The sequence below is a fragment of the Mustela putorius genome, unplaced genomic scaffold (genome assembly GCF_011764305.1).
Source record: "Mustela putorius furo isolate JIRA1106 unplaced genomic scaffold, ASM1176430v1.1 tig00004007_pilon_pilon_pilon, whole genome shotgun sequence".
Classification (NCBI taxonomy): Eukaryota; Metazoa; Chordata; class Mammalia; order Carnivora; family Mustelidae; genus Mustela; species Mustela putorius.
Genome location: NW_025422145.1, coordinates 8,386,201 through 8,668,173, shown reverse-complemented (window position 1 = coordinate 8,668,173; position 281,973 = coordinate 8,386,201). Strand labels below are relative to the sequence as shown.

At 51.6% G+C, this 281,973-nt stretch overlaps 7 protein-coding genes and 1 long non-coding RNA gene across 24 annotated transcripts; 4 read left to right on the top strand and 4 right to left on the bottom strand.

Moving 5' to 3' along the window:
• The first annotated feature begins 12,663 nt into the window (after positions 1–12,663).
• METTL22 (methyltransferase 22, Kin17 lysine) lies at positions 12,664–30,383 on the top strand. Of its 3 annotated transcripts, none has more exons than XM_004750417.2 (11): positions 12,664–12,761; positions 15,865–16,030; positions 17,461–17,817; positions 21,297–21,337; positions 21,427–21,571; positions 24,489–24,560; positions 25,957–26,010; positions 26,766–26,846; positions 27,043–27,145; positions 28,792–28,960; positions 30,271–30,383. In XM_004750417.2, the coding sequence occupies exons 2-11, from the start codon at positions 15,925–15,927 to the stop codon at positions 30,304–30,306; spliced, it is 1,164 nt and encodes a 387-aa protein (XP_004750474.1). In that variant the 5' UTR covers positions 12,664–12,761; positions 15,865–15,924; the 3' UTR covers positions 30,307–30,383. The 3 variants fall into 3 exon arrangements, with proteins under 3 accessions (XP_004750474.1, XP_004750473.1, XP_012910628.1); XM_004750416.3 differs by lacking the exon at positions 30,271–30,383 and adding an exon at positions 30,087–30,246; XM_013055174.2 differs by lacking the exons at positions 15,865–16,030; positions 30,271–30,383 and adding an exon at positions 30,087–30,248 and having other exon boundaries at positions 12,675–12,761.
• A 16,153-nt stretch (positions 30,384–46,536) lies between these two features.
• On the top strand, positions 46,537–127,677 carry ABAT (4-aminobutyrate aminotransferase). 3 transcript variants are annotated; one of them, XM_004750414.3, is made up of 16 exons: positions 46,538–46,654; positions 91,589–91,701; positions 100,794–100,891; positions 102,541–102,570; positions 103,919–104,036; positions 107,495–107,544; positions 113,477–113,557; positions 114,383–114,475; positions 114,966–115,028; positions 117,150–117,213; positions 117,705–117,853; positions 118,955–119,092; positions 119,870–120,037; positions 121,223–121,369; positions 123,218–123,329; positions 124,514–127,677. In XM_004750414.3, exons 2-16 carry the CDS (start codon positions 91,632–91,634, stop codon positions 124,633–124,635), a joined length of 1,503 nt encoding a protein of 500 aa, XP_004750471.1. In that variant the 5' UTR covers positions 46,538–46,654; positions 91,589–91,631; the 3' UTR covers positions 124,636–127,677. The 3 variants fall into 3 exon arrangements, with proteins under 3 accessions (XP_044927905.1, XP_004750471.1, XP_004750470.1); XM_004750413.3 differs by lacking the exon at positions 46,538–46,654 and adding an exon at positions 76,412–76,544; XM_045071970.1 differs by lacking the exon at positions 102,541–102,570 and having other exon boundaries at positions 46,537–46,654.
• LOC123389703 lies at positions 120,036–124,518 on the bottom strand. Its single transcript, XR_006604326.1, has 4 exons — positions 123,834–124,518; positions 121,693–121,853; positions 121,090–121,597; positions 120,036–120,648 (listed from the first exon to the last, which is right to left on the bottom strand). It is a non-coding gene; the product is annotated as an uncharacterized LOC123389703 (long non-coding RNA).
• Positions 127,678–135,082: 7,405 nt separating the features above from the next.
• Positions 135,083–140,940, bottom strand: TMEM186 (transmembrane protein 186). Of its 2 annotated transcripts, XM_004750411.3 has the most exons (3): positions 138,023–140,649; positions 137,548–137,640; positions 135,083–136,852 (listed from the first exon to the last, which is right to left on the bottom strand). In XM_004750411.3, exons 2-3 carry the CDS (start codon positions 137,578–137,580, stop codon positions 136,217–136,219), a joined length of 669 nt encoding a protein of 222 aa, XP_004750468.1. In that variant the 5' UTR covers positions 137,581–137,640; positions 138,023–140,649; the 3' UTR covers positions 135,083–136,216. The 2 variants fall into 2 exon arrangements, with proteins under 2 accessions (XP_004750468.1, XP_004750469.2); XM_004750412.3 differs by lacking the exons at positions 137,548–137,640; positions 138,023–140,649 and adding an exon at positions 140,656–140,940.
• Positions 140,879–162,204, top strand: PMM2 (phosphomannomutase 2). 4 transcript variants are annotated; one of them, XM_045071960.1, is made up of 8 exons: positions 140,879–141,004; positions 146,297–146,408; positions 148,345–148,421; positions 149,218–149,309; positions 151,164–151,263; positions 151,387–151,462; positions 152,608–152,723; positions 161,607–162,204. In XM_045071960.1, the coding sequence occupies exons 1-8, from the start codon at positions 140,924–140,926 to the stop codon at positions 161,769–161,771; spliced, it is 819 nt and encodes a 272-aa protein (XP_044927895.1). In that variant the 5' UTR covers positions 140,879–140,923; the 3' UTR covers positions 161,772–162,204. The 4 variants fall into 4 exon arrangements, with proteins under 4 accessions (XP_044927895.1, XP_004750466.1, XP_044927896.1 ...); XM_004750409.3 differs by having other exon boundaries at positions 160,727–161,750; XM_045071961.1 differs by having other exon boundaries at positions 160,621–161,750.
• Positions 162,205–164,144: 1,940 nt separating this feature from the next.
• On the bottom strand, positions 164,145–176,404 carry CARHSP1 (calcium regulated heat stable protein 1). 3 transcript variants are annotated; one of them, XM_004750407.3, is made up of 4 exons: positions 176,302–176,404; positions 168,536–168,700; positions 167,697–167,819; positions 164,145–166,008 (listed from the first exon to the last, which is right to left on the bottom strand). In XM_004750407.3, the coding sequence occupies exons 2-4, from the start codon at positions 168,691–168,693 to the stop codon at positions 165,846–165,848; spliced, it is 444 nt and encodes a 147-aa protein (XP_004750464.1). In that variant the 5' UTR covers positions 168,694–168,700; positions 176,302–176,404; the 3' UTR covers positions 164,145–165,845. The 3 variants fall into 3 exon arrangements, with proteins under 3 accessions (XP_004750464.1, XP_004750463.2, XP_004750465.1); XM_004750406.3 differs by lacking the exon at positions 176,302–176,404 and adding an exon at positions 170,170–170,275; XM_004750408.3 differs by lacking the exon at positions 176,302–176,404 and adding an exon at positions 170,098–170,163.
• A 49-nt stretch (positions 176,405–176,453) lies between these two features.
• Positions 176,454–191,509, top strand: LITAFD (LITAF domain containing). Of its 4 annotated transcripts, none has more exons than XM_013055168.2 (9): positions 176,454–176,775; positions 176,997–177,092; positions 177,220–179,309; positions 181,550–181,774; positions 184,548–184,654; positions 188,080–188,248; positions 189,859–189,993; positions 191,022–191,166; positions 191,370–191,509. In XM_013055168.2, exons 5-9 carry the CDS (start codon positions 184,625–184,627, stop codon positions 191,476–191,478), a joined length of 588 nt encoding a protein of 195 aa, XP_012910622.1. In that variant the 5' UTR covers positions 176,454–176,775; positions 176,997–177,092; positions 177,220–179,309; positions 181,550–181,774; positions 184,548–184,624; the 3' UTR covers positions 191,479–191,509. The 4 variants fall into 4 exon arrangements, with proteins under 4 accessions (XP_012910622.1, XP_004750461.1, XP_004750460.2 ...); XM_004750403.3 differs by having other exon boundaries at positions 176,456–176,775; positions 191,025–191,166; XM_004750404.3 differs by lacking the exon at positions 181,550–181,774.
• A 4,884-nt stretch (positions 191,510–196,393) lies between these two features.
• Positions 196,394–259,854, bottom strand: USP7 (ubiquitin specific peptidase 7). 4 transcript variants are annotated; one of them, XM_045072141.1, is made up of 31 exons: positions 259,701–259,854; positions 229,195–229,299; positions 223,438–223,636; positions 221,521–221,659; positions 220,809–220,897; positions 218,603–218,711; positions 217,551–217,681; positions 217,080–217,134; positions 215,996–216,076; positions 215,806–215,896; positions 213,216–213,298; positions 210,782–210,891; positions 209,108–209,264; positions 207,731–207,875; positions 207,365–207,495; positions 206,218–206,352; positions 205,850–205,951; positions 205,609–205,714; positions 204,857–204,949; positions 204,701–204,768; positions 204,245–204,345; positions 203,166–203,319; positions 202,063–202,130; positions 201,482–201,590; positions 201,315–201,392; positions 200,539–200,639; positions 199,434–199,533; positions 198,452–198,571; positions 198,226–198,297; positions 197,997–198,087; positions 196,394–197,722 (listed from the first exon to the last, which is right to left on the bottom strand). In XM_045072141.1, the coding sequence occupies exons 1-31, from the start codon at positions 259,780–259,782 to the stop codon at positions 197,616–197,618; spliced, it is 3,312 nt and encodes a 1,103-aa protein (XP_044928076.1). In that variant the 5' UTR covers positions 259,783–259,854; the 3' UTR covers positions 196,394–197,615. The 4 variants fall into 4 exon arrangements, with proteins under 4 accessions (XP_044928076.1, XP_004750456.2, XP_004750458.2 ...); XM_004750399.3 differs by lacking the exon at positions 259,701–259,854 and adding an exon at positions 234,097–234,194; XM_004750401.3 differs by lacking the exon at positions 259,701–259,854 and adding an exon at positions 228,277–228,452.
• Between the last annotated feature and the right edge of the window lie 22,119 nt (positions 259,855–281,973).

The window sequence follows — 281,973 nt, the reverse complement described above, 5'->3', positions numbered from 1 at the left end:
CGAGGGCTCAGTTCCTGCTGCATGATCCCCCCGTGGTTGAGCATCTGAACAACTTAGGAGCCGGCTTCCCTGGAGCAAGTGACCCCAGGCAGAGCAAGGGGGGGCCTGCAACGCCTCCCTGGTCTCGGAAGTCACACATCTGCCGCTTTCTATCAGAAGCAAGTCACTAATCTACACGCAAGGTGGACAGGGGGGAAACTAAGGCCCACTTCTTAAAGGGAGGAACATTGAAGAATTTAGGAACATAGTTGAAAGCCACCACAAAGTCACAATACTGATCTTCTCCTACCTACCATCTCTATATACCCAAGCAAATAATACAAAAGCCCCCATCTATGGGGTACCTACTCTACGTCAGGCACTGGGTTAGTTTACTAAGGCTGCTGTCACAACGTACCACAAACTGAGTGGCTTAAGCAACAGAAATGTATTCTCCCACGGTTCTGGAGGCTGGGAGTCTGAAATCAAGGTGTCGACAGGGCTGGTCCCTTCACAGGCTGTGAGGGACCACTTCATGCTGGCAACCTTTGGTGTTCCTTGGTTTCTGCTGCATCGTCCCGATCTCTGCTGTCCTTCATTTGGTGTCCTCTCTGAATGCATGCCAATCCCTTTGTCCAAATTTCCCCTTTTTCTAAGGACACAAGTTCTATTGGCCTCGGTTCCGTAGTACAACAAAGCAGCGGGTGTGTCTCCTGACAAATGTCTACAAAATACTCAGCTCTGTTCCCACGGGGAAACGCACAGGCAGCTCCCTCTGCCCCGTGGCTCTGTCAGGTCCAGGGGGCTGGTCTCCAAGGACTGCCCTGTCCTCCTTCCTCCAGAGTCGAGAGTCCTGCCTGGAGGATTGCTGCAAGTGACAGCTCCATGAGGTCACAATCCACAGGACAGTTACATTCTGTGTCTATGGCAAGTAATAAGGGACCCCAAAATGCCATTTGGGCAGAAGCATCAAGAAACAATGATGGTAGTTAATGGCTGCGCTGGACAGAGCTCTGGCCTGCTTATTGCGATGTACAGCAATCCCTGTGGGGTAACAGGTAATGCTCCCTATTCTCCAGGTGAGGTTCAGAGAGATTTCCCAGCACCATAGATAGGTGGTCTGCATGGTCAGTTCTCCAGCTGGATCCTACAGCAAGAACTCCACCCACCAGCAGGAGGTGGGATCTAATTCTCTTTGAACCTACACTGGCCTCAGGACTTGTAGACGGACAGAATGCCACAGAAATGCTGTTCTGACACCTCCTAGAACAGGATGGAAGGGGCCTTGCAACTGCCACGTGGGTCAGCAGGAACACTCACTCTGGGAGAAGCCAAACATATGCAAGTCACTGGGCTGCCCAGAGGACCCCCCCCCAACCCCCACCCTCATGCTGTGAGAAGCCTATGGCACATGGGGAGGCCATGGAGGATGTCCCACTCCATGGAGAGAGAGACAAAGACCAGGGGCACAGGTGTCCCAGAAGCAAGAGTGAAGAACCCGCCCAGAAGTGGGGTTCACCCCCCACTTTGTCCGGCTACCACCACATGGGTCAGAGACGAACAGTCCAGATGAATCCTTTCTAAATTCCTGCCCCACACCTTGAAGAGGTGAACAAAATGGCTGCACAAAACACTAGGTTTTACAACTGTGTTTTCTTCGGCAGTAGAGAGCTGAAACAGTCTTGCCTATCCCTTGTCCCATCTCTGTGCATCGACTCTGGCCTCCACGAGCTGACTTCTAATGGCTGCAGCTGAGACTCTCTGCAGGCGACTGAAAGCACCACATCCCTGTCGACACCAGCAGAAAGCTGGTAGTGCCGGGGAGTTACGTTTCTGCGGTGACCTTAATCAATCGGTGACTAGTGTGGGAGTGTGAAAGCCCAGCTTCCTTGCTGTGCTGGTTGAATGGTGACCCCCTCCCCACCCCCCCACCCCCCCGCAAAAAATATATCCACCCAGAAACTGTGAATGTGACCAGATTTGGAAAAAGGTCTTTGCTGGTGTAAATAAGTTAAGGCTCTCAAGATGAGATCATCCTGGATTGTCCATATGGGCCCTAAACCCAGTAGAAAGTGTCCTTATAAGAGGGGACACAGACATGGAGGAAAAAGCCACATGGAGACAACAGCTGAGATTGGAGAGAATGTGAACCTGACAGGCAGCCCCCAGGGCGGCCAGCCCATCCGAAGCTGAGAGAGGCCGGGAGCAGAGCCTTCCCAACGACTTCAGAGGCCCCCAGGACAGAGAGAGAATGAATTTCTGCTATTATAAGCCACTCTGTGGTCCTTTCCTGCAGCCCCCAGGAAACTCTTCCACTGGCCTGCAGAGGCTGGATTCCACCGGAGCCCTCCTCCCCAGGTTGAATCACATGCACGTGAATTATCATCTCTGGGTCGGCTTCCGACAGAGCCTGACCTAACCCAAGGAATAAGGGGCAGGACCAAGGATGGCCCTACAGTGGCCCAACTCCAGGGAGCTGGAAGCTCATTTGAGAAGACCTGCTTGCTTTTCTGCACCAACGTGCAGAGTCAGACTCGCCTGGGTCAGTCTGCTGGGAGCTGAGTGACTGCAGGTGAGTGACTTCACATCTCTGACCTGCAAAATAGGGCCAGTCCTCCCCGCTCAGGTGGCCTAGAGAGCTAGAAGTGGTGTATGTAAGCACATGGCAGGTGCCTGGGCTTGGGCACTGTGCTCTGCACTGTGGGGTGGAAGCAGGGTGGGCAGCTCCCAGGCAAGGCACCACACCCCCAGGCAGGGCTCGTGAAGCACACTCTGGAAGATGTAGATGTTTCACGAGCCCCTGGCTGCTCCCTGTTGACCAGATTTGGCGCGTGAAGTGTTCCCAAGATAAAAGGAGCTGACGGCGAGCCATATGATCAAAGCGTATTTGTGAGATCTGAAGGCTCACAAAACTATCTCCGGCTACAAGAGAGAAAAATGCAAATTGCGGAGCGGGAAAGAAGATAGACCACAAAGGCTGGAACAGAATGAAAGGAGCCGCCACGTTCTGACCTTCAAGTAACAGTCCCCGTTTCTGTTCTCAGGGGGTAGTACTGACCCATGGTGGCAGCATTGTAGAGGAGAAAGCATGGAGTATCCTGCCCTCAGTCACCCAGAAAGCAGCCGGAGCTAGAGAGGTTGCCCACAGTCTCCTGGGTTGGGGGTGAGGGGGCTCAATCCCAGGTCAGCTCAAGTCCAGAGCTTGGACTTCTAGCCCCTGCTTTCATGATGCTTCCCAAGGACCCTCCCCTCCTGACGGTGCTTTTCTCCACCTTCCAGCTTATTCCCACTCCACCAAAGTTCAGCATTTCAAATCACAGCGCATGCTTAGAAGTTCTTACTCAACAGAGTCAATGACACCCAGAGGAACAGGGTCATCTCAGAAACAAACAAGAAAGCCTCCTGATGAGAAGAGCATCGGTCATCCACCAGGCCGCCATTTTCCTCAATGTCAAGACCATGACTGCACACCGCGCTGGAGATTTCAAAGTGTCACTAAGAAATGGGTCATTACGGCCCAGGCTGAGAGCATCTCCGCAGTTAGTTTCGGCATATGGGTGTTGTGACGAAAAGACACTCTGCTGGCACAGGGAGAAATTGAAATTAAGCACTTCCTCCTAGATGCAGCTGGACAGAGTTTAGAATTTCACCTGCTCCACACATGAGTCTACTTCTCAGAGGGAAGTTAAGGTTGTTGGAACAAATTCACAGCATTTTTTTGCTCCATGTGGGGTCAATGCAGTTGAATCCAGCTGCCGGAGTGGACCTCAGGTTGCTGAGATGGAATCACCCCGATGTCCATCACCATAGTGTGAATAAATAAAGAGCAGTATGTCCGTTCCATGGAATATCGTACTGCAGTGAAAATGAGGGCCATGCCCCACACATGACACAGACTAGCCTTGGAACGTTAGGTAACACCATCCAAACACTAAAGAATAGACCTTAGTGTACTTGAAGTTCAAGAAGGCAAAACTACTATAAAACTGTAAGGACAAACTAATAACTAAGTACCTAAGTACCCTCAAAGGGAAGATGGTGACTATTTCTAACCGGAAGAGGATGGGAATAAATAGGCTTCCAGGGGTACTAGCAACGCATAGATCTTGACCTGGAAATTACATGGGTGTTGGCTTTATAGCTATTCTACATTACATGTCTGTTGTGTGGGTATGTTATATCAATGTTATATTTCATAATGGTTTAAGACAGTCATTAGGGAGGGCTCCTAAATGGCTCAGTGGGTTAAAGCCTCTGCCTTCAGCTCAGGCAAAACCCTGATCTCAGGGTCCTGGGATAGAGCCCTGCATCAGGCTCTCTGCTCAGCAGGGAGCCTGCTTCCTCCACTCTCTCTGCCTGCCTCTCTGCCTGCTTGTGATCTCTGTCTGTCAAATAAATAAATAAAATCTTTAAAAAAAAAAAAAGACAGTCATTAGGGAGTTGCATAAAGGTGAAAACAGCAATGAGGTACCCTTAGAGGCACCTGGCCAAAATCCAAAACCCTGACACCATCAAATGCTGGCAAGGATGTGGAGCAGAGAGGAACCCTTGCTCTTTGCTGGTGGGCATGCACAATAACACGGCCACCTTCGAAGACAGTTTGGCGGTTTGTCATAAAACTAAACAGATTCTCACCAGGTGACCCAACAGTTGTGCTCTTTGGTGTTCTCCTAAACGAACTGAAAACTTACAGTCACACAAAAACCTTTTCAAAGCAGCTTTGTTCATAATCACCCCCCCTTGGAAGCAACTTCGACGTTCCTCGGTAGACAAATGGATGGCTAGGCTCTGGTACATCCAACACAGTGGGATATGAATCATCACTAAACAGAGATGAGCTATCAAACCAAGACAAGACATGGAGGAAACTTAAATGCACATCACTATGTGAAAGAAGCCAATCTGAAGAGGTGACCAACCATAGGACGTTCTGGAAAAGGTGAAACTAAGGAGACGGTCAAGAAATCAGGGGTCATCAGGTGTTAGAGGGGAGAAAGGGATGGACGGGCAGAGCACTGGGGATTTCAGGGTCGTGAACACACTCTGTGTGGCTCTACAATAAGGGACACATGTCACCGCCACCCAGAGTGAACAGCAAGGTGGAGTATGGACTCAGGGTGATGAGGACATGTCAACGTGTGGTCCTCAGCTGTCACAAATGAGCCACTCATTGCCGGGGGGAGGCTGTGCAGGTATGTGGGCACAGAAGGGTGTCTGAAAAATTCTGCAATTCCCCTTCAGTTTTGCTATGAACCTAAAACTGCTCTAAAAAGACTAAGTTTTGGGGCGCCTGGGTGGCTCAGTGTGTTAAGGCCTCTGCCTTCGACTCAGGTCATGGTCTCAGGGTCCTGGGATCGAGCCCCACATCAGGCTCTCTGCTTAGCGGGGAACCTGCTTCCTCCTTTCTCTCTGCCTGCCTCTCTGACTACTTGTAATCTCTGTCTATCGAATAAATAAAATCTTTAAAAAATAAATAAATAAATAAATAAATAAAAAGACAAAGTTTATTAATTTTTTTTAAGATTTTTATTTATCTATTTGATAGACAGAGAGAGATCACAAGGAGGCAGAGAGGCAGGGGGAAGCAGGCTCCCCGCAGAGCAGAGAGCCCAATGTGGGGCTCGATCCCAGGACCCTGAGATCATGACCTGAGCCGAAGGCAGAGGCCTAAACCACTGAGCCACCCAGGCGCCTCCAAAGTTTATTAATTTTTTTAAATGTTTTAAAAAACAAAGGAGAAGAGGGAAGAGGATTGGGCCTGGGACCTGACTTAGCTCTCTGACCTCATCTACAAAATGGGAAAGGCGAGACTTCTGTCACAGGATCACAGTGATGACCAACAGTGACACACTATGCAGGACGCCTGCAGCCTGCCATTCCTCTGGGATTAATGACCAGGGTGTGGCTTTGTACTACAGAGTCACTTCCCTTACCCAGCTCGAGAAGATCAACCCATGCCCAGCTTGAAGGAAACAGGTGTATTTTAAATAAAATGAAATAGAAATCAGATGAGAGACCAAGGCTATTGAGAAACGGGTGGTCCTTCCCCAGGGAGATGGTATGTTAGCCCCCCTCCCTGCCCCCAGCATGCTCCTGCTGCTCTCAGGACTCATGGGTGATGGACCCCACCACTACCGGGACCCCGAGTGATTGCCCCGGGACCCCACAATTAGTGGGGATGGGATATCTTGGTTGGACAGGGCCATAACTGGAGGAGGCAGGAAGCACGGCTGGAAAGACCTGCTGCTGCCCCATACCCTCCACCAATATCCTGGGGCCTGGGTAACCTAGCAGGAAGAAGAAAAACTGAGCAGACTTGTGACAGCTGGAAATATCCATTACTCTCCAGATGCAGGAAAGAACAGGGCAACTTCATAAGCTCATCTCAAAAGAGAACATTTTGCTCCAGGTCTAAGCGGATTGCTTATTCCTCTTCTGTTGACCACACACAGGGAGTGGGTGGGGTGTCAGTGGCCAGCCTCTCTGAAATGGGGTGTTCCCAGTGACATCCTGGGCAACAGCACCTCCCGCCATGCTCCCAGGGTCTCCAGTCTCTTGCTCATTCTGCCAACGCAGGTGCACAGCCCCATAAGGACGACCAGGAAAGGTAAGGTCCTGCTCTCGTGCCACTTACATCCACAGGGCTGGGCCCTGCAGGAGGTTCTGTTGGGGAGAATGCTCCCTGTCTCTCTCCTGGTTTCTGGGGTCCCAGCAGTCTTGGTCATTCCCCGGCTTGTAGACACATCACTCCGATCTCTGCCTCTGCCTTCATGCGGCATTCTTCTCTCTACATGCCTTCCTCTTTCTGTAAGGACATTTCTAGGATGGTGGGTGATTTCATCGCAGAATCCTGAACTAATGACATCTATGAAGACTCTGTTTCCCAATAAGGCCACATAAGGTTCCAGGCAGGCATGGATTTTTGGAGGATACTATTCAGCCCACTACAGACCCCAAATTGTGCCAATTTTTTTAAGATTATCTATTTATTTATTTGGCAGAGAGATGCAGCAAGAGAGGCAAGACAAGCAGGGGGAGTGGGAGAGTGAGAAGCAGGCTTCCCACCGAGCAGGGAGCCTGACTCAGGGCTTGATCCCAGAACCCCGGGATCATGACCTGAGCCGAAGGCAGAGGCTTTAACCCAGGCGCCCTGGGGCAGGGGGCGGCGGGGGGGGGGGGGTGGAATCTTAAAACAATTCTCAAAAACCACAGTAGCAGGCACTATAGACTATAGATACAGCCCCATAGCCCCTCCTCTGGACCATTTTCGTGCCTGTGGGCCTGACTTCTGACAGGCGGCCCCAGGCCCTTTTCACTGTAGTCACTCTGTTCACGCTCAGCTGACCAGAAAAGCCAAGGAATTAGCAGCCCTAACCCATGACTGTAGGATTTGGTGTACAAATACCTTGGTGCCCTCACCCCTTGGGTGTGACAACTCAGAAGCACACATTCTACACTGGTTCCAAGAATTCCCCAACAAGATGAGACTCCAGGGAACTAAAGCCTTCACACTCAGCTGGAGAGAATATAAATTGGTGCAGCTACTTCGGAAAACAGGCTGGCTGGCCCTCAAAAAGTTAAATATAGCATTACCCTATGATCCAGCAACTCCACTCCATGGTATGCAGCCAAGAGACAGGAAAACTTATATCCTTATAAAAACCTTTCATACGCATTCATAGCACCCTTATTCATAATAGCCAAAAAAGTAGGAAAAAACTGCCTATCCACCAACGAATGCACAAATAAAATGGGATCTATCCACACGACGAAATACCACTTTGCCGTTAAAGAGGAATGAAGTAATGAAACCTGCTACAACAAGGATTAGCTTTGAAAATAAATGCTCAGTTACAGAAGCCAGACACAAAACACTGCAAACTGTAGGATTTCATGTATGCGAAATCCGTAGTCAGAAAGCAGAAGAGGTGTTGTTGCTAGGGGAGAGGGCAGCAATTGGAAGTGAATGCTTATAGGTCTGAACTTTATTTACAGAGTGACGAACAAGTTCTGGAAGAAAATGGTGGCGCCACTTATAGAGCCTCGCTTGTTCCGGCTGCGAGGCCACCACACCAAAGGCAGAGTGGCTTATAAACCACGAAGATTTCCTTCACAGAATCTGGAGGCCAGAAACCCACGTCTGTCCCCATCCTACCGTCCCCCAAGAAGAATCTGCTACTTCAGTTTGAAGACGTCTTTGCAGATTTCTTTCTGTGCATTTACATAAGCTGTGTACATCCTGGGGGGGGGGGGATGTAATATTCTGTGAGCATTTTCTCTTACATACATAAGATTTATACGGTTTGTATGGCCCTGTAACTTGTTTATTTTTTTTTTTAGTGAAATTAGTATGATCTTTAAAATGCAACAGAGGGGGGTGCCTGGGTGGCTCAGTGGGTTAAAGCCTCTGCCTTCAGCTCAGGTCATGACCCCAGAGTCCTGGGATCAAGCCTCGAGTTGGGCTCTCTGCTCAGCAGGGAACCTGCTTCCTTCTTTCTCTCTGCCTGCCTCTCTGCCTACTTGTGATCTCTCTCTTTCTCTGTCAAATAAGTAAATAAAATCTTAAAAAAAAAAATGCAACAGAGGTTGTCAGATCATCCCCCGGGATGGGGGAGAGTCGAACTTGGAATCTTCCTTGTATTCTCTTTTACTCATTCTCAAAACGATGCTTCAAGATAGGTATGATCGGGGCACCTGGGTGGCTCAGTGGGTTAAAGCCTCTGCCTTCGGCTCAGGTCATGATCTCGGGTCCTGGGATGGAGCCCCGCATCAGGCTCTCTGCTGAGTGGGGAGCCTGTTTCCTCTTCTCTCTCTGCCTGCCTCTCTGCCTACCTGTGATCTCTGTCTGTCAAATAAATAAAATCTTTAAAAAAAAAAAAAAAAGAGATAGGTATGATCATCAATACTCAAGGAATTAGAACATTAAGTTCCAGGAAAGTAACTCGCCCGACCACCTAACACGTGGAACGTTCCCCACAATTCAGTGACTGAGCGGAAAGGACTAGTCAGTGGCCCCGCTGTGGATTTGAACCCAGCGCTGGCAAACCGGAAGGTCAGCTTGGTGCCTCTCTGCCAGGAACCGGGAACCAGAGAGGCAGGTGACTGCTGTGCATTTGTAGCAGATGCTGTTAGAAGCTAGCAGGAGGCAGGGGGCTGAACGATAATCGCCCCCCTGCCAGCAATCCGAGCTCTCCCTCGGGAGGACAAAATCCCCTAGAGCCGACTGGGAAAACATATCAAACATTTGGTAAACACACGATCTTTGGAAAGGGGGCTGCTCGGAACACCCAAGCCAGTAATAATCACCTGACAGCGACATCCTGCAAGCTGCTTTCTTATCACACCTCTGGCAGTGTGTCCGCCTTCCTTTCCTGCATACATGATTTGTCATTAGCCCAGACGGCGGGGGTAATGTACACACCGGCGTGTGTGAGCTAGCTCCGTAACCCTTGGGTCACCAAGCCCAGGGAGAGCTGCTCATGGCAAGAGGCGTGCAGGAAAGGGCCTTTTGCAGAGGGTTCATCCAGCATACCCGCTCGGACATCTGGGAGATGAGTCTGCATGCCAGCTCCGCTGGGTGACTCCCGGTAAGGCACTCCACCTCTCTGAGCCTCAGGGGTGGTCCTGTGGGTGAAGGAAGACCTGAATGAGAAGAGGCCAGCAGAGTGACTTGCAAATAACTGAGCCATGGAATGGGGAGGGACCTCTCCCTGACACCTGCAGAGCCCCGCAAAGACGGGCAGGCTCCACACCCCTTCTTCTGTGAAGCTCCTGTTGTGTTGCAAACTACCCCAAAATTTAGTGCCATAAACAATAACACTTCTCTTATGTTCATGGATTCTGTGGGTCCAGAATTCAGGTAGGGCACAGTGGGGGCTAGCTTGTTTCTGTTCTGGGAGCCTCAGCCCGGAGGACTGGGGTGTGGGGCATCCCTTCCAAGATAGTTTCTATTGTGGGTTGAACTGTGTCTTCCCAAAAGACACATTCGAGTCCTAACCCTGTACCTGAACATAACCTTATTTGGATATAGGGTCTTTGCATATGTAATAAGGTGAAGATGAGGTCACGCTGGATTACGTGAACCCTAATCCAATAACTAGTACTCTTATCAAAAGGCCATTTAGACACATACATACACAGTGGCAGAAAAAAACTGGAGTGATGCATCTAAAGGCAATGACAGCCGAGAGCCACCAGAAGCTAGGAGAGAGGCAACGGAGTGGTATGGACTGAATGTTTGTGTCCTCCCCACCCCCAAATGCATATATTGAAGTCCCAAGAGAGGCTACACTGGAAAAATAGAGCCTCTAGGGGGTAAGTAAGGTTCAGTGGGGTCATAAAGGTGGAACCTGACCATGGAAGAAGATTCGTGTCCTTCTAAGAAGGGGCACCAGAGAGCTTGCTCCCTCTGTCCCCCGATGCACATGAAGCAGCAGACAGCTGATGACAGAGAGAAGGTGCTGTCTGCAACTCCTGGCCATGCTGGCACCTCGGTCTTGGACTCCCCAGTCCCCTAAACCATGAGGAGATTGAGATCAATGTTTGTTGTTTAAGCTACAAAGTCTATGGCATTGTGTGACAGCAGCCTGAACTGACTGATACAGAGGATCCTTCTCTGGAGCCTTTGGAGAGTACACTGCCGGTGAGACTTGGTTTCGCACTTCTGGCCTCCAGGACTGTGGGAGAATAAATTCTTGTTGATTTAAGCCAACCAGTTGTGGGGGACAACCTAGGACATTAGTAAGAGTTTCATGGCTCACATTTGCAGGGCTAGAAGGATGAAGAACAGATTCGCCAGGGCTGCTGACCAGTCTGCATGTGGGGTTCTCCCCTGCACCTGCAGCCCACTGGTGGTATTCACTATGTGAATGAACTACTGAAAGTAACAGTAATAGCTTATAAAGTCTATTAATCTTTGACAAAGCAGGAACTATCCAATGAGGAAAAGGCAATCTCTTTAACAAATGGTGTTGAGAAAACTGGCCAGCCACATGCAAAAGAATGAAACTGGACCACTTTCTTACACCATGCATGGACATAAATTCAAAATGGATTAAAGACCTACATGTGAGATCTGAAATCATAAAAATCCTAGAGGAAAACACAGGCAGTAACTTCCTTGACATCAGCCGTAGCCACTTCTTTATAGATATGTCTCCCGAGGAAAGGGAAACAAAAGTAAAAATAAACCACTGGAACTACATCAAAACAAATAGTTTCTGCACAGCAAAGGAAGCAATCAACAAAACTAAAAGGCAATCTATGGAATGGGAGAACATGTCTGCAAATGATTATCTGATAAGGGGCTAGCATCCAAAATATCTAAAGAACTTATACAATTCAACACTCCCCCCCAAAAATAATCTGAGTAAAAAATGGGCAGAAGACATGAACATTTTTCCAAAGGAGACACACAGATGGCCGACAGACACATGAAAAGATGCTCGACATCATCCGGCAATCAGGGAACTACAAATCAAAACCATGATGAGATACCACCTCACACCTGTCAGAATGGCTACAATCAACAACCCAAGAAGCAACAGGTATTGGCGAGGATGCCGAGAAAGGGGAACCCTCATGCCCTGTTGGTGGGAATCCAATCTGGTGCAGCCACTCTGGACAGCGGTACGGAGATTCCTCAAAAAAATTAAATAGAACTACCCTAAGATCCAGCACTGCCACTCCTGGGTATTTACCCACGGAACACAAGAGCATTCATTCAAAGGGATACATGCACCCTTTGTTACAGCAGCATTGATTGCTGCTATTTACAAGGGCCAAGATACTGAAGCAGCCCAAGTGTCCACCAACTGACGAATGGATGATAGAAAATGGAATATTATTCACCCATCAAAAAGAATGAAGTTGCCATTTGCAATGACATGGAATGAGCTAAAGAGTACGATGCTGCGTGAAATAAATCAGTCACAGAAAGAGAAATATCATAGGATCTCGCTCATACGTAGCATTTAAGAAATGAAACAAATGAGCAAAGGAAAGAGAGAGAGAGAGAGGGAAACCAAGAAACAGACTCTTAACTATAGAGAACAAATTGTTGGGGGGGTGAGCGGGGCTGGGGATTAAAGAGGACACATATAACGGTGAAAAAAATACAAACAAATTTACAAAAATAAAAAGCTTCTCAAAAAAATTTATATATATATATAAAACTTCTAAGTTGAGCTGCTGATGCTAACTGCTTTACAAGCATTGATCTCTGTCCCGTTTTGGACAGGGTTAAGTCCAGCGTGGGTTGCAGAGGCGAACCAGCAGCTTCCTCTCCCCCCATGCACTCAGACCCTAGTGCTGGAGGCGGGTAAGCAGGTCTCACGACCCGAGTCACAGGTGCTCGGACTGAGAAGAGCCCAGACACGGGTCTACATGAGCTGGAAAACGGGGACTCAAGGAAGGCTCCCGGAAGAGGTGACCACAAAGTAGGGCTGCCGCTGGGCCATAACTTACGGGAGGACCCTCGAGGCCCGACAAGGCGGGTCTGTGTCAGGCTCGTGAATGGCGAAAGGCACAAAGGACCGGGAACGAAGTCCCGCCGGTTCTAGCCACAGACGCGTACCGCGGACGCGGACGCCGCCGCCAGGGCAGCTCCGGCGCGCGGGGGGGGGGGGGTGGCGGGGAGGGAGGGGGAGGGCGTGGCCACGGCGCGGCGGCGGCCGGCGCGCCAGGAGGGGCGTGGCCGCGCCTGCGCAGGCCGCCTACTATGGCGGCTGCCTGAGCCGGGTCCCTGTAGCATATCGTGGACTTCCTTCTGCAGCCCGTGGCAGGTAAGCTCTCGGGAGAGGCGGCAGGTTGGGGAGATTGCAGGGAGCCTCCTAGCAGGGCGCCTAACCTTGAAACAGAGCCCCCACCAACCTGGAGGCCGAGTCCCCACTGGGCCTCAGTGTCCCCCTGCCGAGCAATGGTGGTGGGCGAAGGAGTCCTGTTGTCGGGTGGGTTTCTGTCCGGGGTCCAAGCAGCCCTCTCGGTTCCGGATTAAGAAGGGAGGGCGAGGCCGAGCTGTGACTGCCTTTTGAGAGGCGTTCAGGGAGGCGGCAAGACAAAAAGAGGAGTCCCGGGAGGGGAGGAGGTCCCTGGAGCCCCTGACTCCTGAGTCTGCGCGCCGCTACAGCCGCCCTGGACCGCGGTCCCTCCAGCTTCCCAGTCTTCACTTCCTGCGCTGCATTATCACGCGCTGGGACACGAACTGTCCTAGAACTTCACCCAAATATCCATGGATGAATGAGTGAGTTGAGTGCCACCTGGCAGAGGGAAAACCTGGGAGGCGGGGACGTATTTCAGTCCTCAGATCCCAGCAAACTGCTTTTGGGCGGACCCTAGGGGAGAAAGGCTGAGAGCGTCTGAGTCTGACCCCCACGGCTTTAGAGAGCCAAGCTGCTGCAGGATGAACCTGCAGCCCCAGGGAGGTCCGAGGGGGGGGTCCCATCATCCCATCAGCAGTCTGGGTGTTCTTTTCCTCCTCTAGACGGCACTGAAGCACATCCAGTTGTATGTAGCATTCCCAGACAGAGACTCTGAGTCAGCTATTCCTGAGTAGAAAACTGTTGCCTTTTTCCATCTTCAATAAACACTCTTCAGTAATAATTATTATTGCTACAATGATCAGTATTCACTGGGGTTTTTTGTTTTGTTTTGTTTTTATTTTATTTTATTTTTAGTATTCACTGTTGTTATTTGTTATCCACTTACTATGCCCCGAACCCTAAAACCGGTCATTGTTGCATTTAATCCTCACACAGGCAGGGAGGTGGGTACAAGACACCTCTCTTCCCAGATAGAGGAGAAACCCTCTAAAGGGATTCCAATTCCTGGTACTTGGTTGTGGGGTACATTTCCAGGAAGTCTGGGTAGTTTGAATTTTAAAACTGAAAATTCAACTAGAATGAAGAATTTGAGTTTTGTTTTTGTGTATACTTAAGAAAAAAGTTGATGTGCAATTATAGTATTGGGCTTATCTGTGGGATATAGTTTTTCCAACAAAATTGCCCTATAGCAAGAAACAGCTTCCTTTGGTTCATGTTTGATGTTCATAGTGTCATCAGAGAGGATTTTTTTCCTCCAAAAACTATATGTAAGAAGTTCTCAGTTTTCCCCCAGGACATCTTGCAGTCCTGGGAGAGCCACAACTAACTTGGAGACATTTAGTCCCCTTTTTGGATGCAGCCTAATTTTCCAGTCCTCGCTGGTTGAGGGCTTTTGCCTGAGTGAGGATGGAGCATTTCTCCTCTGTCACTTTCACCGGCGCGGTGAAATCCTACATCATTTTTCTAGGTTCACAGCCTCACTTCACAACCCACTGGCTTTATGCTGGGAAAGCCAGCCTGGAAACTAATTTAACAACGGGCCAGCTTTTCACAAAAATTTTTTGTGTAGATACAACTTTGGCTTCCCCGTGGCAAGTCTTTAAATGTAGGAACTCCAGTGATGTGTGCTCAGACTGTGAGGACAGCCTGGGTTATGATGATCCCATTTTCCAGCTGAAGAACTAGAGGCCCTAGAGGTTTCGTGGCAAGCCTAGGACATACAGCTAGTGCACACACCTACCCAGGTAGGAACAGCTCCTGTTGGGAGGTCAGGGTTTATGGACAGGTTTGGGCCGAATGTCTAAAACCAGCCCCAACACAAGGAATTAACAACTGCTGTGGGCCATGGACTCTGCTCAGTTCTTTACAACCCAGGAACCCTTCAGGGTGAGAATATAGCTGAAGGAACAGGCCCAGAGAGGTGAAGTGATTTCCCCCAAGTCACATAGCCACAAAGTGGGAGCCTGGGGTTTACACCTGCCCCGCCGAGCATCCCAGCCCATGACTCTGCAAGTTGCTGCATTGAGTGAAGTCCTGTCCTTTCCCAAGCACCTACTTTAATGCTTTCTGATGAGGCAGAACATTTGGTTGGAGAGAGAGCCTTCCTGTTTTGACCCTCTTGCCTCAGGTGTGGTTTTCCACACTTGGGTTATTGCTGTGTTGCCCGGTAATTTTCCGCATCTGCACAGCAGCAGTATGGTGATTGCCTTGGTTGCTTTTCCTTTGATACGACTCCCCTCCCCTTTTAATGTCAAAAGAATGTTTTCAAGCAGCAAATTTGGGCCGCAGGAGTCAACTTCTAGAATTAAAAAAAAAAACTAAAGGGGAAGTCCCTAAACGCAAAGTGTAAATTGTGGTTGAATACTGTTTTAGGAAAAACCAGCAATAAAGGATATTTGCATGAGAAATGGAGAAAATCGGCTATGGATAGTGATGAGGTTTTAAATGGTGCAAGGGAATATGGATAGTGATGAGGTTTTAAATGGTGCAAGGGAATCGTAAATGGTCTTAGATCTGCTAATGGGCTTATGGTTATGTGACAGCATGTCTTAAGAGACACGGTAGAGGAATTTGAGATAAAACGTGATATCTAGAATTTCCTTTCAGTTCAGGGGAGCAAAAACCCAGGTAGACAGATCACTCGACCCCATATGAAAAGGCGTTCATCACTGGATCTAAGCAGTGGGTATATGGCTGTATATTATGCTGTCCACTCAACTTTCTTGTCTGTTTGAATATTTTCACGATAAAAAAGTTGGAAAAAATTGAAAGGAAAACTTTCCTTTATCAGTATTAATCAGTATAAATGGAAATTCAGATCCTTTGCCATAAATAAAAGATTCCTGTGAAAATGAACACACTGCAAACAAAATAACACAATTGTAGCTGGATTCTTTCCCTTGCAAAGGCCCTGAGACTTTCTCCTTTAGGAAAAATAAAAGAGAATTGAAAAGGGGGAGCATATTCTCCTGGGGGGATGCAAAACTGTTTACCACCAGGCTGGGGAGTGTTTACACTTGATCCCCTTTGGGACCAGCTGTCCTGAGGACTTGATCTTGCCTTCCAGGTGCTGCTGTCCCATGATTCATGTAGAGCCCGGCCATGGTAGCTGGCCCCCACCCCAGCCATGGACGAGGTCACCTTCAAAAGTGACACTGTGCTCTCAGATGTCCACCTCTACACCCCGAACCACAGGCACCTCATGGTGCGGCTGAATGGCATGGGACAGCCTGGTAAGGTCCAGGACACGTGCAGAGGGGCCCAGCACCCCGTGGATTTCATTTTGTTTTCTGCTTTCTCATATTCCTCTTTTTGGGTAAAAGACTAGGTAGATTGCATTGTTCAACCGTTACCCTCACGCCACTTCCTAAGTACCCTTGTTGCATTGAGTGAAGTCCTGTGCTTTCCTGAGCACCTACTTTGTGCAAGATTGGGGGGTGGGTGGGCAGGGCTTGATGCTGGAAATGTAGAAGGGAATGAGCCCTGCCCTCAGGAAGCCCATGTTCCGTTCAGGAGACAGGGTTCAGGCTTCCATTGCCCCACCCCAGGTCAGCCCCCTTTGTCACTAGGCTGGGGGCCTCCAGCTCCTCCCACCGGGGCTCCCTGGCTTTGCTCTGCACACCCTCTGCCTACTCATCGCCGCAGCAACCAAGGGGATCTTTTGAAAATCCAGATCACATCAGCACCCTGATTTAGGCCCTCCAGTGGCTCGGCCTGGCTCTTAGAATAAAATCAGACTTTTCACCCCAGCCTGTGAAGCCCAGCCCAACACAGGCCTTGCCTGTGTGTTCACATTTAACCTTTCTCTGCTCCTTTCTATCCATACACTGCACACACTTCTTCCCTCCGTGCCTTTGTCCTTGCTGCTGTTTAACCTAGAAGGTTCTTCCCTCCCAGCCCTGACTCCAAACGTCACCCCACTCAGGTCCTCCCTGGCCACCCTCCCCAGCTTTGACCACCCTGTATTAGCTTGTTGTGGTGTGATTAATACTCCGCTTTCCCTTGTGACCCAGTTTGGACCCTAAATTCAGGAGCCAGAGTTCCAGAACAGATCAGTGGCTGGCCTGGGGTTAGGTATCCTGGGGAGATAGAGGACTGTAGTCCAGAACTGTCCTCTCGAGCCCTTGCACCCCTACCTCCAGCCCACCTCTCTGGAACACACACTCTTACTGAAACTCGTCTCAGTGACGTTCTAGTCACCGGATGGGGAAGGCTGCTCGGTGTCCTTGTCCTGTTCTCCAACCCTTAGGAGGTAGAACAGTGTAGTACAAAGTGGCACGAGTTTAGGAGTCAGGCGAACTGGGTTTGGGTTTTGCCTCAGCTATGTCAAAAGCTGTGCGGCCTTGTCGGCTCCCTTAACTTCCCGAAGCCTCAGTTTCCACGTTTGTAAAGAGTAGCTGGCACCCCTGTCTTCATAGCAGCAGGGAGGGCTAAGATAGTGGGGGCCGAGCACCTTCACTGTAGATGCTCATCAGATGGTAGCTGCTGTCCGTGGCCCCAGCTTCTTGGCTGAGCCAAATGGGCCTTTTCTGTGGCCATTACTAGGCCTCCACCAGGAGGTCTCCAGCAGACTTTGAAACTCTGTCCGGATGGGAATCAGATTTTCTGCAAGGAGGAGACAGCTCGGAGATAATTCTCCTTTTGTGTTTGTCTTGCCTTCCAGTTTTCCTGTCCCAGTTCAAGCTTCTGTGGAACCAAGACTCTCAGACAGACTCCGGGGCTGAGGGTGGCCGTCATGGCATGGGTCCTGCAGAGCAGACATCGGCTTCTGGGCCAGGCAGCACCAGGCCCCCTCTGGGGAGTGGCTGCAGTAGTGACGCCACCAGCCAGGAGGGGGTGGGAGCTCGGCTTGATGAGGACGGGGATTTGGACGTCGAGAGGAGACCGCGGGCAGCTTCGGACGCCGAGCCAGCAGAGCCTCCAAGAGACAAGGTACATCCCACGATTCTAACACAGGAGGAAGATGACCCCCTGGCAGACGAAGCACGAGAGAGCAGCCCCCAGGATGTCATCAGAATAGGTGAGTCCAGGTCGGCTCGCCGGCCACCGGTGCGGCACTGTAGTGTGGATCAGGGTGCAGGGCGTTTGCTCATGGGCTCTGTGTGCAGGCCCGGGCCAGGGTGTAGTGGAATCAGGCGAGTTACCAGAAGTGGCGACACTGAAACTGAGCTCAGGTAGTGCCACTGCCAGCAGGAGGAACTGTCTGGGACGCACAGGTCCCTCTCCTGCTCCCCATTGTTCTCAGGATACAGTCCAGGCAACTGGGCCTTGCCTGACACGGCTCTGCTCAGTGCTCCCCCTCCATGCGCTTTCTCACCTGTGGGCCTGTGCTGTGTTCCGCTTCCTTCCTGGAGGGCCTGCCCCCAGCCTCTTCTCCCTCCCTCCCTGCCTACCTTCCATTCTGTCTTCAGTCTTTTCTTCTCCTCTCCTTCCTTCCTTCCTTCCTTCCATGCCCATCACAGAGCCCGGTGTGGGGCTTGAACCCACGACCTTAGATCAGGACCTTAGCTGAGATCAAGAGTTGGATGCTTAACTGACTGAGCCAGTCAGGTACTTCCTGCTCCCAGCCTCATGTTTCCTAACACATTCCGAGTTGCACATATCCCAGCCTCGCTGTTGCCTCCCCTGGGGAGCCCTGCTGCCACCACCTCCCACATCAGTGTTTTGATGCAACTCAGCATGCTGGAGCTGTGGCTCAGGGTAGAGTTGCTGGAAGACTCAGCAGCAGCAGGGTGCCATGGGAGATTCTGGAGCCGGAGCGTGGCAGGGAGAGAGGGAGGTAGACCAGAATCGATCTGGAGGAGGCCTGCAGGCCAGTCGGAGGGACCGGGCGCTAGAAGATGCCTGGGAAGGGGGGTAGGGATGTGGCAGGAGTCGGGCGGGAACGAGTTCCGGGTTCCCGCGGGCGTGGAGAAGCAGCAGCAAGTGTCTTCCGCCGGGCAGAGGGGTGTGGTGACACCAGGATTTTAGATCCTGGAAGCGGCGCATTAGAAATGCCAGTATTGATGGGAAGCTGGGGCAGGAAGTGGGCCAGTGATGTTAAGCACCTGTCATGTTTAGACGTTTGACCTACCTCACTTTATAAAAAGAAGACTCTACAGCCCTCCTCTGGGGCTCAGGAGGTGTATACAGATAGCAAGCCACAAGCCTGACGCCCCACAGCTGGGGGGCAGCGAGGAAGGTTCTGAATCCATGTCCATCTCCACGGCCAGGACTCTTGCCTCCCCTGGCATTGCTCATCTCGGGGGAAAGCACTCTGTGTTGAGTCTGATCAATGCGTCTGAGGCCCCCATAAGCCTGGACACTGGCATGGGTCGGGGGCACAGGGTCACTTAGGGCACTCTGAAAAACACCAGCGCTCTCATCCATCCACACGTCCATGCAACAGGTAGTTAGTGAGTGCCTGCTCGGAACCACGCAGGCTGTGTTCTAGTCCGTTCCATTAAGGGTGATGTGGAATTCACACCAGAACCCTACTCCATGTTTTCCATGATTACCTCTGTTCCTCATAGCCTTTCCAGGGAGGAGCCTTCCGGTTTCACAGAGGTGGGAACAGAGATCAGAGAGGGTGAGGAACTTGCCCCAGGTCACACAGCCAGTTAGTGGCAGAGTGACAGTTTGCATCTAGGTCTGTCTGATTTCAGAGCCCATGTTCTTTTTGGGGTTTTTTTCTTGTTTGTTTATTTTTCATATTTTATTATTTACTTGACAGAGAGAGCACAAGCAGGTGGAATAGCAGGCAGAGGGAGAGGGAGAAGCAGACCCCACTGAGCAGGGAGCCTGCTGTAGGACTCGATTCCAGGACCCTGGGATCATGACCCTGAGCCGAAGGCAGATACTTAACCAACTGAGCCACCCAGGCGCCCCACCACAGCCTGTGTTTTTATGTCATGTTGGGAAGTTCTGTCCCGGGGGGCCTGGGGGTCCTCGGGGGCCTGTGGTGGCTCATTTTGCTCTCAGCCTTCACTTAATTGGCCTTCCTGCGAGAGGAGTGGCAGACTTGGTTATTCCGTACAGAGGGTTCAGCCTCTGGTGTCTGGGTGTTTAACGTCCTGGGAATGTATCCTGCAGGCTGCAAGGTCCCACAGCAGAAGTCCCGTGTATGGTCAGGTTTCCGGCCTGCCCGTCTCACAGACTCATGGTAAGGCCCTTCTTTTCAGCATGCCGTCAGTCCTACGCACCCTGGAGAGAGCTCGTGGCAAGGCGATTAAATGCTTGAGCTGCAGGGATAACCCCCGGGTGTTCCACCCCCAGCTGTATGCGTCCATCTGGGAAGGGACCAGGTCTTGGACTCTGGTGCCCTGCAGAGCTAGGCTTTGACCCACCTCAACCCTTCGTGAGCCAGGTGACCTTTGACAAGTGTCTTGCCCACCCAGAGACTGTGTTTGCACCTATAAACTGGGGCCCAGGATACTGCCCTTTGGTGATCATTTAATAAGTAATGCCCAGTATGTGCCTGTACGGGGCCTCGTACAGAGCATTTGTCAGTCTCCTGACCATCGTTTTCCTCTGACCTACAGACCAGGTCATTGTTTTCCAGCTATGGGCCCATCTGAGACACCAATTAAAAAGTACCCAGAGGGGAGGGACACCTAGCTGGCTCAGTCAGTTGAGTTCCTGACTCTTGATCTCAGCTCAGGTCTCGATCTCAGGGTCATGATGTCAGATCCCGCATTGGGGGACCAAACACCAGAGGCGTGCAGGCTGCCCCCCTCACCTCGTAGGGCAGAGCCTCGGGGAGGCTGCTTCCGATCCTACGGGTCTGAGCCCTGCCTCGGTCCCTCAGTCCCTTCTCCTCTTCCGTTGTAAGCATGTAGTCTGATGCAGGCAAGTCTGGCGTGCACGTGGAGCACCCCCGCACTGCGCATGTGTTGTGCGTGTTTTAATTTGACAGCCATCTTCTACCTGCTTCAGAACGCGCCAGCCAGTTCATTACCAGCCAAGATGTTTGCCACGTTCCTTTTTCCCTTTGGTCTCCTATTTCTGTTCTCTCCCCCGCCCTCCATGCCACCACCAGATTTTATCCTAATACATTTTGTGCTTGAGAATACACCTTCCCATAGTTCATCTGAAATAGGATATATACTCAAACTGACTTTGTTGACGTCTGTTGTGGTTCTAAGTGTAAGAAACATGCAGAATGCACCATGACTGTTGTCAGCATAGAGCCGGCCCAGACGACATAAATACGCTGTGACTAGCGCGCAGTTACCGAGCACAGTAAAGTGAAGTCGGGGCTGGGGGTGGGTGGTGACCAGGCTGGTCCAGGACCTGCAGTGACCCTCATCTCTAGGCTGAGGGGTGGAGACACCCAGTTATGTGAGTGACACTCACGCAGCCCCTCCCGACTGTCTCACGACCCGTGTCTCTGCCGCTCTGGAGAACGCTCAGCTCTAGGACCCATCCGGCCGTGTTTGCAGAATGCCACACACCTTGTCTGTCTGTGTTCTGTCCGTCCCCATTTTCACGGCCCTTTCTCTTGGTTTCCATCCTGTCCAGAGCACACCATGGCCACCCCCCTGGAGGATGTTGGCAAGCAGGTGGGTAGGTCCTGTCCACTTCCTGTGGCCCCAAAGGGTCTCCCTGGAGCCTCACATCAGTTGTCATTCCTTGTCCGTCTCTCCCCCAGGTGTGGCGGGGTGCCCTGCTCCTGGCCGACTACATCCTGTTCCAACGGGACCTCTTCCAGGGACGCACCGTGCTGGAGCTCGGGGCGGGCACGGGGCTGGCCAGCATCATCGCAGCCACCGTGGCACGTACCGTTTACTGTACAGGTAGGCCTGCCATCGTAGGCTAAGGGGTAGTAGTCTCCTCACAGGGCCTGCTTGACTGTCAGGAAGTGAGGCAGAACAGCCAGAGATGGAACTTTGGCTGCTATTGACTTTTCCACACTTTTCCACTGGTTTTCTGCACCCTCTGCTGATTTCTCAGCAACGCGGGGAGAGCCCAGCACCGCCCGCAGGTGCAGGAGCACTAACAGTGCAGGAGGCCCCGCTGCCCTGCCCACATCTCTCACAGCCCACGGAAGCACGGAAGGCTCAGAAAACCAGGGGGGCTCCACCTTTTTGTAAGGCTTGGAAACAGGCTTCATGGTGTTTTCCCCGGTATAGAAGTCTTGCCTACCACAGTACTTGCTTAGGAAGAACTTGCCTACTATAGTACTTGTCTCAGAAGTGGAAACTTCTTAGGACAGCAAGTCAAATTGACTCAGACTTTTACAATCCCCAGATTCGTTCAATAGTATGCAGTTTATCAAGTGTCCACTCTATGCAGATATGGTCCAAGATACAGGAGATCCAGGAGTGAATAAGACAGAGTCTCGGTCCTCCTAGAGCTTTAGAACCATTACTTGAACTGTTTGTGTATGGGTTTTTGTTTTTTTTTTTAATCCTCTTTCCCCTTTTTCTCTGAGTATACATACTCCCAAGTAGTAGCTGAAATTGGACTATGTATTCATAGTCCAAAATGCAGGAAAACATTTTTTCAAGAATATTTTCCAAAATCACTAGAAACTAGAAATATGACTTTTAATGTTCAGGTAATAGTTCATCTTTTTTTTTTTTTTTTTTTAAACCATTTTCCTGTGTCTGGACATTTTGGTTGTTCCCATGTGCTTTGGTGTTTTTGTTTTTCTATTTGCAATTTTCTCAGTTGGCCCTGCGGTGAACACCTTTGTTCACCATTGTCTGCTGATCCTGCGATTAGGTTCCTAGAAACAGGTCTGACCCTTTTTAAGCTTTTTTTTTTTTTAAGATTTTATGTATTTAACAGAGAGACAGCGAGAGAGGGAACACAAGCAGGGAGACTGGGAGAGGGAGAAGCAGGCCTCCCACTGAGCAGGGAGCCCGATGCAGGGCTCGATTCCAGGACCCTAGGACCATGACCCAAGTTGAAGGCAGATACCCAATGACTGAGCCACCCAGGCACTCCTTTTTTAAGCTTGTGATACATATTGCCAAGTGATTTCTTTCTCAGTTTTTATTTGAAGTAACGTTAGACTCACATAGAAGCTGCTGAAATGTGACAGAAAGTGCTATAGAATCCCCCACTCCCCCCGCCGCAGCAGTGATGGGATGTCATGTACCTGCAGTTCAGTGGTGACACCCAGACTTTTCCAAGGGCGCGATGCTCTCAACTACACCCACTCTAGCCCACACGCTTTTTCCAAAAGCGTGTACCAGTTCATAAGAGGGAAGGATCTCATCGGGGGGGGGGTGGTCACTGCACTATAAATCCTCAGTGTCTGCAGAAAGGGGACATCTGCTGCTCTGCTTTGCATCTTGTTGATCCCCAGTTCCTGTCCCCACAGCACCCATTTTGTTGCTTCTGAGACAGGAAAGGGAAATTAGGGATCCCCCTGATGCTGGCACACTTTCCAGATACTGCGTTGGCCGCTGGCTGGGCATGTGCAGGGCAGCCCCCGGTTCCACTCCGTGCCAGGGCGCCTGTGAATTGTCAGCGAGCCCTTCCCAGAGTCAAGGCATCATGCACCACCCAAGAGCTTTGCCTGTGCCTCATGCCCAACAACAGCATATACTCAAGTTGTCTTGTCCTTGAGAGGGGGTTTCCTGGCACAAAGAAGGGAGCTTGCATCTCCTCGGCACCTTCTAGTTGGCAAAGCCTTTCATGGGCTTCAGCGCCTGCCGGTGACTTCACAGTGACCCTGGGCAGGAGTCAGGGACCCTGTCACCATCCTTCATCCAGATGGGCAGACTAAGAGTAAGGTCAAGCACTGGCCCCAGGTCATAAACATGGCCACTGTCACGTGTGTGGGGGTGGGGGGTACACCCAGGGTTCAGACTGGTTTTCATGGAGCGGAGTCTGTGCCCTCCCTCGGGCCGGCAAAGGGATAATTGGGGGGCAGCCCCAGGGCTCTGGTCTCCCACTGCCACTCAGCCAAAGCTGCTCTCTCTTACCTGTTTTATATGTTAGAATCCCACAGAAGACCTATTTGAACAAAAGCTGCCATAAAGCCTTACAAGCTGCTAAACCGGTTGTGTGCTGTCAGGCACACACCATCAATGTTCTCTCTACCCAGTGGCCCCCGGAAAGGGATAGGTGTGTCCCAGGCTCTGCATGTTCCCTGGAATGGAGAGTCCTCAGTGGTGATGGGACGGGGTCAGGTCATCCACAGCCATAGTGAGCTGGGCAGATGTCACTCACACAGCTTTCTGTGCCTTTTAAGTGTACACTCTCCTAAGTAAAAATTAAGTTTTGGTAAAATACCCACAGCCCTGCACCCCCTGTCCCTTCAAGGATGCATAGTACTAAGGATTGGTTTTGCGCAAAGAAAGGGAAGCCCCACCACATCAGAGCACCGGGCAGCTCAGGAGAAATGGGTGGCCACAACAGCATGCCTGAGAGCACACCCCCAGCATGTAGGAATCTGCTCTGTGTCTCAGTGAATCTCATGAAAAAACCCATGCCTGTTTCTTTCATACACAGTCAAAACAGGCGCGCTCACCCCTTCCCTCTGGACTGCACAGTCCATCCCCACCAGCCCTCTCACCTCTTACCAAAGGGAGAAGTGGTTAAAAAGGGCCTTAAAGTGAACATAGTTCATGTTGGCAGTAAACACACAGGAGAAACTTGACTTTCCATTTTGCACCTCTCTGCCGTCAGGCTATCGACCCTGGAGATGAGAGTGCGGTGGTGGCCGGGGTTTCATGGCGTGCCCTTCTGTCGTTCCAGATGTCGGTGCAGATCTCTTGGCCATGTGCCAGCGAAACATTGCCCTCAACGGCCACCTGACTGCTGCTGGAGGTGAGGCCCAGCGGCTCTTCCCCGTGGGAGGGAGGCCTTTCTGTTCGGGGGTGGGACGAACCCCCTGTACCGTGACCCTGGGAGCTGGGTGTGCAGACCCAGGTGAGCCACAGTCCCTGGGCTTCACGGAGCTCCGCATCCGACGATTCTGTGCTTGCGTCATCCGCTCGTCCCTTGCCCACTGCCGCGTCCTGCTTTAGCTCTCCCCCTCCTGGACGTCACATCAGCCCCCTCCTGATCTCCCGGCTTCTTGTCTGACCCACCGAGGCTGTCCTCCATGCAGCATCTAGAATGACCTTTCAAAACGCAGGCCAGGCGCTTCACTGCACACTGGGGTGACGTCCAGGCTGCCGAACCTCCTAGTCCGACCCCTGCCTCCTTTTCCGGCCTGGCCCCGATGGCCTTGCTGTCCACCCCCATCCCGCCCTGTCCAGCGAGCCGAGCACTCAGTTCTCGTGCTCTTCCCTCTACCCGGACCACCCTCCCACCCTCGTCTGCCTGATGGGTGGATTTCTGTAGCACCCGCAGAAATGAGCTGACGTGAGAGATGCTGGCAGCTTCTCCTCCCCGGACTTCCTGTCCAGACCTTCTCCGAGCAGCCCAGACGTCACTTACCTGCTCAGATCAGGTCACTCCAGCCCTCGGGCTTCAGAGCCTTCCGAGGTCTCCCATTGCTGTCTGAGAGGACACTGAGCCTTTCTGCCTGCCCCAGATCCCAGAGCGGTCTGGCCCTGTCTTCTGTAGCCCCTGCCTCCCAGGACCCGCTCCGTGCCGGCTGTCCTGGCCTATCTGAGGGTCCCGCCCCCTCATGTCAGTTCCTCACCATACTCAGATCCCCAGACCTCCAGACGAGGTCACAGTTCCCTACCAGAGCCTCATTTCACCTCAGACCTTTGCATTTTGACATCTGTGCGACCAGTTGAGAGGTATCTGCCACCCCACTCGGCCACACGCTCCACGGGGCAGGCGCCTGTCTACGTGATCCCCCGTCACATCACTGAATGCCCCGTCAACACGAACTGGAAGGGAGGAGCAGACATGACTCACCTTCTCTTTGAAGCCTCCCCTGACACCCCAGGCTGCAGCCAGAGCTCCTGCCTCCTCCTGTCGCCCTGGCACATATCCAAGCTGTGCTCTGACCGCGTGGCCTGGTGGATGCACATTGGTCGGCCAGCCTCTCCTGCGCTGCTGGTCCCCGAGGACAGGGACGCACCTTCTAAATCATTGTATTCCCTGTGTCCAATGCCAGACCAGAGACCTAGCACTCAAAATTTGTGCAGGGAAGGAGGAAGGTGGCGAGGATGTTGGAGGGACGGAGGGGTTTGGGCAGAGAACGGGAAGGGTTAGCCTGTTCTCTGTTTTGAGTTGGACATTCTGCTTGGTTTTGCTTTTGCAGGCGGTGTAGTTAAGGTCAAAGAACTGGACTGGCTCAAAGACGACCTGTGCACTGGTACGCATCTCCCATATCCTGCCAGACTCACGGCCCTTTGTCCCACCTCTGGGATGTCAGCCCCATGGCCTGGGCTGGGCAGATGGTCCTGGCTGTCCCCACGGTCCCTTGGCTCACAGCCACTCCACTCTATCAGCCGATGGATGACGGTTGCAGGCAGCTCCCACCTGCTCTGTCACTCAGACTGGCGGTGTCCCCGTACAGTAGGCACAGTAATCCCCGAGTTTGAGGTGAGGACGGATGCTCCGGGTTCAGCGCCTGCCCAGGGCTGGGAGGCAGCCTCCCAACACAGTGCTTTGTCCATGGCGGGTAGTCAGCCTTGTGGCTTCAGAGCCAACTGGGTGGGAGAGTGTTCTACATTTATTATAGAGGCTGTTTTAGATCTGCATGCCTGGTTGCTCTTTGTATGAAAACTTCGGTCACCTGCCAAACATTGAGCACCTTAGGTGACCGACCTCCCCAGCAGTCCTTGAGGGCAGCGTCACTATGCCCATTCTGGTGCAGAGCTGAAACCTAGAGCGGTGAAACCCCTTTCTCGGGGTCACCCAGCAAGTTTGCGGGGGCAGCAGTACCTGCCTCTCAAGGCAGGCAGACCCCTGGCAGCCACATGGGCAGCTGTGGCCCTGAAGCTGGGGCACTAGGATTCAGACCTGCCTGGCGGGGCCCTCCATTCCAAGCTACCCCCAGCTGTTTCCTCTCCCGCAGCTTCTTTCAGCCTCAGAGCTGAACGTGCGCAACATGGCTTTTCTTCACAGACCCGGAGGTCCCCTTCAGCTGGTCGCAGGAGGACGTTTCCGACCTATACAGCCACACCACCATCCTGCTCGCGGCCGAGGGTAAGATGTCCCAGTCATGGTGACCACGCCCCTCGGGGAGCCCTCCCCGGGGCCCGGCCTCACCCATCTGCGGTTTTCAGCCTGTGAGCTGCTGCCACTGCACGTTCATGGCGACCAGGTGCAGTGTGCGGGGTCCCCTGAGGGACGGATCTCCCTGACGGTTGCATTTTCCCGTTGCCCGGTTCCTTCCCCGCAGTGTTTTACGATGATGACCTCACCGACGCTCTGTTTAGAACGCTGTCCCGCCTCGTTCACAAACTGGAAAATGCCTGCACAGCCATTCTGTCTGTGGAGAAGAGGTGAGCTCTGTGCCCCCCAAAACCAGACACCCCCTTCTGAGCGCACTTAATAGTGTCGTCCTGTCACTTGCTCACTGAGCACTTGCTGGGTACCAGCAAATGCCACCCCTTACCCATGTGGTCTCCTGTCGTCTGCCTGCCCCCACCTCATCGGAGGAGAGAGGAAGGCTGGGGAGGGTAGCAGGGAACCCGTCATGGCTGACGTGTGAGCCGACGACCCGTAAACACACCCGTTCTCCAGAGCTGGCCCAGCGGCCACCACTCTGTCGAGGGCCTCTCTTTGTGAATGTCCCCTCTGTGATACCTCAGGGCCCCAGGAATGCCTGTCTTCTCCCAGTCCAGACGGAGCCCCTCCAGGACGTTTGCACTTGCACATCCTGAGGCATTAGGGCTCCCACTGAAGGCATGTCTGTTTTGTGGTGACACAGTACTGGACACTTGACACTGTTTTCTCCAATTCCTATGCTGGGGCACAGCTCTTCTAAAAGCAATTGAAATAAAACCGGGGCCCCTGGCTGCCTCAGTCAGTAGAGCATATGATTCCTGATCTTGGGGTCGTAAGTTCGGCCCCACATTGGGTGTAGAGATTACTTAAAAATAAAATCTTAAAGGGAAAAAAAGCCATGAAGCCAACCCTACTTAACGACCCAGCAGTGCAGCATCTAGAAATCTGCCCTGGGGAAGTGATCATGGCTGTGTCGCCGCCGTCCCCCTGGGCGTATCCATCACAGCGCTGTTCACGCGGATACTATCAAGGAGCTTCTTCAGGGCACACAGGAGCAGTGACAGCACATGGACCTTGCCTGGATCCTTATTTTATAGACAAAGGGAAACCTCGAGAGCCCTGCCCTGACTAGATACGGAAATAGTAAAGAATTATCCTCACATTTGTTTCAGGTGAAACAAAGAAACAAGATCCTTTATCTTATCGTGATACACATGGCTGTTTACAGAGGAGACGCTGTGATGGTTGGCATTAGCTTTTTAACAATCCATCTGGGTGTGCGGGGAGGCAGAGACCACAGCAGCCATGAGGTTGAAGCTGGGATGGTTGATCATACTGTCAGAAATTTCTCGTAGTTAAAGATCTTGGAAAGAAAAGGGGAAAAAGCAAAGAATTTGAGTGTCAGGTTAAATCGTGTTGCAGGTTAAGGTGTAGAGGTGGCCGAGCGGCCCCACTGGGATGGCTCGGGAGGACATGCTCTGAAGTCACCCGTCTGACGGCTGCCCGCCCACCGCCTCCCAGCAGCCTTCTCTGCCCACTGCTCTTAGGCCCTGCCCTTCGTACACTCACTGCAGAAATGGTCTCGGGCACCCAGCGTGCCGTCTGTGCCAGAGGAAGCAGGGGAGGCCGGCCGGCCGGCAGTGGTCTGCATCTGCCTCCTGCCCTGCTTTGTAGCTCAGGGCAGGGCCAGTCTTTTCGCGTGGTGGTATCCTAGCACCTGACTTTGACTCTCTGAGCCTCAGTTGCCACGTCTTTAAGATGGAAGCAGTGACCCTGTCTACCTCTCGGGCTCTCCTGCAGATTCAGGAAGGAAGCGCACTCAGGGCTCAGTACACCATAGGCGCTCAGTGGAAATCGGCCGGTGGGAAGTGAGGTCAGGGAGCAGCATGTGAGGCATGCTGTGTCGGCTGCTTGTTTGCAGGCTGAACTTCACGCTCAGACACCTGGACGTCACGTGCGAGGCCTACGACCACTTCCGCTCCTGGCTGCAGCGGCTGGAGAGGCTCGCGGGTGGCCGACTGCGCTTCGCAGTGGAGCCGGTGGAGGCCTCCTTCCCGCAGCTCCTGGTCTACGAGCGCATCCAGCAACTGGTAGGTGCGGCCCCCACCGTGTGTGGGCCCTTGTTGGTGTGCGCGACACTGCTGACCCCGGGGTCCTCCAGACATGGGCCCTGCACCCTGGTGCTGTCAGGACAGAGGAGCGCTAGCAGGCGAAGGCTGCAGTGGGGGCTCCGCATCTGCTGGTGGGTGTGAGGGCCAACCGTCGCCTTGGACTTGAGGACATGTTCTTTCCCTGCGGGCAGTTCAGGCTCCAGAGGAAGCAGGGCTGAGCACAGGAGGTGGTTGATGGCACAGGAAGGCAGCGCGAGGGCACTTGGTGGGGTGCTCGATGCAGGAACCCCAGGAGGCCACATCTTCCCTGGAAATACGCCGGCCTCTCAGACTAGGCAGGCTTAGCTGATGACCCATGGCCCTTCCGGCTGGGCACCGTGGGTCCATCAAACTAGGCCTCAGAGTCATTGTCCTAGTCACAGTCCACAGGCCAGGTACCATGCCGAGCTCCTTCCTCGGAGGATACCGGGACAGGGCAAGTCATGCCACCAGACAGCGGTAGAGCTGGGGCTTAATCCTATAACCACGTCACTTCCTGTTACTCTTTTTAAACCCAGGTCAGGGGGAAATCAGAAACAAAATTACCCTTGAAAATCCCAAGAGCTACAAGTCCAAAGGTCTGAAATGAATGACTTGTTCTCTTTGCCTTGTGGCTGTGCCTTTTCTCTGGGTCTTTGGAGACCAGTCCTAGTTCTGAGGAGGAGGGGGGAGAGGGCTCTCTCGCAGGCTCCCCGTCCCGCTCCCCGAGCGAGCCCAGCTCTGGACTGTGTGATTGCGGCGCGTGAGAAGCAGCGCTCTGTTTGTGGCTGTACCACCTCCCCGCCCGTCTCCCTGTGACGGCACCCAGTCTGCTTCGGCCCGGGGAGGACTCAGTTTCCACTAAGAAATTGGACTTTCTCCACTGGCCCGTGTCAGGAGGAGCACCACACGGCCACAAAAATCAGCTCCTTAAGAAATTCAGCAGTCACAGGACATGGCACTTAAGATCTCCCCGAATGGAGAAATGGCAACTTGCTGCCATTCTTCTGGTCCATTTTGATTATGTGACATCCTCGTGTGTCTTGGATGAATGCCAGGACTTAGCCATCCCACGTCTCTTCCACAGCAGGGCAGAAAGAGCAGCCCAAAGCCGCCAACCATCAGAAGCAGCCCCTCGCTCCCGCGCCAGCGCGCGTGCTGCCCATGGTTCGTGTGCCGTGGGACTCTTGTCCTTTGCTGATTACTCCCTCTCTGACACTGTGACAGCTCCTTTGTGAACCTCGGGAATCTACTTTCTCTGTTTGCTGCAGGAGCTCTGGAAGATCTTTGTGGAACCAGTAACGTGACCTGTCGCATCCATGAGCGCGGCTTCTCAACTGTTCTCAGGATATGTTTCTAATAAAATCGAAAGCTCACCAAGTAACGTGTTTTGAGATTGTATCATTTTTAAAATGTGAGAGATGTACTTTATATGCCCAGGACTGTTTGCTGGAGTCGCTGCTGTGTCCCAACAGCAGCCAGAGAACATTCTTGCTCTGCCTGTTTTCCGTGCTGCCGGCTTGTCGCGTGTGCGCTGGGATGTCTCGAGAGGTGTGGCCAGGTGGGGCAGGTGTTCTCAGCTTGACTGCACCTGAGTCAGGCGCTTCAGGTTCCCTGGCGGGCAGGGGACTTGGGGCCACTGACATTTAGTGCTCCTCGGTGTTACCCGCTTACAGATGTGTATAATGTGGTCACCACAACCGCAATCATAACACTACCAAAATGAGGCACGGAAGCCTCATGGCTTTCCAAGGCTGTCCATGCCCCATCCCCATTCCTCTGGCGAGGGCCCATTCAGAGAAAGTGGCAGGAGATGGCAAATGGCCTTCATGTGCAGTTTTAATTCTTTATAACCAAAATCAGGTGAGCTTAGAACAGGCCCAAGCACACTCTTCCTGGTCCCGCCCATGGGGGGGTGGGGCTGACCCGGGTCCCAGAGCCCACGCTTTCTCCCTTCTTCCCCTCGGGCTCCCTTTTCTGTTTGCTTCACATGTCCATATTTCTGTCTGATCATTTATCTTTTTCTCTGTGCCCCCCATCTCAACCCCTCCCTGTTGCTTTATGCCCTGTTCCCACCATTTCTCCCTCTTCCTGCCCAGCCCAGCTCCCACCGTCCTGCTTCCTTGGCCCTCCTGCAGACCCCCCCCCCACCACAGTCCATATACCCTCCTTGCGTCTCTTCCTCTCGGCCCCATCTGGACACCAGATCAACTCACTTCATCCTCCCCACGCCTGGGACTTCAGCTTGGCTACACGCATTTAACAGTTGCAAAAACTGTGGCTCTAAAAGGGAAAAAAAAAAAAAAAAAATCTCCATGGGTCAGGGCTTTGTCTCTCTTAAACCTCAGTGCATTCCTGGCATAAGATCTGTCCCAAAGTAGGTAGTCGACACATAGTATTGAACTCTGGGGGGCATTTGGCAATGTTCGGAAAGTTTTGGGTTGCCGCAACCTGGGGAGAGAGGGTGCTGCAGGCCAGGGGTGCTGCTTAAACATCCTGTAACGGCCAGGACAGCCCCCAGTGGCAGGAGGGCCGGTGTTGAGAAATCTGGATCAGGAAGAACAGTAGCTTCATTAGGAGAGAAAAATGGGTATCAGCTGAACGTGCAGAGAAGGTGACCCGAGAGAAGTCTCACCCTCCCCTCTGGGAGTGGGAAGAAGATCCACACACACCATCTCTGAATCCTCCCAAGATCCTAGAGAGGAGAGATCGCCGTTTCACGTAGGAGAAACGTGAAGTTGAGGGCCGTTGCGGCGCCCACCGCCCTCACGTGGACCCCATGGGGCAGTTGGGCTCGGGGCCCATGCCCCCCCACCCCTTTCCCACGAGTTTCCCAGCCCACCAGCAGCAGCAGCCATGGCCCAGACCTGACTCAGAACCTGCTCTTGGACAAGACCCTGGTGATTTGTGCCCAGCGAGGGGTTCGAGAAGCGCAGCCTCTGAGCTCTGCCCATTTCCCGAGGTTCCTACACAAAACCAACCCCGATAGGCTTGCCATCCTTGAAAAGAGTTGCAGATCACAATGGGACATATTAATAACAAGTCCTCGAAACAGAGCCCCACGAGACACAGCCCCCAGCTGGCGATGTGTCAGCACTAACTGACATTTTCCTGGCACTCCTGGGGACAAGCCCATAAATGTAATTGGCACCAAGCAATAGAGTCGTCGTGCCTTTCACCTGGCGCGTTAGGGGGAGCGCTTTCATGTCTAAAGCACTTGGCCTGAAAGCTTCCTCTAAGTGGTGCCTAGAATTAATCTGGATCTACTATAATTCAAAGCATCATCCAATTTTCACTTCTCAGGAGTGAAAAGAGCAAATGAGAAAAGTCATACGGAACAGACCTGCCTTACATCCAGGTTCCCTGGTACACACAAAAGTCGCCTTGGGGACCAGAAAGGCCCTCCGAGGAATAGGCAGGCCATCCTCCACACCGCCGACCCCAAGTCCAGCAACACATCCCGTGGGCTGCCGGCAGTGGGAGACGTGATTCCTAGAGAAGCAACCTCAGAGACCAAGTTCTTCACAGAGGGAAGACCACGGCGCCTGCCCATTTGCAGTAAGACCCTTATGCGTGGGATGGCCCGGACTCTGGGAGCCATAAGTTGACAGGCAGACCTTGGCCTTACATGACTCTGATGTGGAACGTCCGTAGGAGACCCAGCTCGCCACCTCTGTGTCAAGGTGACCTACACACATCTTGGCCCTCAGCCACAGCAGCCACATGTGTCCCCCATGGGTACCAGGGCAAAAAAGCTGAGTGCATGGTCCTCCCAGTGGGATGACAGCTCTGTGCATGCTGTGTTTCCTGTCCTGCGTGCTCCTAGAAGGCTAAGGGAATGGACTTTTCATTTTGTTAGGTTGCAGTCTACTGCATCTTGTGGGAAACAGCCAGTTGGAACTCACCCCCACCCCTCGGCCAGTGCACCTGCCCAGCAAAGAGCAGCACCACAGACACTGGAAGGAGCTGGAGAGTCAACCCCGGACACCAGCTCAAACCAGCGAGACCTTCCAGATGGTGCTGTTTCTCACGTGGTAACTCCATGCAGCGTCCCCAAGCAGATGTCAGCATGTGGCTTACCCGACATGGGTTAGTGATTCAGCCCAGCAATACCGGGCAGCCAACTGGTGGCTTTTTAGTCCGTGAACTACTAAGTGAGGTTACAGCCTGTCTACCAAGAGACTGATGTCAACCTGATAGTTTTGTGCATTTCAGCTGTTGTTCTGTTGGAACCACCACGGGCTGTGCTACTGTAGAAGTTAGTGGGCTTGAGTAGTGAAAAGTGCCCTGGACCCTTGGGGACGGCCCCGATCTCTGTACCCACACAGGCCCGCATTCTTGTCAGCCCAGTCCGGCATTCAGTCTTGTGGTTTCCTGGATGGGGGTAATAGAAAGGCTGGAAACGTGGAGGTGAGTACAGGAAGAAGAGGGGCTCTGGGTGACACCCAGCTTTCTGGCTCGGGCAACTCTGTCTTCAGAAGTCTGTGAAGGCCCACCGCCACCCCCTCCACCACGGGAAGATTGATTGAGTGGAAGGACACTTCGAGCAGATGCATGAGACCCTTGAAAATATTTATTTTTCAGCATGTAAATAGAATGGAAAAATCTTCCTGCTGCGAAGAGCCACATCTGAGTGAATTTGAAGAATTGCTTCTCAGGCGGGACATCGGTCACAAATGTCAAGGATCTACTGCAGACAGCTGCCATGAGAGGTCTTTGATTAAAACCCAAACCACTTTGCAGAGCCCACTAGGCCCTCAAGGTCTGGCCTCTGCCTACCTTTCCAGCCCCATCCCGTCGGCCATACTGAATTCCTTCCTCCCAGCATGCACCATGTCCTCAGCACCCCCACCACTCTCTGAGACGCCTCTCACCCAGCCCCTCTTGTTATTTTCTTCATCCAGAAAGCCTTCCCCAGATGTCCACAACCCCTGAGCCTTCTGTGATATGACCCTTTAAAAACTTAGTGTGATGGTTGTGTTTCCCCGCGTGCCTCCGTCGCGGATGGGGAGCTCCATGGGGACAGGACCGGCGTCATTCAAACCCAAGCCTGACGCATCCCGTCATTCCACAAATATTTGTCTGCCACTCTCCGTGTGCTGGATGTTGACTGGGTGTCTGGGAAGAAGCAGAGAGCAAGACATCTCACACCAGTGCCTTTGTGGCAGCCAACAGGCAAAAAACATAAATAAATAGGGTGCGTCAGGTTGCATAAAGAACAATGACCCAGAAACCAAAAGTAAGGCCGAAAGGTGACTGCACAGTACAGCATTTGCTGGAAGGTGTTTATGTACCCGACTGCTCGGGGTGCAAGCGTTTTGCAGTTTTGTGAAACTGAAACCACGTAATGACTTACTTTTCCGTCTAGTAGGAAAATCGCCTCAAGGGGAACAGCAGTTTTGCCCTATGGGACCTTGAGCAAATTTGTATCTAACATGGCGATTTCATCTTGTCATTTCGTCTACGTGCTGTAAAACATCCTTCTTTCTCGTGTTCTCTTTTGAACCAGCTTTGTCGGCCGACTTTGTCCCTCATTTGTGAATTACAGAAGACCGTTGTGCGCTATCAATTTTTTTTAAAGATCTTTTTAAAATTTATTTATTTGACAGACAGAGATCACAAGTAGGCAGAGAGGCAGGCAGAGAGAGAGCAGGAAGCAGGCTCCCCGCTGAGCAGAGAGCCATATGTGGGGCTCCATCCCAGGACCCCGGGATCATGATCCGAGCCAAAGTCAGAGGCTCTAACCCACTGAGCCACCCAGGCACCCCGCATGCTATCAATTTTAAAAGAATTACATTTTGGTGGTTTAAGCCTTATAACCTCGACGGGGTCGATGAGGGCTATGAAGAAAAGAAAAGCAGAGGGATCCGGGGGCTAGATGAGCATCCGTGAGGGGCCGAGGAGGGGGCCGGAGAGGGGAGGCAGAAGGAACAGATGAGTGGAAGAATGAACTCAACAGCCCAAAGCTTTCAAGGCTCCTTACTGGGGGCCAGCAGCTGGTGAAGACAGGTGTGGAGCTTGTTCTTGGCTTCACGTAGCCCAAGCAGCCGGAGGTCCTTTCTTCCTCCCCTAGGTTGCAAGGTTAAGGGGTGGGCCTATCGGGAACTTCGCCTCAGGACTGGCTCAATGGAGGACCCTTGCCACGAGGTGGCGCCCTAGCTTCATGAATTGACGGCGGGACCTGCGTGTCCCCCACAGCGCCCCTTCCCAACTCCCACCAAGGAACCCAAAGCAATCATCAGTCCCCTTAGCTACTGGCAGCTGCTCCAAAGCGTGGGTCCCCAGTGACTCTCAGGGGACCCTAACTAACCTGCTATATTATACAGTGGAACGTTGGCTCTGAGAGCTGCCCAGTACGCTGAGGCTTTAAAAACATCTGTAGCCTGTCCAGGGCCACAGGACTAGGAATGAACGAGGTTGGGGTCTGCGCCCAGGCCCCTCCGACTCTGTAGCCAGTGGTCTTTCTATTGTCTCCTGCCCAGAGTAGGGATTGTTTGTCTGAAGGCAAGCAGGAGGGGTGTGGATTGGAGTCTGTGCTGCATCTTTGTCCTGGGATGGATTGAAGGGTTAGGTGTCCAAGGGCTAAGAACTTGATTCTGCCCCAGCCTTTATGAAGCCACGGATACCGGAGCCAGGCAGGAGCCCTTCTATGCGGTAGGTAGGGGTGTGTGGAATCAGGAAGGGCCACGCTCAGAGATGGGCTCCAGGAGCAGGTGGTAGTGTTTCCAGCTTCAGATCTCACTGAGCAGAGAGTCTGGAGCAGACAATGTGGATGCTGAGGCCACAGATAAAATGCACTGAGCCTTGTCCCCACGTCCCCTTCCACTGGGGGCTCCCGAGAGGCCGTGAAGTTCAGTGGTTAGAGCACAGCCCCTGGTGTCTGATCTGGGCTCAGACCGGCCCCAACACTCACTCCTGGGAGCCTCAGCATCCATATCTGTAAAATGGGCACAAGAGCGTGCTCACGCTCAAAGTCGTACTTGTGTGCACGTGAGGCACATGGCACAGAAGCTGGGGAAGGGAGAGGGGGGTGTGCAATGCAGGACACGGAGGCCATCACCGTCATCTTCACTATTATTAATTATTCGCCGTTGCATTGCTATTAATTGCCTGTCGCAGGAACGGTGGGGCGGGGAGGCATCTTGCTCAGCGGTTGACAGCAAAACAATCTCACTTGCCTAACCACTGTGCCTGTGTTACTTGACTGACAGCATGGGTTATTTTGAGGAAGAAAAAAAAAATCAGTCAAGCTCTTGAGTATGCCATCCCTGAAAGGTTTCCACGACAACGCACACCTGGATATTCTAGGCAGCGGGTGGCCCCTTGGGGAAGAGTCAGAACTAAACTCCAGAGGTGGGGACGGGGTCCTCCCACTCCCAATCTTCTGGCTGTTTGTGCAGGCCTGGGCAGGACTCTTTGCAGGGTCTCTCTCTTAAACCTCTCCACAACCCCCCAATGATTCTTACCCCCACTTCACAGATGAAGACGCAGAGACTCAGAGAAGCTGACATGGGTTAACACCCACTGGGTGATGTGGGCTTTCTGGGTTTCACTTGTCAGAAACCCTGGAGTGGGTTGACATTTGGGGCCCAATAGCCTTTGTTGTGGGGCTGTCTTGTGAACCGTGGTGCTCAGCAGCATCCCTGGCCTCCGCCCATTCAAAGCCAGGAGCGCCTCCCTCCTCCCCAGTGTGACACCCAGTCAGAGGAGGTGCTCAGGAAGTCAGGCTGAAACCCAGTTGTCAGAGCTCCTCATTGGGCTAACCCTGGCCTATGAGCAAGGAAAGCAAGAGTCAGGGAAGAAGAGGGGTCCCCAGGGGGTCCCACGGCCTGCGCACAGCAGGCTGGGTGGAGGTGGCCAGGCCTTTCCAGTGCAGCCTCTAAGCCCTGCAGAACCCGGTGGCCTCTGTTTTCTCCCGCAGGAGAGCAAAGCTGAGCTGTGAGCTCAGCTTTCCATGCTGTAACACAGATTTGAGGACAGGCCAAGGCAGCCTAGAGTATGGGCATTCCCGCTCAGGGCCAGCACAGCAGGTGTCAGGCCTCAGTGACACACAGGCAAGTGGCCCGGGAGGAGGACTGTCATCTCCCCAGGGTCACAGAGGCAAGTGCCATGTGTTTCAACGCAGGCAGCTTTGATGCTCTCGTCCTCATAAGGAGGGCGGGGGCCTTCTGTGGAGCCAGCATTGATTTCCCAAGCTATGTGCACAAGCTGTCGCCTTCAGTACTCCAGCAACCAGCAAGGAGAAGCTACGATCGGCCTTTAGAAAGCTGAGGTCAGGGAGAGTCGGTGGCAGGCCCAAAGTCACACAGTTGCGGAGCAACAGTAGGCCTGGGACTGGAGCCCTGGTGAACCCAACTCAGGAGCTGCTCCCTAGAGCTGATGCAAGGTTGGTACCTTCCGGCAAAGCTCCTCCGTCTGCTGCTTCTGGATTCAGCAGGAAAACGAGCATTTGCACATACTTCATGTCCGCCAGCTCCCAGGGAGCCCAGGATTCATTTTTAGGAAGACCTTTTTTCTTGGGAAAGGTCTTCGAAATACCAGTCAAGCAACTCTCTAGTCCCCACCAAGCCTGGATCTTTCTAGGGTGTTCAGTTTGGAAAGAAAGAAAGACAACAAGAGACTGTTTCCTCTCATGTGTGTCAGGTCAGTTAAACACATACTGAGCCCTGCTCTGTGCTGGGCGCTGTGCCTGGTACCTGGCGTGGGGTCCTGAGTCAGGCTAAGGGCCTGTGCCTGAGGAGCTCACAGCCCTGGGAGAGATCCTTTAACAGCCTGCCTGATGCACAGGATGTCGCCTGTCAGCAGTTTTGGTGAGTGCGGGAGAATAAATGGGCAGTAGACACACAAGCAAACGAGGACTGGCATCACCTAGTGACTTCGCGAGGGAACGACTGAATTAATGAACCTGTGAGCGCTATGGAAGAGGTGAGCACAGACTACAAGAGCCCAGGAGAATGGCATTTTAAAACCTTAGTGGAGGCCAAAGAGCACGGGGAAGAGGAGAAGAGGAGGAGGAAGAAATCCAGGAAACTCTGGATGAGGAACAAGAACTCCTTCATTCTTGGCTGATGGGAACACAAAATGGTAAAAGCACATTGGAGCGGTCTCGCGGCTTCTTCCAGGACTAAACCTACTCCTGGCATACGAGCCAGCAATGGCACTCCTCAGTATTTACCCAAAGGAGCTAAAAACTGCTGCCCATGCAGAAACCTGCAGGAGGCTATTTATAGCAGCTCTATTTTTTTTTTTTAAGATTTTATTTTTTTAGTAATCTCTGCACCCATTGTGGGACTCAAACTCACAGCCCCGAGATCGAGTCACACACTCTCCTGACTGAGCCGGCCGGGTGCCCTGTAGCAGGTCTATTCTAAATTGCCACAACTTGGAAGCAACCAACGTGTCCCTCTTTCGATGAAAGGATAAATAAACTGTGATCCATCCGCACAATGTGATATTATTCAGGGCTTTAAAAAAAAAAAATGAGCCACCAAGCTATGACAAGCCACGGAGGAGACTTAAATGCATATCACTGAATGGAAGAGCCAATCTTAAAAAGCTACATGCTGTATGATTCCAATTCTGTGACATTCATGGAAAAAGCAAAATGAGGGAGACAGAAAAAAGACAGTAGTTTCCGGTGGCAAAGGGGAGGGAGAGCAAGCAGGCAGCACAGAGGATTTTCAGGGCCATGAAACTAGTCTGTACAACGCTGTAAATGATGGACAATGGCATAATACATCCGTCCCTCCCTGTGACTGGACAGGAGTGAGCCCAGATGGAAACCAGGGACTTTGGGCTGGACACTGATGCGTCCGTGCGGGTTCATCGGTGTAACAAATGTCCTGTCTGGTGGGGGCAGGCTGTGTATGTGTGGGGACAGGGGGTACATGGGAGATCCCTCTACCTTTTCCTCAATTCTGCCATGAACCTAAAACAGCTCTAAAATCATTTTAAAGAAAAGAAGAAGAAAAGTAAGAGGAAGACCTTAGCCGTGGATAGTGGGCAGGAGGGTAGGGGAATAGCCAGTGCCAATGCCCTGCCCACCGTGCACCTGCCTTTAAACTGTCACTGTCTGAGACTCAGCCTGAGGGCCCTCGATGGCCACCTCAGCCTGCCCTACCCAAAAATGACAAGCCCGAAGCGCTGGGGAGTTGACACCCTGGGCCGGCAGTCTTCGACCAATGACTGGTACTCTGATGTCTGTATGTCCCTCCGTGGAGTAACTTCGAAGTGAGCTCCCAGCGCTCCCCAGCAGGATGCCAGCCCGCCTGCCCACTGTGATCACATTATTACAGTGTCCTACCCCAATCCGTGTCTCTTGGGTCCCTCTCCAGGTAAAGCCCTCAGGTCCTTGTCTCAGGGTCTGCTTCTGGAGGAGCCCACACGATGAGAGTGATGATTTTAAGAAAGGTCGTGGTGATCGCCAGTATCGGTGGAGGACTCCTGCAAGCCCACTTCTCCCGTTTCACACGCGTGGGAACCCAGTCACGTGGGAGCCCAGTCACGCAGGCGTTACTGCCATCACCCTCACCTTCCAGCATCCCTCCCTGTCTCGGTCGGATCTCCAGAGTTCGAGGATATAAGCGCTTTTCATCTTCTGTTGTCTGTAAGGAAGAGAGGGAAGGATGTGGGGGGCAGGGTCGGAGTAAAAACTTGGGATATGCTGGCTTTGGGGGGGGAGAGTTTGTTCTGTTTGGTGAAGTTTCAGCACAGAGTTGATGGACAGCTCCTTGGGCCCAAGAGCCTTCAGCTTTCTTCTCTCCCTCAGCATCCTGCTCAGTGCTGTCCTCTGCACACAGTGAAATGGATCAGTATTAACAAACCACTCTTGATGCCAACTACCGTCCTTAGAGATCCCAGAAATACCACAGATCTCAGACATGCCAACAAAGTCCTCAGAGATCTCAGACAAGACATGAATGCTTGGCTGTGTTCTCCAACAATGGAGATGAGTGGGGGAGCCACACCCCTCCGTCTGACCCCCCGAAATGCCCTCACATGTTCTGGCAAGAAGAACAGGGGTGAGTAGAGGACATCTCCAGCTACAGGAGGAAGGGACCTAGAATGTATTAAGCGCCTTCCATATTATTGAAACTACATACGTGTTATTAACATAGGGTTTCTCCACCTCAGCTCTAGCGACCTTTTGAGCAGGATCAGTGTTTGTTGTTAGGGGTCGCCTATGCATTTAGTGCATCTGGGAAGCCCTCCAGGGCATGAGAGAGGCACTGGGGGGCAACACTATTCCCCTGTTCTTTCAGTGTGTCCCAAGCTAGAAGGAGAACTGCACCACTGTGTTTTTTGGGGGCTGGCAGTTCAGGAGAACCCAGTCATTGGAATGACAGTAGAACAGAGCAGTAACACATCTGTGATGTGTCAGAGGCCACAGCTGGGCATGGTACACCTACCTGACAGGGCTTGTGCAGATCGGGAGAGCCAGAGGCAGCTCCTGGGTCTTCGAGGAACCCAGCACAAGAGACAAAAGCATGGGAAATCCCGCCCCTCTAGGCCAGATCCCTCTAGGCATTCTAGCCTCTGGGCAGATGTCACGTCCTTCCGGTGACCCCTGGTCATCATGGCTAATGTATTTGCTCTGACTCTAGGCACAGCATCCTGCTTTTCATTTCCCCCAAAGCACTTATTATCAGAAATTAGCTTCCTGGGGGCACCTGGGTGGCTCAGCAGGTTAAGCCTCTGCCTTCAGCTCAGGTCATGGTCCCAGGGAACTGGGATCGAGCCCCGCATCGGGCTCTCTGCTCAGCAGGGAGCCTGCTTCCTCCTCTCTCTGCCTGCCTCTCTGCCTACTTGTGATTTCTCTTTGTCAAATAAGTAAATAAAATCTTTTTAAAAAAAAAAAAAAAGGAAAGAAATTAGCTTCCTTAGTTCACATTTGCCTTTCTTACACTCTGTCTCCCAGCACCAGGATGAAAACTCCATGGAGGTGGGACCTCAAATCCCCAAAGCCTAGAATAGCTCAGCACCAGAGATGGAGTAGATGCTAACTGCTTATTTATTGCCTGGATGATGGAATGAACAGATGAATTACTAAACAAGTGAATGAGTGAGCTCTAGGCAACCTCACACAATCGGGCAGGTCACTTGGGGAAGCTGGTAATAACGAGAGTTGCCCATGCGCAGACATCCACCAGGGACCAGGGATGACCTCCTGTCATTCACCCCAAACAGCAACTACTGGGCTAGATATGGCTTTCTTGGCCTGATAAAATACACACAATACAGCATTTACCATTTTAATTTTTTAAGATCTATTCATTTATTAGAGAGAGAAAGTGTGAGCAGAGGGAGGGGCAGAGGGAGAGGAAAAGAGAGAGAGAGAGAGAGAGAGAGAAACAGACTCCCTCCTGAGCGCAGAGGCCAATATGGTGTTCGATCTCACAACCTGGAGATCATGACCCAAGCTGAAATCAAGAGTCAGACACTAAACTGACTGAGCCACCCAGGTGCCCCCACATTTACCATTTTATTTATTTATTTTTAAAGATTTTATTTATTTATTTGACAGACAGAGATCACAAGTAGGCAGAGAGGCAGGTAGAGACAGAGGAGGAAGCAGGCTCCCTGCTGAGAACCCAATTCAGGGCTTGATCCCAAGACCCTGGGATCATGACCTGAGCCGAAGCCAGAAGATTTAACCCACTGAGCCACCCAGGTGCCCCACATTTACCACTTTGAAGTGCACAGGTCAGTGGCATTAAGTCATTCACTGTGCTGTGCAACCATCACCCCTGTCTAGTTCCAGAACATTGTCATCAACCCAAATGGAAAGCCCATTTCTACTATTCCTCCCCTATTTCTTCCACCCCCAGCCCGCAGCAACCACTAGTCTACTTTCTGTATCTTTGGATTTACTATTCTGGATATTTCATTCTGGACCCACAGAGTATATGGTCTTTTGTTTTCAGGGTTCATCCACATTGTGCCATATGCCAGTGCTCCATGCCTGTGTATGACTAATACTCCACTGAATGTCCATTCATGTCCATCCATTCATCTGCTGATGGACATTTGGCTTATCTCCACTTAGGGGCCACTGTAAGTAGTGCTGCTAAGAACATTCATATTCAAGTTTTGGTTCGAACTGCTGCTTTCAATTTGTTGGATCTCTACCTAGTAGTGGAATAGCTGGGTCCTATGGTGACTCGTGTTTAACTTCTTGAGGAACCACCCGATCATTTTCCAACATGGCCAGTTTTTAATGTTCCCACCAGCAGGGTGTAAGGGTTCCAATTTCTCCACATCCTTTCCAACACTAACTCTTTTCCATTTTGTTATTATGGCCATCCCAGGGAGCATGAGGTAGTCTCAGGGGGGGTTTGATGGACATTTCCCTAATGACCAATGATGATGAGCATCTTTTTATATGCTTTTGGCATTCTGTATGTCTTCCTTGCAGAAAGGTCCATTCAAGTCCTTTGCCCATTTTTGAATCGGGTTGTTTGTCTTTCGGTTGTTGAGTTGTAAGAATTCTTTATATATTCTGGATCCTAGACTCTTCTGATATATCACCTGCAAATATTTTCTCCATTCTGTGGATTGTCATCTCACTCTCTTGATGATGTCCTTTGATGCACAAATGAGCTTTTGATTTTGATAAGTTCCACTGTATCTGCTTTGGTGTTGTATTTAAGAAGCCATTGCCAAATCCTGAGTCATGAGGATTTACTTCTCTGTTTCCTTCTAAGAGCTTTATGGTTTTAGGTCTTATATTTAGGTCTTTGATCCACTATGAGTTAATTTTTGTGTATAGTGTGAGGTAAGGGCCCAAATTCATTCTTTTACATGTGGATGTTGTGGTAGGCACTTTAATTGTTCAATTCACAAATAAGAACACAGAGACTGAGAGGTGGTAAATGTCCAATGTCCAATGTCCAACTTGTCCAATGTCACACGACCATTGGGAGGTAGAACTGGAATTCACTACCAAGTCCCCAGCTGGTCCCCTTTCACACCCCAATGCTCTCTGTGATATCCCTGTACTATTTTGTGAGCAGGGAGTGTGGAAAGCACAGACCTAAAAAATAAGGCACACACATTCTAGTCTGGCTCCAGGCAAGTTCATGTCCATCTCTGGGCCTCAGTTTCCTCTGTACAAAGGGTGGCTGATCTCGAAGGGCCTTTCCTCCTCAGACTGCTTGCACCGGAGAGCTTCACGCTCCCTTGTCCTCATCTCCCTACTCAGAGATGCTTTTCTGGAAGGGGCTCCATCCTGGGTCACAGCCAGCCCCTGGAAACGTTCTCAGGATCCCTTGCAAGACACCTGCGGCCCCAAGCAGCCCCATAGGAGAGCTGTGGGACTGTGAAAAATGCAAGGGGAGCTAATGTGAGAAAGGCCTTACCAGCTTGCTGACGGTTTTCTTCACAAGTGTCACAATGAAGCTACTTGAGAATCGGCTTGCAAAGCACCTGGCTGTTAATAATCCTCTCACACTGCTCCTTAATCAGAAACAACACAGTTCTTCCCAGTACCAGGGAAGATTCCCAGTAACAGGGAATGCCCAGTACCAGGGCTTCGCCCCCAGTGGGTACTGCAAATGTTTATTTGCCCTGATCGTCTTGGACCAAGACTTGACAAACTTTTTCTGAAAAGGGCCCAATGGTAAATATTTTTTGGTTTTGCAAGCTATATGGTCTCTGCCACAACTACTCAGCTTGGCCATTGTAGCACAAAGACAGCCACAGACGATGCATAGGTGAAGGGGTATCGCTGCGTGCCAATAAAACTTTACTTACGCACAGTGAAATTTGAATTTCAGTGTCATTTTCATGTGAAAGGAAATATTATTTATTTTTACTTTATCCTACCATTTAAAATATAAAACCCACTTCATATCATAGCTTGCAGGTCATATAAAACAGATGGTGGGCTGCATTGGGCTTAAACTTTTGCTTTCTTGTTTTCCATTTTATTTAGTTATTTAGTTATTTGACAGATATAGAGATAGAGAGCACAAGTAGGCAGAGCGGCAGGCAGAGGGAGAGGGAGAAGCAGGCTCTCCACTGAGCAGGAAGCCCGATAAGGGGCTCAATCCCAGGACCCCGGGACCCAAGCTGAAGGCAACCGCTTAACTGACTGAGCCACACATGATCCCCTTGTTTCCATTTTAAATGTTTTTTCTTGGTTATAGGAGCAATATATATTTGTTATAGAATAATTAGAAGTTAGTGATATGTAAATAAAGTAAAATGAGAATCATCTATAATTTTAACATACAGCTATAACTATTTATACTAAAGAGAATTTTTTTTTCTCTCTCTCTCAATCTGTATTGGTGCTGTCCAATGCAATAGCCACTAGCTACATAATGATGATTTGGCCTGAAACAAAAATTAAATAAAATCTAAATTTTAGACACTCAGATGACTAGTATATTTGTAAAGTCTTCAATACCCATGTATGGCCAATGGCTACCATCTTGGACAGGACCGATACAGAACATTTGTGCCACCACAAAGTTCTGTCAGACAGCACTGATCTATCCAGGTCTATTTACATCAATTTAACAAATACAGGATAACACCAAATAAAGTTTTTTGGTAGATACCTTTGTTCACTTAATATTTTGGGATGACATTTTCATACCACTTGATAGTCAATACTTATGTCTTATTGGTGGAATTCTGTTCATGCAACAGATGTCCCTTGAGAGTCTCTGTGATTGTACTGTTGTTTCCAGTTTTTTGCTACAATAAACAAAATGCCAGTAAACCATTTTATCCCTAAACCTTTGCACCATTCATTGTTCAGGAAAATGTTTTTAATAGGAATACCCAGTTTCTCTCCAGGAAGGCTCCAATCATTTGTATTCCCATCAGCAATTCATGAAATTGTCCACTTCCTTGAAACCCCCTACTATATAGTATAGTATATACTACTATTACATATATGGTATAAATATAGTATATATATACTACTAGTAGTATATATAGTATAACCTACTATTATAAATAATAGTAGTAATAATAATAAAAATTAGGCCATTCTGGTAGATGACGTTTTTCCATCTCTTATGCCTGCCTTTCTTTGACAAACTTAATTTCCTCCTATGTTCATTGACCATTTTATTTCTTTGGGCAGGTTTTGGACAGTAAAGAGGATTATCTACATGGCTTAGATTTTAAGGAAAAATTGATAGATTTATAACCCAGGCCTCATAAAGTTCTGCAAGCAAGGTGGCAGGATTAACATGCCAAAAAATATTGTCAAAGCTCTCTCAATTTCAGCAGAACCTTGGATCAATTATATTTTCTGTCTGTTCCTTTGGATGATTCTTATTTATTGTTTCTTTTTGGTCCCTATCCTCATAGACCACACCAGAGAGCAGGTAGTGTGTTGCTGTTGGTTTTGGTTTTTGTTTTTATTTTGTTTTGCTGTTTGGCTGTTTTTTTATTTGCTTATTTGTTTGTTCTTTACTTGTCTTAATTCCTAGAACAACAGTCCTTGCCTAACCAGAGGTAGGGTAGCCTGGATTCCTGGAAAGCAGAAAGGAGGGATCTCAGGTTCCTGCAAGATACCAGCAGACTAAAGAAACAATGACTGATCAGGATGAACAGGGAAAACCAAGCTATGCTCTTCTGTGGCCTTTTAGGGTCTGGAATTTTCATTCATTATGAGCTCTTGGTGATCACATGTTGTTCTGATGGGCAGTTTGTGTGTCTTTGACTCTACCACTGAATGAATGCATCCTCTTTCCAAATCCCTTTAGAAAGCTACTGGGCTATCAGTCGTTCACCCTTTAATATTAATTAGCTTTCCTATTGCATTTTAATTTATATAAAATCACCTTCATCACATCTACAATCTCATTTACACCCACGAAGGAGGTACTGTCACTATCGTCTTCCTTTGCTCTTAGGGAAACTGAGAATGGGGTAGGTTGGGTGATCTGCCCGAGATCATGCAGACGGAACCATGGACTCTTAGTCCAGTGCTCTTTGCATTGCCTCCAGGGTGCACAAGCTATTTCTCTCGTGGAGCTGGTTGGGCAGGAGGTATTAAGCGAATGGCAACTGGGAGGGCTGAGCGAGAGGGCCCTGAACGCCCGCCCCGGAGGGTGGCGGTGCAGAGAGGGGCAGGGCATCATACGACACTGAATCCGGATCTCGGGTTCCAGAGCCTGGGCGCGGGGTGCAGGTGAGGCAACTACACTCACTCGCAGCCCCCAGGACCCAGGATAGAGAGGACAGGAGGTAATTAAGGTCTAGGTGAAATCAACCTATAGAGCCGCCCCCTTTTAGAGACGCGCTTTCCACCCTCCATCAGATAGGCTCCCCTCCGGCCTGACGAGGGTCCTCAGCCTCCTCCTCCCCAGCCCTAACCCTCGCTCCCGGCCCTCGCGGTCCCTCCTCCAGGCCCCCGGCTCCTTCGCCCCCGGAGGCCGGACTCTGCCCCCGCCCTGCCTTCCCCCTCCCCCCCGGGGGCGGTGGCCCGTGGCGGGCACGTTCATTGGCTGCGGCGCGAACGAGGGCCGGGGCCGGCAGCGCTGATTGGCTGGCGCGGCTCGGCGGAGCCAGGAAACCCCGCGAGTCGCTGGGGGAAGTGGGGCAGAGACTGGACGCACCCGGAGCTCAGAGCGCAGGGACCTCAAGTCGGAGCCCCGCAGATCCGAGTCCGCAGACCCGAGCCCGGGCCTTGAGGTAAGCGCACCGCGCCGGGTAGCGTGGGGGCGGGCCCGTCCACGCGAGACGGGTCCTTCGGCCATGCATCCAGGGAGCAAAAACGGGGCGTCTTCCTCCAGAATCGGGGCCCTCATCCACTGGAGACGCGGGTCCCCTCCCCCAAAAAGAGAGGGTCTCTCACCATCCAGAGAGCAGAACAGCCTCTTTTCCCATCAGAAATGGGCTCTTTCAGTCCTAGCCCCAGGTTCTAGAGATAGGATTCCGCTCCCTAATTTACCCCTTGGAATGGAATGTACCCTCCCAAAGTGGGGTCCAACCTCCGCACGTATCTAGGCGCCCCCCCCCAATCTCTTCGGAGACGGACGCACCTTCCGCCTCCCTCAGAAACTAAGTTTGGATCTCTTCTCCCACCCATGCTTCGGAATGATAAGGGTCTTAGATAGATAGATCACAGATAACAGTATCCTCCCTCCAGGGAAAATGAAAGCCCCCAGATGTTCTGGGAAATAAGCCCTTCCTCAAGACAGGGAAATCTCAGGGCAGAGACTCTGCATGTCACCCTCAAACCCAATAGGGATCTCCCTGCCTACCCCACCTCAGCATCTGGACTCTGGGATTTGTCTTCAGATAAATGATGATTCCGTTCCCCTCCCCCACCCCACCCAAGACCCCCTTCCCACCCTTTACAGAGAAATGCTTGCGGCAAACACCACCCCGTTAAAGCACATTGGGGAGGGTACCGTCTTCCTCCAACAAATGTAAGGCCAGGGACTTTCATACTCAGCAATAGGACAAGGGTCTGGCCACCCATCAGGACGGAGTCACCCACCTCACTCCACCTCTCTCTAACCCTTTCAAGAGACAGCCTCTCACTAGCACTCTACACCCACTCCCCCTGCCTTTCCCAAATCCCATCCTTACCGACTAGACTCCCACACCTCACTGCTGCACCTAATTCCATCTCACCTTTCTTCTCCCGCCCTGGCCAGAGATGAGTCCAGAGGAGGTTTGATAAGAATGAAGCCCTTAAAGCCAAGATCCTGAGCCTAGGGAGGATCCTTCTACTGCCCTCTGAACTCTGACTGCAGAGATGGCCTCTGAGGCAGTAGGACCACCAGGGACCCCCCCCCACTCCCCTCACACAAAGGGCTGGTGTTCAGGATATTCTCCCCTGAGGCAGTCCAACCTCTCCCCTGGAGAAGGGAGTGTCACATGCAGAGAGGAAGACCCCAGCTTGCCCCTTTACCCACAGCTCCAGTGGGCACTGCTCAGTAGAATTCCCTGGGCACTTGGCCAGAGCAGGTAGATGCTACAGGAACCATCCACTGGCTGGAGAGAGTGTTGGCTTTGCTGGGCTAAGGGTCAGGGTGTTGGTGACTTCAGGGGGGGGCGGAACAGCTCTTCTCCGGCAGGCAAGCGTGGAGGACAGGAACGAGAAAGGCAAGGAGCTTTGCCTTGCTCTTTAGAGCTGCACCTGGGACATGAGGTATGGAGAAATGCGTGTCCTGGATGCTCAAAGAGGTCAGCCCCGGGGAGAGGTAAGACTGGAGTTCTAAGCTTCTGGATTAAAGGACTTCTAGAGGGCTTCTAGATTGAAGATCCTGCCCCTTCTTTTGAAGGTTGAGCGAACAGAGGCAGAAAGGGGAAGATACTTGCTCAAGGTCATCCGGCCAGTGGGTTGCAAAGCTAGTCACAGTCTCTCCCAGGATTGTAGGGTACTGGCATCCAGGACAGGAGCTCCGGTCCTCACATTTACAGCTGGGACTGCTGGGATTGACCTCTCCACTTGTCAGAGGTTGTATAGAGGCTCCGAGAATGTTGCGCAGCTTAGAGGGGGCAGAGCTGAAATGCAGCACTGCCCCCCGCCAGCAGACCACCTTGTAGAATCCACTCCTGGGGGTCTGCACTTAACTGCTTACCCCATGGGAGCTTTATGCTGAGCCCTCCACCGCACTGACACTTGCCAAAAGCCAAATCGACCGAGGATGGTGGATGAGATGGGTTGCAATGTGCTGGTGCCCAAGACTGCAGCCGGGGCCTCAGTTGTGTAGCTGGGTTTGCTCCAGGAACTTTGCACAGGCCCCTTCCCTCCTGTCCCTGCAGCTATCTCATACCCCTGTTCAGAGCACAGCTTTTGTTCCTGAGGCACTGAATGGGGCCAGAGCTGAAACTGGCCGCAGGGCTCCAGAACCACCCAGCTGGGCAACAGTGACCAGGTCCCTGCAGATGGGAGGGTCTTGAGGCAGGGGCTTCCCCCTGCCTCCAGCTAAAGGGCTGGCAGTTATGCTCCAGTTTAGAGGAGGGAGCCCTGTGCAAGCTGCCAAGGTCAAAGTTCAGAGCATGATGGGGGCTGGAGTGCATAGGGGTCAAGAGATCGGTCCCTGGACTCCTCTTATCTGGGTCTAGAGCCCAGATCTGCTACTTAGTGTGTGATCTTGAAGAGATTTTTAACCTTATCTACATAAAACGAGTTAATCCTCGTAAAGTGTGTAGCCTCTGCAACAAATGGGTGGGAGCAATGATTGTGATTTCAAGTGCAAAGTCATAAAACCTTTGTGCTTTTAGGACCGCAGACCGCGGTGGTCCGATGAGCCAAGAGTGTATGGCTGGGGAGCCTCAGGCAGGCCATTCCCTCTCTGGGGCTCACTTCCCTCATCTTTGAATGAGGTTTGTTGGGGGGCAGGCATCAGATAAGAGAGAGCCGCAGAGCAGGCCTTCTTATCCTTGGCAGTATGGACATTGGGAGCGGAATAATTCTCTGTCTTGGAGGCCATCCTGTGCACTGAGGGAGTTGAGTTCCATTCTGGCCCCTCGTTACTAGATGCCAGTACGAGCCTGTCTGGCTATGCCAACTAAACTGTCTCCAGGCATTGGCAGACGTCCTCTGGGGGACAGAATGACACCCGCCTCTCCCACTGAGAACTGCTGGCCTAACGCACGTGTTTTGCATATCCTTGATGCTTCTCCTTCTTGGGCCTCCTTGTTCTGCTTCCTGCATGATGGAGGGGGTGGTGTCTAGCCGCTGAGCCTCTCCGCATTAACAGCGATCTCAGTCCTTCACATACAACACAACTTTACTGTGCATTGACCCGGCCTCCCATTTCACAGATGAGCAAACTAAGGCTCAAAGGGGTGAAATGACCTGCCTAAGGGCATTACCCCCTTCCCTGCTAGAGGTCAAAGAAATGTTCATGCCAGCAGCAGTTTCAGAAATAACCTGGTTCTGGAGCCTTCTTCAGAAGGTCCTCTGGCCTTCTTTTCCAGAACTCGCACTGCCCTCCCACCGCTAGGACTCTCCTGGAGCAGTGCTCACTCGTGCATGTAGCTCGGCGAACACAGGAACGTTTACTGCAGAACTTTGCAGCACCAGCACGGGGAGGGGCTACAGCCCAGTGCGTTCACACGGGGAAATGAGCAGTCTTTTTAGAAAAATGAGGGAGATGTACATTCCTGACCTGGAAAGTTCCCCGAGACGTTTAGTGAAAACAATAAAGTTGCAGAATTAATATATACAGTATAAAAAAAAGATACATGTGAATGCGTAGGAGAATTAGTCAGGCAAGAAAGGGGCACAAAAGAGGCATGTAGGGACGCCTGGGTGGCTCAGTGGGTTAAAACCTATGCCTTTGGCTCAGGTCATGATCCCAGGGTCCTGGGATCGAGCCCCGCATTGGGCTCTCTGCTCCGCAGGAAGCCTGCTTCCCTCTCTCTCTGTCTCTCTGCCTGCCTCTCTGCCTACTTGTGATCTCTGTCTGTCAAATAAATAAATAAAATCTTAAAAAAAAAAAAAGAGAGAGATGTATATGTAAGAATATACACACGGGGGAAGACGAAGGGGAGGAACCCTCCAGCCGGCTTCCCGTGCATTACAGATGAGCAAAGCACAGCACCCAGAGGTTGACAGACTTGCTCTGAGTCACTCTGCCAAGAGGTATGGCCATGGGACCCCAGCCCACAGGAGGAGCCCCACCGCTGTTCCCAGGGTCAGCATACTGGGTGCAGGTGAGGTCTGCGGACCGCACATTCCTGCCTGGACCTGTCCATCTCTCTGGGGAAGTGCCATGCCAGCAGTCTCAGTGGCTGAAACTTGGGCCTCTGTACTTCCCGAGAGTTCGGAAGCCACGAGAGAGGAATCTGAGGCTTCCCTGTCCCAGGCTGAACTTCTGCCCTGGCTCTAGGGAACTCGTCAGCATTCCAGTGGGCTCTGGGGTCACAGCGCCCACAACTGAACGGGGCTCCTGCCAGCATGACCGTGTCACGGGACCACTACACTTCTCAGCATCTTATTTCCCCAACTTTGGAAAGGGGTTAATAGTGGAAAGCAGAAAGGAAAGAGGTGGGAAGCGGGCAGTAATAGGACCTGCTCATCACGGAGCCGGCTTGAGTATCTCCCTGAGGGAATTCACCGAACAATGTTCCAACACCTGGTGTTCTCTGCTGCTACGAACACGTACCTGCAAGTTTTGGATTTTATTTGTTTTTAAAGATTTTATTTATTTATTTGACAGAGATCACAAGTAGGTAGAGAGGCAGGCAGAGAGAGAGGAGGAAGCAGGCTCCCCACTGAGCAGAGAGCCTGATGAGGGTCTCAATCCCAGGACTCTGAGATCATGACCTGAGCCGAAGGCAGAGGCTTTAACCCATTGAGCCACCCAGGTGCCCCACATGTTTTGGTTTAAAGGCAGTTTGGGTTTCCTTTCTTTTGGCTGTATGTCCAGGCATGAACCAGTCAGGTCACATGATCAGTCACATGGTAACTCTTTGTTCAACCTGTTGAGGAACTGCCAAACGGCACCATTTTACGTTCCCACCAGCAGCGTGCGAAGGTTCCAATTTTTCCGCATCCTTACCAACGCTTGCTGTTTTCCAATTATTATTATTATTATTATTATTACTGTAACCGCCGTTCCAGCAGGTGTGAAGTGGTATCTCGTTGTGGTTTCGATTTGCAGTTCCCTAGTGACATGGAGCGTCTCCTCGTGTGCTTGTTGGCCATTGGTGTACTTTCTTGAGAGAAACATCTATTTAAGTCCCTTGCTCATTTTTGAGTTGTCTTTTGTGGTTGGGGTTTTATTGTTGTTGTTGTTGTTTTTAATATTCTATTTATTTATTTAGAGAGCTGGTGCATGTGGGGGCAGAGGGAGAAGGAGAGAATCCCAGCAGACTCCACTATGTGGGGCTTGGTCCCACAACCCTAAGACCATGACCTGAGTCAAAGTCGAGAGTCAGACACTCAACTGACTGAGCCACCCAGGTTCCCCTTGTGGTTGAGTTTTAAGAACTTTTTATATACATTACTGTGTGTTGTATTGCCATTTCCTCTTGCATGGAGGCATTTGCTCAGCTCCTGTGGGTCAGGCTGTCTTGTGACCTTGGGATACCAAGGTGACTATAATAGTTACTGCCCCCAAGGGGCTCCCAGTTTAGAGCAAAGTTTCTCAACCTCAACCCTACTAACTCTGGGGACTATCCTGCGCGTGTTAGGATGTTTAGCATCATCCCTGATGCCTATCCCACTAAAAGCCAGTAGCACACTCCCACCCCCCATATTTGGACAACCAAAAACGTCTCCAGACATCACCAAATGTCCCATGGGGGCAGACTTGTCTCTGGTAGAGAACCACTGGTTTAGAGGCTAAGATAGGTGTGTATATCTACAATTTCAGTCCTGTCTCTTGTGCATAAGAGGGTTCATGGTGGACCTTCAGGACATACTTGGATGTTGGGTGGGTGATTGGATGGGTGGATGGATAGATGGATGGATGCACGGACACAACCACTTTGTTGGTTAGATAAAGGGATGGTTGAGTGTGTAAATGGACAAATGAATAGATGAATACAATTTACAACGCCCAGACATGTGCCTGAAATTCTACTATGGGAAAACAAAACAGTGTTCTTCAAACTGCAATATTCTATCCTTTCTCTCCTCCTAGCATAGAGGTTCTCACGCTTGAGTATAAGAAGCCCTGGAGGGCTTGTTAACTCACAGATTGGTGGGCCTCACCACCAGATTCATTAGAGTCACTGGCCTGGCAGAACACTCCCAACCTGGTTTCCATGTTCTTTGAGAACCCTGTACCCGAATCCCCCACCTCGCCAACCTGTCCTTTCTCAGGGGTCTGTAGACTTAACTGCCAACTCCTCCCACTTAGGCGCTCGTGCTAATTACCTTGGACTATTGGCAGTGTGCTGGAAATCTGTTCCGTGGCCACACTGAGAATTTCTTCAAAGCTGGGACCCACTGTGTCCTAGCTCCTCACTTCTGGGAATGTGTTACAGTGCCCCGTAGCATCACAGCATCTGGATACTCATTAGAAATTCAGACAGTTGGGGGTGCCTGGGTGGCTCAATTGTTTAGGTGACCAACTCTTGGTTTCAGCTCAGGTCCTGACCTCAGGGATTAAGCCCTGAGGGGGGCTCTGTACTCGGTGGGGAGTCTGCTTGAAATTCTCTCTCTCTCCCTCTGCCCCTCCTCCTGCTCGCTCACTCTCTCTCTAAAATAAATAAGTAAATCTTAAAAAAACACACACACACAAAGAAAAGAAATGCAGACTACTGGACCCTACAGAGGCCTACAGAATGTAAATCTGCAATTTAATAGTGTCCCAGTTTGGCGGTAAAGGGTGGGAGCTGGCATTCGTGGTCACATTCAAGTTTGGAATTCTTGTCCTAGGATATCTTTGTCACCCCCACAACTCAGAGCGAGGCCTTGCTTAGCTTTGCCAGTGAGCTCCACTGGCAGCGCTTGATACAGTATAAATGAGGTCCGGCTGGAACATCACGGGCATTTCTGGTCGTTCCTGTCTTTGCCTCATGCACTTTATCTCTTAGAATGTCTGAACCGAAGGCTTGACCTGTGAGAAAACAGAGGTCCAGAGGAGCAGGGCCTTGCTCAAGGTCACAAGATGATCATGAAGCAGAACGGAGATTGCCATCCATTCCCTCGAGGGGAGCAGGACCCTGAGGGGTTGATGGGCCACCGTGGTGACACAGCATGGCTCGGGAGGGTGGCATTCAGAAGTGGCTGGGCTTGCTCTTCCAAAGCAGGGGAAAAAATGGGAGATGACTTAAAAGTAGGCCAAGAGCCTGGGTGACTCAGTCGGTTAAGCATTTGCTTTCAGCTCAGGTCATGATCTCAGGATTCCAGGATCCAGCCCCCACACTGGATTCTTTGCTCCATGGGGAGCTGGCTTCTCTCTCTCCCTCTGCCCCCTCCCTACTTGTACACTCACTTGCTCTTTCAAATAAAATCTTTAAAAGTAAAAGAAAAGCAAGCCAAGAAACAAATTGAGTGGTATGCTTTCATTTACTCAACAAGTTTTTATTGGGTACTCCACAGACACCAGACGCTGACATTGTGTATTTGGTATTGAGTGAAGACAGCAAGGTCTTGCCCTTAGTGGCTTCTGTCCTGGTGAGTGGTCCCATCACCCAAAGTCCATTCACTCATTACTGTGGCCTTTAGTTGCACAACTTCCGTGTGTCCTGCAGAGTACTAGGGGTGTGTTTGTGTGACGAGGGAGAGATAGAGACCCAGCTGCTACACCAGAGGTTCTTCTAGGCTGACTGTGGGGAGACAGACCAGAACATCTGCTGTTCAGCGAGATGCATCCTGGGGAGGCTGGGAGAACTTAGAGTCTGGAACTCAGAGAAACCCTGGGGATGCTAGGGAAGAAATTGCAGGCAGAAATGGCAAGACAGATAGTCTCAGAGAGACTGAGAAACAGAGAGAATTTGAGCAGAGCCTCAGAGACATCACTGAAAATTGTAAAAAAGACAAATCTTCAGGGGTATCAGGTGGCTCAGTCGGTTAAGCATCTTGTGTGCCTTGGGCTCGGGTCATGATCCCAGGGTCCTAGGATTGAGTCCCATGTCTGGCTCTCCACTCAGCGAGGAGCCTGCTTCTCCCTCTCCCTTTGCTGGCCACTGTCCCTGCTTCTGTGCATGTGCATGCGCTCTCTCTGTCAAAATCTTTAAAAAAAGGAAGAAGTCTTCAGATTAAAAAAGAGTAAAATCATGACTCCTATGCAGACACAAAAGCACTGGATTAGGATTGTGTTAAGCTCACTCAGTGAGGGGCCCAAGTAGATGTTAGAACCAGTTCAAAGGCGAAGTCAACTAAAGCACAATTATGTATGGAGGAAAGGTGTGTTGAGATGAATTGCAAATGGAAGCAGAAAATGACACGACAGAATTTGCTCGTCTATCACTTTGCTATTACTTACAAAGAATTGGAAAAAATAGCTCAAAGATAACGAACAAGGCTAGAACCAGATAACCAGAAAGTTTGTATTATATGTAGATAATGCATAATATTCCACTAAGACACAGTTCCTCCCCTCCCCCCATAAAACCAGTGTTTAGAGGATGGTGGAGGCTTTCAGTGAGCACAGGGTGAGTGAATGAGGAGAGGGGAAGCTGCAGGAGGGCCAGGTCGTGGACACCCAGGTGACTGATGGTAGTGTGTGGACTTGACGCAGAGACCAGTAGGGAACCGTGCAAGGGTTTTAAGCAAGGAGGTGACCTGATTTGATTAGCACCAAAGAAAGATCCTTCCGGAAGCTGGGTGGAGGGCAGACTCCAACTATAGGTGGGTCAGAGAAGCCTGACAAAAGACAAGATGACAGGGACATCACCTCGAGTAAGGCTTGGCACATGTCTTCTGTAAAGGGCCAGATAGTAAGGACTTGAGCCTTTGCAGGCCATACAGTTAACAATCACAACTACTTACCTGTACCACGAGCAGCCAGAGACAGTCTAATGAATGGGCAAGGCTGTGTTCTAATAAAACTTTATTTACATAGATGGGCCAGTGGACCGGATGTCTTCCCCCACCACCAGCCCTCCACCACGGTTTGTCCATTTCTGACCTAGAGTGGTAGTGGAGTAGCTAGAGCTGTCCATGGTTTTGACAGGCCTACAGATCCGTCCTCTGCCTAGATCTCTAGAACCCATTAGTAGCTCTACTGGAGGGAGCCTAGGGACACCTTCTCCCATTAGCCTCTGAGCACGAGTTCCCTGAGGGAATCAGGCAACCCTTGGGGCAGATCCCTGGCCTTTCAGCAAAAGCTTTTAGGACCTCAAAACTCCTCTGGAGACAGGATTGGCCGAACAGCCTCTTCCAAGCAGCCAAAAGAGCAAGCCACCTCGGGAGGGCTGTTCCTGTGTGGGAACAGAGCCTGCCTCCCCTCTCCTTGCCCAGAGCTGTAAATAGCTCTCTGCTGGCTTTGCAGGCTGAGCGCCCTTCTGGAGACGGGCTGGAAATGAGCACACCAAGGCAAGGAGCGCTTGTGCAAATTACCGCCTGCACGTGGGGTTTGCGAGCCTGGCATCCTGCCCCAGCCCTTAGTGCACAGTCCTCCCAGGGACCAAAAGCAGGGCTCACATGAGAGCGGCACGTACAAGGACGTAGATGTTCTGCTCTGGGGACAAGGTGTGGGAAGGATTCAGAGCTAGGATCTCAGAGTAACCACAAGCTAGAGGGAGAGGGGAAATGTTCTGAAGACCCTGGACTCTGCCTACCCTGATGCAAGGACTCATAAATAGTGGCTGTTTGTGTTTGCCTAGGATTCAGTGGATTTTAGGGCTATGGCTAGGGCTGTTCTAAGGGGTATATTTGGTCATGTCCCTGAAGGAAAGACTGGTCAAACTGCAGAGGTGGGAACGCAGGCCCAGAGAGGGTGGCAGACTTGCCCTGGCTCTCAGAGTAACAACACCATGTCTACGGAGCGACCCAGGCATACGGACTCCGAGGCCCCGGGCCTGACCCTGAGCCACACGGGTGCCACTGTGTCCATCGTCCCCATCCCCCAACCCTCCATCTGAGCTCCGTTTACTTCTCAGTCATCGGGAATAATAACGTCCTATCCCTTGACCAGCTGCTGTGGCAAATGAGAAAGCAGAATTAAAAAGTCAGAAATGCTGAGTAAGACCAGCAGTAGGCAGAGGAAAGTCTGAAGCTCACAAAGAGCTCGGATTATTAGTAGTCATTGATCTCTTTCAGCCGAGTGCCCCGCCTCAAGGGGCACACTCGAGGGCCTGCCGGGAGTATGGGTTGGGGTCTGTTTCTTCGTTGTTCCTGTGGGCTCAAGGGAAAGGTCACGTCTGTTGTGGGCTTCCTGAAGGCGCTGGAGATGGTGACTTCTGGACCTCAGTTTCCTCATCTGTAAAATGGCCACAATGAACAACGTATTGGCGGTTACCGGGTAGGAAGGTCAGGGTGAACGTGGCTGAATACTTTCTACCTGCCAGACACCAGGCTCTGTTTGGATGATCTCATTTGACGCTTTCAGTACCCAGATGGGAAGGTCCTCGTGTGGATGAAGGCAGAATCAGAGGGTTTTAAATTCCTTGGCAAAGGTCCGAGGTAGGAAGGCCCGGAAACTGGACTTGACCCGAGACCTGCCTGGCTCCAAAACCCATCTTCAAATGTGTGACCTCCGAGGGCCAGAGAGTCAGAATCTGGCTCCTTACCTTCCCATGCCTTTATCTGTCCACTCTATATGTACTTACTCTGTTTTTAAGTGATAATTTATTTTCTGAATAGGCCAAGTAGCACGCAGTAAAATACTCCAACAGTAGAACTTACAAAGAAAAGAAAAGTAAATTTCCCTCCTTTATGCACATCTCCTGGGTCTCTTCCTTTCCCTCGAGGCAGCTCCACTATTTTAAAAGGGATCACTGTTTTGCACTTTGGGTTTTTTCGTTTTCGTTTTGTTTTGTTAGGGGAGGAGGAGCAGAGGGGAGACAGAGAATCTTAACCAGACTCCCCTCTGAGCTCAATCCCAAGACCCTGAGATCACAACCTGAGCTGAAATCAAGAGTGAGCCACCCAGGTGCCCCTCACACTTTGTTTTTTTTTTTATCCTTAATACATTGCACGGGGCTCTTGTTACCCTTTTCCATGGCTGCAGAAAATTCCGTGCTGTCGGCTACTACTTACTTATCCCACCAGCCCCTGTCGACAGGCTTCCGCATCGTTCCCAGTATCTTGCCATCCCGGAGGAGGCAGCAACAGACAGCGATGTGCATAGTTATTTCACACACATGCAAATATTTCCGGAGCATAAATTCCTAGAAGTGGAATTGCTGCATCAAAAGCTATGTTGTGTAGGGGTTTTTTTTCCCCCAAATCCTTTCTGGAAACCTTTTTCTTATTAAATATAACATGCATATGGAAACATACACAAAACGGAAAAGAACAACTCAGTCTTTTCTCGCGGAGCTAGCAGTCCTATAAATGCAGCCGAGTCAGGGAGCAGACTGCCCTCCGGGAGCCGGAAACAGCAGGCTCCTTCTGCCCTTTGTAAGCATGATTCTAGCCGCAGGGAAGCCCTTCCATTCTTTCCCAGAGTCTGTCCTTGCCCTGGCCTAGCGCTCTTGTATATGTACTACCTGGGGAGGCATGCTTCATGACAGATTAGTTCTGTCGGTTTTTTTCCACTGCGTCTAGCTTCTCCCGCATGCCGGGACATCTGGGATTTATCCAGGCTATGCCCCAGAGTTTTGTCCATTCGTTTTCACTGTTGGCAGGTTGTCAGGGTGTGCACGGGCCCTCATTTCCCTTATCTTCCCCACGGCTGCATTTGCGTTGTTCGCGGTTTGAGACCTGTCTTCATCTGCCCCGGCGCCATAACAAAATACATAGTTCCGGAAGCTGAAGGTCCACGATTAGGGTGCCAGCCCCGTCCGGTTCCGGCAAGGGCTCTCATCCTGGCCATCTTCTCACTGTGTCCCCACATGGCAGAGACAGCACCCCGGTGTCTCTCCTCCCTACAATGACGCTAATCCCACCATGACAGCTCCACTAGCGCCACCTCATCCCAACCCACCTATCTCCCAAGCGCCCCATCTCCAAATACCATCACGCTGAGGGTTGGGGCTTCGCTCTATGAAGGAGGAAACACGATGGGATCCACAGCAAGGCTGGTTACACATAGTGCTGCCATGAGCACAAAGTGGCTGCCCGATTCGGCCTCCACCAGCCATTGCATGAGACTTCCAGTCTGCTGCATATCCCATCCAGCTCCGATACCTGGACTTGCTATTGTATTTTGTCATTTGAGCCATTCTGGTGGGTGTGTAGTGGTTTTTAAAACTTCCCTACTGGGGAACCTGGGTGGCTCAGTGGGTTAAAGCCTCTGCCTTCGGTTCAAGTCATGATCCCAGGGGCCTGGGATTGAGTCCCACATCGGGCTCTCTGCTCAGCGGGGAGCCTGCTTCCCCCTCTCTCTCTGACTGCCTCTCTGCCTACTCGGGATCTCTGTCTGTCAAATAAATAAATAAAATCTTTAAAAAAAAACAAAAAAATAAAAAAAATTCCCTACTTACTCACTGAATTTGATCGTCCCTTCTATGTGTTTCTTGGTCGTTTGGATTTGCTCTTTTATGAAGCGTCCATTCAGATCTTTTGTCCATGTTTCTTTTAAATTGTCTGGGGTTTTTTTCTAACTGCTTTGTAGGAGTCTTTGTCACGCTTGATAATGATCCCTTTGGCAGTTGTGTGTTTTCCAAATAGCTCCTGTCCTGTGGTGTGATTCCCATTTTCCTGGTGACTTCTGGTGATTGGAATTTTTAATTTTTTATGGCTCACCTTATTAATCTTTTCTTTTATGGTTAATGGTTTTTGTGTCCTATTTCAGTAACCTAAGGTCATCCACAGTGCCCCCTCCTAAAAGCCTTGGCGTGTTTTTTGTTTGTTTGTTTTTGTTTTTAAGCCTTTGCGTTTTACCTTTCAGATCTGTTACCACCTGGGGTTGATGTTTATGTCCTGCATTAGGGAGGATCATGACGAATTTTTCTTTCCCTAGAGATAATCTAATTGACCCAATATCACTGCCGCTTTGCCGTAGTCTCTTCTGTTCTCAGTTCTGTTGTATTGGTGTTTGTCTTTGACCTCCTTGTCATGTCGTCTTAACCACAGTAGCACTGGAATATGATGGAACGTGCCAGATGCCTTCTAAAGAGAATGCTACTGGGGCACCTGGGTGGCTCAGTGGGTTAAGCATCTGCCCTCGGCTCAGGTCATGATCTCAGGGTCATGGGATTGAGCCCCGCATCGGGCTCTCTGCTCAGCGGGGAGCCCGCTTCCTCCTCTCTCTCTGCCTGCCTCTCTGCCTACTTGTGATCTCTCTCTGTCTTTCAAATAAATAAATAAAATCTTTAAAAAAAAATAAAGAGACTGATACTAACATTTAAACAAAAATGTACTGAGGGCCTAATGTGCTCCCAGATAGTGTAATGTTGGGGATATGGTTTTAAGTACAAGCACAACATAAAGAGTTCTGCGGTCCTGTAAGCAGCCAGACATGAACCAAATAACTATAGAAACAGATGCCATGGCAATGGGGTGGTGCCATAAGAGGGAGAGGCCTGTGGGTCTAAGAGTGTGTGAAGAGGGGACGGGTCAGGGAAGGCTTCCTGGAGGACGTGTGTCATGAGTTGTATAGGAATTAAGGAATCGGAAGCAAGGGAAGAGCATTTGGGGGTAGTGGGAGCAGCATGTGCAACAGCTCTGAGGCAGAAGCCTACATGAGAAAGACACCGGATCCAAATGGGAGAATGCAGAGGGAGGGGAAGGTCTTGTATGAGGAAATTAGAACAGTGAGTGGGGCCAGACCTCCAGATCTCCACATGAAGAGGAGTCCCGGGAGTCCTTTCTGCATACCTAGGGTTGCTTCTTTGCAGGACAAAATGTGCAGCAACCTCTGGAGTGACAGCCCTGTTCATTTAGCTTCAGCCTACAGCATCTGGCACTGAGCACTTGGCTTGTGCCAGCCATGGAAGGGACGGCTCCTCCACGCAGGTCTGCCCAGCACAGCCTTCAGCCCCAGCCTGACAACCATCTCTTGCCTGTTGGGCCCTCCTGGGATGGGCCTGGAGCCAGACGCCGTGCCGTGCCGTGGGCTGGAGCTGTTCCTCTCACTCTTCATAATCATCCCTCCACCCTGGGGAGGCGCTGGTGTCCTCACTCCAGGGATGAGAAAACAGAAGCTCAGAGAGCCTAAGTCACTTGCCTGAGACCACACAGCTGCTAAGGGACAAATATAATAGTCTCCAGCTCTCGAATTTAATTTCTAAACTTGAGTCGTACTTTTTTTTTTTTTTCTTTTCAAAATAAGGAGTAGGTCAGGCTGATGAAGAATTTCACTGTAGCTTTACAGCACTGTTCTGAGTCAGGATTCTAAAACGCCGCCAGATGCATGCCCTGAGCTGCACAGAGGGGTATCTAGGCCCAAGACCTCGATCCTGCTCTTGTGAACACTGTCATTTTAATTTGGTAGCCAGCGTGGGGTTTGGGTTCTTTCTAACGGGGGGTAATTAAGGTTTTAATCAAGACGTATGTCCGCTGGGATTTTACAGAATTGGGAAGTGGGGAGAGATCCGTATATACACCAGCCCTCAAAATCTCATTAAAACTGCTCCATCCCTGTTTGGGGACGGGAGATCCAGACGCCGCGGACAAGGCTGACGTTATTTTCATGAATCCAGGCATCTGTTGTGTTCCTCGGGAGTTTTCAAGGCAGTGATTTGTTGGCAAGAGTACGAAGCAGCGGGGAGCTCCAGGGAGGTTTCAGAGCCTGGAGATATGGTGCCATCTGGGAATAAGGATTGGTTTATCCCTCGCTGGACGCTGGGATAGGTCAGGGGGTAAAAATCAAGCCGAATGCAGACTTCTGTGCGTCCCGACCTCCGCCGGCCCGTGCTCCATGTTGGCGCATGCTCTGTGTCCTGGGGGTCTAGGCTGTGCTTGGCGGTCCGCGTGCTGGCTGCGAGCACCCTCAGGAACCCCCTCATGACCCCATGATGTGATTTCAGACCCATTGATCAAACTTGCCCCTGTTCCCCAGAAACCAAGTGCAGGAGCTGGAGTTGGAACTGCTTTGCTGGAACTGTTCTGTGGGTCCCCTTGGAGGGGATAACCTGCCACTGTTCCTTAAGAGAAGGAGATTTCCTCCGGGGGCGACGGTGCCCTGCCCCTCCTCCCACGCTCCAGGACATTTGTCAAGGTCTGGAGACACCTTGGGATGTCACAGCTGCCCCTGGGTGGGGGTGGGGGTGGAGATAGAGGAGCTGGGGATGGGGGAGTCAGGGGTTGGGGCCGGCAACATTGGCACCCAGTGAGCAGAAACCAGGGCTGTTCACTAACCATCCTGGGGGGCACAAGGCAGCCCCAATGCACACAATGCAGAAAGATCAGGCCCGCAAAACCCATAGTGCTGAGGTAGAGAGACCCTGCTTAAAAGCACGCCTTTTCCATACCCTTTCTAGAGTTTTCAGAGGCCGTTTGCTTTGGGGAGTGCATCTCTCCATGATGCCTTGTCCATGGTGACTCGTTCTCGAGGGGTTTCTGGGGGTTCTCCCCAGATCTTTGTGTTGGGAGTCAGTAGAATGCTTTAGATAACATTAGTAAAAAGCTGAACCCGTGGTGTTGGGCTCAGCATAGATTTGATTTAATTTGATTTTTAAAGATTTTTATTTATTTATTTGACAGAGATCACAAGTAGGCAGACAGGCAGGCGGGGGGGGGGGGGAGCAGGCTCGCCACTGAGCAGAGAACCCGATGTAGGGCTCCATCGCAGGACCCTGAGATCATGACCTGAGCCGAAGGCAGAGGCTTTAAACCACTGAGCCACCCAAGCGCCCCTCGGTGTAGATTTTAAAACTCACCATTCCGGCTCCTGCATTCCAGGCCGCTTCTGATGGTGCAACCCCCCCGGGTTGATGGGGGAAGTGGGAGAAAATCCCCCACAGGGGTCTGAATCCCTGAGTACCGGCCGTACCATATTCTGGGCCTCCTTCTGGGAATGAGAAATGCTCATAAACTCGGGCCATGCCGGTCAGCACGCTGTCCCAAAGGTCACTCACTGTCTGCATGTTCATCTGGAGGGAAGGAGCAAGTGTGCAGGCCTCTCCTTGCCCTTCCTGTAAGGGTTCCACCGTCTTGCACAACTGATAAACACTTTCCCCGGTACAGTTAGGGAGAGATTCACGTGGTTCAGACCTTGAAGGAGCCAAGGTGTGTCATACGAGGTAGGAGATGGAAACAGAATTTTCCCGGGACTGGTAATCTTTAACCTGGAGAAGGTTATGAAATGAGGCATGTTCCCCTTTCAGGCACAGGGGTTACCAGGAAAGTCCTGTCAAGGCTCAGCTGGGGTCTGCAGGGGCCCTCTCCGCATCCTCCCCCCCACCCCCGCCGGTGTCAATGAGCGGAGCCAGCTGCAGGGCTCAGGGATGTCCCCACACGAAGTCGAAGTCGCTGCACCGCTGCTGTCAGGGCTTGCTTTGGGGGTGGTGCCTGGGTAGCACACGGCTCTGCTTTTCACAGGGAACAAAAGGGCACATGAAACCTTTGACTAGCCTCTCTTCCGAGGGCGTTACAGGAATATTATTATTTAACCCCCAAGGTAGGCCCTGGGGGGTTCCTCTTACAAAGGAGGAAACAGGCACAGAAGGTCTCAGTAACTTGCCCAAGATTATATGAGGTTGAAATTTTCCCATTTCCACCTTCGGTGATTAAGGGTTCAAGGGCAGTCTGGTCCAGAGAGGCAGCCTCCTGTTGCTTAGGGCAGGTCCCCCATCATTTGTGGAGGAAGGTCCTCTGGCCACCCCAGATGAGGGTGCCCGCTTCTCTTTGGGGGAAGTCATTGTTGGGGTCCTCCTTCTCATACCACTCTGTCGTCTTTCTCCAGCACTCAACTGTGCATCCCAAGAGGACACAGGTTTTATATGTCCTTTCCGTGTCCCTAGCATTGTCCCAGGAGCTGGCATAAAATGAGCACGTGGCCAGTGTTTGTTGAATGCATACGTGAGTACGTTATTTGGATATTTGGATGAACTCTATCAGAGAAGTTCTTGACTGGGTTCCATATACATTCAGGTCCCAAATTTGCTTGGAGGTATTTCTTTTGTTTTCATCTTGCCCGCCTTTTGCCACTAAGCTTATTGTTTTGAGATCCTTGTAGATTCACATGTAGTTTTAAGACATAATACAGGGAGATGCCCTGTGCTCTGCACTCAGTTTCCCCCAACGGTAACATCTTGCTAATCTGTAGCCACAACCAGAAACTCGGCATGGATACGAGCCACCCATCTCATTGAGATCTCTTCAGTTTTATGTGAATTCACCTTGTACATTTCTTTTTCTTTTTTTCAAGATCTTATTCCTTTGAGAGAGAGAGAGAGTACGCACAAGCAGGGGGAGGGGCAGAGGGAGACGCAGACTCCCTGCTTCGCAGGGAGTGCAGTACAGGGCTTGATTCCAGCACCCTGGGATCATGACCTGAGCTGAAGGCAGATGCTTATCCCACTGAGCCACCCAGGCGCCCCACCTTGTATGTTTCTAAACAACAATGATTTCTATCCTCATGCAGGTGCCAGCTTAAACCAAAAGTTAACACCATCTCAGGGTGGCTCCGGGGTTGGGCCTGGGGTCTTCAGAGGTGAAGGCTGTGGATGGTGAGGTTGGGTCACCCTGCGGGTGCCTGGTTACCCAAGATCCAGCCACCTGGGCGGCCGATTCCCTGAGCTCCTCTGGAGCTCAAAGAGAAAGGGTGAGGAGACGGCACTGCGCAGGCGTGGTGTGGCCGATCCCTAAAACCCACCCCAGGGGGGAGACAAAGGTGATGCGACTGCTGGGCTGTGAGAGCATTTAAAGTGATGTCTAGTAAATCCCTACAGGTAACTCATGTGCTCCCCACACACCACCTAAATCCTTGTCCACAGGTTCGAATCCCCAGCTCAGCAGTAAAACCTCGAGCTTGTCAGTTAACCTCTCTGAGCCTCTACTGTAAAATGGGCATAACCATCGTATCTAGTGGGGTGGTCCTGGTGGGGATTAAATGAGATAATACTTAGAGACACCCGGAAGAGTGCCTGATACAGAGTAACTGCTCGGTGGAAACTGACATTAACCTGGCCATCATTTCTTTACATTGAATCGATGTGCTTTATTCACTGGGCTTTGTCCCAGGCACCCATATGCACACACCAATGCGGTTTTAGACCCGAGGACCAGGGGTGACCACTGGCTGTTGGGAAGTGACATGATTCTGAGCCTCATTTTCTTCTTTTGGAGAATGGGCATGACGATAGACCCCACCTCACAGACTTTGTTGTGAGATTTTGGTTGTTAAGGCACACAGCAGACCCTCCTGAAATGGAGCCCTGTTCTTTGCCATCTGGAACCTCCCATGAGGCATCAGACAAATCACTTGTCTTCTCTGAGCCTTGTCTTTTTCACTCCGTTAAAAGGGAGGGTTGGGCAAGATCTGATTATCCAGCTTTTAGGGTTTTAAATTTGAGATTCACCACCACCACTTTGCCAAAAGAGGAGCTCGTGTTTTGGGTGGAATGGCCCCTTGGGATTGGCCATGGCAGGTACCGTCCGAAGGCTGAGCCACCCCTGGAGTAACTTAAAATCTGGCCATGTACCACATCTAGGCAGGAGCTCCCAGGGAGAGAAGGAAAATGCAGCAGGTCACCACAACCTAACACCCGCGTTCCCATTTGGGGACACAGCCCTGCACTTCCTTGTTTACCCACATACTGTGCTTCCCCGACCACCTCCCCATCCCCGATGTATTTCACAGGGACACAGGGCCCGGGAGGCCGGGTTCTGCCCACCCGGCTCAGCTAGGGATTCCAGGCCTTGAGCCCGAGTCACTGGTACTGGGGCCACCAGCATCCGTCCTTGTGACCAGAGCTCTTTGTTCCCAGGCTCCTCGAGCTTTGCCGAGGGACGTCCTTTGGAAACAAGAGTGGCATGTTGGTGCCATGTGGTTAGGGGAAAGTTGCTGAGTGTACAAGATATCTCCCCACTTGAGCTGGCATTGTGGGAAAGAGGGAGGGACTCCTCAGAGATTCTTGCTAAAAGACCGAATGAATGGGAAGCAGATGGTTGGTTCGCACTGGCTGCGATAAGAGGCTGGCGCCTTGCTGGAGTTCTCATTTCCCGCAGGAGCCCAAGGACAGTAAAGATTGCACTTCCCCCCCTCTCTGTAGAATCACCCCGTAGCACCGTGCTTCTGACTTCCCAGAGACGCGAGGTGGCCAGACAGACATAGGTTCAGATCCTAGCTGTCACTTATTTGCTGCAAGGGAGGGGGTGAGCTTTGCCTAAACTACTCTGAGCCTCAGTTTTCCTGTCTGTGAAATGGGAATGGGTCTTGCCCACGACAGAATGTGGTTAAGTCTCAAACGAATAGCACTTATAGTGAGCACAGGCACAAGCAGCGATTGGTGATAACCAAGTAGAGTGGTTTGCCTGGGACATCAGGTATCAGCCATTCCTTGGAACACAGCAGTGGCCCCAGGAGAGTGGGCAATCACACAAGCACAGAGTCTCAGAACCTGGTGCTGGAAAGGGCCTTTGAGCTGATCCAGTCTAACCAAGCCCCTTCCTGGATGCTTGAAGCCTCTCTCCTGCCTCCTAGAGGGGGTGTCCAGACTCTGGAGTGGAACCCATTCCCATGCAAGAAGCTGTCTTAGTTATTAACCTGAAATCTGCCCATTCTGGCTATTTCCCTTTTGTGTTGTACCTTATCCAGAACAGTAGCCATAGTATAGGTAGCACTGGACTCAAACCTGCGTCTCAGGGCCCAGCCCACACCCATAACCCCCAGAGCCCACTCCCTCTGTCATTCAGGGCCCTAGTGCTCATCCCACTCTGCCCTGGACTCAGCACAGCTCTGGACACACAGAGGGCCAGTGTGACCTTGCAGGGGGAGTCCCAGGGAAAAGGTCGCCCTCTGCCTGTGAGCTCTTCATAATTTGCCTATTGTCAATCTGTGTTCCTGGAGTCCAGGCCGCCCTTCTTGTCTCCAGATGCAGACCAGCTGATGGGACCATTGCAGGAGAGATGGGGGAGTGTTCCCAGCAGCCAGGTGCCCTGGGAGGCAGATGGAAGGGCACCCGAGTCGGACAGGCCTGTATGAGTGGACCCAAGACCGCCTACTTCCCCGGAGGCCAGCTGCCTACATTGAATGACCATTTGTTGATTTTAAGTTCCCTGGTACGGAGTCGTCCTGCTGCTCCCATCTGCAGACATGTCCACGTCCTGACATTCAACACATAATTTATATTTTGCGCTCACTCGGAAATAGAGGTGAGCCAGGGAGGTGGGGGGCTTGCATTCTAGTGCAAGAAGACAGCCGCATCCATGGAGAGACGGGAAAACAGTGACAGGCTTTAATGAAGATCACGTTTGGTGACATGCGGTCGTGGGATTCAAGGAAGGCTCTCTGAGGGAGGGGAGAGCTGAAGAAGGTGCTGGCCGTTCAGAGGTGGGGGACACACAGGTGTGGGGGGCAGTTTTAGGGGCACAGCAGGTGCGTGGGGGCAGTTTTGGGAGATTTGGAGCTTAGTCCTTCCAGCTCCCCCTGGAAAGTGGATGACACGAGGGCCACAGTGGAAGCAGGGAGACCATTTAGAAGGCTGCTTGTGGCAGAGGTAGCTCGGATTCAGGTGGAGACAGAAAGAGAGGATGTCCTGGAATTGTCTGGAGGGACATCAGGTCGCGGAAGCGTGGAGTCAGTGCCTGGGTTCAGACCGGGGCACGAGTGGTACATGTATGATCTTGGGGGCTCTCCTCCCCTCATGTGTACATGGGAAAGTGGGGGACACCACAGTTTGTAGATTGGAGGTGATGAGAATGGGGCCTCTCTCGGGTGACTGGTAGAAACATTCATGGAGGTAATGCACACGTTTTCCAGTGTTGAGACAAGGAAGTACCACAGACAAGAGGGCTTTAAATAGCAGAAGTCAACTCTCTCCTGGTGCTGGAGGCCAGAATTCCAAAGTCAAGGTGTCAGCAGGTCTGTGCTTCCTCCAAAGGCACTAGGCCCCCCAGCTTCCTGTGCCCGAGTGCTCCTGCTGCCAGAGGAAGGATGGCCCAGCTGAGCTCACAGCTCTCTTCCGGCAGTAGCTTTCCCCGCCTTGGCCCATGACCCCTAAAGCCTGGCCCCAATGGCGCTTGCTGAGAAAGGGGAGCTGGGGGGGGATCAGGCAGGCCAGAGACATGGACCAAGTGGGGCGTGTCCCTGGCTGTATCGTCTCTCCTTAGAACCAGCAGATCAACCCGGTCTGCCCCTTGTTATAAGGAAGCTGACTTTCAGTGGCCTGCCAGAGCTAATGGCAGCGACCAGGAGAGCCAGCATTTGATGCAGAGCTTGTGTATCTTCCTTCCTGTGGCAGGTGCCCCTCACCCCCCACCCCCCAAGGGCTCTCCCTCTACCAGATGGCTCCCACGCTGTGAGCCTCTAAATCTTAGTGGCTCAGACAACAATTGAGCATTATCTCCCCACTCCTGTGGGTTGGCCAATTTCAGTCGAGTGCTCCTGGCGTAGGGTCTTTTGCTGGGCCAGATGCAGGGGCTGGGATCATCCAAAGGCTCGACTGGGCCGGATGTCCAAGATGGCTTCTTCACCCTGGGCCTGGCACTGCAGTGCTCTGGACCTCTCTTTCCAGGTGGGTCTCTGCCTCCAGGACCTCTCGCGGTGATCTGGGCTTCTTGTGGCTCAGACGTCTTCCAGGTAGTCCCTCTTCCATAGAGACAGGCAGAGGCCGGGCCTAGACTGGAAACACGTCCCTTCTGCCCCATTGTTTTGCGTTTTATAGCTCTATCATGATATAACCCACATACAGTGCAATTCACCCCTTAAAAGCCAGGTCAAACTCAGTGGATTCAGTGGCATGAATTACACACACAGGGATGTGCAACCCTCACTGCTATCTGGTTCCAAAACCTTTTGCGCTCCCCAAATAGAAATTCCGCAACCAGTAAGCAATAGCTCCAACAACCAGTAACCTTAAATCTGCTTTCCACCCCTGTGAATTTGCCTGCTGCCGATGTGTCATGGAAGTAGATCAGACCCCATCCTTCTGTGCCTGGCTTCTGGGTGGGAGGCCATGGGGGGGTGCCCTGGGGGTTTGGGCACATGTGGCAGCGGTGGAGGTGGGAATAGCGGGCAGATTCTGGATCTGTTTCCAAGGCGAAGCCCTTGGGATTACTGATGAGTTAGACAGCATGCCAGAGAGGGGGCACGTGGAAGGGTTGGGTGGCCTGGAGCCTCATCTGGGCACCTGAACCAGGCACAAGTAATCACACAGCTCTGCTGTCATTTCAACGGGAACCTACTATCTGTATTAAGTGATACCGCTTCCCAGATAGAATAGTGATGTAAAATTACTTAAATTTATTTGTTAAAATGCAAGATCACTTCAAGGGAAAGGGTTTTTATAAATACTGGCCAATACAGCAAAACGCGGCAGACCGCAGGTGCCAAGTCTGGAGAAGCACGCCCCTCCAGCACCATCAACATGTTGGCAGAAAAACCAGACGCCCTCTGCTGTGGAAAGCGGCAGGGTGCGCATGCCCTCTTGAAAAGCCAGACTCCTCGTGGAATGGACCAGTGCAGACCGCCAGGTTGTTATTGGGAAGATGGGTCAGATCTGCGGCTTCAACGCCGCCAGTCCCCGGATAGAAGGTCGGTGTACTGTCTGCAAAGGGCCAGATGGTAAATGCCCTCGGCCCGGGGCCCTGCGATCACAGCTCCTCTGCTCTGCCAGCCTAGCCCTTCCAGGCAGCTGCAGCAGCCGCAAATGATCGCATGTTCCAGAAATGTTTATTTGTAAAGTCAGGCAGCTGGCCCACATTTGTAGACCCCTAGCCTACAGTCTGAATCCCAGGGTAGCAAAGCAGCAGAACGTCCTCTTCCAGGACCTTCTGTGATCCCCAGACCCCCAGACTCCGAGCTGAAGCTCAGGCTTCCACCTCCCACTACCTCCCCCACAGCCATCTTGGGGTGAGCCAAGAAGTCCCGTTTTGTATCCACCGAACTCCTGCTGACGCTGACCCACTTTCAAACCTTGTAAGCATTTCCACCTGGGGATTGGAATCCGGTTTGACCTGGTTCGATGCCAGAAAACAAATGTACTTTTTATAGCCCATTTGGAAGCTCATCTCCTCTTTTCACACCTTCAGAAACCACACCGAACATGGATCAATTTTCAAGTGCCTCTGGGCTCTGTGTTAATGCCATGTCAGATTATCCGGTAGTTGTTTTCCTGTAATTAAATGTCTAGATGCACTTGCCTGCCATTCACTGAGGCCACGCTTACCCTTCTTGCGCCTTCTTTCTGTAAATCATTTGAGAAAGCCAGAGAGGTGTCTTTCCTTCTCACATTGGAATAAACTAGCAATACACGTCATTACGATGACTCAGAAAATACAAAAAAGGAGACTGCCACCCCATAGATGATAGATAAAAGTGTTGTTCAACAGAAGATGTGTTTCTTTCTTTCAAGCTTTGCTTTCCCTTGTTCTGGTTTATGGTTTTGTTTTTGTGCCTCAACAAAATTCTAGCCAGACTGCATCTAAAACTTCCCCGTTCTTTCTTTCTTATTGCATTGCTTTGAAAATCATTTCCCTGCCTTTCTACGTAGTTTTCGGTAAATGATTAAGCTACTGTATCACAGCTAATTTGAGGGGTCCCCTACTGCTGGTTGTTTACATGTTTTTTCAGCTGTCCATTCTTGTAAACTACCCTGCCGTGACCCATCTCTGAGCTTGGGACTGCGTCCCTGTGTAAGATTACTTGCATTAGCTAAATTTCTGAAGGTGGAATTATTTGGGTTTAAAATAGCATCTCTTGATCCCTAGTGGTTACATTGTTTTCCAAAAAGGCTGTGCCCAGATACTCTCTAGTAGGGTCTGTTTGGAGAGCCAGGGGAGATGTTCTGACATTCAGACCTGAGATCAGAAAGGCATTAGCTTAACTCCTTGTTGGTCAGTTGATTTTTCCTTCTGGGTATCACTTCAAAGAGAGGAAACTGACTCCACACCTAACACACTCTCTCAATTTCACAAAGTGGTTAAAGAGAGGAGGAAGGCTTCACAGTTTCTGTGGCCAGTGATGCCATTTCTGCACACTAGCCATTTGCCTACGTTTCTCAGTAGAGCTTCTAGACCCTTTGGGTTAGGACTTTGCACACAGTAGGATATCGAGATATATATATATTTTTTTAAAGATGCACGTGTCATTCAGGCAAGTTTCCTTTCTTCCAAGCCCTCGGGTCTTTTATCTGTAAGATGGGAATAGTAAGAATCCATTCAGCAGACACTGAATGTGCCTGTCATGTGTGCCAGGCACTGGGCTAACTGCTGGGAACACCCTGCATCTCTGGGGTATAGGGAATGGCATAGAAGGTGCACATTCAGGAGATACACAAATGAATATACATGTGCAAACAGTGGTAAGTGGCAAGAAACAATACCACTCTAAGAAGTTACACTTCTAAGTGCAAGAAGTTACATTGGATGCTTTTATTTCCATGCAGTTAAGAAAAAAGCTTCCCTGAGGAGGTAACATAGGAGGTTTGAAATCTGAGGCATGCCTGGAAGTTGACCGAGCAAAAGTGAGGGAAGCCATCCAGGCAGCAAGAATAGCCCATGCAGGGGCACCTGGGTGGCTCAGTGGGTTAAAGCCTCTGCCTTCACCTCAGGTCATGATCCCGGGTCCTCGGATCAAGCCCCGCATCGGGTTCTCTGCTCAGCTCTGCCTACTGTGATCTGTCTGTCAAATTAATTTTTTTTTAAAGATTTTATTTATTTATTTGTTAGAGAGAGAGAGAGTGGGAGAACACAAGCAGGCAGAGAGGCAGGCAGAGGCAGAGAGAGAAGCAGGCTCCCCACTGAGCAAGGAGCCCGATGCGGGACTCGATCCCAGGACCCCGGGATCATGACCTGGGCTGAAGGCAGTGGCCCAACCAACTGAGCCATCCAGGCGTCCCTATCTGTCAAATTAATTAAAAAAAAAAAAAAAAGAATAGTCCATGCAAAGGCCCTGAGGCCACAGAGCTCTGTGCTTTCCAGGAATCAGAGGCAGGGATTGCTTGGGCAGCATCTCAGAGGCCTCGTGAAAGCCTGGGAAGCAACGCTGAAACAAGAAGTGACAGGCTGAAGGACAAGCAGGAAGGTGCCCGTACTTGCGGTAGCTGACCGTGGTGGTCTGAAGGAGGCAGTGGAAATGAGAGAGAAAAACAGATGAATCCGAGTCATATTTCAGACACAGATCAGAGCTCCCTTTCTTGCTGTTTTCTCTGGTTTCATCCTCCAGCTGATGACCAGGTAATCTTGTTTGTGTTCAAGGAGCCAGCACTGGAGTGTGGTTGGCTTCTATGCCAGTTTGCAAGAGGCAAGGGTGAATCCTGCCTTTCTGAAGCAGCAGCCACACTAAGGAACCAAAGAGCTGGCTACACTCAGCCCGGAATCAGGGATTTTGGCAGCTTCAGAGCACGGATTTCTCGGGCTCTGGCCGGGACCATCCCAGAGCCAGCTGCAGTGGCAACACCACCATCCCCATCCCCAGTGAGACACAGCCAGTTCTCATATGTCACAGGGCAGAATTGGCCCTACCGGGAGGGGCAAATGAACACTGGCCCGCCATCCCACATGCGATCCCACGAAGGAATGAAGCCACCGCTTTGTCCGACAGGGGGCTGGCTGCTCTGAGGGGGCAGAGGCTGGACTTGACTTGTCTCTCTGATTTCACATCGCATCGAGGCAAGAGGAGACACACCAGCAGGGGCATTCGTTGTCTGGTTTATTATCAATTCTTAACATCCGATGAGTGTACAAAGTTCAGGGCAAGTTGCAGACTTTTTAGCTAATGCTTAAGTGATGTTAAGTATTGATTAATCAGATTGTTTGAAATAAGTGCCGCAAGTCAAATCGTCCTCTCAGAAGTTTAATTTTTACAGACCCGTGTGATTGGCGTGTTGTGATGGGATATTTGGCATCCGTTGGTGGCTATGTGAGGGGCCAGGATGAACTTCGGTACAAACTCCAGCTCCTTGGGTAGGTAATTAGCGTTGTGATCTTGGACACGTTCCCTAAACTACCCGAGCTACATGTTTCTCCTCTGTCGTAAGAGCACCTGCTTCCCTGAGTCATGAGAACGAGTGGACTCATGTATAGGAAATAATTAGCCAAGTTGCAGTAGGACCAAAGATATCCAGACCTCACTGATTACTTTTCATATTGAGTATTGGCTGCAATGATGACCTGGGGATATATCAAGTTGAATAGAACGTATAACTGACGTTCATGTCATCTGTTCCCCTTTTTTGGTAATATGGCCTCTAGAAAATACTAAATTCCTTCTGTGACTCATATTCATGTTTCTTGTCGACAGCACCAATCTAAAGGCATGATTTAAGAATCAGGAATGGTTAAGAAATGGGAGAAGCATGGACTTTACAACCTGAAGTATTTAGGGGCCTGGAGTGCCTGGGTGGCTCAGTCAGTTAAGTGTTTGACTTTTACTCAGGTCATGATCTCAGGGTCCTGGGATCAAGCCCCACGTAGGGCTTCCTGCTCCCTGGGGAATCTGCTTATTCCTCTTCCTCTGCCTACCTACTCCCTGGCTCATGCACACGTGCTCTCTCTCTCAAATGAATAAAATTGTATTTTTAAAAAAAAGGAAGAAAGATTTAGGGGCTTATCTGGTTAGCACCAGAGCTCTCTCTGCTCCTAGGGAGCCCCTTAACCTCTGTGCACTTTGGCTTTCTCATCTGCAAAGTGGGAGCGAAAATTCCTACTACCAAAGAGCTTTGAAGCTTACGTGAAACCGTGTATGTGAAGGGCTGAGCTGTGTCCTCAGCACAGGACAGGTGCCCAGACAGAAACATGTGCTGGGCTTAGCATTCCGAGGTGGCTGAATGGGTCCTGAAGACGAATTTATAACTACCTCTCAGTGGTTCAGCAAGCTGACCTTGGCACGCTGTCTTCACCCCTGTTGCCACATTTGACCTTCAGAATGACCCCAGGAGGTGTAGTCAGCGCATCATAGAGCTGGAGAGACAGAGGCACAAGAGCCCGTTAGGGTCTGAGCAGGAACCAGAAACCAGGTGTTCGCCTGTGAACCTCGTGCTTTCCAAAAGAGGCAGGTTTCAGTCTCACGTCCCCTCTAGTCAGATGATGTCCCCAGGTGTTCCCTGGACCAGAGAGAAGGCCAACACCGAATACAGCCCAGCAGCCTGTAGGGCCACCTTGCCTGGTAAAGCAGAGAAGTGCTGTGTGCTACTGAGGCAGACAGGAAGGGCAGGAAAGGCAGCCCCGCGCCCCTTGGTCTCCAGCCTGGTGGAGAGCAATGCTGTCATTTGTGAGAGGCAGTTCATGAAGCCATGCTCCCTGGACACACTGGCACCCACTTATGTCTCAAGCCAACCTGGTGCCCAAATGTAGAAGCTTCCGGGGACACAGGAGACCTCGCCCCATACATGCCTTATTGCAACGTGCTTTAACTTCATGGGTTGAATACTTTCTCTCGTCTGTGCATAAAGTGCTACCTCATTCTTTTTATCAGCTGAATAGTATTCTATATTACAGGTGTGCTGGAATTTATTTAGCCAGTTGCCGGTGGTGGACCTTTGGGTTGCTTTCCATTTCTATCAGTGAGGCAAATTCTTTCAAGTAGAATGATGCTGAGAGAAAAAGCAGTTAGTGCATTTAAAAATGTACAGATTTTGATGAAAAGGCTCTCCAAGGTATGTGTGTAGATGTGTAGCCCCACCGGCCATGTATGAGGTGCTCGTTCCCCCCATACTGTCAATGTGGCCAGATAGTTTGCAATGGGAGGTCAGCATGGACAGAGCAGAGGGAGGGTGAGGTGGCCCCTGGGAGCCTGGGCAGTTGTCCAGTTAGGAAACTGGGTACCTGAACCAGGACAAGAGCGAGAGAGGAGAGGGTGGAGGCTAGAGCCGGAGTGTGGTGCTGAGGGAAGGTAACAGGATAGAGGAGCCAACCATGGGTCTTGAGTTTCCGACTTGGACAGATTGCATCTGTTTACTGAGATGCTGCACATAGGGAAGGGAACACGTGTGTGAGGAGAAAAACAATGATTTCAGTTGAGATCCTACTGAGCTCACTATGTAGGACATCCTGTTGGCGGTATCTACTGGCCCAGGCAGGAAGATGTGGGGATGGTGGATATCTGGTGGAAATGGCGAGTGTGCATGAGCTGTCCCTGAGATGCATGGGCGGATGGGTGGTGGGTGGGTGGGTGAGTGAGTGGGTGGGTGGGGCGGATGGATGGATGGACAGACGGACACACAGGTGGATGGGCGAATGGAGGAGAAGAGGAACGGGTGGGTGGGCAGACGAACGGAAGGATGAGTGGAGAGATGAATGGATGGATACATGGGCAGATGGATGACAGACAGAAATCCAGACTTCCTTCTGTGTAGATTGAACCCTATGAAATTGCTGTCTTTGTTGTTCAAAAATGACAAGATACTTCATTTTACGCAGGCTAAAGTATTTGCAGGGGGCGGGGGGGAGGCACATCACGATGTCTGCAATTGACTTGGAAATGCACCAGAAACAGAGAGGATTCGCGGGTGGCTAGCGGGGTGGACGGGTGGTAAAGCCTAGAACAGTGGGACGGTGAGGAGCCGGGGGTGGAGGCAGAATGCAGGTAATCGCAGTCAAATTCAGTGCCTCTGCACGTTGGAAACTAACACAGCAAATCCATGGAAAAATGTTGGCGATTTCACGTGGTTTCATTTAATATATATTCCTCATTTGGCCAAGAGAGCCTTCTGGGTTCCCATCTGTGGCACCAACAGATCTGCCTCACAGGGTCTCTTTGGCCTTCTCCTTCCCAGAGTTGGGGGCTGGGGGTCGGCGCGCCTCCCTCCCGGAGTTAACGTTGAATTGCCCTAATGAGCTGATTACTGCGCCAAGTTCGTTGGTATCTGGCTTGTAATAATTATAGATTTCCTCTGCGATTTGATCCCATTGGTTGCCACAGCAACGGCGTAATAGCTCCGCTGAAGTACTGTCACTGTGATTTAGAACCAACATGTCTCTTGCAGCCTCCCATCAGGGTGCCCCCACCCCCTTGCTGTCGTCATGGCAACTGATGAGCAGCATATGACCGAAAGCCCTGTGTCCCCCTCCTCCCTCCTTCTCCCCTCCCCATCTCTCAATCAGCCGTCCCCACTTCCTCTCCTGGGCCCCCGCTGGACAGGCATGGACCCCAGCTTGGGCTATGCTGCGGGGGGGACTAGAATAATCCAGGCCCCAAACCGCCCCCCCCCACACACACACCCAGAGAGGTCACGTGGATTGTCAGAGCCGGAGCCTCCCCTCTGGCCCCCGGGGTCTTAGAGATGACTTGGCGCCCCTCAGAGCCCCTTCTTGTCTGGGGCCATGCCATAGGCGGGGTCTGCTGGGCGGCCCTCACATTTAGAAATCCGAAGCCTTGGATCACTGCTTTGTACTCCAGGGGTCCCGAGCCTGTGAGAGAAAAATCGAGGAAGAGGGCCTTGGAAGGAGAAGGGGGGTGGGTTGCAGAGAGCCTATTTCAGAAGGTCCCGGGTCCGGTGGCACATCCTTCCGGACTCAGCTGAGCTGGGCTCAAAACATCTTTTTAAACAGCCCATGTTCTATTTTTCTCTGTGTGTTTATCTCCCCCCCCCCCCCCCCCGCCCCGCCGCCAGTCTCTGTCTGTCTTTGTTTCTCTGTGGATCTTTTCCTCTCTGCTTCTGCCGGAGCCTCTTTGTGAAGCCACTTCTCAGCCTCTCACTCTCTTCCGTCCCTCTTCCTTCACCCCCTCTCCGTGCCCCTGCCCCTAGCACTTGCTGGGAACCGGCTGAGAGCATCCTTGGCCCAAACCTGCTTTGCTTCTGAGGCCCTTTTCCTTCCTCCCGTACCTGAGCCCATGGTTCGGGGACCGCCTGGAAGTCCGGACCATCCTCCCGAGGGGGAGCTGGTACCCGGAGGCACCTCTTAGGATGAACCCAGCCTTTCTCGTCCCTGGGACTCTGCAGAATGGCATAGAGGAGGCGTTTTAAGCAGGCGGGAGCTGGCCTTGCTTCAGGACCCTGACGACCAGCCACTGTGAGTGCAGACGTGTATGTGTGTGTGCTTGTGCGTGCGCACGCGTGATATGTATTTGCATATATCTACTGGTGTATGGAGGTGTGTCTCAACATGTGTCAGTGGCTGTTATCTGGGGTGCTGGGTCTGCAAGTGCGTGTGCCCATGTGTGTACCCGTGCGCGTGTGTACAGATGTGCCTGCGTATGGCTTTTGGTCTGAAGGACACACAACTGTACCGGACAGATTTGTCAAGGACTCTCAGTGGAGCGAGCACAGTGGGATGAACCCTGTAAAGTGGGAACAGAGAGGAAGGGAGAAGAAAAAAAAATTTTTAAATCAAGTGGGAACGCAATAAGCAAAAATGCTATTAAAATGACAGATAAGGGATTCGCTTTGGCCCGTGGGCTTGCAGAAGCTTTTCTGCACACATCTCCCCAGGAAACGAAGTGAGGGTCACCTTGAAAAGGTATTTTTGCTCAAGCGCTAAAATGAATCCTTCCTTTCCAACAGCACACACGTACTTAGGGCCTGTCTCTCTGGAACTCGGGAATGGAAGGCTCTGGTCGGGGGCTGGGGGTCGCCATGAGGGGCACTTTGCTTCGTCTTCCAGGAGACCAGGGTTTGCAGTGAGAATTCGTGCCTGATGGCCAGGAGGGCCCATGGCAAGAGCAGGCAGGAGGGACCTTTGGATGGCGACTGCCCTCACATCTCACACGCCTGTGGTCCATTAGAAGTTCATTTTGAGTTTTGTTCTTTGTTTTTTTCACGGCAGCAGCCTGCGCCCCGAGAGGCAGTGAGAAGGAAGCAGGTTTAGAAAGCAACATTTGCAGGGCGAGATGGGGGAGATGTGGGAATCAGGGTGACTTGGTGTTTTGTTGTTAGTGTGTGAGATCCGGTGGCCAGCCACCCCTGGAAGGGACCCTGGGGAGACTTGGCGGCTGGCCGCTCTGGGTGAATGCCATGCCCCGGGCACCCTGGGGAAGGGGGCGGGGCCTCAGGAAGGCTGAAGGCACAGCGGGGACAGATCCCAGTCCCCTGACACGGTTCCCTTGCCTTCAGAGGACTGCTGCCCCTCAAATGTCCTCCAGGATAGCACTCTTGTCCCCTACACCATTCCCTCCGTCTGCAGTGGCCTCACCTCCTTGGTCTGACACCTCCCAAAGCCCTCATCGCCTTTAAACCTCTGTCCCTACCTCCAGGGAATCGTCACCTTCCACCCGAGTAGAGCTATACACCCTCCCCCATCTCCCCCCAATACCTTGTACCCCTGGCATTACCGTACCCTGTAGACCTTTTGCCATGTGCCCATGATCTACAGTCCGTTTTACAAGGACCTGAAGAAAAATATTAAGACGAAATATACTCAGAGCCACTGACCTGGAGTCTCACAGTGCCCGTGTCATAAAAACCAAATGGGTGAGACGAGATTCCAGGTTAAGAGAGACCAAGGCGCCAAGTGAGCCGACCACGCGCGTTCCTGCTGTGCTGCCGGAAACGCAAAGAACAGCTATGAAAGACATTTCACAGACAAGTGGTTGAACTTGAACATGGGCTTTCAGGCAATAGCACTGTGTCCGTGAGAAATTACCTGAGCGTGATGTCATTGTGTCTCACTCAGATCATTTGTGCTCGGGGTGTACGGAATGCTCGAGTCCTGTTGTTTGGTTTGTTTTGCTGACCGAGAGGAGTAGTAACTGCTTAGAGGATTGTTAGGAAGATTGAAGCTGCTGTATCTTACGTAAACAGCTAGCGCAGGGCTTGGCCCAGAGTAGGCGATCGGTTGTTGGTCGTTGCTGTTGCTGGTTTCGCTTGCTAGTGCTGTCCGGACACCCGGGTTGGGTGCGGATTCGTGGAAGGGGTCTTTCTCTTCTGCACCCAGGACCGGCCCCCTGGGCTTATGACCCGCGCTCACCATGGCCCTTCCCCATGCTTGGTTTAATGCTATACTGTCACCATCTTGAAATTCTTAATCATTTCTCTACCTGGAACTTCAAATATTCGTTTTTGCACCAGGTCCCGTAAATTGCCTCTCCAGTCCTGTCTGCACAGCCACCAGGAGCAGCTCTTGGACTAAACTCCTGTCACCGCAGCGCAGCTCAGACTGGCCCAGCCAGGCACGTCCATGGCTTCAGGCCCACCCATGCCCCGACACCATGTGTCAGCCTGCCACATCCAGCACGGTGGCCACTCCCCGAGTGTGACAGTCAGGCACCCAAGATGAGGCCCATCCAGACAGAAATGTGCGTGGGTTCAGAATTTATACTGGGTTTTGAAGACGTCACACACACAAAAAAAGGGGGGGTTGTAAAATACCTAATAATAATCATATCGATTACATGTTGAGATGTTTTTATTTTTAGGCATGTAGGGTTAAATAAGATTGTTAGATCTCACCAGTTTTGACCTTTTTTTTTTTTTAAAGATTCTATGTTTAAGTAATCTCTGTATCCAACATGGGACTCGAACCCACAACCCTGAGATTAAGAGTTGCATTCTCCACCAACTGAACCAGCCAGGTGCCCCTGATTTTACTTTTTTAGCGAGGCCACTAGAAAGTAGAAAATGACTCACGTGGGTTGCATTTGAGGCTTGCGATATATTTCTGTTGGACAGCACTGCCTTCTACTCTTTCATGACTGTAAACCAAACCAGCCACCAGATGACAGACCAGTGGTTCAATTTCCAGGTTTGTTTTTTTTTTTAAACCAGACTCCAGCCCTGATGCTCTAGCTTCGATCCATGTCTCCCCCAAAAATCCATCAGGCACATCTCTCTGGTGGGGTCATTGCTGCTGCCAGTCTTTTTCCCTCTTCCCTTCCGTCTTAAAATGACCCAAGACACTGATTTTTATACCCAACGAGTTTGTTGCATGGCCTGAATATATTTGCAGGGCAGCACAGCAGGCAGGAAGAACACTGAATTTGGAAGAACTAACTCAGGGATTAAAATCCCAGACTATTGACCCTTCTTTGTCGAGAGAACCTGGGCCCTTTGCTTAACTTCTCCGTGCAGGAGGCAGAGTGGTGCCAGCCACAGAGTCTTGCAGACCTGGGTTTGAAGCCTGGTCCCGTGGCTTCCGAGCTGTGTAACACAGGGCAGGCCCCTGACCTTAAACACACAGATTCACTGAGCCTCCGGCATCCACACCAGTAAAAAAAAAAAAAAAAAAGCAGCCTTTCTGCATTTTCTCTGTTTTGTGTTTCTTTCCCCACCTTGATGTAGCCCCTCAGAGTGGTCAGGAAAGGATATAGACAAGGAGTGTTTATAAATTCTCTCATGGCTCTTTGGTGCTGTGAGCTGGGTGTTCACACGCTTGAAAAGCTATCCCGAGAGCCAGCTCTGTGTGTGTGTGTGCGGGGGGGGTCTCGGTCCTGAGCAGGTGGATGGATCCCCAGTCATCTTGCCCCCTCCTCACCCCCCCTTGCCATAGTGACCAAGAACACAGGCTGTCTCCCTGGGACCCCGCGGTCAGAGCACTGAGCTCTGTGGAGTGCCGTGCATTTGTAGAGCCTTTCCTGGGTGACACGGGCCTGCTGAGCCGAATCATTCCCCTGGTATCAAGTGACACTGTTGGTCCTCATCACAGCGTGAAGGTATTTATTGTCTGTTCCTTCCACTGGAACAGAAGGCAGAGACTGCTGCCTGATCCTTGTTCCCACCCGAAGCCGGTCCTTCGGGTTTAGTATTGTGTTTCCAGGCTGTGGGCGCTCAGGAAATGCCTGACAGTGAACCCAAGAGTGAATGAATGAGTGAATTTCCCTGAGTAAAGGGAGAGACGGAGATGATCACATTATAGGTGAACTGGAAAAGAATGTGCGTAACATACACATGGTAGACACCAGCAGTTGTTCGAACAAGACGGTGGGTACAGCCAGGTTCACCCTGAGTATGTGAACATTTTCATTCAAAGATGAAGTTAGGGGCGCCTGGGTGGCTCAGTGGGTTAAAGCCTCTGCCTTCGGCTCAGGTCGTGATCCCAGGGTTCTGGGATCGAGCCGCGCATCTGGCTCTCCGCTCAGCAGAGAGCCTGCCTCTCTGCCTACTTGTGATCTCTGTCAAATAAATAAATAAGATTTTTTTTTTAAATGATGTTAGGTTGCTGGAGAAGTACGGATGAATGACATCTCACCCTGAAATGGTGAATCAGGAAGGCTTCCTGGTAGAGGTGACCAGAGTGGCACTATAAGAGAGCACCCAGGAATTAAGGGGATATAAACAGGAGGCAGGGGCAGGAAAGACATTGCAGCAGACATTAGCATGTGGGTGATGGATGACCTGGCGACAGGAAGTAGCAGAGTGTGAGGGAGTCACCGTCAACCGGACAGGGAGGGGTGACCGTGTACCCGGCCAAGCAACTAGGCTTAATTCTGGGGCCACTGGGATCCAGGGAATATTAAAATAGGAGACAGACTGGGTAGCTGCGTTACGTAGCTGTTCCGCTTCAACCCGATCCCCCAATCCTTCTCTTTTCTCCTGGAGGATGACTAGGGTTCCTATACATCTCAAGGAGTATCATTTTAGAGATTCACTTTTTTACTTAGCAAGTTTGTTTTCCCCTAAAGGTATCAGAAAGTCATAAAATGGGCACCTGGGTGTCTCAGTCAGTTGAGCATCCGACTCTTGATTTGATCTCAGGTCATGATCTCAAGGTCATGGGGTCAAGCCCCTTGTCGGACTCAATGCTCAGTGGGGAGTCTGCTTGGGATTCTCCCTCTCCCTCAGCCCCTCCACCAGCTCACGTGCTCTCTCTCTCTCCCTCTCTCTCTCAAATAAATAAATAAAGTCATAAAACAGAGGCAGTTCTCTTAAAGGAATGGGAGGTGGAGAGGCCTCCTGATGGAAGTCAGAGCACGGGGGATGCTGGGACACCTGGGTCCTTTCCCTGCGACGGATTGTGCCAGCCCAGGATACGTTCCCATCACAGTTTCATCCGCCCCGGATGTTTGGCTCCGTGCAGACAAAACAGAGAGAAAGCAGTTGTTTTTGTTTGCTTGTTTTTGGACAAAAGTGACACATTTCTGGCCTCGAAAGCCGATAAGCCTTCTTCCCAGGCTTAAATCCGAGCTCTCTCTTTGGTGCCACATTTTTGTCCTCCTGAGATCCCACTCCTTTTGCAAAATAAGCTAAACAAAGCGCTGTCAGCTGCGCCGCTCAGGGCTCCTGCCATCTGCCCTTGGTTGTCCCCAGAGGATGACTCCTAGCACTCCCTAAGGAAACAGATTATGTGTTTTTTTGTTTTTGTTTGTTTTTGTTTTTGTTTTTAGAAGAACAAGCTACCGGACGGGGAGGTAGGACTGGGCATGAGGACTTTTGAAGTCTCCCATTTGGAAGGCCTGCCTGTTTGGCCATGGTCGTGGGACCAGCGGCCGCTGTGGTCACATCCAGAGCAAGGGCTGAGGCTGCCTGTGTGTGATTAGAATAGTCTTTACAAAGGTGGTGAATCAGGGTGCTTTCTCATGACTACAACCTTGGACCCGCCCTCCATGAGCTCACCTGCACCAAAATGTTTAAAGAATTAGCCAGAAAAATGTGGAAACAAGAAACGGTGGATAAACTCTTTTTCACAGATTAATGTTTAAAGTACTCGGCAAGATTTATCCATTACCCGGAGCTGTCCTAAATACTAAGGAGCTCTAAAGACACCAGTTCTTTTTCTGAAAGGACCTTCCAGTCCAAGGGGCTCCTTGTCGAATGGAGGCCTCTGCGCCCCGGAAGGGACAGCAGGGACAAGTGTTGGGGCCAGGGGAAAGTCCAGGTGTGGCCTGAGGTTGGAATTGTCAGTTAGGGCCGTTGTAGGCCCCTTCCGATGAAACTATGGCCAAAAGATGAGCGTCTTTGGGAAGGCTACAGACAGTGACAGCTCTGGGTTTGAAGTTCTTTGTTCCTATAAAAATTGTCTGTATCAGCCTGAGTTGTCCGGTGAGATTTCTGGGTAAGGACTGAAGCCATCATCCTGGTAAAGGGGCCAGGTCTCGGGCTTCAAGCTGACACGGCCCTGGTTCTCACCCAGCTCCAGTGTCTTCAGCTGCATGACCTTGCACAAGTGACAAAACCTCTCTGAGCCTCTCCCCTTCCCGAAAAATGGGAAGAGTACCATTTGCCAGTGTACCAGAGTACCAGTGTTGCCAGGAATAGGCAACACTGTGTGTTGAGGGTTGACATGGTAGGGACTGGTTTATTGAGTTGTAGCAGATCCCTTCATGCACATAGAAATGAACAATCCTTTGAAATATTGAAAAGTGAGGATATCGCTCACTGTGGATAGGAACACGATCAGGGACATCTGGTAACTCTAATAAGCAACAGTGTTTCCAAGTCACCCGCCCTGCAGAACCTGAAGGGAAGAAATGGGGTCCTTTGTTATCTGCTGTGGTATTTGCAGTCCTTAAAATGATTTGTTTTCTCTGAAAGGGAAATGTATCTCCTCCAATCACCTACTTGCTGTTGGCCCTCCCACCGGAACGTAAGTTCCCTGAGAACAAGGTGGGACATGTCCTCATTCGACATGGCATCTTGGGGGATTAGCCCTGGTGCTCCCTACGCACCTGTGGAACCAAGCAGATTTTAAAGGCCGGACCTTTCCTTCTGCAGCTTTAACCCAGGGTAGCTTCTTCTGCACTGGCACAAGCATCCTTCCCAACCAGATTCTATTCCTTTTATCCTTCCCCCTGGCAGGATCAGAAATACAAAAGTAACTCAACCATCGCAGACGCTTCTTTCCACATACGTGCTACCCGCAGAACAAAGGCTGCCTTTCCCTTGTCTGTTGTCTCTCCCCTTTACCCTGTTCACAGGCTGGGGGCCACCTGCCTCCTGGCACCAAAGTGCTCATGCCTCATGGGTCGCTTTCATTCTTCCCATTTCACAGATGGGGAATGTGCGGCCCCGGTGGGTTGCGCTCCGGGTCCAGAGTCATCCAACTGGTATATGGCTCCTCTGGACCCCATTTCTGACTCACGTGACTTTCTTAGCTGCCTCTCTGCCTTTTGTAGGAGTCCACAGTTGCCTGTTTCCAAGAACAGTATCGCCCTCCCCTTGTACAAGTCACCGATGATTGCATGATGCCGCAAGAGACAGGGCACAGGACGTCAGGCGTGCAGGGAGGGAGAGCTGGGGCCTGGGCTGCGGAGACAGTCAGGGGAGGCTGCAGGAGCCGGTGCTGGAGGAGGGAAGCCAGGTCCGAGATGAAGCGTTCTGTCCCTGCGCCATCCATCACAGCCAGCCCAGTGAATGGGGCCCTGTTAGCCATCTGCACAGGCCCAGGGCTCTGGCTTTGTTGGTTGCCATGACGACCCTTGGCCCTGACAACAGGGGCGCACTTGGCTGTGTGTGTCATTGTGTCCCATCCAGTCTGCAGAAAAGCCAACAGACAGCCTGGGCTGCGGCCCGGGAAAGGAATGTCCCGCGCCTCTGCCAGTACTTTTGTCTCGGCCCTGGGAGCAGATAGGAGAATGAGAGACAGAGCATCTTTGGGGGCCCCAGAGAGCCTGGGGGGTCCATTTCTAGCCAGTGACTCCTGCAGAGATTTTGTGTTCCTCGGGGCCTGAGAGGCCGCATAGTGGAAAGGTGAGCCAGACACATCTTCAGGACATTTGTGGAGTGCATCCGATTTATTCCATAATTGTTTGCCGTCAGGCACTGCTCTGGGGCTGGGGACACAGCAGGGACCCAAGTCTCACGTCTCAGTTCACACTCTCTAGCCTATGAATTAGGTTCAGATGAGGAAAATGGAGCACAGAGAGGCTGCTTAGCATACCCAAGGTCACACAGCAAGTAGAGGAGTCTGGTGTCACATTCAGCACCCTGCACGCTACCTTTCCAAATGGCCCCATGGTCTTCTTTCTTCCTGTATTTTTGGGATGTTTAACTCTCGAAGTCAGAAACCCTCCATTTCCAGAGAGACAGGGATCCTGCAGACCTGGGTCAAGGGCAGGGTCTAGCTAGCATCCACCTCTGAAGACAGTAGTTTTCAGGAAGCCTCCCCTCGGGGGCTTCATGTCACACCCCTGAGACTGGTTTAGTTGTGCTGGTAGAGCCCTTCCTAGATCTTCTGCTCCTGAAGATTGTCACAGGCAGCCAAGGCTAAACACCACTGACTCTGAGCTGGGAGACCCTGGAGCAAACCCCCAACCTTAGGAGGCTGCGGTCCTGCAGATGGCTGCACTGACATATGCAGGTGCATGTTGTGTAGTAAGTGAGAAATGAACAGGAGCCAATACTTTGATGAGTTTTCTTCTTCCAACAGAGCTTTTTTTTTTTTTTTTTTTTTTTGGCCTTTTCCCCCATTGATGTAAACACTGCACTGGCCCCTCCCCCTCCCATCCTTCCCTAGGAATGCACAAGGCAGATAAGAGGGAGCAAAGAGAAGTAATTAGCATTTTAATTAAAGGAAAGGGGCCAGGGGAGTGGTGGGTGGGCCTGGAGGGCTGGAGGGTCTGGTTGGACCAGGGTTTGCGACTTGTTTTGACGGAGATGCACAGTAAGAAGCCATGTTTCTGGCAAGTACCCTGCTTGCCTCAAACAAAAATTACCCTTGCCTGCCATGCGCTTGGATAATTCCTGTTCTGCTTCATTTATGGGTTGATTTAAATTTCCCTTTCTGTTCTGGTCACATCAAGGAAGGATATCCCTGTGGGATGCTAGGCTACCTTTGACCCTGGACTGATAAGCCTCTAGATGGGCAGATTACACAGGGTGTGTGGGACAGAGCAGAGACACGGATGCTCACGCTGCCTGTAGGGCTGGAGAAGGGGGTCAGGAGAAATGCAGTGGGGTTCTCCGCATACTGGCCGGTTGGTTCTCGGGGTCGGAAGGGGCCATGGAAACTATGTGATCCAACACGTGGGGAAACTGAGGCCAGGAGAGGCAGATGTCTTTGGTTCTTAAGCCAAGCAAGGGCTGTGGTGGACAGTCACGTACACAATGATTCCAGACTTGGGCAGAGGAGAATGTTATTGTTAAATTGTTGTTTTAGCACAAATTTCAGACCCGCACACTAATTTTCACATGAGTCCTCCAATAGACCTTTCCAAAGGCAGGTGTTGCTGTCTCCGTTTCACAGCTCAGACATGTTCAGTTCACTCACGGCAAACACTGACCCGGGAACTGCACTGAGCTCTGGGTACCACGGAGAACAAGAAAAGCCTGATCCCCTCTGTCCTGGGTTTTGCAGTTTTCTAAGTGTGATTGGAGTGGTTCAGACAGGAAACGTGATGTGAGATGAATTATCCTTAAAAAGGTTGGGGACGCGGGCGCCTCGGTGGCTCAGTGGGTTAAGCCGCTGCCTTCGGCTCAGGTCATGATCTCAGGGTCCTGGGATCGAGTCCCGCATCGGGCTCTCTGCTCGGCGGGGAGCCTGCTTCCTCCTCTCTCTCTGCCGGCCTCTCTGCCTACTTGTGATCTCTGTCTGTCAAATAAATAAATAAAATCTTTAAAAAAAAAATGTTGGGGACGCAGTAGAAAATGATGGAAGGAAAGTAAGAGAGGAAGCTAAGCGCGCACCGAAGGTATCAGTGCCCCAGTCCCGGTGAGATGATATAGCTCGTGCCAGCACGGTTTAGGGACTTGCCCACAAGCGGGACCCCTGGGCACCCATCTCCCTGCTGTCACTGTCAGGAGAAAAAGGGAGCCTTCCTGGTGACTGCGTTGCATCTGAGAGGCTCCAGAGCATGTCCTCAGGGAGAGACTGCCTTCTGTTGGGCCCCTTTCCTCCGTGACCCCAGACACCTCCATGGACCTCAAACACAGAGCTCTAGAACCAAGTGCCGCATCATCCGCGGAGAACACAAAAGGGAGGGACAAGTCAGAGATAGAGGAAACTCAAATGTCTGAAGAGCCTGTGATCTGCCAGGCTGTTCACATCAGTGGTGCCTAATTTCCAGCATGACCAATGAGAGAGACCTCACTCTCCCCACCCCGTAAAAAGGACACTGAGGCTCAGAGCATTTTGGTAAGTTTCGCTCTTTTAGACAGTGACGTAAGACAGTGAGCTTTAGAGCTAGCCCAGGCTCAGCACAGATATCTGTAGTGTCCATTACAGCACCCATCGCAGACATCACTAATCTATCACAGCTCTGTTTAATCTCGATCTTGGCCACGGGTTCATCACCAGCACCCACACACAGTGCCTGGCATACGGCAGGTCGCAGCGGTATCTGCTAAGGGGATGACTGAAGCAAGCAGGGTACATGACAGGCTGTAGCTAGCAGGTACTCAGACGCAGGCCTGTGTGACCTCACACCCTTGTCTTGTCTCCTATCTGTCAAAGGGGAGGGCTAGCTCCATAATTCTCTTGTTTACTTTCATGTTTTTATTACGGTCAAATTCACATAAAACAGGATTACCCATTAACCACTGTAAGTGAACAACTCGGTGCCTTTGGCACATTCACAAAGAGGCAGACGTCGCCACCAGCTCCAGAACTTTCTCATCATCCCCAACAGAAACTCCATACCCACTAGACAGTCCCCCCGACTGGCCCTTCTCCCCAATTCTGGCAACCACTCGCCTACTTTCTATCTCTTTGTTTGTACCTGTTTTAGAAGTGCTGTACGAATGGAAGCCGGGCGTGGCCGCTCGTGTCTGGATTCTTGCCCTGAGCATCATGTTTTTGTGGCTCCTCCACTTTGTAGCATCTGTCAGCACGTCATTCCTTATTGTGCTGGAGAAGGACTCCGTGGTGTGGACAGACCCTGTGTGGTTTACCTGTTTGGCTATTGACATGTACTTGGGTGGCTCCCATCTTTGGTATTGTGAATGGTGCTGGTATGAATGTGTTGTACATGCATCTGTCTGAAAAGTTCCTATTTTGCATTCTCTGGGGTGTACACTTAGAAGTAGAATTGCCAGGGCGCCTGGGGGGCTCAATTGGTTGAGCATCTGACTCGTGGTCTCAGCTCAGGTCTTGATCTCACAGTTGTGAGTTCAAGCCCTGCATTGCGCTCTGTACTGGGCATGGAGCCTACTTCAACAACAACAAGAAAAGGAGCGGAATTGCTGGGCATTGTGGTATCCTGCATTTAACTTTTCAAAGAACCCGTAAGTCTTAAAGGCTAGGGATTTAGAAGCTGGTCCCTGGCTCCTTCCTCCCTTTCAACCCTCACCTTAGTAGGTGCCCTCTGACATGCCTCAGGAGCCCCCCCACCCTCAGCTCACAGTGACCCCAACATCTCAGGACATGCGGCTTGCTCCGTGCACCCCTCCCCTGGACCTGGCTGAGCAGGACCCTTTGGAATAAGATGGAAGAACTGGGCTCCCTCCCCTCACATTGAGGGCGTCTCTAGCCAACCCTGTGCCCCATCTTCCCTTCCACTTTCCCTTTCTTCTGTGATTTCATGTCCTGGTAACCCTCGCTATGCACCCAACTCTTGCCCATTCTGTAACCCATCACCCCTGAGCATCTGCTGAAGCCCGCACCCCCCACCCCCCCACCCTCTCCCCCCCCACCCCCCCCACCCCCGCTTTCCTCTGTGGCTTCTGAAAAGCTGCTCCCCTTTGAAGGTGCAGCTCAGGTGACACGTCACTGACACCGTAACCCCCGCCAAAATGAACCTCTCTCTGCCTTCCCACAGCACCTTACGTATTTGTACCAGCAAAAGTCACGATTTCATCCTGTCTCACGCAGAATTACCTGTTGACAGTGAAATGGAAAATTTTTATATACATATCTTGCCAGGTTATTTTGAGGATTTATTGACATGAAGAGGAAAGCAGCCCTAGTGCATTAAACTCTCCCATTCTCTCCCCTCGTTCGTCTGTCACTAAATTATGAGCTTCAGAAGGAGAGGAGCATTTTACCCATCTCCATACCCACATAAAGCAGTGCCTTGCCTGTAACAGGCACCTAATTAATTTTTGTTGATTGAATTAGTGGGCTAGATAAAGTAAGAGCATGACATCAACTCTTCTGATTGTTGGAGACATATTGTGCTAAGAATTCACGTCTGATAGAGATCAGGTTTTGTTATAAGGTCAATTTCAACTGCAGGCCTCCGAAATGTCACCGCCATATATTTCCCATTGTGACATTTTGTAATTGAAAGCGTGCAGGTGTGACTCTCTTTCGCGGAGCATTCAAATGTTAATGTGCGCATTCTCAGAGATTCTCTCGCATTTTCAAACACGTGCTTAATGGAAATTAAATTGTGTGGAGTCTTAAGTGCTCCCGTTTGACACAAATGGTTTTAAATGAGAGACGGCAGCCTGGTTCTGCATAGTCACCATGCTGCTAAATGAACAGGCTTGCTTTGCGTTGGATATGCTGCCGGAATAGATTTAAAAAAAAAAAAAAAAAAAAAAAAAACAACAAAAAAAAAAAACCCCATTGAGTTATCGAGGAAAGAGTACGGTTTCTCAGTTAATTTATGGTGACACGTTCCAGGCCTATGCTCTCCTCAATAACATTTCCTCTGGTAAAAAGCAACAAAGTTTCCTCTCTGAACTGGATCATTTGTATCCATCAAGCCCCGGCATCTAATAAGATGACGAGGAGGTTTTTTGTTATTTGCTGAGTTAATCGATATTGTCATGAGGAAAAGCAAGGACAGTCCCAGGCATTCCTATAACCAAGGTCGAATAAATCACCCATCTGAAACTCCATGTCCTTACCTCCAACACAGGAGACACCCTCCCAGCTGGATGGCTGGGCCCATTGAGGGGGATAAAGCGCCCTTCTGAACCTGTACCCCATTCCCTCACACTGCAGTCACTGCCTCCCAGAGCACCCACTCGGAGAGACTGTGTCCTTAGCCATGTGGCACCTGCAGTGCTGAGAAGGGGAGCCCCAGGCAGGCTCTCCCAGTGCACACTCCCAAGATGCGGAGCTCAGTCTGTCTCTAACCGCGCTATTAGCCGGACTCCGGAACCTGACACTCCTGGCCCTCCCCCATGGCACCGGCTCACCCCCAGGGATACGGGGACTCGGGGACTCTTGACCCCAACAGCATCAGCAGTGAGGGGGGCACTCGTGGCCAAGCTGGGCTGCAGGCTGGGGCCAGGAAACATCCATGTCCGGGACCTCCGTCCTCACTTGCAGCCACTTCTCTGTTACACACTGTTCTGCCTTGAAGCACCCTGTCTGCGTGCCGGCTCCTCTCCCACTGTAGGAGGTGGTGGCCCCCACACCTCCCGGGACTCTGGCCTATCCCCGTCCAGTCAACTATGGTCAGGGGGTGATACAGCATGGACAGGGCTGCTGGGTCTGCACCCCTGTGGACAGAGGGGGAAGTTTCTAAGAGTGGGAAGGCGTGGTGTCTGAATGGACACCCCAAAGCTCCCTCCTGCACCCGCTCCCCGGGGCGCACCTCAGTGGCCTCATCTCTGAAGAGTGGACAGTGATGTAGCCATTCATCTCCTGGGGTTTTGGGGTAAAACAGGCAGGTGTCTGCAGCACCTCTAGGTGCTCAGGTCATGGTCATGCCTGGAGGGCAAGCGCTGCACCTGATGGTCCCTGTGCCCTGCGTCTAGCGCTCATGGGGGAGGGAGGGGCTCATAGTAGGTGCACCATGAGAATTCATGGAATGAGTGTGTCCTTAAAGCAGTGCCAGCATCGCCCTCCTTTGCTTAGTCTCTGCTTATAATAATACAGCCCCATGTCCCATTAGCTCTGGGCGCACTGGGGTGGGAGCACTGCCAGCTCTTCGTCCTGAGCTTGGCACCAGACACCCGCCCGTGTCCTCACCCTCACCCAGGCTGCTAAGCCCGCCCACCACCTCTAGCTGGTTCTTCCTCCACGCATGCTTTGTTGCAGAGTGAAGAGAGGGGCATCTATGAAGTGTTAGGACTCAGCGACTCTGGGGTCACACTGATCTGTTTTCAGATCCACCATTAACCTCTCTGTGCCTCTGTGTCATCATCTGTAAAGAGGGGAGCACAAAGCATTGTTGTGGGCATTTATAGCAATAATGAGTATTCATAGTGCCCTATGCAAAGAGCTTAGCACAGCGTGCAGAAAGGACACGGGAAACAGGGTCCCCAAGTTGTGAGACGCGAATGGCTCCATCATCGATACAACACGATACAATTGAAAATACACACTCCAGATAACAAAGCGGGGACTTAGCAAGAAGACCCACAAACCAAAAGATGCAGTGGGAACACACTTCAGTGGTGGCCTGGGGAGGGACTGAGGGGAGGTGATAGAAGAAAACAGACAGGGTGGGGATGTATGTCGCTCCAGGCCCACAAAGCAATGGGCAGCTGGCAGGTCTAGCCAGGGAGGGCAGGATTGGGAGGGGTCAGAGGGAATCCGCATAAGGGTGGCACCGGAGCTGAGAACCCTCACTCCTGGGTTTCAGAGCAAAGTTCCACATCCAGGGAACCCCTTCCATCTCCAGCAAACTCAAGAAGGTTGGTCACATCCCTGGAAGCATGTGCTTCCCAAAACAGGCCGCCAGAAACTGCACGGGGTCCACTGCATCGGCTCTGAACCTTCCTCCATCTGAACCCTCCCATCTCCCTAATCGGGCTGGCTTTTCCCGGGTGGGTGACACACTGAGCTTGTCAGCTCACCTACAGAGGGATCTCAAGCCAGCTCTGTCCACTTGCTCTGATTTTTCATCTAGAAAATGTGCACAGTGATCTTGCCTGGGGTGTGGTCCAGGTCAAATGAAAACACTTTTATTGGGGCGCCTGGGTGGCTCAGTGGGCTAAAGCCTCTGCCTTTGGCTCAGGTCATGATCCCAGGGTCCTGGGATCGAGCCCCACATCGGGCTCTCTGCTCAGTAGGGAGCCTGCTCAGAGAAAGCCTCTCTCTCTCTCTGCCTGCCTCTCTGCCTACTTGTGATCTCTGTCAAATAAATTAAAAATAAAAAAGAAATAAAATTTTTTTAAAAAGAAAGAAAAAAAACACTTTTATTGAAGAACTCTCCACAACTAATATGGGTCTCGAGCCCACAACCCAGAGAGCAAGGGTCACATGCTCCTTCGACTGAGCCAGCCAGGCACCCCAGCCCTTGTCTTTAAAAGTGTACATTCAGTATGAAAGCAAAGGGTGTGATGCCAGAAGAAGCTTCTCCACGACGTGAGAAATGGCTGGCCTGATCGTGTGTTTCTGGTTTCTTGCAGGTGGAAGCGTGTGAAGGGGCCTCTGTTCCTGGAGGATAGGATCATGGCCTTCATGTTGCTCAGCCGGCGGCTGGCCTGTACCTTCCAGCACAACTACCACCTGCTCCCACCCAGTAAGCCATGGGGGGTCTGGGCAAGAACTGGTCCTGATGACTGGGGATTCTTGGGCTGGGAGAGCCCTTGGGGGTTAAGGGGCTGGCCAGCCAGTACTTCTGGGGCTGTCTTCCCCTCACACACGTGAAAACTGTCCCCATCACTGTCCCCGCCAGGTTTTCCATATCTGCCACGAGCTCCTATCCCTGCGTGAACAGCTGTATTGTCCTCTAGGGGCTGTTGGGGAAAACACGTAGCTGAGCTTGCTACCAAGGAACAAGAGGGCTACAAACATCCCTGTGATTAACCTAAAGGCCAAGTGGGCTTCAAGGGCATTGGATAGGAGGCAGCTGCCCCCACGGGGCTCTCCCTCACCTGCACCCACATGCACCCGGCTGGCCCACAGCACCGCCCGCCCTGCAGCCATGTCTCTACCGGGCTTCTGTTTCTCTCTGCCTCACTGAGTGCAGGCTGCTCAGCCGGGCCAGCCTCACCAGGATCCCAAGAGACCTCCCTCCCAGTAGCCCCACCAGGAAGGCACGCCTGAATTCCATTTACAAGTGAGAAAGCCGAGCCTTGGAGAAGCAGAGTCAGTCTAGCTGCAAACCCTGGGTTATCATCCCTCCTGCATGTGCCTCCCTAGGCCTCTGGGTAGGAGAGGGGCTCGCGGTAACCCCCTTAGAGAAACCCTACACTCTCACCCCAGCCTGTCCCAGTTCTCTTGGGGCCCCGTAGCTGTCATCGTGGTATCTCTCTCTTGTTCATCTCATCTGCCTTCTGAAGAAGACCAAGTGCTGGCCGTGGCCTCGGTTAGCATGTTGAATGTTGGTGTTTATACCCTGGGTGGGGTACAGAGCAGGCGTGTTCTCTCTTCCGCAAGAGTATTAGCAGGTTTTGTTAAAAAAAAAAAAAAAAACAAAAAACAAAAAACAACCAACCATTTAATTTGGGCTGATTTTACAAGTAAAATTTTACAATTAGTAAGATCGTCCAAAGAGGTCCCCTGTGCCCCAGTGTCCCCCCCCCACGGCTAAAATCTTGCATCGCCAGGATGCCCTTGTCAAAAACTAAGAGGCTGACCTTGTATATTACTATTACCCGAACTCCAGACTTCTCTTCGGATTTTACCAGCTTTTCCCTTGACACCTCTTTCTGGATCCAGGACCCAGCCTGACTTCCCCCGGCCCATTTAGACGTCACACAGTTTCCTCTGGTCTCTGACAGTTTCTGCCTCCCCTTGTTCTGGACCTCCATAACCTCGAGGAGTTAGGTCTTGAGGTTTGGTTTTGTTTTAGGCAATTATAAGAGAAGAATATTAACGCTGACCCATTATTATATTAAAAATGAACCAACACCTGACTGATGGTGCAGGTACGGCTGCTCCAAGCAGGAGGGGAGTCCTCCCTAGCTAGTACTGTGGAGCACCTGCTGGTGCTCAGGGTGGTGCCTGGCGCTGGGGACAAGAGAGCGTGGCCCCATGGGGCCCCAGCCTGGTGGCACACGTGGCTCTCCTTTCCCAGGTCGTTTTCAAGGACAGCAGAGCCTTCCCAAGTTCACAACCAGGAAGGAGCAGTGAGTCAGGGCTCCTACAACTGGGCCCCATTTCACAAGCGAGCCTGATTAGTGGGCAGGACTGTGAGGCTCCATCTCGCGTGGGGAAAGGACTGGTGTCCTCCTGCTTTGCCTATTCCTTGCTCAGAAGGAACGGTGCATGTGAAAGCGCTTTGCGCTTCCACTGGGTGGGGAGTGACCTAACTCCCATTTTACAAGCACGGATATGGAGGCGTGACGAAAAACCAGGAACGGATATGACTCAATTGGGGTGACCCGCTCTGCATGTTCTTGGCCAGAGCTGAAGCTTTTTTTGGCACACTTGTGCGCGATGGAGAGAACCACACCGTGAGATTTTTTTTTTTCTTTTCTTTTGGCGTATCGCTTTGACAGATCTAGTACGACAGAAGAGGGGTAGATGATTGATAGATGGGTAGATAGATAGACAGGAGTTTTTAAATACTAAACCACGGTGTTGGCAAAAATGCAGGAATATGCGTACTCCTACGCCGCTGATGGGCAAATAGCAATAAGGAAATCATTGTCAAATGGTAGCTCACCTTTAATCCATTTAGTCCCCTGCGAGAGGAAAGAGAGACTCAGAGAAAATTTTCACTTTCCCAGAGTCTCAGCGTGAGCAAGTGGTTGAACTGGGCTTTGAGCTGAGAGCTGGGCTGGCCCCCAAACTTGCAGCCTTAACCACTCTATTAGTTATTGCCTTGTGACAAATAGCCCCAAACTTAGCAGGTTCAAGTAATGTACATTTAGTATTTCACGGTTTGCATGGATTAGGAATCTGGGGGGGAGGTCGGCAGCCTTGCTGGATGCTCTGGCTCGAGGTCTTATACGAGGGTATAGCTGAGCAGTGAGCCAGGGCTGCGGTCTCTTGGGAAGGCTCACTGTGGGAGCTGGGGTGGGGGGAATCCGCTTCCAAGCTCACTCCCGTGGTTCTGGCTGGATTTGGGGCCACACGGACGTCTCCACAGAGCAGCTCACAACATAGCACCTGCTTCCCCGGAGTGAGGAAGAGTAGGAGGGTGCTTCAGCCCGTCACCACGCCCGCTGTGCTGAGGTGTCTCTCTGGTGTCTCCACCCATCGGACCACTGTGAAGCCACTTGACACGGTGGCTCACGGCTGAGACAGGGCTCCCAATGTCATTGCTTCATGCCCCTCCCCCCACACCATGGATAATCTTATCCTGGCAAATGGTGTGCGGAGACTGGGAGACGAGACAGCAAAGCCGTTACCTCTGGGTGGTGAAGTTGTTGAAATTTTCCTCCAGGAGTGTGTTATCAAAAAAAATAAGCAGATAAATAAATGGCGTGCTGCCTTCCTGAGAACATGACGAAGGCTAGAACTTTGCTACTCAGAGGCGACATAGTGCACAGCCACCCTCGTCCCGCACCATGCCTGTGACACATTCGGCAAAAGACCTGAACATCCCGGAGAGTCCCCTGTCCCCTTAGAGAACCAGAACGCCCAGGACAGTGACGGAGGAAGTTCATCATCAGCCCCTGCAGCGTCCAGTCCAGCAGATGCAAACACAGACGGCAGCTGTGCCTCTGGCGCGGAGCCAAATGACGGCCAGGGCTTTAGACACAGAGAGACCCTGGGGAGGGATCGGCCCCTGGGTCCCCCTCATCCACAGGAGTCCCCGTTCGAGCAGCCGCATCCCCGGCTCTCCGAGTCCGCAGCAGTGTTCCTGCTCCTGACGCCCTGCTCAGGTTAAAGAAGAGCCCAGGTCCCCTGAACAGGATGAGAATTCGAGAATGGGAGTCCTGTATCGTGAGGCTCCAGGCTGCAGTGCGTCCGAGGAATGACCGTGGGCTGACAGAGAGAACAGTGCCAGCAGTCTAAGCCGGCCGTCACCCCACATCCTCCTCCTCAGGGCTGACAGAAGCTTCCCGGGAGCCTGGCCAGGAATGGAGGTTTTCCACAGAGCACAGAAAACACCAGGAGCAGAGGAGAGATGCCCCCTCTTCACAATCCACTGCCCCCCGCCCCCAAGCATGGATGAAAAAAGTCAAGAACCACCTAAAGGCAACGGCAGGTTTTTCAAGATTATCGCTTGCAATCTTGGAGCAGGAGCACACGGAGCACACGGGCAGAGTCCGCTGCTGACTCCGGCAAGAGACACCAGACGGTCATTCTGAAAAGGATCCTTGAGGCTCCTCGGAGCACACTCCCGAGAGACGCGTCGTTGTGGTTGTGATGAAGTCAGCTCTGCACATGCGATTGGCGCTCGTTTTCAGGACGGTGTCCCTGTGACTGTGGCACGCTCCGACAGTGAGCTCTTCGAGGAAAGGATCAAAGAACTCCTTACAGATTTCCTCAGCGCCCGGAGATGAGCATGAGTCACAGAAGGTCCTCTGAGGGTGCCCCGGCCGCCGTGAAGAATGCCGAATGTTCAGACACTCGGGAACTTACCTGTGCAGCAGAGAACACTGTGTGAGCTTCTGTCTGGTGAGGCGGAGGTGCGTGGGGTCTGTGAGGGCTGTCCCTCCTGCCCCCCGATACTGAAACCTCTGGGAGGAACATTGCTCTTTACTCTGGTTCCAGTGGCCGCACCATTGGCAGCTACACCAATGCATTAAGACTCGAGGGCTTGGGGAGCAGCCACAGCTGGAAGAGCCATAGGAGATGGCGCGTCTTCAACTCAGGGCTGGCAAATGGCGCTGTGGTCACCTTCGCCGTCAAGAACAACGAACAACTCAAGGTCTTTGAACGCCGTGGCCCTTGGGCTGGCAGCTGTCTTGCCACAGCTGAGGAAGATGGCCCCAGACCAGCTCCTTGTTGGGTCTCGTGCCTGGATCATGAGATGCACAGAATCAGCTCCGGCTCGGAGGCCTCTGGAGGGCCCCAGCAAACCGTTCTCTGCAGGAAGGTGGTGCGTGAGACCTTGTGTGCAGTGGCTCCTGCCCGACTCAGCCCATACCCACAGCATTCATGCTGGCGACGGCGTGTGGATCTGTGCGAGTCACCATCACACAGTGACCGGGAATATCTTGGGGAAAATGATGGTGGCCGCGGACCCGGAGAAATTGGTCTGTGTCTGTGGGTTACAGTCCCACAACTGATCGCAAGGTTACGGAGGACACAAAGACATGATAATGTGTATGACCACCCATAAAATATGGTTTATACCGGATGATGCGATGCCAACATTCAGGCCACGAGGCTAAATCTGACGCAGATTACCCTTGTCGGTGGCACACTTACTTCCTGGTATGTGGTATTTGTAGATCATTCAAAACAATGATGCGCTCTGACCACACGGGCCCAAACTTTCAGACCCCGAGGTGTCGCTGGAAGAAGTGTGATGCTCTTTTCGCGGCTCAGAAAGGTTTCAAACAGGACACACAGGACGACCGGCTAAGTAAGGATAAGAGCAAAACTGATTCCTAAAGACTTTTGTCTCCCGTCTTGGAAGGTCCCTAAGTTGAACTAATTTCACATCGGCCCCACCCAGAGGCCACAGTCTTCCCTTCCCCGGAGAGCCAGCGAGGAAGTGGTATCAGCCGGGTGCACCCCATGTGCAAATCTGGGGACCTCTATGGGATGATAGGTTACACTTGAAGTTCTCACTGGACGTTGGTCAGATTTAAACAGATTTTCGGGAATGATACTTCTCTGGGACAGCATATAGTAATTTATACTATGAGTATTCTCCTGATATTTGTTAGGGATATAGATCTTAATTGGTTAAAAATAATAATAAGTAGGGTGGAGAGTTGGGGAGAGGGAAGATAAGGTTTTTTTTAAAGTAAAGCAGAGCAAACAACTCCAACTGAACTTGACCTTGACCCTTCGCCAGGCTCATATACAGAGCCCTTGCTGTTTAGGAAACTGGCATTCATTTATTACTCGCACTATAAAGATCAAGAGAACAGTAAAAACATTTGGTGGCTGTTTTTATAGTTTGGAGTTAAACATTGACTCTGGATTGGCGAGGCCCCGAGGGTAGCAGGCATCGGGCATCGTCCCCAGACCCAGAGGGCTGGGCTGGACCCCTCCCCGCTACCATGCAGGGTCTCAGATCTTGGGGCACATGCCTGCCTCCTAGCTCTGAGGCTTCATTCATGAATGAAAATGCTGGATGGGTCGATATTAATTCAAACTTTTGTGTGCTTCTTTGTGCCTCTGGGAATTTTTCTTTGAAGGAAGTGAGTTGTTTTGCTGCAAATGTTTCATTTCAGGGCCCGGCACTGGATGAGATGAAAGATAGTCTCTGGGAAAGGACAAATTTTCAGCTTAGCCGCTTACCAGCTCTGTGACCTTGGGTAACCGAGTTGACCTTTCTGAGCTTCTGTGTCTTCTGTAACACGGGAATAGTCATAACCTCTACTTCCCAGGGGGTTGTGAGGCTTAAGTGAGACGATCCATGGAAAATACTCAGGATGCTGCGATAGATTCCCAATGAAGGGACATCTCTGCTCGTGTGACTTGTTGTAAGAGATCCCAGGGAAGGAAATCTGATTGTTTCCTCCTGTGGTCTATATATCACCATTATATATCATCATTAAGAGAATATTTGGGGTGCTTGGCTGGCTCTGTCTGTAGAGTGTGTGACTCTTCATCTCAGGGTCATGAGTTCAAGCCCCATGTTAGGCGTGGAGCCTATTTGAAAAGAGGTACGTAAGAGAATATTTGTTATATTGGTATTTGGTTATTTTCCTCTACAAAAAGTCAAAAATGAGATCAAGTTGGAAAAACAAGAGTATTAGACCTGGGTTCAAATCCTGACTCTGCAACGGACTAGCTGTGTGGCCTTAGGAAAGTTGCTTAACCTCTCTGCTCCTCCTCTGTGACCTGAGAACCATCTCTCGAGGGTTGTGGATAAATCAAAACCGTAGATGGGAGTTCCCGTGGGTAGGGCCTCGGGCCTGCTTAGCATATGGTGGGCGCTGAGTCGTGCTAGCTGCCCCATCTTCCTGTGTTCGATTTTAGCTGTTGCCAGCCAACTTACCAGGCTGTGGTAGCCCAGAGGCCCTGGCCCTCTTCTGTCCACACCCAGAAAGACTTGGCACATGGTAGGAACAGACGCAGATCTTGATAGAGACTTGTCTGCCCACCACCTGGCCCTCAGCTTCCCCTTCTCTTGCCCCTGATCCCTGGGGGATGGGTTCTCGCCCCCTCTCCACGCCCCTCCCCAGGTCTGCTCACAGCCTTGGCGTCCTGATACCCATAGCTCCACACGTCCGCACTCACTCCTGTCATTCCCCTCAAGACCCTTTAAGCTTCACTCCCACCGGGGCTGCTTCCCGTGCCAACAATTCCACTTTCCAGATCCCAGGAGATCTGGCTTCTGTGGTACAGTGTCAAGACACTTTCGGGAAAAAGGAAGAGCGGGCCTGTGTGTCCTCCTTGGAGGACAGCTTGCAATTTTGAATTTTTCACTTCCCCTCTTTACTGGAAACAGAGCAGGATCCTCAGCGGTTAATAATTGTTTTTTTTTTATCCAAACATGTGCCCTTGTTTTATGCAGGTCTAGCTGGAATTGGTCTGGACCTGTAACCCTTAAGTTCTGGCCAAGGAGGAAATAAACAGTTTAATGTAAAAAAGAAGTCATCAATATGTTCCATGACCTTTAACTCTGTAGGGATTCCCTTTTCATTTTCAGATCAAACAGAAGACAATAAAAGCCGGCTGCTTCATGCCTTGAAATAAGAATAACACTGAATTTTAACTGGACTTCGTGTTCAAAGGGCTACATTTTGTTACATAATTAATTCAAAAACTTATTTGATATCCAGAGCAATTATGGAAAATTAAGAATGAGTTTAAGTGTTTTCTAATATGGGTTTGCAATGTGTGTGTGTGTGTGTGTGTGTGTGTGTGTGTGCACGCGTGTGCGCGCACAGGCGCATGTGTGTGAGACAGAGAGAGGGAGGGAAGAACAGAGCCTAGTGCATTCTTTGCTTCTCTGAGTTTGGGTTTTCTCTCCTATAAAATAAAAGCAATACCGTACCCCTCAAGCTTGCACAAGGAGAAGTGAAATCATGTATATGATTTACACAAAGTGTCCAGTAATTCCCTAGTATGATACAACTCACGTAAGAGGAACTAACATTTCCCAGACACCACTTTTGTGCCAGGCAGATCAAAGATGAGGAGGGACATTAAAGGGATTTCTGGGCCACACTCCCCTTGCGTTCACCACAACTCTCTTTCAGTCAGGGACCAAGATCTGGGGTTGAGGCTGCCTTTATCTCAGCACATGCTGAGCCTTGTGGGTCTAGCCTGGGAACTCCCCTCTATACATTGATTATTATGCAAAAATGTGAAATGGAGCTCAATCAAATGACTTGTGCCCCAAAGTTTGTTTATTTGATTTTTAAGCAAAAAACATGTGTAAGTGGGGACCACCTGAAAATTAAAAGAGTTGTTTTTTGGTTTTGTTTTGTTTTTTTAAGATTTTATTTATTTGATAGAGAGAGCGGGAGGAGGGGGCAGGGGGAGAAGCAGACTCCCTGCTGAGCAGGGAGTCTGACATGGGATGTGATCCCAGGACCCCAGGATCCTGACTCGAGCTGAAGGCAGATGCTTAACTGACTGAGCCACCCAGGCACCCCAGGGACCACCTGAATTTAGACGTCTGGTTGTTCCCTCCTCTGTGATTTCTGAGTGTTCCAAGCAGGGGCACAACCCCAGGGGGGGTGCTCCTGGCATCTGGTGGGTGGGACCAGGGGCTCCGCTAACCACCCTCCAGTGCCTCCAGGATGGCCCCACAACAGAATTATCTGGCCCAAAATGCCAGTAGTGCTAAGGGCTGAGTAACTCTGGTCTATATAGACATTTGGATATAAGTTTGGCTATAAATTAAATTTTGGCAAAATTTGGATAATTTTTATACTCTGACCTTTCACACAGTAATACCATGTCCATTTTTCCATGTCCATAAAAATTCAAAATCTCCAGGGGTGCCTGGGTGGCTCCGTTGGTTAAGTGCCCAACTCTTGATTTCAACTCAGGTCATAATCTCAGGGTCATAAGATAGAGCCCCACATCAGGCTCTGTGCTGGGCGTGGAGCCTGTGTAAGATTCTCTCCCTCTCTCTCTGCCCCTCCCCACTTGTGCCCTCTCTCTCAAAAAACAAAAAAAAGAAATTTCCATGAAATGGTGGACTGTGTCATACTGTGTTTAGCTGCTCTCCGTTGTTGGAAAGTTAGGTTGTTTTCTTGTAGAAAGATAGTATTATTACAAATATTTGTAACCTGTATTTTTGTATACTGTCCCATTATTTTCTTAGGATGAATCCTGAAATGAGATTGCTTAGTAGAAAGGAATAGAAAGGCATCATTAGCTGATACTCGCACCAGCAGAACAGGAGCACACCTGTTTGCCTACCACCTCACTAGCACTGGGCTTTCCCATCTGTTGGAGTCTGCAGTGTTTTTGTGGCGCCCAGGTCTGGCCAGACTCCGTATTCAGGGGTGGCCTGGCTAGGATGGGGTGGAGGTCCTGGCCCTGTGTCTGTTGGGGACTTTGGGCACCTGTTAGGGCAGAATTCTCATTATACCTATAGTTACCAGGGATTTTCATCATCTCTGTTTACTGCAGGCTCCAGACACATCAGTCAGGCTGCGGCCAAAGTTGACGTCGAATTTGATTATGATGGGCCCCTGATGAAGACTGAAGTCCCTGGGCCGCGCTCTCGGGTGAGTTGAGCACACTTGAGTGGTGTTCTTAAGAATGGAACGAAAGGCATCCATGAGGCAAGAACACAGTGACGCTTGGAGACCTGCGTCCTTAGCTGCTTTCAGAGAGTTCACCGCTAGAGATCCGGGTCATTAACTAGCCCATCCGGCCATAACAAGTGAAAGAGGCCTTCTCAGAGGAGATGTATCCGTTGTCTGTTGTCACAGTAATGCTGTGTCACGATCACAGGGTCCCAGTAGCATACAGATGGCTTATGCATCTGGGGTTAAGTGGGAGTTAGCTAGGCTGCTCTGCTGAGCCCATCTACATGCCTGGGGGATCACTGGCCACTGGTTGATCTAAGCTGAGCTTGCCTATGTCACTGCGGTGACTTGGCTCTGCTTCATGTGTCTCTCTTATCCTCCGGCAAGCTGGGTGGGCTTGTCCTCATGGCAATGGCAGAGGAGAGCGCGTAATGGGTCTCTTTAAGATCTAGGCCCCACGTTGGTTGACCATCACTCCTACCTCATCCTCTTGGCCAGAGGAAGTCAAATGGCTTGCTTTGAGTCCAGAGTAAAGGTCTGGGGCAGAACATCCAGCCAAGGTGGAAGAACATGGCAGTGCTAGATGGCACAGAGCAGGGACAGCAAAGGCCCTTGATCTTGACCTTGAAGGATAAAAAGGATGAGTTCACCAAAGGAGTATGTTCTTCCGTTGTAGACGAGGGCAGTGGAATGTGGAGAGGCATGCAGGATGACAGGACATGGCATACGAGACACGCTGGGTGCTCCGAATCCCTGGGGTAGATGTTACCGTGTGAGACGGAAGAGGCACAAGATGAGTCTGAGGAGGGAGGGTCACGCCTCCCCTCAAAGATGCTCCCCAACCTGCATATTACCCATTTCAGGGGGGTGGGGTGGATTCTCATTTCACAGTGGCGAAGTACCTGGGATGATTTTTTTATATCCTTGTAATTAATATTAGTTTCTATTGTTATGTGGAAATATATAATTTCATGACACTAGTTGCTGAAGTTGATTCTACGTTGGATTATTTTTAGAGATTTAATCCGTGTAGTAGTAAAGCAACTAGTTCCCAGTTCACAATTTATAATTCCCAGTTTCTGTGTAGACTTGGACAGGTGGTTTTTGGAGTGTTCCCATTATAATGACACATGGTTCTTTGATGTGCAAGTTTATGTTTTCAGTTGATTTTTATTTTCTCGAACAGGGTGTTAAAGCCTCTTTTTCCTAGTGGAAAGGGAACCAGGGCGCCTGTGGCTCAGTCCCTTAAGCGTTTGACTCTTGAGCTCAGCTCAGGACTTGATCTCAAGGTCACTGGCTGTGGACCCTACTTTAAGACAAAGGAACCTACGCTTTTATGAGCACTATTACATAAACACCTTTAGCTTAAACATTTTTGTTGAATATTTTATTTTACTTTATTGTTACCCTCCCAAGTTTCTGAATCTCTGTTGCACTGGTAATATAACTGGCAGGAACAGTTTCTGCCAACCATTGGTATGAAGCAATTTTTAAATAATTATAATATTGCTAACTAATTAACTATGAAGTTATTGGCACAAGGGTGGGGGGAAGCCCCAGGACTTGAAGCTTCTTTGGCAAGAGTGTGTCCCCTGCCGTAACGCTTTTGCTCTTCTTGCCTGCAGGAGTTAATGAAACAGCTGAATATAATTCAGGTAAGTGAGCTTGAGCAAGCATTCCCTGCACTCCTCCTCCATTACAACTTCACTGAGGGACGCAACCATTAGGCGGCGCCATCTCTTAAAAAACAAACAAACAAACAAATGTCTTAGTTCTAAACCTACCCCCCTCCCCCAAATTCCCCTTATGATTTCCTTTTTTGACTTTTTTGTTATTTATGTGGTATTTAGTTTCCACATTTTGGGGAACTCCCCAAATTTCTTTCTGTTACTGATTCCCAGTTTCATTCTTTTGGGGATGGGAAACATACTTTGCGTGATTTCAGTCCTTTTCAGTTTTACTGAGGCTTCTGTGTGGTCTGTCCTGGGAAATGTTCCACACGCATTTAAGGAGAATTTGTGCTCTACCACTGTGGGGTAGAGCGTTTCGTAAGCGTTTGTGGGATCTGTTGCTTTGGAGCATTGTTCAAGTCTTAACTTGTTAATCTTCTACCCGGTATTTCTATCCACTATTGAAAGCCACTATTAGAGTTGTAGCTCTTCTCTTATATTTTTCTTCAGTTATGCCCATTTTTGCTTTATATACTTTGGGGCTCTGTTATCAGGTGCTTACATGTTTGTAATTGTATCTTTTTACTGGACTTCACCTCTAGAAACATTTTTTGTTTTGCAGTTGATTTTGCCTGATTAATATAAAGCATTTCAGTGTTCTTAGGATTGTTAAGAATCATGTATCTTCTTCCATTCTTTTACCTACAACCTCTTTGTATCCTTGAACTGAAAATATGTCTCACAGAGACAGCATCTTTTTATCCAGTCTGATAGTTTCTGATTTTTTGTTTGGGTTGTTTAATGCACAGTTAATCTTGTTATTGATAGTCTTATATCTTCCATTTTACTCCTTGTTCTCTCTCTCTCTCTCTATATATATATATATCCTTGTCTCATATATATATATATATATATATATGTATACACACACACACACACACACACACACACACACACATATATATATTGCTTTAAGTGGGTATCTTTTAGTGGGCCACTTTCATTTCTTTCATAATTACTACACATTTTTTAGTTTTCGTTATGGTTCCTCTAAGGCTTACCACCGTCTTAACATCAGAATCTTCTTCAGATTTATTTCTGAACCTTTTGTTGTTGTAATATATAAAATACATACAGAAAAATTCATAAAGTACAAATTTACAGCTTAGTAAACTGCTATAGAGCAAGCCATACATGTAAGCACCTACAGATACCCTCTGTGTGACCATCGAATGGGCAGGACATGGTTTACTTCTCCAGTTCAAGTTCACCCCGAAAGATGGAGAATCTAGGAGATTGTAGTGACCCTGAATCAGTCTCTGCTTTCCCCAAGAATGCAGAGGCTGTGCACTTTTTCTGCAATTATGAGGAGAGCCGAGGCAATTACCTGGTCGATGTGGATGGCAACCGGATGCTGGACCTGTACTCCCAGATTTCCTCTGTCCCCATAGGTAAGAGCTGGGAAATCTGCCCTCATATGTGGGACCTCCTCTCTCTGTTAGTCATGGTGATCCAGACTTTAATACTCCTTCCGGTACACATGCCTGTGTGCCGCCAGACACTTCCCTTAAGGGCAGAAAAAAGCAGCAAGTAATTAGTAGGAGTTCTGTTATAGGAACTTTTTGTATCTTTTCTTCTCTCATCGACTCTTCCTTGAAACCCCACAGGGTGAGTAGGTATGAGCACCCCCATTTTGTAGATAGATAAGCAAAGCTCAGAGAGGTGACATGGCTTGCAGAAGAAGCATGGCCAAAACGTGGGCTTAGGTCTGTAGGACCCTAGCCTTTAATGTCAGCTGCCTTAGGTTAGGTTTCATAGAAGAGCCTGAGGCAGGGGTTCTGTGCAAGTTGCTTTTCACGGGCACACTCTCAGGAGACAGGGAGGAGAGGGAAAGGCTAAGAAGGATGAGGTTTCAGCCAGAGACTAGCCATAGCCTGATCCCACAGGGGGCTCTGGGGTATGGCTTGCACCCCAGAGTTAGTCCCTGACAGCATCAAAGAAGCTGGCCTTTTTGGACACCAGTGCCACTCAGTTGCCAGCAGGAAGGACTTGGCTCATCTCTTGGGCAAAGGACCAGGGCAGTTTTCTAGAGAAAGAGATGACTGAAGCTGTTACCGGCCCCCCCACAGGCAGCTGGGAGAGGGGTGGCCTGCCCAGTCAGGGTGAGCAGTGGGGTCACCAGTAGCGTGTGCCTCACCATGCTTACCTCCAGGACAGACAGAGCGGGGCTCACTGCTGGAGGAGGTCGCGGAGGACAGTGGGATGGGTAAGGCTGACTCAGACATGCAGGTCACTGCTGCACTCAGTGGTCTGTGGGCTCAGCATCTCGTCTAGTGAAGCCTGTCCCTTTGTGCACGATGCCAGTCCCTATTTATTTCCCATTAAGATGCAATTAGACAGTAAGGTGACTCATTCCTTTTGGGAAGCCCGTCATTCAGACACACTGGCCTCTGAAGGCATTTCGGGTTCTTTGATTTACACAACGCCGTCCACATTCTGGATGGGAGTGAAAGGGCCCGGTCTGGAGTTCTTAGGGTCAAATTCTCCCTCTACCGTGTAACCACCAGAGGCCGCAGGCCCTTCTCTTCCCAGCTAACTCCCCATTCTCCTGCCTCCAGCCCCGCTGGGCCTCGCTCAGTTCTCATCCCCAGCCAGCCAACCAGTATGTGGGGGCGTGGGGGATCAGGCCAGCAGAAGTTGGGAAAGCACAGGGAGTTCTGAAAGGTCTTCTCTGGGAGCCTTTTCTCCCCTATCTGTAGTCTTTGAGATGACTTTTTCTAACTGGTAACTGCTGAGAATTTGCCACAGGCCTGGCATATTACACACCTTCCGCACTATCCCATTAGACCTCCACCACGGTCCTGTAACTGCCGGTCTTACAACGTCACCTCCAGCTTACCCGCGGGGGCCGGGTTTCAAAACGTCACAGAGTTTGTCCCACATGTCCAGGGAGTCCAAGGATTTGAAGCAAAGGCCCTCTGCCTCCTAAGCTTACTGGTGTGACGGCAGCCTCACAGACGGCTGCCCGGTCCTGCCCTGGCCTGCAGGGCAGAGTCCCACAGCATTAAAAGCCCAGGCGTGGATTTCTCCGATCAGAGGGACCAGCTTTGCTCTCGTCTCTCGCTCTGAAGTCGATGAGACAAGCCACATCTGTGGTTTAATAAGATTTTCCTGAACTGGCTTATCTACTGAGGCGGCAAAGTCATAAACACCCAGGCAGCGTGATAAAGAACCAGAGCCGAAAGACCTCTGGCTAAAATGCAGTTGGAAAAACCCCACAGAGTACTTCTTCCTTGAGTAAGGACCACCCTGCAGCCTTGGGCCCAACATGCCTGCAAGTAGGTGGCCTGTGAGAGGGCGGGGAGGTTGCTCACAGCTCTGTCCCCTTGGGCCCCCATATCACCACCCCCCAACACACAGACACACACCAGCCCACCCTCCTCCAAGCAGGCGGGGAAACCACCAGGCTCTTCAGGTCCGTTCACTCTTTGATGCTGCAGAGGAGGACGTCTCCCCAGGGTGGCACCAGGGCCTCACCACCCTTCTGAACTTGCTAGCCTCCCGCAGAGCCGAGCGGGCCCCAGGTCCTGAGCCTTAGGCGGACCTCTCACTACAGTGGTGCAAGTCTCCTTTCCAAGTGAGTGCATTTAACGGCTCCTGGCTGGCTCAGCCTGTGGAGCATGGGACCCTCGATCTCAGGGTTGTAGGTCCAAGCCCCACATTGGGTGTAGAGATTACTTAAAAAAAAATAAAATCTTAAAAAAAATTTTTTTTTAAAGTGCATTTAAACTAAAAATGAATTGTCTTAACAAAAATAGACAAGGTATGCGTGGTAAAAATTCTGATAGTCGGAGACCAGTAATTTCCTTCCAGGGTCTGTTTCCTACACCGAGATCCACCGGCTGGCTTCTCTCTCCGGCAGCAGTGCTGGGCTCCCGCCTATGTCGCTGGATCTCCACGTCATTCATTCGTTCAGCTACTCTCTACTGAGGGCAGCACTTGGCCACTGCCTCGGAGGGGCTTCCTATCTGGTCTTCTGACCTCTGTGGCCCCCACAGACTTGGCCTTCCCATGGGAGCCATTGCCAGGATTGGGAACGATGAACAGAAACCAGAAGTACAGGCCTCGAACCCGGGACACTCTGGCTCCGGGTTCTGTGTGGCATCCTCCGTCCTCTGTGATAAAAGACCCCCATGCCTGAGCATCTGCTGTGTACGGGGGACTTTCTGTTCATTATGGACCCTGATGGGTGTCGGTTTGCTTTCAAGCCAGGAGACACCGGGGCGTCACAGTTAAATGCGTGTGCATTGCTCATTGTACGCGTGGGTAGGGTGAATTCATAGAAGACCAGTTGCTGAGTCCAAGGGTACCTAGTCCCTATCCTGCAACCTCAGGCTCAGCTTGGACAGTCGATGCAGTGAAACTCTGGGGCACAGCCTGCATGAAGGAGCAGGGGGCGTGGGTCAGGAGGTGCGGGCCGCACCATTCGCCTGCTCAGTCCCTGAGCAAACGTGTGTTGTGACTGGACCCCAGTGGCCCCGGGGAGGGAGGTGAGCGCCGCGTCTGCAGTTTGTCACACTGGCCTGGGGGACCACTCCCAGCCCTGGTCCTGACGTGGGCCTTCACCTCGCATTCATTGTCCCATCTGTGTGACTAGCCCAGGAGGGCTCAGACCCAAGCCTCGGGATCAGCTAGAGAATTTGGAAAGATCTCTGGCAGCAGCCCAAGTGATCCTGAGCCCCGAGATCTGGCTGGGCCCCAGGAATGGATCTTGTCTGCCAGGGACAACAAGGCCCTTTGTGAAGGGAGTGGCAGGTTGGAAAGGAAGTGGGGGTGGCTGTGAGGTGGGGGGACCCTGGGCACCCTGCAGCCCTCTAACCAGGACTCTAACTGTGCCCTCTCTCCCCAGGCTACAGCCACCCTGCTCTCCTGAAGCTGATCCAACAACCTCAAAACGCGGTGAGTCCCCGGTGATGAGGTGTTCGTGGTGATCCTGAGTGTCCCTGGGCAGCCTTCCTTTGGAAACAGCCCATTCATTCATTCATCCTTCATTCATTCATTCATTCCACAAATATTTATTGTACGCTAGGCACCTGGAATGCCTTGGCGAGCGAAACCACAGAGCCCCGCTCCCACATAAGCGTTGGATTGCATCCATATTCAGTGCTACAGAACGAGGCAAACAGTACCGTGTTGGCACGAAACAATGATGCTGGCCATAGTGGTCGACATTTCTCGAGTGTGAAATGTGTGCCAAACACTGCGTTCAGCACTTCACAGCTGCAGTGTTGACAAGTCTATGAGGCAGGGCCCACTGTCATCCCCATCCTACGGATGAGAACACTGAGGCCCAGAGAGGTTAAGTATTTGTCCAAGATTGCACAGCTGGAGGAGATGCTGGGGAAAAAATCCACAGGGTCTGGGCTTTTCGGGGATCGAGGGGGCTGTGGGTCAGGGAAGCCTTGCAGGGCAGTGACTGAAAGAGAAGCAGGTGCCGCCAGGGCCCCCCGCAGGGAGAAGGGGGTGGGAGGGAGAGCAGCTATGGGGACGAGGAGTGAAAGAGGATAGGTGGCCAGCGCCCAGCCGCAGGGACCTGGCAGCGTGCAGACTTAGGGACCGCGCAGGCCGGATGTCAGTCTCAGCACCGGTGCTGGCTGGAGAGGCACTTCTCTGCGGGGAAGCTGTCCTGGGCACCGTAGGACGTTCAGAGACGCTGCCGGCCTCCCCTGCTCCATGGCAGGAGTGTCCCTGTCTTCGGCTGTGAGAACCAAATGTGCCCACAGACACTGCCGCGTGGGCCCCGGCGGGTAGAGGTGCCCCAGATTATCTTCTTAATTGTTCCCGCCGTGGTCCAGTGAGAATGCCACCACGTTGCCTACTGCTGCTGTGGCCAGTTACCACCAGCTTCAAGGCTGACCACAACACCTGTGTATCGTGGCCTGGAATCTGGCGGGCTCAGCTAGGGCCTCGCAAAGCAGACATCAGGTCTTAGCTGGAGGCTGGGGGGCGGGATGTGCTTTTGCTCCTTCGGGTTGTGGCTTTCTGCAGTCCTTCTGTCCTCAACCCGGCCATAGCCGGGCCAGTTCTCTCTCTGCTTGCCTTCCATTTCCACTCTTAACAAAGGGCTCATGTGGTTGCATTTAGCCCGCCTGGAAAATCCAGAACGTTCTCCCTATCTAAGCAGATCCAGAACCTTAATTGCACCTGCAAAGTCCCTTTTGCCGCATGATGCCTTCCCGCTGCGGGATAGGAAATGGGTGTGGCATCGTCTTGGAGGCCAAGGTAGCACCTACGATACCCCTGCCATAGGCCCCCCTGTACCGTGCAGACATCTGTGCTTTCCTCGTGCCCCGGGGAGGAGGTTTCCCACCCCCGCTGAGAACGTGTGACTCGCATTTGCCCCCGCAGCATGCCCCCGGCCAGGCTCTGTCCCCTCCTGTCTTAGGACACAAGTGCGCTTCTCCACTCTGTACGGCCACGTAGGTGGGGTCTTGCAGTGGGTGTCATTATTGGGCCTGACTTGTTTCCCTCCAAGTCCGGCTGCGGGTTGGTCCTTGTGTGTAGCCACAGGTCGGCCGTGTCCAGGGCTTTATCGCCTTCCCCCGTGTGTGTCCGCTGCAATGAACGGGCCGTCCTACGGCTGCTGGGCCGCCGGATCGTTCCCCCTGAAGAAGCCGGGAACACTGGAGCATGTTTGACTTGCTGCCGGCCACTGCTGTCGTGGCCCTCCTGCCGGCCCGTCCCTCCCAACAGCAGCGTGTGAGTTCCGGTTGCTCCACATCCTCACCCACACCCAGTGTCCCTGCAGGGCTTTCATTCTGCTCAGTGACACGGGGAGTGTGACTTCCAAAGAGAGATCTAAGCCAGGCCGAGGAGGAGGGGCGGGCAGGTGCTTTGGGAAGCGACTCCCGGGGCTTGAGGTCTTGTCTCTTTTAACCCAGAGTTGAACGTCACGGGAAGGAAGTGCATGTCCCCCCTTAGAGATGGCTCTGCCCCGCAGGCAGGGGCTCCGGGACACGTCCACCCCTGCTTGTCGCCAAGCTCCGGGGCCCCTGGAGCAGAAATGGGCGGCCCCTGAAGGTGCCTGGCAAAGCCCATTTGGGAGGCTCCGTGGGGATGTTTACATTCAAAGCCTGGCTTTGTTTCGAAACGTTGTGCAGATCCCAGATGCCTCGGCAGTTGGTGCTGAAAAAAATGTGTCAACAAACATGTCACACACATTTGCGGTGTCAGCTGCCTCCGGAGGCAGAATCATCCCTGAAAACACGTGATTCCAGGGGATGCCCTGCCCCCACCCATCTCTGCGGGGAACCCGGGAGACTTGGCTTCTTCCTCCCTTCCTTCTGCCTACTTCTGGCCTCTCACCCCTCACCCTGTCAGGACCAACCCCGGCCTGGCCTCGCATGTCCCCAGCAGCCCCTCTCCACCAGCCCCCCCCCACCCCAGCAGGCCCACGCTCACCTCCTCCAGGCTGTGCCCTGCACTGAACTCTTTCCCATAACCCCTGCCTCTGGGGTTGCACCCCAGCTCCCCTACTTCGGATGCAAAGCCCTTGGTGGTCTGACTCCTGCTTCTTTAGCCTTATTTCTTGACTTTTGTTCAATCATCAGTTACTGATTAAATCCCTCCTGCGTGCTGGGCGCTGTTCTGGGTGCTGGTGAGGTCCCGGTCGGCGTCCGTCTGGACCTCAGTCTGTGCTGACATTGCCCTGCAGAAGTCTGGGTTCCGCCAAGTGAAAGGAGCCCCCAACACAGTCTTAGAATAAGTGGAACTGCCATTGGCTCAGTTGGGGTGGGGAAGCAGGGGGGACACCTGGGGCACCAGGGTCGGGGGGGCCACTGGCTGACATGCTGGGTCTTCACGTTCTTGGCTAGAGATGCACTCAGCTGGTGACTATGCTCCTTTGCCCGTCAAGGGCAGGTTCTTACCAGGTCATTGAAGTCCTACGAAGGGGCCAATCCACCCCTTTGTACCCTAACCGCATCATCCTCAAATTCCAGTATCATTACTTCATGTGGCGGCAGAAAACAAAGCCACGGCCCCTGGATCCACTTTCTGGGTTCCAGTTCCAACTTCCACGTCACCATGGCCATGGTCAGTGCACAGTCATTGCACTGAGCGATGGGAGCGGCACCTGGGAGTGGGGAGCTGCTCCGCACAGACACATCCCTCCGCCGTGACCCCCGGGCCTGTCTGCCTGACCGGTCCTCTCGACTGAGCTGCTGCCGCATCGCACGCTCAGCAGTCTCACTGGCCCCTTGCAGGCACCAAGGTGGATAAGGACTCTGAAGACCAGAGAGGTTTAGCCTGTGCCTCAGGTTGCACAGCCACTAAACCAAAGCCCATTCTGTTCACACTGCCCTTTACGACTGCTGAGTCTGATGGCAAGGTTCTAGAAACCTATCCTCATTTGATTCTGCTACCCAGTGTCCCAGATAATCTTCTGTTCTTAATGTCACGCTTTGTTGAACAAGAACACCACCCCCACATCCTCCCTGGTCCCAGATAGGAAGTCAAGCTGCCAGCCAGCGCGGCTGTCCCCTCCGTGAGCCGCTCCCCCCACTACCAGCCACGGAAGCTCGCCTCAACCCTGATCTCACCATGTGCTTGATTTCTTAGGAGCCCCATGAACAGCTCAGAGCTAAAAGAAAATGCCCTTCAAGGGGCATTACAGGCCAGCCCAGGTCTCCGGGTTGCGTCACACAAACTTGTATCCTGTATTGACATTTTTGGGTGAAGTCTGCCTTCAGTGTCTGGCAAAGGATGGAAGCCTGATCTGAGTCGTGCTTCTGCCCCTTCCTGTCTGTGTGATTTGCAGCAGGTTGCTTGACCCCTCTGGTCCTCAGTTTTCCCAGCACTACAGTGAGGAGGGCTAACATCCCCCGCTAGACTCACCCATGTGGTCACAAAGCAGAAAAAATAACAGGAAAAAAAAATAATAACGGAATCTGCCCCTATTTCTGGCAGTCCAGGCTGAATCCCGAGGCCACCAGGAGGCCTCCCTCTCCAGCGATGGTGCCATGTGGATTCGCGCTGAGATTATGGCACTGATGGTGTCTGAGAGAGGAACCTGAGAGTCCCCAGGCCCTGTCATTCCCCCGGCTTTTAACTAGGGGATGCGACAGCACACTAGCTTCAGATGTACAGACGAGGTGGAGACAGCTCTCACCTGCCTTTCACCGCGTTCTCCCAGTGCCAGCGCCTCCCTCCCCCCCCCCCCGCGGCACCACATCGAACGAAGAAATTAACATGGGCACATCATGTAGTGTGGACGTCGTTCAGAGTCCCCCGCGCCAATAATGTCCCTCTTTTGCTTCCAGGATCCCATCCAGGACGCCACATTGCACTTAGCCCAATCCCTTTTTAAAACCCAAATCCATGTCCTGGCAACCTTGCTGTTTCCCCATTGTGCAGGCGCTCCCTGGACCCTTCCCCACCCCCTGCCCAGGGCACTCTGGCCTTCCGGGGAGAGAGGGCTCTAGGCTTCCTCTATCCGAGCACACAGCCTCGTCCTGCGTGATTGAAACTTCTCCCGTGGTCGGCGTCTTTCCAGAATTGAATGCTCTCTTTTATCCTCACTTTAAAGCAAGTCTCTGCAGACCAGCCTGTGGGGAGATTTGGGACCCTTGTCCTGGCATGTGCCTCCAACCCCCGCTGCATGGCAGCTAGTGGGCACACCTGTGTTTTGAAGCCATCTGGCAGGGAGGGGCTGGTTCTCTTCAAGAAGGCAGCCCCCTGAGTGTGGAGCTATCCCTTGGGCCAGAAGCTGTTTTAAGAGAATTTAAAAGTCCAGACACAAGACACTTTGGTGCCCAGATACTTCCCCAGCCCATGTGCAGTCCGTCCCTCCGCAGCCCCTGGTCACCGCGTGCTGCTGTGTATCCCCCTGGTTTTGCCTTTTCCAGAATGTCCTGTGGAGGGGACCATGCGGTGCGTACCTCCCTGATTCTGGGATCTCTCGCTCAGCACCATCACTTTGAGACTCTTCCGTGTCCCTCCGTGTTAGGGCGCGTGTCGGTAGATGGTTCCTTCCAGGGCTGAGTGGATTCCCATGGCGTGCAGGTATCGCTCGACTTTCCCTACCCCAGCCGAGGGACGAGTGGGTCCTTTCCAGGTTTGGGCAAATAAACATAAGAGCCACCCAGCACATGCATGTACGCTCAGGTCTTCGTGCGAACAAGCACTTTCGTTTCACTTAGGGAAATACCTAGGAGGAGCTGCCGGTTGACGGCGTGCGTGTGTTTCCAGCATTGTAGGAAAGGGCCACGCTGCCTCCGAAGGTGGCTGCACCCGGGTACATTCCCACCAGCTGTGAATGAGGGTCCTAGTGGCTCTGCACCCTTGCCCAGTACTCGCTAGTTTCCGCTCTGGTTTTTAGCCATGATGATGTGTGGGTTTTAAAAATCATAATGATAGTTAATTTTATTTTATTTATTTTTTTTTAAGATTTTATTTATTTATTTGACAGACAGAGATCACAAGTAGGCAGAGAGACAGGCAGAGAGAGAGGAGGAAGCAGGCTCCCCGCTTAGCAGAGAACCCGATGTGGGGCTCGATCCCAGGACCCTGGGATCGATAGTTAATTTTAAAATTGTAAAATTGTGATTTAACAGGAAGTTAGCAAAAAATAGTATGCAGCGTACCTCCTCCTGGCTTCCCCCAATGGTAGCATCTTCTAGAACTACAGTGCAATATTACAACCAGGAAATATGACGGTATCTTTTTACACCTAGAGTGATCCTAGTGGATTTCTCCAGAAGTGGGCTGTTCCCAGCACCTAGCGAACACCGATCCAAACACACCCGCTGTGAGAAGCTCTCAGTTGGTCTCTGGTCAGCAGGGAGCAGGGTCAGGGCTGAGAAGTCACTGGCTGTCTCCTGCCTTTTTGCAGAGCACATTCATCAATAGACCTGCCCTTGGAATCCTTCCTCCAGAGAACTTCGTGGAGAAGCTGCGGGAGTCCTTGCTCTCGGTGAGTTCTCGGGTACTGCCCACCCCTGCTGGGACCTGCCTCTGGCTTCCAGCCCCGCTGGGGGGCGGTTCCATCTCTTTCAGGGGGTACCAGCAGCGGGAGGAGAGGATCGAGAGCCACCCCCTTTGAGGATGGGGTGTGTCTACTTCAGTCTTGCTCTTATGCTGGTTTTTTTCATGAGGAGCATTTTCAATTTTCCTTTTAAAGAAAAGAAGGGATCCCCGTGTACATGAAAAAGGAAGCAGGGGTAATTAGTATTTGTTCAGAGTTTTGCATATTATTCACCCCTCCCCGACATTTCAGTTTTAATAGTTACAACAATTAAAGTCATTCTTTTTTTTTTTTTTTAAAGATTTTGTTTATTTATTTGACACAGAGTAAGAGAGATTACAAGCAGGGAGAGAGAGAGGAGGAAGCAGGCTCCCCACTGAGCAGAAAGCCTGATGCAGGGCTCGATGCCAGGACCCTGAGATCATGACCTGAGCCGAAGGCAGAGGCTTAACCTACTGAGCCACCCAGGCGCCCCAATTAAAGTCATTCTGAACCTCAGCTTCCCACTTGTAAAATGTGGGCATCTAAGGGGATGGCGGGTGCACTGAGCAGGATGGTCTGGGCTTTTCTTTGTGGCTTTTTCCTCCCTGCCCTCCAGCTTCCAGGCTTTCCTGTTCCCTTTCTCCCAGTCCTGCTAAGCTTGGGACATTCCTGGATCCCTCCCAGCACCCCCAAGGCCCCAGTGCCCAGTGGGGGCCCCTGTAGAGCCTCAGCACCAGCTAGGGCCAGTGGGACTCTCTGGAGCCAAGACCACAACTGTTTCTCTCCCTGCAGGTGGCTCCCAAAGGGATGTCCCAGCTTATCACCATGTCCTGCGGCTCCTGCTCCAACGAAAATGCCTTTAAGACAATCTTCATGTGGTACCGGGTGAGGTTTGGGGCATGAGCATTTGCACGCGCATGTGCACACCCACGCGTGCACACACAGGCTCCCCAGTCTGCAGCCACACACTCACCCCTGTCCATGCCGGAGTCCTGACCGGCAGTGCCCACAGCTAAAATCCGGAGAGGGCCACTGCCTGGACAGGGCTTCCCAAGCATCCTGCGGGGGTGGGGGGGGGGACACCTGACTTACCCGATGTCACTGCGCCGGCTTTCCTTGGCATCACGTGCCCCATCTCAGCAGCTGTCCGGCGTTGCTGGCAGCACAGTGACGCTCCTGTGTGTTCTGCCCCTTCTGCTGCTGCAAGCTCAATGCACAGTCTCGCTTGATAGTGCAGAGGGGGGCCAGTCAGCATATGTATCAGCCGGGAGAAAGCCCTCGCTAAGGACCCCAACAGAACGTGGGTCTGCGTACAACGGGGAAGGCCCTCCCTCCCCGGAGAGTCTCTGAGATCTCGTCTGTTGTGTGTTGTCAGAACAAGGAGAGGGGTCAGACGGGTTTCTCCAAAGAGGAGCTGGAGACGTGCATGATTAACCAGGTGAGCACAGCGCACCCTTCTGCCCCGCCCTCCGGCTCGTGCGGCTCACAGACCCTGGCCCTCTCGGGGAGGAGGCATCCCACGCAGCTCGGCACCTGTAACACAATCCCACACCCAGACTAGGCAGCTTACACAACGGAGTATGTGCCCACAGTTCGGAGGCTGGAGTCCAAGGTCAAGGTCAGTCCCATTCCCTGGGCTAGGCCCTCTGCATGGCCTGTGGACGGTGCCTTCTCACCATGTCCTCACATGTCCAGGAGAGAGCAGGCACTCTGGGATCTCTTCCTCTAAGGGCACTGACGCCATCTCCAGGGCCCAACGCTATGATCTCATCCGACCCTTATCACCTCCCAAAGGTCCTTCCTCCAAACACCACCATATTTCAGGGAGGTGGGGTGAAGGTTTCCACATGGATATTTGGGAGGGACACAGACATCACATCCCTACCAAGGGGTTCCCAAGCATTCCCCCTCCCTGGTCCATTCCTCTGGTGTCAAGACTGAAGGGCGCCCTTCCTGACCGGCACGCATCAGTTTCCCAGGACAGAACTGGACTGTCTGAGGAGCCTTTAATATACTCACCAGAATCATCCAGAATGTCAGCACAGAGGCACATACGAGGGAGTTCACCCCATTGGAGGTTATGGTCTTGATAACCAGGAGAGACTGAGAACCAGCTATATAGATGGCAAAGGGGGAATGGAACCCTAGTGGTCTACAGAGGTGCCAAGGAGGCCAGTGTCGGAGGTGAGGGGGAGCCTAGGGGCACAGGGAGAACCAGGAGGATAGATCTAGATCACAAGCTCCCAGCCAGCTTCAGCCAGAGCAGGCCTGCCCTCTTCCATTCAGTGACTTAGACAGAAGGGTCTGCTGCTATTACAAAAAACAAAAAAACAGGAGCCACTGAAGTCAATGACCCCCTGCATACGTCCGCAAGATTCTGCAGAAACAGTCACAAAGGGTTTCTCTCGGCCTGGAGACACACAAGCTGTAATTTAGTGAGAACAGTGGAAGGTAAATTGCACAGACCCTGTGCTGTCAACCATGTAAGTAAATACACAGGAGATTACTGGAAGGAATCCCGCTAATATGTTTACAGTGGGTTGCCTCTGGGTGGTAAGATTGTTTTTAATTTCTTTTCATGCTTCCTTAAATTTTTCTCCCCTCATCCACCTCTTTCTCTGTGTTCACACCAACCTCCATAAACTTAAACACTTCCTTTTTCCTTCTGGCCGTCTTTATAATAAACAGTGGGTCATGCCTCCCCCCTTCTCACCTGACCCCCACGGACATCCTGTTCCGTCACACTTGTAGGTCCCGTTGCTCATGTTTAGTGGCGGCATCAGGGGACAATTACGGAAAGTGGCAGGAAGGGTATTCCAGAGTTTGGGGGACGGGGAAGGAGGGTTAGTGCTCTTCCCCAGGGCTGTCAGGGACCCCGAGGAGATCAGCCGGCCCGAGAAAATGTGATGTGAGCCTCCCAGCAACTCTGGGCCCCCAGTAGTCTGCCTAAAGCAGCTGGAAAAGCGTCTGGCTTGGTTGGAAATGAGACCACTGTGCCGTCCACGTGGGAGTTCCTGCGTCCCTCCGGAGCGCGGGCAGCATCCTCATAGGAAGAGGCTGCCACTCTGGCCCCAGCCCACAGACCCCTTCCAAAAGCCCAGAGACTTGCAGGGAGATGCCCTGCCCAGCCTTGTATCCCCGGAGATGTCTGGCCCACCAGAGCAGTGGAAGCCAGAGCAGTCTGGTCACAGTATGAGCTCAAAACTCATAAGCCCCAGCAGCCTACGGCAGGTGTTGGGCCCTGGGGCAACGTGTCTGCCCAGCCTTTAGGCCTTAGCCACCTGCAGTGGCCACAGGAGGAAAATGGGCCCAGATGATGCAGAACTTGTAAGAAGCCAGAAGTTTAGACAGTTACATGAAATCTCTTGATTGAAAACATTTTTACTTGAGCGTCTGTGGGCCGGGTGTAGACCTTGGGACTTCACTTGGTCTTCACTTGGTCCTGAGAGCGGACTCGGGTTCTTCTGACAGACATGTGTGTTCTTCTAGGCGTGCGGGTCAACAGTACAATCCCCCAGCCCTAAGACTGTGACTGACCACCACTGTTTTCTGGTCCTAGGCCCCCGGCTGCCCCGAGTACAGCATCCTCTCGTTCATGGGCGCGTTCCATGGGAGGACCATGGGTAAGGAGAGCCCGGGGTGAGCCCCTGGTGGCAGTTAGACTGTGATTAACAGCAGCAGCCGCAGTTTTCACGTATATCTCACCTTGGCCGTTTTCATGTAGCATCTCACTAACTCCACGCTGTTCTCTGCAGAGCGGGTACTGTTAGTCCCACTTTGCAGATGTGGAGATCAGGACCTGGCAAGGAAGGAACATGCCAGGGCCCGACAGTGGCACAGCCGGGATTCAAACCCTGACTCCGTGCCTGCGTGCCTTCAGAGTTTGTGCGGAATCTGCAGTGAATCAGGAAGGAAAGCGTGCCTGCGCGCGCGTGCGCGCACACACACACACACACACACGGGTTCTGCTTCAGCATCAGAGTATCACAGGAACTCCAGGCAGCAGGCCTCCCTGGGGGTTGGAAGACATGACCTGAATTGCCCATGATCTGCTTTTCGAAGACTGTTCCTCCTACTTCCCCAAGCCCAACCACCTTGTGTTTTGCTGGCCTAGGATGCTTAGCGACCACGCACTCCAAAGCTATTCACAAGATCGACATCCCTTCCTTCGACTGGCCCATTGCACCGTTCCCACGGCTGAAATACCCTTTGGAAGATTTTGTGAAAGAGAACCAGCAGGAAGAAGCCCGCTGTCTCGAAGAGGTAATACTGCCCCGTCTCCTTCCCCTCGGGGAGGGGCACGCAGAGTTTGCCTAGGACCTGCGTGGTGGTCCCTGGGAGGGACGTGGGGACTGAGAGGCCTTGTGTCCCACATGTTCTGAACCGGGAAAAGGAACGGGACACCTTGATTTTGTCTCCTGGCATCCATCACCCGGTTTCCAGTACTGATTTCTGGTACCATTTAAGTTTCTTTGGGGGTAAGCTTCGCTGACTCCGGAACAAGAGAGGCTTTATGAGGATACAGGGCAGCCCACGGAAAAAGTGGACGCCTAGGATCCTGTTGTCTACCACTTTTCAGCCCGCTCCCAAGTCCTAGGGCTGCTCTGGGGTTGCAGCGAGGGGTAGGGGAGGGACAGCCCTGATGCCGCGTCTCTGCCATAACCAGCAGCCCTCCCTTCGATCTGTCCTGCGTATTACGTTCCGTGTTAGACTCTGGAAGGAGTCTTTGCTGGGGAAAAGACACTGGAAAGTCTTCATGGTTGGAATCTGAGCTCAAATGAGGCTGGTTTGAGGCAGCTTTGCCCCTTAGACATGTCATCCTTTTCGATCAGTTAATGATTAACATGGACTGCATGTGAAGCAAGGTGCTAGGTACTAGGTACTTCGCGGTAAAGAAAAGTGACGGGAATGGAGTCTAGTACAGCCCCATGCAACAGAAATATTTAGCTACATATATAATGGGAGTTTTTCTAGAAATCACCATTTTTTAAACAAATACGTATCTGAGATTCTGCACAGAAAGGACTCTCCTACCAGTATCATGCTGACGATGCAGTGGCCGTAGCATTGTACTTGCGGTGGGGGCAGCAACTCCTTCCCATATGCCGGGCCTGTGCTGGGTGGTCTCATTCAGCCCCTCTGTGGCCCGAGTCCTTAGTTTCTCCCCTGCAGGTGCTAGCACCAGGCCCAAGTAGGGCGCATCCCCGCCCACATGAGCGGCTCTGAATGGCTGCCGCCATCTTCGCCGGAAGTACACGTGAACACGTGTCTGGCATCATTTCCGGGGGAAGGGGAGACCACCTGCCCATCCACGGACGCTGCCCTACTAGGCAGCCATTGTTGCTTGCCCCCCCGGGAATGCAGGTAGAAGATCTGATTGTGAAATACCGGAAAAAGAAGAAGACGGTGGCAGGGATCATCGTGGAGCCCATCCAGTCAGAGGGCGGGGACAACCACGCGTCTGACGACTTCTTCCGGAAGCTGAGAGACATCTCCAGGAAGGTCAGTGCATGGCGTGGGGGCCGGTCGGGGCCATGGGCCCTCTCCAGCTGGTTTCCAGAGCAAAGAGTTAGCTCTGGAGTCCTCGAGCATGTCCAGATGGTCAGAGGCTGCCTGATGGCCTCGCAGGTAGGGGCACTGGAGGCAGGGACTAGGTTAGGAGTTTGTCCCTAAAATCTCACTGCAGAACCAGCCTCCACCCTGCCACGTTAGTCAGCGACTTGCCCAATCCAGGGATGCCTGGGAAGGCCTCAGCCTCCTGTTCTCTCTGCAGACCCCACCTCATCTCTCAGCCCAGCGTGATCCACACTCCATAGACGCAAAGCGAGCAGACTCTAGACTAATATCCCGTGTTTACTTTAATACCTCGTGCACGTGCAACTGGCACATCCAGCCAGTAAGACAGGAGCTGCTCTAAACACGTACACGGTAACCGGCGGTCGGGCTGGTGAGTGGAACCGGCAAACAGGACAGCTGGAGCCTGGGAGGCAGGACTGGGCCTCTCTGCTGGGACCGCCAGCCCGCGGAGGAAGTCGCTGACTCACTTAGGGCCTGAAGCTGAATCCGGTGTTGCTGGGAGTAGGTTCAGGGTATACTCGATGTTACGGTCCTATTCTAGCTCAGCAGTCTGAGGACAGGTTCAGGTCCAGCTCCAATGCACCTGCTTGGCCCAGGAGCAGGGGCCTGGTTCACAGACCAGAAAGCGGTACGTCTCTGGCTGGTTGGATGTTGGTCGACATGGTGGGTGTTGATTTGCTCCTTCTCTCCCATCTCCGCCAGCACGGTTGTGCCTTCTTGGTGGATGAGGTCCAGACGGGAGGGGGCTGCACAGGCAAGTTCTGGGCCCACGAGCACTGGGGCTTGGCTGACCCTGCAGACGTGATGACCTTCAGCAAGAAGATGATGACTGGGGGCTTCTTCCACAAGGAGGAGTTCAGACCCAATGCTGTGAGTAGCCACCCACCCTGGCTCCCCACCACTTCTTTCTCCAAACCAGGAGCTGAGTGGACACCTACCAGGTCACATGGGGCCCCTGATACCCACTTCTTACCAGTGTAATTAACCAGTGGTTATGATCACCCAACTTTGTGCGGGGCAACTTCCTCAGAGCCCACTGTCAGTCTCCTGATCTCCATGTGCCCATAGGATAATGTTACTAGCCGCTGCTTTGAACTGAGCACGTGCTCTGTGCCTGGCCCCATTCTAAGTACTTCTCAGGTCCTTTTAATCCTTAAAACAATCTAACCAAGTAGGTGTTATTTTTCTCTCCTATTTTGCCAACGAAAAACCAGGCATGGAGAGGTTAATTAAACTGTCCAAGTTCATACAGCCTGTTAAGTGACGAAGCCAGGATTCAAATGAGGAGCCCATGCTCTAAACCAGTACACTGTACTGCCAAATATACATAGGGGTTCTCATACACACACACACACACACACACACACAGTCATCAGGGGCCCGGGATCTTTTCTTCTGCTATTCCTGCATGTGCTTTCCACCTTCAATATTGCCTGATGATCCAAAATCACTGCTGGAGCTCCAGCCATCATGTATCGGTTCTAGGCAGTAGGAAGAAAAAGAAGGAAAGGACAAAGTGGCCTCCTGCTTGTCTTAATAAAGCAGCCTTCCCAGAAATCCCACAACATTTCTGTTTCTAACACTTTGACTAAGATCTGGTCACATGTCCACTCCTGTCTCCAAGGGAGGCTAGGAAGTGTGTTTTAGTTAGCTGCACTAACACCTGAATAATTCATGGAGGAGTAAATCGGTGGTCACTGTAAATCAGACTGCCCCCAATCCACTCCTGACTCCCCACCGGTATTTTCCAGGACAAATCACTTAACCTTTCAGAACCTTGGCTCCTCGTCTAGAAAATGAGGATTATAAGTAGTTAAGGGCCAACTGTCGTGGTTGCCCCAGGACTGAGAGATTGTCTAGGGCATGGACCGACTTGGTCTCCCTAACAGTAGCAGCCGTTGCAGTGAGATGACGTGTCTTACCCTCCCGGGCCTTGGTAGATGCTCGTTGGTCCGGTTTCTCTCCTCCCAAGACGGACACGTGTCTGAAGGAAGTGGGGCCCCTCCAGGGTGTGCCCGTGTATGAACCCTTCCAACACCCTGGGCCTCGTTCCAGCCATACCGGATCTTCAACACCTGGCTGGGGGACCCGTCCAAGAACCTGCTGCTGGCCGAGGTCATCAACATCATCAAGCGGGAGGACCTGCTGAACAACGCAGCGCATGCTGGGAAGGCCCTGCTGACGGGGCTGCTGGACCTCCAGGTACCCCTCGCGTTCCCCCATCCGTGGCTCCCCGCCCTCCAGGGCACCATCTGAGCTCCCCGTTTCTGTAGGGTCCGCCCCTCCCCCACTCCCCGTCCCTGGCTCTCTTAAGTTCGGGCAGCCGTCCTCTGGGAAGCCTCGCAAACGCACCGCACTCACACTCCCCCGGACACGTCACCTCGTTCCTTGTTGCTGCTGTGCTCTCACACGTACCACTCCGCAGTAGCACTAACGGGACAAGCCACAGAAGTGATTTTAAACGTTCTAGTAAGCAGACGGACAGTAAAAAGGAAGGGGGCAAAGTTAGCAATAATGTGTCTTACTTAACCCATCACGTCCGCACGATGATTTCGGCCTGCCGTCAGTACGGAAAACAGTCACTGTGGGAGGTTGTATTCTCTTAAGACTTGGAAACCCGGCCCAGACCTTCCATGGACAGCGTGTCTCCACTTGCACTTGCCACATCTCGGGCCACACGTGGCTGCTGCGTGGGACGACACAGCTCTCGGTTATAATTGCCTTTTTCTGTCAAGATCCCTGCCCGACACCCTCCCCCCACTTAGCGTGCGCACACACACACATACACACACATACACGTGCACAGGACTCTCCCAGATGGGGCGGGGCCGGTGGGAGCACAGCCCACTCAGGAGCTGGAGGTCAGCGGACCCTCCCCGGTTGACGGTCACAAAGAGCCCATCCGCTGGGAGCTGGAGGGTCCAGTTGCCTGTGACCTGAGCAGAACCACCAGCGGGAGATGGCAGGGATTTGGGGAGGGAGGTTGGTCAGTTGTGGTAACAGCCTGCATTATTGAGCACCTGCTGCGTGCCTGGCCTGGAACAGGGGATCTCTGACACCCGCGGGGTGAAGTCCAGCAGTGGTGAGTGTAGCCACCATTACTAGCCCAGTTTTATAGGTGAGGGAACTGAGGCACGGAGGGGTTGTTGGCTTGTCCAAAGTGAGACAGCTCCCATATGACACCCCTGGGGCTGGAACCTGATGCTGGCGGACTTCAAAGTCCATGTTCTAGGGGCGCTCAGGAGGCCCAGACGCTCAAGGGGTAAAGTGTGGCTGTTAGAGCAGCTGAGACCTTCCAGCCAGTCAGCAGGTGCCTGAACAAGCAGAGGAAGTGCTGCAGGGACTTCTGAGCCTCAGTTTCCCCACCTGTGGAGACCCACTGGGCCCTCCTCTGCTGGTGGACCATGCATGTAAGTGCCTGGCACCCATATGGGCCCTTATTAGCACCAGAATGTGGCTTTATCTCCACTTTTCCACCAATGAGATGACACTCGCCCCTCGGCTCTGCCCCACTGCCCTAAGGTTATGGTTTTTTAACATGTATTTATTTACTTATTTATTTGACAGGGAGAAAGAGAGAGCGCGAGGGCACATATTCGGGGTAGTGGGGCAGAGGGTTAGGGAGAATTGATCCCACGACCCTGGGATCATGACCTGAGCTCAAACCAAGAGTTGGATGCTTAACTGACAGAGCCAGTGGAAGTTCTGATAAGGACGGCTGACGTCCTCTGAGCACCTGCCGAGTGCCAATCTTGTGTCACTAAATTCCCAGCATGGCCCGTGGGGAACAAGAGCATTTACATACTTCAGTTTAAGAGGAAGGTGAGGCACGGGCCACTTACAGGGTGCTTCAGGAGAGAGAGGCAGAGCGGGTTTTGGACTCGGGACTGGATGTGTAGAGCCAGAGCCCGTAACCCCGCAGCCGTCCTGCTGGAGCTGCACAGGCCTGAAGGCCAGACCCTGGGGTGCATGTGAGGAGCCTCAGTGACGGCCCGGCTGCTGCCCGGGTGATGGGCTTTGACGTGCCCCCCCCGCCCCTGCCCATTGCAGGCCCGGTACCCCCAGTTCATCAGCAGAGTGAGAGGACGAGGCACCTTTTGCTCCTTTGACACTCCCGATGAAACCATACGGAATAAACTCATTTTAATGGCCAGAAACAAAGGTAAGTGAGCAGGACTGGAAGCTGGGCTGCATCAGGGATCCAGGTCACCTGGGGAGGGTGCACTGCGGGGCACAGGGTGGCAGAGGGTTCGAGGGGCTGAAGACAGTCTGAGTGCTCTTTCGGGAAAGAAGGGACAGGGGCCAGTGGGATTTCCTTATTCATTCACTCGACAGACATTCACTGAGAAGGTGAGTTACACAACAAAGGAGACAACTGAGATGATGAAGGAGCTAGACCATCGGGGCCCTTCCTTCAAGGAGCTCACGGTCTAGCATGCAGGGACCACGTGAGACAGCTTTTCGTAAAGCATCGGTTGCAGTTCTGCATCCTGGGAAGGAGGAAAGGGGCTAAGGATGGAATGGTCTGGGGAAGTGTCGGACCAGGAAATCAGGGAGGCTTCCTCGAGGAAGAGGCATTTTACCTTAAGTCTAGCCAGGGAGCTGGGGCTGGCCAGGGGAAGGTGGGGAAGGGCATTCGGACACAGGGAGGGACATGTGCAATTACCTGAGGCAGGATGGAGCCCACGGAGGTGGAGAAGCCCCTGGAACGGGGTGTGAGGAGCGGCCACGGGGCACACATCACGTGGGCCTGCAGAGCCTGTTGTAGAGTCCCAGCTTCTTCCTGAGCTATGGGAAGCCATGGCAGAGGTGCAGTGGGGTCAGAGCGTGCGATCGGAGGCCCTAAGATGGGTCAAGCGTAGACACGGCCCCTTCACTGCTCCCTCTCAGAATTCCCAAGGGGCAGGGGTATCTCGTCTCCTCTTTAAGAAGAGAAAGCTGAGTTTCGGGGGCACTGCAGGACCTTGACCAGGACACCCAACTCGTCAGTGCTGAAGACACCCTTGAAAATCAGCAGGTCCAACCCTCCGTGGTGACAGCTCTGCCCCTCGCACCTGCTGCCGGCCTCCCTGGACTCCGTCATTTTCCTGTTTGCTTCTTTCCTTCCTGACCCTACCATGAGTTTCTGGAAGGCAGGCCTCGGCTGGCCTGGTTCGGGGGCAGCAGAGCAGACATTGGAGGTAGAAGGGAAGGTGGGAAGGAGAGAGAGAGAACGGCCGGCAGGCTGGGAGGAAGGACAGACAGAAGCTGGACGGAAGGAAGGTGCACTGCAGGTAGCCCCCTCCCGGCGGCCACGGCGCGGCTCTGTGCCCAGGCCACTGACTCTCCTCCTGCCTCTGCTTTCAGGCGTGGTGTTGGGAGGCTGCGGGGACAAATCCATCCGATTCCGCCCCACTCTGGTCTTCAGGGATCACCACGCGCACCTGTTCCTCAATATTTTCAGCGACATCTTAGCAGACTTCAAGTAAAGAAGCCATTTCCACTGTGCTCTGAGAAAGCCCCAATCTCAACTGTTGTCAAATTGATTAGTTTGCCTAATTCATGTTTTCACTTAAAGTATCAGAGGCGAATGCGTAAAGGGAAGGGTTCTTTGTGGGGCGGGGATGTTTGTGGTGGCTTCGGGGGGAGGGGACGGGCGGGAGGGGCTGGTTTTGATTTTCCTCCCTGCAGAGCCAATGACGCACATGGGTCTGAGCCCAGAAAGTCTGCATGAGCCCTGGACATCGTCTTCGGCAGGGCCATGAGGGTCCTGGCCATATATGTGCCCACCTTGACCCCAACAGTTTCTTTGGAAGCCAGGCAAAAGAATGACAGCTGCTCCCAGGACTGGTGGCGGGGACTTCTGGGTTCCGGGCCCTCTCGAGTGCCATATTGCGTGATCAAGGGTGCGGGCCCCCCTCGCCTGATGCAGACAGGCTTGCTTTCCCCCTCCTGCCCAGCCTGGGGCTCTGAGCAGGTCCCATGCACAGTTCAGCGAAGGACAGGACAGATGACACAAAGGCAGGACAGGAGGAACATTAGGCTGGAGCTTGCAGTGCAGGAAGGGGTCGCTCCACTCAGTGTATCTGGGCATCCTCTAAACTGTGAATTCCGTCCTTGACGGGGCTTGGCCTTGGAGAATCTCTGGGAGGCATCACCGGCACTTCTTACTCACCACCTTCCATTCCCCTGACTCTGTCCCCTCTGTTAAATGTGATCCCAGTCCTGGGATCCCAGTGTGTCCTCTGAGCATCCATGGGGACACACAGGAGCCAAAAGGTCAGAAGCACAAGCCAGTGGCCCTGGAACAGAAGCCCAGGGCTTTGGGCAGCAGAGCCACCTCCCCCTGTCTCCCTGGGCACCTGGGGTCTGACCCGTGGACTCCTCGCCCCAGGGGCTCTTTCTCTACTCCCCTTCGGAGCAGCCCTCACTAGACGGCAGAGCCGTGCGAAGCCCTCCAGCCCGGAGAACTGGTTGCTAAGCTAGATTTCTTCCTGAGGGTAGCACCGTGAAACTCCAGGCACCAGTGCACCATGCAGAAAAGATGGCCTGTTGGTTCCAGGTGGTTTCCTTGTACTGGCCACTCCAGATTAGAGACTTTCCTGACAGAGAGGAGGATGTAGCTTACCAGGCAGATGAGAGTTAAATGCTGAGTTGGATGGTAGCAGAGGCCAAGGGGCCTCTTCTGGAGGCGAGACAGTCTTGGAAACGATCAGACTTGCAATGCTCCTACAAAGAGCCTCTGGTTGTCCCGCAGCAGCGGACGGGTGTTGAGTGGGGCAGACTCAGAGGCCTTGAGGGAAGCGCTCCGCCTCCCGCTGCCTGCTCGGCTGTCTTGGGAACTGGACACAGCAAGATTTCAGTTCGGCTCTTTGATCTTCTAATAACTAATCATCCAAGACCTCAAATGGGTGGTGGTGGTTTCTTTTTCTTTTCTGCTTCCACTCTTCCCAGTGGTCCTCGACCTGTGTTTGTCGAGAAGAAAAGGCAGTGCCAGTGCGTATTAAACAGACGCGGTCAGATCCGTGGCTTCTGGTGCACGCCTCATCTTGGGGTCTGTGCTAACCACGGCTTTCCAGGAGGACTTGTGTTGGTGTAGGGCTGTTGGCTCTGCCGGTTGAGTGGAGGTGTCTGCCCCTCTCTGTGCAGGGTACCCCTCGTTCGTATGTCCATCTGTTTATTCTGTCATTCCTTCATGGGACTCTCGCTAAGTCCCTCCCCTGTCCCAGGCCCGGTGCTAAGCACTAGGAATACAACATGGTCCCTGCTGTCGAGGGACTCCCATCTCACTGGGGACAAAATTCTTCAACCGGAAATCCAAGCCAAGTGGCAAGTGCTGTGACAGATGTATGGGAACGTCGGGAAGTCAGAGGGAGTGGCAGGCAGGCTCAGGAGGTTTCGGGGGAAAAATAACATGGGGCACGAGTTGGTAGAATGAACCAGAGTTCTCCAAGGAAGGCAAGGAGGAGTGTTGCAGAAAAGGAGACAGCACGCTCAAAGACACACCAGTTCATGGTCTCATACTTTCCCAGATTCCACAGGCAATATCCCAAGAGTTAAGGCCTTATTTAACAAGCCAGATGCAAACCAAACCCTAATTCATTTATTGGCACAAGTAGACTTTCTCTGGAGAACCTCAGCATTGGGTGCCGGAGTCCAAAAGGTTTTCAAGCCAAGGCGCAACCGGAAACTCGACTCTTTCAGTAGAGAGACTGGCTATAGGCATTTTGTTCTCTCTCATGAGGCAATCGTGGAGAAATGAAATCGTTCTATCTGGAAAGGCACTTCCAGACTTATTCACTCCTTACCAAGGGAAGTTCCTTCGCGTGAAACTTTTTAAGCCATTTTTCAACACGATCTTGTTGGCTCAGGGCATCACACGAGTTCCTGAGGCATCCTCTTTTGGAGGTGGGGGTACAGCTGGAAGAAATTCAAGGAAAAGACTCTCGGCAGGGCTCGAGATTGTAAGGGGGGAGGTGGGTAAAAACGGGGAGCCCAGCCGACAGGTGGCTGACGAGGGCGGGGCCCGCAGAGTGCTTCTGTCGCCAGCGGTCTGGGAATGAATCCATCTCCCATCAGTGCCATAGACCTTAGTTAACTATCTCTAGCAAGTCTTGTTACTTTTACAGAAAACAAGGTCCTGTAATAGCAAGTCTTAGCACATCCTCACTTTTATTATAATAAATGGGTGTTTTTTTATAATTTTTACTGACACTCAGTAACCATGCAAAGTTGTGCACATTAATATACCTGTGTATCTATACCTATCTCTCTACATATACATATATATATATATATATATATACACACACACATACATAGATCAGCTCATGGTAGAGAACCCCAGGTGGGAGCACCACTGACTTAAACATTCAAAGTGATCTTGTTTACAGTATTCTGTTGACAGTGCCAATCAATGATAAAGAAATTGACATGTCACAATGTAACTGATGACCATATACACAATTCCGTGAATTAAATCTGTTTCCTGCGTTAATCAGTATTCTTAATTAAAAAATTTATAATGGAAACATGAGCACGAACGTGGCCTTTTTGGGGTTGGGGACGGTTTAGTTAAGTCATCGTCTGACAAGTACCTATTAAACACCTATTATATACCACTGAGGGAGGTCTTGGGGGATTACTCTGCCTGCATAAGTCTGCCTTGGGCTCAGGAAGCACCATGAGGCCACTAACGTCACCAGAGCTTGAGGACTTAGCATGTGGCGGGGGCACAGGGGTGGACAGGGCATCGTCCTCCCACTCAGCTCATCTCTTGGTGGGGTAGAGGTCACAGCAAGCCAGCCTAGGGATCAGAATACAGGCAGACCCCAGATGCTGTAGCGTGCAGGCCCCACATTGGGCTGGAAGTTAGGTCCCTGAATTCCATCTTCAAGGTTGAGAGGGACTGCTCCAGTGACTCAGAGGAGGGACGGAAGGCAGTCCAGACAGAGAGCAAAGCTAACCGGAGGCACAAAGACAGGGTAAGGACAGGCGTCCTGTGATGTGATCACAGAGAGACCGCAGGAGTCAGAGACTGGACCAAAGCAACAGGCGGGCTCGGCTGTAGAGGGCCTTCCCCGCCCTGCTCAGAGGCACCGCATTTCCATGCTGTGGTGTGGGGTGGGGAGGTCACCCACCATGCTGAGCGCTCCTGTGAAGGACAGGGAGGCCGAGAGACCAGTCAAGAATCTAGGACAGTCAAGATGACTTGGTGGCCCGACCTGGCACGGGGATCGTGGGCCCCTGCCTCACTACTTCTTCCAGCTTTGTCAGTGACCCTGTGTGGCTCTGACTTTTCTCACCTGTAAAACCAAGGTGTGGATCTGTGGTTTTCCAGGTTTCCTCTGCCTTGGATACCCAACATGTCTATAAAAGAATTTTCTTGGATGGCAAGATTTACCATTCAATGTGTTTTTAAAATAATCACATCTAGTAATGACAGTTAATCATTTGTTGAGCATCTACTATGTGCATTTTCCTGACAAACCTATGAGCTACGTATTCATATGCCTATTTTTAAGGTGAGGAAACAATCTCAAAGAGGTTGGGGGAACTGCTTGGAAGCCAGGATTTGAAACACAGGTGTATGAAAGATGGTCTCTTAGTGTATAAACAGACGTGTGTCTACACACATGCAGTCGGGTTAGGATCGGGTGCGGGCAGGGACTGTCTTCCACTCCAGGACCTTTCCCATGGCCAGCCTAGCTGCCAGCCTGCCCACCTGCCTTGTAAAGTCAACCTGAACTGGTCGGCATTCCTATGTTCTCTTAACGTAACTTCCTAAAGTGGGTGGTGGAAGGTACCAAAACCTCACGGTCAAACACTCTTTGTTAAAAACAGACACTGCTTTCTACTTCCTGTTCTCCTTTGGTGCTGGGGAGGCAAAACGCTGCAGCGGAAGGACCTAACTTTGCTGCTTTCTAGCTGGGTGACCTTGAGCAAGTCCCTTGACCTCTCTGAACCTCCTCGGCAAAAGGAGGGTGCTAACAGTGAAGCTCGCTAGCTTCTATCAAATGCTGCCCTGGACCAAGCACAATTTAAGTGTGTTCCAGGTAGCAAGTGAGTCCCCCCAGCCAGCCTAGGTGGGTGCCACAGTCACCGCTGCTTCCCACAGGAAGAACCCAAGGCACAGAGAGAACATCTCTAACCGGTCACAGTTACAACGTGGCAGGACACACAGCGTCTCACTTACGGTTCTATTTCTGAACGGTCTGTTTCTGTCAATGTTAAGTTCCCACCCGTAGATATTAAGTCTACTTCCTGAAGTGGATACAAGCCGAGCCGAGTCCTAGAATATATCTCAACGGTTCATCAGTGAAATGGATGTTTTGTCACCAGAGCTGGTACAAACATGGCCAGATGGTATGGGCCCTGCCTGATTAATTGGGCAGGATTTCATGGTTGAATGCCACAGGATCAAAACAAGGCCATAAAAGCTGGACTCTGCCTGGGGTTCAAAGGGACCTTATTGCTTTCCATGTGGGGACTCATAAGTCCTGAAGTCACAAAGCAGCAGTGGAAGGAAAGCTCCCACCCCTGGCCGTCTGGGCAGTCTACCCCAGACTGCCCCCCACCCCTGCAAGCAGCAGAGCCCACCACATCGGCGCTGGGGAGGGCACTAAACGTGGTCCTTGAATGGTAGAAGTCTTATCTTTGGTAAGCGGCGCAGGTGGGACACTCGCTCCTAGCTGCGCACACTGTGAATGTCCCTGACTAGCGCCGACCTCACTGTGCTCTAGGGGACCACGTCTGTGTGCGCAGGTGGCTACGAAGGAATACCCCTGCTGGCTTACAACCTCCTGTGAGCTCCCCAGGTGCATCCTGGAACTGGCCCCCATACATGGGGGGGTAGGGGACAGGGCGAGACCCAAGAAAGAGGCAAGCCACCCCGGATGGGCAGGTGGCAGGGGTTATAAGGGAACTTAACTTACAAGCCTTGTCCTGGGCAGCTGCAAGATAAGGGGCTCTCCAAAGCCACCTGCCAGAACCTTAAGAGTTTATATGGTCTTCACTGGGTTCACTGGCGTCCACTGCACAGATGGGCTCAACACCACATCCCTTGGGCAACTTCTGGAAACAGAGAAGTCAGGTGGAATCTACATTCCAAGGACAGGAGAGGGGCTGAAGAACCTTCGACTGCCTGGGGCCAGTTTGAGGGTCAACTGGCAGACATACCCCCTTGAGGACCTCCCCAGTAATCATACACTGGAAGGTTTAAATGGTAGACATGTATTTCTCACAGTTCTGGAGGCTGAAGTCCATGGTCAGGTTCTTAGGACCTCTTTCCCTGTGTCCTCACATGGCCTTCCTGGGGGCGCGCACACACACACACACACACAGCCTCTTTATTTGTAAGGGTCTTATCCCATCATGGGGACCCTAATCATCTCCCAAAGGCCCCACACCTCCAAACACCACTACACGGGGGTTATGGTTTCAGTCGCTGAATTTCAAGGCAGGGGCGGGGGGATACACCTTCAGCCCCTAGCAAGTAATGGATGGAAACAGGTGTGGTACAGACCACCCCATCCACTGCAGCTAAATTATACCCAGCCCAGGGCACAGAGGCGCCCAGAGTTCAGAAGGGTCTCAGCAGACAGGCAGGAAAACCACTCTAAAAGGAACAAATGTGACCATGTCACCAACGATCTCCATGATTTCCCGACATCAGCTTAGCTTCCGAGTCCAGAATGGGAATTCAAAGTGGAGAAACTTCCCTTCACCTACAGAGTTGGCTTGAAAGAGAGTTTTGGTTTTCTGTTTGTTTTAATTTTTTTTTTAAGATTTTATTTATTTATTTAACAGGCAGAGATCACGGGTAGGTAGAGAGGCAGGCAGAGAGAGAGGAGGAAGCAAGCTCCCTGCTGAGCAGAGAGCCCAATGCGAGGCTCTCTGGGATCATGACCCGAGCCGAAGGCAGAGGCTTAATCCACTGAGCCACCCAGGTGTCCCTGAAAGAGTTTTTTACAGCATCTTTCTTCATCTGTTAAGCCAGACAACATGCTCTGTCATAAAAACTTAAAAACGGTATTAGAAGGTTATAAAGTTGAACATGGACGTCTGCCCTCCGTCCTGTCCACCCGCACCACCCCCGACTGTAACCACTGTGAACAAATTAGAACCTACACAATTTATACAAACGCAAAAACAAGACCACACGAAACTGTACTGCTCTGTGGCTTGCTTTTTCCACTTATCATTAGCCTATGGTTACCTTTCCACATCAGCAGATATAGTTCAACCTCATTCTTTTTTTATTTTATTATTTTTTAAAGATTTTATTTATTTGACAGACAGAGATCACAAGTAGGCAGGGAGAGAGAGAGAGAGAGGAAGGGAAGCAGGCTCCCTGCTGAGCAGAGAGCCAGATGCGGGGCTCGATCCCAGGACCCTGGGACCATAACCTGAGTCGAAGGCAGAGGCTTTAACCCACTGAATCACCCAGGCGCCCCTCATTCTTTTTTTTTTAAAGATATATTTATTTAATTTAAAGAGAGAGCATGGTGGGGAGGGGCAGAGGGAGAGCGTAACTCAAACAGACTCCTCGCGGAGCACAGAGCCCGACCCGGGCCAAAGTCCCACGACCGGGAGACTTTGAAACCAGGAGTTGGGTGCTCGGTGGACTGAGCCTCGCAGGCGCCCCCCAACATCATTTCTTTGAAGGGCCATATAATGGTCCGCACTATGGTTCTACCGACATTTATTCACCACATTACCTACTAACAAACACTCAGTTTACTTCCAGTTTTGTCACTGCTGTTCATGCCTTTTACTATTAGGAACATTCGATGAACAGCCTCCTAAGTCTGCTTGGGTGTTTCTATCAGATGGTCACGTGGGCACTGTCGCCAAAGTGGGGGAAATCGCCTGTGTATCTAAGGACCACTTGTATCTCCTGAGAGCAGATGCTTTATTATCTGCATGGCCTTCAGGAAGGGTAAATCCCAGTGAGTCTCAAAAGTTGGGGTGCCTTGGAATTACCTAGGAAGCATAAAAATACAGATACCCCAAAGGCGCCTGGGTGGCTCAGTGGGTTCAGCCTCTGTCTTCAGCTCCGGTCATGATCTCAGGGTCCTGGGATTGAGCCCCATGTCAGACCCTCTGCTCAGCGGAGTCTGCTTCTCCCTCTGCCTCTCTCGGTGCTCTCTCTCTCTCTCAAATACCAGCATCTACCAGAATCTGCAGGGGTTGCGCACAGGTGAGTTTGGACATCTCCCAGATACTGCCCTCCTGGTGTGTGCCGCAGGAGCCCTTGGGTGGTCAAGTGCAGATCCGGTGGTTCTGGCTCGGGAAGAAGAGGATGAAACAATGCATGTGCTGTGTGCCCTCTGCTGGTGCTGTGTGAGCCGACAACCCATGCAAATGGAGGTTCTTTCCTGCCACAGCTGTTGAGAACCGGGCTCTCACCTCCAGTGTGCGATGCTTCAGGGCAGTGACTGTCAAGCAAGGCTACATGTGAGAATCACCTGAGAAACCCTGAATAGCAATGCCTGGTCACAGGTGTGGGCAATGGTATGGTTTTTTTTTTTTTTTTTTTAATATTTTATTTATTTATTTGACAGAGAGAAATCACAAGTAGATGGAGAGGCAGGCAGAGAGAGAGAGAGGGAAGCAGGCTCTCTGCCGAGCAGAGAGTCCAATGCGGGACCCGATCCCAGGACCCTGAGATCATGACCTGAGCCCAAGGCAGCGGCTTAAACCACTGAGCCACTCAGGCGCCCCTGGTTTGTTTTTTTTTTAAGATTTCACTTACCTGACAGAGAGCAAGTGCAAGCAGGGGGAGAAGCAGGCTCCCCGCTGAGCAAGGAGCGTGATGAAGGGACCCTGGGATCATGACCTGAGCGAGAGGCAGACTCTTAACTGACTGAGCTGCCCAGGAGCCCCTGGGCAACCATATTTTTACAAAGCTCTCCAGGTGATTCTGCACATGGAGCCGGAGCTGAGAACCCCAGGAACACGAAGTCTGCAGGGATGAATTACTCTAGCGTTTTCTGTCCTGATAGTCTATTCCTGAAATTCCCAGCCTGGCTGCATTTCAGAATCAGCGTCAAGCTTGTCAAAAAGATTCTGGGGACCCATCCCGAACATAACCAGAATCTCCGGGGGTGAGGTTCACTCAGGTAATAGCTTACAACTAGACCAAATCAGGGGTTGAGTTAATTCTTGTCTTTAATGAGGTCAAAGTCAAATCATTAATACCTCTTAAGACATTTTATAGGGGTGCCTGAGTGGCTCAGTGGGTTAAGTGGCTCCTTGCTCAGTGGGGGGTCTGCTTCTCCCTCTCCCGCTACCCCGGCTCTCAATGAATAGAGAAAAAAATCTTCAAAAATAAAAATAAAATAAAGGATCACTCTGGTGATCTCAGGGTCCTGGCATGGAGCCTACATCGGGGTACCGTGCTCAGCGGGGAGTCTGCTTGAGGAGTCGCTCTCCCTCTCCCCCTGCCCCTCCTCCCACCCATGGTCTATCTCTAAATAAATAAACATTAAAAACGAAAAGAAAAACAAAGGATCACTTTGGCTGCTGTGAGAACAGACTCTAGCAGGGGAAGGATCATGGCAGCAGCAGGATGCAACAGCCCCGAGGAGACATGAGGATGGTGAGGATCAGAACGGCAGGGCTGCACAGGGGGAGAAGTGGTCCACTTCTGGTCGGATTTCTGAGTCTGCCTAAAACAAGAGGTCAGTGGAACAACATGGCATTTCCCCTGAAGAAAAAGCCAGTGCTTTTTTGAGCCGAAATCAAGTCAGGTGAATTGGTTGGTGGCCCCTGGAAAACCCAGATGCAAACCCAGGCTCTGGGTCAGGGCTCGGGCTCCTGCATGCAAAGCCCTTATGTCTGGGAAGACCACAGCTTTGCCCACACGGTGGGTGCCCAGTGTCCCCAAACACCTGAGGGACCCAGCCACACTCCCCAGACCAGGGTCTCCAACCACAGGAATCAAATCCACACGCCTACGACCGTTATGTTTGCATCTTTAGCTACAACTGAACACAAATTACAAAGTGCAGTTTCTTCTTGTTTCTAAAAGATCCTACACTTTGGGGCGCCTGGGTGGCTCAGTCAGTCAAGCCTCTGACTTCAACTCAGATCAGGATCCCAGGGTCCTGTGATAGAGCCCCCAACAGGCTCCTTGCTGAGTGGGGAGCCTGCTTCTCCCCCTCCCTTTCTGCTCCTCCCCCAGGCTTGTGCCTTCTTCCTATCACATAAATAAAGTCTTTAAAAATATGTAAATATAGGGGCGCCTGGGTGGCTCAGCGGGTTAAGCCGCTGCCTTCGGCTCAGGTCATGAACTCCGAGTCCTCGGATCGAGCCCCGCATGGGGGGGGGGGTCTCTGCTCAGCAGGGAGCCTGCTTCCTCCTCTCTCTCTGCCTGCCTCTCTGCCTGCTTGTGATCTCTCTCAATAAATCTCTCTCAAATAAATAAAATCTTTAAAAAAATATATGTAAATATAAAAGCTCTCACACTTCCTTCCACCATTCTCGCTCTGACCCTCCAGGCTCTCCCTAGTGCTTAGGATCAAATCAGGGTCGGCCCCAGCACATGCACGCCGCCCTGGGGGTTCCTCACAAGGGTAAACATAGAGTTACCCACCCAGTAATCCCACTTCTCAACACACACCCAAAAGGCCCGAAAGCACGGCCTCAGACTTCTGTCCACCCATGACGACAGCAGCATTAGTCACAAGAGCCAAGCGCTGGAAACAATGCAAATGTCCATCAACGGATGGAGAAACAAAATATGGTCTACACACACGTTATTCAGCCACAAAAAGGAATGAAGCTCGTACGGGTTATAGTCCAGATGTGCCTCAGAAACAGGATGGCGAGCGAAAGCCAGACATCACACACCACGGGGTGTCTGATTCCATCTACACCAGATGTCCAGGATAAGACAATCCACACAGACAGAAAGCAAATGAGGGCCAGGGAGAGGGGGAATGGGGAGTCATGTTTAATGGGAATAGAGTTTCTCCCTGGGATGACAAAAAAGTTCTGGAATGGACAGAGGCGGTGGTTGTACAACGCTGTAGACATGGTTAGTATCACTAAACTGTTCACTAGAAAATGGTAAAAGGATAAATTTACATTCTGTATATTTTACAATAAAAAAGGCTAGAAGTCCGCACATCGAAACATGCAGTTACTGACTTCTGAGAGGCAGAATAAGAGAGATCACGCCTTCCCTCCTCTGTACTGTTACCGACTGTGTAACAGACATGTAGCACTGACTGCAGGGAAGGGCAGTGCATTTAATCAGCTTCGGTTTATAAAATAAGGTACCAGAATACAGTTCATCTCACTTTATCACATCGCAGGGCATTCCCACAGGAGGACCCGCAGACGTCTTGGTGGCAAACACAATCTCAGCAGGAGTGCTGTGCTCACCGGGCCGACACCTGTCCCGGTCACTGTGCGGTCACCATCCCGGCGGGGTCAAATGACCCCCCTCTATCTAGGCTTCTTCCTAGTCCTTTCTCGGGGTAAGCCCCTGAGGGGGCCAGGCACAGGGCTCAGGACATGCCTCCTGACTGCCTGGAAGCCTCACAGCACACCCGGACCTCTGCAGTGACCTGGACATTTACTCTTTAGTCTCATACCCGTCCCATGTGACAAGCAGGATTTTCCCTTTCACGGATGTGACAACCAAGGTTCAGCGAGACTTGATAACCTGCTGCAGGACCGGGAGTTGAGAACGGACAGCATTCTCACTCCGAATCCTGGGCTCCCCACCGCGCACCTCCCCACCTTCCGATTTCTCAGCACGGCACCACTTGAGTGAACCCGACGTAGCTTCATCCAAGAACTGGCAGTTAACAGAAACTTCTGGCCATCATCTGGCTGAATGTCGCATACAAATACAGTAAGAATTTGTACTAAGGACCTCTTTCCTAAACCCAGTCACTAGCTCCTGCCTCATCATTTCCTCATCCCAAAAGACAAGGGTTTGGAGACCCTGGCAAGGTCTCCAGCGGCCTGATTCCGCTCTGTGGCCTCACCCACACCCTCGGCCTTCCTGCTGGAGATCCGGGCGGCCCAGGGCCACCCGGAGGCCCGGCTCCCAGCTCACTTGAGGGTGTCCAGCATCCCAAACACCTGCATGAAACGCTCTCTGTCCAGGACGCGTCCGTAGCGCAGGCTGAGGTAGAAGGTCTGCTTCCCGCCGTATTGCTGGATGCGCACGAACAGCTCCTGGGGCCGGTCCTCGCTCTCCGTCAGGGGGATCACATCGGCCACAGGCCAGTCCGTGTCCTGCCGCCGGCCCCAGAAGGTCAGGTGGGCTACGCGCAGCACAGTGCCCGCCTCGTTCACATACAGGATGCCCACCAGCCTCCGGAAGAAGTGGCTCATCCAGAAAAGCATGGCCAGGGCGAAGCCGGCTACCCCACCCGCCAGGCACAAGTTGCCGAGAGTCACGAGGCCGTGCGAGTACCCATAGAAGCCAGGCGGCAGGGCCAGCAGCGTCAGCGCCGTCTGCGTCACCTTCAGCCGGGACAGGTACTTGAAGACTCGGATAGCATCGAACCGGTAGACCATCTGGAACTGCTCTGCGTCAGTGCCTGCAGGCTTCTCCTTCGGGGTGGGGGTCCCGCTCCCCATCCACCTCCCAGGATCCTGCCCGGTGCAGCACCACAGCCCACATGCAGGCCTTCTCCAGGCAGCTGCGCCTGCCAACCGTGGCACGGCTCGGAGGAGGGCGGCCTGGAAGGGAGACAGGACAGCGTTGCTCTCAAGAACACAACCACGCTAATCACAAAATAAACACGCGCAGAGGGGTGCCTGGGTGGCTCAGTGGGTTAAGCCTCTGCCTTCGGCTCAGGTCATGATCTCAGGGTCCTGGGATCGAGCCCCGTATCGGGCTCTCTGCTCAGTGGGGAGCCTGCTTCCCTCTCTCTCTGCCTGCCTCTCTGCCTACTTGTGATCTCTCTCTCTCTGTCAAATAAATAAATAAAATCTTTAAAACAAAACAAAACAAAAAAACACGCACAGAGCCCCTTACCCAGAGGCTCCCGCCAGTCCTGTGAGGTTGCGATTACTGCGGAGACACAGGGAAGGATGCCTTAAGTTCATGTGAGCTTCACACAGGCGGTGCAAGACCGTGCCATGACCTTGACCCTTGAACACTGCAGGGGTTCAGGACACCAACCCCCCATGCAGTCAAAAATCCACCTGTAACTCCTGACTCCCCAAAAACTCAACGACTGACAGCCTAGTGTTGACCAGGAGCCTTACTGATAAGTCGGTTAACCCATGTTTGTTGTTACACGTATTACATACTGCGTTTTTAGAATAAAGCCAGCTAGAGCAAAGAATGTGAGTAAGAAAACCACATGTGGGGGGGAAACACAAGAGAAAATACATTCACAGCATTGTATTATCGGTACCATTAAGTTTACCTTGTTTCCAAAATGAACTGTCAGTAGCCTCATCAACACTGTCTTGGAGGACACAAAACACAGTAGATAGTATCTATGTATCTACAAAAAAGGCTAAAAGGGAGATTCCTATTTATTTATAAGAACAACGATTCATGGACTGGAAACAAAGTGGCAGTCTAGAGTCATCGATACGACTGTTTCCCAGGAGCCTGCTCTGGACGCTAATGAATGAACCATTATAAAATTCTTATGGCGCACAGTACTACTGTCAGGTTCCGAAGACAGTATGGGAAACACTGTTCCTTTTTTTAAAAAACCACCTAGGACTGATGGTAGACTGATATGCATCTTTTCCAATTACGGGGCGGGGGGGGGGGGGTGGCGGAGAGGGAGGTAAGGGGCATACTGCAAGGTAATTAAATCTCTGATGGCATAAAGCAGCGTTACCAAACAGTAAGAACACACAGTTACTTTGATATTACATAGTACTCACCTGACAGCCTCTAAGGACAGGCTACCCACTTCCAAAGGCCTCTTGCACATGTTCTACAGGGTGAACGCCCAGGCAGAGGATGATGGCACAAAGCGTCCCCTACAGTTCTTGCTGTACAGTTACAGGATTTCCACATGAAGACACTCGCTCACACACACAACAGGGAAGTTTAACCGTACACCACAATGACTCTTCACTATTTATTACTCGGAAGCGGGTCGGCGGGAAGATCTTCATCCTTGTCACCTTCCCGCTGAGTAGGCTGAGGACGAGGCGGCCCCGGGGCTGGTCTGGCGGTCTCAGGGGTGCGGGGGTGGGGGGGGACAGGTGGAGGCGGCGGAAGGGCATGCAGGCGAGGCAGGCACACTTGGCCTAACTTTAGGGAAATACATCGTAATTTCTGTCTGACTTTTTCACTCTTTCATTTCTCTAAAGATATTTCTGTCTGGCACCAAGCCCTCTTCCATCACCTGCTTGAGTCTCAGTGCCCGAATCACAAAGGGTCCATGTCGTAAAAGAAGTCAAAGCCCGTCTTGAATAATCGAAAACCTTCTGCCAGGCTGTCTAACGTCAACTTGTTTTCTGGCCCTGCTTCTTCTACGTCTTCCTTATGTGGCACTGGTCCAGAAGCTCTCATCCCCACGGAGGCGCCTTTGGTCAACTCCTCTGGCGCACAGTCTAGGAGCTCTTGACGTGGGAACTTATCAATGACCTCTGGGTCGGCAGAAGCTCCTTCTCCTGCCATCTTGACATTTTTTAAGCCAAACCTCTTTCTAAAATTATCAAACTATCCTTTGCTGGCATTAAATTCTCCAGCTTTAGTTCCTTCGTCTTCCTTTTGCTTCAGGTTGTCGTGTAACGACTTTGCTTTTTCTCGGATCGTATTAGAACCTACAGGGATGCCTTTCTCATAGCAATCCTGCACCCACATAAAAGCTGCATTTTCAATACGAGATAAAAAAGTATTTAGCAAAAAGTGCAAGGTCTTTGCCCCTGCTGGTGCAGCTGCTGCAACGGCTTCGTGGATTTCCTTTTCTTTTTTAACAATGGTCCTCACGCTGGACTCATTTCATCTTGAAATGACAGGCAACCGCGGCTGCCGACTTTAATCTACAGTACGTATCGAGCAATTCAACCTTTTCTTGTCATGTCATGATTTTCCTCTGCTTCTTGGGAGCACTTCCAGAACCACTAGTGGCATTTCGTGTGGGTTCCCTGGTGTTATTCAAGGTTTACAACATGGCACCAAACACGACGAAAAATACGCGAGAACCAGGGGACCACTTTGTACTGCCATTTGAGATTTACTAGCCACGAAGTGCTAACACGGAGATGAGGGCAGCACACGCCACGCGAAGCACATACTAAACCTGAGCTCACCGAAACAGCAGCAGGGGGTGGCCGCGGAATGATTACAGTAGTACAGCATGCACTGCGGTTAATTTTACGCAGTTAGGAGTTAACACTGCATCTTCATGTTTCTGTTTCTCTCAACTATGTACATGTACAGTTCTCCAAGGTTCTGTGCGCATTCGGATAAACTTTCTAGAACAAACTTGTGTATACTATGGTAGTAAATAAAATAAACTAGTATCTCCCTGTATTTTAGGCATTAGTGACATACCGTTTTTATTTTTTCCGTATTTCCAGGCTACGCGGTTCATTTGCCAGGTTTTCTGAATTACAGCAAACCTCCTAAAATTTTTCCAATGTATTTATTTTCAACAATCAACACAAAAGTGGATGGACACAGTTCAAACCCGAATTGTTCAAGGGTCCCCTGTACTTTACCACTGAGGAAACTAAACACAGAGAAGGAAAGAAATGTGCCCAAAGACACACAGCCAGTGAGTGGGGCATCGTCTGACTCTCAAACTGGCCCTCTTTCCTTCGGGCAGTCCGAAGAGGTACAAGAAAGGTGGCAGAGCCTTCATTCATTCAACAAGTACCCAGGGACAGCCAACTCTGGGCTGGGCACCGAATGCATAAGGCCGTGGGAACACTTTCCCCAGCAGGAACCAATGTCCTAAAGAGTAACAAATCCCTGCCATAATTCTAACAACCTCCTGATTCTCTGTCAGGTTAAAGCATCATCTTCGGTCCTGAAGGGGAAGCGCTGTTTTCTGAGCCCAGTTTGGGCAGGGAGGGAGGCGCCAACCCGCAGCCCAAGGGTTTTATCAAGTGCGCGGCTGTACACCTCGAGGAGAGCCGGGAAAGATGGTCCTGGCTTGGGGGCCCGATCTGGGTTCCGACCTCGGCTTCTACACACACTAGCTGTGGTCCCTCGGGCAAGTTCCTCCATTTCCCTGGGCCTCGGTTCCTTCGCCTTTCACAAAGGGGATTCACGACAAGCCAAATGAGACAATGGCTTCAAAGACCTCGAACGCACTTGGTGCCCCCGAGGATCGGACGCGCGGGGACAGAGCCCAGTGAATTTCAGAGAGCGACCCTGTCGCCCACACCATCGGAGCTCAGGAAAGTGCGGCCCAGCAAGCCTTAACCTACGCCGGAGGTTCACCGCCACCGCGGATTCTCCGAATCAGAACTCCAGGAACCTGCCTGCTTGCCGAACCCTCACCACGGCCCCGAAAAGCAAACCACCTCCCGCGGTTCCCACCACACCACCTTCTTACCATGGCTTCGTTTCCTGCCGCCGGAAGTGAACCCCCTCTGTCCCCGGAACCTCTGACGGCGCGCGCTCGACCGTCATAGGACGCCGTGTCGGCGCATTGCATCCTGGGATTTGTGGTTCCGAAAGAATATCCGACGCAGGTCCCTGGCACCGTGGGAGGGAATGCTCCTCCCCCCAGCGTGCCCTGCGGTACGGGGGCTGGTGGGGGGGGGCGAACCCGGAAGTTCTGGGCGGAGTTCCTGGTTGCCAACGAGTCCCATCCCGAGTGGATGGAAACCGGCGACATGGCGGCGTCCGGCCCAGCGCTGTGCCTCTTCGACGTGGACGGGACGCTGACGGCCCCGCGACAGGTAGGCGGCGTCCGGCGGGGTGGCAGCGGCGGGCTTAGACCCTCAGGATGCTCGGAGACATGGGGCGGGGCCGAAAAGCGAAAAACTTATTGGAAAACGCGGTTCGGGATTTTCACCGCCTGCGCTGGATTTGAAGCCCAGCTCAGCTCTCTTGCCAGCCGTGAGCGCGCCTCGGTCCTGTCGCCTGCGAACTGCACCTTGTGCCCTAATCTGAAAAACACAGGTGTCCAGGTCAAGCAGACCTAAAAGAGTCTCCGCTGTACCCTCTTGAGAGCTGTCTGACCTTGAGCAAGTCACTTAATCTCAGTCTCAGCCTCCGCGGCTTTCAGTGGGGACCTTCCCAGTTCCATATGGTGTATGTGAGGGTCGAATGAAATCGAATAAATTCGTAAAAATATTTTGGGTAGGGTGGGCCGTGTTCAGCAGGAGACAGTAAATATTAGCCGCTGCCAACCACCCCCTTTTCTCCACCCCCTTCTCCAGCGGGAGTGAGCAAGGAGACCTAGATTTTTTTCAGACTGCCTGCTGCGAGCCCCCCCTTGAACTCTTGGAAGCTTGCTTCCCACTTGTAGATGTTGCCGCTGCAGGCTTGATCGTGAGGTTTCCGTTAAGATCAGGATTTGTGATGAAGCTGACGCAGACCTCCCCCCTTGCAGGGACTGGTCCTTGAACCACAGCCATTCAAACTTGAGCTGGGACCCAATTAACCTTCCTAACTTCACTTTCTATCCCTGCCTTCTTAATTTTGGCCGGAGGATGGCAGTGGTGTGCTCCAGATGGCCACATTACATGCGTGTGACATCATTTGGCCTTTCTGAGCCACAGATTGGGTGCATCTAGGGATGAAACTCAATGGCAAGTTCTTCAGAGGCCCTTTGTGACCCAGATTCGGTGACCAAAACACACTTCTGGACTGTTAGAAAAGCTCTTGGCTGTCTGGAGCCAAAGTCAGCAACTCATTGTTTGTAAAGGCCCAGATAGCAAAAATTTTTTTGTCTCTGCCAACCACATGGTCTGTAGTAACTACTCAGCTGTAGGACCTTAGGTAGACACAGCATGGCTGCGTTCTAATAAAGCTTTATTTACTTGTTACAAAAACAACCAGCTGCTCTGTTTGGCCCATGGGCTGTGATGGTCTAGGGTTCACATTCCATACCTTTTTGCATATCACTGGACCTTCTCAACCTTTTCCCCTCTTTCCTACCATGTAGGATAATTTCTTTTACCCTTTTTTGTTTTAAAGGTTTTATTTATTTATTTGACAGACAGAGATCACAAGCAGGCAGAGAGAGAGAGAGAAGCAGGCTCCCTGCTGAGCAGAGAGCCCGATGCGGGGCTCGATCCCAAGACTCTGAGATCACGACCTGAGCTGAAGGCAGAGGCTTAACCCACTGAGCCACCCAGGGACCCCTCTTTTACCCTTTTAAACATAAGGAAACTGAGACTCAGTGAAACCATGACCTCTGTTTCTCACAGCAAATCTGGTACAAGTGTCTGGGCTGCAGGGCATTGTCATTTGCTAAGTTTGCCATTTCCTGCCACCGCTCCAAGATGGAAGCTGTTCTGGCTGCTGGTTATGCCGTTCCGGAAGGTGCTTCTGCCTTCCAGAAGGAATCTGGATAGATGACCACGAAGTATGAAATAGCAAAGAAACTCACAGTGTATTCCTGTAATTCACTGAGTCACAGTGTATTCCTGTAATACACATTTGAAACATGATATTCTTTGCAGCAAACTGATAATTTTAACACTGAAAAAAAAAAAGTCTAACAAAAGAAAATTGTTTCTGGGTGTCAGGTGTTCCAGGTAAAAAATGAAAATATTTTAGCAAGAGATCTATTCATTATAGAATAATATAGTACCTTCCCTCCCTCAAAACATGCATTCCCAAACAGTGATAAGCATATTACAGTCCAGAAGCAGAAGAATGGGTTATCTTGCAGCTGCTGACACACGAGATGATATAAACAGATAAAATCTAATTAGAATGGAGTCCGGAGCTCCGCACATACCACTATTTTAGTAGAATTTTCTTGTGCTGAGTACTTTCCTAAGAAAGGTTATTCCATCTAAAAACAGTTGAGACTTAGAACAAAAGAAGGGGGCCCTAAACCTGACTAAATTGTTTTTCGGCTTTATGTCATAAAAAACTCAAACATACGGGGGCACCTGGCTGGCACTGTCGCTAGAGCATGTGACTCTAGATCTCAGAGCTATAAATTCTAGCTGCATGTTAGGTGCATGTTACTTTTAAACCTTAAAAAAATAAAATCGAAATTCAAATAAGAAATTAAAATGTACAGAATTACTGCGAAACTACTATACAGAATAGCCGTATCCCGGCCACTTAAAATCAGCGATGACTGACATTAACTTTTCTACACTTTTATTCTTTGATGTGCCGCTTCTGAAGCCACATTCATCATGGTAATTCACCCCTAAATATTTGAGCCTGGATCTCTTGAGGACATCTGTGGTGACCATAGTGCTATCATCACCTACGAAACGTGTCACCAGTTCCCTCCTATTATTTAATGCCCCAGCTCAGAAGTCAGCACATATTTTTCTGTAAAAAGACAGATAGTAAAGAGTTGAGGCTCTGCCAGCCATGTGGTGTCTGTCACAACTACTCGGCTGTGTGGTTGCGTCACAGACAGTACGCAAGTGAATGGATGTGGCTGCGTGGCAGTCGTACCTCGCGGAACCTGGCAGCGAGTTAATGCTGGCCCAGGCACCTATTCTGCTGACTCTTACTTGCTCTGTCAGTTTTCCTCTGTTGTCCCAAAAGAAGTCTTTTGTAGTTGGTTTTTTCAGAAGGTGAATTTTTATCCTGCTTTGACCTCAATTTCAAGCTTTTGGATCTTTCTCTGTTTTATTTTTACCCAGGAGGACTTATAAAGAACCCCTTGTGATTAGCAACACAATTATTTGGAAACATCACAACAACTTTGGTCTGTGATTATTTTGCTCCAACAACCTCTCCTACCGTGGGTAGTTTAGATGCTCTGTTATGCTCACAAGGAGCTGGATCTTACTTCCTGTCAAAAAAATATTTGCTGCCCCTCGGAAGTGAGAAGGGGCCTTCTAACACACACACACACACACACACGCACACACACACACACATACACTTCAGACACACCTGATGGCCACAGTACCACGGAGCTCATCATTGTGCACTAGGGTTAAGAGAAAAGAAATTGCAGCTTTGGGTTCTGCTTGAAGACAGAAGTATTGCATTTTTAATATTTTGCAATCTAGGGAATCTTCCCCACTGCCTGCCACCCTGACGTCAGGTGGAAGTAAGCCACTTGGAGGGCTCCAGGACCCATTTTCATAGTCATTGATTTGTAGAGGCTGCCACGGCACTTCTAAATTTTGTCTGCTAAGTCGAGATTCCACAGAAGGTGTAAAAAACTGTGTGTTCTATTATAAGCCCTTCTGTACAATTTTATTAATCCTGGGTGTATATTTCTCTAAAATGTTGTTGTTTTAAGAAAAAAGAAAAGAGGGTGCCTGGGTGGCTCAGTGGGTTAAGCCGCTGCCTTCGGCTCAGGTCATGATCTCAGCGTCCTGGGATCGAGTCCCGCATCGGGCTCTCTGCTCAGCGGAGAGCCTGCTTCCCTTCCTCTCTCTCTGCCTGCCTCTCTGCCCACTTGTGATATCTGTCTGTCAAATAAATAAATGAAATCTTTAAAAAAATAAAAAAATTAAAAAATTAAAAAAAAAAAGAAAAAAGAAAAGATTTGGGTGCCTGGGTGGTTCAGTGGGTTAAGCCTCTGCCTTTGGCTCAGGTTATGGTCTCGGGGTCCTGGGATCGAGCCCCGCATCAGGCTCTCTGCTCAACAGGGAGCCTGCTTCCCCCGCTCTTTCTGCCTGCTTGTGATCACTCTTTCTGTCAAATAAATAAAATCTTTTAAAAAAAGAAAGAAAAGAAAAGAAAAAGAGAAGATTGAACTCTAGATGTTTTTGTATTGAAGTTGGTTTTTTGTTTTTGTTTTTAATTTCTGCTAACTTCATTTCTAAAGATACCCAGTGTGAGGGCCTCCAGGCTGGCTCAGTCAGTGGAACATGCCACTCTTGATCCCGGGGTCATGAGTTCAAATCCCACATTGGGAGTAGAGTTTACTTAAAAAATAATAATAAGTTAGGGGTCCCTGGGCAGCTTAGTTGGTTAAGTGTCCTACTCTTGATTTCAGTCAGGCCATGATCTCAGGGTTGTGAGATCAAATCCCGCATCAGGCTCCACACTGGGCATGGAACCTGCTTAATATTCTCTCAAAAATAAAAATAAAAAATTAGAAAATAGATACCCATTGTGAATAGACCATTCAGATTACTAAAAGTAACAAAATAACTTAAAAAATGAATTGTGATTTGTCTTAATACAGGAATATTTTTTTCATGTTCATAACTTATATTTAATTAGTCCACAATTTGGACTTCAACTAGCAAAAAATTACACCATTGAGACCACTGTTGATACATAAGAGCTTTTAGGAGAAACTAAAAAAATCCGTGTGCTGTTGCTGTTGTACTTATTTATTTTTGGTTTTGTATTATTATAACAAATCAATTCTGAATGTCCTCTGTAATCTTGTCATGTTTTGTTCTAAAATAGCAACTTAAACCCGTAAGTGGAGTACACTGTACCATTCGAAAGGAATGTTCTAAATCTTTGTGTATCCACACGGAACAGTCATCCCAACTCACTGCTAAAAACACATGTCACTGCACAAGACTTAGAATGAGTCCACTTGTGTGTCAGAAAATAAGACCTCCTTATTTTTTGCACACGTAGGCAAGTATGTGAATGCAGAGCAGTAGAGCTAGAACAGCACACAGCAGCTGTTAATATATTGCTTGTGTGTGTGTTTTTTTTTTTTTTAAGATTTTATTTATTTATTTGACAGAGAGAGATCACAAGTAGGCAGAGAGGCAGGCAGAGAGAGAGAGGAGGAAGCAGGCTCCCCGCTGAGCAGAGAGCCCGATGCGGGACTCGATCTCAGGACCCTGAGATCATGACCTGAGCCAAAGGCAGCGGCTTAACCCACTGAGCCACCCAGGCGCCCCTGCTTGTGTGTTTTAAGCTAGGTAAGAATAAGTAAAATTTAACACATTTTTTCTGGTAAAAAGTTGATTTCCCCAAATCACAACTAAAACATTTGGACTCACTACAGACCCAGAGCCTGAACTGGCATATATGGAAGTCAGGGTTGTATCACTCTTTGAGTTTCAGTCTCCTGGTTATTCTACGGCTCATGACTTTTTATTTTCCTTTTTGAAATGTAGAAAATTACCAAAGAAATGGATGGCTTTCTACAAAACTTGAGGCAGAAGATCAAAATTGGTGTGGTAGGCGGGTCAGACTTTGAGAAAGTGCAGGAGCAGCTGGGAATGGATGGTAAGTTGCGTTTGTTTGGTAAGTTGCGTTTGGTAAATGGCGGTTTCCTATGAGGACATTGGGACCTGTGGCCATGAAGTGTTTTAGGCAGCCTCGAGCCCTCCTCCCTGTGTGGCAGGCTTCCTGCTGCCTTGTTTGGACAAACATTCTCTCTGCTTTCTCTTTCCTCTGTTCTTAATGTTATAAATAAATTTCTGGAATTGGTGGTGGACCACTCGGTTCCCAGATACATGGGTGGGGTCACCCAGAAATTTGAGTGTGTGTGTCACTGCCTGGAATGCTTTGCCTTGTCCCCGTCCACTCTCTGAGCTCAGTTCAGTCCCCATCTCCTGACTGTCCTTCTCACCCAGGTGTTCAGATGCCTGCCAGGTCTGGGGGCCTCCTCTCCGTTGCTCTAACACATGTTTCCCAGAGTTCCCTAATCATGGGACACCCAGGCTCTCAACCCTACGTGGTGAACCAGAACTTCCAGCGCAGGCCCCAGGAAGCCAGGGGTTCCTATTGGCCCCTTCACTGGAGATCCTGAGGTCTCTGGGGCCTGGGAATCATATTTTAGCAGCTCCCCCCCAACCCCTGCCCCAGGAGATTGTGATGCACAGCCTTGCCAGCAGGACACACACTGCATGTTGCAAACGATCTGGTTGTCCTTCTGTTTTTTCTGGAAGACTCTGACTCTGCATTACTCATCTTGTAGCCCCAGGGCCTCTAGGGTGCCTGACCTCTAAGAACTAGATTGTGGAGAGATGGTTGAGATGATCGTTCTTTGGGACACTGTTGACATGTTGGGCCAGATCATTCTCCATTGTCCGGGCTGCCCTGTGCACACTGTAGGATGTTGAGCAGCACCCCTGTGGCCTCCACCCACGGGATGCCAGGAGCACCTCCGTGCCCAGTGTGGCATCCAAAAATGTCTCTAGACATTGCCAAATACCCTCTGGGGGGCAGTGTCACCCCCAGTGGAGAACCAGGGTTTTGACTGTAGTATCCTACAATCCAAATCGGTGTAGGCTGTCTTTATTGGATTAGTGTATTGGATGAGCATAATCTATGCATTCTCTCTAAAGCTCTCTGTTCTGCTTACACTTCCATTTTTCTCATAGATGCTCTACTTAGAAACACTAGAAACAACATAATGGGGCACATTAAGCCCCGGAAATCCTGTTACCCAGCCCTGATGGCCCTTTCTGCCTCTGGCCATATTTTTAACCACAGGCTCAGAGAGGCATTATGTCAGGGTAGGGCACTGTCTGTAGATTTCAAAGAGTGTGAGTCCAAACAACAGACTCAGAACCTTCACAAGCTAGAAGAAAGTCGAAGACCCAGCTGTATCAGAATCACTGGGGAACCTGTGAAAATACAGGTGTGAGGGCCCCACCCAACGCAGGGCACCTGGGAGTCTGCATTTTAATAAGCAACTAAAGTTTGGGAAACCATTGAGTATTATATGAGTGGTCTCCATATCTGGCTGCTATAATATAAGAATCACCTAAAGACCTTTTAAAAATATATATCTTCACTTATCCATTTTTAAACTCGGACCTTTAGCCTGGTCCTGCATGTTCTGATTCAGAAAGCCTGAGAGCAGAGCCTGGGAACCTGCATTTTCATCACTGCCCTGGTGACGCGGGTCCGCGGGGAGGCTTGGGGGTCATTCTTGGCTCACATCTTCCTCTCCAGGTAGAGGGGGCTGAAGGCAGAGACATGAGAGGACCCGCCACCAGGTCTCTGAACACCAGCCTGGCCACCATCTTGTACATTTGTAATTAGAGGCTTTTTTTTAAGGCATTTTTCCCCACCTTCGGAACCTGTTAAGGCGAGATATCCTTTTACAGTCCTTACTGGAGTTGCCCTGTTTTATCCGCGAGACGTGTCAATCAAGAAAGAGAAACCAGCTTCAGTTCCTTGCACACTGACTTTTCTCTTGTTTTGCTTCCAGTGGTTGAAAAATACGATTATGTGTTTCCAGAAAATGGCCTGGTTGCATACAAAGATGGGAAACTCTTGTGTAAACAGGTAGGTTCTAGAGTATCCAGACCACTATATGCTATTATTATACTATACTATAATAATATTAATATTAATAATAAAATAAAATAAATAATAATATATACTATAATAATATATATTGTTAGTAATATTATTAAATATAGTAATATTATTAAAATGCTTTCCAAAAAGCTATTTGACCCTGGATGCTTCTGGGGAGGTGTGTCCGGGAGGTGAGGAGCCGGGGAAGGAGTGAGCCTCTATCTACCCTGTATTCTTTTCTACGTCTTGAGTGTCGAGCCCTGTGACTATCACGTATTCCAAATGGCTAACTAAATTTCAGCATTGTTTTTTTAAGGGTACTTTATCTGATATTTCTGTCGCGCTGGCAGAAAGGAGGGCAGGCTGCCTGGCTACAAGCATTTTTAAGAGGTACTGTGTAGCTGTTGCTAGTAACAAGATCCTTCCTCTCAGACATATGAGAAAGCCCGAGTGGAACAAAGATACTTTGTCAGCGTCCGTAGATATTTTAATTGAATAAAAGCAGCAGTAATAAACTCTTTGGGCCTTCCATGAAGCATTCGAAAGATAATTTGTACAAAAATCTTGAGTCATGAAGCAGGAAATGCTTTAACTAAAGCCCTTTGTGGTTTGCCTTGTGTTTTCACGCAGGGAGAGAAGGAAAAAGGTAGCGGGGCGTGTCACGCTGGCCACGTCAGCCTAGTCACCCTCGCCAGTAGTGGCTGAAGCCCCGGGTGTGTTGTAAAGTTATTTCAAAAATGCCCCCCCCCATTCAAGTAACCCCAGTGTTTTCTTTATCCAGAGTATTCAAGGTCACCTGGGCGAGGCCCTAATCCAAGATCTAATCAACTACTGTCTGAGCTACATCGCAAGAATTAAACTCCCGAAGAAAAGGTGGGTTTGGGGGGCACCTGGGTGGCTCAGTGGGTTAAGCCTCTGCCTTCGGCTCAGGTCATGAGCTCAGGGTCCTGGGATCCAGCCCCGCATCGGACTCTCTGTCAGCAGAGAGCCTGCTCCCCACCCCCCGCCCCCTGCCTGCCTCTCAGCCTACTAGTGATCTCTGTCAAATAAATAAATAAATCTTTAAAAAAAAAAAAAAAAAAAAGAAAGAAAAGGTAGATTTGCTTTCAGCAGAGGCTGTGCTGGCATGGGGAGGAGTCACACTGGCTGGGTTGGTGCTGACTTTAGTCCCGGGCCCTGTGCTTAGTTAGTAAGACATTATTGGAAACCTTCTAGTGGAAGAATGAATCCATAAACCACAGCATTTCCACATGATGGGAAGCGGAAACTAAGAGGCTTGCTAAGACTATGGGCCCGGGAGGAGGCCTGTAAGAGCAGTGTGGAAAGCAGCTTCAGCCCCAGATCCGGAAGCCACCTGGGACACACCCCGGAAACCCAGGCCAGAGCCCACACACAGCCCTGCTTGCTCGGCCCACGGTATGACATAAAATCTGCATTAATTGCTGTCATTTGGAAGTTTGACTTCATATAGTAAAATACCATCATCTCTGGCTTCGGTGTTCTCTGAAGATCTGCAATTTCAAGTTAGCATGAGTTCCCCACCGTGAATTCAGGCAGCAGGATGCTTTGTTGGCCTTGAAGCAGACCCTCAGCTCAACACTGGGCCTATGTCCCTGGTATTTACAGGTGGCTGATGGCTCAAGATCAGGGCTGTGTGCAGAAGACAGAAAGGACCCAGGGAAGAGGTTCTAGAACTTCACAGTCATCAGCATTTAGAACTAGAAGATACTTCCGAGCACATAGTCACAGAACCCTTAAATTGCATTGTAAGGATAAATAGCTCACAGTTATTTGAGCTTTTAAGAAACTGTTTTGAGATTCAAACTGGAAACACCGTGGGGGAAAATGTTGTATGTGTGTGTGTGTGTGTGTGTTTTTTTTTTAATCTTTATTCAGAGTAACTAAAAAAAGGTGTTAAGCTGTTCTCACGTTCTGCGATCAGAGCAACCATTTAGTAGCAGCTAGCCACAGCAGCTGTGTTTCGTTGGAATGACGGAGGCTCACCAAGCAGCCCTCAGAGCCTTTTCCCATAGCTTTGTGTGGTCAGACTGGTGGGTTCAAAAGGTCACTAGCAAAAATGTCAGGCGCATGAATTTTCAGATTCCTCAGGGAACTTGAGAGATGGTAATCATTTTCATAGCTCTTTTTATTATTATTATTTTAATTTGACACAGAGAGAGAGCTTAAGTAGGCAGACAGGCAAAGGGAGGAGAAGCAGACTCCCCAGTGAACAGGGAACCCAACATAGAGCTCCATCCCAGGACTCTGCGATCATGACTTAAGCCAAAGGCAGACGCCCAACCAACTGAGCTACCCAGGCACCCCTCATAGCTCTTTATTGACAATAAAATTCACTGTCCAACAGAAATAATGTGGGCCACATGGGCAATTTTAAGTTTTCTGTAGCTGCATTAAAAAGAAAAATTAATTTTAATCATATTTTATTTAATTCAGTGTAGCCAAAACATAATCGTTTTAACACATAGTCAACAGAGAGCATTTCGAATGAGGGTGACATTCCTTTTTCATGCTCTATCTTTGAAATCTAATCTCAGTTCAGATTAGCTGCCTGTGGCCCAAGGCTACCCTGTGGCTGAGCCCAGCCCAGTGAAGTGTTGATCCTACCAGCCCCGTCCTGGAAATTTGAGCCTGCTTACCCATCTGTAAAGTCGTCCACGTAAATAATGTAATAATGTCTCTCCCGGGCTCGTCCCCTCTCCTCTCCAGGGGTACTTTCATTGAGTTCCGAAACGGGATGTTGAACGTGTCCCCAATTGGGAGAAGCTGCAGTCAAGAAGAACGCATTGAGTTTCACGAACTCGATAAAGTGAGTCCTTCCGACACAGCCTGGGTCTCGGGAGTGAAGATGTGCAGCCTCGTGGCCTGTGGCTGAAGGGTGCCTTCTGCACTGACATGCGCTAGACAATCGGTATCTCCTTATTTTTCTCAGAAAGAAAACATCAGACAGAAGTTTGTAGCAGACCTGCAGAAAGAGTTTGCAGGCAAAGGCGTCACATTCTCCATAGGTACGGTGCACTCGGGCTGGCTTCCGGCTTCAGTAACCACCTACTAAATGGGGGTTGCGGGGGCCGGTGAGCTCTTGGAATGGGGCTGTGCCTAGTGTGAAGGTGGGCCAGAGGGGCGTAGGGGCGAGCACTCCTGTGTGGTCAGCCCTCATGGAGACTCTCCCTGGCCTCTGGGTTTGGTTCTAATGTCTCACCTGGCAGGATTCCTCCCCACCCCCACCGCCCTGCCCCGGTACCTCTCTTCCTGGCCCAGAGTAGAGCTCAGCAGAACAGATTTGAAATCTCATCATGCGTGAGCAGCAGGGATCCGTAGCAGCCAGTTGGGTTTGTGTTACAAATCAAGAAACAGGCCCTGGAGGAAAAGGGGTCTTGTCTAAGCCCACAGATGTTGTGTCTGCAGTGGTGGACCAGCATGCGAGCGAACATTTCCTGTGTCGGACAGAGTTCTTCCCGCAGCGCTGGTGTCTTGGCCGGCCTTGGTTTTTCGTAGAATACACTTGTGAGATGCTTGAAGCAAACGCACTTCCGTCAGCGCTGATGGGTCCTTACGTAGAACCCTCTTGTTTTACCACCTACCCTGAGCGTACAGTTGTAGGAAAACTTGAATTATAAAGAGATTACCTCTGCTAGAGCAGGTAGATGTTCAAGTGTTCTTGAACCACAAGGTGAACGTCTCCCCGACAAAGCTTTCCAAGAGTTTATTGCACCTGAAAGCTCCCCAACAATCACTTTGCACCTGCTTTTCCTCTCTCCTGCGAGATGTACCGCACACAGCCAGCTCTGGGCTTCGCCCCCAAGAGCCAGAGCATACTAAAGCTCGGGGTGGCCCAGCTGGTTGAAGCTGTTATTGGATTTTCCACTGCTTCCTTTAGACCCATGTCTTTGGTGCAGCACTTGAACACGAACGCATTCCTCATTCTGAGCTAGCAATCTGTCTTGCTTTTCAATTTTGGGTGAAATAATGTTGGATAAAAGCAACGTCCCATGAATTTCTAGAACCGGTCCCTAAAATAGCATAAATAGCAAACCAGGGTATTAAAAACCGACCTCAGCCCTCCAGTTGCTGATGAGTAGACCGCGCGTTCGGTTCAGCCACATGCTCCTCTTTCCCGCCTCTAGCTTCTGTGTCTTCCCCCTCTTGGCAGGAGGCCAGATCAGCATCGATGTCTTTCCTGATGGCTGGGACAAGCGGTACTGCCTGAGACACGTGGAAAATGACGGCTATAAGACCATCTATTTCTTCGGGGACAAAACCATGCCCGTAAGTACGGGAGCGTATTTTGGAATTGGACTGTTTGGTTCAGGCTGGAAAAGGGGAATGGACATGTGGGCCTTTTCCGCTCCGCCACGCAGCACGCACTGGCCCAGCTCACATGGAGCAGGGGCTGCTTTCCCCTGAGAGGAACGAATCAGCCTCCCTCCCTTTGCGCTCGGACACCAGACCCCTCAGTGGGGACGGTCATGGAGTCCTTTCGAGGCTCACTTTGCAGCCTTCCAGAACACCTGCCCCAGTGCCGCTGTCCAGTCCTTTGTCCACTTCCATGCCCTTGGCCATTTTTAGGTCATTTTTCCACTGTGGTTTTCCCCCAGGGACATTCTTTATGAGCTGGGCACAAGGCATCCTAAATGGTAGGAAGACGGGGAATCTCACGGGTCTCAAATTCAAGAGACCGCATCAGGGACTGTGTTAGCAGTGCGCATCGCACACACAGGGTTTGGGGAGCTGTCCCTGATGGACAGGTGCTGGACTGAGTCTAAATCGGGGCTGAGAGCAGAGCTGTGTCGAAGGCCAGCACCAGGAGGAGGACTGCGGAGGAGGGATTTCCCCAGAGCCACTGTGGCAGCAGGACGGGGCTCTTCTTGGGACAGGTGGGGCCCTGAGAGGAGGCTGGGCACCAGCCACTCACTGCCCAGGCCCCTTCCTTTAAATTCCTGTCGCCCCTGGGCCCCTCCGCCCACTTCCCTTCACGTGCCGCCTGGTGATGGGAATTATCTTGGCATCAGAGGTCCTGGTTCCGGCTTCATGGCCATCCTGCACCAAGCAGCTATGCCCTAGACATTCAGAGTTTGCTTAGTGTCTGGTCTGTGATCCACTGCAGAGTACTTGCCGTTTTGCTAAGGTTTTTCTGGGGTGGACCTACCTGCCTATCAGCAAGGTCCCCACATAAGGTCTTCTAGCATTAAAGAGACTTCTGATCAATATAGGCTCACGTCCATCCTTCTAAAGGATAAAACCAGGACTCGGGGTGCATGGGTGGCTCAGTCGTTAAATATCCGACTCTTGATTTCAGCTCAGGGTGTGATCTCGGGGTCCTAGGATCAAGCCTGGCGGCGGACTCCCCATTCAGTAGGCAGTCTACTTGTCTCCTCCCTCTGTACTTCCCTATACTTCTCTGTACTTCTTTCTTTCTCTTTCTCTCTCTCAAATTAATAAATCTTTAAAAAAAAAAAAAAAAACGGAAAGGTTAAGTGACTTGCCCAGGGTCACACAGCCCATGGCCGAAATGGTGGCACCAGAACAAACGACCTTGTCTCTAAGCACGCAGGCTTCCCAGTCCAGCAGGCCGTCCTTCGTCGCAGTGGGGAACATTCTCTTCTGGTTCCCGGACAGCATGGTGCTGCTTTTCTGGAGGCGTGTCCTTTAGCCTCGTTCTTAACAACAGAGAGAAGTGGTTTGCAACCGCGTCCATTTGGTGAAATTCTTTGGCTGCAGAAATGCTTTTGCATCAGACTTTGATGTCTTTGGAGAAAGCGAGCTCACGCAGTCACACGCGGGATCTTCCGGCTGGCCGGGCGCCTCCGCAGCCCTTCCGGCCCGCTGCTCGCTCGGCCAGGCCGGGAGGAGAGCTGCTGAGACAGGCGAAGCCAGGTTTTTGTCCGTGAGGACACTCTTGCTTTGTGCAAAGAGCCCCCAGAAGCCTCACTGGGGACTTTGCAGAACGGAATGTGGTTCTTGAGATTGGCAAAGAATGCCTGCTTTTGGGATTCTCCATCTGGGAACTCCAGTACATCGATTCTGTTTGTTTGGTTTTTGGTTTCACCTACTTTTTAAAGGCGGATACTTCTTACGGAAGGTTTTTTCCTGATTCGTAATTAACATTCACTGTAGAGCATGGGAGAAAGTTCAAGGGAGAAAGTGTAAGTCACATGTGGTCACAGCTGATGCGCCTCCCAGTCTTTTCTCTGGGCGTCCGCGACCCCCAAAGTGGACCGTGCGTGTTCACTCTTGGATTTTCTGCTTTGTTCTCGTACCTATCTTATTTACCCATGTTAGTGAATTTCTTTGAAAATGAGGTTTTCAGGGGCTGGATGACCCGTTTTCCCAGCAGAGGCCCTGGGACTGTGGTTGTTGACACCGTGGTGACCGATCTCTGCCCTCTCTGACGCTGCTGTCGGTCGGTGGTTTCCTGGAAATGGGAAGTAACGGTCCAACCATCTAAACCTTTAACAGGCATAGAGCCATCCAAACGCTAGCTTTAAACTTCTCATATTCTGTGATAGATTTTGAAAGCGGTTTCCTTCCTTCGCATCAAGGCAGATGTTTTTGCTGGTTTCCAGGGAAACAGCACTTGAGCTGAGAACTGTCAGTAAAAAGCCATTTCCCAGGGGTTCCTGGGTGGCTTATTCGGTTAAGTATCTGACTCTTGATCTCAACTTGGGTCTTGATCTCAGGGTCATGAGTTCGAGCCCCATGTTGGCCTGCATAGTGGACGTGGAGCCTACTTAATTTAAAAAAAAAAAAAAAGCTATTTCCTTGCCAAGCACCACAGGCTTAGAGGCCTGCCTGGCAGCCTCTCCAGCCCTAGCAGCCGCCTCCATCTGGAGGGATCTGATGTTACATGGAGCCCCTCCCCCATTCCCTGCTTGGAACACCCTCAGAGAGCAGAGTGAAGAAACTAGACCTTGGCCGTTGCTTTTCTAAATGCTTGGCAGTCCTGGACTGACTGTTGGTCCCTACCCCCTCCCCATCCTGCCCATCAGCCACAACAACCAGGGTCTGTTAAAACCCAGCTCTGAGTATAGCCTCAAGGCTTCAGGCCCAACCTGGAGTGCCTTGGTTTGGTGCAGGGAAAGGGTCGGCCAGGGCACAGAGAGGCACCCCACACTGCTTTGCATGGCTTCGGGGCGGGGAGGGAGGTGGCGGGCAGACTGCCCCACCTGACTCCGCCCACCCCCAGCCTTCCCATATTCCCAGGCTAGACAGTTTCTGCTGGCTTAACGCTTCCTGGCTTTCAGGCGGTTGGAACATGAAAACATTCTAACGGTCATGAACATCGACAGCTGATTGACTTTGACTCAGCACATCCTTTTGGGTGATTGAGTTCTCTGTCCGCTTCTGTGCTTGGGACGGGCACACGCAGAGTGGCAGGACTGGGGAGCACTGTTGCAGGAGGTGACTGACCACGCACAAGGCAGTTGGTGCACACGGCAGAATGCTCCGTGGCTGTACGAACCACAGATGCAGACCGATCTCTGGGATGTTCTATCAGGCGAGCCACGTAAGGTGCAGAACGGTACAAGTAACAGGCGCCGCTTTTGTCTAAAGAGGTGCTCTCTTCACGGTGCTCATAAGTGCATAAAGAGAATGTGAAGGGACATCCGAGAAGGCAGATGACAGACCTCCTGAGAGCTAGGGACAAGGATGGGAGAGACACTTGGCACTCTGTCTTCTCTTTAAATTTTGACCTCCACAAATGTGCTCTCTGTTGAAAAATAAAGCTTTAAAGTATCAAACTGAGCAAAGGAAGAAAACTAAAATTTTTGGTTTCTAAAGCACTTCAGTGTCAGACCCTGAGCTGGACCCTTGGACGTTCTGTCCTCAGGTCCTTGGGCAGCCTGGCGGGACGTGCGGGATGGGCGGCAGCGGGCTCCACGCAGGGCCAGGGGCGGTGCAGGTCAGTGACCGCACGGCATCCAGAAGCCTCTCGTCACTCTCCCACATCACCTCCAAAATGCTGTCAAATCATGCAACAATTGGTTTTCCACAAACGTTCAAAAGGAAAATCTTTCCTTAAAAGAAGCTTTAAGGAAGTCCCTATCGGCCTGGTGGGAAGAGGCAGCTTTGAAACCCAGAAGACCTACAATCTGGCCGCCGTTGCCTACAGGGTGACCACACACATCTGTGTCGTGAGCCGTGGTACTTGTCAGCCCCTATGGGGGCTGAACTGTGGGGACGCAGTTCTTCTGAAGCGGTGGGAGGAAAGGGAGGTCCTAGAGGGAGGGTGGCTAGCCCAAGGCCGGCTCAGGAAAGGCAGCAAGCAGGACTTGTTTCTTCCAGCAGGGAACCAGCCGGCTATGAAGTCTGCAGCTTTTAATGAAGTTAAGAAAATCTCATCCAGTATGAGATTCCTCTGAGAGATTGGGGGCCTGTAGGGTGGGTGGTGCGTGTTAGCCGGCGAACCTTGAGTTCCTGCTCAGGCTGCGGACAGAGTTGGCCATTGGCCCTGCCCTGGGTGACCTGGCCATGCCTGGCATCTCCTGCGCTCACAATCAGGATGCCTGAGAGCTGATGAGAGCACTGAATGTGTCCTCTGTGCAGACCTGTCCTACTATTCGTGCGTGTCAGTGTGAAATCTGAGACCCAAGTCTTGGGGGCTAGTGGCAGGCTTAGGTTAGCATGGAGAGAGGGGTGTTCCTTGCTCCCAGAGGGGCCTCAGGAAAATTGCTGCTCCCTGAGATCTGACTGGAGGAAGTTGGATCGGGTTAGAGGTTCCCCACCCAGTTGAGGGGGTGCTGCCAGTTCCCCTGTGGGAGGATGGGAAGCAGGACACTGGGCCGGGGGCAACACCATGAGTGCGGTGTTTGTTGGGGTCTCGGCTGACCCGCCTTCCTTCTGGACACCAGAATCTGTGGTCGTGTCACCCCTGAGATCAGGGCAGGGGGAAAGGGGCTGCTGGATAAACCCTGAAGAAGCAGCAGCCATTGCTATAGTTCTTCTCTTCATGGGGACCCTGACTCCAGACCCCTAGAGTGTGGCCAACCCGCAGGGAGTCCCCTGGTGCGGTCACTGATGGCTACGAATCGGCTTCTCCTGGAGGCACGTCCATGCCTGGTCCCGTCACCCAGTGCTCAGCCCTTGTTTTGGGGACGAGGGGGTACGCCAGACTCATGAGCAGACCCGGAGGGTCACCCCGGGAGCGTCAGCAGGACAGCAAGCCAGCTTGCTTTCCACTGGACGGTTAGTCCCCAGACTGTAAGCACTGGGTCCCGTCCTGGAAATACTCCTGGAAATACTCGGAGTCACCTGATTGTTTTCAAAACATCATGACCCTGGGGCCAGACTGGTTTTGGTTTTCTTTTGTTTGTTTGTTTGTTTTAAGTGTAACAGTTCACTTCTTTCTAGGAAAAATCAGTATAGTTATCTAAGGGCATACATTTTTATCAAATATTCTCCTCACCAGCTAACGATCACACGTTGAGAAAGCAGCTGCATACCAGCCGTGCAGCACGTACTCAGATCCGTTTGGCTTCTCACGCCGCGGCCTGCAGGCCAGGGGTACTGGCCTTAGAAGTGTTGGTACAGCTCCTGCGGTGACTGTCACCACAGCCCAGGGAGCACCCCCCGCCCCAGGGCTTTGAAACAGAGCCCTTGTCCCTTTGGCCTTTGTACCCAGATACCTAGAAATTGGATCGGTCCCGTTACACTGGCTGGAGATGAGCAGCCACATGTGGTGGATGTGGACTTGAGCCTCACATGGGTGTTCCTAGCAGAGACCCCCTCGGAATCCAGCGGCCCGGCCCTGCTTCCTGCTCTGCAGGGCCCACAGGCCAGGGACACGTGATTTGTGTGCCCTTCCTCAGCTCTCCATCAGGATCCTCAGGGTTCACTGGACACCCCCCCCCCACATCGGCTCAGCATCAGCGTGTGCAGAAACACGGCTGGGTAGCGGGGAGACTGGACCCCACTCAGCCCTGCCGTCTGCTTTTCTGTGGCACCCTCAGCCCTTCGCCTCAAATATTTAAATATTAATGGGCCGTTTGCACTGAGCTGGAAGCCTCTCCTCCATCTGGCATCTGTCCCCGGCCCACGATGTGTCCCTTCCGGCTTGGTTCCCTTTGTCATCTCTCAGAAAAGCGTCTTCCCCACCCGGACTCTAGTGACCTGTGCAAATCTGGTGTTTGGAATCTGCGGTTCCCTGAAACCTGATTCTAGAGGGGGGCGCTCACACCAGCTTGTCTTGTGCTTCTGCTTCTCCCGACCTCCCTCTGACTCTGTTGTGCCAGCTCTGGGAGCCCCAGAAGAGCCCAGGTGCCCTGGCAGGAGGGGAGGTTAAAGTCTGTGGTGCGTGGTGCTGGTGGTGCCAAGATCGAGCCGGGAGAGCCACCCCGTGTGGACCAGGTCTCCCGGGAGGGACAGGCGGGGCAGCTGCTTCGGAGTCGTTCCCCGGGGCCCAGCGTCTGCAACCCGCCCCCAGCCCTGGCTGGCTGCGCAGCCTCCTCCTCGCTGTGCTGCTGCTCCTCGTCCTCAGCCCCCACCTGCACGGCCTGCAGAAGGTGAAGCTGATTGTGTCCCCTGGTTGCAGCTTTGCCAGTGGCTTGACATAAAATCCCAAGTCCTTACCTCCCTGGCCTGGGGGGCCGCTGAGCTGACTTCTGGGACGTGGCTTGTCCCCTCCCTTCCTCTGCTCACTGGTGCCTCCCTTGTCCCTCTAGGTTCTCTTCCCCTCCGTTCTCTGCCCTACGGAGTTGCTCGCCTCCATCTCCTGTCTCTCCCTGTCTCCGCTCTGACGTTCGCTTTGCCCGGCGGGTAGTGCGTGCTCCCTGGGCTGGTTGGGCTCATGTGTCAATCCAGACTCCTCCCTCCCGAGTGAATGAGTGACAGGGACTGAATGTGTCCCCGATAGATGGTTGGTTTTTCTGGATAGTTCACAAGTCTGTTTCTACAACATTAAGTTCTCTGTGGCGGTTTTTTACCTCCCGAGCTATTCGTAGGAGAAATCGGACTTTAATTCTAAGCATTACATGAACTGGTTTCACATTTACTTGCTTAGGTAGCCGCCGGTGGGCGTGACGCCTAGAGCTGACCCAGAGCCACTTGACGGCACAGAAATCTGTGAGGCGAGGGCAGGACCCCAGCAGCTCCCCCCGTCAGCGCTGGGAAGGGAGTTTCCCTGATGTGGCTCCAAGTTCATGGCCCCCGACCTGACTCCTTCCCCGGTGCATTTTGGGCCCCGGCAGCAGCCCCTCCTAAACTTTGGGACAAGGTAACTCTCACAAAAGTCAGAGCAGTAAGAATTACTGTGTCCGTGAGTCCTTTAAAGGCATGTCAGTTGTTTCTTATAGAATCTTTAGGAGAAAAATCCATTTTTACTCTGCAGTTATTTTCATCGTATTATAAACTAATGTTTTGAGTTACACCGTCCAGGCTTATGAGGAGAATCTAGGAAATTGCATGAGAAGCAAAGCAGGGGCTTTCCTGGAGCTCAGGGTGTGGGAACGGCGGCAAGCCCGCTTCACTCACCCCAGACCGGGGGGGTGGGTTGGGGATGCCGTACACACTGGAGGACCCACCCCCGGGGACCCCCATGGCGGGCCAGGGCCCCCCGGATACAAGGTCTGGCAGAAGCAGTCTTGCGCTCCACTCTTGGAAGTGGCCCAGGGGAAGGGATGTGTGCATACACCTGGAGCCGCATGAGCCGAGGGGCAGGTGCCGACCTGCGGCCAGGGGGCAACGTACCCCCCTTCCAGCAGCTGGCTCACCCATCGGCCGCGGTCCAGGCAGGGTCTACACCCGGGCCGCCTGGCTCAGTTGCAAGCCAAACACAGGAACTCTTTAAATGTAAACAAATAGAATCAAATAAACTCTGTTCCTTTGTTGCCCTGGCCACTTGCCACCAAGTACTCGGTAGTCACCAGTGGCTGCTGTTGGCCCGTAGGCCCGCGTGTCCGTGTCACAGCCAGATGCCACAGTGGGCTGTCAGCCCTGCTGCGCTGCCTGTGACAACAGCCTGGGGCGCAGTTCAAACACAGTGGCAGGGACTGCTGTCACCTGCCACGCTTGCTTTATAGAAAAAGAAGCCTCAGATCTTCACAAGAGCATCGTGATTGCTTTCAGAGGCGTAATTACACGTTCCAAGCTAAATTGCAGTTCAAGGAAAAGTGAGAAAGCCCTTCTCGGTAATGCCTGGGCTCGGGTTGCTCTTCTCCCGGGGGCCCAGGTAACCGAAGCCCGCCTGCCTGCTGGTAAAAGGGCGAGTTCCTCAGTTTCCTGCCGCCCGCGCCCAGGAGAAGCGAGGCGCCCACATCTCCCCCGTGTCTTCACAGGGCGGGAATGACCACGAGATCTTCACCGACCCGAGGACCGTGGGCCACACGGTGACGACCCCCGAGGACACCCGCAGGATCTGTGAAGAGCTGTTTCCCTAACAGCCCCTTCCCTGAGGGAGGGCAGGGCGTCCTGCTGACAGGCTAGAAGGGTCACCGTGGCCACACTCGGGATCCCTCCCTCCCCCACATGCCTGCGAACCCCAGCCTGTGCCAGGCTCCCGACACCTCCTGGGGCCTTGACTACATGGCCTCCACCCCCAGGACCAGAAGCAGCCAGACTTGTCAAGAATGGCCGGAAGGAATGACTCCCAACCCAGTTTTATTCCCCACCCCCAAGTCGCAGACCCTCCACATGTGCAATCACGGTACACACGGTTTTGGGGGAAACTTCCCCATCATTCTAGAATGATACAGAATGAATGTGCCCAGACCCTCCCTCCTCATGGGTCTTGTGAACAATGTAACTGGCAATGTTTGGACCCCCAGTACGCACGGGGGCATCTGGTGATGAGAAAGAACAAGATGTTTACAGCCATCCCTCCCCAGGACAGAAGTCTGGAAACACCTCCTGAGGGGAAACTCTTGCCCACTGTCAACCCTGGAGGACTCCGAAAGCAAAGGCCCTGTGGCCACCAGGCAGGACTGAGTTCAGTAGCACATGGGATGCAGACCGCAGCACGGCCCACAGACAGGTGGCCACCATGTGACCACTGACCCCAACAAGGTTGCCCCTCAGCTGGCCTGCATTTCTGGGGGCGAGCTCTGAATTCACTACACCTAGGACAGACTGCTGGGGCTGCACCTCGGGATGGGAGCAAGTGGGCCGCAGTAGCCCTGCCCCCAGATGCTAGAGCCTCCCTCCCCTCCGCTTTCTCAGGGATCACGTGAGAGGCTGGATCGTTCACAGAGGAGGAGCTGCACGGCTGCCCTGCAGATCTTTATGTGGACCAGCCTGCCTGTCCCGGCCTCACCCAGACCTGGGCCTAAAGGGTGGGCGTGGTCCGACGGGTGGGCCTGTGACCCTCACTCGGAGCTTTTTTGAATTCAGCAAGGTCCTCGTGCTGCTGGAAGGCAGCCCATGGAAGCGCGCTTCCCAAGGAAACGGTTCACAGGTCACTTTTCAGAATCTGGACTTGTCAGGACCCGCAGACCCACAGTCCGCTCCAGTCCACAGCACGGCCTCTGCTCAGGCCTGGCCCATCTGAACAGGGGTCTGCACCCCTGCTGCCCCACCCCCACCCCACCAGCTGCTTTCATCTCCACAAGCCGCCCAGGCCCCACCAGGCTTGTCCTGGCTGGGGTCCAGTCGGGGGCCGTCTGCGTGCCCACGCGCAGGGCCGACGTTGCTCAGTGGTTCCCAGGACTCAGCCACACAGGCGGACCTTTCCTTGCTGGGTTTTGCAAGCGATACTGTAACGACCTTTGACAATGCAAAGCAGCAAATTAAAGTTGATTTTATTGTTTCCTGTTTCTCATTCGGAGGCCTTTTTCTTTTTTTTTTAAGATTTTATTTATTTGACAGAGAAAGATCACAAGTAGGCAGAGAGGCAGGCAGAGAGAGAGAGGAGGAAGCAGGCTCCCCGCTGAGCAGAGAGCCCGATGTGGGGCTCGATCCCAGGGCCCTGGGATCATGACCTGAGCCGAAGGCAGTGGCTTAACCCACTGAGCCACCCAGGTGCCCCAAGGCCTTTTTCCTTCTTTGACGGTTACATGAACAGTAAAGTGGGCGATCAGCTGAGCTGTCCTCTCAGATTCTGGAAGGAAAACCCAGCCCTTGCAGATCTGAAGGCCATTGCTTCTGACACTGGTGTTCCCGGGGTTTCCGCAGCACCAGAGTTTGGTGCTTCCGGGCTCGCCTTCCTGCCCACGGGGTAAGGATCTGCAAGTTTCCTTACGTTGTTAAGAGCAGCACAAGACAACGGAGTCTTACTGAAACTCACCCCAACCTTTATAACTGGAGACAGCCCTGCCTGGGCTGCCCTGAGCAGGTGCCCCAAGATGTCAGGCTGGGCCCGCCCCTCCCGGGGGTCCCACTCTGGCTGCCTGCGGACACTCTGGGGCAGACCCTTTCCCCGTCCCTGGGGCCTGCCTCTGCCACCAGCCATCTCCTCCGCCTGCCTCCCCTGCACTGGCTCTGCTGCTGACCGGCGCCATGACTCAGAGCAGCTTCATCTCGGCCTGTCTGCTCCTCTGTCGGGCAGGGTATGGCCCCTATAGCACACACTGGCTACCTCCAGCCAGGCTGTTTCTATCTCCACGAACCCCCGGGAAGCCTGTAAGGCAGGCAGTACCAGCCCTGCTGTGCAGGTGCGGGTAAGTCACCCCCTCAGCTTTCCAGAGCTGGCAGCTTAGACACAAGAATCTCCAACGCGGTAGCTAAGTGCTGAGCAGGAGGGCAGCCAAGGTTGGCCCTGGAGCGAGCGGCCCCAGGGAGGGCACAGCCGGGCACTCCTGAGGGAGAAGCCCCCAGGAAGGCCTCCTGTATTTCACTGAGGCGCCTGCGCTCCATCCTGGGGGGAGGCGGGGTAGCTCAGGATCTGCGCTACAGTTGGCAAGGTCTCCAGCCAGTGGGTGGGGAGCGCCCCATCGGGAAGACTTGGCAGATTTGTCAAGGTGGAGGTGGCCTTGAATCACTTCCTCTCCAAGGGCTGTTTCCTCTTCCCCCACCGCTCCTTGACCTTGGCCTCATCAGGCCACTTGGGCTCCGTCCCACGGCCACCCACCCTTCTCTCAGAGCTGGATCCCTGCTCCGCCTGCAGGTCCTCCCCCAGAAGACACTGGCCCCATGTGGCCCTCCAACAGAGCTGCTTGTTTGGAATAAACGCCTGCTTTGGCTTCTTCCTCAACAGGTCCCTTGGCCTGGTTGTAACTGTTCCAAACACACTTTGAAAAGCAGTATTGCAGTAAAAATATGCTGCACCATCAAAAAACGACCTCCCCTCCCCCTCAGGAGACCCTGGCTAGGCAAGGCCTTCCCAGGCTGCCCCGTAAGTCCCACCCAGAGCAGCCCCGCCTGCAGCCCCGTCCCCCTACACCCTGCGCCTCCCCACCACGTGCCTGGACACCCAGGCCCTCGGCCTTCCCACCTCCCACCACCAGCCTCCCCTCGGGCCGGCCTGCCCCTGCTCTCAATGCGCAGACTCAACACAGTAAAAGTTCAAGTGCTTCCACGGAGCCAAGTGGCATTTGGTTGTCACGAAGCCTGATTCCACTGATGCTGCCCGACACTGGAGGAGGATGATTACAGGGAAAGGGACGGTCCCATTCTCTTCCTTACCACCCCCAAAAACCCAGCCTGTGAAGCACAATGAATGAAACAGCGTGACTGTGTCCGCCCCACTCCAGGGACAGGCCCATTAGCTGCCGGCTCGCAGGAGAGGCAGCCAGCCTCCACCTCCACAAACAACGCAGAGCCTTGCACAAAACACAACTTTATTGAGAGAGAAGCTGCTGCTGGGAGGAAAGATGTGGATGGAATCCCGGATGCTGTTCCCAGCTCTGTCCCCAGCATCGGACGTCCTCCCTCAAGGAGCTCCGGAAGCAAGGCCCGCAGCCAGCAAAGGCCTCTGCGGACCCAGCAGGAGGCAGGGGGCGCAGGGGCCCTTCGAGGGGGCCCCACAGGCCAGGAAAAAAGCAGACCAACTGCTCGCTTCACTGCGCTGTTTCACTGTGCTGTCTGCCAGCACACACGCGCACACACACACACGCACAGTCAACACACTTATTTGTGTATTTTAAAAACTCACCAGTTGTCAGCAAAATATTTCTACCTTCCAACCCCTTTCAAAGGAAGCTCTTCCCAGACGGAAAGACAAACAAGACCACAGACAGACACCCGACAAGGGCCTTCCTGCTCCTGGCATCCCCCCGGCCCCGCACCCCCCCGGCCAGCCTCCCTTGTGCGCAACACCCCCGTCTGCCCCTCAGGCTTTCAAGAGTTCACTTCCCTGCACTGACACATGGTTTCCTGACTAAACATAAGCCCCATATTTCAAAACATTATTACCCAGCTATTTCTATTTTTAAATCACGAGAGCCAAGCCAAACCAAACCACCGCAAAGAAACTCCCAAGGATATGTTTACGGCAAATATCTACAAAGGTTCAAAATGTCGGCAGCAGAGTGCGCACAGGACTGGCTCTGACTGAGAGCCTTCGGTATTAAAAAAGGAAAGAAGAAAATCCCAAGCATGTCTTAACACCAGTTTGCAAGAAAATCCCACACCAAAGGTGCATTTCTCCTCTAACTTTTGACTTGACCAGGCCGGCCCAGAAGCGAGCTACTGACTCTCTTCTGGATGGATCTGGACAAAGGTCTGATTTTAAACAAAGACCCTCCCTGCTCCCATGCCCACCCACCACCTAAAGGACCAGGAATGTGAAATGCCTTCGAAATGATGATCATTCACCTTGAGGGCAGGAGGAGACCGGGCTCCTAGGAGAGGATGCAGCGGAGCTCGGCAGAGCCAAGGGGGAAGGCTCAGGGCTCCCGGAGAAGCACTTTCCCCCAGATGCTCAGTAGTGACACTTCCCACTTGCAAGGCGCCAGAGCCCTCCCCTGCTCGCACCGTTGAGCCAGATTCTCCCCCGCCCAGAACCAGCCACAAGGAGCAAGAGAAAGGCCTGGGCCCGGGGCCATGGGCATGAGGAAGGTGGCCACATGGGTAAGAGTGCATCCGAGGAAACGTGCAGGGCCCCGGTCAGCCCTGGTGCGGACTGGACCCGGGGACTGGGTCTCCAGTCCAGGGGCACAAAGGACTCTGTGGGCTGGGGGAGCCCGGCCACCCCCGGGCTGGGGCTGGGGAAGCCTGGCCACCCCCGGGCTGGGGTCGGACCCTCCACTCAGCCACCAGCGGGCACCCCTTTTTCCATGCTTTTAATGCTTTTCAGATGGTGAGAGACTGTTGCAATGGTCAGAGGCTGTGCTGGTGGCCGAGAGCACCCCCATGCCTGCCCCCCACGCCCCCTCCTCCAGGAGATACTTGAAAGGGACCGACGGGCTTCTCCCTTTGAAGCCCCACCTTAAGCGGCAGACCAGCATCTCCAGTTTGGTCCTGCCTCCTCCTCCCCCGAGAGTCTCCCGCAAGCCCAGGAGAAAGGGGTGCTTCCGGCCTCTCCTAGGAGCTGACGACGTGGCCGGACCAGGTCTCGTGCTTGGTGCCTGGAGCCAGATGGGTGATGACCACCTCCACAGCCTGCAGCTTCTCGTTCTTGGGGGGAATGGAGCACATCTTATAGGTGACCTCGTCGCCTTCCACGGGGACGTACTCCCCTTCCACACTGCAGGGGTGAGAAGACAGCACTCAGTGCCCCGCACTCAGAAAGGACCGCAGCCCCTGCTGGTCAGAGGGCCACCCCATCTCGGTGGCCCCCTTCGTCTCCCCTGACAAAGAGGTCGAGACCAGGCTCAGCCCGTCCAGGGCTCCACACTCTCAGTTAAATGGAGGCACCATGGGCCTGGGGACAGAAGGGCAGGGAACGCTGGTCCGAGCCGGAGAGGAAGACAAGTCACCATCGAGCGCTGGTGCTGCTGCAGCACACCCACCCTGGTCCCAGGAGCCCCCCCAAACCCAGCTGCGTGCACTTCTGCCCTCCGACTCCCCAGGCACTCAGCAAGCTTCAGGAAAGTCCCTTCTGTGCTTAAAGCTAGTTCCAGAAAGCGTCCTCTCCCTGTGACCGCCCCAGGAAGATTCTCTCATGTTTGAGGGGGCACAAGCCACCATCTTGCCCGTCCTGGTGAGTTGCCCATCTTGACACCCCCTTGAGGACCCCCCCAAGAGGAACACCCCCCTCAGTCTTGGAACTGGTTTGTCTTGACGGAAGAACCCCCTAGTAAATGGTGCCTCCCTCTTGGATCCGGCCACCCGGAAGCCCAGGACTACACACCTGCAGCCCACTTCCGGCCGTGGAAGCAGACATCCCGTGTCTCCCCCTTTCTGATCCGTTCCCCAGCCCCGTGTTCTCCTTACTAACTTATTTTTCATGGTGCCCTGCGACTATCCTTGTAAACCATTACAGATTCCTTCTGAACAGGGGCAAGATGAAAATACACGTACACACCAGTCTACGTGTGCAGACACATGTCAGACACGCAGACTCCGCATCTTTCTCGTGTGTGCACGGTAGAGGGTCCGTGAAGTCCCAACGTGCAAGGACATCGGGGAGAAGCATCAGGAAGGAATCCCTCGCCCATGCCAACCATCACTTGGGACAGTGCCCTGCCTGCCTGCAGAAACGGGGTTTTCCTCTATTGCCTGGTATGCTGTGTGGGGTAGGACGCAGCCTGCCACAGCCTGAACTGAAAGATCAGGGGAGGCAGAGGCCAAAGAATGGGGCAGGGGTAAGGGGTGTGTGAGGAGGGCCCCCCCATATCTGAAGGTGGGAGAAAAGCGCAGGCTGCTGGCTGCCTTCCAGCACTGAGATCTCGAATGTGTGGGCCGCGCCCTGGGCCTCCTGAGGGTTTCCACACAGGAAGGAAGGACGTCAGTGAGCAGTGGCAGGGGAGAGGGTCCAGTTCCAGTCTTCCTTCCTGGAGCACGGGGGTCATGCAGCCCCGAGCCTCACCAAGTGGTGTCCCCCGAGGTAAGCAGGAAGCCAGACCCTAGGTCCAACCAACTCCTGCAGCTCCCAGGGGTGCCCCCGTCCCCATCCACCAGATACACACGGGCACTCAGACCCCTCCCAGGGGTTCTCAACATACTTACGTGTGTACACATGCGCTCTCTATCTCTCGTGCGCGCGCACACACACACACACACACACACACACTGTCGCCTGCAGCCTCCCACACACACCACTGCCAAGTACAGCCTCACCACCCCACCCCCAGGCACAGTCACACACAGGTCACAGGCAGAGTCTCACACCCTCACACACAGCGCCCACCAAAGTCACACCCTCCCACTGCCTCCTTGGGGCCTAGGCAGCCCCTGCCCCGCCCCAAACCACGCAAACCAGCCCTGACTCACTCAGAAATGTGCAAGAAGATGTCGGGGCCGCCATCGGCCGGGGTGATGAAGCCATGGCCCTTGGATCGACAGAAACATTTGCAGACTCCTTTGTATACAGGACCTTGAGAAGCCCTCACCGTCCTGACAGAGATGAGGAAAGTGTGAGGAGGCCCCCACCAGCCCTCCAAAACAGCCTCCCACTCTCCCAGGACACACCCAGCTCATCCCAGAACCTCCCCCTCAAAAGCTGTGCCCCAGGCAGTAGCCAGGGGGATAATGTCCAGCTGTGCAGTTGTGCACTGCACAACTGTGGGAGCCATTCACAGACTCTATTAAGAGACACTCTCTGATGACCCTGGCAAATTTTCTCAGGCCTCAGTTTCTCCATCTGGAAAGGGGGTTAGACTAAAAGCTCTCTGAGCATCCCTCCAAGGACTAACTATTAATCACAGCAGCCTCTACTCCTTGGGCCTGAGATATGGATCTGCCAGGCACCATGCAGGTCCTTTGCAGCTCTGTAGCCAACCTGCTACTGTCCCCATTTTGCAGCTGAGGAAGTCGAGGTCTCGCAGAGGAAGAGGCTTGTTTGCGGTTAACACCCAATCATTTAAGACCCCACTGATTTCCCGTTTGTTATGACCCCCAGCTTGGGGCAGGCTCAAGGGGCCTGGGGCAGTGCCCCCCAGAGTTTACAGGGTACCTTCCTAGTCTTGCACCATCGGTCCTTACCCTAACCCATTTATCTCCGCATTTGACAGACAAGGACACTGAGGCACAGAGATGACCAGACACAATGATTCTGGCTCTGGGCAGGAGACCTATCTTAGGAAGCTTCACCAGGCTAGCCCAAGACTCACGCTGAGAAGGTCCTTGTCCGGCGGGTGGGCAGTGGGCTGGGGACCACGTTGCCCCGAAGAGGGGACGGTGACCGATCTCGGGCCCGCTGGGTGTCCAGCAGCCCCACCGAAGTCTGGTGGGTTGGGGGCTGTGGCGGCGGCGGAGGCTCAGATGACATGGCTAACCTGAGGAGGGACAGAGGGTTCTCAGGGGCTAATGCCTTGCAAGGAGGCCCTGCACCCCCAGCCCTGTGTCTGAGAATCTGCCAGTTGAGACCCATTGTTCTTGGCTGGGGTGCAAGGTTCACTCAGCACAGAGGTCACCTTCTCTGGAAACATGCCCGGGTCGCCCCAGCTGGGTCGGTGCCTCAGCTCCTGCTGCAGCCATAGGCCTCCCTCTGGCATCGTTCTGCCAGGCAATGCCGCTTGCCCCATGACAGCGATGGCATCAGTCCCCTCTACGTCCCCTCCATGCAGCTCAGATCTTGGCGCACACGGGGCACTGAGTCAATACTCATGAGGGGGAAGGAGGGAGGGTAGGCGGGCTTTAATGCCAGCCACCTAGATCCCTCTCCAGCTCCCCAACAGACGTACCCGCTAAGTGCCAGGCACCATGGGGAAGGCGGAGAGGCAGGGAAGAGAACCGCACACAGGGCTCCTCCAAGAGGAGCCTCTGGAGAGGCACAGACCCCAGCTTTGCATCCCCCGGAGGCTGTCACTAGCCTGCATTCGGGACAGCGAGCCCGAGGGACCCAACGTGGCAGGGCACTGCAGAGGCCCTTACATGTCCAGGCGCTGAGCTGGCACCCTGTCTGGGCCACTGGCCACGAGGACACGGATTCCCCTGGTCACCCTCAGCGTGCATCAGTGTTGGGCTCAGACCAGGCCACGGGCTCTGGGGTCAGCGGACTCCCTAGCTGCTGCCCAGATCTGGCACTTGTGCCAAGAGCAGGACGTGGCCACTGCCCTGAACACGTGACCACTAGGGTACCTGCTCTGACTTGGCCTTGGATCAAGCCCAACAGGAAAGAGCAAAGCTCAGGAGCTGGCGGGCTTTGGGCAGTCCCTTCCCCCTCTCTGGGACCAATCTCCCCATCTGTAACATGGGGCAGCTGAGTGGGCATCCCTGGGCACCTGTTTGGGGCTGGTGATGGCAGGGAAGATGAAGCAGAGCCAGGCCCCAAGGCCAGGGCAGCAGCGGCGGAGCCCTGAACTCACACCCGGCCCAGGCATGCAGGGCGAGCTGGGGCGGCAGCAGCCCCGAAGGTTTGTGGGGCTCACACAGGGTTTTCACATTGAAAACAGGGGCTATCCTAAACACAGCTCCCTCAAACGGGGGCTTCAAACTACTCTGGGAAAAACTCGATCTGATCACCCTGAACCCCCAACTGCCACCCTGCTTCCCTCACTGACGGTGACTCTGTGGCTCCGGGCCCTGGGCTTTCAGCCTACATCACCCAGGAGTGTACCCTCTGCCCACATCCCAAGCCACCTGAGACCCAGGCCTGGTTCCTCCCCCGAAAGGGCCAAACCTCTGCCCTGTCCCCTTCCCCGACATTCTACCCACAGCCCCACACACTCCCCTGTCTGGCTTAGTTCTGTCTTGCTAGGAAGAAAGAGGGCTGGCTGGCCTTCTGGAGGAAGCGACAAAGTACCTCCTGACCCTTCTCTCAGCTGCAGCCGTGGCCAGGGAGGACCGGGGAGCCCCCACCTCATAAAGGTCCCGGCTGCTGGGCTGGGGCTCAGGGCTCCAGCATGACCCAGCAGCACAGGTCATAGAGTCCCGGAATGTTCCAGTGCTTGGGGTTCTGGGAAGGGGGCTGGCCCAGAGAAAGGAGCATCCTGCCCAGGCTTCCTGGGACAGCAGGGGGAACAGCAGTGGGAGGCAGGGGACCCCCAGCCCCACCATCCACAGTCTCCTTGCCTTCCTCTGCAGTCAGGCACATCTGCCCTCACAGTTTTGCCATGAAGCTGAAATCATAGACCACACGCTAAGCACTCAGCATCGACCCAGCACAAGCGAGCAGTAACTGCCAGCAATCACTGCTGTAACTGTCATCATAAGGTCATTCCACACACAGGTGACTGGTGCCAGGCCCTCTGGTCATGGCACTAGAGACACGGGCCCTGAATTTGGAGGCAGAGAATAAACAGGTAGATAAGAATATAAATCATCACAGATTCCCAAAAGGGCTGGTAAGAAATACACAGAAAAAATAAGTGGGTGGAGATGCTTTTCTTATGAGGGTACATGTGGGGCCCTAACAATAAGAGTCAACCATCTGAAAAACCGGGAGGCTCTTCCAGTTAGGGGAAACAGCCTATGCAAAGGCCCTGAGGCTGGCAAGGGCCCAGGTGTGGCTGAAGGCCAGCAAGGAGGCAGTGTAGTAGGCACCAGGGATGGGGAGGTGAGAGCCAGGAGACGAGGGCCAGCTTGCAAATTAGAGGGCATCACCATCAACGTCCTGTGTCTTCTCCTTTCTTCACATCTGTCTGTCTGTCCGTTGCATACCCCTTACCATGCCCACCTCCCCCTGAATTAATGAAACAAGCCCAAATTAGGGGCCCCCTTTCTCTCCACCAGAACATCCCTGATTCCCCAGATACACCTCGGAGATGCCAATGGGAGCCCGTGGCCATGGGGGAGAGCAACCTGAGGGCAGCACAGGGTCCCTCCATGTCCCTAGGGCCCAGCACTGGGGCTGAGGGAGACCAGCGCTCCCTTCCTAGCCAGCATAAGAACCAGGAGCATCGGCCTGGCACCCACCGTGAACTTGATATGCTCTCTCGTCAGCACAGTCCAGCAAGGGGTGGTGACGGCCATGCTCACGTCCAGCAGTGTTAGAAACCGGGGCCGGAGGGCACCACTGGCTGGGGGGGCGGGGGGTGCAGGAAGACCCCGGGTCCTTCACCACTGCCCTGCCCGCCTCTCTCAGCCCCTCTGAGCTGGAGAGCAGCTGGGGCAGCTGGGGCAGGCCTGGCTAGAGGCCAGCCCACCCCCAGGGCCGGCAGAGAGAAAGAGGAGTGAATGGCCTCTGTGTGGGGAAGGCCGGGGTCAGAGTCCAGCTGTCAGGAAAACGGCTGGGGGAGGGGGTAGCCAGTCACCCAGGAGCCAACCCTGCAGCTGTTGCCTAGCCCCCCCCACCCCATTCCACACACAGATGGGGACAGGGTGTACAGAGGGCCAGATACACCTCCCACCCGGGTCCAGGGCTCCCGCAGAGGCGGGGCCCACCCTCTGGGACCAGCCCCCTCCACCACCAGCCCAATACCCCTTAACTCCCCACAGCTCCCCACGGCCGGCCAGGAGCAGTTTGCAAGAAGAGGCCTGAAGCCCAGACATGGGAGGGGCCTCTGACGGGCAGCACAGTGGCCTAAACGTCCCTGGCCAGGGCGCGTCACAGCTCCTGTGCTTATGTACGTGTCTGTGCACACGTGTATGTGTGTCCTCACATGCACGGGCTTGTCACTGCCTGTGTGTGCACACCAGGGGACCAGGTGGGGCTGCGTCTGTCCCCCAAGCACACTGGAGGCTTGCACGGGCCCCTGAGGACCCTGACAAAGGCTACATCCTTCCAGCGGTTGCCAGACCACACTCCCTATGTGCAGGAAAATTGGACACTAGGGCAGCAAATTCCTGCCCTCAGGAGCTTACGCTCGGGGACTGGAGACCCACAACCACAGGGACAAGAGCAGTGTCCTGGAGTTAGGCACCTCGCCCAGCTCTACTCGTTCATCCCCACTTTGCTGATGGGAAAACTGAGGCACAAAGTGTCAAGTAGCTTGCCTTGGACCCCCCAGCTAAGAACTAAACTGGGGAAATGTTCTGGAGAAAAAGCAAGCAGGGGAGGGGAGCACGGGTGGTCTGAGGGGGCGAAGGGGGGAGAGGGCACGCTCCCCTTCCCTCAGTCAGCACCCACCCCAGGTTCTAAACAGTGCCCAGAGCCAGGGGAGGGGGACCCAAGGTCCTAGAAGTGAGGGAGCCAGGAAGTCGCTCCCACCCTGGCTGCCCTCGGGGAGGGGTGTGTCAGCAGGGCCCTTCTCCCTGGAAAGGGTGGAGAAGGGGGCCTCAACCCAAAATAGCCTGGGAATTTTCCACAGGCCCTGTCTGTCCTCATATTAAGTTCTGAGAGTCCACCCAGGCACCAGGCTCTGACCTTTCCAACACCTCCCCTCAGCCCACTCACCTATCTGGGGACTCCAGACAACCCTGCAGACGCCTGTGAGCCCCCACCTCCCGCCTCCCCACCCTGAGAACCCAGCAACCATAGCAAGGATGAATCCGTCGGAAGCCAAAGAGCCAGGCGCTTTCTCCAGGGAGGGGAGCACTGACAGTGTTTCTCAGTCATTTACACTTTAGTGAGAGGGAGTTTGCAGTTTACTTCCCAAGACTCCATTCTTGGTAGCTTTCACACCTCTCCCGGACAGCAGGAAGACGGGGGCCTGGGGGGAGTCTAGGGGAGCAAGAACTGGGTTCAATCACGTTGGGTGCTTCTTTCTCCGTGTGGTTCCTGGCAAAGCCAGGCCACTCCAAGCGTAGACTGAAAACGGGGGGTGTCTTGAGCCTCACATGGGTTTCTGGCTGGGGGAAGCCAGGGCTGGCATCATGTGTGGACGCGTCCCAGCTGCAGGACCAGGCCGCTGCTGGCACGTGGGGGTGGCTCTGAACCAGCCCACACAGAGGAGGGGGGCAGGGCACTGGAGAACCAGCCATGGCTGGGGAAAGGGGACAAGAGTGAGGCTGTGCTTTGATTCATCTGATGGCCACTGCCCATGACCCACCAACCTCGCTGTTGGGCTCACCGCTGGGCGCTCATGTACTTGAACTGGATTCATGCCCACGGCAGGCAGCACAGCTGGGGAGATGCCTTAATCCCCATTTTACAGGTAGGGAAACTAAGGCACAGAGAGCTTCTCACACTTTAGGGGCACCACGAGTGTGTGGAGATGGTGATAAAATGCAGACTCTAATTCTGAAGGGCGGGAATAGGGTGGTCCTAAGGTGCCCCCAGTGCAGCAGGTGCTGCTGAGGCAGGGAACAGAGCAGCATCAGCGTGGGGCGGCTTCACAACCTGCCCTTCACAGCCGGTGGGTTGGCAGGTGTCAACTCCCGGTGAGAGGGTGGCAGGGAAATGGGGGGGCGGACAGGGGTGAGGTTCTGGATGACTCACAAAGTTACTCTAGGGCACCCCAGGTTCCTCCTTTGTAAACTGAGGCTGAGACTCGGTGACTCCCTCCCCACCTCCATGCCAGCTGGGCCCCCGCCTGGCAGAACTGAGGGCTGACTGTGGAGGGGGAGGTCCGCTACGTGGAGGCGGGACAGAGGGGTCCCAGGAAGCGAGAGGCCCCGGGAGGGGACCCGAGGCAGGCCTCTGCCACCTCCCACTCTATTGTTCGGGAGAGAGCTGCCGCGGGCAGGGAGGGAGTGGATGGAGGGGAGGCAGGGGCGGGGCGGAGGAGGCAGGGGCGGGGCGGGGGAGGCTAGGGGAGGAGCGCCGAGTGGAGCCGGGGTCGCCCGGCCACCGCCGGCCAGCCGCCGCCCGGAGCCAGCAGGGCCCACCGCAGAAACACAAACGAGGCGGGAGGGTGCTGCCCGCGGACAGACGCGGACAGACCCCTGGCCGGAAAGTGCCCTGCCGCCCTCCCCCCACCTCCCGGGGGCCCCGGAGTGCTGAGAAGAGGCCGGGAACCCTTGGACCCGCGGCTGGGGAACCCGACGCGGCCCCTCCAGCGTGGCCGCCTGACCCCCGCCGCGGAGCACCCCGACGGCCTCGCGGAGACCAGCCCCGCCCGGCGGAGAAGGTCCCCCAGCGCCGCGCCTCCCACTTCCAAGGGCCCTGCGCGCCCCTCAGCTCGTAGCCAGAAGCCGACTCTGCACCCCGTCACCCCCGGGTCACGCATTCCCGTATTGCATCCTTGCCTCCAGCTCTCCCCGCACCCCAGGACTTCGCGGGGTGGGGCGGGGGGGCTGACCGGAGTTTCAGGCCCGACTGTGCTCTCCGCTGCCCCTGTGACCCCTGGCAAGTGACCTCCCCACTCGACGCCTGTTTCCTCATTTGTCAAACGGGACACTAATGCAGCATCCCAGGCCCCCGGACGCGGTGCAGACGGTGCCCGCTACAATGGCCTCAGCCAACAATACCTGAGCCGCTAATGGGGGAACTGTCAGGCATGGGGCCATCTAGAATAATCCCTCCTATTGCTGTCCCTGCTGATGAGACAGAAACCAAAAGCCCTGCTCGGCCACTCCGCGGGACAAAGAAAGACGTTCCCCTCCTCCCAGGGGAACCCACCCTTAATGGCGACCGAGTGCCCCAGGGCCCCGCTGGGTCTGGCTCAGTTCCGCGACGCTACAGGGCCCTGTTCTTGCGCTGCAGGGGCTCCGGTGCCACTTGGGGGTGTTGGGGGCGGGAGGATGGGCAGCCAAGCAGTGAGAACCCGCGGCCACCAAGCCTCCCCGCCCCCAGCCGGAGCGCAGAAGTAGGTGGAGAGGGCCGGGCGGAAGACGGGAGGCCGCCCTGAGTCTTACAGGGGTCACTTCTGGGGAGGGGGGGGCGCGGGGAGGGGGTCATTCCTGGCAGAGGGACCTGCAGGAGCAAAGGCCCGGGGGAAGGAAGGAGGTGGTGGAAGCTGGAGAGGGTCGCCATGGAAGGTGACAGACAGAAAGCCCTGTGGACAAGTTTGGGACTTAGACAATAGGGACATCAGCGGACGACTTTAAGGCAGGGGGTTGATTTGAACCGATTGTTTTTTACAAGTTCCTTCTGGTTTCAGAGAGACGAGAGGATTGGCGGGGCCAGACTGGAGGCGGAGACAGACAAATATTTAAAAAAAAAAAAAAAAAAAAAGGCAAGAAAATCTATGACAGTAGCTAAACGCTTCTCCCGGGACTGGGTTAGCCTCCTCCTTTTATTCTCTCACACCCCGTTATCAGAGAAGTTATACCACTCGTCTACAGATGGAGAAACTGAGGCAGGAGGCCTCCTCTTTTGCCGCGAGACACCTCCGCCAAGGGGAACGCCTGGAACCGGCTGATTTCCCCGTCCCCCCCCCCACCCACCCCACCCCACCCCATACACACATCCACTCCAACCCCAGAGAAGATGCGGGGGCCGGGGACTTTCTTTTAAAAAATCAAAAAACAGCGCTGCATTTCCGGCCTGCAGACGGGCTGCCGGCGGGGCGCGCGCGGCGGGAGCCTGTGGGCGCGGGTGAAGTTTTTCTGCTCCGCCCTGAGGCCCCCCATCCGGGCGCAAACACTCGGACAGCGCCCCGCGGCTCCTCCTCCCCCAGATGCGGCCAATCGTGCGGCGCCAGGACGACTCCCTCCGCCCCAACATCCCCCGCAACCCGGGTCCCACCGCCCGCACCGGCCGCCCCGCCTGGGGTCCGCGCACCTCCCCGCGCGGCGCCCCCCACCCCGCTCCGCCCCGCGAGGCCCCCACTCGCGGTCCAGCCCACGGGCAAACCGACGGGAGGCTGTCCCTGCACGCCGCAAGCGCTGCCGGACGTCCGCCCCAAATCCCTCCGGCTGCGGCCACACCCGCCCCCTTCCCGGGGATGAGTAACCTGCTCTCCCCAGACAGGCCGCGGCGGCCCGGGCATCTCCTCCGGGCCTAGAGACCCAGCCCGGACCCCCACGCCGGCGGAGCCCCCATGCAAGAGGGGACTGGATGCGGGCGGCCGCCACAAGGCTACAAGGCGGCCGAGGTCCGGTCCGCGCTCCCGCCGCCCCGGAGAGGACACTCCGCCACACCCCTCTGGGGGACCCGGAGAAGCTCCCCTACCTGCGACCCGCTCCGCTTCGCCAGCTGCTCGGCTGTGACTGCGAGAGCAGAGGGGCCGGAGAGGGGGCGTGGTCCGAGGGGCGGGGCTCCCCGAGTCCCCGCCCCTACGAGCCCCCAGCCAATGGGGCGGCGGGCCGGAGCGCCGGACGGCCGGGAAGCGCGGCGCACGCGGCTGCGCCGGCGGGAGTTTTGGGTCTGCGCGCGGGACCCGGGGAGGGCGCGGGACGCCGGGCTGGCGGGGGAGCGCGGCCCCCTGGCCTCGCGGGGCAGCCGGGGGGATGCCCCGCCCGCGCAGCACGGCAGGTCGGAGAAGTCCCCTGAAGAGTGGAGGGCCTGTGCGGGTCTCGTCCTTAACCACCCGCTGCGCGTCCGGCCCGAAGCTGACCTTCGCTCCCGAATCCGGAAGGCTCCGGGCGCCTCCACCTTGACGGAGAGAAAGAGCTCGGGGAACGGCGAGAAGGAACGAAGAGAGAGGTGGGAGACAAGCCAAGAACTGAAGGCAATTAAAGAGGGGGAGGGGAAGAAAGCAAAAAAAAAAAAAAAAAAAAAAAAAAGAAAGAAAAACGAAAAGAGGGAAAGTTGTTGGTTTGTTCTTTTTTTTTTTTTTTTTTTTTTTTTTTTTTTTTTCTTAATTTGCACCCTCTTGTAGAGTCCTGGAGTCTGTGCAGGTGAATGACAAGACTCTCGTGTTGCAGGAGAGGACCCTGAGGCCCAGAGAAGCGATACCTCCCTGCCCTGGTCGCAGCAAGAGGAGCCCCTAGAAGCAAGCCCAGTGCTGGACCGAGGCTCAGGTTGGTGGAAGGGGGGAGGAATTTGGAGCTATCCTGGGACTCTGGGCCCTGCAGGAGCCCCCAGCTCTGCCTGCGTCTCAGTCTCTCCCTGTCTCCCTGTCCTTTCCTCCTCTGATTGCCTACAAAGAGACCACCGAGGACACAGCAAGAAGACAGCTGTCCACAAGCCAGGAGGACTGTCTTCCACCGGCAAGCAAATTGCTGGCACCCTGATCTTGGACTTCCCAGGCTCCGGACCTGTGAGATGTCCGTGTTTGTTGCTTGGGCCACCCGGTCTGCAGTGTTTTGTTAACAGCAGTGGGAACAGCCTTCCTGTTCCTGCTCAACTAACCACAGTCGCTGAGAATTTCACGCCCAAGTTTGGTGCATTTCTGGGCTACAGTCATTCACGGGGTGTGCCGCCCATGCCAGGCTCTGTTTGGGGTGCTGAGCTTCCAGAAGTTAAAAAGTGCCCACCCAGTACCCGCCCAGGAGGAGTCACCTCCTGTTGAGACAGCAGGCCGGTGGATAAGGAGAGTGCCAGCTGGTGCCCTGGATAAGACTCCTTGGTTCCGTGAGGGCCCTGCCCTGGGCGCTGTCAGACAAGACACGTCCCAGGAAGAGTCCTCTCTCCCAAATTGTCATGGCTTGAGCCTCCCGTGACCTGAGACATCAGCCCACCATTGTGGCTCCATCCCATGGCACTAGCCTAAAGGCCCAACTTGAGCCAGCCACAGATGAGATCTGGCCTAACTTTTCTGCCCAGTAAGGACCAATTATCTATTCAGCCACCTGAGAAATATTTACTGCACCTGGGCTCTATTCCAAGCCTGGGACTAAACAAAACTCCTGTGGGTTCTGTCCCCGCCCCAGACCTTACAGAGGGGAGGCAGATGTTAAATCAGTAATGCCAGTGGTATAAGATCCTGCTGTGCCCACAGCAGGGAGAGTTACCCAGGACGGGAAAGCCAGGAAAGGCTTCTCTGGAAAGTGCTAGTTGACCTGAGATCTTCTGAAAGATCAGTAATTAAGCAGATAAAGGAAAGGGCTCTCCTGAGAGAGGTTAGAGTAAATGGAAAAGTCCTGAGGTAGGAGAGTGCTGGGGCTAGGACTGGAGGAGAGGGAGTGTGAGGTACTGAGGTACAGTGGCCAGAGCCAGAGTGGGCCTTAAAGGTGCTGACAGCCAAGGAAGGGAAGTTCTAAGAGCAGGGATGAAGTGGAGAGTCCCCTACCTACCTGCCCCTTACCCTCCGACCCCTGGTCCCTTTCCACCATGACTGGGGCCTCTTCCATCTCACCAGGAAGAGCAGCCTCTTCCCATGACTTGTGCCCCCCCAACCAGTATCAGTGCCCATCCTTGTTTTCTGAGTAGCAGCCAGAGTGAGCTTTCAAAAGCATAAATCCAACCATTGCTAAAGAAAAAAATGCTTACGACACTCGTTAAGACAATAAGACTTTATTCAGGACTGTCTTGAAGGTGCAGGGGCCACTGCTATGGGGCTGTGCTCTGTGGGAGGGAGAGGGAGCTCAGCTCCAAATATGGCAAGGAAAAGTGGAGATTTACGGCCAAAGAGCACGGTCAGCGAGTGGGAAATTGCTAGAAGGAAGTATCAGAGGGAAGGGGGGATTCTGGCTGAGCTGACCTAGCAGGATTCTTGTGGAAGACAGGCCAAGGCAATCAAGCATCCCCTGGGAGGTGGCAGGGAATGAAGAATTTGGACAGATCCCGAGGGTAGGGAATTCTGGCTAAACCAGCTTGACAGGATTCTTGCCAAAACTGGACTCTACAAGGACAGGGTCAGAAGCTCAAGTTCAGGCCTAGTAGAGCCGAGGGCTCAGGGCGACTGAAGTAAAGTCTGGCCAGGGAGACTTTACTTTTTTTTTTGTCACCATGTCCCTCCCCTTCTCAAAATCCCCCATGACTCCCTATTCCTCTTTAAATGAAAGCCAGACTCACCTGCTGCAGCATTTCAGACGGACTTGACATAAGAAAATTCCAGTAAGGAGCCCAGGCAAGCTGGAGGGGTAGATCCGTGAGGTGGAAGAAGACAGGGGGCTGTCCCTGGGGTTGATACTGCAGGTCTGGTGTCCTCAAGGGCTGGGTGTCTCTTCAGCAGGTCCCTTCTCTGGGCACCTCCATTTCTCATCTGTAAAATGGGGACCACTGCACCTCTCGATGAAAGTCGTGTTGCAGAAGGGAGAGAACCCATGGATGCTTAGGACACAGCTGGATACACTGTAAGCAGTATTTGTTTTTTATTTGCTTTTTTTAAACACTTCTTGCTTGAATCGAAGTGTCACCCTAGTAATGACAGTAGCCACCCGGTTCTGCTCCCTACAATGTGTCAGCCACACCACGCGCCGTAATGTGTGTCACTTGAACTCCTTAAAGCCTTACCACAACCCAGAGGAATTGTCATCCCATTCTGCGAATGGGGAAATGAGGCTCAGGTCAGCAGTGCTTCTTACCCAAGGCCAAACAGCACTAACTGGGACAGGCTGAGATCCGAATGTCGCCATGTGACACCCCAAGGTTCTCATTCCGCAGGCTGTTTAAGACGAAATTCCCTCCCCCCCACCCAGGATATGTCACCCCGCCCGATGTCTCAAGAGGGGTCTCCCTGGGCTGGAGCAGGGATGGGAGCTTGGGCTCTGGGAACACTTGCTTCTCCCTGCCTAGTGCTCCTTGTCTCTTTTGGGCCACTACTTTCTGGACAATCACTTCCCTGTTCCTGGTCTGCCTCCAGCCCCTGCCCCTCTGTGCAGCAGCCCCAAGCCATCTTATCAGGTCTCAGCATTCCCTGCCCAACCTCATGTCTCTCTGCTCACACCACTGCAACCCCACTGGGACCTCAGGGCCTTTGCACATACTCTTCCCCAATATCTTCCAAGGCTGCCTCTTTCTGGGCATTACACCTGAAAAGAGGGGACTCTCTGCCACACCTGGAATCAAATGTGGTGCCCCCTAAAGTGTGAGCTCCCCAGGACAGGTGCCTTATCTGCCTCCCCTAGTTTTGTTTGCCTGACACATAGTAGGTACCCAATAAGTACCCACTGAAGAAATAGGGTCCACAGCAGGGTCACTGGATGCAGTGAAGTCTGTCAGGATGAGGGGCCTGACAGATGATTCGATTTTCCTTTCCATAAAATGGCAGCAGGAGAGTGTACAGTTGAGAAAGAGCTGGGGGGGGGGCAGTGGAGGGGTCCTGCCCTCAGCCTTGTTGCACCTGGGCTGACCCCCTCCAGGCAGCCCTCGAGGCTGGACACTGCTCAGGACGAGGTCCAAGTCAGCTGACCATGCCTGCTGGCTGAAGGAGGAAAAACAGGAGCCCACCTATGTTAACACAGCCCACCCCAGATGCAGGAACACACACACACACACACACACACACACACAAATACCTCCACGTGCAAACCTCTGCACACAAACTCCAGGCAGAGGAGCCCCACTCCCCCAGGACCCATGTCTCAAGCAATAGCATCTCCCACATTCATATATGCAGATGGAGGCGCGCGTAACCACGCCCCCACTGTACAGCTCCTGGGGCCATTCCCCAGACCCCAAGAGCCTTCTCTGTCTAGAAGATCCCCCTCTCCTCCTCCAGGCAGGCCTGGGGGCTCTGTCCCAGAGTTCTTAGGGCAGGGGATGGACGACAGCCACCCAGGAAAGCAGTAAGCCTGTCACCCTCACATCGAGGTACCTGCTGTTCAATGAGAGGGCCCCCACGAGGACCCAGCGCAGGAGAAACCCTGCTTTCCTTCCCTGGGCCCAGTAGGCAGGGGGCTTAGTGCAAGGCGACGACAGCAGTGCACACCTCCTCACGTTCCTCCAGCCCCCAGCGTGCCCCAAGCTGGGTGGAAGAGAAAGCAGACTGGGTGGTTGGCAGAGCTGGAAATTCAGCTCCGAGAGGTTAGGGGATGGCCCAGTTTGACCCAGCAAGTTCCCGCCCAGGGCTCCCGGCACCCCCGCAGACAGAGCAGACGGAAGGGAGGGCTCCAGGGAAAGCCCCACCCCACACCTGCCCAAGAATGATAGTTACAGCTCATTCCTCTGGATTCCTTTCTCCTCCTGTCACCTCCTTCTGGGAGCAGAGGATGAGCAGGAAGCAGGGCGGGGGAGTTGCACTGCCTTTTTTTTATTTAAGCAGGCCCCCAGCTGCAGAACCTTATTGCTCAAGAAGGTAGCATAGCCCAGAGAGGGTGAGTGAGGTGCCCAGCGTCACACAGCAGGAGAGGACCAAGGGGCCTCCCAGGACCCTGAGCTGCCAGCACTCTAGGCTCCTTGCCATTCCTGGGATGGCCTGCCTCCTGCCCTGGCTTCTGTGGCTCTGCTTGTTATCGTCTTGCTTATTAACGTGACTAATTGCTAATGCGTTGCAAGCTTTCTACGTGCCAGGCACAGAGCTAGATTCTTCATGTAGATATCTTTGATCCATTATTCATGCGGCAAAGCTTGACTGAGCATCTGCTGTGTCCAGGGCACTGTGGTAGGTACTGACGAGACAGATGTGAACGAAATCAAGAAGGTCCCTGCTCTCACAGAGCTGACGTTGTAGGAGCACAGATACTGATCAAGTAACCAAATCCGTGAACCTGTTTGTTGCACCAGAAGAGCGTTTGGAGCAGGAACAGCAAGTGCAAGTGCCCAGGGGCAGAATGGAATAGAACAGAACAGAAGCATGCAGAAGGGATCAGACAACAAGGTAAAACTGTCTCATGAAATCTTCCTAACCCTCTTGGCAGCAAGGATTATTATCAGACCCATTGTGCGGAGAGGTGAAGATGCCTTTCCCGGGGTCACACACAGCCGTGAGTGACAGAGCCCACACTTTACATGCTTTCTCTGTGCTAGGCTTTATTTTGGGGGTGCAGAGGTAAAAAAGGAACCAGCAAAAACCAGTCCTCCAGGAGCCCTGAGTCTGGTAGAGAGTTGATGCTTACAGAGAGGCCCCAGGGAGCCCAGCCAGGCATCCTGGCTCCCTTGTGACAAGGCCCTGTGTCTGGGTGCCAGGGGCTGGGGTCTAAACCAGCTCCACCACAGCCTGGCTGTGTGGCCTTCCGCTGGCCTCATGCCCTCTCTCCTTCCAGCCTGGCCTAAGGGATTCAGGATAAGACAGGAGTCCTCAGCCCCAGGGCAGCCTTGGACGGCACTGGACAAGCCCTGAAGGGAGGGTGACAGGAGTGGGGGGAAGGGACAGCACGGGGACATGCGTCCCCACAGAGCCCAGAGTGACGAGGCCAGGCTGACTTGTGCAGCCTGATGCTGCCCCCTGGTGGCAGTCACCACGCCGCGGGGAGGATGCAGAGAGCCCAGCCCGTCGGCTCCCTCATTCACTCGCTCTCAGAGGGCCCCCGGTGCAGAGGCACAGCCTGGATCTCAGCCCTGTGTGAGGGGTTCCGCCGTCCGCATAATCCCTCAGGAAGGAGACTGTCCCCAGCCCTGTCCCCCATCTTGCATGGCCTCAACCCTATACAAAGACCCTGTTTCCTGGGGTAGGATAGCCAACGGATTTTAAGCCAAATGAGGTGGGCTGGATGAGAGCAGCAGCGGCTCGTTTGTTCCTTCCTTCACTCAGTCATGCGTACAGTCAAACTGCATTAATGGAGCACCTTCTGCATGCTGGGTGCTGGGGGATGCAGCAACACACCAGTACGTACAGGGGTGTGCACAGGCTCCAGAGGACATGCCCCCCACCCTGCCACGGACCAGAAGAGGTGACGATGACCTGTCATCATGGGAGCGAAGGGGACTGGGCCCGTGGGCAAGAATGCCGGACCGGAGGTTGCAAGACTCGGGGATGTGGGTGTCACAGTTACTAGTAAGAGAGCGAGAGAGGGTGATCAGAGGGACAGCTGAGGAGATGGGGCGGGAGTCAGGTCCCCACCAGAGAGGTGGTGCTCGTGATGACCTTTGTGGGAGTTACGGAAGTGCTTCCTCAGGATGCTTTTTTCCGGTCAGCTGAGAAAGGGTTGTAGTAGCACAAATCTCTTGTGCTCATGATGTCTGGGGCACCTGTTAGGCCATACACCCCCGCCTGTGTACACGGACTCCCCCCGCCCCTTTGAAGATGGCACCTTTGCGCTTACCACACGTCACAGCTGGCACCCTGCGAGCAGCTGATACTTCGGAAGAAGCTGATCTCGTTGAAGAGGAAGATGTGCAGCCTTGAGAGTGCAGTACGGTCTCTCCCTCCCTGTTCCCTGCTGGAGCAACCCAACCTCTGGAATAACCAAGGCCAGCAGATGGCGCTGTGGGAGCCGCCCTCTGGAATAGCTGGGCATCTGATGGTGCTGTGGGAGCCAACCTCTAGAATAACCGTGGCCAGCAGGTGGCGCTGTGGGACCTAGCCGCTGAAATAACCGTGGCCAGCGGGTGGCGCTGTAGAACCCAGCCTCTGGAATAACTGTGGCCAGCAGGTGGCGCTGTGGCCTCCCGGGAACAGTTGCATTGCTGCCTGCACGTGTGATACACATGCAAAGCAGAGGCTCACTGAGCACTTAACTACTCTCTGTTCCTCCATACGGTAGATTGTAGCAATGGTCCCCATTCTCCCTCCCAATGCCAGTTGTCGTGTAGCTGCATTCCCGTCACAAAAGGGAGACCTGCACCATTCTTTCTAGGAATGAAAGCTCCCCACAGCCACTAGGTTTGAATGCCCATAGTTCATGCAAACAGCAGAAACCCAGTGGTCAACTTCTGCCCCAGTTCCAGAGTCCTGCACACGGAGATCGGGCTGACCGAACCTGGGTCAAGCTTCCACCAAATTCCATCAGCCTTGGCCATAGAGGAGCAGATCACTGCTGCCCCTTTGTGGGGTGGACAGAGATCTCGGAGAGTGATCCTGTGATCAAGTGTAATTTTGCCCATAAATACTAAGCGCTGTGCTGCCTCATTTAAGTCCATCTGCTCTGTATAGTCTTGCCATCAAATCAGCATACAAGTTGTATTTGTTTTTGTTTTCCTCTTTTAGAGAGTTTTTTCCCTTTAATTACTTTTTACCCTCTCCCAATTTTACTGTAAAAAAAAAAAAAGTGCAAGCATGCAGAAAAGTGGAAATGATGGTGAACACCCCTGGACCCACCACCTTGATTCTGCAGCTGTCACCGTTTTGCAGGGTTCACGTTTTCACCGAAGTATCCAAGAATCCATCAATCCCTCTTACCTTCCCGTGACTTTTAAAAGTGAGCTGCAGATGGCCATACACTTGGCCCCTCAACATGTCAGCTCCCACAGGTCATTAACTAGAATTCAGTGTCTGTCTGTAGCTTTTGAAAACGTTTGTCAGGAAGGATACAGATCTCAGCGTACCACTCTGCGAGCTTTGACGAGTGCGTGCCCCTGTGTAGTGCCAACCCCTGCCAAGACATGGGACGTCTCTACCAGCCCAGAGTTCCCTCAAGCCCTTTCTGTTACTGAGTCCACACCCTGGTTGGCAAGCACTGTTCTGATTGCTTCGGTGACGCGTGTCTTACCAGGACGTCCGTTGAAATGGCGCCAGACAGTACATACGCCTGCGGAAGGCTGCTTTCACAGACGTGTTTGCAGTTCGTTTATGTGGTGGCGTGAAGGATGCCTCCCCCTGGTGAGTAGTCGTCCAACCTGTGAATATGCCACAGTTTATCCCCTCTCTTGTTTGTGAGCACCAGAGTGGTTTCCAGGGGGCTTTTAGAGAGGGGGAGGTGGAAGAGACAACGGGAGAAGGAGAGAGAGAATCTTAAGGCCCGACACGGGGCTTGATCTCATGACCGTAGGATCATGACTTGAGCTGAGTTGGACACTGAACTGACCGAGCCACCCAGGTGCCCAGTTTGAGGCTTTTTTAAATAAAACCGCTAGGACTCTCTTCTTAGGGACAAGCAATCTCCCTTCTCCCGAGGAAATGCCTAGGCATGATATATCCGGGTCATAGGATAGGTTTAGGGTTAGGTTTGCAAGAAACGTGCAGACTATGTGTACTCCCCCTGGTGACAAATGATAAGAATTTGGGGTGCCTTTTTACCTTTTTACTAATCCAGGGGTGTAAGCTCCAGGAGTTTGGATAAATGAGTAGTTATGTAGTCACGACAGTCATCTTTCCATCATTTTATCGAGTTCTCTTGTGCCCTTTGCAGCCAACCTTCCATTCTCCAGCCCAGAAGCAACCTCTCTTTTGAGTTCCCTCCCTGGAGCATAGCTTGGTCTGTGTTAGATCCCCAGACAAATAGAATCACCAGTTAATGTACTATTTGAGGTCAGGTTTTATTGTTGTTGTTGTTTTGGTTTCTTTTTGTTTTGTTTTGTTTTGCTAAAAATCTTTTTTTTTTTTTTTAAAGATTTTATTTACTCTTTTGAGAAAGAGAGAACATGAGAGGGGAGAAGGTCAGAGGGAGAAGCAGACTCCCCACAGAGCTGGGAGCTTCTATCAATCCCAGGACTTGATCCTAGAACTCCGGGATCACGACCTGAGCTGAAAGCAGTGGCCTAACCCACTGAGCCACCCAGGCGCCCCGCTCAAAATCATTTTTGACACATATGCATCTTGCCAAGTAGATTGTAATTCCTTTTTTTTTCTTTTAAATATTTTATTTATATATTTGACAGACAGAGATCACAGGTATGCAGAGAGGGAGAGAGAGTCGGGGGTGGGGGAAGCAGGCTCCCTGCTGAGCAGAGAGCCCAATGCGGGGCTCGATCCCAGGACCCTGAGATCATGATCCAAGCCAAAGGCCGAGGCTTTAACCCACTGAGCCACCCAGGCGCCCCTGTAATTCCTTCTTCTGTTGAGCAGCATTCCCTGGTATCGTAGCCACTCATCTGCTCCCACATATCTGGGCTTCTGAATTCTGGCGATGAGGAAGACAGACAGCTACTGTGAATCTTCTCGTGTGGGTCTTTCTCTGGACATGTGTGTTTCTCTCTCCCGGGCAGAAATCTTGGGAGCGGAATTGCTGGTCACAGGTGGGCCTGTGTTTACCTTTGTAAGAAATTGCAGCCTTCCAAAGTGAGGCGTCATTTCACACTCGCGCCAGCAGCATATGAAGTTACCCATTGTCGACAATTAGGATTGTCCGTTTTTAAAAACTTAACCGGGGGTCCCTACAGTTTTCACATTTTCCGGGTGGCTAGTGATGCCAGATGCCTTCTCCTGTGTCTGCTATGCCACGCCTGTATTCTCTTTTATGAAGTGTCTGCTTCGGTCTTTTAAAAATTTTTCTTTTTTACATTTTATTTATTTATTTGAGAGGGAGAGAGCAGGAGCAGGGAGAGGGTCAGAGGGAGAAGCAGATTCCCCGCCAACCAGGAAGCCCAGCACTGGGCTCAGTCCCAGGACTCTGGGGTCACAGCCTGAGCTGAAGGCAGATGCTTAACCGGTTGACTGAGCCACCCGGGCGCCCGTTTGGGTCTTCTGTCCACTTTTACACTGAATTTTTTAAATTGCTCAGTTGGAGCTCTTTTATATACTGGATACCTGTACTGCTACTACTTCCTGCCTGCGGCTATGCTTTTTTCCTTCCCCCACGGTGTCTTTTGAAGAGCAGGTGCTTTGATGAAGTCGTCTTTCAAGTTTTTCTTTTTATGGCTTGTGCTTTGTGTCCCGTGGAAGAAATCGTGATATACAGCCACGCCTGTTTGTTTTCGTTGCCATGCGTTGTTCGCTGTTGCTTTTTTCTTTTGTCCGTGCTTCCTTGTAAATTAGTAAAAGGAAAGATGGGGTTCCAAAGTCAAACCTGCAAAGCAAGGCGTGGAGAGAACCTGCTTCCCCACCCCCCGGCTCCCTTTAGTTTTTAAAACTCCCTTTAGTTTTTAAAACTCATTCTTTTGTTTTGTCTTGGGCATTTTGTCTGTGCTTACTTAACCAGTAGATATTTATGGAGTTCCTGTGTAACAGGTGGTGAGGATCATCCTGGAAATCTGTATATCCCTCCCCGTTTCTTTACGTGCACACGCACAGTATATGTCATTATTCCTACGTAGTTAGAGTTGTGTATAATGTCTTGGGTTTTTAGCGATGTGTCCTGGAGAGACTACCCCCCAGTCATTTATGAAGTGTATTCTCTTTTCTCTCTCCTCCCCTCCTTCCTGTATTTTGGGTAGTTTCAGAGTAGCTGTGCATGGACATTTGGGTTATTTGGAGTCTTTTCTGCTGTCCCCACTAGCCCTGTGCCAATGTCACTTGATACTTTCGCTGGTCTTCGGGATGGACTTCTAGGAAGAGTGTTCCCGGGTCCTATGGGAAGACCTGTCTCCCCCCGAGACCACCGAGACGTTTGGTCCCCGTCATTTTGTGATGGAGTTTAGTGCCCGAGCACACAGCCCTCCCTTTGTTGGCACAAATCCTGGCCTTGTTCTCGCTGGCCGTGACCCCTCCTCGTTAAAGCCCCGAACCAGCTCTGGACACACAGGCTGCCTCCTGCCGTCGGGAGTGTGTCTTCTGGGCTCCTCCGGCCAATGATCATTTTGCAGCAAGAACACCAGCCTGGCTTCATTCTCCGTGCCCGGCGCGTTTCCTCTCATCTCCTCACCGTCCTGTACGGCAGCATCCGTTATCCCCATTTTACAGCTGAGGCAGCCAGGGGATGGGGGTTGGGGAAGAGTTCGCATCTGGCCCAAACTCACACAGCCCCGCAGGCGAGGGAGGTGGTGGGGCTTGTGTGGAGACACCACATCTGTGTGTGCACGTGTGCCCACACGTGTGCTGTGTGCACGCGTGTATGTAGTTGTGTCCATAGGCCTCCATACGTTTCTCGGTCACAGGGCGCGAACGTCCATGCTGCTGGCTCTTGGCACCCAGCAGGATGAGGATGACCTCCTCAAAGCAGAATCACTAGTGCTCGTTGGGCCTGGGGAGAAGGGCTGCCTCGAAAGGCTGCTCCCACCCCCCCACCCCCCCCCCCCCCCCCCCCCCCCCCCCCCCCCCCCCCCCACCCTCCCCCGGGAGCCGCCCCGCCCTCCCGCAGAGAGGAGCCAGAGCCCAGCCCTCGGCCACTGTGAGGGCGCACATCACAATGGCTGTTCCGCCCGAGCCAGGCCTGGCAGGAGGTGCCAGGGGGGCCCACACTCTTGGTCCGAGGACAACCAGGCATCATGGGGACTGGAGACAAGCGCTCGGCCGCTCAGAACCTGGAACCCGATGCTGCCCAGATACCGTTGCTGGAACCCAGGACGCCTGGACCACCAAGATGGAACACTCCCCAAGGTGAGAGTCTCCCCCACCCTGGCTCCGGGTGGCAGGCTGGCTTTGGGGCCCACAGGAAGCAGGAGAGGAAGCTCTGGGTCCCCTCGCTCAGCTGGGGGCTGAATCCTGGCCGCTTGCTGTCCCTCACCAACCTGGGGACCGTGTGACCCAACGTGGGACAAAGTAGGGTCTCCATCATCCCATGTCCTCTCTTAAAAGTGTTAAAAAGTCATCAAGGAAGAAGAAAAATAGCTCCCACATATCAGGTACGAGCTGCCCCTGCTGTCCCCCGCCCACCCCCTTTGCCAGACAGCCCGGATTGGCAGGGGTGGCCGGTTCAGGGGTCCTGCCCTGCTGATGAGATCTTGGCCAAGTCACTCAATCTCTTTGGATCCATTTTCTATCTGGAAAATGTGGCCAGGATTGGTTGGTGTAGGGCTGGCGGCTGCTCCCTCCCGGGGAGGCCAGGTGACTGGCTACTTCCTCCCTGGCCTTTGCTTTCCTCATCTATAAAATGGGTACAAAACCCAGCAGGTGGGGCTGCTGGGGTACCTGTCCCCAGGAGTCTAGTCTGTGTGGCAGAAGTGAGGAGGGGCTTCCTGTGCTCCGGCTGCGGCCACTGTGGGGGGATCCCGGCTGCCCCCTTCAAGCCACGAGGCCCCTCACCTGGGAGAAGTAGGTCTCCGTGTGACGGATCCATGTGCTTCCCCGTAGACACACGTGGACCCCCCCCAACCCGTCGACCACACGGTCATGATGATGGGGTTCCCGTCTTCCCCCTCCCCGACCACACTCTGGGTTTCGGGATCCCAGAATTCCGTGTCCAGACAGCCTGGCCCCTGCCTCGGGGACCAGCCACCAGCTGGGAGCTGGGGGCCAGGTTCGCAGCCACATGGGGTGCAAGGCCCCTTGTGGGGCGGGAGAGAACGAGGCTGGGGGCAGTGTGGGCAGGCATAGGGTCCTAGACGCAGGAGGTGAAACACTGCCCCCCCTTGGAGCTGTTCTGACCAGAGGCATGAGCCCTGGAGATGGGTGTGCTCAACTTTCATACCTGCGGGGGGACCTCAGGCAAGTTACTTAACCTCTCTGAGCCGGGTCTCCCCACCTGCAAAACTGCAGTGATACCACCCGGCCCCTCAAGGGCGTGCCGGCAAGTCAATGGAGTGTGAGGTACCTGAAAAGGGTCAGCTGAGTTGGGCACAGAACAATTGCTCAAGTTTTTTTTTTTTTTTTTAAGGATTCTATTTTATTAATTTATCTGACAGAGCAGCAGGGAGAGGAAACAGGCTCTCTGCTGAGCAGGGAGCCCGACTTGGGGCTCGGTGGACCCTGCGATCATGACCCGCAGGCAGACTATGGGCCCGGTGCTCTCTGTATCCTCAGCTTCTTGGCTGTGCCTCCAGGAAGCTCTTACATCCTAGGACCTGAGGACACATTTGGAGCCAGGAATGTCTGGGTTCAAACCCCGGCTGCTCCATCTGTGCCATACGGCCACGGGTCATTCCTCCAGGCCTCAGCTTGCCCTCCTGTAAAGTGGGTGACCTCCTCGGGCTGGCCACGTGGTCCGCTTGGCACCCGGCCTGCAGCAAGCCCTGGGAGCTGAGGGTGTGTTTCCTCCCTCTCTCCCAAAGAGCCGCCGCCCCGGCCGCCGCCGCCTCGGCCACCGCCGCCTCGGCCGCCCCTTCCTTCCCCTCCTCCCCCTCCGCCTCCAGGAACTCACGTTCTGCCCCCGATGTACATGCAAGGCCCCCAGGGGATTCAGCCAGGTGAGTGCCTTTACCCCGTCACCCCTCACGCTCCTGGGCTCAGACTCAGACCACCCTGACCACTTGCCGAGACTCTGCCCCACCAGCACCTCCTCTCCGATGGGCAATCGGGGGGTGGAGGGGGCTGGTCCACGGTGGGCACTCGGGAAGGGCTCTGGGAGTGAAATCTGGGTGAGAGGGCCCCCCCCCCCGTTCACGAGTGTGAGCTTCAGAGGTCTCCAAGGGTAGAGCGCTGCAGGGCTGGGCTGTGCGTTCCCTGTGGACGGGATGGAGAAGACCCCTCAGGGCCAGAGACCACTAGGGACGTGCATACTAGCCACACGGTTCTTCTCTAGCTCCCTGCCCCGCCAGGGAGGCTGCAGCCCGCCTGCCAAGGCTCTGGAGCTCCAGGTCCCTGCTCCCACTCCCCTCCGGCCCCAGAGGCCACAAGCGGTCCAGCCCAGACCCTGAGTCCGTGGCCAGAACACTAAAGCTCACCGGGACTATTCCCTTAACGAACTCAGCCACCACCAGAGCCCTTTCTCCACACACCCAAGACTGTAGAAATGGCCGTGGCGTTTAAATAGCCAGACACATTTTTTTGCCGCACTGTGCAAATGCAAGAGGACACGAGAATGCCAACAGGTTCTCGGTTTTGTCTTTCCGCCGCACTTCACCAAGGGGTTGGAGCTTTCTACCTAGGACAGGGATTCCAGAGCCACTCTAGCTGTCACGGACACCCCAGAAAGGGGACAGTGCAGCGTGCTGTCGGGGGGGGGGGGGGGGTTGCTGACTTGTAGGGGCTGGGTTTAAACCCAGAAATGCTCCCAGATTCCCTGGGTGCCCCGACGGAGGCAGGCCCCTGGGTCCGGAAGGCTGGTGACAGTGGGTGGTGGGACATGGGCCTGTGAGACAAAGCTAGAGCCCATACAGGGGGCCTGGGGCGCTCAGGGGAGCACAGAAAACCCGCAGGAGGGCCCAGCCAGCAGTGGACACTAGGGAGGGCGAGGCGGCAGCCAGGATCTGAGCTGCCTTCACCTCATCCCCAGCAGTGTTCACCAGCTTGCCTAGGATGGGGACTGCCACCCCCATACGGTCCATATGTCAGTACTGCGGGAACTACATCATCACGGTGACCAGCCCGGTCCCAGGGGTCCTCACCTGGATGCTGTGTACCGGCCTCTTCATCTTTGGGTGAGTGCCCCCCGCCTCCGCAGGGCATCGGTTGTGTAGGGTTTGGGGGGGTGGCCACGGGGCATGGATGGGCAGGGTCCCCAGCAACCCTGGGGGTGATGGGGCAGGAGCAAGGCCAGAGGGGACCCCCGGGGAGAACCGCAGGGCTGCCCCCTCCCTCAGGGGGCACCCACGCCCACACCCCGCTGCTGCTGATGCTGCAGATGCTTCCTGGGCTGCTGCTTCCTCCCCTTCTGTGTGGACAGCTTGATGGACGTGAAGCACACGTGCCCCGTGTGCCGACAGGAGCTCTTCCGCTACCATCGCCTATGAACCCGCACAAAATAAATGTCCACTGAGTGCCCTTCGTGTGTGTGTGTGTCCTGCTGGGATCCCTCCTGCTCTGGGGGGCTCGCACAGAGAGCTCAGCTGGTGCTCAGGTAGCCACAGGGAGTGAGGTCACCCCCCCCAGGCTCCCCAGTACCGATCTGACCCCTTAGAAACTGCCGTGCACGTGACTCCTCCTTTTCCAGCCCCCTCCTGTCAGCTCAAGCTTCGGCATCTTTGAGAACATCTCTGCACCTCGGCTTGGGGTGTGCATGTATGCCTAGGACAGGTGCGGGATTCCCTCTGGTGACACGGCGGCGTCTGCAGGGGCTAGGGTGGGGCTGGGGGACAGCCTAGAGGCAAATCAGGGGCACGACAAACGGAGGGCTTTTGCTTTTAAAGATTTTATTTTTAGTTGATCTCTGTAGCTGATGTGGAGCTCGGGCTCACAACCCTAGAGCCCGGTCGCCGGACTGAGCCAGCCAGGGGCCCCCACGAGGGGAATTTATTTTGCAAAATAAGATGAATGTTACCCACCTTTTCAAGGAAAATAGATTTCCTATAGAAGGAGAAGGGAAGTGAGTGAATTAGAGGGCAGGAGAGAAAATGAACTGAGTGTCCCTCTTAGGAGTTAAATTAAAAAAAAACAAAAACAAAAAAGCTATTTGCTGTGATGCTTCCTCCCCCAGCCTTTAGCTGCGGAGACCCAGGCAGGGGGGCCTCCACTCCAGGAACCAGGAGCTGCAGAGCCCCGGAGCGTGTGACACACAGTGGGCACACAGTCCCTAGGGACCCGTCTCTCATCAGGACAGGGTGGGGGCACTGGGAGAACCCAAGGAGACAACACGGGGGCCACCCACCTGGGCTCCACATCTGAAGGCAACGGCGGGAAGCAGCCAGCAGCACGCGGGAGCCGTCTTCACCGGACTGGGCCTGTTTTGGGTCTTGCGGGAGCTCCACATCCATGTGGAGTCGCCTGGGCCCTGTGGGGAGTCAGAGGCGTGCCTGGCGCTGCGGTGGCGGCCAAGGCCAGATGCACCTGCAGACCTCACCCCAAGGGCAGTGTTCGGGTCCATGCTCAACGAGCAGCTTGCCGGTTTGGACTGGGACTCTCGGGGGGGGTCTGTGGCCGGGAGCGGTCCGTCCTGGGACAGGTTCACCGTGCGTGCTTCACGGCTCACGATGTCTCCTCGGGCACCGGGGTTCGGGGGCCTGCATTAGTGGCCTGGCTCCGCCGTCACCGAACCCTTCTTCTGAGGCTGTGGGCCCGAGGTCCTGCGCGGCTCTGGCCAGCACCCAGCCAGGAGCCCATCAATTGCTCCCTGGGCCTTTCTGACTCCGACTATGCGGTGTAAGAAAATGTCATTCGTAGACTTAATCAGGAGATTCACAACGGAAATCCAGACGTCGACTTCTTTTAAATCCCAGCGTAGGTCCAGCTGCACAGACCCCTCCCCAGCAACAGTGCGGCGAAGTAAACCGCTGTCCGTGGGGCTCAGCCCCGGCACTCCCCACCGTCCCATGATCCCAGGGCCTGCTCCCCGCCTTGACGAGGGCTCCCGCCCCAAGGGGCCTCAGTGGTCGCGTCCCGAAATCTCACTACAGGATCAAGCTGGGGGATGGCGACCTCCTCCTCCCAGGGCACAACTTTTCCTGAGGGCCACTGGGGCAGTGTGGCCACAAGGGCCAGGGGCTGAGAGACCCACCTGGCCTTGGGATGCTGCAAGCCCTCCTCACCGCTACATGGGAATGGCCCTGCTCCTTCCCCTCCAGACGGTGGGCTGGGAGCACCCAGGAAGTGGGAGGCTGAGGGGGTCAGCCCTGCACTTGGCAGGCGAGAGCCCAGCCAGGCAGCACAACCCGGTCACTGGGCTGCACGGCGGCAGCATGGCGTGCTTCACAGTGACGACTGCCGGAGGACAGCTGACCGTTCTCTTACCCTCTCTCTCCCCGGAGCGTGGCCAGCACCCGAAGATGGGACAGGGCCCCACCCCCACATGCAGGGGCAGGCTGGAGGGTGTGTGCTGGCGGGGGGCAGGCAGGCTAAGGAGCTAGGGAGCCTCCGCCAGCAGGGGGCCCACCACTTCCAGGAGCGCTCGTGGAAGCTGGGCCACCGCCGGTAGCTGTGGACGCCCAGGCCGAGCCAGTCTGTGTGGGCAGAGGTGAGGAGGTGAGGGCCCAGGCTGGGGTTGAAAGCAAGCACCCCGGGCAGCAGCCAGACACGGCCCTGGACCCATCTTTGCCGCCCGCCCACTGCGAGGCGGACTCTGCGAAAAGGAGCCTGAAGGGTCGCTTCACCGGTGAGGAAGGGAACAGGTAAGTGCCACGGGGGCTCCGCGTGTACTTTTCCCTCCCAACATCGTAACACATTTTCCTCTTAGAGACTGATTTCTGAGAGAGAACGCGCAAGCGATCGCACACGCACAGGGAGCAGGAGGCAGAGGGAGAAGCAGAGACACTGCGGAGCAGGAAGTCCAACGCAGGACTCGATCCCAGGACCCTGCGGTCATGACCTGAACCAAAGGCATAAGAAGCTGAACCGACTGAGCCACCCAGGCGCCCCGTTTTATCACACCTTTGCGCCTTTACCAGCTCCGGGCAGACGGTGGTGTGCACACGCATGCCCACTCCTGGATCCCTGCATCGGTGGGTAGAAATGCAGGGACCCGCCCTACAGTTCTGCTCTGACCCCTCGAGAAGCCCCCGTGGGCCTGGCTTCAAAGCCTGCCGCCAAGGGAAAGGTGGGAAAGAGCAAGTCGGCACAGGCTCCGGTCCCCGCGGGCAAGGCAGAGGAGCTGGGGAGGCCCCGTCTTACTGTGCTCCCATCCAGTGAGAGCCCGAGAAGGCTCTGCACTCACGAAAAGGTCAGGCAAACCCACTAGGTTTTAGGTTTTTTTGTTTGTTTTTTAAGATTTTATTTACTTGACAGAGATCACAAGTAGGCAGAGAGGCAGGCAGAGAGGGTGGGGGGAAGCAGACTCCCGGCTGAGCAGAGAGCCTGATGCGGGGCTCGATCCCAGGACACTGGATGATGACCTGAGCTGAAGGCAGAGGCTCCAACCCACTGAGCCACCCAGGTGCCCCTGTTTCAGGTTTTAAATAGAGGCTCCAAGTGAACCAACTGCTGGAACAACCCATAACATGGGGAAAATTGGGCTAGCACAGCCTTTTCCAGCGGCGCCTGGGTGGCTCAGCTTAGCATCTGCTTTGGGCTCAGGTCATGATCCCAAGCTCTTGAAATGGAGCCCATTGGGGATCCCTGCTTCTCCTTCTCCCCCTGCTTATGTTCTGTCAAATAAATAAAATCTTAAAAAATAAAGTGAATGGCTTTTCCAACACAGTAGAGCTCATTAACGACTTGCAGCAATTGAAGTTAAATTAAAAACCCACCTTCAGCCCCTTGGGCGGCACGTCCGGGGCTCGGCAGGCACAGTGGCTGTGGCTGAGGCCCCGGGCCCTGCAGACACAGCAAGATGCAGGGAGACTGCGGGCCCCCGACTGGACTCCACGGGGGCACAAGGCTCTCACACGACGTCAGACACGGCCCCGTGGTGTCCGTCAGGGGCAAGGCCTGGTGCCAAGGGCGATCTCGGACAGCCGCTCCCGCACAGGCCGACCACTGACCGACCGCTCCGGCCACCACACGGCACCCCGGCTCCCGGCCCCTCCACGGCAGGGTCGGGGGGCTCTGAGCACCCTCGCCCAGTTTTATCGAGTTCTGCTGGAACCCAGGCTTCATAGGACGGGGTGGCCGCTCCCAGACTCGGGCAGCAGCGCTGAGCCGAGCCGAGACACTGGGGAGCTCCGCTCGGGCCCCCAGCGCCAGCGTCTGTGCCGCAGGGCGCCTTCCGCACAGGTGTCCGTCCCCGACACCACGCACGCACCTCCGCCGCGCCTCAAAGCCAACAGGGATGCGCGGCAGGAAAGCCTTGGTCGAGGCCCGCCTGGGAAGACACAGTCCTGAGAGTCCGCTGTCCCGTGTCCCGAGACCGGGCCTTGGCGCTCCGAGCAAGGCCAGCAACGCAGTCGAAAGACGCCCCCGCAGCCCCCGTGGGACGGCGCTTCCTCCCTGCAGGGAACCCTCAGGGAAGGCAAAGGCAAGACCGGCACCTCCTCGCGGTAAAGCGAGGCCGCTTCTCTCTGCCCACGGTGCCCACGTGCAGGTCACACTCACGTGCCATCACGTTCCCAAGGGACGCATCTGTCTGGGGAGTCAGACGGCCAACAGGCAGGAACGTCCTCAGGGTTTAGAATGAGCTGAAGGCAGCTCCACCCCATGCCCCGAAGAACGTTTTATCAACTCGGACGCTCAAGCCCCCAGCCGGGAGGGAACGGACAAGTAAACGCAGAACACGTCCACACTGCCAGCTCTTCATAAGAACAGTCACTTAACAGCTTTGGGGACCACACTTGCCAGCTCCCCGACCAGAACCGAGCCACGGCCAAAGCGAAAACAGAAGATCGACCACGTAATGATGCTCAAAGTCATATACAGACAAAGGCCTCGCTGGCCTGGCCACACCCCTCCTATGGCAGGAGGGTTCGGGGCGCGCACGGGACGCCCCTGCAACGTGCCACCTGCGCGCCTCGGGAGACAGCTCCTGGGGAGCAAAGGCACACACGAGGCTGTGGAAACCTGGAAACCAAAGTCATTTTGAATCCAAGACCAGCGCAGAGCCCAGGAACCTGCGCGGACGGGTCTGGGCATCACTTCCCACCGTTCTGGTACTATTTCTAGCCGCCTCCTGTGTGCCCGGGTTCCTCCCGGAAAACCTCCTCTTACTTGAACTTAAACGGTCCACTTTCGCCTCAAATGGAAGGCAAAGTCCAAAACCCCCAGGAGACCAGGACCATCCGTCAGCAACACGACCAGCAGGGGGAACAGAGACCTCCCTCAACCTCCACGCCACTCAGCGGATTGTAGGTTTTATAGAAAATTTTATTCAACATACAACATTTTCCAGCAAAAAGGCAATATACAGGAAGAGTTGGTGTACATTGCTGCTACAGAAACAAACAAAACTCCTGGAAAAGGATGAAAAATGAGTGTGATCTGCTGATTCTATTTTACTGCACTCAAAACTAGACACGCAGCCGGCATTAGCTCCAAAATAAAAGGAAACAAGCCTGGGACTGAAATAAAACTACACACAATGAGTATCAACATCAGTGAAAGTCACTTAAATGCACCCAACAAAGTCACCTCCTCCCAGTGGCAAATTGTACATGTTCATTCATTAAATATACAATTTCATTTCTCTCTTTTTTTTTTCTTTTAACTTTTTTACAAAGTCGACAGCTTACTGACCACTAGTGAGCATGCCCCCTCTTTGCTAGAAGACCCTCCTTGTCTCGTTCCGTCTGTTCCGCTTCGAGGAACTTCTACGGACACCCGCTGCACTGCTTGCAGGGACGGTGAGCTCGCTAGGCCTGCCGAGGGGCCGCAGAGCACACCTCCGTCTGACCGGTGTTTCCAAGTGAACAGAAAGACCCGGGACCACCCGCCAGGCCCGCATCTGTATCCGGCGCCTCCACGGTGTGCGCGGCTGCGGAATGGTGGTGGCTGGCGGCTGAGACACGTTTACTGAGACCCAGGCAGCGGGAGGAGGACCGAGGAAGGGGGACAGCACACGCAGTGAAGGAAAGAGCACTATTTATTAGGTTGTGAGTTTCTCTGTTTTGCCTTTACAGATGCACAGAAGGTCATGGCAAGTAGAACGGAGGGAAACACGGCAGATGAGCCTCCACGCGAGCCCAGCGGCAGGGACCGTGACCCCAGGAAGGCAGCCGGGCGGCCTCCGCCCGCTGGGAACACACCAGAGGCCTCTCGCCAGAGCCTCGCGGCCCTCACCCCTTCCCCCCACCCCCATTATGCTGGCGGTCGCCTTGCACTGTGGTTACCGTAAAATAACTCTCATTGGCATCCAAGCTTTATAAAAACACCTTCATTTTGCTCAAAAAGGGCAGTCAATAGATACAGAGAAGCCAAACTGAACAGCCTCAACAAAATAAAATTAACATCAGCAGCAAACCCTCTTGCTGAAGACTTCGGACAGAGTGCACGTGGACCAAAGTTCTAGGCTGTTAAAAAGGGGCACACACCCACGCACGGCCCCTCGCCTTGCACACACTGGGTAAGGAAGTCAGTTATGGATTTTAATGGCCTTTTCCAGGTAAGTGTAGCGACTCCTCTTTGGGGCTTTGTTGAAGTGGTCGAGCCCTAGCCAAGGCCGAGGGTGAGACATGTTACCTGGTGGAGAGAGAGACACGGCTGAGACGGACGGAGAGCAGGCCCAGGAGCGGCAGGGCCAGCGGCCCTCAGGGCGGCTCCCGGGGAAGCTGGGACTCGCAGCCAAGCACCACCCACCCTCACGGAGCGGGCCAGTGGCTTCCCAGTGCGCCCTGCCAGGGAGCCACGACAACGGGACCGTGGCCACGCACCGCTCCTCCCTGCTTCACATGCACAGACGCTACCGGGACCCGCGGTGGGCCGCCCGCTGCTCGGCCCGTGGAAGGGCGCTTACCAGGCTGAGGCTCAAAGTCTTTCAAGTTCACTTCATACTCATCCTCGTTGATGTACTGGTGTCGGCCCATCATCACAATGGCAAATTTAAACTGAAAGACAGAAGGGCCCTCCTCCGTGAACTCCGGTCACAAGCAAACGCTCACCTCTGGCCCAAGTCCCAGCTGCTTCCTGAGCCAAGATTTCTGAGTGCGGCCCGTACATCGCTCCCAAGTGCCCAAGGCGCGTACCTTCTCGAACTCCTTTTCCTGGATGTCCAGCAGACTCTGAATCCGCTTCATGACTTCTCTGAAGTGCTCGCCCTGCGGACGGTGAAGGACACGTGTGCACACTCACCTGCGTGCGGCCCGCATGGACGCCAGCAGAGCTCCGCATCAGCCCAGCGGGCAGGGGCGGCAGCACGAAGCCCGCAGCACCGGGGGCGGTGGGTCCTCGACCTCGCAGCCCGGCCCTCACCTGGTGTATCCTCAGCAGAAACGGAACCCCGAACGTCCCGAACACTTCCTTGTGGAAGTGCGCCACGGTGACAAGCATCTCGTTCTCCGTGTCTATGTCCACCTGGTCCAGAGGGATTTCCTGCGGACCCAGAGCAGACACGCAGCTGAGCAACGCGGTCCACACACACCAAGGCCGCGTTCGCTTCCGACTCGCTGCTCCAACAACACAGCTGAGGCTTATCTTGGCCCAGCACCACGTCCGGGTCTTGTGAGGATGAGACCTCAGAGGTGGAAGGCATCTGCATTTTTTTTTTTTTAAAGATTTTATTTATTTATCTGACAAGTAGGCAGAGAGGCAGCCGGAGGGGGCCGGGGGGGAAGCAGGTTCCCCACTGAGCAGAGAGCCCGATGCGGGGCTCGATCCCAGGACCCTGGGATCATGACCTGAGCCGAAGGCAGAGGCTTAACCCACTGAGCCACCCAGGCAACCGGCATCTGCATTTTTTTAAGGAAACTCTGGGTCTGGGGAGACCAAATGACGTCACTGGAAATCCCAGCCACTCCTCCGTCAACACGGAGCCTCAGCTTCTGGCCAGATGTGCCTGTGGCCCGTATTCACTCCTGAGCACAAGCCGTCTGCGACCCTACATATATGGGGACCACTGGCAGTCAGAGACACGGTTCCAGGAGCAGGGGAGGGCAGGCGGGGAGCTGTAGGGGAAGGGGACCGACATGGGCTGTGACACACGGCCGGGAGGGCCGCTCAGCTGCACACGCCTGAAGCACTTCCAGAGGAGAATTCTACATTTTCTACATTATGTAACTTCCGTCACAATGAAACATTAACTTCTCAAAATGTGTAAGAGCAAAGCAGCTGCAAGCAACAGCCTCTACTGGTACCACGCATGGCACTGGGACCGCACCCGCAAGTCAGTGCCGTTGGCGGAGGGAGGCGGGTGGCCGTCGCTCTGGCCAGGGCCCCCACAGGGAGGGCCGGTTACCTCGATTCGAAACGTTCTACTCGTCGCCGGGGATAAACACTCTAACAGCTCGTCTTCTTGGTGCACACCGATAATCTTGTAGCTTACAATCTCTAGCAGCCTGCACAGAACAAGGGGGGTGTGGACTACATCAATTTGTGTGAGAAAAAGGACTGATGAGTAGCTTCCTAAGAAGAAATTCTTTATCAAATAGCTATCGACAGCTGCTTATTTTCCTCCTCTTCAGAGAGCTGAAAGGTGCAAAGTGGGCATCGTCGGGGAGCACACGCACAACCCCGGACAACCCCAGTCGGCGGCCCCCGCGTCCGAGGCAACGCGGCCCCCTGCGGGCGGAGGGATGGAGCTGAAACCGAGCGTCCAGGAACCGCGTGCCCTGTGCCCACGATGGTTCCCAACTGGCAGGACTTGGGAGTGTTTTGCTCCTGCACTCATTAGAGGATAAAGATCTCATTCTTTTCTTAATATCACGGAGCAAACGTTCCAGGAACCGAACAGCCCCAAGGCCTGTTTTGTCCTGGGAGCAGACGTCAGGGCACCAGGACGAGCGGGCCCGACTCTGACATGAACCCTGCCCGCCGAGTCCGGGCGTCTGTCTCCAGGCGGAGAATCAGCTTCACGGGTCAGAAGCGCCTGGTTTTCTCAAACACAACTGAGAGCAGCTCTGCCCAGTTTCTGCTGATACTCACTTTAATCCTCTCTCCACTGTGTTGACTTTTTTTTTTTAAGGTTTTATTTATTTCTCTGACAGGGAGATAGAAAGCACAAGAAGGCAAGGCGGCAGGCAGAGGAAGAGGGAGAAGCAGGGAGCCCGACACGGGGCTCGCTCCCAGGACCCGAGCTGAAGGCAGACGCTTTACTGACTGGGCCACCCCAACACCCCAGGCGTTGACTTTTCTACCCGAATCTCATCTTTACTACATCTTAGTAACGATTAGGAGACAGGGAAGGAAGGAAAAAAATATGGCTCAACTATGAAATATTTATACACTGCCACAGAAGCCAGGCCGAGAGCCGGTTTGCCCCTGTGCGCGCGTCCAGTAACACGCCCGCGGGGCCCGGGGCCAGCACCTCCCCGGGGACGCCTCCGACTTCAGGAAATACTTGCCTAAGTTTCCCTGACGCCTTCTCCCCGAGCTCAACAGCCTTTTTACATTCTTCCAGCAGGTCCCGGACACACCCGTGCTTATCGGGATATAGTGTTATTTCCTAGGAAAGGGCAAGATGAAAGAAAACATAAGGGGGTCTCTGCTCACACACACCCACGTTGCTGGGAAGAGGGGAAACACTGCACGAGATGTTCACTTGTCCCCAAGACCCCCACGACATCAGGACACCCCCACCCTGAACGCCCCAATGCGTGCACTCTGTCCCCCGGCCCCACCCCAGGGGAGTTTAAGAAATGCCCCGTTGATGCCAAAAGGTGGCCATTCACAGAACAGCTTCTCAGGAAACTCCCCACACAGAAGGCCATCTCCTAGTCTGCTCTCTGAGCAAAGGGACATCGAGAGAGAGTGTCGGCCTCGACAATGACCAGAGTTGGACTGGAGGATGTCAGCCTATCAGATCCACCCAGGTGAGCATGTTTATGGCACATGGCGTGCACGGTCATTCGAAAGTGGCCGAGCTACAAAGGTGAAGTGCTTGGTTCCGAGCAGGGACAGACCTCCTAGAGCCACCACCTCATGGGGGTAGGGCGCTGCCCAGGGGGCTGGGCAGAGGCAGAAACGGTTTGAGAAGCAGTGGTGGTGGCAGGAGGGGGCGGAGGGCCACTAGCACCCTTCTTTCGTTGTTTTAGTTTTCAAGGGCTAGACAGACAAACACTGAACACACACCAATGAAAATAAAAATAAATAAAAATTCTTATCATTAAAAAGCACGTACCTCTTCCCTAAACTGGCTATTTAACCAAATACACTTAAAACTTCGTCTGTTTTCAAAGTCTGTGATTTTCATCTTAAGCTGTTGAGAAAAGAGAGACCGTCAGATATGTCTCCACAAAACCCAAGCCTGTCCTGACCATCCACGGTTACGTGAATTCAGACTCATACCTGCTGATAGTAAAGCTTCTTGGGTTGTCTAGGCTTGAAGAACTGTAGGAGATCTCTTAAAGTCCCTTCATAATTATGTCTAAGAGGGTTACCCGGGCCGTCCCTATAACTGCACAAGAAAAAAGCATAAAAACAAATGACTTGTTTACCTAAAATATCCGTGAGCATAAAACAAACCACTGCCCTTACGCCCAGAGCCAAAATGTAGGCCCAGCACAAGGCTTCCCTACACACTCCTGTTTCCAGAGCCCTGAGGGCCCCTGTGGCCCCACCTGTGCTCTCGGCATGGGGATACGGTGCGCGCGAGCCTAGGTGGGGTGGACCTGGCTGGATGCGCGGGAGACGCGGGGGGTCACGTATCTAAAAAGTCCGTCGGGCTCTGGGTGAGGCCGCCCATGCCTCGGACGTCAGGAAGCAGGGCGGTCAGGATGTGTGAGGTGACCACTCTCTATCGGAAACTAAGTAGGGGCATGTCAGGTGCCACGGCCACCCCACTCGTGGGATTAGTTCCACGATGTCCGGATCAACTCTGGAGAGCAGGCAGTACAGACCCTGATGTGAGGCGATAGGGCCCGCCTTACCCTTGAGACTTGAAAAACTGGAGCAACATGGGGTCGGTGTTGAGCCTCTGGGCCACTGTCTTTGCAACCTGGGAGGAAGAAAGGGACCCGAAGTCAGAAAAGGCGGCTTGTGTTGGGGAGTGAACTGAATGAGCTTATAAGCTTTACCACTAACTATTTACCTAATGTTCTCAATAAAAAACTGTGATATAAACAGCTTGAATTTTCATGGCCTAAAAATCCACTACCTGCTGAGAATAAACCACTCCCCGGTATATACCCAGCAGTGCATCGGTGAAATTAGCTGTTAAAAAAGTATTTTTTAGGGGCACCTGGGCGGCTCAGTGGTTAAAGCCTCTGCCTTCAGCTCAGGGCATGATCCCAGGGTCCTGGGATCGAGCCCCATGTTGGGCTCTCTGCTCCGCGGGGAGCCTGCTTCCTCCTCTCTCTGCCTGCCTATTTGTGATTTCTCTCTCTCTGTCAAATAAATAAAATCTTAAAAAAAAAAAAAAAAAGGTATTTTTTAAAGGAAAAAAAATCCCTTTAGCCTGAAACCACAACCCTGAGATTAAGACCTGAGCTGAAATCAAGAAACAGACACCTAACCACCTGAGCCACCCGGGCGCCCCAACGGTCTCTCACTTTTAATGGTGAGGTCCACAGGTTTACTTGCCGATGGCAAGCTGTCACAGAGACAAAGCTGCTCTAGAAACTGCCATCTCAAAAAACCGTATTGTGCCAGGGTGGATGAGATGGGAGCCGGGGGGCAGAGTGAGCACAATCCCCTCAAGAACCAATAAGACGGGCGCCTGGGTGGCTCAGTTGGTTAAGCAGCTGCCTTCAGCTCAGGTCATGATCCCAGCGTCCTGGGATCGAGTCCCACATCGGGCTCCTTGCCCTCCGCAGGGAGCCTGCTTCTCCCTCTGACTCTGCCTATGCTCGCTCTCGCTCACTCTCTCTCTGACAAATAAATAAATAAAATCTTTAAAAAAAAAAAGAACCAATAAGACCACGGGGCCATCGCCCTTCCTCCGGAACCGAGCCCGTCAGCTCCCTCAGCAACCCTCCCTTTTAAAAAAGGACTCAGTCTCTCTGATGTGGAATCTGAAGCCTTTATCAAATACCTGAAAATAATTCATTCGGTTTGATAATGTAACCACGAATCCAGGATCATTAGGGATTGTTTTATCACAGAAAATGACATCAACACGGTGGTAGAGGTCTCGGAAATATTCTTTTGCAGTGGGTAATTCACTGTTATCATTTTCAGGATCATCCCTGGGGGGAGAAAGAAACAGAATGCAGACTGAATCAAAATCCAGGCCAGGCATAATGGTTTTTTTAGAAAGAAATAAAAAGGCACCACCTCTCCAACCACAGTGACACAGAAAGGTATGGACAGAAGTTCCGACTAACCCCATGGCTGCTAGGAGTCTGGAGTGTATCCCAGCTGCTCTGTCAGCCAGGACAGTAAGGAAGGGCCACCACACTCAGAGGGTGTGCTCGGAGCCTCCCACGCGCTGTGCAAACCCACCTGCTGCTCCTGATCTCGACGCGAACACAGAACACAGAACCGTGTCCTCCTGTTTTATACACAGGGAGGGACTCGGCAGGACGTGCCTCACGGCAGAGGCTGCTCTGGCCCGGAGATGGCAGGCAACCACTTTCCTGCTAAGGCAGCAGGGCCGTAGTCCTGAAGCCTAAAATATTTACTTCCTGGCCCTCCAAACCTACGTCGGCCAAGCGCTGTGCTCGTGCAATCCCCATGACCCGTATTCGACACTGCCATGGCCAGATGGCTTCTCCAGGAGCCGCAGCGAGGCTGCCTGCAGACAAAGCATCTAAGACCACAGACCTGCTGGTGTGACAGGCACAGGGACTTCAACGAGTCCCCTTTGCAGGTGTGTACCGGGGACCCTCACGCTGAGGGGCAAGAAAACCACCCTGCCGCTGGCCGGGCTGCTGCCCCGCTCGGAGCTGCCATGCTTGTCACTGATTCTTAGGAAACTGTTTGTTCTATGAGGAAAAGGTTCCCTGCCCACGATCCTCAAACCGAGAGAGAGGCCGACTTCTGTCCACATTCTCAGCTACTTCAAATAAAATCTGACTAACTCAGGGTCTTGACACAGTTTTGTTTCCTACTTCTGGGGCTTATGGGAAAACTATGAGAACAAAGTGATTAAGTCCTTCAAAAAGTACTTACTTCTGGAAGACTATAATGTCACCGTCCATTAGTTCATCAAGGGCTTTATCAAGAGACACGTCGTAGTCCTGAATTCTCTCTGTTAAATTCGGTTTAACTTCCTACAGTTTAAGAGAAGAAAGGTTCCCGATGAGCGTCTGTCCGTGTTCCACACGGCCCGATGCCACAGGTGCTCTCCTAGAGAATTCCATTCTCTCTGCCCTACATTTCTAGTAAGTGAAAATGCTAACGGGAACGTTACTATCCGCAGGACATAATGATCCCTGAGCCCGAGTGAGGAAAAAAAAATATCTAGACTTCTACAACTGTGACCCTCAACTCAACACCAGCCAGGGCCCCCACCAACTTAGCTGCCGACTTCACAAAACGATGAAGCCAAGGCAGCAAAACACACGAGAAGAGCCCTCCCCAAACCATAACCGATATAGTGTTTACGGAACAACAAGCCGTCCAAACCTCATAGAGGATAAGGCTAGTATCTTGGATAAATCCCGCTCTGTCGCACATAACCGGGAGCAAGTCACCTGCGTTTGAGGAAAACAAGAATCCAAAGCTGTAATGAACCAAGACTTGAGCAAAACCAACCACGAGGGTAAGGGCAGGAGGACTTACGTATTTTACAGGATATTGGTGTGTAGATGTGCCCACAGTAGTTCAAGCTCCGTGTTTTGGGGTCATACATTTTCAAAAATAGCATGACATCATCTACAAGATTAATAAACAGGTTTTGTTAGGATCTTACCACGTGGGACAATGTTCCAAAAACATGAACAGGAGACAACCAAAAGGACAGCCTTTGGCACCCAAAAGCCATCGTGTCCGCCGAGGTTCATCAAAGGCTAAATGACCCTAAGAGTCCAGTGTCATTCCACACATCGGGCCCCCGGGAAACACTAATCCGAGGCAGTGAGGATGGGACTGAGGGCCATACCCTCATCAGGCATCCTGTTTTCAAGGCCAGGTACTGACCAGCTAGTTGAGTGCTGCCGAGAGAAAACACGAATATTGTGTGTCCTTGCAGCAGGAACGAGTGACCGTTTCAGAGCGAGCATCAGCAGACTCTGACCCACGTGTTATGTCAAACAGAGCCGTGCCAGAAGACAGCCAACCTGTTCACCAGTGCCTTCTCTGTGGCCACTGACGGAGGGCCGAGGCCACAACAGGACACGAGGACTGAGCACGGCCACAGGCTGCTTGCCACCAGCAGCCAGTCAGGCCCACTCAGCTTCACCAAGAAGCCTGAGCACGGGAAGGGGTCCGGGGCATATCTGGAACTGGACTTCATGGCAAAGGAAGGACACAGAACCCCACATGTGTCTAGATGCTGGTCAGGGACCCAGTGCTGCTGCCCCAGGGACACTTACGATCTTTGTCAAACTTGGGTAACGTGGCCCCGCTGGCAGCCAGCTCCGGATCAACGGTCTCCAGGAATATCGTCCATGGATTTTCATTATCGCTCAGCTCAATCATCTATTTGCAAAAGAGATGCTGCTGTTAGTCTACTTCAGGGGCCAATGAGAGTGAAGACCATGGCCACCCACAAGTCAGGGGCCAGAGGCAGATAAGCCACGGCGGCCCCCGGCACCTCCTGCACGCGGCCCTCACCGTCTTGTTGCCGTCTGCCTCGTTATCCAACATGGCAGGCCGTTTGGTTCCATTGCTCCTCGCTTGCATGGGCCATAATCGAATTTGATCTTGTGGAAATCCCTGAAAAAAATTAAAGCTAAATTAAAACAAAATCAGCTTGTACTTTAATTCCTTATGCATGCCAGGATTCCAGGATTCGAAGAAATGAAATGACAGAGCTCTCCCTGCGGACATGGACAACAGAGACCACCCACCACCCAACCGCCCCCATCAGGGTCCCCAGTATGCCAGGGCTTGAATGCCTGGTCCCTGCTGGTCCAGTGAGTGAGGAAAGGAGGCAGAACCTGGAGGTCAAAACAACCACCCCCAGAACGGCCGGAACTCACCATGGTCTGAGAGAGGTTCTGGACAAATTCAGTCAGGGAGGAGTTCTTCAATACTTTGAACACAGTGTATTTCACTTTTTCTTCATCATACATATCATTTCCTTGGTGGCCACAAAACTGGTCCTCTGCAACTATCTGAAAATACACAGAAAACACGCAACAGAGTTTCCAACCGTGAGACCACCCCAAGCAAAACAAATGTTTCAACAGTAACATGAGCTAATCTCATTGTTTCTAGCACCCTTCTTCAAGAGACCCAAGGACACCAGAATCAAGATGATGGAGGACATGGGGCGCCTGGGTGGCTCAGTGGGTTAAAGCCTCTGCCTTCAGCTCAGGTCATGATCCCAGAGTCCTGGGATCCAGCCCCACATCAGGCTCTCTCCTCAGTGGGGAGCCTGCTTCCTCCTCTCCCTCTGCCTGCCTCTCTGCCTCCCTGTGATCTCTGTCAAATCAATAAATAAAATCTGTAATAAAAAAAAGAAAAGAAAGAAAGAAAAGATGACGAAGGACGAAATCAGGAGCTGAGTCAGAAAGTACGAACAGGGGCGCCTGGGTGGCTCAGTGGGTTAAGCCGCTGCCTTCAGCTCGGGTCATGATCTCAGGGTCCTGGGATCGAGTCCCACATCGGGCTCTCTGCTCAGCAGGGAGCCTGCTTCCTCTTCTCTCTCTGCCTGTCTCTCTGCCTACTTGTGATCTCTATCAAATAAATAAATAAAATCTTAAAAAAAAAAAAAAAAAGTACGAACACCTGCGCCCCCACACACTCACACCCCGTCCCTGCAGGGCGAGCTGGAAGCCCACTGCCTGGAGGCCTCGGGTTACTGCCCAGGCCCGGCAAGAAGGCTCAGCGCGTTTCTCTTCCCAGGCAACCAACCTGCGGAAAGCAGCGACCGAACCGTGAACCCAAACCTTCTCGAAGTTCACCCCCTTGTTCAGGTCTCCTTCCTTCCCTGTCACCGGTTACATTTTTCCGCAGCCTGGAGCACCACCTCCCACCGTTGGCCGGCCCTGCCGTGCCCTGCCCGGGGGCCCTCACCCAACACCCTGCTTCCCCCCACCACACCCCCCCCCCCACCCCCACGTGCCCCCCCCACCCCCACGACGCCCTTGCATGGACAGCGCGTAGCCCAGGCCGGGGGCCGACCTGCACTTGCATGTAGAGGTGGGCTTCCTGCCGCTCCTTCCGCTTCTGGGCCTCGATCCTCTTCTCCTCCTGGAGTCGCTCTACCAGCTGCTGAGGGATGTCGTGGTCGGTGACCGCTTGTAAAACCTCACCTGCACGACAAAGTACAGTCGCTCACCTCCTCAGAAGGCCCTCAGAAGGCCCCAATGCCATGTCCTCATCAACACAGTCATCTTCAAATCCAAGTCCTCGGGACCGAGAGTCCACATGAAAACCCGCACGCCCCATCCAGCTGGCCAGGAGGCCGCATGAGCCCGGCGGAGGACAGCACCCTGGGAGCGGGGACTCGGTCCCGCAGAGCCGAGCCAAGCGAGGGGCGCTACTCACTGAGCTTGGACTCCCGGATGTACACCAGCATGTAGGCGTTGGTGCAGTGCCGCACGGACAGGTCGTCGTCGTGGCCCCCGTAGTTGTGCTCGATGGCCTCCTCCTTCGTACACCTGGACACCACGTCATCATCGAACTTGCACCACTGGCAGGGAGAGCAGGGAGATGTGCAGGGATAAAGCACACAGGGGAAGAGGCAGGGTTTCCCTAAAACAAGGGACCCGAGGATGGGCCGAACCAGGGGCCTCCACCGAGCTGCCTGGCACCCCGGCTGACCCCGGTCCGCACTCGGGGGGACCGGGAAGGTGCATCTGTTGGCTGTTCTGTCTTACACGCCAACAGCCCACTTCAACTGGGAATCAATCGACCATACAACTCTTTACAGATCTGAGATAATCAGGGCACACCTCCCTCTGCTAGTAAAGCTGAACTTTATGGTGTAGTTATGAAATTAAAAGGGGACATTGGAGGGCGCCTGGGTGGCTCAGTGGTTAAGCCGCTGCCTTCGGCTCAGGTCATGATCTCAGGGTCCTGGGATCGAGTCCCGCATCGGGCTCTCTGCTCAGCAGGGAGCCTGCTTCCTCCTCTCTCTCTCTCTGCCTGCCTCTCTGCCTACTTGTGATTTCTCTCTGTCAAATAAATAAATAAATAAATCTTTAAAAAAAAAAAAAAAATGCTAAAAAAAAAAAAAAAAAGGGGACATTGGATCCTATCATGACATATTATCTCAGCAAGTGAGGGCCTGACTTAAATAAAAGTCAGCAGAGTCTTCCCATCTCATTGCGGACCGAGTCACTTTCAACAGTCCTCAATCTCACAGTGAAAGGCTCACTGTGGTCTGGTGCCGTGTGGGTCTCCCAGCAACTCTCAGGTCAAGCGAGGCGGGCTTGGCCTCTGCTCGGTTCCTCACTGGCCCTAGGGTCCTGGACACGGACCCCGAGGACACCCTGGGCCCCTGGGGAAGACTACGAGAGCAGATCCAGGCAAACCAGGGGAAGACGATGCGTCACAAAGTGGGGACCACCAGGCACCCAGAGGGACTGCAATCGACAGGGGCCCCTGCCCAGGCCCGGGCTGGGGGGAGGACTCTGCTGGCATCCTTAAGTGCCAAATGCATGCCTCACTGGACATACGAAGGGATAAAGGGCCAAGCTCGACACTAATAACGAGAGGCACACAACGTATAATCACTGATTTACTATTCACCTCTGAAGTAGCAGCGATTAATGCACGAAGGCACACAGACACCCCAGAGCCCACAGTGGAATCCTTCGCTGTCCAGGCCACCCGATAGGCAGGGACAAAGGCACAGCTCAAGGTCAGGGTGAACGCCCTACACACCATCACATCCAACTCCACCCCGTGCCCAGCACTTACTTTGCCGTCCCCTTTGGGGTTCAGATAAACCACATAATGTCCACCATGATTATCTCCACTGTGAACCAGGACTGCATGAAGGATATAATTTGCAGGGTCCTTAGGATCTGTTTTTTGCAAAAATTCATCGAGTGGTAACTGTTCTGGGAATTCAAACCTATCAAAAAACATTTTTAAAGAAATCCAGGTTTCATTCACACGTGAAATAGTTTACCTTTAGGCTTTTATTTATTGCTAGACGGTCTAATTTACTGGCTGATCTTTTATCTGGAAAGGGAAGCATCAGTGGGACTCGGGAGGTCCCATGAACTACTTCTGAGGCATCTCCCATTCATCAGAACACGTTAATTACTCAGACATCAGAACAAACTTGAAACTAGGTAGCAGGAAAATGCCTCTAAACGCACTGAGATGCCGGACAGAATTTTAAATTGGAGATATTACACAATGGCCAGTCTTGTGATAAACATACACCATGACTTCTCTAGGATGCGAATAATTCCAGTGTTAGTAATGAGTAATTCTGACTGCCCAGCTCGCAGACCACAGAGCATACACGGTGAGTTTGAGAAACATGGGACATCAGATCCCAACAGTAAGACATGGAAGAAAGGATCCCTGTGCCCCGTGATTTCTAGTTCACATACTGAACTGGACCTGTCTTTAAATGACGGGTCCGTAAACATTCTAACAACATGGTCAAAGTTAATCAGGAGAAGTGCCCTGAGAGGCGGGTTGGCAAGGACTCGGAGGAGACGCAGCACACGGAGCCTGAAGGGACGGCCACCCCAGCCCAGTGTCGCCCAATCCTGGCTGCTCTGCCAAATGTTCAGAATTCCTAAAGGACGCCAAAAATCTGGGCTTTTATGCGAAATCTCATGCTTTCTTTTTTTCATGCTGGCAACTAATGCCAATAAAAACAACCAAAAACAAGGTGAGGGCCCAAAGAAACACACCAGCAGGCTGGCTGTAGTCTGCAGGCTGCCAGTCTGTGAGGTCTGGTGGAGACGGCTTCTTAGAGACTCCACAGCGATGGGCAAAAATGAAAGAGCAAAGAGCAGGCTGGTGGCAAATAACCTGACTGGGTCAGTTCTCTCTCCAGTTTGATGAGTGACTAACCAACCTCTACCCTGTGCCCAAACAAACCAGGACAAAACTTCCGTATTGTAAACCAGATAAAGTATTTACTATCATTCTTTTTAACTGGCATTGTAAGAATGGGGAAAACACCTGCAATAAGGCACACACATACACCTTCATCATCTTCCTGAAAATTCCAGCACATTCTAGAATACTAACTGGGCAGTTACAAAATGTTGGGAGAATCCTATTTAAACGAATACAACATCAAATTCCACTCCTGAGGTAACAGTGACATTCTGGTGAATGCAGAACAGGCGGAGCAGAAAGTCCCCTTCCCTCAGGGACCTCATCTGCCATAGTGCGGAGGGAGATGGGGATCCCTGAGAGCATGTAATGAAGCAGCAGCCCCTGAAATCCCTTAAGAGAAATATTCCCTTTAAAACCATTGTTCTTGGGACACTGAGGCAGGAGAGAGACCTAAACACATCAGAGATGGACTGAAAATATAAAAAGACCAAACAAAACACTGAGACTGACCCCCGAAGTCAGGCAATGATTCCATCTTAACTTTCACACCCCACTATAGATTACCTATCATTGATCTTGATATTTTGGTCCGTCTGAGGGTCATACATAAATCTCATCAGCTGTAGATGCAACACTGGTGGCAAAGTTAGGAATTTCACACCTTTCTCTGCTTCCTGAACATCGAAAAAGAAATGCAAGTTTAGTTCAGCCCTACGTAGTCCTTGAAGCAAGGACAGTAACAGCGGTCAGCGAGATTCGGTGGGAGAGGAAGGGCTTCAGGTGTCCAGCTACGGTGCGTTTAAAATGCCGTTTAAGAAACAGGCTCACAGGTGGCTCAGTTGGTTAGGTGTCGACTCTTGATTTCACTCCGGTCATGATCCCAGAGTTGTGATATCGAGCCCCATGTTGGGCTCTGCGCTCAGGGGAGTCTGCTTGAGACCCTCTCCCTCTCCCCCAGCTCGCGCGTTCTCCACACCCCTCTCTCCCTCAGATAAATAAAATCTTACACACACACACACACACACACACACACACAGAAGAACCAAGCTCAAACAGAGAACTGGTGGTTGTCTGAGGGCAGGGGATAGGAATGGGAAGAGGCACTAGAGGTGAGGGGTCAAGAGATCCAAACTTCTGGTTACAGCACAGGTCCCAGATACAGGCGCGCCAGGGTCAGAGCACGTGAACAGCACATCCCGGCGTGGCCCTCCCGGAGCAACCGATGCTGCACGTCAATGATGCTTCAACCAAAAACTAAAGTCCACTGTTGAGCTTAGATCTTTCTCGGGTTTGCTGAAGTAGCTTGCGTGTGAGCGATTTACTCTGGATTATATTCTGATGCCCAACAACGGGGTAGCAGCTAAGTAAATTAGGGCTTCATCACTAGCTGCCGTGTTACACGGTCATTAAATCCCGCGGGAAGCGGGGAACACACAGAAAATCGTGCGCTAGAAAAGCAGAAGCTGGGGCTGCGGCGACGCGAGAGCAGGCGCGCTCACGGACCCTGGCTGGAGCGAGGGCGGCCGCGCACGGTCCCGGGCACGAGGACACTGGTCAGCGGCTTCCCGCCCCTCAACTCTGGGCACGGTCACTTCGGAGCACATGACACAGCATACATGCTCGGCACTTACAGTCCAACCCACTTCTGGAGACGGTCCTCACTCGGCAGCAGAGAGACCCTCACACCAGCAAGGCAGCCCCCGTGCAGCGGGACGTGCCCCGCTTCTCAAAAAGGCCTCCTCTGGGGGGCCCGACTCCACAGCTCCCACACCCCGGGCCCCTCCTCAGCCGACACGCGTTTCCTCATGAAAATAAGCCTCTGCCCAACCCTACTACTGCCAGAGCCCCAGGCTCTCATCCTGGCCCAGCTTCCCAGTCACACCTCCCTTCCAGGCCCACACCTCCCGTCCAGCCAGAGCAGGGCCTGTGACAAGCCACAGGCAAGGCGCCCTGATGTCTCCTGAATGTGCTCAAGAGGACAAAGTACCTCTGCAAAGAAAAACGAAAACCGGAGGAACCTGCCACACAAAGGCACGGCATGGTTTCCATGCAGCTTAGAAGAACAACAGAAGAACCATTTCTCTGCCACAGTCCACCGAGGTCATGATTCTCAAGTACTGCTTACCCGGACCTCAAACTACCCGGTGTGGCAGGACAACTCTTGTGAGTTGCTGAAGTGTTTCCTGAACACATCTTAGCCACGTGTTTGCCAAGTGACTTTCTGAGCCGCACACAACGCAGCACCCTGACCCGTGACGCCCCGCAAAGCGGGGACACCGTTCCAAGCGGGCCAGCTCGGGACACGCGGGACGGTGTGGGGAATCGTGAATTGCGGAGTCCATGCGTCGGCTGCATCCGTGAGGACGCTGCTGACCCTCTCACACCGCCTGACGGCAGCCGGGACAGGCCACAGCCCGTGTCTCTCCACCAGAGCACGGGCGGACCAGTCCCTTGTGCACAAAGTTCGCTGCTCTGCCAGCAGCTGACAGTGCCTGTGGGGCTTTGTGGGAACCAAGCAGGGACACCACATATTCACAGAACAAGCAAAAGAAAATGCACTCCTCGTTCTACAGGTCCCGTTCCTTGAGAAAACGCACTCTATCACACACACACATGCCCAAGTGCGAACCACCATGAACCAGACATGCAAGAGAGTCAGAACTAGAAGAGGAAGAAAAGCTCCCGGTGGAAACCAGTGAGGAGAGGCGCAGAGTCACAGACGCCTCCCGACGGCAGCACGGGGTCTCCCGCGTGCTGGGGGACAGCTCTACCCGAGAAGCTGCATGTCAGCCTCCCGCCCGCAGCTCAGCCCCACCAGCGGCACGATCGGAGGCCCCAGAATACAGTGTCTACACGAAGGAGTAAACCCTGAGCTCTAACCCCGAGTTCTAACCACAAACAGTGGATGAAAAGGTATAAATGCCTGTTTCATCCACAACTGAAGCAAAGGACGGGAAAACACAGTGACGGGGAAGGTGGCCCACGGTTCCCATGTTACCTGCAAGCCGTGCTCCCCGGCGTCGTATTTATTGTCACCGTCTAGTTGTTCCACAGCCACGTAATCCACAAATGATTCAAATACTTGAAAGAGGGAAAGAGAAGGAAAGTCAGCCAACAAGTTCACTGGAGCCTTGATGGTAACACAGCCGTCCCTCCGGCAGGCAGGGGAGGAGAGCCCACGGAGTGACAGCCGCGGGCAGCAGCTCCCCACCCCTGCCCGAGACCCGCCACGCCTGCCGCGACCACCCCCACCACGGCTCTGCAGAAGTCTGGAACCTCTAAAAACAGACATGGTTCTGACCCAAACACTTATCATAAAGCTCCCGACCGTAGGGACGGGAAGGACAGGCTGGGACATGAGTAAGATGAATCAGGGCAAGGACCTAGCATCTAACACAGGGACTGAGCCGAGAACCTCCCGTTGCTATGAGGGCAGAACTCAAATGCCCGGCCTCGCACACAGAGGACCCTGTGCAGGGACAGGTGTGTTCACCGGGACGGAGTGCTCCTCTCACAGGGTGTCCAGGGGAAATCACAAGACTCCCTCTGAACAGCTTACAATTCTGTCAATTAAACCACAACAAAGCTAGGGGGCATGGGGAAGATGGAGAATTCGCCAAGGACAACCAGTGGACAGAAGACAGCATTTAAAAGCAAATCCACACGGACAGAACATCCAACTGCTGACAGAGGTGCAGAGCATGGGGAGTACGTGACAGGTTCACTAGAGACCCGCATGCGGAGGGGCAAGGCTGACATCCCATGGGCAGAAAACCATTCTCGGTGGATTACAGATAAACAGAAAAGATAAAACAGTAACAGATAAGAGAACAGTTGGGTGTCAGGGCAGGTGTTCTTAACACAAAAAGCAGAGAACAACAGGCTGATTTCACTCAAAATTCTGAAATGCCGTTTAGCAACAGAGGAGAGCCCCATGCAGGGGAGCAATTCAACGCCGCCGCCAGGCAAGCACACGCAGAAGCCCTTCTGTGCTGCTCCAGCCAGACTGACACGCACGGGCCTCGCTCTCCTGTGCTGCACGAACTCACACCCTGGACAACAGGCAGTCCAGGACTGGGATCTGGAAAGAGCCTGTCCCCGTCCCAGTTCATGTGCAGAAGAAAAACCCACACAGGGCCCAGCAACCCCGACAGAGGGCAGATACCATCTGGGGCTGGGGGAAAAAACCGCCCAAAAGATGGGGGCTGGGGGGCAGGCCCCAGAGCTCACGCCGGCCTGAGAATGGTCTCTGCTCCCCCCAGCCACAGTGACGAGCCCCTCACTCGGAAGACTCAGAACGGTGCTGTCTCAGCCGTGGGCCCAAGCAGCCCTGACTGAACACTACTGGGTTCCTGCCTGACGGAACGCAGAGTGAGCCTCCGAAGAACCACACTACGTGCAAGTCACTTCAACACGCGCAGGAGCAAAAGGTTAAGGACTCCCTCCCCAACACCCAGCGACACAAACCACCACGGCAGGCATCCGTAAGATGCCCAGACATGCAAACAAGCTGGGAAACAGAGCCCGGGATGACAAGTAAATCCACACAGACCCATAAATCTCAGGTGATAGAATTGCTCAACGACGACATTAAGTCACTACTGAATACGTCCCTGATGTTCAAGAAGATATCCAAATGGCCAGTAAACATTTGGAAAGGCGACAATGTCGTTGACCTTCAGGGACATGTGTACTAAAACTGAAAGGGCACCCTACTCCCATCAGAATGTTTGGTCTGAGAGCCGACAGTCCACTGTGGCTGGGGAGCAGTGGCTGCTCCCACACAGCACTGGAGGGACTAGAACTGAGAAACTGAGAAACTGGCTTCCGCTACGGAGCCAACAACTCCGCTCACCATGAACACAAACACGTGCATCAGGACCGGGCACAGAACAGCCAAGGAGCCGTAGCACAAGAGCCCCACGCTGAAGACCCCACATCAAGGAGAGGATGGTTTCGACATGCCTATGATGCACCCTCCACGTGGACCGCCATCAAGCGGTGAAAACGAACCCACTATCGCTCCCTGCGGATAATGCAGGGAAGTGCGGAGCAGAGGCTGTAACCCACACAATCCCCTCTGGAAATATTTCAAGTATGCAAATGTAACCTAGGAAGAGAAGTTAAAAGCCCCAACAGTGGTTTCTTTTGAGAAGGGGAGGTCGGGGTGGGGACGCACCTGCATCTAGGCAGCCACGCCATGCACCCTGAGCCAGGTGGGGGACCGAACCCGCGTGTGCTCAGTGAGCTGCACACTCGTCACTCGGGCTACCTTCTCTGAGCAGCATTTCAACGAAAAACCACTCGGGTAAATGAAGCATTAAAGCAAAAAAGAGGGGCACTTGGGTGGCTCAGTGGGTTAAAGCCTCTGCCTTCAGCTCAGGTCATGATCCCAGGGTCCTGGGATCGAGCCCCACATCGGGCTCTCTGCTCTGCAGGGAGCCTGCTTTCTCCTCTCTCTCTCTGCCTGCCTCTCTGTCTACTTGTGATCTCTATCTGTCAAGTAAATAAATAAAATCTTGGAAAAAAAAAAAAGCAAAAAAGAGAAATGAGCAAAAGGTCATGCCAAAATGTACACAGGACTTAACTGTTTTTCTTTCCTTTTATACTTAGCTGGATATCATAATAATCTTCTCTTCTATCAGATCGGTAGTCTACTTCTTTACACTGGATGTAGGACTAAAAATAAGGAAAACAAGATGGCTTAAGTATTAATTGTCAAAATACTCACATTCTTAAATCACTTAAGATCATTATTGAAAGCTGGTAACCACATACCACCATTTTGCCTCTGAATAATTTAGGTATGGTGCCTTCCACACACGTGCCTTTCATCTTATTCTCCACATTATCAAGCAACTGGAAGAGAAAGTTGTGACTTTAAGAAAATGTTATGCTCAATTTACAGTAATTTGAAACTTGACTAGGAAATTTCAACGGTCAAAGGAGTTCTAGACTATAAATATTATGACCTTTAGCATGCAATTATGAAAACATACAAAGTCTTCTTCTCTGGTTGGATATTTACAAAAATATCTACATGCAACAGTTGAGATTAACCTCAGTACAGCCTTTGGAATGAATTAGTAATCTGTAGTGCCTTTAGAAGCATTTTTTATATTCATTTTACCTCTGTGGAAAAGCATGTAAATTGAGCACTAAACTTAACTCGTATTGGTCCACACCAAGAGATTAATGAGGTTGAGCCTGTCAACAGGATTGACTGGTTTGTCCATGGATATTTAATGAACTGGATTCAATCCAGCTAGTGCTGCAAAAAAGAAAACACACCTTGCCCAGCCAATCACCTTGAATAACCATTTCATGTTGTGTGTGTGTGTGTGTGTGTGTGTGTGTGTGTGTGTCTCCATGTGCATCTCTGACCACAACTGGAAGGACAGGAATCTGCTATTGACTAAAGATGGTTTTGGGGAGAATCACCCGCACAGAGGGCTGCCCCAGTTAGAACCTCTGTGCGGAGGGGCAGTCTGGACACCCTGGAGAGACGACAGAAGTCCCGGTTCTAACAGCGAAGCAGGGGGTCGGGACAGCTCCTTAGGCCAGTCTGCGGTTTCTCGGATTAGAAACTGGGGCAGACGTACCAGTTTAACAAAATCAAACCATACTACCTCCTGCTCTGTTAGTCCAAGTTTCCCCTCACACTGCCCTCTCCAACAGCAATTCTGCTCATTTTTTCTGGCTCGTAAATGAGACAGATGCTGCCTCTCCTTCCTGGCCTGGTTCTGCCCCGCTCGAGGACGGGCGCGTGTGGCATGGAGCAGGTCTGAGCTGGGCCACTGCGTCTGACAGTGCTCGGCCGCGGTCAGTGTTAAGGAGTGTACGATTTCGGCGCAGAACTTACCACTCGACACAGCTCTTGAACGTCGTGCTGCATGAAGCTATCTAAGGTTTCCCACCTTGGAAAGAGAGAAGGAACATTTATATTTAATCCTTCACATTTCAAATAAGTGCATATTAAGCAACTCAGACTTTAAAAAGTAAACTGCATAATCAGCCATTATTCTGAAATTCATTTCTTGAGGTTACTTTGGGGGGCCCTGGTTTAAAGACAACCCGGATTCTAGCAGGACACCACTGCTTTGTCCTCCTCTGAACATCTTGCTGTGTGTGAGGGGACATCATCATGTGGTAAATTAGGCCTCAAGCAAAATTCTAAAACAGAGCCTTTATGTCCAAAAAGGACAAATCAAGTACGGCGATAAAAATACTCAGGCGTACTTAAATGCCTACACCCGGCTCTCCATCCTCCTACGACGCACTCATGACTCTTCCTTGGAGAAGGAAAAAGGAAAGGCAGATTTCTGATACATACCCGAAGGACTTTGTTAGCTTTTTTGTTCCTACAGGCTTATCGCTGTGCTGTAATTCGTAGAACACTCTTTGTAACGCTAAGGGGACGCTTTTGGAGGAATCATCACCCTCTGTTGGCATCATGTACACAGCCTAAAATGATTGATTAAGAAATAAAAATGGAATTTTATGTGAAAGCATCATCTCTAATATCACCACGGCTTAAGGTAGTGGATAGGGCTTCTAACTATCCCCCCAAACAGGTCAGAACGTTTTTTAAAAACAATAATCATGAAAGTCTTTAGAGGCAGTATAAAAAACACAAGAAAGTTAAAAAATGAATTTAAAAAATTACCCACGGCTCACCATCCAAAGAGAACCACTTTTATTTCCTACCTCTTAAAGCCACACTTTTTAGCTTAATGTTACTTGTGAACAGAAGCGGTGGTAAGACCTAAGTGCCATTGCAATGACCCACATCCGCCTGTCCCCATGACACCGTCCTATCGGGGCAGCGACCGACAGTGCCGCTGGAGCAGGAACATCCAGCAGACCAGCCAGCGGCTCCCCCCACAACCAGGAGCCCATGTTGCCTGCAACACTCTGTGCTGTTCACACAGCATTCCAAAGGGACAGCCGACTAGCTATCCTCCATTAGAGCCAAGGCATGTCTGTGGTTTTTATTAGTATTCTCACGAGCCTAAGTTTTACCTGTAAGTGAAAATCAGACTTCACGGCCAGTGGCTTTGTCCATTCAGTTTTGATATAAAACTTTCAGATGTTGCCGCTAACGGCTTTCGTATTAAAAACCAACAAACTGTATCACCGGGCTACAGAGCCCCATGAAGTTAGGTCTGTTAGCTAGCCAACTTTTATCAACCAAGTTAGCTTCGCAAGTGTCCACACGCTGAGGAATAAAGATACGCATTCGCATAAAAGAGGGCCCTCTCTGGAGACAGCACTGTGGTACTGGGTGGGACACGGCAAAGTCGGGTGACAGGACTTTGCTGGTCCCTTAGGACTTGAGCAACAGGGTGGGTGGAAGGTTGAGGGGGAGAAATACCATCCATTTACCTTTCGTAGTTGATTTGTGAAAAATAAAGTCTGCAGCAGGCTGTTCATGTAACAAGTCGCTCCCTGATTCTTTAAACCGACATAGCCCGTGTGCTTCTTTGAATCCCACCTACAAGATCAGTTGGAGGTTGAGGGAAAAACTGCACAGGACACCTCCTCGCTTCTGCAGTGTGTGTGGAGCGATTCGGCGAGACGCCGACGAGCCCCCGCGCTGCCGTGCACCGTCACCTCCTGCCCACCATCCTGACACGAGAACAACAGCCAACGCACCCCTCCGAGGGAGAAACTCACCGCCAGGCCCCCAGGCACCGAGGGCACCGGGACCAGGAGTTCTTAGCATGGTCACGGGCTCTGTTCTCCCAAGTGCACGAACCCAGCACTGGAGAAGCAGCTTAAGGCCGCTGACGGCAGCCCTGTCTCCTTTGTCCAACACACCACTCACACACAACCGTGAATCCTATGCGACTGGCCCGTGTGGGTCCACGGCATACATACTAGGTCACATATGGAGTCAGCAAGAAATGCACAGTCTGAACCCCTCTCTTTGCAGTTATACAGAGAAGCAAAGACAAGCATGTACACTGGGGCAAATTCTAGTTCGGGCTTCTCAACTCCCAGTTCTCTTTCTCCCTAGTCTACAGTGGTGGTTGCCGAGGAGAAAAGGTATATTTTCTCAGAGTTAGCAGCCCATGCTGCACACTGCCCCCATGGTCACAGGAAGCTAGAGAGAATGCCTGTTGACACCAACCCCTTCCCCAGCACCCTCTGTATATAATGCAAAGCCATGAACAAACATGACCGCCACCAAGCTTGACCCACCCTAGAGGAGATGTTTATAGCTGGCCGAGGCCGGGGTCCGTAGTACTCTGTGATTCCAGGGGTTAGCCTATGACCTTGCTGCTACACTCAGGTGTCCCAAAGGGCCCTGGCTCAAGTGTGTATGTGTGAGTGGGTGTGAGTGTCCATGTGTGTGAATGCATCCATGGAGAATTTTTAAAAATTGGCAAGAAAATGCAAGAACCCTAAATTATAGATGGTTATTTTAAAAACTACAATCAAAAATTAAGCAATAATGGCTGATTTGATAAGACTAAAGCAAGAAATCTGCTGTGATTGGTAAGGCTGGAAAACCCCAATTCACTTTTTTAGTCCAGAAAAGTATCATCATAAACATTGGGGAAGATTTTCAAAATGGGGGGGTGGCGTAAAAACCCACAGAAATTTAATCTTCTTGTTTGTGCTTCCAGTCCTGATGTCTGGATCTAACCTGAGCTCTGAAACGGCTCAGGAAAAGCTGGATTCTTCCTGCACATGCCCCAGGCCACTGTAGCCGGGACCCGGACTAAGTGACGGCTCCTCCTCGGCTGCCCCACAGTTCCCAGCCCCCAGCCATCTGGGTCAACCCACACCCGCGCTCTTGCCAGAGCAGGGTCACATGGAGATAAAATAAGGGGAGCAAGAAAACGGATGCCTGCCGCTCAGCGTCTTCCCAGACTGCACTCGCCGCCTCACCCTGGGACCTGGACAAGGCAGCAGGGCCCCACAGCCGCAGTCCAGCTTCCCGCTCAACCTCCACACCTGCAGGATGCACCGCCCAACCCCAGCCTTCCCTGCTGCTCTCCTGGCTCCTGCTGCTCTCCCTGCCCCAGCCTCCTGCCCTCCTTGCCAAGTAGCCCCACACCCCTCCATGCCTCCGGTAAGGCCAAACACTGCCTCATGCACAGACCTCCCACCACTGAGCAATCATCCCATCTCCTGCCGGTCCTCCGCGCTGGGGTCCACCTTCCTCACCATCTTCATTCAACCCACCCATTCCGCCCCTGCTTCCTGACTCAGACTCGCCGCTCCCAGACCTTCCCATTCCTGTCCTCTTCAGAGTAAAATCTGGGCATTTCCTCTGCAGGATTTATGAACTGCCCCACCAGCCTGGATATTTGAGGACAGAAATGCACAGCTGTCTTGCCAACCACCATCACCTTCCTAGTGCACAGCAGTGTCCAGCCTACAGAAACCGCTCCAGAAAACAGGCCAAGCAAAGGAGTGAACGTGAGGCTGGCGTGCAGAGCCGCACACCCCCCCGACTGTGTGGGCAAACGCAGAGGGTGCGTATCTGTTAAGTATGTGCATCTCTGCTCACATGCTAGTGCTTCTCTCATCACAGCACAAAAGGTGTTTCTTAAGAGCACCCAATTAAAGAAAAACTTACGCAACTCCATGGGGAGCATCCGCCTGTACAAAGACTTCAAAAGTAACTTTGTCATCATCTATAAATCCCTTCTCAGGATCAGTCACTTCCTATAAAAAATAAGAATATCCAACTTGCATAAGAACACACGAATGCTCGCTTTGTTCTAAACAATTACCCCAGTGCCCTCGACGTGTTAGAGGAAAACACTACTTTTTCCAACCCCCACATGGTGCTTCTGATTTTGCAGTGTTTTGATCTGCTTTAACTAATGTCCTCTGAACAAGATCAGCAAGGGCTAGATTCCTCCAGGAAGCATCCGGGAGGCACTGGGGGCTGATCCAGGGCATGGCCTGAGGCACCAGCACTCGGTCCCCAGAGCAAGGGTTCGGAGAGGTTTCGGGGATCCAGTGCTGGAGGGCCGAGCAGGACACTCCTGACGACGCGCTCCTGGGTTCCACCTCTCCCAAGAGCAGCCGAAACACCTGGGCCTGAGAACTGAGGAGGTTCCCTGAAATCATGCCCGACTTGGGTACGGCCCCCCACTCCCCAAAACTGCCCTGTCGGCTGCTTAAAAACCTCAGCCAGCAAACTGGAGGACACACAGTTCCGGACACCTGCCCCACTTAGGAAGCACACATTTTGATGCTAGAAGACGCAAGGCTCTGAGGAGTGAAGGAACTCGGGAAGGAATAAGGCTCAGATTACTCCGTGTAAACAGTCGGTTACTTACGCTCCAGGCCATGAAGTTGGAAAACCCCCAATCGTTCTCCTTGTGGAAGAACAGGTGGCTAATGCGGCGGCTGAACGACTTCTCGTCGTCTCTGTAATTGATGATCTTCAGCACGGCTTGCGCGTGGCAGGACCACGACCTGTTCAAGGAAAACCTAAGCCTCAGTTGACCGATTCAACTGACATCTGCTCACTTCAATAACACAGTACACAGAACTTCCCACATTAGTTTTCCTTTTTCCTCTTTTATTTTTTGGGAGGGGTGGGAGGAGCTGGGAGAGCGATGTATTTACTTCTAATGGTGAACAAAGCTAAAAGAGTTTGGGGGTGCTCCTAGGCCACCTGTAGTGATCCGACCCGTGGTTGTAATTTCTTTACGAAGTTTTAGGTCAGGTTTTTTTGTTTGTTTGTTTGTTTGTTTTTAAATTGCTACCAGTAAAACAGAAAAGTTTCTGAATTTTCGATACTGGTCTTCAGATTCTATGAGAGGCTGGTTTTCTAGTCACATGGTAGTTTTTAGTATCTACTCCGGGTATTAGTGACACAACAGAACGAGAGAAGATGAGAGTCGTGCCCTCCAGGAGCTCCCCCCTGGCCACAGCAGCTCACGGGCAGAGCTGCTCTGGCCGCTCCTGGGGGACTCCAAGCAGAGCCACCGAATCCCGGCACAGCCTAAGAGCCCGTGCTGCCATCAAGGTGGCCAGAGATCACAAAAGGGCCTCTGGATCAATGTCTAAAAACCGAAAGGCTACAGCCCTTGAAAGGTCCACTAAGGGCTTGGAGCTAGAGACCTGAGCGCAGCGTCAGTACCGGCACTATGCTGGCTGGGCCGGCCACGCTGGACACAGCCCGCTCGCTATTTCCCCAATGACTGTCAGCATGAAGTTGTTTGTTAGACTAATGTGCAGCCCAAATACTCACCAGAAACAGATCATAATGGGAACACGGGAAGAAAAAATTTAACCTACACACAGGTCCTGGCTGCAGCACACACCTGGCTTCACACTTCTTACCCATCCCAGCCAAGAGCCCAAGGAAACGACTGCATTCCCTGGGGCCTGGACAGAACAGGGAGGGCCAGTGCCCTTTGGGTAACAGCCTTCAATGAGAGCTCCAAAGGGCCACCGCCTGGGGGTGACCACACAATCATGGTCCAAGGAAGCAGCCTTCTCATGGGCTCCTCAATAGGGAACGAGAAGGACATGGTGACCTAGTGATCCGGGGACCCCTTCAAACAATGTCAACTAAGCTTCTGAGAAATGCTGAGCGGTGACAGTTTTTAATTCCTTCTCCTTTTGAGAAGGAATCAGGGGGAGAAAATGTGAAGCCTTAATCTTTAGTTTCATCTGAATACTGGGACCATGAAGACTTTTCTCAATTTGAAGACATTTCATTACACACTTCTTTTTAAAAATGACAGGAACAAAACAATATTCCTAAAATAAGCTTAAGAGGCCCATGTTGTAATACCCTCCAAGAGTATTTTAATTCGATCTTTCTGAATCAACACACAGGAACTGGTTAACACAACGATGGGGAGGCCACGGGACCGGAGGATTTTCCTGGACTACAGTTTTCCCTTCGGGCAGTGACTGATAACCTACCAAAGCCCAGAATTCAGTAGTGAGCCCGTGCACAGGGGCCCGATTCCAGGTTCCGTGGGCTGGAAGATCCTAACACATGAACCTCACTTTCTCATTTGCAAGAAAAACAGACACCTTTTCTAATTTGGACAGAATACCTACCAGTGAGTTTTAAGGAGGGGAATGTATTTCATCGAATGTAAAATCAAAGGGCTATGTAGAGGCAGCAAGGAAACTCAATACCGTTAAGTTCAAAGAGGCCGATCAGATCGGGCCTCCAACCGCATAGCGTAACTATTTGTGGGTTTGTAATCGCATCATTTAAACTGTCTTACGTGGAATCAGATTCAGCATTGCACTGGAGAAAGAATCCTACGCTTTTTTGGTGTGGTCTGTCTGGATAAAAGCGTGGCATCACCATAATCTTCCATGGCAGATTTCGCACAAAACACGGAGGGCTAAGGACCGACTCACTCAGTCTGCTGAAGCGCTCGACAGTGAACTGAAAGGTCGCCTCGGAGCGCCAACTCGTGTCTGCAAGAAAAGGCCGTGTCAATCACAGGGCTCGGGCATTGTCAAACAGCACCGACGGCCGGCGGCCGTGGGACCCCGCGTGGGACAACCAACACCTGCGGGAACCCGCAAGCTAACCGCTAACCCTGACTGCGGGAAGCGAGAGCGTCCTTCCCAAGCACTGATAACCCACAACAGTGCGGTGACACAAGCTCATGTGTGAGTGAAATCCAAACCCTGAGGGCTAACGACACGCACCTGCCTGCCCTCCTCAATTCCAGAGTTCGGCCTGTAAGAAAGGTCTACTCTACTCTGGCAATTCCCAAGTCACCCTCGGTGGGTGGACAGGCCCCTGCTCGTGGGACACCTGCTAGAGGCAGGGGCGCCGGGAGGAAGAGGGAAGAGCTGACTTGGGCCCGGTCTGCAGAGGAGGTGGGGGGGCGCGAGGTGCTTGTGGGTGCACAGGGTCCACGGGGCACCCGGAGAGAGGGCCACAGCCATGCCCGCCATAGCCCAGCACTGTTTGAGAGACAAGACTGCTAAGAAGTGAGCCCCAAAATAAATGTTAACTTCACCAGTTCTCCATTTCTGTGAAAATACCAGCCTGGACTCCTGAAGGGGGATTAACTTAAAGAGAAAGAAACTGGTATTCTTCTCCACATGAATCGTAAAAATCGTTTTACATTTACTCAACAAGACCTGAAGGCCAATTTAGGGAATTAAGGTTTCCTCCAATAGAAAGTGGAGTATGGATAGAGTGCCTCTCTCAATTACCAGTCCCACTTTAGGGGCGCCTGGGTGGCTCAGTGGGTTAAGCATCTGCCTTCTGCTCAGGTCATGATCCCAGGGTCCAGGGCTGAGACCCCCAGCGGCCTTCCTGCTCAGCGGGGAGCCTGCTTCTCTCTCAAATAAGTAAATAAGATCTTGGGGAGGGGGGAAAAAGTCACACTTTAGAACTGCACCTTTGACTGAGATGGTGACTCTTCATTTACAGGTGACACTGGCTGCTGATGAGCCCTGACAAGCCCAGCAGCGTCTGCGTGGGCGCTTCTCAGCTCCCGTGAAGGGCAGCCCTCCCCAGGCTGCCATGCATCTTACTGGCTGGCACTTTTACAGAACGCCAGGAAGCGGCTACCCAAGGTCAAGGTGCCATACTAATCTCAACGTGCTTTCTCTCCACTTCGGTACCTCGTGGCCGCAGACAGGCTGCAGTTCACCAGGCGGGACGAGAACCATCAGAGGTGTGCCCCTCTAAGGAACACGGAAGGCTTTGCCTGGTTTGGCACCAGGGGCTGTTCTGGCATTCCTGACCCCCAAGCCCCTGAAGCACCATGGGAGACTCTTGGGCTTGGGGAAGAGCATGGTAGGGACACGCTGCCTCCATCCTTCAGTCTTCAAACTTCGCTAAGACAACCAAAGCCCGGGATACTACGGACTCCTCGGGCTCCGAAGCGCGCATGTGTGCGACTACCTGAATTGCTCTGAAGAAAACATGTCCATCAATCCTCATGAGAGGGCGGCATTCTTTACCAAAGAAATGAGAACCAAAAGTAAGCGTGACAGCTGGCCCTGACCCCTCGTGTCGACACTCTTCCTCCCCCAATGTCTCGGCTCCGTGTAACCCGGCTCCACATACAGCACAGAACCTTCGGAAGGAAGGGCTGCTCCAGAGGGCGTGTCCCATCTCAGAGCTGCAGTATGTACCCAAGCTTCCTCAAGAGGCAGCAAGGACTTAAACCCCTTGGAGGGGCAGAAGTCCCCGAAAAGGCCAAGAGATGGGTTCAAGGTCATATGTCAGAACGGCTTAGGAACAAAGTGGGCCACTATTTCAGACTCACACGAGCTACATCTCAATCCTGCAAGGGGGCCCAAGACAGATGCCACTCCCACTTTGCAAACGAGGGAACTGAGGCTCGCGGAGGCTGTGATGTATCTCATCTGAGGTGACTCACAAAACGAGCACAGTGGGTTTCAGTACTCAAGATCTGTGGCCCCTAAATGGTGATCTTGCCTCTGGTTTACAAAATGCCGTACTCTCGAGTTTAGTAACTCCCAAATGCAGAGCCCAATCAAACTGGCCTGCTTTATGGGAACCAAAGAAATGCCATCAACCAAATGAGAAATCACCTCGGGGCACACACTCAGGAGCCTGTGAAGAGCTCAATGTCCCAAAGCTCTGCCTCGCTTCTAACTCAACTACTGGCTTTCCGATACGATTCCATTCTTTGTCGGATTCGGTTTTTATACAGACACAAAATGAAACGTATCCTAAATACTTTTTTGTTCTCCCCCACACTTTATAATCGAATTCCAGAATTCATCCTAAATATTAAACAGGACCCAACAAAACGCAGAGGGCACCGAGCTGCTGAGAGCAAACCCTCCCTTCAGAGGCAGAGACGTCCCGCAGCCCCTGCCTCACACGCTCCGTCACACGCGTGGACTGACATTCCACCTCCCATTCCACGCACATCCTCAGGACACACTTACTTCGGGAAATATGCTAACTAGGACATTTAACATGAGCTTTCATGTGAATAAAATGTCGCCTTATGGCTCCCAACTCTTTGTAACTAATTACACACATGAAAAATAACATTATATACCAAAAGGTCAAGGCAAGAGGGTCTACAAAAGAGCAGAGCAGGCTAGAAACCCATCTTTGGCAGAAAGGCCTGGCCTGATCACACTTCCATAAGCAATTACAGGACACATAAATGTCTCTGCCCAAGAAAACAGGTAAAAGTTACTCCGGGATTCTATTTTTGCGACTTCCCTGTGTCTATACTTACTTCAAAATTAAAAAAAAAAAAAAAAAAAGGAAAGCAGTTCACGTGGGATTCTGAGGAATGCCCCACATCCTGCAGAATCAGTGCTTCATCTGAACAGAGACTCTACAACCTGCCCGAACACCGCACTTGGTGCGTTCCGCGCAGCACTTTGTATTGTCCAGGACAGGACGATGCACGTCTGCTCCCTGCTGTCACCACACATCCTCAGCCTCAACACTCAGTCACCCACCACCTCCACCCTGCCCTCACACAGCAGCGCCCCACGCCCGTTCATGCTCCCTCCTGATCTTCGCAGGGCAAAGGCCAATGAACAAGCCCGGGGTCCAGTTGCTTGAAAAAAAAGGTAGAGGGAGATACGGTCTTTTGTTTTCTCTTAAGCCAGAAGCTTAGCCTGAAGGGTCCCCAGACAGCCCTCTCACAGTCATTTTATCAGACCTCTGTTTTTCATTCTTTTCAAGTCCTACTTAATCCCCAGACATTACTTTTGTTTCATGGGTACCAACTTCTACTGGGGCTGTATAGACTCTAAAACTTCTCCTCTTCAACTATGGAAAAACAGAGTAAGAAACTAAAACATAGGCAGGTGCAACCAGAAAATGATTCTGACTCTTGCCCGTAATCCCACGTTACCAGGACTTTTAGATGCGCTCTCTATCTCCACCTAACACCTGTCTGTGCTGTCGGCCATTTAGCTTTTGCAGACAAACTCCCCTCCCAAAGAAGGCCCTTCTGCCCAGTAGATAAGCCTAATCCAGCATTTCCTGGATCGTGTGCCCTACTTTCCCATGTCAGGAGATTCAAGAAAAGGGTTTCTGAAGTTCAGAGTCTTGGGGAATCATTAACCAAACAAGTCTTTTGGAGAAAGACATTAAGGTGCAGACAGCCCAGAGAAGCCCGCGATAGGGACTTCTGGTTGGCCCAGCATCCCTCAAACTTCCCAGACCACTCAAGACGTCTCACCACATGCTAACATACCACAGAAAAGAGTTTCAAAATACTTATCACGACTGGGAAAATGCTGCCTTCAACTAAGGCTTCTACTCCTAGAACCAGAAAAATCTCCCTCCCAGCCCCTTACCATCAAAGAGATAAAAATCTTTTCACTCTCTTATACTGGGCCTTTCAAAAGACACCTAAAATCCCAAACCAGGAACATGGTGCTACCGAAGACCACTCTGCTTTGTCCTTTAATATTTAATACCCTTTCCCCGTTTGGTAACTCACTACAGGAATATTTCCACTATTAGGTTCTATGGTTTGGCACATTATTTACTACTACTAATGTAGTAAAGTTTGCCTGAAAAGGAAAGGGGTTTTCATGTACATTACGGATCTCCTAACAGTGGTCCTCAAATGAGGCACTCTGAACCCCCCAAGACATCCGGCAGTGTCTATTTCTGGTTGTCAGGACTGCAAGGAGAGGGCGTAAGGGTGGGATGACATTGGCATCCGATCACGATGACAGCCCTACAACAAAGAATGATGCACCCAAAAAGGCAACAGTGTCAAGGTCGAGAAACTCTGCCCTTTATCTACATCTGCACCTCCTCCCAGGCCCCCCCAAAAAAACGCACACGAGGAAATACTCCTTTGGAATTGCTCTGTGGCACTAGACAGGGGGCTCTCTGCCTGGGGTGGGCCAGTTACTGCTCCTCAAGGGACTGGAACCGTCTCCGCCTCACACCTGCACACTGGGCCTGGCCACACCTTCCCAACCGCACTCTCTGAATCACTTTCGGCACCTCTGGTGTCCGCACTAAAACCAAGAGCCCGGCGACCAGAGACCACACCCACACCATCGCCCTTGATCTAGTGGAAAGCGCACTCCACAGGTAACAAAGCAGCGGGGTGTAGACCACGCCTCTTTACCTTCCTCAGATATTGCCTCAGCCAGCTGCCAGGGGGTAAACGGCACTGTGAGAGAACGCTCAACTACGGCTGCAGTTTCTCACGGAGGCTGAACTTTTGGCAGGAGGTCTGAACAGCAGTCCTTCTGGTGGTGCAGCCCGTGACTGACGGTTCCTTTCAACTGCCCCGTTACTCCCCTGGGAAGGACACAACCCTCATGAGGATGGATGGACATGCTTTTGACAGAACATGGTTTCATATCACACTGCAAGATTCCAGGGGCGCATAAAGCGATTACTGGCTGCTACCGTTTCATGACTTTGACCTTGCAATTAAGTGTACAGGTCACATCTGGTAAATTATAAAGAAGAAACATCCTTGAAAGAAAGTGATCTCCTGGGCACAAAATGTCCATGCATATACCTATGCATACATTTTTTGCATAGAAGATACAGACCAAAAGTCAGTGTGGGAGAATGAAGCCCAAAGCTCGATTCAGACTTCACACCTAACGGGAGCGGGGAGGGATTATCAGCTACAGACAACTGATACACGCTACAAAAAGAATGCAATGGGAAGCCAAGTTCCAATGTCTAGAAGTATCTTGCTGCAAACAAAAAGGAAAGGAGAGTAAGATACACTTGTTCTGAACACTAACAGTGGCTGGGAAATCGCAAACCTGAGTAAACCCCCGTCAATTACAAACTTCTGTACTTAAACCTTCTCATCTAGGCTGGGGAGAACCACTTTGCCCTGAAATTTGCAGCTAATCCTGAAATTCAAAACCAAAACAGTCTCCTAAATTTGCCTCAGATACAAACCTCCTGAAAACTAGCTACACCTAAGGAACTCAGAAGTACTCAGGGAAGAAACCTACAGCACGTCTAGTTGTGTTTCTGAGAGTTTTCTGCCCAGTGCAAGTAAACCACGTGTACTCACCGTCCTCCATATCTTCCTCTGTGTTGTTGTGCCCATCACTCATGGCTACATTCCCGTTGATAACAGGGTTTTGAGTAATTCTTGGTGGGTCATCTGTATCTCCAGCTTTAAAGAAAACAGAGAAATTCCATGGTTTTTACCTTCAGGTCTTGGATTAAATAAATAAAAGCATATTTGTACTTTTGATGATTTCCAGTCACTAATACATCCAAATGGGCCATAATGAACACACTCTAACTCAAAAGGTGTTTACTAGTATGTTCACTAAATACGAACTTTGCTTTCAAAATGCTAAACGGGACGCAAATAATCACTACACCACATTTGCTCTATCTGCAGTAATATTTTGAAATGGCCTTCCTACTCATTAAAACTCAACCCCACGAGGTGCCACGGTGGCTCAGTCGGTTAAGCGTCTGCCTTCGGCTCAGGTCATGAATCCAGAGTCCCCGGATTCAAGCCCCAAACCCCACAGCGGGCTCCCTGCTCAATGGGTAGCCGCCTTCTCCTTCTCCCTCTGCTCCTCAGCCCGTGCTTGCTCGCTCTCAAATGAATCTTTAAAAAAACGAAAATAAAACTCAACCCAAGAGGAAATATTGTTAACTAAATATATACATAGCAATGTGTATTAGAACTTTCAATCACAAGTCAGTGCTTTAAAATATCACATTGTGAGACTCATAGTGTCACTAGACAATTACTGTGATAACTAAAGTATAAATCCATGCAAAAAACAAACTGGAGGTTGAGGGGATAGGGCAGAGGGAATTGAAACGGGGGTCCCTAGGAGGACTGACATTTATAAAGAGTTGGAAAGGATTGAGAAGCACATAAAAAGATGAGCTAAGACTTCTTTTTTGTTTAAAAAAAAAAAAGATGTTTATTTATTTGAGAGAGAGTGTACACGAGTGGGGTGGGAAGGGGAGAAGAGGAGAAACAAACTCCCTGGGCTCAGTCCCAAGACCCTGGGATCATGACCTGAGCCAAAGGCAGATGCTTAACCAACTGGAGCCACCCAGGCACCCCTGTGTTATAGATTTCTAAACGCTTGCTGAAATGCAGCTTGACAAACATTTACATATAGTCAAAGGCATGGATTCAAAACTGTGAAGCAATGAATGGCAAATACAAGGTAAACTGCCTGGGTGGCTCAGTGGATGGGAAGCCTCGACCTTCAGCTTGGGTCATGATCCCAGGGTCCTGGGATCGAGTCCTACAGCGGGCTCTCTGCTCAGCGGGGGGCCTGCTTCCCTTCCTCTCTGCCTGCCTCTCTGCCTAATCGTGATCTCTGTCAAATAAATAAATAAAACCTTAAAAAAAAAAAAAAACTATCATCTCGCACTGACGCAAGTCCTTGACTTATGAGAAAAAAAAGTTACCTCAGGACTTGGGATTTAAATAGCCTTCACTAGCCAAAAGGGTCCATACTTCATATGTAAACCCTCCCCTGCTTCCAGATGTAAGAACAGCTCATTGCAACTAATGTGGCCCCTTTCTGTTGCCTGTACACATGCTGACTGAACAACAGTCTTAGCTATGAACAGGAGATGTGGTTTTAAAAACAGCTACCTAAGTGTGTTCTAGGCCTGTGACATTTGAGAGCCTTTCCCCCCCATTCAGATCGGCAGGCAATCTGATTCAGCACCACGGACAGCACCCTCCATGGTCCCCTCTAGACAAACCCCCAATTATCAGATTACATCTTAAGTAATGCCTGAATATAAAACATGTTTTTTCCCTTAAGCATCTCAAAATACACCTTAGAAATCCCTGGAGGCCAATAAACAGGTATTGAAAATTTATATCACTCCCAATTCTGATACTCGTCTTATTAACTATCAATACATGTATTTAACAACTGTGTTAAAGTTATTTTAAAAAAAAACAAACAAACATATATACATTTTTGAACTGGTCCCTCAACCATCTCTCTCTCTCTCACACACATGCACACACACAAAGTGGAGTGGGGAGAAGAAATTCTTTTTGCTGATGTTTAATTAGCTCAAACTCTAAAACATGTGCTTAAAAAGCAACATTTTTAAAAAGGCATTTTGAAATGTACTTCATCCACATATATCCTCCTAAATAAACACCAAACCATCATTAGGAGTATTTTATGGGAAAAAACCCCTATGAGGGACTAAGAAATAAATTATGGCGCATTCCACCAATAGAGTATTATGCAGCAGTGTTTTATAAAGCAGTGTTTCAATGTACCTATATGGAAAGTTCTCTAAGCTATAAATTTAAAAAAATAAAAGATACCAAGCAATAAATATCATCACATGTAACCTCTGTTATAAAAGAGACAGAGTATGCTGGAGTAAGAACAAATAAATTCTCATTTCCCTTTACATGATAAGCAAACACAGGAAAGACACATCAACTATTCAGAGGCTCTCCAGAAGCAGCAGTAGCTTGAGTCAGCACTATACACACTCTCACACCACACGAATGCACCATAAATCTTAAAATAATTTGCTTGATGTAGGCTTGGTATTTTAACTTAGTTCCTCAGTTCAAATCTGTCCCACTACAATTGCCTTAAAATATATGGTTTTTCATGCATGATTCAAAAATAAACTCTGTATACAAAACAGCATCACACCTAAAACTAGGATGCTTTGTAGACATAAGCAGTCTGAACTACAGCGGGTCACAGAATTCCCCAACTGATTCATAATCCTAAAGATTCTAAGATCCAAGTGAATTCAGTTTATAGCTGAAACAAGACTATCTTTAAGGGTCTTGGAGTACTTTTTCACCGGAAGTTATAGTAATAATAAAAGTCAAGATCAAGGTGGGGCGCCTGAGTGGCTCAGTCAGTTAAGTGCCCAACTCTTGATTTTGGTTCAGGTCCTGATCTCAGGGTCATAGGATCAAGCCTGGGTTCCACACTCAGCAGGGAGTCTGCTTCTCTCTCTCCCTCTGGCCCTCCACGGGCTCATGCTCTCTCTCTCTTTTTTTATTTTTTAAAAAGATTTTGAGTCTCTACAATAAATCTTTAAAAAAATAAGATCAATTCAAAAGATCTACGGATCAGTATCCATAGCACTTTACGGTGTAGGGTAGGGGGGGAAATGGGCCATAGTTTTTCAGAAGTAGGATTAACTAAATGCAATGACTGACAAAAATCTAGTATTTTATAAATGAGGCATCCTATTCTAGTGTTAAAACAGGATTTCTCTGCAGTTGGTCCCTAAAGGCAAAATAAACGGAGTTCTACGTATGAACTGGGTTCTCCTAAGCAATATCCAAAACTTTTTACACATTTGTGCTGTGTTGATCAATTTGCTCTTTTCCATCCTCAAGCATGGAGATGCTGGTCAGGCCAGTGGCTATGAAATGACAAGAAAGTCCCTCTTAGGTCCCTCTCACGTACATGAGCAATCTGGCCAGAGACAGGCCCCATGAAGCTTCCAACCAACTGCCATGGGGCCTTGGAAGAAAAAGCTGGCAACTCAAGTCTAGCTCCTAAGGGACTGAATGAATATCCAGTTAAAAAAAGCTCCTCATAAATGAGTTAGTTCAGCAAGAGGATTAAAAATTTAATTAAGAAACAGTAAATCCCTGGACCTGAATTCAATGATCAAAGTACCTAAAGCCCACAAAACTTCTGTATTTGACTTCCAGAAATATCTTCAATGGTTAAGACTGCCTTCATTATCATCAGAGAAGTGCAAGACTGGTGTGTGTATATGAATTTATCACTATATATAAAGTGATCCTGTTCCTGAATTTTATGTCCCATCTGATTGGACCTTCCCTAGATGTGTAAACTCTCATTTGGCCATTTGTGAACCAGAGCGCTCATTTTCTGACACACAATGGTCTCCAATAAGATTGGGGACATGCCTGGCAAGCACCAAGGACAACAGGGCATGCCTCAAAAAAAAGTCTGAAATATGCCATATATTGGGGGAAGGGAGGGGAGTTATTCCAAAATGTATTTATGACACTCAAATACAATCAAAGATCATTTCTGTTACGTGAGACTAGTAAAGCTCTTGATGCCAAACCCTGTGACAGTACCAGAGGTCCAGTTTTATATATATACAAAAGGACACAAAATGCCTTTTCTCAAGACTAGAAACACACAGAAGAGGCTAACGTGGCTGGTTACAGAGCCTACAGATTTTCCTCCTCTTTCTCCTGAGGCGGCCACTCTTATATTCAGCTTCCCTTCCCACGGACTTCCATCTGTGATGTCATAACACAGGACTACTCAACAAAGAACACTGGCCCATTGCTATGGAAATGATGTGGCACTAACAGTGCTGAATCCCACTCCTGGATGAAATAACAAAGCAGATTTTTCAATTTGCTGGCTTTGACATCTTCTGCCACTTCACAAAGATTACTCACACCTCTCCCCAACGAGGCTGGGGTTGAGGGGACAAACCACCGCCCAGGCTTCTAACTATGACGGCTGTGTAGTGACGCCCGGTGCTGCCTAAGCCACAGAGACCCCAGCACACACCCAGATCCAGTCTCTGCTCAGGCCCCCGATTCCTCCTCAAACCTTCCAACTAGGGATCCAACACAGTGAGCAAAACCACAGCTCAGTCTAAGGCCAGAGCACACGGAGTGCCAACGCAGCATACTCGGCCTAAACTCCCAACTCCACCAGTTCACCTGGAATTCCAAGTCAAAAGCCCTCTGGCCGCTGCTCGGTCCTCCTCCCCTTGACTCCTGTCCTGGCACCCATTTTAAGGAATGTTACATCAAGTAGAAGTTCACACGGTAAATGAGAACACCAGTATCTTCCTACATACGGATTTCTTAATTAAGAACCCCAAATATATTTCAGTAGGATAGTTCAGAAATGTCAGTACTGGTTGTGGAAATCCATTAGTGCCTATGGACCCCCCACCTGAACCCCTCCCTGCCCCAAGTCACCTTCTCGTCCAAGCTTGTGGTTGCCCGCCATGTCTGCATGGCTCTGCAGTGCTATCTGCTGGGGCTGGGGCGGGGGGGTTCTCTCGTCCACATCAGAGTGACTGCATAGAATCTCCAGGAGCTCTACCTCAGCATTCTTTTTTTTTTAAAGCCCCCCCAACACACACACTCAGAATTCTTGGGTTTGGGACAAGGAACATATTTAAGCAACCTCATCAATTTAGATAATCATTTCCAAAAGGCAAAGTGGTCCAGAAAGAAAGGGGAAAAAAAGAAGTCAGGAGTTGGGTTGCCAGTTCCTTAGCTGCTGATCTAAGTTGCTAACAGAGGAGGAAACTAGTGGAGGAGATCACAGGCACACAGCACACGAACTACATCTCTCCTGTGAATCTGAAAATCATCTCAAATTAAAAGTTCAGTTGAAAAAAGAGAAAACAGAACACCCTTAAGCCGAAGAAGCAAGGAATGTAACTGATGTTAATCTTCCATATGGAAAGTTTCAACATGAAGCAGGCACCAGAGCACGCCCACTATTCTCAATACAATTCAAGGCACAAAAGGGCAGCCTAAGAGCGAGCTTGGGTCTGTGCTGAAGCAGGACCTGAAGAGCAAACAGGATGTAAAGTTTGCTTCAAGTGTTTCATGAGTCTGTAACTCCATTTACTGAGCCCCTACTGAGTGCTGGGCCCAGTGCAGACATTCAGGTGATGACCACAAGCTCCCTTTACCAATGGATTCAGCGGCTTAAGGCTATACAGCTGGATGTGAGGGGCACTGCCCCCAGTGGGGACCATTCTCCCTTCTTGCTCTAAAAGCCCAGCTCTGTCTGCCCACATGGTCTGTCCGCCAGAAGGAGTGTTCACTCCTCAGATAAAGTACAAGTTAGATGGAGGCCCCAAGTGAACCCAAAGGTACCAGTCAGGAAGAAATAAAGAAGGAAAAAGTCCTGAGTAAAGAGGCACAGTGCCGTTTTCTGTTGTTGATGATGATACAGATTTATTTATGTAAGAGAGAGCTCGCACACGAGCGGGCACGGGAGAGGACCCAAGAGAGTGCGAACATCAAGCAGACTCCCTGGGGAGTGCAGAGCCCAGTGCAGGCTTCACCTCACCTTGGTCATGACCTGAGCCAAAACCAAGAGCTGGACACCAAACTGACTGAGCCACGCAGGTGCCACAGCACGATGCTGCTTTGAAGGCTGAATTTCTTTATATGCTTTATTAAGTGCCTATTCCCAACAAAACCTATACCCCTGAAAATTTCTATTAGATCACCCTGACTTCATTATTAAACATACTGTTAAGATAAGTGTAGCTTCACAATTATTACAGAAGTAATAGAGCTCCACTTCCCTTCACCCAGATCCCCCGGCACTACTTTGCAAAAATCATAGTACAATGCATAACCAGGACACCAATGGTGACACAACACACTAATCCTATTCCTGTTCACTTGCATTAAGACACACGTGGGTGGGTGTGTCCACCCAGGAAAGACTCTGAACAGTTCCAACACAAGGACTCTTGGGCTGCCCTTTCATAGCCATCCCCAGACCCCTTGTGCACACGCCCCTCCCCTAACTCCTGGAAACAACACACCTTCTCCATTCCCATAATTTTTCATTTCAAGAATGTTATATAAACGAACAAGGTATATAACCATTTGGAATGCCTTCTGTCACTGAGCATAATAACTCCCCTGAGACTCAGGTCAACAACTGTTTTCTTTGTATTTCAGAGGAGGATTCCACGGCAGGGACAGGACACACCATCTGACCTGCAAACATCGGAGTTGTTTTCAATTTGAGGCTATTACAAAGTAAAGGGGCTATCAACATTTTTGTACAAGTCCTGGTTCTATATTTATTTCTACTATGCATTTGAAAGAAAGAAACCTCACAGGAGCAAGGCGAGCAGTACAGAGATGAATAAAGGGTGATGATTCCTCCGTTCCCAATCCTAACACGAAGGAACCCGCTGTCTCATGCACACCCTTCCAGGCGTCCTCACTGTTCCTATATACGCATATGCAACAATGTACATGCGTCTTCTCCTGAACAAAAAATGGTATTCACACTACACGAATAAACTAGAGCTACCCCAAGTCGGTATACAATAATATGCATAGAAACTTATTTCTGAAAAGCACCATAACAGGCCGTGATTTACTCAACCATTCCCCAACCAGGACCGCCTACAGTTACCTATTTTTGTTTCCTGCCACTTGAGTGATGTGACCATCGGTATTGTGATTTTTGTCCTCCTGCATTTTGTCACCAGGTCATCCTTCCCAAACGCACTGGACCCCTCCCCTCAAGCAGTTAGCCAAACTCTTCCCCATGCTCTGCCCCCTTAGAGCAGAGCACCTAAGACCACAAGTCTGCCAAATGACACTGAGCGATCCATCAGATGACCCAAGTCCTATACACCGTCCGGCTCTGTTCAGGAGAGCTCTTCCAATGCTCAGACACAGCTCCTTCCCTCTTCCTTTGCAGAATTTAAATCCAAGTCATGTGCTGATGTTCTGGTCCACAGAATAAATGCTAACATGCAGGCCCTAGCTAGGGCTCACTGAGAGGAGCAAAGTGACAGCTGAGAAGCCAACAGTAAGAGGCAGAGTGCAGCCGTTGGGCCTAGCTATAAAGGGAGGCAGTCCAAGAGACAGAGCAGGCGACTGATGCGTGGGACCCAGCAAGCGGCAAGCAGGGAGGCAGCCCTGATGAGGCCCTCGCAGGGGAGGTAGAGGGCATCCCCCAAACCAGGGTCTCACTGGTGGTAAGATGGCACACTCCCCAAGAAAGCAGAACCTCTGAGATACAAGAAGCGCTCCTGGCCAACGAGAGTACGTGGGCGCCTGGGGGCAGGGTGGGGGAGTCGACCCCACGCCTCCTAGGGGATTCTTCCAAGGCAACACAGGGCCTCAGGCAAAACCATGGACCACCTCCAGACCTTGGACAGTACCTGGGAGTCACAAAGACGTGACAGACTCCCAAGGAGACAATAAAGTGAGGACGGTGGGTCCCAATAACCCTCCTCACAGCCCCGCCACAACTGACCTTCTCTTCCAAGACTCTGTGGCTCCTGAAGGTAACCACCTGTCACAGCCACTGGGTTGCAAAAAGCGGGTGCAGACCAGGAGCACAGGCCATATGCCACACTTGCCTCCCCAGTCACAAAGACCACACCCGCCGGGGCGCCATGAGGAAACATGTTTCCCTGACTGCTCTCTCTGCCTTGCAAGGAAAGTGGAGCCTCTCAGAAGCAGTTTCTGAATATAGTCCTAGATGGAAAACTTCAATCAGGCTTCAAAAAGATGCTTTCTAATCCATTCCCATTACATGACCAAGGATTCAACCTACCTCCCTAGAACACGGGCATGCCCTGTGCGCCAGCAATTATGGTAACTACCAACTAAGACAATATTCTAATTACTTCCTTGCTGCACACACTGCCTTTTCCAGGCAGGAATAATTTGAGGCAAAGGCTTGCATTTCCAGTGGGGCTGGGCAGAGCCAGCTCCCTTCTCAGTATTTTAGTCAACCTACTTATCAAATGTCTCTATGTGCCCAGAGCTGGGCTGGGCTCTGGGGTTCAGGAGGAACAGAGAGATAAGCCCCCGGGTGTCCTGGTGCTCCCCTTCTTGGGGGAGAAGACAAGAGAGGATAATTGCAACAGAGGGGAAAACACAGTACAGTCACAGTCACGGAGCCACAGGAGCACTAGCCTTGAAGGAAGAGGGGACATCTGGGTGGAGACCACCGAATGAAAAGGAGCCAGGCTGGCAGAGGCCCTAGAGAAGCACACTCTGGATAGAGCCAACAGGGCCAAGGGCACTGGGCGAAGGAAAAGGTAGATGAGGTTCAGACAGAAGGTAGGCAGGGCCAAGGCCATGGAGGGCCCTGAAGGCTACGATAAGGCTCTGAATTTTTTAAATGTTCCCGCTGTCTCAGCAAGCAGCCCCTGACCTTCAGGGCACTTTTACAAAAGATAAAACCTTCTGCTGCCCAACCTGAGATGGTCCCAATGCTCAAACCTGGGCTGCCACCCCCAAGCACCCATCTGGTTGAGCCTGTCCTGACCAACACAGGCAGGAGCTCCTCTGGCCATTCCAGAGAATGTGGATGAGGTGGCTTGGTTTTATTATTGTTTATTACTATCTGGCTCCTCAAGACTAGGTGGCCAGATTGGCAGCATTGTAAACAACGAAACCACGGCTTAACACCGCTACTCTCAAGTGCTCTGGTTTTATGGCTTGTATGATTTTATGTACAATTTGGCCACATGCAACTCCCATGAGGGTGACTTCCAGGAGGCAGTCCTGTCCTACTAACCAGGGACTTCCTTGGTCCTCCACCTCTGGTGGGTCACTGCAGGGCCCAAAAGCAGTGCCCGCAAGCAGTGCCCGCACAGCTTCTCTAAGTCACGGGGCCTGACAGTTCAAAGCAGACCCACTGTGTTGAGACCTGACAGACAGCTCTACACTCTGAAATAATCCAGATTTAAATTAGGTATATAAAAATAAAACCCCCAAAGACAGTCACATATGAATTTGTGCTCCTTAAATGAAAACATTTGTTTGGGGCCTCCAGTTTGGCTTGATTATGCAAAAATCATCAGTTCCCAAGAGGATCGCCCTGCCAGTCACATCACACACTCTGGCGACTGGTGTGAATGCCGGCGGGCACCAAGAGGGGCTACCATCTGCACGACTGAAGAGACCATAATTATGTCCGCGCCGCTGGTGCACACATACCGTCTTGTTCCACAGAAAAAGAGAACCGGCATGATCTGCTAGCTTGTATAGAAGAAACCACTTGTGGGAAAGAAAAGGAAGTCCCGGCATCCCCAGCAGAGACCAAGCTTCAGGGAAGCCACAAGACTAAGGTAGGAAGTACTTGCATCACACCATGGCCAAAGGATTAATATCCAGAATACACACAGTTCCTAAAACTCAACAAACAGCCCAACTACAACAAATAAGAAATTCATAAAAAATACAAACACCTAATATATATGCTCAACTTCCCTAACTAAGGTGATACCACTTTTTATCTACCAAATTAACAGAGAAAAATACTGGAAATGCCCACTGATGTGGAGGGTCTCACAAAATCAGCGGTGTCAAACGGCTGTCAACTATTCGACCCAAAGGCTGTATGTATTAAAACCAAAAAGCCAAATACCCTTTTACTCGAATGTCATTCCTAGGAATCTATTCTAAAGAAAACCAGCATTCATCCCCAAAGATCTCCACTACGCATACCATTTCCATTTTCTTTTTTAAGATTTTATTCATTCATTTATTTGATAGAGAGAGAGAAAGCACAAGCCGGGGGGGGGGGGAGGGAGAAGCTGACTCCTCGAGGAGCAGGGATCCCAATGGGGGGGCTTGATCCCAGGACCCAGGGATCATGACAGTCAAAGGCAGATGCTTAATCGACTGAGCCACTCAAGCACCCTGAAGTATCATTTTTTTGAGAAAAGTTAAAAACATAAATGCTCACTTATAGGCATATTAAGGATTACATACAGTACAACGTGTCCAGAACAGGCAAATCTATAGGACGCTGATTAACGGTTGTCTGGGTTGGGGGCGGAAGGCAGGAGGGGTCCTGACTAGGGACTGCAAGAGTTTCTTTTTGGCCTAGGAATCTTGCAAAACTGTGGTGACAGCTGCACAACTAAAACAACTTTTTTATGCAAAAATTCACTGCACTGTACCTGAAATGAGTGAAGTACAAGGTGAATTAGACGTTAAGGAAGCTGTATTTAACAAGATGGAGATGGGGCAGCGGGCTGGCTGTCCGGTGGGTATCTGCCTTCAGCTCGGGTCATGATCCTTGAGCCCTGCTCAGCGGGGAGCCTGCTTCTCCCTCACCCCCACCCCCGGCTCATGCCCACTCTCTAATTAATAAATATTTAAACAAACAAAAATACTGGGGAGACAGAACGGAACAGAAACAGGCCGCTCTGCACGGGGACAGAGCTCCACAATCCCAACTACTTCCAAGGGCCCCGCGTACTGAGCGACGTGCACGACAGAGTCTGCGCAGCTGGAACACACTTGCTCCACTTTCTGCATTTTTTTCTCTAAAAAGAGTATTCAACATTTTGGTATTTTGAAACTTCAACTATCTAACAGAATTCACTTACGTGCGGATATCCACTCTCACTCAGGCAGTCTTAAAGAAAGTGAACTAGAGGAAGGGGGAATGCCCACCCCGAGAGGGGTCACCAACGAAGACCTACATACATTAGGTACACAACGCTTCCTTCTGAGGAACGGAGTCTTTCTTCCTTGCCTTCTTGCTTCTGTATTGTTTGTATGAATGGTTCAGAGAACATGTACAACCTTCAAACGAAGTAAACACACACACAGAGCAAAGCAACCTGGGGTATAAAAGGTACAAACCAAGTCCTGCCTAAGGCATGACATCAGCCCAAGAGTGCGGAGGAGACGCACCAGCAGCACATCTGGAACTGGAAGAGACTGGGAGTCCTACAACAGTCCCGGACTACGTGTGGCCTGGAAAGTCTGTTTACACTTTGGCAAACGGCAGCAACTTCTTAAATGTCCAGATTTTTCTTAAGAACTAGATTTTTTTAAAAAGGAATCTAGGGACTGAGGATGAGGTCAAATGCAGAGTAGAGATTTTAAGCACTCTCGATTGTCCTAATTAAAAACTTAAAAAAAAAAAAAAAAGAGTAGCCAGAAAGAGCCATTTCAAATAGGTAACTCTATTTGAATAAAACCACAAACAGCAACCTAGAAGGGCACCTGCCTGGCTCAGTTAGCAGAACAAGGGGCTCTTAATCTTGGTCAGGGTCAAGAGTTAGAGCCCCACGTTAGGCACAGAACAAACTTTTTAAAATAAAAAAATAAACAGCAACCTAGGACAGAACACTAAGTTGTTTCTGGTTTCTTTACGCACTGGTGCAGGGAGACTACCACTTACCACACCTCCTCCTCAACCTCCTTTTTAGGGGACCCACAGGGCTATGAAGAAACAGTCACAATCAATACCTTTTAAACCACTAGTGGCCACAGAAATTGTTTAAAAGTTCCTGGGAGGAAGACTAGCTTCCCAGAGAACAGCAAAGAAAATCTGGTTTTGTTTAAAAAACAAAAACAAAAAATACAGGGAGGAAACACTTCCATCTACAAACCAGTAGAGACCTCGACCATCTGCTGTGCGCAAGCAACATCTCCTGTGAGAACTGGACATTCAAGATGGAAGGGTCAGCAGAACAGGACACCATGTTCATAGACTGAAAGACTCCTTCCTAGTCAAGATACCAGCTCCACAAATTCACCTTTATGTTTGAACATAATTCCAATCAGACTCCTGAAGATTTTTTTTTTTTTTAAGATTTCATCTGTTCACTTGACAGAGAGATCGCAAGTAGGCATAGAGACAGAAGCAGGCCCCCCGCCAAGCAGAGAGCCCAATGTGGGGCTCGATCCCAGGACCCTGAGATCACGACCCAAGCCAAAGCCAGAGGCCCAACCCACTGAGTCACCATGAACCTCGAAGATTTTTTTTTTTTTTACTTACAGATGATTCTAAGTTTTTATGGAAAAATGAACAGAATATAGCAAATGAAGCAATTTTGGAGAAAACACAGTCTGAGGAATTACACCACCTGATTAAACTCACTCTAAAGCTTCAGTAATCAATACGGCAACCAGAGTAATGACAGGGCGTGTTGTCTCAGCAAAGGGATGAGCACACAAATGGCACAGGAGAGCCCAGTAACAGACCTACACAAATGTTACTGTTCTTGACAAAGGAGTAAGCCATTCCACGGAAAAGGGATGGTCTTTCCCACCTATGGTCCAGGAACAACTGGACATCCACAAGCCACAAAAAAAAACCCTTCAACCCCATAACTTACACAAAAATTAACTCATAACGGATCTCAGATACAAATATAAGATGTAACACTCTAAGACTTTCAGAAGAAAACACGTGTGGTGGGGCGAAGAATCCATACAAGAACACTTTGACAAACTAGACTTCGCTTTTCAAACTGAACGGTTCTGCTCCAGAAGGACACCGTTATGAGAAAGGACTAGCTACAGATTAGGAGAAAACGCATGTGCGTCACCTCCCTGACAAAGGAGGTGCGTCCCCAACAGATAATGAGCTCCCCTCTTGACAGCAATAAAACAGCCCAACACTCAGACAGATACTTGAAGCACAACACAGAGACAGCAAACGAACACCGGCAGAGTTGTCTGCCCGGCATCTGTGAGGTGTGCGCACATCAGAACCACAGTAAGATACTACTGCCCACCTGTAAGGGTGCTGACAAGGCTGCGGATCAACTGGCTCTCCAGGCACAGATGAGGGACGCATGATGGCACAGCCGCCCGGGGAGTTTCCCGTAAGGTCAACCATACTGTGCCACATGATCCAACACTTCTGCACCTTACTCCAGAGAAAGGAAAACTCACGTCCACACAAAAGCTGCCACAAAGATTTCGAGGGGCATCATTCCTAGTGGCCCAGCTCTGGAGGCCAGCCAGACGTCCTTCAGTGGCAGCAGGGAATGCACTTACACGGGAGAACAGCTCAGCCACAGACGGAATGGACCATTCAAACACCTACCTCGGACGCTACTCTGAAGAAAGCAGCCAGTCTAAAAGGTTACATGCTACACGATTCCATTTACACAACATCTGCAAAATAGTGAGGGACTGAGGACACATCTGTGATTGCCAGGGGTCTGCAGCAGGGGAAGGCATGACTACACAGAAAAAGCCCAAGGTTTCGGGCCGAGGGAACTGCTCTGTATCCTGACTGCAGCAGTGGTCACATGAAGCTGTACAGGTGTTAAATTCACAGAACCCCCCCCCACCACCCCCGCCAGAGTCAGTTTTATTTTATAGTAATTTAAAAAAACAAAAGGGGGGTGCCTGGGTGGCTCAGTGGGTTAAAGCCTCTGCCTTCGGCTCAGGTCATGATCCCAGGGTCATGGGATAGAGATCCACATCGGGCTCTCTGCTCAGCGGGGAGCCTGTTTCCCCCCCACCCCACCCCCTGCCTGCTTCTCTGCCTACTTGTGATCTCTGTCAAATAAATAAAAACAAAATCTTAAAAATAGGTGGGGGGAAAATCACCTGTAGGGCAGAAAGAAGAAATAATTTACTGACTCTATTTTTTTTTAAGATTTTAATTTATTTATTTGACAAGAGAGAGATCACAAGCAGGCAGAGCAGCAGGCAGAGAGAGAGAGGGGGAAGCAGGCTCCCCGCTGAGCAGAGAGCCTAATGTGGGAGTCAATCCCAGGACCCTGAGATCATGACCTGAGCCGAAGGCAGAGGCTTAACCCACTGAGCCACCCAGGCGCCCCTACTGACTCTCTAAACACACACTCCCTTGATATAAAAGTTTCTGATATTTTAAGTACTTGGGAAAAGAGAACTAAAGGATTCTATACAAAAAAATGTATGGTCTGACTCTTCCTTGCCCCCAAGATCTTCATATGGTTTTATACAAAGCAGTACACAAATGTCTGCCTCAAAATTTGCTTTTTCAGGGGAGAGGGAGCTGCAAATGTCAAGGAGCCAGGGAAGGGCGACAGGAACAGAACTGAAAGCGCATACGTGCTGAAACCCTGGTCTAAGAACACACGCACCACGTGCCGATGCACTGAGGTACATAAACTAGCTGTGCTGGTTAACAAATCATGTTTAAATCCAGAAAAATTTCCCAATGATTTCCAACTGTTCCATTCATACAAACTACTGGAAAACAGAGAAAATGGGGGGAGGGGGAGATACAAATAAAATAAATATTAACAAGAGGAATGGTAGCTGTTATAAAGGGTTGAGAAGGAAAATAATCAGAATCACCAGCTATTTTTGGCTCAAGTGCTGTCTCTGTGGATTCTTGTGCAGTCTGTTACTCATCTTAACAGAATCATCGTCTATACACCCTTGCCTGGGGGTGTCTACACCCCAGTCCCTGGCACCTCCCCACCACGGGGCCAGCCAACAGCGCCTGCTCCCTCCCCACGGCAGCACCCAAAACAGCTGGGACAGGGGACAGCTACTATGCTGCCCTGATTAGCACCCAACCACACCTTCCCCCATGCTGTCAGTTAGTATCAAGACTTTTCATACACAACCCAAGTCAGAGGTCTCTGTCCCAATTGAGCTTTCTAGAACTGTTAGCCACAACCTTGTTCCCAATTAAGTAACAGCACAAGGCTGCCACCGCACATAAACGTGACTTAGGGACTAAATGAATGGTACAGACAAGGTAGATTCAAAGTACAAGACAGGCACCTGGATGGCTTAGTCCCCTAAGGGTCTGATTCTTGATTCCACCTCAGGCCATCCTCAGGTGAAGGTCCCCAGTTCCAAGTTCAGCACAGGTCTGCTTCTCCCTCTCTCTGTGCTCCTCCCCAGCTCATGCTTTCTCTCTCTCTCAAATAAATAAATATCTTTTTTTTTTAAGACCAATGAATTTCAATATAATAGAAAAGTTAATTCATAGGGTTTCAAACTGGCACACTGCAATTAACCTTAAGAAGCTACCGAAGTTGGTACAGTATCAAAAAACTGTCACAATTATCTGAAAAGGCTATTAAACTACTGTTCCCTTTATGATCTAGGTGCCTCTGTGAGACTGGATTTTCTATTTCTACTAAAATACACTGTAACTGACAGAAAGCAGAGACAGAGAGAAAGCAGAATCCAGCTGTCTTCTGTTAGGCCAGACAATAAAGACATTGGTAAAAAATATAAAAATAACGCCATTCCCCCATTAAATTTTTTTGTTTTGGAAAATACTTATTTCCTATAAGACATATGTTATTTGTGTTTATCATTCCTCAATAAGCAAGACTCGTCCTAGTTTTAGCTTTTCAGATGGCAATCAACGACAAATGTAATCCCGCCTCCTGATAGCTCTTCAGCGTTCTCATCAGTTTTAAAACTTAACAGGATCCTGATAGCAAAAACTCTGATAGGCCAAAGACCACACCAAATGGCAGATCTATGGTGTGCCAGGTTAGCTAAACCGGAATTACAAGCCCTACTTTGCAGAGTTCCCACCTGGGAGCCACTGTGCCCCAACCTGACAGGCCAGAGCAAGAAGCCCATGTTCCTTTATGCCTGGGGGTTTCTCTGCCTTCTGGGCCATTAGGGCACCTGAAGTCATGAGAGGCTCACAAGGATATGGCTCCAGCTCAGCCTCCCCTACCCTGCTTCCCACTCCTCTTCCCTTGTGGACTACATGTCCTATGGACTCCAGCACCAGACCCATTAGCAACAGACTGGCAGCAGCTCCCACAGCTATGCATGGTAAAATCCAGTAAATCGGGGGACCTGGGTGGCTCACTCAGTTAAGCACCTGCCTTCGGCTCAGGTCATGATCTGAGGATGGAGCCCTACATCGGGCTCCCTGCACACTGAGGAGTCTGCTTCTCTCTCCCTCTATACTGCTCCCCCACTGCTTGTGCTCTCCCACTCTTGATCTAAACCAAATAAATAAAATCTTTTTTTTTTAAAAATCTGGGGCGCCTGGCTGGCTCAGTGGGTTAAGCCTCTGCCTTCGGCTGTCATAATCCCAGGGTCCTGGGATCGAGCCCTGTCCCTCGGGCTCTGCTCGGCAGGGAGCCTGCTTCTCCCAACCCCCTGTCTGCCTCTCTGCCTACCTGTGATCTCTGTCTGTCAAATAAATAAAATCTTAAAAAAAAAAAATCAAATAAAATCTTTATTTGTCAAATAAAATCTTAGAAGAAAAAAAAACTACCCTCTACTGCCACTCTGCAGCTCTGCTCGAACCCTCAAATGACACGGATATCCCCACCGTGCACCACCCAGTTAATTCAATTTAGTAGTTCTGAAGCGTATGCATAACCACAAAAGTTTCTCCCTTTATTTTTTTAAGACTTTATTTATTTATTTGCAGAGAAAGAGCACAATCAGGGGAGCAGTAGGCAAAGTGAGAAGCAGGCTCCCTGCTGAGCACGGAGCCCTGATGCAGGCAGGGCTCAGTCCCAAGATCGGGGGATCATGACCTGAGCCGAAGGCAGATGCTTAACTGACTGAGCCTCCCAGGCGTTCCCCAAGTCCATTTAAAACATTCTGAAGAAAACCTACTGCAAACGGCAGAACCACGAGCACCAAAGCATCTCCCTGACCCAGCATGAACCACAGCCCAGGTTCTACGCGACAGAGCACGGATCCAACTACAATGTGGAGAAACCTGGGCTGGGACTCTCCGTGCAAGAAGCTGGACACAAGAGACCACATACTGTAGGATTCCATTTATAAGAAATGTCCAGAAGTGGCAAATCTGAAGAAAGAAAAGAGTGGTGGCTGCCGAGACTGCAGGGAGAAGGAGAGTGTCCCAAAAGAATACAGACAGGATTTCATCTGGGAGCAATGAAAATGTTCAAAATCTGACTGCTGAGGGTTGCACAACTGCGAACATATTCGAACCCACCGAGGAGCATGCTTTGATGGGGGGGTGGTGATCTACGAGGATTATGTCTCAACAGAAGTTGCTATTTTAAAAATCATGGTGACTAACACATTTTATTGAAACGACTTATTACAGAAGGGCAGGTGCAAATCTAATGTTTTATAACTGTTACCAAAGCAGGTAAAATGAAGAGTTCGCATTAAACATTGTGGCATGTTCCCATAGGATTGAAACTAAAATGCAAAAGCGCAGTACACTGGACTGGCACAGAAAATGACCCAGGCTCTCCGCTGGTCCTCTGACCTCAAAGTGTGATGGGGAGTAAAGCAAAGAAACAGCACATACAATGTGTTAATTACACAACCACGAACATGTCCAGAAAATACAAAGGTGCTTCTCTTCATCTACCGGAAGCCTTGCCTCTGGCTCTCACCTCCAGTTCCCTGGAACTCACGCGCTCTGCATCCAGGCATCTGTCCCTCACAGCCCACTCCCCAGCACCACCCCAGGCCTGGTGGCTTCCGCACCGCCAATGCAGTCCTCCTCTCCACTTCCAGAACGCCACCTCCTCACCTCCGGGGCACTCTGTTTCTACTCTGCAGTAGTTACGTGCTCACAGGACCTGTCTGTGGTCCACGGACCCTCCTGAAGTAAAGGCTTATTACTCCTGCGTCTCTGCAGACCGCACGCACCACCCCCCCTGCCCCAGCCCCGCCCAGTATCTGAGGAGGTAACAGTGAGTTTACCAGCACATCTGCGCTTTGCTGAGCTGGTTTGGGGCAACTTCTTCCTCAGTGATTACAGAAGACCCACCATGCTAGCCCATTCTATTCAAGGCAGCACGCACCATAGGCAGAGCTAACATCCAGTTCACGGGGAGCATCCCTGCCCCTGCGAATGTTCTGTGCTCTTGGAGACCTTCCATGGCTGTGCCATCCAATACCAAAGCCATGACCCCCGCGTGGCACCCAAGGAGCCCCTGAAAGACAGCTAGTTAGACTCAGAAACTGAGTATTTAATTTTACTTAATCTGAATTAGCTTAAACCTACTCAGCCATGAGTGGCTGCAGTACTGGACGGTCTAAGTCTAGAAACTGCTCCATCTCTCGGAGCCTCGGTCTCTTCATCTGCTGAGAAGGCTTGACACTTTCTGCTCCAAAGCAAAATTCCATGACCAAGTGCCTTCTGATAAAAATACCCAAAATAAACAATGAATTTCAAGAAAAATATAAAGGCCTTAAAAAAAGAAAGAAAGAAAGAAAGAAAGGACTTCATTCATCAAAATAGAAATTAGATTATAAATAACAGCCTCAGATTTCCAAGGAAATACTGGCCCTAAAACATTGGGATGTGCAATAGTAGTTCTCCCTCTCCCCATGTACCTCCAAAGTAATTCATAACCAACTCTAAATTGTCAAGACTTAGGAGTATGGCAGCGACCATGCTTTCCACATAACCCCGCGATACTGGGACTGAGTTCCCCATCAAGATGACCACCAACACCCACCCACGGTGGGTGAGCACACAGACTTGTGGGACTGGCATCGGGTAACATGACGTTCATCTCAGAGATCACGTGCGCACACACATCCCCAACTAGGACACCCATGAGCCACCTCCCTCATCTGCACCTTCTCTAGACACTCCCAAGTCAACCAGCTTGAAAGCCTGAATATTGCCAGGGTGCCGCTCAGTGTGGCAACAGCTACCTGGGCCATCACTGCGTGTTACCCATTGTTCCGGACATCTTCACTCCTGGCCACATCCTTTGAGGCCAAAACTTGTGTCCCCTATCTTCCTCTTTTTTCCCCGAGAAACTCAAGCACAAACCATGACCAATAAATATCCTGAATCTATTACCTGTAGCATGAGGGAAGTCATCCATCTGATGTCATGTCCAAAAACGCACACTTTTAGAGGGAATTATAGAAATGAAAGATCCTGTTCTCACACAGTGCAAGGTCTTATGTTGTGCTGTGTGGGCAGAGGGGGCGTTCATGAAAACAGACCAAAAGGCCACACTGGCTTGAGCTTTCTTTACTCAACAGGCAAAGACTAGCTAACACTCAACCATGTAAGGGTTTCTTTATTTAAAACTGCTCTGTTGGGGCACCTGGGTGGCTCAGTGGGTAAAAGCCTCTGCCTTCGGCTCAGGTCTTGATCCCAGGCTCCTGGGATTGAGCCCCATGTCGGGCTCTCTGCTCGGCAGGGAGCCTGCTTCCCCCCCTCTCTCTGCCTACTTGTGATCTCTATCATAAATAAATAAAATCTTAAAAAAATAAATAAATAAAACTGCTCTGCTACAGGTTTGGACTGCTACAATCACTTTTCAAAGCAAACATGCTTCCCAAAGTAGCCTACACACACACCTATATACATATACACACAAACATTCTTTAATTCCCTGTCATGGAAAGAGACCTGAAAGGAAAATATTCAAAATATGCCATAAAAGCAATGCCACAAAGCTAGCTGGCAGCTAATGAAGCAAGAAGAGTGGCCACCCAGGTCACCCCACTTCTTCCAGCCCCTGCTTCCTTAAGGAATCCGGGGCTCTGGTACCCAGGTCCGCAGAATCAGGGACTCTGAAATGCGGGACGTTTGCGCCCTGAGCTGCCGCTAAGCCCTTCTCAATTTCTCATCACTCTGCATACCCAGAGTTCTGAATGGTTTGCTTTGGGGATGATTTCATTTCAGCTCAGGATCTTATTATAACCTGTTACTGAACACCTGATACAGTTACTTCCATTCTCTAAGGGGGGAGGCAGACTCTACCTGTGAAGACACACCATTTTGCTCTGGATCTTCTTATGCCCCCAAATTCCTCTTGCTGAAGCGTACATGCGGCCCCAGCCTATTTTGGCAGTGAGCTACTTTCTATATTCAAAGCATGTGGTGAACCACACAAAAACGTTCAACTCGGAAGGCCAACTGCAGCACAGCACTTTGGGGTGGTAAGGTAAGCTACGCGGGAGAAGGCAGCACAGGGGTGTCACTAAGAAGCAGTAACCACAACTTCTATGACCAATGGGGCCTACTGGATATGACGACTTGTAAATGGCTGTGAAACCAGACTGCACGGGTTCAAATCCTACCACTGACCCTGAGGATTACACAGTGCCCGGGCTCGCTCTGCTGTGAACCAGGGATGACTGCACATCTGAGAGCTGTAGTAAGAAGCGTGTGAGTTAACACACGGACAGTCTGGCACACAGTGAGGAGCCCTCAGTGAGCGTGAGCTGCCACACACTCATGGAGCGGCTCCAAAGCCTCCTACAGGTTTGGGGCCAGCTACATATATCGGGCACACACCTGCTGCTTCTCACCCACTTCCCCGGATCCTGCATTAGTTTCTGGTCGCTGCTCCAAAGGATTACATAAACAGTGGCTTGAACAACGTACATTGATTCTTTTACAGTTCTGGAGATTAGTAGGAGTCTGAAAACGGGGCTCACTTGGCTCTCATCAAGGTGTCAGCAGGACTCCCTTCTGGAAGCTCCAGGGGACAATTTCTTTTCTTGCCTTTTCCAGCTTCTAGAGACCTCCCCCATTCCTCGGTTCCCCTTTTCATCCTCAGAGCCAGCAACCGCCTTCCCACCCCCTCCCACCCCACACCACCCAACCTGGACCTGGACCTGCTCCTTTCACATATAAGGACCCTTGTGATTACACTGGGCCCACCTGGGCGGCACTGGATAATCTCCTCATCAGGGATCTTTAATCACCTTTGCCATGTACGGGAGTACATTCACAGGCTCTCGGGATTGTGACATGGACATCTGTGGGGGCCATTATGCCACCCACCACAGATCCTAACCCTCTGCAATAGACGCACAGGTCCCAATCTGACCAACCTTATCATGCCATTCTACATCAGCCTCTGACCACCCCAGCAGTCCCTACCCAAACCAAGCTGTGCCCTCTCCTCGACAAAGCAGCAGCGACCCACACCCCTCCCCAGGGGAGCCAGTCCTGTCCCTGCTTTGTGGCACAGACCCCCTCCTGTCCACCACTCCTCAGAGCCCTCCCCTGAGGGCCTCCCCTGCACATGGGTTCCAGGAACCCGCACTCAGGGGGTCACACCCCGGGGTGCCAGCACTACACCAGTTGAGATGGGGATCCAAAATGTCTGTCCTGCAAACCGGGCTCTTTGAGCACCACAGCAAGCAAAGCCTGCGGCCACAGGGTGTAACAGAGTCAGAAGCAAGGCTCCATCCCAGAACCAATCAAGCAAGCAGAAAGGACAATGCTAAAACGGACATGCCCTGCACAGCGTCCGCAAACTGGTGTCCTTCTGTGGACCAAAAGCACAATGAAGAACCAGCATAGAAACTTTCCAGCAATCTGACTTTCCCCCAACACCAAAGCATGGGACAGTAAGGGTATGCTCAAAGCAGTGTGGCACACCACATGGGGGAATGTCACACCTTGGGAGAGTCTAGTGTTCATTTAACTGTAACCCGAAAGTAGGTGTCACCCACAACCATTTCTCTGAATGAAAGGTAACTTAGGGGGGCGCCTGGGTGGCTCAGTGGGTTAAGCCGCTGGCTTCGGCTCAGGTCATGATCTCAGGGTCCTGGGATCGAGTCCCGCATCAGGCTCTCTGCTCAGTAGGGAGCCTGCTTCCCTCTCTCTCTCTGCCTGCCTCTCCGTCTACTTGTGATCTCTCTCTGTCAAGTAAATAAATAAAATCTTAAAAAAAAAAAAAAAAAGGTAACTTAGCTTTACGTTTGTTTAATAGGATACAGGTGAAACTGTCCAGAGAAAAATTCTGGAAAACCACCCTCCCCCCAATTCTTATGAGTATACCTCCACAGCGGTGGGCTCAGAGGAGTTTCAGCAAAACAGAAATGGCCTCCGAGTAGTAAGACATGCCGTCCATCCAAGCAGGAAGCAAGATTATTTGTTACTTTAAAAACTACTGCTGTACGCTGCATTCCTTCAAAGTGTGCATGGAGGCATTCAATAGGGGGAAACGGCTATTTCACACAAAACTGTGTTTGGTTACCATGTTGGAACGCCACAGTTACAAATGTAATCGAGTTTCTTTATATTAACAGCCTATACACACAACTTCAATGAACTTAACAGTTTCTGCAATTTTCTTTTTTCATATGTGTTTGTTCTAATAACTGATTTCAACAGTTAACTTTACATTTGCTGACTTTAATAATCAAATGGGGCTTGTGTTTTGTGGTTCTATTTTATTTCACTTAAGTAATTTTTTACACTGTATTTCTACAAAATACGGTTTAGAAATTGTCCATAATGGACTAGAAATTTAGGGAAGAAACCTGGTTCTTCACCACAAATAACCAGAGAAACCTTGCTGTATAGGGCTTGCCCCAAAGAACTATTTTATTCATTTTACTTGAATTTTCCCAAGACATACTGTAGTTTCAATGAAATCCCAATGCTACCTGAGACCCCTCCAGCCTGAGACCCCTCCACGATCTGAAGAGAGACCGTGTAGGCCAGCTCTGGCCACTGACATTCTGCCATTGATGGACATGCCCTGGACCTGCCCTGCCCAAGGTGGTGGCCACCAACTACATGTGGCTATTCAACACTTGAAATGTGGCCAGTCAGTTGAGGAATGCTTTTTGTTTGTTTGTTTGTTTTTTGTTTGTTTGTTTGTTTGTTTTAATGGAAGCCCTACACCCACTGTGGGGCTTGAACTCATGACCCTAGATCAACAGTCACACGCTCCACCAACTGGACTGAGCCAGCTGGGTGCCCCAATTTTATTCCAATCCCAAAATCGCTGCCCCGCAGCTAGTGGCTACCACATCGCACTGCACAGGTCCTCATCCTAACATGGCATCTCCCCCTGCCCCCCACATGAAAACAAGTGGATTTCTGGAGAAAGATGGGTCTAAAGTTGGAACATAACCTCGGTTTGTTCTCATCAGAACCAGGAGACCTCAAGAGCGTCAGAGAATGAGGAATCCTTCCGGCAAGGGCAGCACACTGTTCCCTCCCAGGAGAAGCAGCTCCTTAGCCACCACAGCTCCCAGTCTTGAGAGGGAGGGTCAGCCCAAAGGCTCAAGAAGGGACCACAGCACCCTGCCCGCCTCCCCCTCCAGATGCTTCCGAGGGCATTCTGCTAGTCCACCCTCTCTGTACACCCTCTCAATCCTTAACACAATCCTCAAAATACACGAGAGCATGGCTGAGAATCGTTGGGGGCGATCCTTACAAGTGTCTGATGCTTACAAGACAGCAATGTGGACTGAGGAACGTTTTTAACCACTGCACATAGTTTCTGCGAGTAACGTCTCCCCCGGGGCTAGAACGTAAGACGTACTGGACGGGGGCAGGAAGAAGCACGAGGAAAAGCTGGGCGCTGCAGCCACAGGAACAGTGGAGAAGGCTTACAGGTACTTGTTTGACAACAGCCACTGCACAGGGTCAATTAAGCGCCTTGAGACAGAAGGTATTCCCAAAAGTGCATTGATGAAATACACCTGCAACCCCAGCCGCACGGCTCTTACGCCTGCTTATAAGGGGCCCTCAGCAGACGCATCGGAGCAACAGCTCGTGGCTTCCCCTGAAAAAGCCCCCATCAACTCCTCAAAGTACTAGGAATCGGGTGGCCGAAGGGAGAGCAGAGAGAAGTTAGAAAGCCACCCAGACACCCTGGGGCATATCGCGCTCTCCAACAGAGGTCACCTTAATACACTCATACAACCAATTTCCACACCAGAGGCAGTTTAGCAACTCGCTGTGAGAGCCAGACCTTGCCCAGGTGGGTACTCGGAGGGCTGGCACCTAACGCAAGACACTGCCCTACCGGTCTCAGGACGGCAGGAAAACCGATTTAGTCACCAGCATGGAATTCAAACCAGAGACGGCCCTGGGTTTTGATATTCTGTGCCAGGCAGGAAAATCACAAAAAACAGTTGTGGTCACACAAGGGAACCTTTTTGTCTACAGCTTTTAGATTTTCAATGACACTTCCCCCGCCCTCCCCCAAAAGAACAGAGGACCACCACCTTGAGACTTGGACTCAAGTCTCTCAACACTCACGCTTCAAACACTGGGTAAGCTAAAGCCCCCTCGGGCCAGGTGTCCTGGGCGCTTGTAAAAAAAATACCCGAGCATCTCCGACCCTATAAGCAGCTGTGACCTCAGAACGGAGGGCTACACCCCTCATGGCTGCCCTCAGAACTGAACTGTCTACAAGGCAGCATACAGAAAGCCCAGTGAGGGCCCAGCCCACACCCGGCACGGAGCTCTGCACTCACTGTAACCCCTGGAGGTTCCTATCCCCAGCTCTCCTCAACCTGACCAGGACAACTACGTGCAGTGACACCACTTCTCAGGGTGTGTTCTCCCAGACGCCACTCTCCCTCCCCACTCTCCTGCCAGTCTCTCGTTTAGCCATGTCGTCACCACGTTCTGGAAGCATTCAGCTCTTGCCCAGGTCAGTGTATTTCATGACATAAGAAACTTTCTCGTTACCCCCATCCCCCTACTCCCACGCTGAATTCACCAGCCCTCGGAGGTAGGCCTGCTTCTCTTGAAGAGAATTTCAACACATCTGACTTCTCAACTCAACGCCAAGGCATGTGTTAACTTACTAGAAAGATGGCATAACTGACTCTTGCCTACGCATGACACTCAAAATCCTGCTTCCTCCAACTTTCTGAAGTCCAAATTAGTTCAGAACAAGTTCACGAGCAGGTGACACCGAACATTTAACTGTCACAGTACATGCTAAGAAATACCTGGTTACAACACTTCGTCTCCAGAGTAAGATCCTTTCAACTTGGAAATCAAACAGAAATACCCAGGCTACATACATACTACTCATCCACAAAAGCAGAAAGAATGACAAAAACACCTTTCAAAATACTCGGAAGAAACCTTCAGTCATTTAAGAAAGTCCATCAATGCCCTGTCTGGAAAAAAGCTTTTCCTTCCAAAAGGATCAAAAATGCCACTTGAGGGATGCCTGGGTGGCTCAGTGGTTTAAAGCCTCTGCCTTTGGCTCAGGTCATGATCCCAGGGTCCTGGGATGCAGCCCCACATAGGGCTCTCTGCTCAGTGGGGAGCCTGCTTCCCTCTCTCTCTGCCTGCCTCTCTGCCTACTTGTCTGTCAAATAAATAAATAAATAAATAAATAAATAAATAAAAGAAGCAACTTACCTTCAAGACAATGACACTGAATTAGCAGCTTATGGAAGCAACATGGGTTCACTTTACTGAGGCTTTCTCTTCCAAACACCTCCTTGCCAGCCAGCGCCTGTTCTACCACTTAGAATTGCTGTTTCCTGAATGAGGATCTCCCACAAATACAGTGGACCAAAAAAAAGGATGCCTTCCACACAGACCACCACCAAGGAAGAGGCGGGTTCACGTGTGGTGACCGCATCATCTACGGACTCTAATGCAAGCCAAGCAGCTGAGACGACGTTTCTGGTGTAGAAGGTGGCACTGAAACGGGTTCTGAACCACTGTCCTGGGGTATCTGTTCTGTTTGCATTCCAGAAGGGAGAGGCCACCAAAGCCAGGGCTGCCCCCATGAAGCACTAACCTGCGTGAGCTCAGAGCTCAAAGCACAAAGAAAGCCCAGGCCAAGTCTGAGGATCCCGATGGCCCAGCCTGGACTGCACGAGTTCCCACATCCAGGGAAAACAGCCCACCTGCGCCCTCCTAAGCAGGGGGAGGTGACAGGGCACAGCAGGCCTGTGGGCAGTCCATTTTCATAGGTGTGTGAGCTTTCGGAACGATGGAAGCAGAAACCAGTAAGAAGGTTGTTGCAAAGTCCCAGCATGAGGCAATAGGGGCCTCCTTTAGGGTGGTGGCTGGAAAACCAAAAGGGCTTCGTAACAGGAGGTGGGGACCCAGGGAAGGATGCAAGGCCAACTCCCAAAGTCTGGAGACGCAGTGACCGGATTCTCCACTCCAAATTCATCACTAGATGCTTGAGAAGTTTTCCAAGAACAAGAATACACTCATCGGAGGGCTACTCAGCTCAGCACACTTCAGTGCCCGTGTCACAATGCCCCAGACCCCCTGGTCTCCTCCATTACCCACTTCATGTTTCTTAAAATATTAAGCCATTCATCTTAAGTAACTATTGAGGCATCTCAAGTGCAGGATTCCATAATGGTGCTTAAACTGAGGCTCATTATGTTTTCTTCCTAATCCACATGAAGACAAAATTCCTGTAGGGCACTGTCTTCACACCACCCAAAATCCCAACATGCTCCGTTCCTTCCTAAGTAGATCCCTTCCTCGGGTGGGAGGCACTTTTACGAGGGCTTTGTCCCTCCTCCCTCACAATTAACCTTACAAGATAGGACTGACCTCCTTTTGGAGGATGCAGGAAAACTGAGGCACCCAGAGCTTAAGCAATGTGCCATGAGGTCACACAATGAAAAGGCAAAGTCCACACTCAGACGCGGGCCTGGCCGGAAGCCTGTGCTCAGACACCACACCGCCCTGCCACGAGGAGCTGTTGTTTACTCAACAGCCCCTTTCTTCCTTTCCGCAAAACTAATCCCAAGAAAATAAAAATGAAGGAGGAAATTATTTGCTTTCTTCCGGTATTTGCGGTTATCAATCTTTTATTTGTTCACCGATAATCAAAATCAGCAGCCTGAGAAACTGCGGAGGGGCGATGCCCGTGGGGAGTAACTTCCAATCCTATCAAAACCTGACAAGCTCAGAGTCAGATGTTTCTAGGTCTGGCCTAATTTCTTCTCTATTTCTTCTGGGTTTTCAGAGTTGATTTTCATTTCGTAGCCTCCAAGAGTTCTTTTACCAACCAAAACTAACAGTGAGAGAAAAACCAAGACTCTCATATTCTGTGATTTTTGTCTCGTTACGGTGCTATCTGAAGAGGAAACCTGCATTTTAGAATAAAATGCACAGGTTTGGTTTATCCGGGTGCATGTGTGCAAGCAACTCACTTTCCACTCTCAAACCTGCTCCAGCAGCACAGTAACTTGAAACTCCACCTACCCTCAGGAGTTTAAAAGAAACACAAACCCACCCGGGCTGCTGCCCCCCAGACAGAAAACACAGACGTCAAAGATGAATTCTTTGCAAAAACTGCAGATGACTCACTGATCTGCTCCCAGCTTGGGGTCCTGAGAGCAGGGGTCTGAGTGTTGTACAAAAAAAGTCAAACAAAACTGTCTGTCCCCATTAGTCTCAGAGATTACACCGTGAAACACAGACTGCTCACGCGGGCAGGGCAGAAGAGCCAGGGAAGGAACATCAGGGTACTTACGTTTGAGCCAGCCAGTCTATGTACAGGAACAAGGCCTTGGGAAAACTTCCTGTTGACTGGACCCGGCATAACAGACCAGATTATCACCTCTGCAAGTACTCAGGGGGCAGAGGGCTGCACAAGTCACTCCTTCAGCCCCTCGGACTGCACCGCCTTGGAGTTAGATAATGAATAAACTGCTAAGCAAATTCCTGCCCGGCCAGACCCACGAATGCCACTGCTCCACAGCTCTGCGTGCCTCCAGCCCTGAAACGTGGGGCTCAACTGCTCCAGGCCTCGCATGTGGTCCGACCCCGGTGAACTGTCAGCACGTTCCCCCAGCCCCTTCCTCTTTGCCCCTCACCCTTCATAACTCTCCCAACTGCTAAGAACGAGCCATCTTTAAAATAACTAATCCCCGAGCGTTGTTGTTCTCCCGTGGATAGGCTAGGACTGTGCACTGCGCAGAGTTCAGTCGAAAGCAGATGCTATCCCAATAAAGTGAAGCAGGAGGAGAGCAAACTAACATTGACCTATTGATAGGAAAAAACCAACCAACCAAACCAGTCTCCCAAGCTCCTTCGAAACCTGCCCTGCCCAGGAGGGGTGGGTAGGATGCTCTTCATTGACAAAGCCTGCCTTTCCTCAAGCCCATCAGAACCCTGACAGTTTGCAGCTGATGATTCGACTGGACTCAGGACAAAGACACCCAACAGGTTCAAGGTACTACCACAGCCCAACATATGAGGCCAACTAGAGTTGATATTCACTAAATTCCACTCCTCTGGCTTTTTAATACCAAGGTTTCTTTCATGCTTTCCGATCCTCAACTACAGTATCTAAACCTAGCACCACGTTTTTGCAGTGAGAAGGCTAAGAAAGGCTGGCACAGGCAGCTTTCTAAACCACACACCTGTGGGTGCTCACAGAGCGCTGACAATCGTGACAATCAGAAGTCCTACAGAGACAAGGTACCTTCTGCATAATGAATGTGGGACACAGGTCCACTCAAAAGAACCCAGTTTCTTAAGTTTAAGGAATCAGCATTACTAACTGCAACCTTCACCAACCACTTTTGAGATTTTAGTGCATCCCCACATTAATGATTTTAGGAGTGACCTTTCCAAAGCGAACTTTGATGATAAAAAAATAAAAGCCCAGGAGGAAAGAAAGTAGTCTGGGAAGCATGCATGGACTTCTGAAACCTCTTCCACCACCCTTCTACACACCCCAATCTTACAGAAAAGTCCTTGGAGCTTGTGGGCAGGACTCGTTCCCCCAAACACACAGCTCTGTCCCAGAAACAGGCTCTTCAGCGATGTCGACGTTTATTACTTCTCACCCGTGTTCAAAAACACTTGGAAAGTGATGAGACAGTGGACATGGGACATCGTATGCCACCACTAATGGACTTTTGTCTTGATGGACTGATATTCACGAAGGAAACTGAACAATGACCCTTTTTGTTACACCGCATAAAAGGAATATACAAAATTGTCTCAACAACATATTCCTGTGACTGGCTGTTTTAATCACATGTGCCAAAAGCTCTGGGGAAGCTACTGCCTTGCTGAGGCCAACCAAGATACACAGCCCAGGGCCGTGGTGTGGACTCTGCTCTCCTGTCCCCCATTACTGCCATTGTTAAGTGCCACTGGGAAGCGCTTTCTGCAGGCATTTCCATCGCTTTGCGTCCTGCAATCCGGCAAGCCATTTTTTTCAGTGAACACCGAGTTACCAGCAGTAAGTTATTCACAGGGGAATACCAGACATGGGTAAGCGTTCCCCCCAACCAGGGTGCAAGGCCCCCACACGTGTACCCACTCCACAGGACAAATGGTGCTTTGCCTCCGCTCCCTGAGCAAGGTTCCATTCATTTACACAACCCGAGATCCCCGTTCAAACCAAGTTAAGAACATTCACTGCTCCGCTCACTCAGGTACCCCCTCTGGATTCCTGCCAGTCTCACCCCTCGACGTAGGTAAGAAAGCTATCTTTTAAGACTTCTTTGCCTTTGCCCTTAAAGTAGTTGGGGCCACGAGAAATAAAAGATGCCTTTAAATGACCACCTCCGCCGGAGCCATGTAAACCCAAGACTCTTTACATCAAACCTTTACAACCAAGACCTCGTATCTCAAAAGTACTTGGGAACACTGCCGGCACAGGGGCAGGAAATTTAGTTACCTCTGGAGTCAGCTTTGATTCGGGTGTAGGTAGTCATGTGCAGCGAGGGCTTTCGCGTAGTTTCAAACACACACCTGGCCGGATGCTGACTGTACCGCACAGAGTGGGACACCACACGGCCCCCACAAAAGAGGTAACTTAGAAACGAAGAGCGCGCGCGCGGCTCAGAACTCGGGGGCCAGTCCAAAGGCTGAGAACATGTGCCTTCCTTGCAGGTGTTTCAAAATGAAGCCCGACGCTAGGAAGTGGCGTTTTAAAAGCGATCCGGGGGAACGCCTCGCAGCCCCGGCGGGCTCTCCCGGGGAGCGCACGAGAGCAGGTGCGGACGAGCCCCGCGTCCGCGGAGGGCCAGAGCGTTCCCTGAGCTCGCCGGCCGGAACCAGGCCAGACGAGGCAGGCCCCGGGGACGCCCGCGAAGGGGCACGGCCCCCCGCAGCCCGGCTCCCGACCCGGCGGCCGCCAGCGGCCAGAGCACGCCTCGTCCCTGGGCGGCCGGGGCGCCCTAATTCCCAAGCCCCGGCTGCGGGCGCTTTGTGCCGGGAGGCGCCCCGGACAATGAGCCGGGCAGGGGGCCGCCGACCGCCCCCCGCGCGCGGGCCCGGCATGACGGTGCAGCCTCGCCCGGCCCGGCCAGGCCCAGGCCCGCGGCCGCCGGGGCCTGCTTAAAGATGGCGAGCCCCTCGCGTGGCTCCCGCGGCTCCCCCCGGCCACAATGGAAGGCGCCCCCCGGCCCCGCCGCGGCCGGCCCGCGGGCCTCACCTTCCATCTCCATGTCCTCGGGCTCGCTCAGCTGCTGCTCGCCCGCTTTCTGCTGCTGCTGCTGCTGCTGCTGGTGGTTCATGTCGGCCGCGGCCTGGGCCTCGCCTGCGGCCGGGAGCCCGGGCTGCGGGCCCGGCGGGCGGGCGGCGGCGGCGGCGGCGAGCCGGGGCGGCGGCGGCGGCGGCGGCGGCGGGGCGGCCTCCTCCTCCTCCTCCCGCGCGTCGTCGGCGGCGGCGGCGGCCCCGGGGCGGCCCGCGGCGGGCGGCGGCGGCGGCGGCGGCGGCAGGGAGACGCGCACGTACTTGCTCGCGATTCGCCCAATCTCGGCGCCGAGGCGGGCGGGCGGCCGGCGGGCCGGGCCGGGCGGCCTCGTCGCTCGCTGCGGCCGCCGCCGCCGCCGCCGCCGCCGCGGGGCCCGCCTCCCGCCGCCGGGGCCGGGGCCGGGGCTGCGAGGCCGCGGGCCGGCCGGGGGCGGAGGGCGGCCGGGCGGGGGCCGCGGAGTCAGCCCCGCCTCGGGCCGGGCGCGGCGGGAGGGAGGCCTGGCCGGCCGCGGCGGGCCTGCGGGGCCTGGGGCCGGCGGGAGCGGCGGCGGCGCGGGCGGGTGACGGGCGGGCCGCGCTCGGGGCGCTGCGGCCTCCGCCTCCTCGGCGTCGTCGTCGGGGCTCCGGCAGCGGACGCGGCGCCCGGCGACTCGGCTCGGCTCGCTCTCAAAATGGCGGCGGCGTGAAATGTCACATCCGCATGGGGGGCCCGAGAGCGAGCGAGCGAGCGAGCGGAGAGCGGGCGGGCGGCGCAGGGAGCGGGCGGGCGGGCGCCGAGCCGGAGGGCGGAGCGGGAGCGGAGGGCGGAGCAGGGGAGGCGGAGCAGGGAGCGGCCCGCCCGCCGCCCGCAGCAGCCACGGCCGCCTCGGCCCGCCCGCTGGCTCGGGCTCCCGCTCCCGCGGGGCCGCGCCCCCCGCGCCCCCCGCGCCGCGCCCCCCGCGCCCCCCGCGCCCCCCGCGCCCCTCGCGCCCCTCGCGCCGCCCGGCCCCTGAGTCCCCGGGCGCGCCGGTGCGAGTGTCCCGTCCTTGGGGGAGGAGCGCCCGGAGCCCGGCCCAGCGCGAGGACCTGGGTTCGCCCCCGCAGACCCGGGGGCCCTCGGAGAGGCAGCCGTGTGACCTTGGGCGTGTAGCTGACCAGGCTGCTTAGAACAGGGTCCGGGACAGAAGTGGAAAGAAGACACGTACCACCAGTGACTACCCTGGTCCTTAGCACTAGCAGTATTTAACCCCGCACCCCTTCACCGAGCTGCCATGTATACACCTAGAACCTAACGTGCGAGATCTTCTGTTCTCGCTCTAGTCCAAACCAGAAAAGTTTAGTCCCTCGGAACCGGCCCAAATACCTCTTCATCTGGCATTCGTCGGTTCCCCTCACAGCAGCCCAGACCAGGGATCAGCGTCTCAGCTTTTCTATGGTAACCGAGGCTGCGCAGGTGAATAAGAAAATGGGCAAAAAGGATATACAGCTCCACACATCTGTCCATCTAAGTGACCATCCCCAGGGGGAATATTATATTTGCCCTAAAACGGCCAGAAAATTGTGATTCCTGTCCCAGTTTCTATCTCCCTATCTCCTTTTCCCTGCACTTTTCTCCAGCGCAGTTACTGTCCTATCTCCTCACACCAAAAAGAACGTCTTGTGCGCTGTGGTGTCCCAAATACGTGGGACACAGCAAGGACCCAATAAATATTTGTTCAATGAATGTAGGATTCAAATGTCACTGGGCAGCCCCGCCCCACCCCAAGCATTTCAGATATGGGAAGGATTCCCACCAGTGGGATTTCTTGCTAGACCAAGGAAGGCAGCAAACAAGAGGGAAGGAGTGACTTCACCAGGAATCAATCCCAGTCCCAGGGTCACCCCCAGATCCCAAAGAGGTGTTGTTATTCACACAAATTCTCACAAATGATAATGAGATGTTCTCACATGCAAAGGAATCCTCTCCTCCAGCTCGCTAGAGGCTTGGGGGAGGGCAGAAAGGACCTTTGGGGTGGAGAAGGGGGGGGGCAGGGAGCGATACACAATGCTTACTCAGGTTTTACACCACGGAACCTTATCTTCACCGACAGGTTCAAAACCAACTAGGGAAGCAGATGAGTAAAAACGATGCCCTGTATGGTGGGTACCATCCCATGAAATACTATTTGGCAATTAAAAAGAATTAAGTACTGAGACATGCTACCACGTATAGGAGCCTTGAAAATACGGTGCCCAGTGAAAGAAGCCAGACACGAAAGACCACATAGGGAATGATTCCCATTACGTGAAAGAAACATCCAGAGTAGGCAAAGCAATCAATAGAAACAGAAAGTAGATTATGGACTGAGGGGTGGAGGGTTTAAGCAGTGCCAGCTCCTAGGCACAAGACTTCTTTTGGGGAGTTCTGAAAATATCCTAAAACTTGATTCTGCTAATGGTTGCACCACTCTGCAAATATGCTAAAAAAACGCTTCAAGTGGGTGAATTGTATGATACATGAATCATATTGCAGTAAAACTGATTTTTTTAAAAAGCGCTATCTTGCAAAGGACAAGAATGAGTGAGGAAGGCCAGGATGGGAGCTGGTCACAGTCTATGGGAGAGACTGAGATGAACTGGACAGGTGTGGTGGACACGGAGAAAAGAGTTCAGGTCTAGGTGTGTTGACAGGTTGAACTGGCTGGACCTGCGGATAGGCTGGAGTTGGGTGAGAGGGGAAGAGAGCTTGTTTTAAGCCTCCGAGCTTGTGGTGATTTATTACACAATAATAAAACATGAAGATAAATAATACCTGTCTCCCATCCTAGAAGCATCTCAAGGAGGGAAACATCACAGCTGTATCCTCAGCGCCTAGCACAGTGCCTGGTACATACATAGTAGATGCTCAATAAAGATGGAGTGAATGGATTCAACAACCTCAGCGAATGTTTACTAACTGCTAGGAGCTAGGGGTTTGCTTGGGAGACAAAATACTGCTCACTTTAAAGGTCTTTCATGAGGATGCAATGACACTACTTCTTTGCTCTTTCCTGCCTCGCTCTAGGGGTAGCTGGTGAGTAAGGAGTTCACTTCTAGGTCACCTCAGCTACTGGAAAAAAACAATGCCAGTGCTCTTTGAGGCCTGTGAAGAAGACCCAGACTTAGTTTACTCCTGAGGCTCGGGCTAGCCTGTCTGCATCTTCCTCTGGCATTAGCTATAAAGCCCATTTGCTCCCAGAATGGGTGTGTGGGGAGGAACGCTAGAGAAGGCACAAATCAGCTGAGTAATGCTGGCTTCCTGGGAGGCTGAACACCGAGATGCCTCCAAAGGACCCAGAGCTGCAAAGGGCAAGGCAACTTGGGGCACCATTTCTAATCATTGCCAATTTTTTTTTTTTAATTGCACAACCCTCACTTTGGTTCAGAAACTGGGGACCTAAGGAAGGGACGGGAAACCGGGGAGACAGGAACGGCCAGAGCCGCTGACTTGTCATTAGGTAGATCAGTAGGTGCAGGGAGGGGCACCCTATCATTACTCTCTGAGCAAAACATATTTTTGCTGCTCCCAGGGCCTGTGCCATGACTTGGCATAAACAGCCGGTTGGTTTTTCTTCTTGAGAACCAAAATATTTATCTACCTGGCAGCAATGTTGGCCAGGGTCTAAAATAATTTAACGGAAGTGTCAGAGGGGAAAATGGAATTAATAGGCGCTTTTTATTTCTCAGGATAACTAAACTCTTAGATAATCCATGCCTGGAAAAATGACTTAACCCCACAACCACTGGGTTAGTTAGGAGGGTATGAGCTTAAAGGAGATAAGCATTTGGCCAAGGTCAAGGTCGTGAAGCTGGAAGCCGTTTGGGAGGGTAAGGGGCTTTAAGATTCTGAACCAAAAGACCTAGGTTTTCACAGGAAGTTGTGCAAAGTTGAACTTGGGAAGCCAACAACCTCTCTGAACTCAAGATTCTTGCCCAGGAGAATGAGGAAGGCAGTTTCTGTCTAAAGGGGCTGTTGGGAGAGGGGAAGGGGTGCCTGGGTGGCTCAGTGGTTGGGTCTTTGCCTTTGGCTCCGGTGGTGGTCTCTAGGGGTCCTGGGATCAAGCCCTGCTTAGGGCTCTCTGCTCAGCGGGGAGCCTGCTTCCCCCCCCCCACCCACCTGCCTCTCTGCCTACTTGTGATCTATCTGTGTCAAACAAATAAAACAAAACCTTTAAAAATTTAAACAAAAATTTAAAAAACAAAAATTTAAAAAAAATAAAAATAAAGGGGCCGTTGGGAGTCAAATGAAATGATAAAACTTTAAACACGTAATGATCCAGAGGGTGTGAGATAGTTATTGCAAGGATGACCTGAGACCCCCCCGCCCCCAGATCCTGACCCACCATCCTTTCATAGGTTGAGGACCTACCACGTGCCGGGGACCGGGCTACCTTCCGGAAAAACAAGGGGCAAAGAAATGACCACAGGGTGTCTCATGGAAACAAAGTCCCATGACCAACATCTTCCTGGGATGTGTTTTGGGAAAGGAGAGGCAAGATGTTAATGCAAGTTCTTTACTACAGGGACTGCCCGTGGCTGGTCACTCGTGCACGTAGACTGTAGCATCTCGTTTTTATTTTTGAAAAACGGCTCACGAAGATGCTTTGGTAGTGTGACCCGGCTGACTCAGAACAAAGATCCAGTGATAAGAGCCCCAGAAAACGTGGGTAGACATTGGTGCTTTTTCCTCCCTTCCTTTTTTTCCCTGCGTTTGTTGGTTTATCTGTTCTGAGGAAAATTAGTCAAACCATTATCCATCCCTCTTGGTCAGACCCTCTTGAAAGAGTAAGAAGAGGGAACAACGGGATATTTTCAATTATGTGATTGGGGTGGGGGTGGGGGGTAAGTGAAGCACAGGGTTGAAGAGCCCTTTCTGTAAGCCCAGGGGACTGCATAGAGCATTCCATATGTTAACTCTTTACTTGTCATGTCAACCCTACACGGCAGGTGCTGTTTTACAGTTGAGGTCCCTGAGGTGCAGTCTCCAGATGAAGTAACTAGTTCAAGGTCACACAGCTAGCCAAAGACAAGCCCACATCTGAACCCAGGCCATCTGGCTCCATAGAACCCAACAGAAAAATATTAATAAGAGACTTACACACCAAATGTGATCAGGAGTCCCATAACTTCCCAACACGTTTACACTGTGTTCTCATCCATGTTAGCCGGAAAACAGACATGGGCCACCCTTCCCCAGAGCCATTCCTTTCTTTTTTTTTTTTTTTTAAGATTTTATTTATTTAAAAAAAAAAAAGATTTTACTTATTTATATGACAGAGATCACAAGTAGGCAGAGAGGCAGGCAGAGAGAGAGAGAGGAGGAAGCAGGCTCCCTGCTGAGCAGAGAGCCCGACGCGGGACTCAATCCCAGGACCCCAAGACCATGACCTGAGCCGAAGGCAGAGGTTCAACCCACTGAGCCACCCAGGCGCCCCCCCCCAGAACCATTCTTGAGGGGCGTCTAGGTGGCTCATTCACTACACGTCTGCCCACATTGGGCTCCCTGCTCAGTGGGAAGCCTGCTTCTCCCTCTCCCACTCCCCCTGCTTGTGTCCCCTCTCTTACTGGGTCTTTGTCTGTCAAATAAATAAAATCTTGGAAAAAAAAAATTGTTCTTCAATCGCGCAAAATTCAGTAAGCATCCTTTGCTTCAAAGGCAACTGTTCTGTGTTTTTCTTTGGATGATATCCACCTAGAAGTTTGGCACCTTAGGTACATTCTTGAGAGAACTGTCTCAGCTCCAACTGTAAACCAAGTTAAATCACCGGTCGCTTCGCCAGGTAACACATTTAAGTGGCTATCGTACTTAAATGTGTTGTGGCTATCCTACTTAACCCTCACAACCAGGCACAAGCAGTAATCATCGCCAATGTTCACTGACTGCTTTCATCCCGCCAGGCACTGTCCGAAGGACTTGATGTTAACTCCTTCATTTAATCAATCAACAGGGCGCCTTGGTGGCTCAGTTGGTTAAGCGTCTGCCTTTGGCTCAGGTCATGATCCTGGAGTTTCGGGATCGAGTCCTCCATCGGGCTCCCTGCTCAGCTGAGAGCCTGCTTCTCCCTCTGACCCCTCCCCTCTCATGCTCTGTCTCCCATTCCCGCTCTCTCTTTCAGATAAATAAAAATAAAAATTATCTGTCAACAACCTTGAGAAATAAAACTATCATGAAGCCCTTTTTAAGAGATGACAAAGCCAAGACAGAAGAGAAGGAAGGAGATCAGTGTCTCAGAAGGGTTAATTCATAGACCTGTACAGAACTAGCAAAAGCAACCCAGCTCTTCCACACGTGGTCTCTACCCAGCAGAACTGGAAACAGGGTCTCCAACAAAACTTCGCACACTCACTGTCCACAGCAGCCCTATTTGCAATAACTAAAATGGTGGAAACAGCCCAAATGTCCGTGGAGAGATGAATGGGTAACAAAATGGGGTCTATCCACGCGTCATTGGGCCGCTAGGAGAAATGAAAGACCGGTCCACGCTATGAGACAGACAAACCTTGAAGATAAGCTAGTAAATGAGGGGGCACCTGGCTGACTCTGCCAATGGAGCATGGGACTCTTTTTTTTTTTTTTTTAAAGATTTTATTTATTTATTTGACAGACAAAGATCACAAGTAGGCAGAGAGGCAGGCAGAGAGAGAGGGAGAAGCAGACTCCCCACTAAGCAGAGAGCCCGATGCGGGGCTCAATCCCAGGACCCTGGGATCATGACCCCAGCCGAAGGCAGAGGCTTTAACCCACTGAGCCACCCAGGCGCCCCAAAGCGTGTGACTCTTGACCTCACCGTTTTAACTTCAAGCCCTACTCTGGGTGCAGAGATTACTAAAAAATAAAATCTTAAAAAAAAAAAAAATTGCAAGTAAATGAAAAAAGCCAGACACAAAAGGCCTCATGTTCTCTGAGTCTACTGTATGAAATAACCAGAGTGGACAAATCCGTAGAGACAGAAAACAAGTTAGTGGGTGCCAGAGAATGGGTTATGGGGGTGGGGGGAGTGGCTGCCCCAATGGCTATGGGGGTTTCCCGTTGCGGGGGTCATAAAAATGTTCTGGAAATTGAGCAGTCATAACTATATAACACGAATGTACATGATGTTACTAATGGCAAATTTTGCTATCTGTATTTTACTACGCTAAAAAAAAAAAAAAAGATTTCAAGTAGGGCATTCTCTCATTCCATAGCATGTCTCTAACCACTATGTCATGCTTTGCATTCTGATAGAAAGCATTACTATTTTCATTATTATACATTAGAGGAAACTGAGGCATAGGTAGGCAGTGGCAGAAATGGGTTTCAAAGAATTCTGCCAGCTGCAAAGACACCACATGCTTCTAGCCAATGTCCCCAAGCTCCTTACTTAGGACAGGTTCAGCATGACTGCCACTTGGACCCCCTAATTCTTTGTGAGGGGGTGTGGTGGTGGGGGCTGTTCTATGCCCTGTAGGCTGTTTAGCAGCGTCCCTGCTCCACCCACCAGATGCCAGGAGCACCTCAACCCCAGCTGCGGCAACCAAAAACGCCTCCAGAATTGCCACTGGGTTATTCAGTGACTCAATTTACTTTCCTATTAATAACTCCAAAAATAAACTGCTGACCTGGATAACTACATTATTCCCAAAGACATCTGGCAAGGAGGGTTGGAGAGTATCTGTGTTAAAAGCAAAATTCATTCAACACTTCTGAACCTCACACACATTCATTCATTCAACCAACAAGGGAAAGACTGCCTCTCCTGGCACCATGTTTGAGGTCTGGATTGGAGACTGCTCCATGAGGAGCAGAAAAAAAGAAATGCTGCTTCACAAGAGCAATCTGTCTCATGAGACCGTGGCTCATCCTTGAACTGGAAACACCCATTCTTGGAACCCCTCCTCCCCGGTCTCTGGACACTTAAACACAGGACATAGGTGGCTGGGCTCTTGGTCCCTTTCATAGCTCTTGCTCAGGAAATACTTTTTATCGAATCAATGAATACAGACGCTGACACCACTCACAGGCAGATTTCTTACACCACAGGAAGAGTCCAGCGACTGCTGCAAACAGCACCTGGATTTTATCTGCCAGATGGCAACTCATGGAATTTAAATTAATTAAAATAATGGCATTTGATATCTGGGTTGATAGGGGAAGAGTTTCAGTCTCAGGTTCTCAGGGCAACAAGCAAGCTTGAGAACATGGAGATCCCTTCTGTATTAAAGAAAATGACACGCGTGCAATGGAGAACATTTATTAAGCACTTACTGTGTACCAGGCAACCTGGTGAGTGTTTCCCCTGGCTTCTTTAATAACCCAGAACCCCCAAAGACTTAATACAGAAAGATAATGTCTCGCGTTAATAACTGTCACATTTCTTTACAGAATACTTTTTGTCCATAAAGACTCTCTGCTGCTCCTTGACCGTTTCTACTAAAGTAAAGCATAAAGGAAACCCTTGTTTATAATTCAATTATCTTTTATGAGAGCCTTTGGAATTTGTTTTAAAAACAGTAATAATATTTTGAAATGGTAAAGAACAATGTGTTTCAGGGTTGGGTGTTTTTTACTTACATCTTTTTAAGGATTTTATTTTGCTATCATTATTTTTTTTAAGTGGGCTCCTGACGCAATAGGGGGCTTGAACTCACAACCCTCAGATCAAGAGTCAGCCACAGTAAGGACTGAGCCAGCCAGGAGCCCCTAATTGGCTGGGCCAAATTTAAACTGAACAGCCCAGATTCCTGGCTGAGGAGAATGATCGTTAATTCTGGATTTTTTTGTTTTTGAGTATTTTAAATCAAATAATGTAACAAACATTTTTGGAGCATTTGAGTTGGTCATCAACCCAAATATATCAACCATTTATGGTAGAATATCTTCGTTACTTCTCAACTCTTTGATTTCCTTTATCAATTCAACAATACATTCTTGTATGTCTATTACATGCAAGGCAGTGACGGTGGGAAGTGGATTGGGCTTTTTCTTTTAATTTTTTTTTTTTTAAGTAAACTCTACCTCCAACATGGGGCTCAAACTTAGAACCCCTGAGATCAAGAGTCACATACATGTCCTACCAACAGAGCCAACCAGATACCCCTGGGCTTTTTCTGTTTTACCATAAATTAAGATGTTACCTGGCTTGTTTTATTTCATTTTTATACAATAATATTAATAGTATCCCCATGTTATATATCCCTGGGCACACAGGAGCCCAGACAGGATCTAAGGCATCTGGCTTCCAAGCCCCACTTTGAGCTACAATACTATGTACAAGAAACTGTTAACAGGGGCGCCTGGGTGGCTCAGTGGGTTAAGCCGCTGCCTTCAGCTCAGGTCATGATCTCAGAGTCCTGGGATCGAGTCCCGCATCGGGCTCTCTGCTCAGCAGAGAGCCTGCTTCCCTCTCTCTCTCTCTCTGCCTGCCTCTCCATCTACTTGTGATTTCTCTCTGTCAAATAAATAAATAAAATCTTTAAAAAAAAAAAAAAATTTAAAAAAAAAAAAAAAAAAAAGAAACTGTTAACAGAGATTCCTTCTGAGGAATGGTAACAGGAATTGGGGAGAGGGGGTACCATGTCTACCTTCTCAATTTATGCTTTTCTCTCTCTTTTTTTTTTTAAGATTTTATTTATTCTATTTGACAGAAATCAAAAGTAGGCAGAGCAGCAGGCAGAGAGAGGGAGAGGGAAGCAGGCTCCCCGCTGAGCAAAGAGCCCAATGCGGGGCTCGATCCCAAGACCCTGAGACCATGACCCAAGCCGAAGGCAGAGGCTTAACCCACTGGCCCACCCAGGCTCCCCTATGCTTTTCTCTTCTACAGGGATCTACATGTAGGCCAACTCTGCATGTGTCTGCTTTTTTGAATAAAGTTTTATTAGAAAAGTGCATTCATTTAGGTATTGTGTGCAGCTGCTTTCACCCTGCAAAGGCTGAGTTGAGTAGCTGAACCAGAGATCGTGTGGCCTACAAACTCAAAGTATTCACTATCTGGCCCTTTACGGAAAGTTTGTTGAACCTGGCTGTACTGTTTGAATTTCTTCTTTTATCACATGCGTATAATACTTTAATAATAACATTGGGAGGATTCATACGCCGACACTATGGCATTGGAGCAGAGCTACAGGGAACCTCCAAGATAGCGAAGCCTGAGAGCCCAGGACACAGGCGTTACCCAGGGCTTTGGGGTGGGTGGAGGGAATCCTGGTGACTGTTATCTGAGACCTCCACTCTGACACCATTTTTCTTGGTTGCCTCTCTGGGTACAGTGGGCTCCCACGTTCTGCCAGAGAAGGCAGCAGACACTTCCTTTGTCCCCTTTCGCCCTAGAGATACCAGGATTTCTCCAGCGCTTTCTGATCCTCATTAAACAAGCAAAAGCCACTTCTCAGGGTGCATATAGACCCACCATGCTTTGTGCCGCCAGCCCAGGAAAGGCTCCATTAACTATCCCACCCAAGAAGACTATACATTTGCAAAACCTATAGAATCTTACATCACAAAGAGTGAACTCTAATGTAGATAAACTTTTTGAAAAAGTCAAGGAGAGGGGCACCTGGGTGGCTCAGTGGGTTAAGCCTCTGCCTTCAGCTCAGGTCATGATCTCAGGGTCCTGGGATGGAGCCCCATGTTGGGTTCTCTGCTCAGCAGGGAGCCTGCTTCCTCCTCTCTCCCTGCCAGCCTGCCTCTCTGCCTACTTGTGATCTCTCTCACCTCTGTCAAATAAATAAATAAAATCTTAAAAAAAAAAAAAGAATACTGATATATTTTTTTAAAAAGTCCAGGAGGGAGAGGTGCCTGGCTGGCTCAGATGGGAGGGCACCCCCACTCTTTATCTCAGGGTTGTAAATTTAAGCCCCACATTGGGCACAGAGATTACTTTATAAAAAATAAGTAAGGGGCGCCTGGGTGGCTCAGTGGTTGGGCTGCTGCCTTCAGCTCAGGTCATGATTCCAGGGTCCGGGAATCGAGCCCCACATCAGGCTACTTCCTGAGCAGGAACCTGCTTCTCCCCTGCCTGCCATTCCCCCTGCTTGTGCTAGCTCTCTCTCTCTCTCTCTTGCTCTCTCTCTCTGTCCAATAAATAAATAAGTCTTTTAAAAAAATAAAAAATAGGGAGCCTGGGTGGCTCAGCGGGTTAAAGCCTCTGCCTTCGGCCCGGGTCATGATCCCAGGGTCCTGGGATCGAGCCCCGCATCGGGCTCTCTGCTCAGTGCAGAGCCTGCTTCTCTCTCTCTCTCTCTCTCTCTGCCTACTTGTGTTCTCTGTCAAATAAATAAATAAAATCTTAAAAAAAAAAATGAGTACATAAAACCTTAAAAAAAAGTTGGGGTGCCTGGGTGGTGCAGTCAGTTGGCCATCTGACTCTTTTTTATTTTTTTAAGATTTTATTTATTTATTTGAGAGAGAGACAGTGAGAGAGAGCATGAGAGAGGAGATCAGAGGGAGAAGCAGTCCCCCTGCCCCCCAGTGGAGCTGGGAGCCAAATGGTGGAACTCAATGCCAGGACTCCGGGATCATGACCCGAGCGGAAGGCAGTCGCTCAACCAACCGAGCCACCCATGCGCCCGAGCATCTGACTCCTAGTTTCAGCTCACGCCCTGATCTCAGTCAGGGTTGTGGGATCAGGCTCCATGCCCAGTACAGAGTCGGCTTGAGACTCTGTCCCTCCCCTCCTCAAAATAAAAATAAATTTTTATTTTTATTTTTTTAAGATTTTATTTATTCACTTGAGACAGAGAAAGAGAGCATGAGCAGAGGGGAGAGGTAGAGGGAAATGGAGGAGCAGACTCTCTGCTGAGGACCCACAGACCATAACCTGAGCTGAAGGCAGGCGCTTCACCATCTGAGCCACTCAGGTGCCCCTAAATAAATCTTTAAAGAAAAAAAGTCCAGGCACCTGGGTGGCTCAGTAGGTTTGGCCTCTGCCTTCGGCTCAGGTCATGATCACAGGGCCCTGGGATCAAGTCCCCCATCGGGCTCTCTGCTCGGCGGGGAGCCTGCTTCCTCCTCTCTCTCTCTATCTCTCTGTCTGTCTCTCTATCTACTTGTGATCGCTCTCTGTCAAATAAATAAAAAATAAAATCTTTCGGGGCGCCTGGGTGGCTCCTTGGGTTAAAGCCTCTGCCTTCAGCTTTGGTCATGATCCCAGGGTCCTGGGATCGAGCCACACATCAGGCGCTCTGCTCAGCCGGGAGGCTGTTTCCCTCCTCTCTCTGCCTGCCTCTCTGCCTACTTGTGATCTCTGTCTGTCAAATAAATAAAATCTTAAAAAAAAAAAATAAGAAAGAAAAAAGGAAAAAAAGTCCATGGGGATATTGGGGATCCAAAAATGGAATGCAGACAGTGACAAATGAGTGTATGACAAAGGAGCTCTCACCTCGTTAAAGGAGGTGAAGGAAAGAAGGAGCTGACTTACGTGACTTTAGAAAATGGCATTTTTAATGGATACTGTAAAGCTGAAATCAAAGAACCATACACTTAAAGGGGAAGGGCTGAAATCCAGCTCAGGAAACCCCAGCTAACCTTGCTTCTGACAAAAAAGCCTCCATCTGCTCGCCCTCCCATGGGATGAGACAGGTATCTGCCAAGAGGGGCACCTCTTTTGAATTTGCATGGACGGTCCATACATGGTGGTATTGCCCCTGCCTACGATCAAAGTCCTTTATTGTGCCCATTTTACAGATGAGGAAGCCAAGGCAACAGGAGGTTAACCGGCCCAACAACAGATCCAATAAAGCACCAAGATTTCACGTCTGGAAACAATTCAGAAGGTCCACTGACAGATGGATAAATAAAATACTGGTCTCTCCAAACAACGGAATATTATTCAGCCATGAAAAGGAAGAGCACACAGACACCTGCTTCGACATGGATGAGTCGTGAAATCAGTACACTAAAGTGAAAGCTGCTAGACACAAAAGACCACCTACTGTAGGATTCCATTTATACGACAGATCCAGAACAGGCAAATCGATAGAGACAGAAAGTGAATTAGAAGTTGCCAGGGGCTGGGGGTGGGTGAGCAGGGAATGGCTAGTAGGTCCCGCATGGGGTATGGGGGCAGGGGAAACAAAGATGTTGTAAATTGACTCTGCTGATGGTTACATGAGTCCCTGCATACCCCACGAACCACTGAATTAACTACGCACTTAAAACAGGAGAATTACGTAGCATGTAAATTACATCCCAATAAAGCTGTTATTAAAAAAAAAAAACAAGTTCAGCTCTGACAGCGCACACACTATACCGTGGGAGCTCTTCACAGACTTGCCACGTTGCCCTCACCCAGGCAGGCCTGGGTAATATTTCAAAACCCACATCCAAGGAATTCCTAAATTAAAGCTCTGCCCGTGAATCCCTGAAGGCACACAAGTAGCCATTGTTTTGCCTGGTTCACTCTGTGCCAGCCGCATTTCCTATATTAATTCCACTTTTTCACAGCAGCCAGGCAGGTTGGTTCTAGGCTCCCATATGTTCTGGGACAATATGGCAACATTTAAAGCTAATCATTGAACACTACTTTTTTTTTTTAAGATTTTATTTTATTTATTTGACAGAGATCACAAGTAGGCAGAGAGGCAGGCAGAGAGAGAGGGGGAAGCAGGCTCCCTGCTGAGCAGAGAGCCCAATGCGGGACTCGATCCCATGACCTGAGCCAAGGCCGAAGCTCAACCCACTGAGCCACCCAGGCACCCCTGAGCACTACCTTTGACCATGAGGGGAGGTATTTCTGTTTGTCAGCTCAGGAAGGGGTGGCAGAGACAGAAGGTGCTGCAGACCTCTGGGTCCTCCCCACCCTGAGGTTCCTGGAGTCTTAAATTTACGTGGGACGTAAGGAACTGGCATGATTTCACTTCAAGACAAAAAGAAAGTGAGCCTTACCTCGATTTGTATCACACCGATTCAAATTCGCACTGAAAATGACAACCCTACGTGACTATCTTTCCTTTCCGGAGAGGTTGGTAACTTCTCCAAAGTCACACAGCAAATGATTGACGGAACCAGGATTCTGAGTAAGCCTGTCTAACTCGGTGAGGCTGGGGCTCCAGCCTCCCAGCCTCCTAAGGCTCCACCTCCCTCCGGGCATCCTGGTCTCCTCTAAAAGGCTCATCTTCACAGAGTTTGAAGTGGGCAGCATTGATGGGATCCAGTTGGGAAAGGAAAGCGTTGAGACAGTTACTCCCAGAGGGACAGGAGAGTATGCCTTTTTAAAAGTATCTGGTCTGGGGGTGCCTGGGTGTCTCAGTGGGTTAAGCCTCTGCCTTGGGCTCAGGTCATGATCTCAGGATCCTGGGATCAATCCCACATCAGGCTCTCTGCTCATCGGGGAGTCTGCATCTCCCTCTCTCCCTCTGTGCTTTCTTTCTCTCTCTCTCTCAAATAAATAAAATCTTTAACAACAACAACAACAACAAACCTTAGATTAAAACCTTAGTTAAAAAAAAAAAAAAAACAAGTTTCTGGGGCACCTGGGTGGCCCAGTTGTTAAGCATCTACCCGGGTCATGATCTCAGGGTCCTGGGATCAAGCCCTGCATCCAGCTCCCTGCTCGGCGGGAGGCCTGCTTCTCCCTCCCCCACTCCCCCTGCTTGTGTTCCCCTCTCTTGCTGTGTCTCTGTGTCAAGTAAATAAAATCTTAAAAAACAAAACAAAACACAAAAAAAAACCCCTTAGTTTCCAAAGGTTTAAGTTTCTAAAACCTATTAATACTTTGGATTTGAGGGGCGCCTGGGTGGCTCAATGGGTTAGGCCTCTGCCTTCAGCTCAGGTCTTGATATCAGGGTCCTGGGACTGAGCCCCACATCAGGCTCTCTGCTCAGCGGGGAGCCTGATTCCTCCCCTCTCTCTGCCTGCCTCTCTGCCTAACTAGTGATCTCTCTCTCTGTCAAATAAATAAAATCTTAAAAAAAAAAACAAAACAAAACTTTAAAATAGAAAAATAAAAATAAATACTTTGGATTTGAACAGAAGCTTTTGACTTCACTGACCTGTTTGCTCTGTTTTTCTGCGGAACAGGCATGTGATGGAGCAGAACGCATTCAGACCACGTGAGCTCAAAGCCCTCATCTGTCAGAACTTGCTTCTGCATGTACTGGAAATAGAGATTCACGCCTCCCTGTCCTCCTCACCGAGAGACAGTCAAGTTCAGATGGGATAAAGCAGAAGCTAGCAAACTACAACTCGTTGGCCACATGTGTCTGGTTTCTTTCCTGTTTCCGTAGAGCCCAGGAGATAAAAATGCTTTTTACGTTTTCCAATGGTTGAAAAACAAAATCAAAGAATGATATGTCATGGCAAAGGAATATTATGTTAATTTCACATTTCAGTGTCCATTAACATGGTTTTGTTTGAATACTGCCACACCCATTCATGTACTTATTGTCTATGGCTGTTAGACTGGCCGAGCGAAACAGTTGGGACAGACTGGGTGACGACTAATACCTAATGCACCTTTATAAAAAGACTGCCAGGGCAGGGCGCCTGGGTGGCTCAGTGGGTTAAAGCCTCTGACTTCGGCTCAGGTCATGATCTCAGGCTCCTGGGATCGAGCCCCACATCAGACTCTGCTTGGCGGGGAGCCTGCTTCCCCCCCCCCCTCTGCCTACCTCTCTGCCTACTTGTGATCTCTGTCTGTCAAATAAATAAATAAAATTAAAAAAAAAAAAAAAAAGACTTCCAGGGCAGCTGGGTGGCTCAGTCGGTTGAGAATCTGACTCTTGATTTTAGTTCCAGTGGAGACCTTGTGGTACTGGGATCTGTACTCCATGGGGAGTCTGCTTGTCTCTCCCTGTGCCCTTCCCCCTGCTCTTGCTCACTCTTGCTCTTTCTTTCGTTCTCTCGCTCTCTCAAATAAATAAATATTTTTTAAAAGGTGGGGGGGGGGCGCCTGGGTGGCTTAGTGGGTTAAAGCCTCTCCTTCAGCTCAGGTCATGATCTTGGGGTCCTGGGATTGAGCCCCGCATCAGGCTCTCTGCTCAGCAGGGAGCCTGCTTCCTCCTCTCTCTCTCTCTGCCTGCCTCTCTGCCTACTTGTCATCTCTCTCTTTCAAATAAATAAATAAAATCTTTAAAAAAAAAAAAGAGAGAAAGACTACTGCCCCCAAGATAAATAATGATCTTGGTGAAATAGCACACATAATATATAAAAATCAGTTACTGTTTATTCTTCCTTATTAACAATGTTCCCAATATACACATCCAAGTTCTTTTAACCTCCTATATTTGTGAACTATGAGATTAATTTGTGAGCATGCAGTATCTTTTATATTTTTTAGATATTAACCCAAGAAATGACAAATCCAGGAAAAAATACTCATGATATAGACAAAGGACAGAAATCCTTGATGTGGATTTTAGATACAGACAAACTAAGCTTATACTCATTTATTTGGTCATAAAACCAAATAACAAATAGTGAAGGATGTTCAACTAAGTAAGAAATCCAAATTAAACACAAGGTAATTTTTCATCCTGTAGATTAGCCATGGTTAAAATTTAAAAGATGGAATACCCAGGGATAGAGAAGATGCAGGAAAAATGGACATTCATGGCACATGGGATGGTTCCCTGAATATGAAATAATTTTAAATGTGTTAACCTCTTCACATTTAAAATGCCTTTTAAAAAAAATACATAGGTTTGGAACAAAAAGACATAAAACACTTTCCATTATTTATTTGACAAATATTTTAGGACCATCAAATGAGTGCCAGCCCATGAGAAAGAATTTACATTTGATAAAATTGCAATGAAAAGCCACTGCAGGGTTTCTAGCAGGGGATAGCATGACCAGATTTACACTTTTAAAAATATCTCTTCGGCTGCTGGGTGGAGATTTAGCCCTGGGGCAGAGAGACCAGTTAGCAGGCTTTGTCAATTACCAATGAGAGATGAAGAAGGTACATAAAATAAAATAGAAAAGTTACTCAAGGGTACCAACCACCGCTCTGCCCAGCGCTACCTTCGCCTCACCTATGAGGGTCTTCAGCACGTTCTTTTCAACCTTTCACAACAATGCTTGGGCGCAAAGTAGACACTCCAGGCCAGCTGTATGAACCAAGTATCATATGAGCCACATTTGTGATTCTTAACCTTCTAAGAGTCACATTTTATTTATGTATTTATTTTTAAGTTAACATCTCCGCCCAGTGTGGGGCTCGAACTCAGGACCCCGACATCAAGAGTCCAACGCTCTACCGCCTGAGCCAGCCAGGCGCCTCTCCAGGAGTCACATTTTAAAGTTTTTATTTATTTATATGAGAGAGAGAGCACAAGCAAGGGGAGAGGCAGAGGGAGAAGCAGGCTCCCCGTGAGCACGGAGCCTGATGCAAGGCTTGATTCCAGGACCCTGGCATCATGACCCAAGCCAAAGATAGATGCTTAACTGACTGAGCCACCCAGGCACCCCTAGGGGTCACATTTTATCCTTTAATTTAAAAAAAGACTTTATTCATTTATTTTTCAGAGAAAGAGGGAAAGAGAGGCACACACTGGGGGAGCAGCAGGCAGAGGGAGAAGTAGACTCCCTGCTGAGCAAGGAGCCCATGCAGGACTTGACCCTGGGATCATGACCTGAGCCTAAAGCAGACATTCCAGGAGTCACATTTTAAAAAGTAAAACACAGGGGCACCTGGGTGGCTCAGTGGGGTTAAGCCTCTGCCTTAGGCTCAGGTCATGATCTCAGGGTCCTGGGATCGAGCCCTACGTCGGGCTCTCTGCTCAGCGGGGAGCCTACTTCCTCCCTCTCTCTGCCTACTTGTAATCTCTCGCTGTCAAATAAATAAATAAATAAATAAAATCTTTTAAAAAAGTAAAACACAGTTCCTCAGGAAGTTAAACAGTTACCATATGACCCAACAACTCTGCTAGAGATAAATCCAAGGGAACTGAACATTTCTGTGCACACAAAACCATATATACAAATGTTCATAGCAACTTGATTCTTAATAGCCAAATAGTGGAAGCAATTCGTATGTTCCTCCACTCTTGGATAAACAGCATGTAGAACATATCCGAACAACACACTATTATTCAGCCTTAAGAAGGAATGAAGTACTGACAGATGTCGAACACGGGTGGCCTTCCAACAATATATTAAGTGAAAGAAGCCAGTCACAAAAGGCTACTTAGTATATACTTCCTTTTATAGGAAATGTCCAGAAAAGGCCAGTCCTAGACAGAAAGGATATTAGTGGTAGCCGGCGCTGGGGGAGGAAGAGTGGGGAGTGGCAGCTAATTGTCATGTGCAGGGGTATCTTTGGGGAGCAAGGCAAATATCCTGAGATTACCATTATAGCAAAGCTTGCACAGTTTTGTGAATATACTAAAATCTACCAAACTGCACACACGAAAGGGGTGAATATTGGGTTTGTGAGTTATATCTCGGTTAAAAATACATATATAGGGGCACCTGGGTGGCTCAGTGGGTTGGGGCCTCTGCCTTCGGCTCAGGTCATGATCCCAAGGTCCTGGGATCGAGCCCCACATCGGGCTCTCTGCTCAGCGGGGAGCCTGCTTCCCCCCCACCCCCTGCCTCTCTGCCTACTTGTGATCTCTGTCTGTCAAATAAATAAATAAAATCTTTTAAAAAATAAAATAAAATCTTAAAAAATATATACATAAATACAAGATATATATATATATGTAGATATATATGTAGATACACATACATACAAGTAAAGAGAATTGGTGATATTAATTGTAATAATACACCTAATTTAATCTAACTATATCCAAAATATCATTTCAATAGGTACTTGACATAAAGTTATTGATGAGACATTTTACATTAATTTTTCTTTTTAAAGCTTTTTATTTTTTTTAACTTTATTTATTTATTTAACAGAGAGCTCACAAGTAGGCAGAGAGGCAGGCAGAGAGAGAGAGAGAGAGAGAGAGGGGGTTGGAAGCAAGCTTCCCGCTGAGTGGAGAACCCAACGCAGGCCTCGATCCCAGGACCCTGAGATCATGACCTGAGCCGAAGGCAGAGGCTTTAACCCACTGAACCACCCAGGCGCTCCTGGTATATATTTCACACAGCGCATCTCAACTTAGATGTTAAAATTCCATTGGGAGTACTTGATCTGCATCTAAATTTCATCAAACTTACCTTTGTGGAGTCAAAATGTTATCATGTTTAAATACATGTCTTAATGTATACTTTTCAAATTTCCTTTGAATATACTAATTTTGTAAAGAGTAGAACCACAGGGGCACCTGGGTGGCTCAGTGGGTTAAGCCACTGCCTTCGGCTCGGGTCATGATCTCGGGGTCCGGGAATCGAGTCCCGCATCGGGCTCTCTGCTCAGCGGGGAGCCTGCTTCCTCCTCTCTCTCTGCCTGCCTCTCTGCCTACTTGTGATCTCTGTCTGTCAAATAAATAAATAAAATCTTTAAAAAAAAAAAAAAGAGTAGAACCACATACCAAATTGTTTCAAATGTACTTAAAAGTCTTCCAGTAACAAAATCAAGCACCAGTTTTTTTTTTTTTTTTTTACTTATTTGTCAGAGAGAGCGAGAGCGAGCACAGGCAGACAGAGAGGCAGGCAGAGTCAGAGGGAGAAGCAGGCTCCCTGCAGAGCAAGGAGCCCGATGTGGGACTCGATCCCAGGACCCCGGGATCATGACCTGAGCCGAAGGCAGCCGGTTAACCAACTGAGCCACCCAGGCGTCCCACCAGTTTTTTTTTTTAATTTAATTAAAATTAAATTCCATTAGAAGTTCAATTCCTGGGGCGGGCGCCTGGATGGCTCAGTTGATTGGGCGTCTGCCTTCACTCATGTCATGATCCCGGGGTCCTGGGATCCAGCCCCACATCGGGCTCCCTGCTCAGCAGGGGTTCTGCTTCTCCCTCTCCCTTCAGTGCTCCCCCTGCTTGTGCTCTCTCTCTCTCTGTCAAATAAATAAATAAATAAAATCTCTAAAAGTAATAATAATAAGTGGTGCCTGGGTGGCTCAGTTGTTAAGCATCTGCCTTCGGATCAGATCATGATCCCAGGGTCCAGGGATCAAGCCCCGCATCAGGCTCCCTGCTCAGCGAGAAGCCTGCTTCTCCCTCTCCCACTCCCCCTGCCTGTGTTTCCTCTCTTCCTGTGTCTCTCTCTGTCAAATAAATAAAAAAAATCCTAAAGAAATAAATATAATAACAATAAAAGGCTATTTCCATCATCATAGAAAGTTCCTCAGCATCCCTCTCTTAGACGGTTACTGCGAGGATTAGCTGAATTGATGGACAGGCCTGTCTAGTTCTCAATACTCCATTCCATGCAGCTAATCCACGGCTGCCTCCTCCAGGAAGACCGCTCCTCCAGGCTGGGCAAGGTCCAAGCCTCTCATTAGGCCTTTCCCTCTCTCTTCCCACTTGAAACTCTCTTCTGCCTCTTCCTAACTCCTAAATGAACCGGTCTCCCCCTCAACCCTTGATGGGAAAGTGTAAGATTCCTGAGGGCATCCCCAGGTCTGTCCAGGTGTTGGTACCCTCCAGGTGGCAGCCAGAATCATCCTTTCAAAATGTCACTGGCTGGAGTAACCTCCTTTCTTAAGAACTTTCCAGATCTGGCCTTGTTTGATCTGGCCCCTCCCAGCCTGCCTTTCCACCCCACCTTGGATTTGGAAGTCCCTCTGGCCTCCAGTCCTTTCCCCAAAATGCCATCCTCCTGCTTCCCACAGCCCTTGCCCTAGGTGAGTCCAGCCACATTCTTAGGGTACCCTCCTGCCCCCCAACACTGTACCTCAAATTGCTCCTTCCCAGTAGTTGCTGTTGCGAGCATCTGTGTGTTACTGTTCCAATGAAAAGCCTTGATAAGTTAATGGGTTATTATGTGCTTATAATGCTTTTCTTCTGCTAGATGTGAATCTCTTGAATGAGCTGGGCCCCATCTGCTTCATCTGTCCCCTATCCCCAGGGTCTGGTGCACATAGGTGCTCAATAAATTAGGTGAGCTGAAATTTTTTTCTTAATATAGATTTAAAAAAAAGAAAAAAATCCTGTCTCCTCTATTGAAATGTAGCCCCGAAAGGTAGAGCAGCCCTTATCTGTTCAAGGTAGCATGGGCAGGAAAGACTCAAATATCGCCTAGAGGAAGAAACCGATTCATTTCATTCATTTCGTTTGCAGGTTTCTGGGAGCCAGAATGTCTGAGACAGCTGGGGTCAGCAGCCTATCTGCTGCATGGGGCGGGGGGGGGGGGGGGTGCATCCCCTGCTCCAAGCAGCAACCCCCTCCCCCTCAAAACCTCAGGATGCGCACAACCTTCTCCCCACCTGTGCGGTGCCCCAGGGTGGAATTTCCACAAAGTCAAGGCAAGGAAAGGCACCCTTTGCACAGGGAAATCTAAGAACACAGGCAGCAGGGTGCTGTCAACCACAAAGGAACCAGATTAAGCCCCCCCCACCCCCCACCCCCCACCCCCAGGGCTTCGGATCAAATCAAGGGAGGAAAAACCACCTTACAAGTTTACGTAGCTAGAACCAATGTCCAGTATTTCAGTGCTAACTTAAAAGATTTCAACTGTGGACTGATGTGATTCCCACGTTTGATAATTTTTGTTTTGTTTGTTTTAGGAAGGGGGAGATGTAATGACATTTCTAAATACAATAGTCAATTCAGCGGTACTTGGTAAGATGATCTGTTCCTACTCTGGAAGAGAACTGGATTTAAAAAGATGATAAAGGTCACGTAAGGGATTTTCAAGGGGAATTATGACCGTACTTCTGCATTTGTGCGGATCTCCATCTCCAAGCCTGGGTTCTGTGTAGGAGCCTCTTCCCCCTTATTCTAGTTAGACCTGTAACAGCTCTGCCCTCCCGTCTCTAGCCTCTCCCCCAAATCCATCCTTCCACTGGTTACCCAGGACGCAACTCCTCCTTTTGGTCAGTCCACTCGACTTCCTAAGCAACGCTGCCAAAGGCCAGAGAAAGGAACTCAGACAGGACAGGATCCGCTGCAAAGCAAGAGGTCAAACGCGCATTTGCAAATCACATGCCTGCATACCTAAAACCCTCCAGACAGGGCTCGAACCCGCTAAGGAAGGCAAAGCCAGATTTCCACAAGGCGGCCACCACTGGTACCCACTACCCTGTGGCCCTGAAATCCACAGCATTCTCAGGAACCCAAGCCACAGCATCGGAAAACACGATTCTTTAAAAAAAAACATACCTTGTTTTTTGCTGTTGTCTCTCCAGCTAAAGCTAGTCAGGAGCAGCCTGGATTGGAAACTGGTGCTGGGGATGTGAGGGGGAAGCTCCCGCAGGCACCTG

Bases quoted from the DNA above. Each gene is read 5' to 3' on its own strand.
- METTL22 (XM_004750416.3), top strand. From the start codon at position 15,925: ATGGACGAGGTCACCTTCAAAAGTGACACTGTGCTCTCAGATGTCCAC. The intron at 21,338-21,426 runs GTGGGTAGGTCC...TCTCTCCCCCAG, and splicing joins TGGAGGATGTTGGCAAGCAG to GTGTGGCGGGGTGCCCTGCT. The intron at 21,572-24,488 runs GTAGGCCTGCCA...CTGTCGTTCCAG, and splicing joins ACGTACCGTTTACTGTACAG to ATGTCGGTGCAGATCTCTTG.
- ABAT (XM_004750414.3), top strand. From the start codon at position 91,632: ATGGCCTTCATGTTGCTCAGCCGGCGGCTGGCCTGTACCTTCCAGCAC. The intron at 114,476-114,965 runs GTGAGGTTTGGG...GTGTGTTGTCAG, and splicing joins CAATCTTCATGTGGTACCGG to AACAAGGAGAGGGGTCAGAC. The intron at 117,214-117,704 runs GTAAGGAGAGCC...TTGCTGGCCTAG, and splicing joins GTTCCATGGGAGGACCATGG to GATGCTTAGCGACCACGCAC.
- PMM2 (XM_045071960.1), top strand. From the start codon at position 140,924: ATGGAAACCGGCGACATGGCGGCGTCCGGCCCAGCGCTGTGCCTCTTC. The intron at 148,422-149,217 runs GTAGGTTCTAGA...TTCTTTATCCAG, and splicing joins GGAAACTCTTGTGTAAACAG to AGTATTCAAGGTCACCTGGG. The intron at 151,463-152,607 runs GTACGGTGCACT...CCCTCTTGGCAG, and splicing joins AGGCGTCACATTCTCCATAG to GAGGCCAGATCAGCATCGAT.
- TMEM186 (XM_004750412.3), bottom strand. From the start codon at position 140,940: ATGTCGCCGGTTTCCATCCACTCGGGATGGGACTCGTTGGCAACCAGG. The intron at 136,853-140,655 runs GTAAGAAGGTGG...TCTCCCTTCCAG, and splicing joins CGGCAGGAAACGAAGCCATG to GCCGCCCTCCTCCGAGCCGT.
- CARHSP1 (XM_004750407.3), bottom strand. From the start codon at position 168,693: ATGTCATCTGAGCCTCCGCCGCCGCCACAGCCCCCAACCCACCAGACT. The intron at 167,820-168,535 runs GTGAGTCTTGGG...CATCTCTGTCAG, and splicing joins CGGACAAGGACCTTCTCAGC to GACGGTGAGGGCTTCTCAAG. The intron at 166,009-167,696 runs GTGAGTCAGGGC...TCACCCCTGCAG, and splicing joins ATCTTCTTGCACATTTCTGA to TGTGGAAGGGGAGTACGTCC.
- LITAFD (XM_004750404.3), top strand. From the start codon at position 184,625: ATGTGGTGGCGTGAAGGATGCCTCCCCCTG. The intron at 184,655-188,079 runs GTGAGTAGTCGT...CGCCCGAGCCAG, and splicing joins GTGAAGGATGCCTCCCCCTG to GCCTGGCAGGAGGTGCCAGG. The intron at 189,994-191,021 runs GTGAGTGCCTTT...CCTCATCCCCAG, and splicing joins CCCCCAGGGGATTCAGCCAG to CAGTGTTCACCAGCTTGCCT.
- USP7 (XM_045072141.1), bottom strand. From the start codon at position 259,782: ATGAACCACCAGCAGCAGCAGCAGCAGCAGCAGAAAGCGGGCGAGCAG. The intron at 217,135-217,550 runs GTATGTATCAGA...TCTCTTTCCAAG, and splicing joins AAGCTAACAAAGTCCTTCGG to GTGGGAAACCTTAGATAGCT. The intron at 203,320-204,244 runs GTAAGTACTTTT...TTCTCCCCCCAG, and splicing joins GACATTATAGTCTTCCAGAA to GGATGATCCTGAAAATGATA.